We start from the raw sequence: 267,780 nt of genomic DNA, 5'->3' as shown, positions 1-267,780 counted from the left end.
CCGTAACGGTAAACACCAGCGTCTAGCGTTGCTAGCTACGAGTGTCATGCTAGGTACTTGACGGAAGGAACAAGCTAGCAAGCTGTGGGCCCCAACCGTACTCATGCTGTGGGAGCGTGGGGATAATTGGACTCACGCATCTAAGTGTGCGGAGTGTGGCTATGCAAATCGTTGCGGGTGTAATTGACGTGTGATGGGCCGTCAGAGTGCCCCTACCCTGTGGCTAGTATAGGCTAGTGGGTCGATGGGTACTCGCATGAAGGTACGTCTATCTGCATACATGCTTCGAAACTTTCAATACAGACATTCCACGTCTCCCGGGAGTTCCGGGTGGGAGAAGCCAATATTTAAATCCACCGCGTGTACAAATGCACTACTATATTGAATTGTATTTGATTTAAAAACTGAATGAGATTAACCCCACCTTCCTGAGGTAGTTTGGGAAGAACCCTTGGACCAAGTGTTGATTTAGTGTTACTAGTGGTAGTGCTGAAAATAATACGCAAATACCTTGTATAATTCTGGGATTTTTTTTTTGGGAGGTAAAACATATATACTGTACATTTAAATTTACAAACTAAGTCGAACCATCTTTTTAGGTGTCTGAATCCAATAGTACTCAATATATTTAGGCAATTCCGATCCATAGGGCCTACATTCCACGTCTCCCGGGAGTTCCGGGTGGGAGAAGCACCACCCGGAAATGGGTCTCTGCAGGTTGGGATGACTGACACCATCAGTGTTAATGTGACTGCGTTACATTGGTCATTTAGCAGACGCTTTATTCTGAGTGCCAATATTTAGATTCACCGCAAGTACATAGGTTATCAGTTACGAGAAGCCAAACGATTGCAACGGTCCCTCTTGTCGTCTGTTCTGAGGGACTGGATTTAACTCTGGCATTCACATCTCAAGTAGACAGCTTTCTCAGGCTGCCTGCATGTCAACGACCGGTGGTCCGCGCATTTTGCTGCATGCCTCTCAGTGGCACCTAATTGGCGTCGGTGGGCAGCAGCTGTAGCCTACTCTCGGTGGTATCGGCCGCCGCAGCGGCCCGCACACATCGACACACTGTCGGTGGCTCCATGTTGGATCCTGGTAATGAGCACCAGTCGGCATCGTGCACCTGCTGGACGATTTGTCGGGATGTTCCGTGATCTCCACCCGCGCTGGCTCTAGGTGTTTGGACGCGTCTGATTGCATGCACATTTCTCTGTCCTTGAGTTGACCGTAGGCCCGTCACCTTGGTTCTCTGCATTTCCTGATAGTGTTTAATGCGGGCGTCGTTACCCTCGGAGTGTGTCCTCTGCGTCGTGGTGGCCGCTCGGGCACCACTTCTATGCATGCATCGTGCCCCAGAGTTCGTGTCCCGTCTGTTGGACTTCTCAATGCGTGCTAGTTTTCGTAATGGCGTACACGACTGGTGCGGTCGGATATACGTTCTGGGTGGGCTGTGCGGCCTTTGGCGCGGCGTCAGTTCTTCTATCACGGTTCCGTGGAGTCGTCCTCCGCCTCGATTTTCGTACCGACGCGGCTGCCTCTTTAGGTTGGGGGGTTATCGAGCTCTCCGGACAAGGCCCTGTGGCCACGGGGCTGCTTCCTGGCTCTTGAGACGTATCTCACGGCTTTACACGAATTGCATTCCATCGTGATGCTTGTTATTGCGTAGGGAAAAGTTTACTGTTGTAATATCGAAGCAAGGTCCACATCATAAGGAGGTCTGTGCATATTAATCTAGTCAGACTGCTCACTTGGACCAGAGTGTGGGAATCTCATTGCGCACCGCAGTCTTTCAGGCTATAGAGACGGTGTGGCGCACTGTCTTGTTCATTTCAGGTGTTCTGATAGGCAAGCATGCCGCCATTTCTCGGACGGTGCTAGACCATAGGCCCGGGTGCGTGCGCGGTGCACATGTAGGCCTATGTTTGTCTGCCGGCGAATACATGAGGATGGTTTTCAATCCACATTGGTGGATGAAGGATGCAACTTTGTGGTCTAAGCAGAGGCAATGAGAGCACAGCGCAGACGTGTTAAACACGGGTTCGGGGTATTCAATTAAGGTGTTTGGAGCCCTCAGCAAGCTGCTGAACGGGCCAAGAGAGCAGAATTCAGATCAAGATTACGTCTACTATCATCTACCCATCTTGCACATAGGCCACTGAGGGTTAGGTTGGTTGAGGGCCACTTATGTGAGCCCTCTGTGACATTGCTTGTCAAAGGGCTATGCTCTTCAAATTACTGGTGTCCAACTGAACAAGGGTACTCGGGCCTATACAGCGATAATACTCGAGTCAGTGTTTTCACAACCTTTTAATGTTTCACGGTGTGGGGAATTCACCACCATTGTGCAGTGAACGTTTAGTGTCCTGAACATTCCAACCTGATACTTTGCAAGGTGCCTCTATTGTGATTTCTCGATCTAACTGCGTTTTGTCCACTCTCCTATGTCACGCCGTGTCGCCCGGGGTGACGCCTTCCGAGTCCCGCCTTCCGAGTCCCTGTTGTCACCAATGCCGGCAAGGCCATGACGAAATCCTGGTTTGCTCAACGATTCGCTGTGGGCTGTCCCAGGATTGGTATACATCGCAAAGCTTCCGGATTGGGGCTGCCACCTGGGCATCTTCAAGTGCCTAGCCACGCTGGAATGATGGGGACTGGTCGTCCTCGGCTTACGAGCACCATGTACGCCCCAATGCCCTGGACATCGTTAGAGTCCAGAGATCTATGAGCTTGACGTGAACAAGCTTGCGGCCATGTGGTCAAAGGACTAATTGCTGTGTGTCAATACACAAGCCTGCATTACAGATGGTGGCTGGGTCGGCTTGTTAACCCATAACAGTAGAATATCTCTTTAGATCTCGGTTTAGGCGTGGTGATCCGCAGACGTGCTCTGATCTGGTAGCTATCAATCAGAATCCATAGTCTGAATCGAGATATCTCTGGAGATGCCCTGGACTCCAGGGAACGGCGGGTGCTCTGCCGACACATTTGTTTCTCATTCTCACATAGGGACATTGATGGTACACCATGCGCCTCGCGTACATCTTTGGGGTTGCCGACGGGCGCTAGAGGAATGGGTCTCTAGAGACAGCTGTAACTCTGCCCTGTATGGATGAGAGGTTACCGGATCACAAGCATTGTAGAATGTCTCCGTAGATCTTGTCTCAGCACTGGTGATCCGCAGACGTGCTCTGATTCGGTAGCAATCGATCAGAATCCAGCGTCCGAGTCAAGATATCTGCGGAGACACCCTGGATACCGGCCAGGGAACGGCAGGTGCTCTGCTGACACTAGTTATTCTCACTAGATAAGCATATCTTCGTGTTCCGGCGTACATGCTGCCTTTGTGTACATCCTGATGAGTTCGCTGACGGGCGCAAAGAGGGGCAGCTCTCTGGAGGTAGCTATCTGCCCGATGTCGGATTAGAAGGGTACCGGGGAGATGGTCGGTGTATTTGGCTTGTCGCGGGTTCACCTTCCGTCCAGCACTGGGTCTGGACGGGATGTGCGCGTGGGACGGCTCGGTAAACCGCACATCAGATGGTATGTAACACGATGGATATGCACACATAGTCTTAGTCATCGTTAATGCTAGCATGACCCCCGCATCCAGAAAACGCTTGTTTTCGCCACTAGTACGTACGTAGTGGGATGTAAGGGGGTCCTCCTGTGGCTCAGGAGCAGCGGCGCTCCGCTCTACACATAGTCTGCATGGCGGAGTGGTGGCGTGTGTTGGGGGATTATATCTCTATTGCTCCCTGCCTCATATGTCATGTATGTATGTGTTGCATCGAGGAGGCAGGGAGTGCTTCCCTTAGATCATCCACTCCGCCAAAGTTAATCTACATGTCCATGTCATGTAACAATAAATGCTCAAATCTAATACGTGATTGTCTTGACTGAAATAAGCGCAGCTAGTTCTGGCAGGGCAATCGGGCAGCGCGCGTCAGCCAATTATAGGGGACGTAAGGCGTCTTACTCCACCTTCCTTACTCCACCCACTACCACACCCATGTAGCAGCGCATATCCATTGGGCCACATCCGATAAGGCGTCTTTAAAAGACGCGCGGATATGCACACACTCACCCCGGTCATTGTATGATCAGTGCTGCTGCCACCCTCCACCGTCCCCTTCTCCCCCATGCTGTCTGTATCTGTCCACCAGGGGGATTATATCTCTATTGCTCCCTGCCTCATATGTCATGTATGTATGTGTTGCATCGAGGAGGCAGGGAGTGCTTCCCTTAGATCATCCACTCCGCCAAAGTTAATCTACATGTCCATGTCATGTAACAATAAATGCTCAAATCTAATACGTGATTGTCTTGACTGAACTTTGTTAAAGTCGCCGAGTACGATAACCACAGAATCCGGATTTGCTCGCTCCACACTCAAAATCTGGTCGGTGAGCATGCATTGGGCCTCTTTACCTGAGGACTCGGCCGCAAGTATGAGTTGACAGTTTACGGCCCTACACTGACAGTTTTACGCCCCTACTGTTCCTGATGCACCCTAGGGGGAGAGAGTATACATGGCGAAATAATATAAAGGCTTAGTATTTTTTACTTTCATAACATGCACACTATTACCTATAACGCAATAGGTCATTTTATAGGCTACAACGGTGCTAAGTAGCTTTAAAAAAGCCTAAGAATAGGGTTCTGTTTGCATATTTCATCTCCGTGATTGAAGAAATTACGTTTTGAATTGCATATCAGCAATGGCCTTTTACCTAATTTAGACCATCTTTATGCCCTTGTCAGAGAGCTACGTTGTCACACTCTTCTAAACATTTACTAACCTTTATATAGTTAGTAATGGGGGAAAACAAAAATGAACAAAGCAAAAAGTTTAGTAAAGTTCCTCATGAGCGTCGAGAACTAGCCGGTCAACAATGAGTTCCTGCTACGTAACCATCTATTGACATTGAAATTAATTGATATCGACCCATAGCTAATAGTTTCTCTAAATAACCCAGCAAAAAATAATAACTTTTGCAGATTATCCTAAACTCTGCTCAGTCTGCTATGTTGGCTCGTAACTATAACCATACAGCCTCCCCCTATAGGATGCTGCAGGAACAACAAGGGCATAAAACAGGGCTGGGGTGTAAAACTGTCATGGGCCATATAACTGTCAGCTCCAGGGCTGCAGCCTCCCCCTTCTCATCCATAACTGGAGCACACTGGAGTTAATCGAAAGCCCAACACGTCTCATACTGACGCCAAAGGTTACCTTGTGCTTACCTTGTCTGCATCAGACGCCCAGGGTTGTGACAAAGTGTCGGTATTTGACAACCTGGGAATGAAAACAGGTTGCTACTGCTGCCAGCATTTCTCTCCACTGAAGAAGACTGGCCTTGTTTAAGACTGTATTACTAAGACTACCAAACAAGATGCCCTTCAAACACTTTAACACAGGAAATTCTATTTTTTTTTTACATTTTTCTCATTGCTTTAGCAAAATCTAAAAAAATTATAACGTTTAACACTGTTTAACATTTATATATTAATATTACATAATATTGTTGTTTAGAATAGGGTCATCAATACATTCATTTGAAAATCAGACCAATTATGGCCATTTCAACAACCTTGTAAAGTAAACAGGCCACACTCATAAGTGGTTTGCGATCCATAAAGACATACAAAAAGCATAGGACAATGCTTTGATGGTCAATCTTTTTTTGTACATGTAAGAGCAGCAAACATTTCATTGAATGACATTGCAAGGTTAAAAAGAACTTGATTAGGTGAGTTCTCCCCATTATGGCTGTGTGCATCTGAAGTCTCCACAGAAGCATTTACATTTATTGTAAAGAGAGCGTATAGCGTCCTGCTGAAGCGAACACTGAGACCACCGCATTGACTGCGAGTGATCAAGGCTGTAGTATAATATTGAGTTGAGCTAAAACTTAGTCTCTTGGGTAGGGCTGAAGGGTCAGCAGTTAGCTAACCAGCTTAAATTGGTCAAAGAGAAGCTAGCCAGTGAGTCATTTTCGGTTTCAGGGTACTCAGGGTATTCTTTTATTTGACAGTAATTGGGGGCGTTGTAGATTCTAGTTCTAGGTTTAAAAGCTGCAGTTACCTGGAATCAGCTGAGAGCGTATAGCGTCCTGCTGAAGCAAACATCGAGACCACCGCATTGACTGCAAGTGATCAAGGCTGTAGTATAATATTGAGTTGAGCTAAAACTTAGTCTCTTGGGTAGAGCTGAAGGGTCAGCAGTTAGATAACCTTTAACTGCTTCAATCTCTCTTCAGTCCCCTGTCAACCAGGCCTGCACGATCTTCTCCCTCCTGCCCGTGGCTCACGGATGTTATTCGTGAAGAACGGTCCACCCTTTGAACAGCTGAGAGGAGATGGCGCAAGTCCAAAGACGGTCTGGACCTTGATAAGTATCACTCCCTCCTTAAATCCTTCTCTTCTCACATAACTGGTGCTAAAACCCTCTACTTTCTTAACAAAATAATCTCTGCTTCAAACCCCTACAAACGTTTCTCTACCTTCTCCACCCCTCATCCTACCTGTCGGGAAGATCCTACCAGGTCTCTTGGGGAGGCAAACTGTCAGACCCTCGCCAGCTCTCCACTGGTGTCCCACAGGCTCCGTCCTAGGACCCCTCCTCTTCTCTCTGTACACCACCTCACTTGGACTAATCGTCACCTCCAATGGCTTCTCCTACCACTGATACGCTGACGACTCGCAGCTGTACCTGTCGTTCCCCCCGACAGATCCGGGCATCTCAGCTAGGATTGAGGCCTGCCTCGCAGACATCTCCGCCTGGATGACCGAGCACCACCTCCAGCTGAACCTCGCCAAAACAGAACTCCTCATCATCCCGGCCAGACCCTCCATCTCCAACTACCTCTCAATCACCCTGGGATCTGCGACGGTGACCCCCTCATTCTCTGCCGGGAACCTTGGGGTTACCATGGATGACGAGCTCTCCCTCACGGCCCACATTGCTGCAGTCTACCGGTCGTGTAGATTCACCCTCTACAACATCCGGAAGATCAGGAGATACCTGTCTGAGCACTCCACCCAGCTGCTTGTCCAAGCACTTGTCCTCTCCAAGTTGGATTACTGCAACTCACTGCTCGCCAGTCTCCCAGCATGCGCAACCCACCCTCTTCAGAGGATTCCGAACGCAGCGGCACGCCTGGTCTACAACCTACCCAGACACTCCCACGTTACTCCCCTCCTCATTTCCTTCCACTGGCTACCCATCACGGCCCGCATCAGATTCAAGACCCTGGTACTGACCTTCCGAGCAGTGAACGGGACTGCACCCAACTACATCAAGTCTCTCCTGCAGCCTTACACCCCCACCCGCCACCTACGGTCTTCTTCAGACAACCGCCTGGTGGTCCCACTGCTCAAGACCGCCTGGTCCCAACACAAGCTCTTCTGCTGCCTGGCCCCCCAGTGGTGGAATCAACTCCCCACCTCTATCAGAGACACAGACTGTCTCCCCACCTTCAAGTTAAGGCTCAAGACGCACTTGTTCCAGGAGTACAACGGTACTTAGGAATGGTTTGCTGAACCCAAAGCTAGTTTCCTCAAGGATCACAATGACTCTTGCTTAGAGACAAGTTGCTCTTGTTGGTTAGTGGCAACTAATTTAAACTGTTGTATTCGCTGCAAAATATTCTATTTTTAGTTACTCTTATTTTTATTTGTACTGCTGTTGCTTTTTCTACAGGCACACTTGCACTTAGAGATTCATGTTGTTTAAATTGTAACTCGCTTAACTACATGCTCTTATGGTTCTTCCCATTGGCACTCATTTTTGGGTTGTTCACAATGTTTGCTTCTTGTTTTGGCTACCCGCAATGCTTTGGGGCTATCTTGTTGTTATTATCAGTGACCTATGCACTTTGTAAGGCTCTCTCTTGGAAGTCGCTTTGAATAAAAGCGTCTGCTAAATGAATAAATGTAAATTTTCTTGATCCAAGATGAGAAACTTGTTCCAGCAATATATATATTTCTAATTAATTTTATAACATAAGATATACAAAATATCCCTTCTTGGGTGATACTTTTGGCTCTTTGCTTTAGTTAGAATTATAAGGTAATTGTACTTTCATTGCAGCTATGGGAAATCTATGGGGAAGTTGATTGGTTTTCTCAGAAAACATTCATGCGCTTCTCATCTTGCCAAAATGATTATTCACAATTGAAAGAGACTTGTGTAAAGGACAGTATCAAATTTACATTTTAGATTCAGTAAAGACATGTGGCACTCATTATCACTAGCGAGGCATAAATAAATCTAGTATCCTTGTTATGGACCCAGTCCCCTCAGTGCCTTGTTGTCCATGTCTGAAAGGACAATGCTAGAGTTTTCACATAATTTCCCAATTCTTCCACTCCCCTGGTCCCAGTATTTTATGGCTAGGCCTGTTATGTAAAGCATTATGCAATCTATTTTTCAGATGGTTATTTTGTCTGTCCACGGTGCACTAATGGGGTTGGGTTTTGGGGACGGCTGTTGATGTTACATTCTTTCTGAAAGAGGCCATACTCCCCCACTGTTGGGGTCATTTCACTAAAACCTTAAACACGCAAACTAGGGTCAGAATGAAAGGACCACCAGAGAAATGTGCACGTGTTCAAACAGTGTAAAAACAAGCACACAGGTGGCGTTTAGTATGTGAGCTTATACGAACTTAACATCTGTAACTTTGCTGGTAAAAGCTAAGTGGGGGGTGGAGCCACTTGTGATTCTTTGACATACAAGCAGGGACTTTACACGATAGAGCATCACGTGCAGGTGGCATATCAGAAACATCTGGGCGCAGGATCCTTTACGATGACAGTGATTCATTTTTTTACACTATTTAATGTATCTAATTAAACTGGAATCCCCTTGAAGTTTCTGTGACCTGCTCTTTCTGTATTGTGTGTATGTTTTTGTGTGTGTGAAAGACAGTGTGATGGTGGAGAAGGGTTACGTCATTTGATGCCAAGGCGTTTTTGTTTTATGTTTGTACAGCTTCAACTGAATGATTTAGTTGGGTCTGAGGATGTACTACACTTAGATCATGGTCAGAACCGCTACAAACTCAGTTTGATGCTGCCTCTTGACATTGTATATTTGGATAAGACCCCCATGACCTGAAAACTGAAGCAGTCTTAAGAGCTATCTCCCTGGCAACCATATTTTGGTCCTTTAAGTGAACTAACTGTATGCTACTAGCCACTAACTGTATACTCAATAATATGTATTTAAAAGCTTCAATCCACTTCACTTATTGCTCAAGCAATTGTAGTCTCACATTCAAGGATTTACTTTAAGAACGCAAGCTTTGCAACCATGGGCGGATACTTGGGACATTTTCGCCCTTTATTTGACAGTTGAAGACATGAAAGGGGAAAAAGAAGGGGAATGACATCCAGCAGCTGCTGTTGCTGCTGCTGCAGCAAGGACTGAGCCTCTGCACATGGGGGCACAAGCTAAACGAGTTGGGCTAAATAGACGCCCCTGTATCAAATACTTTTGACAGAACCAGCCCCCAACACTCTTATTCACAATGTAGAAAAGCAATACACTCTGAATTGCAACCTCAAAGTTTTATCCCTCCCACAACCAGTTTTGGTATTGAGTCATGCGCGCAGGTGGCACTGGCATGTCGGAGATGTCCCCCCCAGATTTCCAGTGACCCCGATCCGTTCCCACCACCTCTCCCTACGTAAGGCGACAAGCATCAGTTAATAACTGCACAGCTAATTAGGCGATGTTAGCGTGTATTAGCATTTATAACGTTGGCCACACAAAGGTACTACAACACTTTTGAAAAAAAAAGTGTATTATGCTTATTTAAAGTGTTTTTGGAGCTGGCGTTTGTGCTTTTAGGCTTGGCGTCTTCCTGGTTGTCATGGAGATTACATTAGTTGCCCCGTTTGTTTGGCTGCTTAAAATTGAAATGTTTGGCTCGCTCCCTTTCATTTACTTGTTGGTTGCGATCAACCATAACACAAAAAAAGCTCAATGGCATTGCTGTGTGCCATATTCGACAAAAGACAGACTTGACAAACTGGACAGACAGCTCAGCAATATCTTCAGGGAAATGAAAGGAGGAAAGATGTTTTGGGGACCTATTGAGTCTGCTTCTAGAGGGTACATTTGGCTGCAGAGGGAATTCTTTTTTTTTAGATCAATGTTGTTTATTATTGAAAAAAAAATACAAAAAAAAAGTCAGACTTGCAGAGGGAATTCTGAATATTTAATTTAAAGTGCATAGCATTTCATACTTATATATATATATATTTATACTTTCTATACTTATTTTTATTTATATGAATCTATTGTTTAAGTGTTTATTCCATTTACATACACATTGTTATATTTGTAATAATTTACATCCTGCTGAGATCAGCAAATGTTTAAATAAAACATTTGTAGAGGGCATGAAGTTTTGGTGCGTGATTGACATACTAATGTTTATTGCATATATATTAGTGGTTTTAGTTTAATCTAGATTAATCTCACTGTAATCTTGGAATTAATCTAGATTAATCTAGATTAACATGGCTCCTTTGTGTGCTACCCAAATAATGACTAAAAGTAAATCTTTGAGAACGGGTTTCTCAAGCCAGGTGGCGCATTAGACCAGGGGCTCCTTTCCTGTTTCCAAAATGCATCACAAACTGCTTGAGAAAGCTGTTATACTATGATAATTGGTAATGAAAATAAATTACGTTCAATAAGATGTACTTGTGTTTACTACCTGTTTATTCCGTTAAACATGAATTTTGTCTGATAGAGCTGTGCTGACGGGCTTGCCTAGGTTGCACTCACACATTAGTTTGACAACGACTCTTCCCCTGCGCTACATCAGTGCTTGGCCCGTCATCTTCCGCATTAGCTAAGGGATGCTTTGCGTTTAGGTGGTATTTGAGACTGGAAGAACTCATACAGTAAAGTAACTAATTCCGCATTGCACAAGGTGCAAACAACCTTAGTTTTGTCGAGGTTTCCATTGGGAAGCTTCTTAAAAATTAGGGCTGTGAAATGATTACATTTTTTAATCAAATTAATCACAGGTTTCTGTGGATTAATCATGATTAATTACATATTACCAATTTTCCGAATTTTTGTCATTAGTGTGCGTCTTTGATTTTGCGGTAGGCCTACCTTGATGCTCAAGTCACCCGTTGCCACTCGCAAAACTTTGGTGAACCCCTCGTCCTCAACAATATCAACCGGTCTACAGCTTTTTGCAATACATTTGGCAACTGTGCTAGTCACTTTGTCTCCCCTCGCCGACCAACTCATGCTTCGCGTTGAGGTGGTATAGGTTACTTAAGGCTGGTATTGCTTCGGTGAAACAATAACATTCAGTCATTTAGCATTCAGTCATTTAGCGGACGCTCTTATCCAGAGCGATAACGTCTTCCAAGTGTGCATATCACTTTGGTTTTATTGGATGTTGCATCTTAGTTTTATTGGAACACGAACTTCACATCCAGAAGTTGCAGATTGGGTGGAATTGTGGCTATATTACGTTAAATGCGTTGAACAAAAATAACTAATTAATCATGTAATTTAATCATAACGCGTTAACGCGTTATTTTTCACAGCCGTATGAAAAATACATGTTCCCTGTAGCAAACCCGGCGGCTTCATAGCTGCATCCATGTTAGCACGTCTCGTTTGATGTGGTCATTTCATACCCAAGCCCCCACCCCTCTAGCCTGGCTCTGCCCTCCTACGTACTTCCGCTCAATTTGGATTTTGCTTCAGTACTAGGTCTGGGAACTAGGCTCTGAAGTCGGTTTTCAGAAACCAATTTTTTGTAGGTCCAATCAGCAAACAGAGGGAGTGGCTAAGAACGATGACGTTAATGTTGTGCACTAGTTTGAGTAGTTCAGTAATGGCGGCGGAGAAAGATGCGAGCTAAGTTATTCTGCGGTTGTGGCCATGGGCGTAGATTTAGGGGGGGACGCTAGGTACTTGTCCCCACCAACATTTGAAAATGACAAAAGTTTCCCCACCAATATTTTAGCGAATTGTGCTGCTATATGGATCGATTCCGACGGCCAGGACGCGACAGTACAAGAAACGCCATAATTTGATTGGCTGGAAATCCGAAGGGGGAGGGTTATCTGACACGCGACACGCACGGGAAGAAGCACATGCTACTATGCTTGCTTGCACTGGTAGTTGCTGACAAGCTAGCGGGTGTGTCGGCGACAACGGTACAGCTAACTTATTAGGGCTGTCTGCCAACAATACATATATAAAAGGCCAGAGTAACACACTTTAATATTCCCTTTGCCCTTCAGCATGTAAATTTTTGCCCCTTTTTGTGCTTTGTAGAAATGCCTGTTGGTTATAATATGGTAGGAGGGTTAAACTTGCTAGCCATAGGATAGGCTACAAAATGAATGAACCATTTCGTATGCAGGAAAAACAGCAAGAAAACACTCCAGATGTAGAGCAGGCTGAGGAAACAGCATCAGGGCTTCAGGTGAGGTTTATGATAATAAAACATTTTGTTGTTCAGCATGACAGTCTCATTACCACTGGCATTTCGATTTGCGCTCCGGGGGGGGGGGGGGGGGGTTGATAGGTGGATGTCCCCACCAAGACCAAACATACGCCCTTTGTTGTGGCAATGCTGCCGAATATCTCATATATATGAGTTACCTGCCTTGTTGCAGCAAGTTTAGCAAATGGTTGTCACACATACATGAAATGTTGTTAATATCCACCTTGTTCCAAGCTCCTATGATCCATTTCCTGAATTATGGGCGCAACTTCCGGAGCCGGCGACCTGTCATACCTGTCACATGGCATACCTGTCAACACTCCCGTTTCCCCCGGGAGTCTCCCGTATTTCACACCCATCTCCCGCCCCCCTCCCGTTTTGTCAATTCTTCTGTGAAACTCCCGTAATTTGTATGGCCAAACCTCATTATATAAATATTCACATCAATATATTATTTCAATGTTGTCCAGTTGCCAGATCTTGTAAGAAACGCATCCTACTCACATACTACATAGGCTATCATACAATTGTCAACCCATTTGTAACCGCAACCAGAGCCCGTCTATATTAACTACATTCTCTGCCGCAACCTACAACCCAGTTGCGCTGTTGATATCTCCGCAGGTAGGCGGGAGAATTTGAAAAATACATGGTTGATTTTTGATACAGAATCACTTGTAGAAATGGCAACAGTCTCAGGTGGTGCTACGGCAACAACAATATATATATATATAGCTGCAAATTAACAGTAGGCTACACAGTAGCGGACTGGCAACTGCGAGCACCTGGAGAATTCCCGATGGGCCGAAGCACTTGGTGGCCTTATAATTCGCTTGCCTTATATATATTTTTTAATATATAACTAATAAAAATGTCGGCAGAAGATTGAGTGACACGGTTGGCCGGCAACACGGTTGGCCGGCCCCCCTTTCCCCCAGGACAGTTGGTCTATTCCAAATGAACGTCTATGCACACAACAGTGTCACACATCAGAGCCTGTTTAAGGAGAGCCTTGCCACTCCCTATTAAGCCCCATTGTACCGAATTTGGCTGCAGTTCTACCAAAGTTCCACTGGGGGTGATCGCGAGCGAGTGCATGTTGAATGGGAGTCTATGGAGCTAAACGGCTAAATTTGTCTCTTTCGCCTGATTGTCGTTGAGAAATCTCCGATTTGATTGTAGTTTTTGCATGTTCAACATGGATTAAAGGTCGAAAGTTGAATGAACGAGTACTTATGTCCTTTTGATTTCTTACAGGGTGAGTCGTTGTTGCCCATACCACGCTAGCATTCTGCTAATGAATGCTAATTGGTTAGTTAAGGACTGATACGACCAGAGCTCCCGCTTGATGGCATCCGAAGCGGAATCAGACTGTCAGAGCATTAGCAACATTAGCAACAATATTAGCAAGCCAAAACTCTTTCTAGCATGTGTATTGACAGGGAGAGCCTAACCTGTCAGTTGTGTTGTCGATGCCCTGAGAGAAAAAAGTAAGTGAGCAGAGCTTGCTGTAAAGCTGTAGCTCTGGTCGTACGATTTGTATGACGTCAATAATATTTTCAAAAGCTTTTTAGAACAGAAAGGCGACTTTAAAACAATCTAACAGCCAGCAGTGTGTATTATTTTTGCCTCCCCTTTCGAATTCAGAATTCAAATTGCTAGACAAAAAATTATATCCTGAGTAAAGTGGATTTTGAGGGGTACCGCTCCATAGACCTCCATTCATTCTGCACCTGCTCGTTAGCGCCCTCACATGGAACTTCAACCAGTTCAGAACCCGGAAGTTTCCCGAGAGTGGCAGTTCTCTCTAAATTAGACATTCTCTGATCAGAACTACGTTTCGAGACGGGTTTTAAAAACACTTCCGGTCATGTGTCAAAGTGTTTTGAAACGTTTTGTGACGTGATCTTGAACGAAACCTGTCTCGTAATTGCCAAAAGACTCTGACGTGTCGGGGTATAAAATGAGGCGGCAAAGCCACAAAGGTTTTGAATGCGCGAGACTATGGTATGGCGTGAAATTAGTGCCAGGAGATGGAGCTCTGTACAAAAATATTTGTGTACTTGTAGAAAAGATTTGTAACTTGTAAAACAAGTTTTGTGTCTCTGTAGAAGGAGGCGGGATCACCCCTCCCAAAACCATCTCTAAACCAATCAAATATAGATAAGTGAGATTTGTGACTTTAAGATAGTTTTAGATAATTAGGGACAGTTATAGAACATTATATGTAGCCTATACAGTATATATATGAGAATGTAACAACAACTGTACACTGAGTTTATCGTCTCAAACAGTTCGAAAATCATATTTGGACTTATTTGTATTGTTGCATGAAAGCCATCGCTCCCGTATTCGATACTAAGTTATCTGCATTGCTGGACGGCAATAATTCTGTACAACCACAAGGATCCTTTAGATCGTGTTGTGGAATTAGCTATAACACTGTTAGTTATGCCATGTTCGTAGTTGCCAGCAGATGTCGCTGATGAGTAAAGGTTTCGAGCGTTTCAAAGGCCCGACTCCAATGTTTCAATTGTCTCTGTGTTTCGAAAAGCCTCGATTTGCCCATCACTAACTATCCTCTCTGAGGCTCTCCGAGGGTTGACGGAGAGCTCATAGAGGGCGTTCCCATGTGTTCGTTTTCGAAAAACACACTCGTAACCATATAATTCTATGCTCGCGACTGTTTGTCGCAAAGTATGACGAGCGTGCATGAGGTCTCGGAGCTAGGGAAAAAAAAAGCCACTCTTTAAAGCTAGACCGGAAGAGTCGGAAGTGGAAAGATGGCCGCGTCCAGTCTTGCGCTCTCCCTTGCCTCAATGCACCACTGAGAACTTTTCATAGAAATGAATGGGGACGCCATCTTGGAAGACAAAAGTAGCTAGTTATATTAACTCTATGGCTGTTTATCAATCCACGTTTTTTTCTGTTCTTGTGTTCTTGTGAACACACATCTTTCATTGCCCAAGTACGGTTCCAATCCAAAGAACACAAGTCACCAAGAACGCCAAAAATACCCAGAAATGTTCTTGATCCGCCCCTTTTATCGAGGATGCATCGGATGGTGACTTGACCAGCGAGAACGCTTCTGATTGCCCAGAAGTTATTGCAAGATGTCAAGCGAGGCGGACAAACCTCGCAATTGTAATTTTTTACTTTTCATATTTCAGCTAAATGGTACTTGTAAATCAGCATCTGAATTAAAATGTGACGAGAAATAGGCAGTGTACTCGAGGGAAGGCAGATTGCAGCCGATCACCTTCTCAGCAGTGCGGATGATATGCTGCAGTCTGCTCTTGTCCTTGGCAGTGGCAGCAGCATACCAGATGGTGATAGAAGAAGTGAGGATGGACTCAATGTTGGCTGTGTAGAAGAGCACCATCATTTTCTTTGGCAGGTTGAATTTCTTCAGCTGCCGTTGGAAGTACATCCTCTATTGTGCTTTTTTGGTGAGGGAGCTGATGTTCAGTTCCCATTTGAGGTCCTGGGAGAGGATGGTGCCCAAGAAGCGGAAGGACTCCACTGTGCTGACTGGGGAGTCACTTAGGGTGATGGGGGTGAGTGGGGCTGTGTTCTTCCTGAAGTCCACAACCATCTCCGCTGTCTTAAGAGCATTGAGCTCTAAGTTGTTCTGGCTGCACCAGGTCCCCAGGTTGTCAGCTTCCCACCTGTAGTCAGACTCGTCCCCGTCAGAGATGAGCCCAACAAGGGTGGTATCGTCCGCAAACTTCAAGAGTTTGACAGACGGATGACTCGAGGTGCAGCTGTTGGTGTACAGGGAGAAGAGCAGAGGGGAAAGGACGCAGCCCTGAGGAGATCCGGTGCTGATGGACCGGGAGTCAGACACTTGTGTTCCCAGCTTAACACACTGCTTCCTGTCAGACAGGAAGTCTGTGATCCACCTGCAGGTGGAGTCGGGCACGTTCAGCTGGGAGAGCTTGTCCTGTAGCAGAGCAGGGATGATGGTGTTGAAGGCAGAGCTGAAGTCAACAAACAGGATCCTGGCGTAGGATGCTGGGGAGTCCAGGTGCTGTAGGGCAGGGGTGTCAAACTCCGGTCCTCGAGGGCCGCTGTCCTGCATGTTTTAGATGTTTCCCTGCTCCAACATGCCTGATTCAATGAAATGGGTTGTTATAACGACCATTCATTCGAATCAGGTGAGCTGGATCAGGGAAACATCTAAAACATGCAGGACAGTGGCCCTCAAGTTCCGGAGTTTGACACATATGCTGTAGGGTGAAGTGGAGGGCCATGTTAACGGCATCATCCACAGACCTGTTGGCTCTGTAGGCAAACTGCAGTGGGTCTAGGAAGGGGTCTGTGATGGATTTGAGGAGTGCCAGCACAAGGCGCTCAAAAGACTTCATTACCACAGAGGTCAGGGTGACGGGTCTGTAGTCATTAAGTCCTGTTGGCCATGGCTTTTTGGGCACAGGGATGATGGTGGAGGACTTGAGACAGGCTGGCACATGGCATGTCTCCAGGGAGGTGTTAAAGATGTTTGTAAACACAAGAGATAGCTGGTCAGCGCAGTGCTTGAGGGTGGCAGGAGAGACAGAGTCCGGCCCAGCTGCTTTGCGGGGGTTCTGCCTCTTGAAAAGTCTGTTAACTTCACCCTCCTGAATGGAGAGAGTCGTCACTGTAGAGGGGGGGAGGCCTCATGCATGGGAAGGGGTAGTTCAGGACTGTCCAATTGTCTTTCAAATCTGCAGTAGAACTTGTTCAGGTCGTTGGCCTGGTGGGAGTCGTTGGTGGAGTGGGGGGCTCTGGGCTTGTAGTTGGTGATTTGCCTGAGCCCTCTCCAGACAGAAGCAGAGTCGTTAGCAGAGAATTGACGCTTCAGTTTCAGTCGTTTGGCCCCTCTCACCGCCTTGCTAAATTTGTTCTTCGACTCCTTATATATGTCTCTATCGCCACTCCTAAAAGCTTTCTCCTTCTCTGACCTCAACCTCCTCAGCTCTGCTGAGAACCAGGGCTTGTCGTTGTTGAAGCTCACCCTGGTGCATGTTGGTATACAGCAGTCCTCACAGAAGCTGATGTATGATGTCACAGCCTCAGTGAGTTTATCCAGACTATTGGTAGCAGTCGTGAACATATCCCAGTCAATACAGAGAGCCATCTGCTGGTTGTACTACATCACTTACTTAAAAAATAAGCATAATCCTAATTTGGGGGATTTTTTTTTGCAATTTTTTAAAATCATATCAAAGAGTCATGTCTCCAAAACTACTCCACACATAGAAAGCCCCCTGCTGGTTGTACTATAACACTTAACTTTTAAAACATCGACTTCACACTTAGGTGGTTTGTTGTTGGTTGACAAAGCCATTCTGGTTAGTTGAAATTAGTAAAATTTTCATATGGTTAATGTAATAGATCATAGAGCTGCACATCCAGGCAAAAATACACGACTGGTGCAAGACAAATAATACTAAACTTTAAGGCACAAACTATTGCTATTTGGTAACGTAGTTAGTTTGTTTCTCATTACAAGGCAACGTTTTTATCTGCTTGAAGAAGACCTTGCTGATCGAAACATTTATTTATTAAGAAAATAAACTATTTAATTGGTAACCAGTGTGCAAACCTCCTTTCTGCCCGCCTAATAGATCATGTCATCACTGCATGTTTACTGCCCAATGAAATGAAGAGTGCACAGGGTGATTATAATCCTTGTCTCAAAGTAGCCATTTCATTGTAGTGAGTCACTTTTTTGAAACTTGTCCTAAGTGTATATATTGACATATTGTGTGACCTTGAGGATAACAACAGCCTCATTAAACTTTACAAGCACAAACTACAGACATAGCATTCAGAGAGTGTATTGCTTTTTTACATTGAGAATAAGAGTGTTGGGGGCTCAAAAGTATTTGATTCAGGGGTGTCTATGTAGCTCAACTGGTTGAGCTTGTGCCCCCATGTACAGAGGCTCAGTCCTTGCTGCAGCAGCAGAAGCTGCAGGTTCAATTCTGACCTGCATCGCTTTGCTTGATGTCATTCCCCTTCTCTCTCCCCTTTCATGTATTCAACTGTCAAATAAAGGGCTAAAATGCCCCAAATATAATTCTTAAAATACAAGTATTCGATACAAAGTTACATCATGAACTTTCAACCTTTTTAGCAGTTCAGTAGTGGTCGAAAAATGCTTAATTTATAATATAGTAAGAGTATAGTATCAAAGCAGAAATTGCTCCAACATCGACATAATTTAACATGGGAAACGGGATATATATAAACTCCTCAATAAAAGTTCGGAAATATATCGGTCAATTATTCCTCCCCTTCAGTAATACCAATTGGATTTGTATTTTATATAGTTGGAAAGCCTGATTAGTCACCTTTACAACGAGGTACAACTTGTAAGGATTATGCATTCGTGGAATGAGCAACACAGCTAACTGTGTGGGTAGCAGCCCCAAACAAATTTGCCCAAATTCCCTGCAATATTCTTCTGTTGGTATTCACTCTTGTTTAGAACTTCAAGCGCTGGCAGGTGTATGCCAGTCATAGATGTGTTAATTGACTACAGGTGTGTTAATTGACCACAGGTGTGTTAATTAACCTAATTGACAGCACTTGTGTGCATGGGTCCTGCAACTTTGTTGAGTTTGTGTGTGCTCCAAGCATAAACATGCCACGTTTGTTCCTTCAGGATAAGTCCCGTGCAATAGGGCAACTGGAAGCTGGTGTTCCGGTACGCAGACTGGCAGCATTATGTGGTGTCAGCCCTGGTACCATTTCCAAACTTAGGACCAAGTTCCTAAGTGAGACTGGTGAAGTCAAAGACAGACCGCAAAGCGGCCGTCCTAGGAAGATATCACCCCAAGGAGACCGTTTTGTCACCCTTGCTTCACGGAGGAACCGTAGGCTTTCTTCCAGAGATTTACAGGCGAGATTTGCACAACAGTACCACAGATAGACCTCTGATCAGACGGTGAGAAGCACGCGGCCGGTTTTCGTGCTTATACAGCTGCCAGGAAGCCTGCAATGACTGCCCTTCACCGCCAGGCCCGTTTGCGCTGGTGTTGACAGCACCGACAGTGGAACCTAAGAATGTGGGGCAACGTCATGTTCAGTGATGAATCAAGTTTCTGTCTGCGGAAGCTGGATGGCAGGATCAAAGTATGGAGACGGCGTGGAGAACGCAATGCAGATTGCTGCATAAATCGTGTGACACCTTTCAATGGGGGCAGTGTCATGGTGTGGGGCGGTATCTCTCTCACAGGCAAAACAGAACTTGTCATCATTGAAGGCAAGATACTGTATTGAGTACAATACTGGTTTTCTAGACCTAAGTGGGAGTCTGGTGGCTGAGGGGGTACAGCATCGGGAGTCAGACTATTAATCTGAAGGTTACCAGCTCGATTCCTTGGGCCAGGCCAGGCACTTCACCCTACTTGCCTCTGGGAGAATGTCCCTGTATTTACTGTGTCGCTCTGGATAAGAGCGTCTGATAAATTACTAAATGTAAGTGCAGTTTTTGACACTGTGGCTCATGAGATTCTCCAGGAACACATTTATCTCTAATCCCTGCTCTCCCCTCTCTGTCCCCCCCCCCCCCACACACACACACACACATCCATTTGTCCACACGCTGGACCTGGTCGTCAACCGGAAACCAGTCTCCATGCTTTCTGATTGGATATTGTTTTGTTTCACGTGATAAACTCGACGCATGTCGTCGGGGTTCCCCCCACACATCAGGATTTCTGATCGCAAATATTCAACATTTTGAATATTTAGGATTCGCGATCGGGGCGCCTCCGACGTCCTTCCGAGCAGATTCGGTCACTCTTGACACACGTCACACCAAGGGAACCTTTGATAAGATAATCTGTAGAACCATCAAGATAATCGGGACGTTACCTAGGATTGTTGGAAGGGGCGAAATCGGCCCAATTATCCTGTAGTCTGTCCCCTGCATTACTCCACCTTCCTTACTCCCACACCCATGTTAGCAGCGCATACCCATTGGGCCACATCCGATAAGGCGTCTTTAAAAGACGCGCGGATATGCACTCACTCACCCCGGTCGTTGTATGATCAGTGCTGCTGCCACCCTCCACCGTCCCCTTCTCCTCCATGCTGTCTGTATATCTATCCAACAGGGGGATGATTATATCTCTATTGCTCCCTGCCTCATATGTCATGTATGTAAGTGTTGCATCGAGGAGGCAGGGAGTGCTTCCCTTTGATCATCCACTCCGCCAAAGTAAATCTACATGTCCATGTCATGTAACAATAAATGCTCAAATCTAATACGTGATTGTCTTGACTGAAGTATTTGTTGTAGTACAACCACCTTCTCTTGAGTATTTTGTCAGACATTTCTCTCCGTAATTATGACATTTCTTGAGCTAAATATACCCAAAATTATGAATGTCTATTTTTGAAAAGTAATCATTGTAATTCAACCATTAGGTGAGCAGTTATAGTGAGGTAAGTATGAAAACCCTTCTCTTCGTAATTATTAAAATAATACATGTTTTTAGCAATAAATATTCCCCAAATTATGATTTTGCTTATTTTTGAAAGGTAAGTGTTGTAGTACAACCAGCAGGGGGCTCTCTACGTGTGGAGTAGTTTTGGAGACATGACTCTTCGTTTATGTCATGTATTAAATGTTTTTGGCAAAGAATATTTCCCAAAATTATGATTATGCTTATTTTTGTAAGTGCTGTAGTACAACTAGCAGGAGACTAGTTATAACTGAGGTCAGTTTGGAAACACTACCTTATTTAAACATTAAATTAATAAATATTTTTGTTGTATTTCTTTTCAGTGTTTGTAGACGATCCCTAAGTCTTACTGCCGTCTCACCGCCGGCTGCTCATAGAGAATGTTATTTCTTTAGGTTGGAGGACGGCTCTTTTTTGAAGAAAATGAGTTTGTAGCTCGTTGTTTACCTTACTACGATACAAAAGATGAGTTATTTGTGATTTAATCAAATTTCGCCATAGATTGAACATTAGGGGCTTAGCCCGAACCTAGGACCTAGTCATGGTTTTGATGTGAGCTAAAATCAGAACTTCACATTAATGCGGGTGCGCATAGCACCCAAGCGACATGTTTTGCATTAATTTCAATGCAAAATAGTTTTTTTGTGTGCAAAGAAGAAGTCTAAAGTTTGTGAACGTAGATATGGTAGTACCCAATATGTCTCCTACAGGTATGTTTTCTTCTGTTCTTGCTCACCATCTAAATAATATTGTTTCATGCGCTGGCTTTTTGGAGCAGATATTGCCCAGCCAAATGTGCGTGCATTTTGTGACAGGGTGTGAGCATGAAGGATCAGACTCCTATTGAAAATATATGCAATTTTTTATTAATGAAAAACTGCATTTCTTTGTATTACCTAAGAATATGAGTATGCCACCCTTAGACACAATGCAAAGGCCAAGGTTCCTTTTTTCACAGATTTTAATGCATTGTTGTTTCTGAAATACAAACACCAACACCGTAGAACTGGATACGAAAAGAAAATATACAACAAACCATCACACATTCAGACACATGTAAAACGCACCTTAAACTTATAAACATGAAAATACACGTACATACCACTTTTGCCTGCTTGTGCGTTCAGTGTTGGGTTTATATTCTTGATTGGATGGCTTATCATTGCAAAGAAATAAAAACCTTAAAACTTTCAACGCACTTGATTCTTTTCCTTCTGACAAACAAAGAGTGACATACCAAAAAATGTATGATGGGAAATTAACAATTAAACACACCAGCGCCCTCTAGTGGTATTTAACAGAATGTGTGTTACTGTGAAGACAACGATTTTTTGAGCTGTCTGGGAGTTATGACATCAATTTGATCCATTACTAAGAAAGTATATTGCACTTTTTGCTAAGGCTGGCATTTAAATACAATTAAATTACATTTTATTTTGGGATAGTTTTAGATTATTCTATACATACAGTTCATAGATCTCCAGGATTTCCATGGTCAGAGTCAAGAAACAGTCTATACTTATTAGCAACATCACAAACTAACCACATCTCAGCTAACAGGTCCAGTAAAAAAGTGCTCCAATGTCTAAATTAATTAAATCTTTAGGAACCCTAACATAGTATTCTCTTACAAATGTTTTGTTCAAAAGTTCAGCTTACTTGAACAAGTCTTCTCTGATATTGATATTGATACAAAAGTGACAAAATAAATTATATTGATGTGGACTCCACTCCAGGGTCCACATGTATCAAACACAGTCATGGGAAGAATACTGCGAAGTGCTGGGCCATTTTTTCGAGGCGAACGGCATTGTGGAGGATGACAAAAAAATAGCAATTTTGTTGAGTTCAGTTGGAAGTCAAACCTAGAGTCTGATGAGGAATCTGCTTAGTCCTGTTAAGCCGGAAGTGAAGTAGTTCGCTGAGCTAGTGGACTTGCTAAAGGCGCATTTCAACCGGAAGCCGAGCGAAATTGTGCAACGGTTTAAGTTCTATTCAAGGAACAGAAGCGGGGATGAAAGTGTGGGCGACTATGTAGCGGTGCTGCGTAGATTGGCACAGGATTTCAATTATGGGGACAACTTAAAGGAGATGCTGACAGATAGGTTGGTCTGCCGTATAAATAATGACCGTATTCAACTGAAGTTGTTATCTGAGACTGGACTTACATTTGAAAGGGCATTGGTCCTTGCTCAAGCGATGGAGACTGCAACCAAGGATGTGAGAGAAATACAAGGTAAAAGTGAAGACAGTGCTAATATGACAGGGAAGACAGAGACGGGTCGAGGAAGTGTGTTCCAGTTTGGCAAGAGTCAGAGTGTGACACCAGCACAAGAGGGGTCCATAAGGCGGTGTTACAGATGTGCAGGAAATCACATGGCAAATGAGTGCCATTTTCGGGAGGAAAGGTGCCATCAATGTGGTAAACAAGGTCACATAAAAAGGGCGTGTAGGGCAAGATCATCTACCGGAGTGTCAAGAGAGGAAGGAAGGCAAAACCAAGGAAAATTGAAAACCAAGTAAGGGGGCACATCATATCAGCAGGGAAGCTGAACAGAGCAATGTGGAAGAAGTAGAAATGTTTACAATGTATAGCATGTCAGAGGACATCCCAAAAGTATCACACATCAAAATAACCTTGAAGTGGGTAAATGGGTTGGATGTGAAGTTTGAGGTAGATACGGGATGCAGTGTTACTATTATGAACAAATCAGAGTACTCAAAGTTGTGGGGCAATGTCAAAGTTCCTAGCTTAAAGCCTTGCTCTTTCCATTTGAAAACATACAGGTGAGAGAGCAGCCACATTGGGTGCAGTTAAGGTGACAGTTAAGCACAAAGAGACATTGACACAGCTGCCTGTAGTAGTTGAATCAGGCACTGGACCAAATCTGTTGGGTCGGGGATGAATAAAAGAACTACAGTTGGGCTGGGGAACAATAAATAAAGTACAAGTGGGACAGTAGTTGACATTGGAGGAACGTTAATGAAACATGAGAATGTGTTCAAGGAGGAACTTGGAACACTGAAAGCCCCCCCGGCAAAAATATATGTAGACAAGGAGGAATCAACAAGATTCTACAAACCAAGACTTGTGCCTTATGCTCTGAAGCCAAAGGTGGAGACACAGATTGACAGACTTTTGAAAGAAGACATAATAGAATAATAGTTACATTTTTGGAATGGGCCGTGTTACCGGCTTCAGGTCTAGGGGTGCCTGAGCCGATACATAGATGTTTTAAAGGGGCAATTGACTGCAAAACTGATTTTACCTTGTCATAGTTGAATAACGACAGTTCGGTGGGTAAAATTAACATACCGTGAATATCAAAGTCCATTGACACCTCTTTCCTATTCAAATCTCAAAAAGAAAACATTTGTCTGTAAAACACTAGCTTTTCAACAAAGCTACCGGTCTGACGTAGGACCGGGGACCGCCCTTTTTGGCTCTGGTCTGTATCTTTGTCACGCCCCAGAATCTACATCCAGACCAGCCCGAGGTAGCGTCTATCTCCGATACTAGTTTAGCTGCGCGCTGCTCTGTGTAGGCTACTTATAAGGAATAACAAAAAATAACATTTTGAATTATAACAAGGATATTGAAAATGGACCACAGTCATAAATGCTGTGTTCCAGGCTGTACAGGGAAGGCTAACACTCACAGTCTTCCCAAGGAGCCAAACATTCAACAGGCATGGCTGCTGTTGTCTTATGAGAAGATCCCGGCGAAGTACGACACTCAATCATTCATTCGCTCTGAACATTTCACCCAAGACAGTTTTGACAACCTTGGACAAGCAGGATTTGCTAGGAAGCTGAACCTGGAAAGAGGTGCTGTTCCGACCGTATGCTCATTGCAACCGCAAGCTATAAGGACAGTATGATGTTGTGCTAACAGTTATTAGCAATGCTAACGTTTCCTGTATAATATAGCATACCAGGTAGAATGCTAAATACCTTTCTACACACATCAAATGACTCTAGCTAGACTAGCTGTAGTCGGCATTAGAAGGGAGGCTTCCGAAAAATAGCCAGGAAACGAACAGCAGTCTGGCTTATTGCTAGCGCCTGTCTAGATAATCTATTTGAAAGAACTGGAGAAAGGCAGGTGCTTGATACAGGATACGATAGCATTGCTAGTAACTGTTACTAGTAACACCTAGACTGTAGGCATGTAAACAAGTTTAGCTTGCTAACGCAAGAGCATAGGTAGAATGTGTGATAATTTAGCCTAGTTTATTGGCAATGGTTAACGTTGATTCATGTTCCTGACTGTGTTTCATTCAAATAAATAACCTTTGTAATGTAAATCTACAATTCAAGATGCATGTTTGTCCAGATCTTGGTCATGTTATTTTTCAGCAAGTTATTTAGAGCTAGCTAGCTAACTGAAGCCGAGTAGAATCAGGATATGGTTTGGTTGCTAAGCTGTAGCCTAACGTTCTACCCACCCAAGTCAATCCACTTTGCTTCAACAACAGAAGTGGAAACAAGTAATGTTATCATTTCAAATGATAGGTTATATAGTCAATCTGTTGAAAACAGTGTTGTGTAGACACAATAGATTTATTTGCACGTTTTTATTTCAAGTCTCCAACTTCGGTGTTTCAGCGAGTGCTGCTGTTGGCCGTGTTGCGTTTTTGCTCCCCAGCTTCACTCGTTGAAAACCAACCAATCAGCGCGCAGCTCATCTAAATATTAATGAGCATACCATAAAAGGAGAAAGGCTAGTGTTTTTCCCTGGAACATTTCAGAGGATCTGTCAGTGGGCACAGAACAGCACCCGGACCATTTTCAACCCAACCAATGTTACATACCCTATTTGGAGACCTTAAGGAACAGTGTGAAATACCAACAAAAAAAAACAGTCAATTGCCCCTTTAAAACTATGATAGAAGAAAAGAGAATAAACAAGATAGAAGTCGTGTGAAGACAGTTAGCAAACTGTGCATACTTTGGTTTCCATTTTATTGTGGCGCATATTTGCTGGTCACAAATACCATTACATTTAAATGATTTTTTATGCATAGTTCTATTATTCCATTGTACAACAATGTAGCACACTTATGCATATACACACATTTCAAATTACAATTATTATTATTATTCAGAAATTCTCAGCGTTATAACTAATAAACTATTGGAAAAGCCATCAAACATACAAAAGACTCAAGTAGCAAGTAGCCGTTGACTCTCATGAAGTCGAAATCTAGCAAGGACGCCCACTGCTAGGCTAACCCACCAAAACTACCACACTTTCCTTTCAACTTCCATATACAGATTATTACATTTTACAGCTTTTACAATCTTCATATTTTTACATTGATCATACTTCCTCTATATGTACTGTGAATCCTACTAGTAATTAACTAACATTTGTGAATTTCTGAACACTCGCGTTGAAACGGCCACCGCACTGCTTTGAAGTTTGCAGTAAATCACCAATCCTAACTTCACAAAATACTCCTCCGTTAAATCTATTCACTACACACATCGCTAAAACCCCACACTATCATTTCACCAAAACATTCAATGAGTATTTAGCTGGTTGACCAACCTGTGATAGAAGAAAAGAGAATAGACAAGATAGAAGTCGTGTGAAGACAGTTAGCAAACTGTGCATACTTTGGTTTCCATTTTATTCTGGCGCATATTTGCTGGTCACCAAAGTTTCCTTATTCACACTTCACTCTACACTCTAGCGCCATCCAAGAGAAGGGTACGGTGGCCCTGAAGTGCAAAAGACCCCCCCTAATATGAGTACATCCCCCAAATGAAAACACTCCCCCCGAAAACGAGTCAACTCCCCCCAAATGGGATAACTTGTTCACCTCCCCCCAATACAAACCCCCCCCCAAATGGAAAACGACATTACATTAACTCTGAACGGAAAGGGTAGGTACTACACTTCAGCGCTGATTGGATGCAGTAGTAGGCTAACTAACAAGATAATAAATTGATTGACAGAAGTACCAAATGCAATAGCCTGACAGAGTTACGTGCACGGGGAGAGAGAGAGGGGAGGTAACCTTTACAAACAGAGCGTTTGAGCCTTCATTTTGTCAAAGGTGGAGAAGAACACCCAGGGCTTTGTTTAGACCTATCAACAATTCTAGCCACTGGGGGACCAAAGGCAGGCTAGGGGAACTCATATTAATGTTAAATTCATGTCATGTCACCTTTAAACAGGCTCTGCGGATACTGACAGGGCACCAGCACAAAAATTCCGATTTACATGGCGCTGAATGAGCCATAGACTTATATTGAATGAGCACAGGGAGAAAGTTGCCTGCCTTGTTGTAGCAAGTTTAGCAAATCGTTGTCACACATACATGAAATGTTGTTAATAGGCTACAGTTTATCCCGTTATTTTAAAACGGATTTGATTTTTCGTAAAAACGTTCATGACATGATGGCAAATATAGGATGAAATATATTATGTTAAGCACGAGCATAGATTGTTGACATATATCTGGAGCAAAGACGAAGATTAATACTTTAACTGTTAACCACAATAGGAAATTATATATATTTAAATAATATTAGTCTTGCCTTCAGAAGCTTTTGTTAAACACACCCATTATTCTTTTTTTGATCGTGCCAGACTGCTTTTGTGGGACAATGAAGGTCCTCAGTGATATATGTTTCACCCCCACTTACATCTGATGGTAACGTCCAGTGCCGCCGCTCCCATAACGCGCACTACGCGCTGTGCGTAGGGCACCAAGCCCTGAGGGGGCACCAAAAAATTGCCAACTGAAAAATCATCATAGTTATTATAATTATAATGCTGATATTATTTCAGTAGGCCTGTATAAATATTACGCACCTTTTAGGCATGTATATCGCAAAACAAGAAATATATTTAATTGCCCCCCCTCTCCCCCCCTTTTCGAAAATGGCCTCAAAAAGACAACAGGAGTCAGGGTCACACTCAAATATGTTAGGTGCAAACTAAATTGAGATTTTACTGTTAAATCTATGCATTTGAAAATACTGACGCCAGCTAGATGTTACTTTACTGTACATTCTATGATGTTTTTATATTCGATTGATCAAATACAAGTTTTTAAATGAGTAATAAAGGTGGAGAGCTCCTTGGCTGCATGCTTTCAGTTTTAAATGTTTATAATTAATTTGGAAAACCATGCTAAGAAACGTAAGGGTGGGGCTGAAAAATTAAGAGACAAAAATACATCACCTTCACTAGACAAGGTTTTACCAATTGAAAAACGGCTGTTTATTTTAAATATTTTGTTTATGCTCCAAAAACTATTATGCACTCAAATAAAGGCCCCAAAATTTCGATCGCGCGCATTGCGCGCTCGCATTAACTCTGTAACTAGCATCATATCAAACACAGAATGTGGATGCATTGACAGGGCAGCTGTGGTGGTGGTGGGGGGGGGGGGGGGCATCATAAAGGAATTGTGCGTAGGGCACCAAAATGGCTAGCAGCGGCACTGGTAACGTCTTAGCCTATGGTTCTATGAATATGCCCCTTTCAAAGGCAAATGTTCAATAAAGTATATTTTAGACACACTTCTCGAGCTTTTATCTATTACATTATTAACACGTCTTGTTAGATCACGTTATTTCCATTAATAGACGTTCGGTTTTCTAGGTTGAACATAAAACACAGGTCGCATTTCGACACTGATGTGAAATTGAAGGCAGTGTGAATTTCGTGGCATTTCGTTTAAATATAAAGTTGACAGTAAGCTATGGTAAGTCTGCATTATGGAAGATTTCGGTTACCAAAATAACTAATTTGTTTGCCTGGCAAGAACAACGACGGAGCTGTTCATGTTAACAGTTTATTTCATCTGATACAATGCGTTGGAAATCATACTCATAGCACGAAGAAAAAAAGCAACATATGTGATGAGCTCCATCTAGAATAGCCCTATATTTAGCCCTAGAGCCCATTTCTAAAAAACAAGTAGAAGAAATACTATACAGTGACAGAATACATTTCTGTTAAGTTTGCATCATGTGTCTGATTCTTATCGGACTTGTACCCCATTCTGCCACTGCAATGCCTTAGCTCACACGCTCGTAACATAGGCTCGTAACCATATCAATCTATGCTTGCGACTGGTTGTCGCAAAGTATGACGTGCGTGTACAGCTAGTTGCAAGCGTGCACGAGTCTCGGAGCTAGGGAAAAAAAGAGCCACTGTTTAAATCTAGACTGGAAGACACGGAAGTGGAAAGATGGCTGCGTCCAGTCTCGCGCTCTCGCTTGCCTCACTGCGCCACTGAGCACTTTTCATAGAAATGAATGGGGACGCCATCTTGGGAGACAGAAGTAGCTGTCTCTAGTTATATTAACTCTATGGGCAGAACGCGAAAATGAAAATAATGTCCGCTCTGTTTTCTTTTTGATTATGGCATAACATGTGCAGTCTTGAGGAAGAAAATGCAAATGCAAATAGGATGATTGATTACTAATTGTATTTATGAGTCAAATAATGCAGCCACATTCTTAAAATGAAAATGCATTTCTGGAAATGCATTTGAATTTGAATTGTGGTCACGATTTTGCAGCCACGTTCTTGAAAATGAAAAAGCATATCTGGAAATGCATTTGAATTTGAATTGTGGTCACGATTTTGCAGCCACGTTCTTAAAATGAAAATGCATTTCTGGAAATGCATTTTCATTTTCAAATTTTACATTTCAAATTGAATTTTGGTATCTATTTGCTGGGGCATATTTTGAAAATTAAATGTCAAATGTCTTTTTCGTTTTCATTTTAATTAAGGGAAAGAATGAGCAGTCTTAAAGAAGATAATTTAAATGCAAATAGGATGATTGATTACTAATTTCATTTATGAGTCAAATAATGCAGCCACATTCTTAAAATGAAAACGCATTTTTGGAAATGCATTTTCATTTGAATTTTGGTCACGATTTGCTTCCATAGCTCTCGACCAGGTTAGCCATTCAGCATGTGTTACCATGGCAGTCTACCCCGGTAACAAGTGATCCACTGTCGTGATACAGAAAACCCTGGGTTGAACCTGAAGTTACCTGCTAACGCCAAATCTTGATTCGTAGTACAGGCCCCAGGATAGTTGTTTGGCTATCGATATTTACGTTTATCACGCAATTTATGTTTTTGCATAAGGAGCCGTACTATTTGCTACATTCTTCGATAGCCCAACAAATGTCCTGGGGTCTCATTTATAAAGCTTGCGTACGCACAAAACGGGGCTGAAAATGTGCGTACGCCACTTTCCACGCAAAGGTTGGGATTTATAAAAAACAAACTTGACGGGAGAATGTGCGGTCCTCCACGCAAACTCTGACCCTCCCGTAGGCCTACGCACATTTTGAAAACAGTTGGAATTGGCGACGCAGATGACCGTACTGTAGTCAGACTGCAGAAATTGAATGTGGGAAGAACATTACTCGTAATATTTATATATTTTGTTTCCCTCACACACGTTATTTTCATTCAAATTCATGATTATCATGAAGATTACATCCAGCAGTGTTATTTGCGCTTGTACTGAGTGATTCTTGTTCCATAAACACCTTGTACAATCCAACTCAAATTTTTTATAGAAATTCAGCGCTTCCTCATCATCAGATTGTCCACTACGGGAGTTCAGGAGGGGGAGATTCCCCGACTGCATGGAATACAGGATAACATCACATATCCTACCTTTAGATAACTGCAGAACACAGTGTATAACTAAATATATTTATTTAATACTGTGCAAATATCCTCATATGTCAAAAACTGGAAATACAGTCGTCAAGCTCCCGTGCAATCGCTACACTCTACGTCCTTGTTATCAGTCCAGACTTTAATAGATTACTGTTCATAACAAAACACTTTTGTTTTCAAATTGTATCTCGACTCGCAGTAACACTGCCACAGTTGACGCCACTCACACAGTTTTTTTTAATTGGTGATCTACTGGCCACCACATTTTCGGAGTTTTCGGGCTCCACCAATAGGCTAACAGTGTCTGAGAAGTTGTCATGCGCTATGATTCACAAGAACAATCGTATGCCAGGGTCATGATGAGATACTAGATTAGCATTCATGAGGTGCTTTGCATTGACTATTTATGGTTAAAAATGGGCGTGTTCAGGGCGGGGTACAATGCTGATTCACGTACGCACAAGCCATTTTAGGCTTTTGGGCGTACGTACACTTTTAGTAAGAATCCTACGCACAGTTTTATAAATGAGACCCCTGGTGCACGTAACTCTGTCAGGCTATTGCATTTTGTACTTCTGTCGATCAATTTCATGTTTCTTGTTAGTTACTGCATCCATTCAGTGACGAAGTGTAGTACCATAGCAACCATTTCCGTTTTGAGTTAATGTAATGTGTTTTTGAGTTAATGTAATGTTGTTTCCCATTTGGGGGAGCGTGTCTTAGTATTGGGGGGAGGTAAGCATGCAGAGGCGTTGTTAGACATAAAGCCCTACGGGGGCACAGGCCCCTATTCACATCCCTTTTTTTTCTTTAAAACTTGCTGCACACAATGCACTGCTAAGCTATAGAAACTCCCCTTGCTTAACCCACTATACAACAGTTCAGGGATGCAAGTTTGATATCAGCTTTGGCAGGGACATCTTTAGTTAATGCGGCGCACACATTTTTTTCGCATTCATTTGAGCGCAAATAGCCCACTGTTTTTTTTCAGCTTCATGTAATTTTGTTTTTATGTTTTTGTCACATAAGATGATCGGTAGGCCTATCATTTAGAAACTATGTTTAGTTTTTTAATGTTTTCTTAGCCTACCTCAATTCTGACTTATGTGTGGAGTCCGACACCGGGGGCCTCATGTATAAAGGATTGCGCAACTTTCATACCAGAAGATGGCGTACGGCCAAAACTCAAAAAGTAGGCCTACCTACGCACAGAAATATTCACATGTATAAAAACGGTCGTACGCCAGGTCCTGCGCACCTTTCCTTTATAAAACACAATCAACGTGAGATTGACCGCACGTGCACAAGTCACTGACCCCGCCTTGCCTTCTTCCATAAATGAATATGCAGATGGACTATAAATGCGCTCCTGAGGTAATTTCTTTGTCTGAATTACCTTTATTCTTTGAATAAACGCTGCACCAAAAATGAACGTTAAACGCTGCGGCGTTCATTCGAAGAAATATGGTGACTGTGAGATTGAGGTTCTGACAACAGAGGTGGAGGCGAGAAAATGTGTCCTGTTTGGCGGCCTGTCATCTGTATTAGTGAAGAAAGTCTGCAGAGTGGAAAACTGTCATTATTTGCGCCCTTTCTTGTTTTTAACGCATTTTGAGATTTAGCTAAATGTAAAGGCATTTCAAATACAATTATTATTATTATTCTAGCGCCATAAATGCTGTGGGTTCAGATAACCGGACCATGGCAGAAATTAAGAAGAAATGGTCCGATGTATAACTTAAATAAAGAAACAAGTGGTGGCGCATCGTAACAGCATGGCAGCTATAGGGTTAGCGTGACATGCATTTCCTGGGTGATTTTGTCGTTTGTTTGACACCCTCAAGTTTAACAGAAGTTATTGAGTGGTGGCGGATTAAAGGCTATAGCATTTCCTGTTTAGGGTTTCGGCATTTTGATGTGATCATCCACATTAATGATCAAACTTGTATGTTTATGCTTTTTGAATAGTCAACGTCATAAACGTAGTAGTGGAAACTTTATTTTGTAATGTTTGGTGAGTTTTGGCACTTTTCAGTTAGAATTCGCCATGTTACAGAGCCAGACAAGACTTGGCGGACGGTCCGGTCCGCACATTCTCATGTCTGCTCAAAACTTTCTGTGACGGTCCGCATGTTCGCACATCGAGTAAATCTTTATACATCACTAAGTGTGCGTGAAAACCAGCGTACCAAAGCTTTTTGTGCGTACACAACGTTTATACATGAGGCCCCTGTACTTGTGTGTGAGTGCTGCTGTGGCTATTTGGCAAGCTCAGAAGAGCACGCTGACATGGAATTCTGCGTGCATCGGTTTGTGTTTTCGGTTAAACACTTTTACAAGCGTTGATTGGGATACTGTGTTATTTTTTTCCGGGATTATCAATATAAATGAATGCACTGACTATTAAAGTAAATTGTTAAAACTCACACTAGATTTTACTGGGGCACGTGCCCCTGCATAAAGGCTCTAACAACACCCATGTAAGCATGTCATCCTATTTGGAGGGAGTTGACTCGTATTCGGGGGGAGTGTTTTCATGTTAGTGGGTGTCATTTGCATCTCAGGTCCACCGTAACTACAGACCCTCCAATCATAACGCGGCAATAGTATGAACCTGCAGAGCCGGAGAGCTGCAGTTAAAGGACCACCATTCTAGGACCCTGACAGCGCCACCTGGATGTCACTAGATGGCAACAATATATTTGAATGGTTTGCTCGAGGCAAGAAACAAGGAAAACTGCCATATGTGATGATGTTTGATGAGACAATTATAAACAAAGGTATAATATTAGAAAATATGATCAAATAATATAGAAAGGTATAATATTTGAAATGGTCGAATAATAAACATGGGATAAATAAATTATAATCACATAAAATTAGAAACAAATGTTTCATATGTTTCACATATTCCATAAGTGTCAAGATCCAGTGTAATTTGATAAAATGAAGTAAGCAAATCAAGGAAGATAAAATAGCCTAAAGAAAAGGTGGAAAATATATCAATGTGGACAGGTGTGATGCCTAGAGTGACTTTGAAATGTTTTCTGGGACGACAGAGAACCAATGTACACCCTGCAACATGGGCCTTAAGGATTAGGGCACATTTGCAGATACTCTAAACATGTTCTAGAGTTGCTTTGCATTTACATTTAGTCATTTTAGCAGACGCTCTTATCCAGAGCGACTTACAGTAAGTACAGGGACATTCCCCCAAGGTAAGTAGGGTGAAGTGCCTTGCCCAAGGACACAACGTAATTTGGCTCGGCCGGGAATCAAACTGGCGACCTTCAGATTAGTAGCCCGATTCCCTACACACACACACACACACACACACACACACACACGGTCCTGTCTTCTCCCCGGTCAAAATGCTTATGCAAGATGATGTGGAGGTTTAACGAGTACTTCAGAGATGACAGATTTTCAATTGTGATCTGAGAAATATAGGTACCAAAGCTAAGAACCGTCATCACCAGGTGCATCACGGCACTGCATGTCACGGCAATCTATAATTAAAATCTGTGTGTGTCAGCGACATAATCCCGGGCACTGTGCACTAGTCTAGTAAATTACTAATTGATTCCAAGTGAATTTTTGAAAATGTTATAGATTTCCGTAAAGAACTCCTCAGATGTTGCGTTCACAAGAATGGGTCATAGGCAAGTACAACCCGAAAAATGTCTCCGGCTATCGCTGTTGCCAGGGGAGGCATACCAAAAAGTTCAAAAACGTTCCACCTGTACACACACACACACACACAGCATACTAAAATGACACCTAACCAAACCTTTTAAAAAAGGTGTAGAAAAACAAAACAAGCATCTGTTAGACTGCTAATGTATTCTTTTTTTATTAGAGGCACATTGAGGGATTGTTTCACATCTCCTCTATTTGGAGTATTCATCTTTGCCGGTCAGACAAAAACGGTCGGTGCAGTCACCATGGCCGAACGCTTTAGGCCAAAATCTCCATTCCACAGCAAGGCAATAACAAATGGTTTCAGTGCTTAGCATTGTCAAGTTTAGTCAGTTCCCATTCATTACACATTTACTCTGCATGTTGGTCATTCAACAGATTTGATCAGTCATTGATTCATTCAGAGAACAAAAAAAGGCACATATCCCCAATACTGTGACAATACATGTGACAATAACAACAGTAGTCACAGTAAGACCACAATCGGATCTCACATTGATGACATTCATTCATGGCACTTGGGGCTAAAGAAGCAAAGAGTTAAATCTTCAACTCCCAGAAGCAGGTTACTGGTTGATCATAATTATAATAGGTTAAACATGGCTCTAAACTGAATTGGTGCTGGACTCCATGTGAGAAGGGCATTGGGAAGACAGTTATTGGGAATGTCTTCGGTCTTCCTTCAGTGCAAAGCAATACTCTTCTCCTCCTCTCAATGTGGTTACAGCAGAAGGATCTGGTCCCAGCTCAGTCCTGGTAAAGCAGGAAGCCTGAGAAGGTGCTGTACTTCCAGCTGCTGCCATAAATGGCGCCGCGGTGCAGCCTCAGCCACACTTGGTCTCCCTGGTACAGTGGTAGGATGGCGTGGTTGCTCGCAGTCTCGTGGTCCGGCGCCCCATCGTTGGCATACGCCGATACCATCACCTCCTCGTTGCGCATCAGGTTGATATAGAGTGGGACATTGACGGCCAGTTTGAGGATGTGGAAGATGAAGACATATGTGCCGGTGGCTGGGCAGGTGAAGCGCCCCAGCTGGGTGTCAAACATGTCCCCCAGGTTGCTGTGCAGAAGGTCAAACGCGATGGGCTGGTCCAGGGTGCCGGGGGCAAAGTTGACGGTGCGGGCAGAGGTGAAGGCCACACGGAGGGGCTGGGGGAGTGGGTACAACTGCATGGGGAGCAGTGTGTGGCCCTGAGGAGTGACCGGCACCTCCATGGTGGAGACGGAGTCTCCATGGGCGGAGTCCACTAGAGTGTAGTTGGTCTCCCTGTCGGGGCTGCTCACTTGAGAGGAATCACTCCAGCCTGCTGGAGCAAAGCGGCACCAATTAGAGAACAGTTAGGAAACTTAGCAAAAAGACAGCTAGTCAGGTTTTCCCTTACTCTCTCCGTAAGTCAAGGGGAAGTCCATGTGGTACCTACCGCTTGAGTTGTGTCTTGTTCCTCCTGGCCCTCCCCCATGCTTGAAGCAATGCTGATACCCACTGTCCTAATGGCAGAAAAATAAATGACAAAAACAATAAAAAAATACAAAAAACACCGGACAAATGGCCCAAAAAATTTAGAGAACCCGGACTTCACCATAGCTCAACAGCAGCTTCACAGTGATCTGGTAAAGTGTACCTTACCCTGGCTCCATATGGGAAAGGCCCAGCATCCCTGTGGTGAGCATGTGGGATGAAACCTCCTCTTGGGGAACGCACACCACACCGGTACCAATCAAAGCCACCTGGAGATTAAAAGAGGAGGACAGGGTGAGAGTGAGGAAAGGAAACACATCAGAGGCTATATGGGAAACGTGGGAGAGAAAATTTATGGTAAAGATTCAAAGACTTCCCTTCAGAATAAGATGCTGCTAATGCAAACAGCAGGACAGGGGAAGGAGGATCTAGGAAGAGGACTGAAGGGAAGGAAGGAGGAAAGTAGGAAAGAAGTGAACAGGAGAAGAGTAGATAGATACCTCGAGACCCACCCGCAGAGCGGAAGGAGGAGGAGTGTGCCTGCCCTTTGCCACCACGTGCCATACCTCTCGAAGATCCTCTGGTGTAGTATGATTGGCCAGCTAGACCCATATTGCTCCCTGATTGGCTGGGAGGCAGGTAGACCTGTCCGCCATTCCCAATGACATACTCAGACTGGTAAGCTGGTGGGAAACAAGACAGTGGTTAAACAATGGCATATGAAAGATGGCCAGCAAAGGGAGGGTCGGTAGAATGGATGGGTAGACGGTTCTACCTGGTGGCAAGAGTTCGTCCTCAGGGAGAGCAAACTCTGGTGGAGTCTGGGTGCTGGCAGTGATGTATTGGAGGCCGCTGGCCTCAGCAAACACACCGTTTTTACAATTGTAGTCCAAATCCCCATTGGGAGGCAAAGGGGCATTCACCTTGAATACCTGTACAAACATCAAATCAACAGATCATTTAAAAAGGGGGGAGGGGTGGGATTTTTTTACCAGGAAAATAAAGTATTTGAACTAAAGTCTACGGTAGTTGATATATATATTTTATAATTCTGTGAGACAGGGTGGGCTAGTGGATGTGAGGACTCCCCGAGTGCATGTTGTAGAAGGGTGCTGGGGGGGCCATGTCGTTAGTGCGTCTGGTGGGGAGAGTGGAGAAGGGCTGAGTTTGAGAGGTCCCAACATTACAAGGGGACTGCTTCCCCGACTTAAGAACAGGTGTCTGGCGAGAAAAGAGAGGGAACATAGACATACACTCTGGAAATGGAAAGAAACATGTATCAAGTGGACGTGAAATAGGAGGCCTGGCAGTCATACCGGAGGTCGGGTTTTCTCCTCCAGGGTGGAGAGGGAGGAGCCACGCCGATAAAGCAGTGGCGATGGAAACACCTCACAGTCCTGGAGATGCAGGGGTTCCTGGACACAACATCAACATGGAGCAGGAGGAGACACAGATGGGGGGGGGGGGGGGAGTAAAACATTGTCAAAAATGTACTAAACTAAACAATCATGTGGGTATGGTCATTACATCAGCAAGATTTTCAACGTTGAGGTCCAGGTCACAGTCGTCCAGAGACTCCTCTCCATTGGTCAGACTGGTTTTGTGCTCTAGAAGTCTTGCAGGCTGCGTAGACTGGAGAAGAGGGAACAAGAACATTAACATGGCGTACACAAAGGCTTGTTTTTCCAATTTAATGTTACACCAAGAACCTGAAGGTCTTACATGCAGTGTTTTGAGAAGGACCTCTGCTGGGATGCTCTTTGGATCATTTTGTGCTGTTGAGGGACAGAAAAGATAGTGTCCTGATTAATACAGTCTGCTACTTGTAGGGGGCTGAGTGAGAATTAAAAAGGTATTTTCTGGTACCCAGAGGAGAGGGGGACCTAGAGGCCCTTCTGTTCAGTCTACTGTGCCCATTGGTGGGGGAGTTCTCGATCTGTAGGTCAGAGTCCTGGAGGTGATGGAAGATAAAATGTAACAACCCTGCCTTCCATGGCCATGTCCTGTCCTGTTAAAAAGAGATTTGATGTGTAGAAGTATATTCATCCTGTCACACCTGCAGGAAGCTGAAGGATCCTCGAATCTTGGTCATCAGGTCCTCCAGGTGCTGCTCACGCAGAGCGTGGTCCTTGGGGAGAGCAGGTGGGGAGTTGTAAATCTCTATGAAGGTCTGCTGTGCTGACAGGAAGAGAAACCCGTCCATACTGGTTCAGTACAGGAACATGGAAAGAAACCTATATCTCTATAAAAGATCGCACTTACAGCTTTGCTACCCGGTTCCCCTTCAGATTTCTTCTTCTTTCTTTGCTACACAAATAAAAAATATGGAGCTTAAGACAAGAGCAATCTTGGAACGCTGATTTTAAAGGGTTAAACCTTAAGAAAAACAACTTACTGGTTTAGAAGCTTGTTTCTTGATGGTCACCGGCAATTTGGGGATGAATACTGCAGCCCCTCTCCATGGTTTCTGGATGGCACACTGAAGAGAGACCGGCGTTTCCGAAACCTCCATATCCCATGAGTCCGGAGGTTCCTGTTCCTTTATTGCTTGGAACCCCACCTTCCAGTTCTGAGTGGGAGAAGTCTTGTATTCAGGGTCAGACTGGGAATCCTTGATAGAATCTGAGTATGCAAGATATGCGTTAGATATTCTTACCTACCTATTTGAAGAATTACTTTCGTTGAGTATTGAAAGGGCTGCAAATTAATGTTTTTTTTACATCAAAATACAGGAACTTTATTCAAATGTAAAGTTACACAACTGAATACTTACTAGAGATGCTGGCGGATGCCTTCTTGACCATGGGAGCCTCCATTTCTTTCAGACTGGTCGCAGGAGGAGTTGCAACAAGATCAAAGTACCCACAATGCAACAGCCTGTGGAGCTGCTCCTTCAGTATCTTGTCTAGAAATATTGTCAAAACAGATGTCAAGACAGATTACAGAACAGCTACTCCTCTTACTTATTTCCGGAAATCAGAGACTGGAGGTGTAGCATATGTGCTGGTGGGTGAAGATACAGAAGGTGGTCACACTCACAGGTGGAACCAGCCACTGGTTTGTCTCCGCCCTCCATCAGGTCCAAGTAGACGACAGCTGCCCTCTCCATCTGATTCTCCAAACTATGACCCACAGCAGAAAGGTACATCAAGTTACTCACAATGCCAGGAAGTGAGCAAAGCGCTTTGCATTCATGGGGAAAAAAATGTGAGGAGAGATAGTGGGTTCAATAAAAAATTGACCTAAAATCACCTCAAATGTTCATCCCTCTTAACACCCAGCAGTGCGGCGAGATCGAGTAGGCTCTGCAACTCAGGGGCAGGAAGGTGGGGGGCAAGGTTGAGGCCGGAGAGGAGGTCGTTCCTGACGTGCTCGTGCTGCAGGCTCAGGAGGAGGTGCCGCACTTGCAGAACGGTGCAAAGCAGTCTCCGATCAGCCTCCACTTTGGCCACCTGCTCCTTCCTCACCGCTTTCCTCTGGGCCCTCAGCAACTAAAAGAGGATGACAAAGGGCCCAGTTCCAAACCCACATCTTCAGCCTGCATGGTTTAACAAATTTAAGATGGCTCTCAAACAAAATGTTTTGTAAATAAATTCTGACATCTCCATCTATGCTCTACTGTAGTGTCTCGTTACTCACTTGGCAAGGAAAATGTTCCAATGACGTTTATATAACAGTGACAGAAATGCCCATGTGTACAGCCTCACCTCATTGAACCTAACAGTGACGTGCCAACCCTTGGAGGCACGCTAGAACTGCAGGATTCCAATTCTAACAGACTAGAATCCACTGAGCCCTCTCAGCCTTAGCTCACAGGCCTCCCTTGAACCATATAAAATGACTAAGAGTTTAGTAGCACACCAGCATAAACCATCATATACCTACCAATGGAACCTATAGCTTCTGAATTCTACCTAGCCTCCGCCAAACTTAAACATAGAGGGGACAATGGAAAACTTCGAGAAAGGCAGGTTTCTCCTCATGTTAATGACCCCTACAGGCCCAGGCAGGCTTACATCTTGTGTTAGGCCATCCAAGGTCTTATGCAGCTGCTGTGCAAATGACAGGTTGTGGATTATCTCATCATACTTCTCCACTGCGTCCTGTGGAAGACACGCACCAACCATGAGTTACGTCGTCCACACAGTTACTGGCATTTGTATGAAAGATACTTTTCTTACGAGTTGGTCTTTATTGAGAGTTTCGCCTTGTTTTAAGCGGTTTAAATAGTCTTCCAGTTTAATCTGTAAATGAAAGATTAAGTTGAACTATTAGATTGTTATGCAACTACCGTATTGCTCACAAAATAGAAACAATTATTCCTAGACCCATCCACCTCCACTTATACATCCATCCAGCCATCTATCCATCCAACCCCTCCTCTCCACCCTACCTTTTTTTTCTCTATGTTGCGGATCTTGTGTTTGAGGCAGATGAGTCCATCCTCTATGTAGCGATCATAGCCCTGGTAAATGGTGTTGGAGGCCTCCAGGTCCATCTGGAGTGTTTTCAGCCTGCCAGTAGAGCCCATCTTAGGGCTACCAGCCTTACGGCTTGCCAGGCCTGCTCTAGAGCATTCTGAGGGAGCTGAGACATCTAGGACTGGGGATGGAGACAGCTGCACCATGTTCAGCTCTTTCCTGATCGAGTAGATCAAAATGACACAATATTATCTTTAAGGTAAGGATGCAGTGACAAGTTCTGGTACGCAGATTATCAAGAAGCGTCTTGGGCTACGGCCAGACCCATGACAGTGCATTTATCGCCAACAGAACACTAGAGGGTATGTTGTGATACTCTTATGAAACCTGACAAAAACATTTCCATAACCGCACGTTTCACACTGGCAAAACTACAGAGGGATTATTTTCTTATCAACGCAGAAAAATGCCCACAATGTACGCGCGTTTAGCTGCCGACTGTGATTTTTTCACGCACAAATAAATTCTAACTATGTGAGCATTTTAAAACATGTTAAAACAAACTACGCTCTTTTTAATAATAACTTCCACATTGATAAAACAAGAAACCTACCTCGTGCCTTTGGCTTGTTCTGTGCGATAACGATTTTGCTAGAGCAAATCCTGAGTGCAGGTGCGTGACATCCAAAATCGGAAGCAAACTGCCCTTTTCCCAGACAGACCTAACGTAATGTTAGATTACACAGGGCAAACCCTAAACCAACTCATACCTTATATACCCTGCTTTCCACTCTCAAATGTTCTGGCGGTGGGGGCGCAGAAATGAACGTGACGTCATCTTGCTGGGCGTTTGCTGTGGAGAGCGGCGCTGTGCGGCGCGTACGTTGCACCCGTCCACACCTAGAAGCAGCTTGACCCATGTCTTCTGGTCACACCGCACCGCTAATGGTGCAAGAATTACCTTACTTTTTCTAATACAATCGATATTTAGGATATGCTCTTCAGACAACAACAAAAAGTCCACTGGTGTGCTATTAACAGCCGTAGGCCGAAAAAACTAAGCAGCTCATCTCAAATAATGCCAGGAATCTCTGTGTGGTTTAGTTTCCCACGATCATCTCAAGAACCGGCCACTCAGCAAAGTTCATATTTTGCAGGTGTCCTTTTAATGATCCAACGGAGTGCAATGCCGCGATTGACGTTGTTTGGATATGGGTTTGGACATTTTCATAAAATAATTCCCCAACAGTTTGGCTTGCGGTCCTCCCGAGTTGACTGGGCTGCACTAAACTAACTCTCGCGAGCCGAAACGATATGGATTTAGCAATCCGAAAACAGGCATAAATCATAAACAATAGCCTATTATTTATGTCAATGCATTACAGAAAATCCAAGACTATTTTACTGACAAAATACTGGTTGGCTAACTAAGAGAAAGTCGATATATAAAGTTGATTTTGGGTTTGTGTTGCTGGAAAAGGTTTTTCTTCAATTGATGTGTAGACTAGTGGATCTTTTGAGACTCGTAATTGTTAAAATTTTTAAATGAAAACCATCGAGCATTTCAAATGAACAAAAAAAAACAATGACACACTGTAAGCAAACTTAACATCTGACATTTATTGATCAAGTAGAAATTACAATGTGTAGAAAAATACAAAATGTCCCTCTAAAATCTCCCCCTTTCTAGACACATTTCAGTAGGCCTACTTTCCTATCGTACATGCTAATAGCACAACTAAGGAGAAACAAGCACAGTGTATGTCCTTACTCCACAGTCTCTACCCATCATCTCCGGAGAAAATAATAGGCCTCAAGTTTGGTTGCATAACACTTCTGAAAAAAATATGCAACTCCAAACTGTAATAGGCTACAATCAATACAACTGTACAGTTTCTGGCAGCAGTTTACGTCATTAGCTGGTTGAGGGCCGTCAACTAAATAAGTTTATCCTGAATACATTTCAACACATAGTTTCAGTAGAGAAGACAAAGAGATCTAAAAAAGGACAAAGTACACTGACAAAATAAATAACAGTAAATAATTACACGAATTAACAAGACTCGTGAGTATATGATATATATTTAAAGGGAGTCTCATTTCGTACCCATACCTTATTTCAGACATGCTGGAGAGAGTAAAAAAGCTCAACTAAAGCTTAAATTCTCCAAAAGCTGCCATCATATAGTGCCAAACACTGTAGAGTGTGGTATAGAAAACACAACGGAAATGTACTGTATAGAAAATGTAGTTAAGAAGTTTCACTTGTCAGTGTTCATGCCGCTTTGCACACCCTAGCGGTAGGAAATGCAAATAGTTTCTTTTTGTAATAGAATAACAAATACAAAAAGTACAGAATGATTTAGCGTGGCTATTAGTAACCTATTTATAAATAAATGACAATAGAGTGAATAATATAACATGGCAAATGTAGACAATAGATGTTCTATGGCCCCCTGTACAGACAGGGTTAGATAGAGTAAACACTGTTTGGAAGAGGAAATCAGCATAGATAAGCAGAGCCAGCTCCAGCTCCTATATCAATTATTGGCAATGACAGCTGTGGGACACAGTACAACCAGAGGAACATATTTTGTGAATTAATCATTACTGTTTTTTCTTTTCCTTTAATCACCTATATACAAACTTTACAGTATCTTACTTAAATGGATGAATCTAAGTAAAAACGGTGTTATACCAAGAGACAACATGCAGTTTTCATGCAAACAGAATAGAAACAGATCCACACAGAACTGGTGGGTCAGAACCACAAGTTATGATTGCTGTTTGGTGTAGGGGGGCCGTGATAACAAATCAAGATGATCCATGGACAGAGATAGGAAGCTTCTGAAAGAGCAGGTCTAAAGACCGTTGATGATTTTAGCTTATGAAGGTGTGTGAGAACGGAAGATGCTCCGAGACCAGACTTTAAGAGAACACAACCCTCCTTGTGTGCTGTGAATGTGCTTTGTGAATACACATTTAACAAGTTAATACGATAAGATTCCATAGTTTTCCCATTAAAACTATTTATATTCTCACAAAACGTGTACAGGAAACAGTGTGTTCCCTCCACAGACACAAACACAGGGGAGACACAACACTGGGCACATTAAAGCTGCCATGACAGTGAAAAAACTAGAATAAGCGGTTTTGAAATGCATTATGCTTCCCCCCCTTCCTTCTTGAGGCTATGTCATGTGTTTCTAAACAAAAGCTCAGGGTCTTTTTGGTTTCAACCATCCAGTAGCATTCAGGATTAAAAAACAATAAAGAAAAATAAAAGACGTAGCAAGTGTGTGTATGGATCTGGGAAAGGACAAGTCAGGCAGTGGAAGGCTGTTCTCTCGGCTATGGCTCAATCCTACATGTAAAAGGTACAGTTCTAGAGGTCTTAGTTTGTGCATGCAGCTTTAGTGGCATCCAGCATTGGATATATTGGATAGTGGCTATTTAGAGGGGGTGAGGTACATTCAGTTAAACAGGCAGAGATGGAACAAATAGCTTATTTCTGGTAGAGAAAAAAAAAAAAAAAAAATGAATAATACACAGTTCCAGCAGCTCTTGAATAGAAAAAACAAGGCCATGAAGACAACCATATTTGGAGCTCATGCAGGTATCAGAGAAACGCAGACTTTCACGTGAATTTTTTGTCTCTTCGCCAGTGACAATGCTGTCATCACCACTCCCCTGCCCCCAGCTCCCCCTCTCCCTCTTTTTCCACCGGGGGGGATGGGGGGCTGTCAGGCAGCTGGGGAATCGCTGCTTTATCTCCACTACCATCCTCCTCCTCATCCTCCTCTTCCTCGCGCTCTTGCTTTTTCTGACAGCAGGGCTTGTAGAGGTGGGGGTCTATCAGGACCTCCCCATAGCGGCCCTTGTAGATAATGCCGCAGCACACCTTCCGTCTGCAACAAGGGGATGAACATGGTCAACTAAACAAAAACAGGGTTTTTGAGTTGAGCATGGGAAGTTGCAATATCCAAGATGGAACAGGTAGAGATTAGACTACGTAGGAGTTACTCAAGCACAGTTAGACTAGGCTTCACCTTTTCCAGTAGGTCAGGTCCAGGAAGGAGAAGACAGGAGAGCGGGCGGAGTCAGGCGAGAGTTCGTTGTCCGAGCCCTCATCCGATTGGTTGCTGTAGGTGGGAGACTGGGCCGGTGAGGCACTGGAGGTGGTGCTGTGAGCATCCGAGTCTGTGGGGTGGGGCAACAAACCGTGACAATCACCAATGAGAAGCCTACTTAGGTAGATAAAAAAAAGCCTAACTCTTTAGACAAATGACAGAAATGTGCCGATCTGCAGGTAACAACTAGACTGTGCTGCTTCAGGGTGCTTAATTGAAGGCAGAGTGTCTGCCCTGACAGTTGCTCCTTACTGTGTCTCTTCAGCTCGCTCTGCACTCGGCTGATCTGGCTTGGCCTCACCACCTTCAATTGCCTGAATTTCACATTGGTCTTGACGCTAGGGCTGCCCTTGGCGTCGACGACCTGAAACAAAGCACAGCAGGGTTGGGGGGGGGGGTGATTTAAGTGTGATGTTACCCGTTTCCACAGTCACCTGCTCAGGAATGAACCCTTTTTCTTTCCTGTTGTCCTTACAACATGGATGTTTGATGGTGTGTTTAGTGCCCTGTTCTGTAGCAGGTCCTTACATGGTTCCAGTTCTTCTTGGAACCTGCCGGAAGCTTCTTCCATCTCTTCACCAGGAGGACGCATGCATTGCAGATCTCCCCACACCGCACCTCTCCCAGCCTACGACAGACAGCAGAAAAGGGAGGGAGAGAGAGAATAGAGGGACTTTGAAGCATAAAATAAAAAGTGCAGCAGCGAGAGCAGGAGTGGAAGAGTCTAGCATTCGCGTATGTGAGATTGACACGTTGAAAACCCTGAGCGCTTATTAATATCTCTCCTCTGGGGGTGACTATGAACTATTCTCAGCCTCCCCTCTCCTCATGCTGACTCACGTCGTTAGTAACCATGGCGATGGACAACAGAGCAAGCTCGGCAGCTCTGTTGAGAGAGACATGCAATGTGAAAGAAATGCCTGAATTCTTGAGCCGCTAAAAGTTAGCAGGAAGCATGTCCTAGTTTGAGACAAACCCCGGGGTAGACCATGTAATATTCACAATAGGCACAGCTAACTGCCAACAATGCCAACAGGCAACCCTGCAGATCGAACAACGTCATGACTGAAGTGGCTGTTCGACTGCAAGATAATTCAACCTCCACCAGGAGACAGAACCAAGCAGGATGAACGGTGGACTTGGTGGATGAATGCAGTCCTCTTGACAGAGGAGGTTCATGCAAGCTCGCTGCAGATCCAAAGCCTCCACCCACCCCTCTAGGTTGCAGATGGGGGCTGACACCTACGTCGATAGCAGTGGACCACTCACCCAAAGCAGCTCTGGAAGTCCCCCTCGTAGCGCTGGCTGTCGGTGAAGCGAGAGCTGGAGGACTTGGCCCGACATATGCAGCAGCCGTCTGTACTCCTGTACATCTTTGGCTTGTGGAAGCCAAACATCTAGACGTGAGAGAGGAACACACAATGATAAAATCAAAGTCTGCTTTCTGGTGACTGACAATTTCAATCTGATTCACAGTGAAAATAAACTACGGTGTAAAGGGGATAAGTGTAGATAGCTCTGTGGAAAGCTTTGGCCAATGAAATGAATACATAAATGGGAGCCTTGAATAGAAAACTATACAGTGTCTCTCTCATGGTGTCCCTATGAAGGACATAGGCCTAATGGTGCAAATTAAAAGTTTGTCTGAGCTGATTGCTGCCATTTTAAAGTTAATCTGTTAATTCTGTGTTTTTCCATTGGGCAGTGATGGAATTATACTGTTAGCAAAAGCATGTATGTTATGTGCACAACAACGTCACAGGCTTTTGAGACGAGCCCCTTTTGCTTGGCTTGACCCAGACATAAGAGAGAGGGGTAACTGGGTTATACGTCACGGCGTTAGTGGGATGGGAACAGCACGGCCTGGAGATGTTACCGACGATGTTACGTAACCATGGTCCCGATGCAAGAGAAACCATGTGGTCTTTATTGAAGAGATGCGGCATTATCGACGACTTGTTTATTTTTCACAGTAATATGATTGTTGATTAAAATAGAGAATTAACCCATTCAATGATTTTCATAATAAATGGGGCGACTCATCAAAAGATTGTATAATCTTTAAGACTGATGTAACAAAATGTGGCAACATCAGGCTGGAAGGAAAGCATGGGCTTAACTTGTTGGATCCTCTTATAATAACGATAGGCTACAAACACCGATGTTTTTTTCCCAGATGGTTTTCGATGGTTAACGACAAAAACTAAATATCGTCAAGATTCACATTTGTGGAGTGATGGGGGCTCGTCTACGGAGGAAGCCTCCTGCATTATATCCTATCGTCAACAAGAATTCGCCGCAATTTTGGCAGAACCCATGTTAAACCGCACAAAAACATTTTGATTTAGCCTACTCAACTCGTTTGACGTTACAATGTGTTTCCCCCCAAATTATTCAGCGACAATTAGCTATTTTGCCCAAGGCTTTCAGCCGATTCGATTTGGGAAACCAAAATCGAATCAAACTGCAAAACCCAATCATATCTGCCTGCCAAATTACAAAAAAGTCCACCCTAAGGGAACTAGTCGGTCAAACATTTCACTGCTAAATATACTGCAGTTGACATGTCCCTCAATGCTTTGACGCAGATCACACCCACACGTCAAATTCCTACTCTGCAATATTACATTTGTCTTTTACACATCATTTGAGATTTTGGTCATGGGAACTCGGCTCAGTCCAGGTAGCTTTTAACTTTGTCGAGCCAATATGCCAGACTTTACGCACTGCCGACGAAGGCTCACCATCTAGTTAATTTCAGTAAACACTCTCAACAACACGGTTTAAAAAAATACAAGTTTCCACTTTAAAAATAGCTTTAAAAAAAGACTCCCGTCTCAAGAAATGAAAGCACTGTCCCTGTGCAGAGAGACACCCAACACAGAGGTTAACAAGCGCACTTTACAAAAGACATTCCAATGAACAGGTAAGTTATATGCCTTTATATGACGCTATGGACATTAACTAATTATAAAGTTACAGATGCAATGAAGGACGTGCAAGGTGTTGGCTAAACAAACGGTTTTCGTAGGCTTTTAAAGTCATTAAAAATACTAAAATAGTCTTACTTCCAATCATCAGTGTAGAGACTGAAATAGAGACAGTTTAAATTCCGCGTATTGCTGTTTTATTCTTACCTTCTGTTATTCAGCAAATGTGGTGATTGACTTGAAAGGTTGTATTCGTCGTAGGCAGTAAATATCATTTAACAACACCGTCGACACACTATTGAGACGTTACCAGTCGTAGTCTACTTCCAATGTGCCAGTAGTATAGAGGTATGCGCGTGCGCAGAAAGCTAAACCACCATTTTCAGATTTTCTTCAATCAAAGCGATTCACATGGACTGACGTCTATGCTTGCGTCTACACTCCATTGTCCATACATGGCCTGAAAATTACGTGTGCTACGTGTGGGGGGTGGTACCAGTTGCTATGGTGCGGTAGGGATCTAGGGGCGTGGTCCTTTAGACTTATCACACAGGGGGGCACGCAGATGTTATGTAACCAGCAGAGCCACAGTACCAAGGGAGAAATTGGTCACTTTATGAAATGAGACAATGGCTTTATGTGCATATTGGTGACACAGCAAGTCACTTGGACCATTTCCTTTTTTTCAAACAGACTTTTTAATGAAATGCATAATAAATATCAGAACAGAACAAAGCTCATTGTTCCTACACAGACACAGAAATCCATTTGGTATTCCTTCCATAGAGTAGGCTAACATCATTCACACAGGCAGCCATGGAAAAGGTAGGCGTAATAGTTCACTAGTATCGCCTGTTAAGGGAAGAACAACTTCACTCAAGAGGTTTAACCTGTTACACTGCAGGGTGTTACATAACAACAATGGAGAAGAATGTATGGAATGGACCAGACACTGTCCATTTACGACAGAGCCAAAGATGGACAAACTTCTAACCTGATACACTGCAAACCCTGTTTCTCTGTTTTCAGGCCACGAGCGACGGTGTAGATCCAGGATTTTTGTCTTCATTATGAGAAGTATAAAGCAATGAAAGAACCTAACTTTAAAAACAATCCCACATTTCATGCATGTTGTATCAATTTGGGAGACGAAAAGACACCCCATCATTCCTTTTAGTGTCTTCCTCCCTTCCGTTCTCATCCATAGTTTCCTACAGTGCACTCAATTATTCCAGCCAGTCAATCAGAAGCAGTTCCTAGCATAAAAGTCTTTAGAAAATACAAAAGTAGTAAGAGGAGCAAAATCATGGTCAAACTGCATTCAACTGGGATGAAAAGGGAAATCAGTGGTCACATTGGTCTCTAAACAGAATGTTAGTTTTTATATATATATTTATTTACACCAGTGTCTTCACAACAGACAGCAACTGGTGATGACCACCATCTTTCAACAATGCCACAGTTCTCAGACAAATAATTACATTAAATCAAACCCTTCCGAATGGAACCTGCAAGAGCCTTGCAGGCTGTCCCATCCTTGAAGAGTTAACACTGAACAAATACTGAAATACTGTGGGTTAAAACCTAGAATTGTTATTTTTTGGCTTCTTCTTTTTGGATTCAAATCTACCTAGTAACTGGACTTTTTTTGTTTTTGTTTGGATGTGCACACGGAGTGGGGATTACAACAAATTCTGGCTAAATTTGATCATCCCTATAAACATGCACAAAATGCAATGCAGTTTACACTGTTGTTACAGAAATGCAGGGGCATGCTCATGGAGGATAAATACAAATAAATATCCATGTCAACAGCATCAGTGGGATCAAATCTATTTCATACAAAGATGAAGACAATTGTCTCAACAGCTGTCGACAAATTAGTAGATTTCAGTCACTTAAGACATCCAGTAGGGGCTACTTGGGGTCCAGGGAACTGAGGGATTCTTTCGACATATTTTGTATTCCAGTGCCTTTCACATTTAACACGTATGAAGAACTATGGGACATCTGGACAGGACATAGATTAATGCTTGTCAACACTGAGATACTGACTGTGCTAAAGAGTTCTATTGGGATCAACTAGCATAAGGATGTACCAGCACTGTGAGTGTAAAAGATGAGGAGAAAGATGGGTTGGAAAGATAAGTTGGTTTAAACTCCTTGTAGAGGTCACTGTCTAATACAAAAATAAAAATTTAGGGGGAAGCATACACCAACGTACACACACACACACACACACACGTGACAGGCTCATATTCAAAAACAACTCAGGCCGGTGCCTGTCATCTAAAAACGTCCATGCAGCTTGAGACAAAATCCCACCTCTAACCAAAGCAGTGGTTGTGTCCATCAAGGTGCCTGCCAATGACAATGCAGTGCAAACAATCCTGTCCAACAAGGTGGAAAACAAGCAAATAACTAAATCCCACAGCTATGTTGAGTGGCTCAGTTTGATACAGAAACATACAAGTCCAGTTTTAAATGATCAACATCTTCAGATGAGATTTCAAAGTAATATTTTCCAGTTTGGAGGCTGCAGGGGGACAAACGGTCTATTTTGTGTTTGGGTTCTTCATGGTCCACTATGATCCACAGACATGCATGCTGATGCTAACCTCTAGCTAAGTGTGGAATACAGTCTGACAGACAGAGAACTACGGAACACAGGCCTGAAAGGGTCTCAATCCATACACCCCACTAATGTCGCGAGAGAGCTACACCCACTGTTACTCAAAAAGTGTGGTACTAAATGTCAGAACAAGCGCAAATTCGCAATAGCTGCGACCACGTTACGTGCATGCGCCAAAGTGGGGGGACAATTTTGTGGACCAACCAACCGAGCAAGCAATAGAGCTGCTAGTTGAGGCTAAAAACACAGGCGAATTATACTGCATTGACTCATCACTGACGCAAATGTCAGCTGAGAGGCTAACTGTTGCTTTGGTAGCCGACATGTCCCCATTCACTTTCCCTCTTGCTGCTTTTGGGGTCACACCATAAATCCCAAAGCGAATCCTGGTGCAGTTAAGGAGTAGTTGTAGTCTTGTGTGTGTGCGGTCGTGTCAGAGGTTAAAGGTCGATGCCCTTGACCAGGGAGGCCTCCAGGGTGATGGGGAAGTCGTGAAGGGTCTCCAAGACGCTGATAAGGGCGTTGACGGTAGTCCGATCCCTCAGCAAAGCGGAGTCCTCATACATCCGCAGGATCAGGGGACATTCCACCAGCAGGGGGAGCCACTGAGGCAGTAGCCGGTCCCTGCAGGGATGGACGGTGGGAAGGAGCAAAAGAGAGGGGATGGAGGTCAGGGTTGGGTAGGTTACTTTTTAAATGTTATCTGTTACACTTACAAGTTACCCATTCACAATTGTAATCAGTAACGTAACTTTTGGATTACCCAGACTCAGTAACATAATCTGATTACTTTCCATTACTTTTGGATTACTTTCAAAACCTAGTTTATAACCAGTTGAAGTTTGTTTACATGACCTGGAATATGCCTAAATCAAAGAACAAATGATGTTGTACCCCAGAAACCATTGCAGCAGGACATACAGTAGCACTACAAAATAAATAGAATGGTCACCCCAATTTGTGTCAAAAAGGGAGCTAGATATTATCCTTACACAAAACTACGGTCCCTAACAAGCAAATTCTATCAACCACCCTGACCAAATTCAACCTTATTATGAAGATATTAAAAAATTGCATCAGTTTTGATGACTGATGCCATCTTAGCTATCTTAACTGGTAGCTATATGATAGTGATTCATTTACTAATGAAAATGTACAGCATACAAACTTCACAGCAACTCTTTTCACAAACTCCATATTTGATTGTTTGCTACTGGGCATTTATTAAAAACGGTCAACTTATGATGAAAGCAAAAGAGCAGTGATCATACTAGTAGTTAGCTAATGTGTGGTTGTATCTAGGACTGAAACATGCCAAGCAAATAATGAATCTAAATTGGATAGCTGAACAGCTAACGTAGTCTCTGCCAAGATACAGCATACCTTTCATTTAGTCATTCAACTAGTATAGGAGACACTCTGGATAAGAGCGCCTGCTATGGATAAGAGCAGACAGGTCTGCCGTGTGCTTTCACCGCAATTAATATTTTTTGTACTTAACAATGTTTCAAGTTAATTAGTTAGCCAACTAATTGGTTTAATAAGAGGCTAGCAGCTGACTAGCCATCTAGCTAACCCTATTTAACATGTGTTTGCTAATTGTGGAGGACAGCAACTTTTAGGTAACTGGTACACGTGTATAGCTGCTGCTAATTTAGCCATAACCTTGCCTAAATGCTTCTTCAAGTTGGAAGTGCGACAGTAGCTTCACCCTAGGCAAACATAACTTGCATTGTACTGACATGTTTTTGCCTTTTTCTTCTTTGAAAACAAATTGTTTGTTGAAACGCCAGGAGAAAAATGCAGTTTGTTGCGACATTGCGATTGTGTTTTTGTTGATCAAAGTTTTAACAAGAAACGTCACAGTCAAAAGAAAATCGACTATTCCCCAAATATAAAAGTAGCGCAAAGTAATCCTCAATATTTTTCAAAGGTATCTGTAATCTGATTAAATTTTTTCCCCCAGTAACATAACGGATTACAGTTACAATTATTTTGTAATCCGATTACAGTAATCCGATTACTTGTAATCCGAACCCTGATGTAGGTTGATGAAAAGCAAGAAAAGGAGGTAAAGCGTTGAACAAGACAAAAACTATCAGCAATTGATCTGTAAAATGTTTTGATGTGTGTCACTTTATGTCAGTGACATAAGTTCTATCTTTGTATTTCTACTTGCTATGTTTATTGAGATGCACCAACCTACCAAAGCAAATTCCTCATATGTGTAAACCTACATGTCAATAAACCAGATTCTGTTTCTGATTCAATTAATCAATCAATCAAACTTTATTTATAGATAATGTATCGGTTACGTGTGGGGTAAGATGGCTGAGCCGTTAGGGAGTCGGGCTATTAATCAGAAGGTTGTTGGTTCGATTCCCGGGCCGTGCCAAATGACGTTGTATCTTTGGGCAAGGCACTTCACCCTACTTGCCTCGGGGGGAATGTCCCTGCACTTACTGTACGTCGCTCTGGATAAGCGCATCTGCTAAATGACTAAATGTAAATGTCCTGTCCTCACCTGGCTCCCAGACAGACCAGCAGCTGGAACTTGCCATCCTTGCCGATGTTCCGGGGGGTGGAGTTGATGGCGTTGACATAGCGACAGAGGGAATGGCAGGTCATTCCCATTGGCTCCGCCGTCTCCTGCATGTCACCCATCTGATCGGCCGACTCCATAAACGCCACAGCCTTCTCTGTGGATGGTAGTCGGGATGGAGGTAGACAGAGAAGGATGAGAGAGGGGAATGGGAGGAGAGGAGGAAAGGTGTGGTGGTTTAAGGGGGGAGGAAGGAGAGAGAGATGTTAGGTGACACAATGCAGGAGTATCAGTTTTATTGAGAGTTGTCTACTCTACTTAAAGGCAAATGTCCTCTTATCAAGTAATATTTAATCATCAATTGATCAAATATTCATTGCAATGCTTTAGAAAAGGTAGGAGATTAAACTGATTTTGATATAACAGCTGATTTTGATATAACAGCTGAAGAAACAGACCTGCAGGCTCAATGGGCCTCATTCACCAAATGTTCTTATGAACAAATTTGTTCTCACTTACGCAGTTTTCATGAAGATTCTGCAATTCACTAATGTTTTCTTATTTGGGATTTGTTCTTAGGTAAGAACAGAATTTACGCACACCCAAGAGCACTCTTACGCACAATTGAGAGCTGACATGTTTGTGCAAAATAAATATTTATACCTTTTTCGTCCGTTCTAATTTAAAATTGAATATTTCTCTAATTTATAATTTTCAAACTAATAATTTTCATAATTTTACACTTTTTTTGTTTTTTTTGTTTTAATAAATACACACTACACTTACACGTCTGCTCATTTGTAAAGCACTTCGAATTTCCATTGTGTATGGATTGTGCTAGGCCTATATAAATACAGTATTTTACAATCGCTATGAAAGTTTTTTCAATACCTTCAACAAGTTTCCTAAACTCTTAACACAGTGAGCACAACATCCGTCTGTGTAGGCTGTACAATTAACACATTTCTCGTTGCTTTGACACAAAATGCATCGAGTAAACACATTTTAAATGCTTGAACTTCTTTTACACACAAGCTCAACCAAGACCAAAACAATCGATTTTACTGCCCAATTTACCAATGCTTTCACACCGTCAGCAAAACAGATAACATCATGTTCAAAACCTAAATTATTGGCTAAAGTCAAAGTGAACAGCTGTTTATATTCTGAATTGAAACTGAAATATATCCCCTGTATTTTATTCTATTGCTACTGAGAAACAGCTGAAGTTATGCAAATACTGTACATCACAGCTGATTCCCAACTAGGAAACACTCAGGTGTTGAGGTTCTTTCAATTGCATGACCATATGGTATAGACAGTAAAGAGAACCTCTTTGGGCTGATCAGGTGTGGGAAAAGAACAATATAGTGCAACAAAAGAAAGTAAGAATACAGTAATGCATGCACAAGGGAGAGGAAGACAAGTACCAGGACAAGGGAGAGGAGTGGGACAAGGGAGAGGAAGACAAGTACCAGGACAAGGGAGAGGAGTGGGACAAGGGAGAGGTAGAGGAGTTAGAATTTGTGGTGGCGATCAGAGAAGGGCCAGAGCTCGGGTAATACTGTAAATGGAAGCTATATTGTATATTTCTTGTCCTGTTGCAAATGAAGCCTTTACTGCAGCAATTATGTTATGTCTTTTTTTCAATACAGTAACCGTACATTCTATAAAACTACTCTGAGATGGGTCATTCAAAAAACCGTAAACTAGCCTTGCCTTGCCTTCAATTCAAATCAATTATGTTAACAGGGAACTTGGCCATCAAATAATAAGTGACTAATCACTGTATTTATAGACCCAAAGTAGGCTTATTCCGCACACTAGGACTACACCACACACTGGCGTATTTATTGCTGCTGCAAAATGTTGCAGATCGTTCCCTGAGGAGGGATCACATCTTCCTTGACCATACCGATTTATTTGCAGAGAGCGACGATTAGGCTACCAGTTGGAACGCTTTAGGCTACCAAGAGCAGTCCTCATGGATATTTGTAACAACTTAAGAATTCAGATTTAAGTTAAACCATTTATTTTTTTACTTCATCAGTTACAGCGTTCACTGCATGAGTAATTGCATACCATGCATTGGTTTAATTTACTGATTTGTATCCACAGCCGACACTATTACGTAAATATGATGTGTCGTTTGTCGCTAACTTCTTGCAGCTGTTCCTCCACTTCACTGACATTTCTCTGAGTGAGCACACGGCCCTGCCATATCATGCCCTTTTATGGGAATTAACGGGGCGTTTACCTATGTTAAATAGGAGCAACGGGGCACAAGCTTTTAACTTACGAAATATTGGGATTCATCATATTAAGAACACACCTGCGAAGAATTCTGCTGTTTAAGAACGCTTCATGAATCACACGTAGATTTTTCTTAGGAACTTTCTTAAGAACAAATTTAAGAAATAACTTAGGAAGATATTGGTGAATGAGGCCCAATGGGACTGTCATTGAATTAAGTACTTGTGGGGATACTATTCAGTTTCCAACAACACACCACTAGAGAGAGCCAGCTCAGATCGATTTTCAGATCGCTGTCAGGTGACATTTCTAGGTTCTACCAGAAGGAGACGCCCACGCTCCACTTTCCATACACACAAACACACTCACCCACAAAGTCCCAGACAAAAACAGTCTTCTGGAAGAGACGGGCCGACTTGAAGCCATGGTTGAAGAACTGCTCCAGGGCCCCGACCAGACCACACTCCCCACACAGCAGGATAGTCAGACTACCTCTCTGGAGGGAGGGAGGGAGGGAGGGAGGGAGGGAGGGAGGGAGGGAGGGAGGGAGGGAGGGAGGGAGGGAGGGAGGGAGGGAGGGAGGGAGGGAGGGAGGGAGGGAGGGAGGGAGGGAGGGAGGGAGGGAGAGCAAGAGAGATGGACAAATAAAGAAATACAAAGAGAAAAAAAAGGATGGATGGAGAGAGAGAGAAAAAGAGATGGAGAAAGAGAGAGAAAGATGGACAGATGGAGACAGAAAGAGAAAAAAGGATGGATGAAGAGAGATAGAGAGAGAGAGAGAGAGAGAGAGAGAGAGAGAGAGAGAGAGAGAGAGAGAGAGAGAGAGAGAGAGAGAGAGAGAGAGAGAGAGAGAAAGAGAGGGGTAGTTGGAGAGAGAAAGAGAGAGAGAGAGAGGGAGAGAGGGAAAGGGAGAAAAATTGACAAATTTATCAGCACATTTTCAGTGGCACCGTACAAGAATGTAAAGGACAGCCCACATGCCCTATTGTAGAACTAAGTCACAGGCAACTGTTAAAGTCACAGGGACTTTAATTAAGCCAAACTGAGAGTCGTCATAGACGGATGGTCTGTGGCATGTCTGGGTCAACTGTTAAGGCAACGGACATTTAACTGTAAAAGCATGGACATTTAAAGCCCTAATTTTTCTGGACTGTCAATAGAAATGCCATTACACTGGAGCACTCTGTAGCCATAAAACATACAAACCATAATGAGAGAAGGACAGAGAGAGAGAAAGAGAGAGAGAGAGGGGGGGGGGGGGTGAGAGAGATGCAGAGACGGAAAGAAAATAGGTAGTAATACTGGGATGGGTTTGTTAAGGGCCAGAGAGAGTTTGTTCAAAGTAAACCTAATTTAAAACTATGTATGCTCTATCTTCATATCCTTCCAGGAACACAACACACCATTAAACAAGCCCTTCACTACAGGCAAAGAAGAAGAAAGAGCATAGTATAAAAATAGTCTTCATATGTACACACACAACTACCCACGTAACAAACACACAAACACACCTCTTTTTCCGGCTTGTGGAAGTGTTTGATGATGTTGTTGACCGCTTCTCCTATAGCTTCTTGGATTTGAGCTGAGGTAGGCTCTGAAACAAAGCAAACAAAGCAAACAAACAGTGAGTGGGTGAGTGGAGCTGAAGATGATGGGACAGCGGCGGCGGCGGCATCTTTCAGAACTCACTGTATCCTTTCGCCGTCAGCGAGATGATGCTGATGCGTCTGGTCTGGGAGGGTGAGCGCTGCGCCGGCGGCGTGCGGCAGCCCCTCCCAGAATCCTCCTCTGCGCTGGGTGCCAGCAGCTCCCCAATCAGCACGCGCTCCAGGCTGCCATCATCCACGCCTTTCCCTAGCCACCGTCCACAGGGGAACCTGAGGAGGAGAGGAGGGTGGGATGAGGAAAAGGAGAAGAAAGAAAAGAAGGGCAGAGGTCGACAAACAAATTGAGTGAGGGAAGAGGGAAATCGAGATGGAAAACTAAAACAGAAGTCTGAGGAATGAGCAGGGCGCTTGGTGGAAGGGTGAGGGGAAGAAAAGACATGGTACTCACTTGTAAGTGTGTCCAGTAATCTCGTTGCGGACCATGACGCAGTCCACCAGCCACTTGGCCAGCAGTCCAGAGTTATCGTGGCCCAACTGGACCGTGGTCAGTTTTCCTAAGTTCTGACACTGCAAAGGCGGACACACACACACAGCATAAGTATCAAGACCATAACTTGGTCTAGGTTCAGAGGGCTCAAACGGTAAAAAACAACAAACTCTACATCAAACTTTTTCCAATCTATTTCCTTAGTCAACTAAGAATTACAGTACACTACATAAAACAGATCATGTGCAACTAACAAGTGACTAATAAACTACAATATAGCCTCCTTCTTTAAATGCCACGTTTACAAAACACCAGCCCAGTCTAAGTTCACACTGGGAAACATTTCATTTAGACTACAACAGATAAAGCCAAATCCACATAAACATTTTCCTATGACATTGGAATGTAACGGTGCATGCTAATGTGAATGCTTAAAGTGGCATCGAAGGACCGAGGCTAAACTCTGACCAACAGAGCAAAGCTGGGCCTACAGGTTGACTGGAAGACCATCGACCCGGGGAGATAAAGGGGGGAGGACTGGTGCGCCCTAAAGGAAAGTCAATCTACCCCCCTAGGGGGGAGAGGAAAGGGATGGGAAGAGATGGAGAGAAAGGGTGGGTGAAAGGGAGGGGGGACAGGAGTGTCTCGTTTTCTAACCTTGAACATGGCGGAGATGTGTGTGTGAGGCCTGAAAGCAGACTGGGGGTGGGCGGGTGAGATGGAGAGACAGGGTCAATGAATACATTGATGGATGACCGACAAATTGAGGAACAGGAGCGTTCGGGGGGGTGGGGTGGGAGTAGTATGAGTCCCCCCTCCAACATGCACTGTCTACTGCACCCAAGAGTGTATGTGTGTCCCACATGTAGCCACGACCCAAGGTGCACACAAAAAAAACACTTTTCATCTATGCATGCAAATTGGACGAGGAAAACAAATCCTGAAAAGTGAGAGAGCGTGTTTGTGTTTTGATGACACGTGAATCAATTGTCAGGGTAGTGAGTGAAGGAGAAGGGGAATGCTGTTGGAGAGTATTAGTTCATAAGCGAAACATTTAGGAAAATCGTGTGCAAGGTCATGCCACACAGAAACACCCAAATGGCCGCTAGAAATCCCACGGGTCATGCCAGCGTCCGACAACCTGCAACTACAACACAGACCGGAATTCACAGCGACCCGACGTCACTGGGAAGTGGGACAGAGCAGTGACTAGGGTCAGAGCTGAAAAGTCAAACTCACGTCGAAGGTCATCTCCAGGACGTTCTTTGGGATCTGCATGATGCCCGAGTCTCCCAGCTCGCCTGACACACACACCCAGGGGTTGGAGGTTGTCATGGCGTTGCTCAGCTTCTTGATGGGGAGAATGACGGCTCGGTATGGAATCACTGCAGGGACAAAAATGGTGTTGAGCGAGTGTGTGTTTGTGTGTGTACATGTGTGTACAAAAATGCACAATTTCTCTGGCACTGCCTTCAAGGCATTTTCTGCCCTAAATAATGTATGTTTTTTGTACGTGTGGCCAAGCCGGGGACGGGATACTCACTGATGGTGGTGAAGACACTAGTGAAGCAGAAGTAGTCAACAGTATTCAGGGACAACAGGTGAAACAGGAACTGCTCCTTCTCCTCCTCACAGCGCAGGAAGGCATAGCGCTTATACAACTTTCTGGATGACCAGACACACCAGTGTTGTCATACAAACATGCAGACAAGACATTAAGGCCTCGATGCGACTGTATATAGATCCATTTAGTTATGTCTGTCCATAGGCCTGTGTGAGTTTGTCTGTGTGCATTGGTCTGCAGGTCTGCGTCGGTGTGTATGTGTGGGTCTGCGTCGGTGTGTATGTGTGGGTCTGCGTTGGTGTGTATGTGTTGGTGTGTATGTGTGGGTCTGCGTCAGTGTGTATGTGTTGGTGTGTATGTGTGGGTCTGTGCGCGTCCTCACTTGGCTAAGGCTTGTCGGGAGAGCAGCTGTTTGAGGTGCTGCGAGAGCAGTTTCTTCTCCAGGGACAGACGGATCCAGGCTCGCGCCCTGCCCACCTCTGTCTTTATCTCCCCCATACTCTGGATGTGTCTGTGGGAAGTGGCGTGGCAGAGGAGCAGAGAGGGAGGGGATGGGAGGAGAAGAAAGGGGAGAGGAAGTTAGGGGGGGGGGGTGAGGAACGGGGTACACTTTACAAGTCGACACAGACCTCATTGTCTAACCTATGCGGGGTGGGGGGGGTCCATACCTCATATCCTGTAGAAGCGACACGCGGATTGACGGCATTCCTAGCGAAGATTCGGACTTGCGCCTCTCTCCGTTCGACACTGAGGAAGCTGAGACAAGACACTCTCGTGAGTTGTTATTGTCAGGTGCACAGAACAACACAATGTCAAAGTGGGCACTGAAATTCTTGGGACAAGACAACGCAAGCAACCTAGCATAACATAACACAACATATATGTACTAAGAACATAGATTACAAAATAAAAATAATAATAATAAACATCCTAATATACAGAAAAGTATGCAGTTTACAATATACTAGACATAATGACCTATAGTAACATTATAGACCTATACTAACCTAGAACAGACATATACTAACCTAAGACAAGACCTATACTAACGTAAGACAAGTGGGGTACAGTTAGTGCAATATTGAGCTGAAAGTGAGTGTGTAAAGAAATAAAACAATACAAAAAATAGGCATGTGAGCTTCCGGTACAATCCAGAACATGTTTTGTACTGTGGTACACTGGGTTGAACCTGTTGTTACCTGGAGACAGGGCCTGCTGCTCTGCTAGCTTCTCCTCTCTGGCCTGGTAGTGCAGCAGGTGAGACCACAGGGCTGACTTCCCCTGCAGGGTCATAAGTCAGGGGAGTCAAAGGTCACATCATTCATTAAAATGCATCGATTAACGAGTGTATGGATAACGGCCATGTGATCGTCTCTGAACCTTATGGAACCGGTATGATCTGTAACCATGCACTCTATTTGATATTGAGCGGTGTGCGGGGGTATTTACTGACTGGTTTGACCTAAAAACCCCACCCTCAACATCATTTTATATGGGCACTGAATGTGTCTACGTGTGTGTGTGTATGTGCCTGCACGAGTGTGTGTGCGCGTGCGCGCGTGTGTGTACCGACCTGTTTGACCTGCAGCCCATGGCTCCAGATCCTCTCCAGCAGGTCACAGAGGCTGGCAATGAGGGTGTTCTCTTCCAACCCAGTGATGTTGGCCTCGCCGTGGCCCAACTCCACCGCCTCCCGGCCCATCTTCTCCACCAGCATCCGCTTGGTCTGCAGGCACACACACACACGCGCACGCACACACTCTTTGATGGTCATTTGACATCTCACTGCACCTCTCTGACTCTGTTGTTCCATATTCTGAAAATGAAAACTTGCTCAAGTTCGGAAGAAAAATGTCTGTGTGCGTGCGTGCGTGCGCGCGCGTCTGTGTCTGTTTGTGTGAGGTCCTCTCAGACCCACCTTCATCCGACACTCTTTGAGCAGGCCTTCCACAAACTTCCAGTTGGTCTGAGCAATGACGGCTGGCGAAAGGTCCGACAGCTTAGGCTGCCTCAGGCTCTTCCCCAGGCTACGAGCTTCCTGCATGTACTTCTGCTGAAGCGGACATGAACACACACACACACACACACGTTAGCCTCTGTTAATCTGTTGTGTGTGTCAGTGTGTAGAGAAGGCAGAAAGAGAGCAAGAATGTACAAAAGACGGTGAGAGAGAGAACAAATATATACACACAGAGAGATAAGGACGTTAGGGATGTGAACATGGTCCAAAGCACAGGGTTAGGAGTGGAAGGAGGGGAGCGGTTGCTGTTTGTTTTCGAGAGCGGTGACCTTTTGCCGAGCTCCCATATCTCTTCTCCGCATAAGCCATCTTTCACTCTTGCACTCTTTCACCCTGCTATCTGCTTCACCCTGCTGTTCAGAACTAGGCTCCTTTGATTTCTATCTTACTACCTTCCATTCTCTCATCCAACCACAGGCTCCACCCAGCAGTAAGAAGAAACACTACTAGGCTTCCCTGTATCACAGAGCAGGTCTCCTCTGACAGTGAGTGAGGAGTGACAGTGTGTGTGTGGTTGTGGGTGTGACACACCGACGTGACAACTGCCGTCGTGGAGGTGCGAGTGGGTTTTTGGCAAGCTCGGATTTGGGTGTGCGGGGAAGGGGTCGGGATTGGTTGGTGAGGGGTTGGGGGGTGGTCCATCACTGTGACAACACCTCCACGTACCAGGCAGCACGCGGAGGCCGACTTTTTGGGCGGTTTGAGGGGTGGTGGGGAGGCCTTGTCCCACTCCCAGAAGGCCATGGAGTTCTGCAGGACCAGACACCCCTCTACCTGCTGAGGAGTGGTATGACCCAGACCACCACCCCCAGCCGGAAAACCGTGAAGCGCGAGGAGAATGAAAGAAACGAAAGAAGGAAAGAACGGGAAAATAACTGAAAATAGAAGGCAGCATGCGAATGAATGCACAACACACAGAACAAAGAAAATAAAACAGGAAAAGACTACAACCAGTAAAAGACGTGATGACAAAAGAAAATAAAGCCTTTTTAGGCCGAGATAAAGAAAGGGTGAGACAAGAAACAGAGCAGAGCAAACCTTCTGGACGACGGGGAAAAAGGGAAGTAAAGGAGACATGCTGCTACACATAGGAGAGGAAGAGGAGGAGGGTTGGCGTATGTGTACCTCTTTGACGTCGTTATCCAGAGTCAAATGCTCTGTGTGATGTCTGTATCGGTCCTTCCTGCGCTGGGCCGTGGTCGTGCGATTGGACCATCTGTTCCATCACGCATACACACACACATATATCAATTTGAGTGGTTCCGAAAGATAATAAATCTTGGCACTCTACGTCAGTATCGAGGTGTGTCATTGGTTCCCTCCGGAGACCGGGACTTAGCACACTCACTTATTATTGGTGGGCCCTGTGGCGAGCACTTCGGCTTGCAGCTTGGGGAAGAAGCCATGCTCGTACTTGCCCTGGCCAATCTTCATATCCAGCAGATGGGGGTGTATGGCTGTGTGGTCTATCTTCATCAGACGCTGTTCAATTGCCTGGGCTGGGAGCACGGAAAGAATGGAATGGGTCGTACATTAAAGTAACACAAGGAAGCGTCAGATGGCTGAGCGGTTAAGGAATCAGGCTATTAATCAGAAGGTTACCGGTTCGATTCCCGGCCGTGCAAAATGACGTTGTGTGTTGTCTTGGGCAAGGTACTTCACCCTACTTGCCTCGGGGGGAATGTCCCTGTACTTACTGTAAGTCTCTCTGGATAAGAGCGTCTGCTAAATCCCTATATGTAAATGTGGGAGGGGCACCCTGTTCTAAGGGTCGTGCCTCTGCTCTTTCACTAAAAGATTAGCAGTGCATAAAAAATCGGTGTTTGTATAGTTAATTACAGGACACGCTGGACAGGCTGTACATGTCACTTCTCTCCACTCTGTAAATCTCTTTATCCTTCTCTCTCCCCTTCACCCACTTTATCTTTGTCCTTTACTAATCCTCCCTCCCTCCCCCTCTCTCTCTCCCCCTTTCTTCATATACCCCCCCCCCCGCCACCTTATTACCTATTTTTCTCCCATTATCATTTAAAATGAAGCTGAATAAAAAAAGCTCCTTTTGTCTGAGTCATTGTGCACCTGCACACACCATTGCCTATGAACGAGAAATTACGTTTTTTACATCCCTCATCGCGTTCAAATCAGCCCACGCACGCACGTACGCACTCACACACACACACACACACACTAAAGCTAGCTGATAGAGACTCCCATTTACATTTACACTTTGTCATTTAGCAGTTGCTCTTTTCCAGAGTGCCTTACAGTAAGTACAGGGACATTTCCCCTGAGGCAAGTAGGGTGCCCAAGGACACAACGTAATTTTGCACAGCCGGGAATCAAACTGGCAACCTTCTGATTACTAGCCCGATTCCCTAACCGCTCACCCACCTGACTTTGAGTCGGTCTCTATGCCTGGCTTCCTGCGTTGCTTCTGTACGTTCAGCAGCAATCACAGATTAACAAGGGGAGGGGTGGGGGGGGTGGGGGTGATCAGGCTGACCAGACACTATCACACAGAAAACGGGATGAACCTAAATTTGTGTGTGTGTGCATGCACGTGTGTGAGAGTGTGTCTGTGTGTAGTTCAACACTAGCGGAACCAAGAGTGAGTAGGTCCTAACAGAGCAGTGTCTGAAATTTAAGAGAAGTCAGCTGTTGTGTGGCCAGACAAAAATTGAGAGAGGAGAGGAAGAAGGGACGAGAACCGTGGCTGAGTTGTACCAGAGGGAGGTAGGAGAGAAAACCTAGAAAGAAGAATATGATGTGTGTGTGTGCGTGTGACAGCACCAGAGACTGTAGGCCGGGACTACCCTTGTGGGACAGACAGGAAGTCTGCTTACTTCCTAGCTACTTTAGCTATTCAGGTCTTCCTACTTAAGTTTTAAAGCCTACTGTTCCTCTCACCCTGCAGGCGGTCTCTCTCTCTCACACACGCACACACGCACACACACACACATCCCTGACATACCCGACTCCTTGAGGACGGTGCACCTCTGATAGTTGGACGAGCGAAGGCTTGGGGCCCGGACGTTGTAGAGGCGGGCCTTGTCGATGCGCCCGTCAAACACTCGCAGCAGCGGCTCCTTGTCCTCCCACTGGGACATGATCTTGTTGTCGATGAAGGTGGCGAACATCTGGGTCTCGATGAAGTGGGACAGGAAGGGCAGATATGGCTCGGGCTGGTCAGACAGGAAGGAGGCCTGGGAACAAGGGAGGAGGAGAGGCGGGTTAACACATGAAGACCCATGAATACTCAGGTCGCTACGCGTACAGACCCCTATTGTATGCATGGTCACAAACAAATGCGCTTGGAGATATTTTACAGGAACGAGCGCAAACGGTGTGTTAAAAGAGGCTCTCGCTCTCTGATATGAGACTATTCGCTGCTGAATTTCCCCTGTGACTGCGAACCTCCATGGCTCCCTGTTCTGTGTCTGGGACTGAAAAACTCTTCATGTTGAAACAGCAACTGACAAACTTATCTCACGCCGTCTTAGTGAGCTGTTTGGTAAAAACAAATCCAAAATGTCGTGTCGTACTCGGTGGCGTCCCCATGAATGGAACCACAGTCGCTTGCCATTACGTCTTTTGGTACAGGCACAAGGGTGCCAGTGTGTGTGTGTGTGTGTGTGTGTCGCACCTTGTCAAAGTTGTGCATCTGCTCCCGGTTGGTGAGCCAAGACTCCAGGTCTGGGGCGCTCTGGATGACGAACGCCTCGTAGTCGGCGAACATGGTGGTGAAGCGGCTGGCAAACACCTCCCTGAGCTGCACATTCAGCTTGGCGTTCCCCAGCTCCTCCTCCGCCGCCGTCCGCCCCCCTGCCTGCCGCTGGGCGCCCCCCCCGGAGGCGTCCGCTCGTCCCACCTCCACCCCCGTGCGCCTGGCCAGAGCCCGCAGCCTCTCCAGCGTGGCGTTGCCCTGGAGCAACTCCAGCACTGCCCGCTCCTCGCCGCCCAGGTTCCCGTTGCGCCCGTCGTCCTCCAGCTCGCTCAGCGCCAGGCTCCTCAGGCCCTTGGACACCGAGCCCGGGGAGGGGGAGGGGGTGGTGGGGACAGGAGGAGCGCCTCCCTGTGGGGACAGACCATAGCTCAGCAGCACCTCACTCAGCTCCTTGATGAAGTCAGGCTTGTTGGGGAACTGGGGGAAGTCCTCTGGCAGGTCGATGCAGTGGTTGTCGATGTCCACGAAACATAGATTAGCCTGGGGAAGGGACGGGGCAGGGACAGAGAGGAGGAGGGAGGGGAGAGACAGACAGAGAGACAGAGAATGGAGAGAGACAGAGAGAGACACACACACACACAGAGACAGTCAGATAACACCCTTACTTCCTCACATAATCATCCACCCAAGTAGCTCTTGGGAGGTGATCTTCACCATTAGAGAAAAGCCCCACACATTAAGACAGGACCGAAAACATCTGGATCTTTAGAGAGTTATTTGAGAACTCAAACAATAGTGTAGTTATCAAGAGTAAGAAGGTAAACAAAGGGTGGGTGTGATGGATCTTGGTATTGAGGACAGATTGGGGTAAGAATGTGGTGCATGCGCATGTGTGTGTGTTTTGGGGGCTAGAGAATGGGAAATGTAGGCCAGTAAGTGATTTATGATAGCAGATTAATGCATGAGCTCAGTCCAAATCGGATATAATGGAATTAACATGACACCTCCGGGATAAAAAAAATTGAAATCTCTCATCCAGACACACACGAGCACACACACAAACGCACGTGTGTAAACGCACAAACACACACACGTGGACCTGTGTGTGTGCATGCACACAAACACGCGCCCCACACTTACATGTCGATGCACATGCAAACGTGTATTTTCTTCCTCATGAGGACCACAGAGAACCACACACACACACACACACACACACACACATTGTCAGAGCACCCATAATGGCAGCTCACAGTTGTAAAATGGTCTTACAGCCTGGCTTCCTAGAGCTCCAGAGTCATCTATCACTCTGCCACTCTCCATTCAGACACCACCACTGGAGAGAGGAGACAGACTCCACGCACACACACCTGAGTATATCGCACGAGCATAGCCACCACGCTTTGTCAATTGTAGTGGTTTATTAAGCAACAAAGCTGTTATTTCTTTAATCTGGGATCTGTGGTCTGGTCTGTTAGCTAACTGGGTCTGGGATTGACCCATGTGCCGTTAGATGTTTTGCGATGGACACACTCAGTTGTAGAAAGCACAGTTCTAACCTCATGTGGATTGGACCAAGATAGCTGGTTTTGGGAAAAGGTGACCCATCCCCTGCTTTAGGAGATCCAGGAAAAGGGAGGAAAGCTCCACTGCTGGGTGTGCTTAAGCATTTTGCTTGAAGGAAAAGTAATAGACCAGAGCTCTCATTTCCGGAAGGTTTGGCCTCGATTGTTTCATGACAAAATAACAAGAGAGTGTGTGTGCATCTATGCGCAAGGCTGTACTTTGTTGCCATTCTAAATGAAAACACGTACAGCCCCGCACGAAAAGATGACTCGCTTCCGAAGAGCACATCTTCCAAAAACGGGGGAAACCCCCCCCCAATGATTTCATCCGCGCACTCATTCGCTGCTCCCACTCCTCCTCCTCTGTGAGCCTTTCCTTCGCCTTTCCTCCTTTCTCTCATCCCATTTCTAGGTCAGAAGCACTTCAAAGAGCCATTCCACAAAGAGAGACCCCGCTCGTGTGTGGAACTGGGTGGGGGGGGGGGGGGGGGGCTGTGAGGGCGGAAAATTGGACTGGGGGAAGGTGGAGGGGCTCCAGGGTTACCAACCATGCTGGGGGGAGGGCTGATTAACGAGCAGGAGAAGGGGAATCTGGGATTGTGGGATTTGGGATTGTGCCGGAATTTTACAGTTTTATCTTGCCTCTCCACACACACACACACAGACAGACGGAGGGTTCTTCTGCTTGTGATGTTTGCGGACAAGTCTGCTTGAGAGAGGGGACGCGACACACACACACACACAGATGTCTGTAAATTGATACAATAGATGGCAAAAAACATGTTCAAGGGCAGGATCCGGCCCCGTTATAGGTCCCAGGATTTGGAATAGGAGCCACACTGTCTCCCAGATGTATTCTTAGACTCAACCAGGTCTCATTGGACAGATTGCAGAGTCAGGATCTGATAGCCTTGGACACCGTCTACTCAGCAACAATGAGCTTTTACTGCAACGGCCGTATGACAAACAAACACGCACACACAAGCACACACACAGTAGCACAAACATGCACACGCGACACAGCGCAATGTCACATGCCGTGACGGCACACAAACCGCTGCCATCACAGACACGCACACACACACACACAAAGTCACATGGGTGGCAGCACACAAACGGCTGCAGTCAAAACACATTGCATGGGCACACAAAAAGATGCACACACACACACGCAAAAGCACAAAACATGCACACGCAGACACAGCGCAAAGTCCCATGCGTGACAGCACACACACAGCTGCAGTTTCAGACACATGCATGGATGCACACACACACACACACACACACACACACACACACACACCACCTCAGTAAGTACCTCTTGAGGCAGCTCCAGCTTGGAGCGGTCGGTGCCTTCCTTGGACTGCAGACCCATCAGGTAGGGCACGGGGGCATCCAGGAAGTGGCGCAGCGAGGCGGGCAGAATAGGCACGTACACATGCTGCCACTGGAACGGGAAGAGCAGGGTGGTGATGCCCTCTGCCACCGTCATCAGACGCTGGTAGTCTGCGAGGAGAGGGTGGGTGGGTGGAGGGGTGGAGGAACGCAGTTTGGGTGAAAAACAAGCAGAGGCCGACTTGAATCAATGGATCTAAATTGAATTTGCGAGCAATCTGTGGGGGCGAGATTCTGTCGTGATGGATTCCCTTCCATCACCTTTTGGTGTGTGTGTGTGTGAGTATGTGCTGTCTCAATACCAGGGGCCACTGGCCTTAATCTGTACTGAGTCAAGCCGTTTCATCAGATATGATTAAAATGATCAGAAAAGCCTGAGCGACCTCCATAGAAAAGGAGGGGGAGAACATTTCTATTTTTTTGATCCGATCAGTCTCTCCATCCATCCCTCCCTCCCTCCTCGCCTCCCTCCATCTTTCGCTCTGACTTCAACTCTCTTCCCTTCCATCTATCCACTGGGCTCATTCAAAATGCATAAGGCTTTCCAAGGCCAAGATTGCATTGCATTAAACAGACCCAAGCAATTTATATCCAGGAAAAAAAAAACGGGGAGTTGCCATGTTCATTGTGAAAGAGTTGTGCGTGTGTGTGTGTGTGTGTGTTTGAGGTCATCACACAGGGTGTGAGTGAAGCATCTAGTGCAGCAGTGTAGAAGTAGTGCTTGTTGTTAGTGCATGCTCTATGTTGCCTTCTGCTTGCAACTCTCTGCTTTCTAGCTCCCTCATAGGGGGTGAAAAGAGGAGCCGAGGGCGAAAGTCTCCTCTGCCGGTACATAGCCTCTCCACCACCAAGACTCCTGCAGTGCCTCCTCGTGGCCGCACATGGTAACTGGGTACCCTGCGGTCCCAGGCTGAACTGCAGGGGATCTCGGAGCAGCAGTGGGTCCCAGAGTTGTGGTGTGCAGGCCCACCACAAGGTGGACACGCCCCGGCACCCGTCACCCACCCGCCCAGCTATGGGTAAATAGCCCCACTGCCTTGTGGGTTAGCCTCTCGAGGCAAGGCTAAGGGAGCAGACCCAGACAGAAAAGCAATGCGCTGGCGGTGCGCAATAGGCGGGCCTAAACAGAGCCAGGAGCCGGCAGCCTCCTGCAGGCTGGATGGGGAAACTGATCGTCCTGACCCATGCCACCCGATTTACCTCACCATGGTAAAGATGGTGCTACTGGGGATGGCACGCCTCCAACGGCACTCTAAATAATCTCTTGAGTGCAGGTTGGATCTACATCTGGTAGAAGACTGGTGGCGATGGGGCAACTGGCGACGAGAGCAGGTTTGAATATTCTGGGAGCTTCTAGTCAGAGCCCTGCACGTCAGCGGCACAGGGTATTGGTCGCTATCAGCTGGGAGTCTGGGTCATTCCACTTCTGCGGTCAAAACAGAAGAAATAAATTCCCCAAACCAAAAACTGGCAACATGGAACGGAAGAACTCTCCTGGACTCCTATGGCAAGACCGAAAGACCTCACAGAAGAACAGCACTGAGCTGAGGCGTTACAACATCGATATTGCCGCACTTAGCGAGACCAGGCACCTTGACGAAGGGTCGCTGATAGAGGAAGGGTCCGGTTACACCTTCCTCTGGAAAGGCTCCCCCCTAGGTGGACAACATCTGCACGGTGTGGGACCTGCCATCAGGAACACACTGCTACCAAGACTCACTGAAACACCTGTGGGCATCAGTGAAAGACTGATGACCCTCCGTATCCCCCTGGCGAAGAGACGCTTTGCTACACTTCTTAGTGTGTATGCCCCAACCCTGCCATCCGACACTGAGGTTAAAGACTCATTCTATCAGTCACTGGATGAGGCTCTCCACCGGATCCCCAAGACCGACAAGATCCTCCTCCTTGGGGACTTCAATGCTCGTGTGGGGCAGAGTGACAGGATATGGAAAGGAGTGCTTGGCAGGCATGGTATTGGACAGCAAGGAGACAGGACAGGGAGGAGACAGGACAGCCAGGAGACAGGACAGCCAAGAGACAGGACAGCCAGGAGACAGGACACCCAGGAGACAGGACACCCAGGAGACAGGACAGCCAGGAGACAGGACAGCCAGGAGACAGGACAGCCAGGAGACAGGACAGCCAGGAGACAGGACAGGGAGGAGACAGGACACCCAGGAGACAGGACAGGGAGGAGACAGGACAGCCAGGAGACAGGACACCCAGGAGACAGGACACCCAGGAGACAGGACAGCCAGGAGACAGGACAGCCAGGAGACAGGACAGGCAGGAGACAGGACAGCCAGGAGACAGGACACCCAGGAGACAGGACACCCAGGAGACAGGACACCCAGGAGACAGGACAGGGAGGAGACAGGACAGGGAGGAGACAGGACACCCAGGAGACAGGACACCCAGGAGACAGGACACCCAGGAGACAGGACAGCCAGGAGACAGGACAGGGAGGAGACAGGACAGGGAGGAGACAGGACACCCAGGAGACAGGACAGGCAGGAAAGAAGGCATAAAAGAAACACAACCAAGGTTGCCGGTACCACCACTATTACATACACATGTCCCACCTGTGACAAGGCCTGTGGATCCAGGATAGGACTATACAGCCACAAGAAAACTCACCGTTGAAAGTCAGAAGTGGACGTCATCATCGGCCTCGATGGACAACTACAAGCAAGCAAGCATATTGAATGCCCACAAACAACCTGACCGGAAAACAGTTTCCTTCAACAAGGATCGGAGCACGATATGCACACACCAACACTTACTCAAACACTCGAACCCACCATCCTCTCCGACTGTTGGCCTTGTTTGGCTTTGCATGTGTATGAGGGGAGACATTAGCTAGCGTGGACATGTCGTGGACATACATCCATTGCAAGTATATGGGAGACTGATGGGTTGTGTGTGTGTCTATGAGAGTGTGCCACTGCAGGTGTCACTGCTTCTTTTTTGAGACTCGAGATGCAAATAAGTGAGTTGAAGAGAATTAATGGATGAAGTTTCTCTCTGACTGAGGACAGGAGTCTAATTTAATAACTGTGTCTGTGTGTGTGCGCATGCATGTGTGTAGTGGTTGTGCTACAATAACAGCATGAGTCCTTTCACATAATGTCACATATAAAAAAAGGCTAGACTAGACAAAGCGTGAGAGATGAAAGTCACACTACAGATAAGGGGAAGATAGTGAGAAGGAGGAGAGAGAAAGAGGGAGAGGAGAGAAGAAAGAGATAAACAGAGAGAGTGGGAGATTAAAGTCACACAGCAGAACAACAGGATTGAGAAAGAGGAGAGAGAAAGAGAGAGAGACCGAAAGTGGTTGAAACCGAAAGGTGGAGCTGAGAAAGTGCTGAGTAAACTCTCTACCTCAGCTGTAATGCACAGCAAACCCACACACACCCGTACAGGCCTGGAGGGAACACACACACACACACAATAAACAGGCTCTAATGTCTCACACTGCAATACTGAATAATAAATGAGGGGAAAACCTAGAAGGGGTGCAGACAAACGCTGCAGTCTGAGGGTGAACCGATAACTGACCTGGGTGACTACACAACACTGCCTGCTTTACAGTGAAGAGGTTGACATACCCCCCCCATCTAAACAACCACCTGGCTTCACTGGTCGAGAGAGAGAGATGGGTAAAGAGAGACAGTGTGAGATGGGGAGAAAGGCAACGGGAGAGGGGAGACGGCACAAAGAAAGAAGAGGAGAGAGCGCGAGGGGGGAGACAGAGCAAGAGGGGGAGAGAGAGGTAGCAAGGGGGAAGAGCAAAAGGAGGAGAGGGCGGTGGGAGAGAGAGGGGGAGAGAGAGAGACAGAAGAAAAAGACAGAGAGAGACAACATCTCTGATCAGATCTCAGCCCAGATCCTGATCACGATCCTGAGGGAGCCAAGTTCAGTCTCACACACAGACCTTCTAGGAGCCCTTTGTGAATAGTGCTGAAGGGTCACCAGGAATGCACTGCATCTCCGGCACACATCCCACACTGGTTTAGCAGGCCGCAGTGCAACACTGCAGATGGGGTCACAGCTGACAGTGGGGAACAGGAATACACTCAGAGCGAAACTGGGTCTGGGACTGATGGATATCTCACACCCGCATACATGTGCATACTCACATACACAAAAGTAACTCCTACACATGTAGAGACACACGTGAAAGCGCAACCAACACACATGTACACATGCATACACATGTGCACGAGCAAAGACGCGCAGGATTGCACACGCACATGCACACACCCACATTCATGCAGACACTGTCAGAAGGGGAAGAGAGAATGGCGTTCAACTGAAAGCACTAACACAGAGATGTGGCAGATTACACACTGTGGAGACGACAGATAGGGCCAGTGGCATGTCAAAGCTCACATCCTTCAGACTGCAGGGCTGACCTCAGCCAACCTTCGATAAGACTGCTCTGTCACCCTAGTCTGACTCTCTCTGCACCGCAAAGGGCATCAGTTCATCCAGATCTATGGCAACGGAAAGATGTTTATCTGACTTCGCGTCTCTGAGCGAGTGAACAACAAATGAACAACACTCAGTTATAATAAAAGTCCCCCTCGGCCAAGATCCGCGGGGGGCTGAACCGGGCAATTGGAGGAGACGCCTGCCTGTCATTATCCCCCCCCCCATGCTCTGTGTCACATCCAACTGAGTGAGAGCAGAGGAAACACAAAAAGGGGGGTGGGGGGGACTTGCCTGTCAGATTTTAATTGCTTGTTGACGGATGTACGCTATCGATGAGAACAAGAATGGCAAGCGTCACAGACACCGCTTTTCTAAATGGACTCTTTCCGTCAAACGCCCTTCCGGGCAAACAAAGTGTTGCATGTTCATTAAGGAGACATTAGGACCAGTCTGGCGCTCATGTCTCACAGCGGGAGCTGAACAGGGCTGCCCGCTGTGCTGCCCCATGAAAAATAAAGAGCGCTCGGATGGAACGGGAGCGTGATTTGCTGCGTTTGAGGGGTTTTTAATTATTTCCCTGTTGTAAGCAACTCTTGACGGTTGGTGTGATGAATAATACATGGGAGGAGTACGTCTTTCTCCCAAACGATGAGGGAGGGATGACGGGGGGAGAGGTAAAAGGAGAGGGGCCTGTCTGTCATTTCTTGGGGGGGGGTCTCATGGAGGAATCTCTTTGTTTGAACACTGAGGGCCTCATGTAGTAACGCTTTTGCGCCCACTTTAGGCGTATTTGTTTCGCAACGTGCACGTACAAACATGCCGCACTGAGGTAAAAGTGAAGACTGCCTGTCGCGGGAACTGAAAATGGAAAATTGCACTTTTCCGTGTCATGCATATGTATTCACGGGAGGGTCAAGGGGAAAGTGGGAGTTTCCCACAAAGAGATGGGAGGGGATGCGTTAAGTGCGCCTAATTATGTATTCCGCGGTATGTACAAGAAACGCTGTGCCTCTTTTTTGCTGTGACAATTCTGCGCCTCTTAAAAGCAGGTGTAAACCAGCATGCGGGTTTCCTCGCATATGCCTCCTGAAGAAATGGCAGCTCGAGTCCGAGACATAGGCCGGAGCTGAAAGGATGAGCTGAAAGGATTTTTGCCACGAGGATCACTCTTTTTCAGTTGAGTGAACACAAAATCATTACGCGTTACAGATTAAGCAGCCATGCAATATTACAGTTACTGGAATTTGTCATTTCGGTCCAGATGGTATTTTTTTTGTTTCGGTGTGGAATTCCGGCCTTGTATAAAATAGAAATGTGCTGTTACCTCATGAACAAGCACATCTATTCCGTTATCACTAAATCTTTGTTTTCGCTGTTTTGACTTTGGTGGCTGATCCATGATCTGAGGCCCATTCAATTGTGCGTTTAAATGCTCGCAATTTACGGTATTGTGGGCGGAGAAAGGTGCTGATTACCCGATAAAATGCAGATTTGGTAAATACGAAGCATACAGAAGTATCACAGCGTGCGCTTCCTGCGGGTTGGCTTTGGCGCTGAAAACGCTACGTTTGCAGATGTACGTATATGAGGGACAGAGAGTGAGTCGTCAGACAGTGGTCCCATCTTAATATTCCAATGGAATTCAAGTGAATTAGATCACATTCAGAACTCACCCTGAGAGATTAAATAGAGATTTGAAACCTCCTACAGGCAATCCTCTTTGCCCACTAGAATGGCAATCAACAGGACAGTGTAGGACAATCCGATCTTCTCCCTCTCCTTTTCTCTTTCCCACCCTCATTCCGCATCTTTTTCTCCCTCACTCCCTCCCCTCACCAGCAGATTACATTCTAACCCTAACCCTGTTTAGTATTCTTACCACCACCACCACCACCAGCAGCAGCAGCAGCAGCAGCAGTCCAGAGCAGGAGAAGGCACGATTGCCAGGTTTGTTTAAAGCAGTCCAGCTGGAGAGGCTGATTGGAGGGATAAGTCTCCCCCCTCCACCCCCATCTCTCCTTGCCACCTGTCATCCCTCTAATGAACCCTTCCTCTGTGCGTGTCTGTGTGTGTGTACATGTGTGTTATCTATGAGGCATGGCAGAGGGGGTTCCGGTACGTAAGGGAATGTCTTTGTATGCGTGTGGTTGTGTGTGTGTCAAAACTGTATGAGCCAGGGCAGCAAGAACACTGGTAAGTAAGGGAATCCTGTGTGTGTGTGTATGGGTGTGCACTCACCCTGGGAGTACAGCAGGATCTGCATCTCCAGCATGGTGCAGGTGAACAGCTGAACCAGGTTCTCCACCCCCAATAGGGAGAAGGCCACGCCCAGAGGGAAGTCAGCCAACGGGAGCTCTCCAGGCCCGGGCCGCTGACACACAATTGGTTCGTACACGCCGTGGAATTTGAGGGATCGCCCCGGCGGGGGTAGGGGCACCTCGTAGAGCACGTTGTGGATGTAGCTCTCCAGGGGGAGGGGCGGGGGCGAGGCAGAGGTCACCGCCCGGTGGAGCTGGGCTAGGAAGTGGCGGCAGGCGTGCATGAAGGGCATGGGCGTGATCAGGCACAGCGCCTTGGACACGTACAGCGTGTCTCGCGACGCGTCGTAGCCGCCCATGCCCGCCCCTCCCCCCCGCTGCGACGAGGACGAGTCAGCCTCGTCCATGCTGCTGGCCAGGGAGTCCATGCTGGAGGAGGAAGAGGAGGAGGAGGAGGAGGGGTTGGAGGAGGGGTTCTCGGCGTTGTGCATCTGGTAGAGGGTCTGCATGGCGCTGCAGATCTGCGGGCTGGTCACTTCCTCGTAGAAGGTGTGGACAAAGCCGTAGGTGCGGGAGCCATCCTCCCGGGTGATGATGAAGGAGTGGAACTGGGGCTCGCGCATGTCCGCCTGCGTCCGGAACGACAGGCCTTTGGGCATGCACAGCTGAGGGGAGGAGGAAGAGAAGGAGGGAGGAGAGGAGGAAGGGGGCATAGAGGAGTGGGGAGGAAAATGAGGAAGAAACAAGAAGAGGAGGAAAGAGCAGAGGCAGCGAGGGTAGCAGGTTGTTTACAAACAATTTCTGGGCAGAAAAACTGTTGAACGGATGTAAATTGCTGACCAAACATCCTATGAATACAGACAGAAACTCCATCACACCATGCGTGTGTTATTGTTTGTGTGTGGGTGTGTGAGACAGTTGTAAACTATATCAAATAAGCACAATCTGTATCCATAAGTACACAGTCAGCAGTGGAATAAATAAGGCTTATTATCCCCATTATGTTTATTTTTCGAATGAAAAATGAAAACAAACTCCACGACAAACTAATGTACACACACAAATATGCACACACACACTCAACAAAGGGACCCTGTGATCAGTGCACTGATTGGATTAGGGGAGCAGGAAGTAAATCACAGCCTCAGCTGTGCCTCCGGTGGGGATATGGTAATACTACCCCCCCCCCCCGACCCCCTTTTAGGGAATCCCAAGGGACCAATCCCATTTGTGCTGGTTAGGTGCTGGATGGGTGCTGACATTGCACTGACCCTTACAGTCAGATACAGGCCAATGGGGAGAGATGGAGGAAGGGAGAGACCCAGGAAGGGGAAGATACAGGCAAAGACAGACAGACAGACAGGCCAGCCAGGTCTAGGGATTTATGAGATGGGAATTGGGACATGAAAAGCAATCACCGGATGAGCTTTGCTGTGGTTCTACTGGGGTGGGAAGCATGATTATACCAGGGCCTCCCCCTACACCTCCCACTACCTCCTACATCCCCACCTCCCATCCACAGTGAGTACTGGAGAACTGCCTGAGGTGATGGTCAAAGACGAGAGGAGTGGAGGGAGGGAAGATAAGGAGGTGTAAATGGAGATGGGGGAGAGGGGCCAGGCTGAGTATCCCTCCCAGTCTCCCTGCATGACGCTCATCCCAAACGCACGGCGGTGTTCCCTTACAGACCCACAATGGCCAGTTTCCATGCCGATGTAAGCGGAGAAGCGCCGCTGAATTATTGAGCGTTGCTGACGTTGGGGGGGGGGGGGGGGGGGTAGGCTCAGTAGGGAGACGGCTATCAATGACAGATCACCTGAGTTGGAAATCAGTGGGCCGGACGCAATCGCTTGCACACACACACGTGACACACATTTCACACATAAATAATTTCCATTATTTACTTAACGCTTTCTCTTGGATGACAATGCTTTTTTGGGCGCCGTAACTTTTGGTTCTCCTGAGTCCCAACATATCCCAGTGTCATCCCGTGCCTATTCCCACCTCCAAAGTCCTCGACAACAGACGTCTAAATCTAAGTCACCCATCGACGGGGCCACCCCTGTCCTCCAAAGCCCCGTGGGTAAATCCGGAGATACTGAGGGGGGGTGAGATTTGCCTTTGCTCCGACCCTGAATCTCTTTTAGAAATGAGGTATGACCCTTCCAGTGGCTGGCTGTTCTTACCATGTTGACGGCATCCTGGTCAAAAGGGTTCCACTCCACATTTTCGGGGTAGTGGGCCAAGACTTTGGACTTGAAGGTTCTCTTGAGGGGGCTCTGCTCCAAGTTCTCACCTAGTGAGAGTGGGAGACAGAGAGAGAAAGACAGAAAGAAAATGATCAGATACATGTGCATTCAAAGGGTAAGAACGGCTTCTGTCAAAAACACATACAGTGCATTGGGTTTGTGTGTTTTAGGGGTATTATTGTAAGCAGTACATTGGGTAGTGCAAACGGGTCATTGGGGGACTAAAAGCATTCATCTGGAGAGCTGCCCTGTCACGGTCTGGGATGTTTAGGCAAGTATACATGGAATTCCTCTCCGTCAGCAGCTGTGCTGCTAAACTCGATGTTTCCCCTTCTGACCACACACTTTTAAGAGCCCCACTGTGCACAATGTTCTTCCCTGACATTGGCCTCTGCCCGTTTTTTTTCTCCCTTCACTTTGTCACCTGGACTTTCGTATGAGAAACGGCAAGTGCTACCAAAGGCCTACCTCGCCATTAGCCTAAGTGCTAGCATGTAGCAGGAACGCAGCCCCTGCCACACAGCGTTTAAGGGCCACGAAGGCTCTGGTGTCTGACAGCTGTGTTCAGTGCAGCAACAGGTCCATAGAGCTCGGTATGACTGGGGCCCTGGTGCATTAGCACATTAGCCTAGCTTAGCTGAATTGCTAGCACTTCAATGCTGGAGAACACCAAGTTCTTAGCTTAGGCACTAAAAACAAAGCTAGCTGAGTTGAAGTGGGGTAAAATGTTAGACAAATGTGAAAGGGAAAAGCTTCTAGGTAGTCATGTAATCGTGATGACAATTACATGACTACCTTGATATTGTGGGGACCCCCCCCCCCCCCCCAACCCTCCATCAGTTGGCTTCACATGGCAAAGAACCAATGAAAGAAGCCTCTCTCTGTCTCTCTGTCTCTCTGTCTCTCTCTCTCAACTCTAAGCTCTCATCTTAGCATGACGACGAGACAAACGAATATGGATTTTGGATAAGTGAATAGGAGCGGTATAGGAACATCGATCGCAGTGTACGGTGACGGTGTGGGCTACCCTAGGGGGGTTGTGTGGGGGTCACAGAGGCTGAAGAAGGAGGGACAAAGTGATTGGTTGGGAGGTCAACGCATTGAATAGCGTGCGGTGGTTTTAATGACTGGATCAATCAAAGCTAGATGTTATGTGATTAGTACTGAAGGGAGAGGGGTGGTCTATGGTGGATCTATGTCTGTCTATCCATACATCGCTTTATAGTCATTGTTAAGCGGGAGGGTTGATTGATGGATTGGTTGATATTTCTTTATTTACTGTAATTGAATGGACGTTCATGGATGTTGGTAAAAGGTGATTTCCCAGTGGATGCATTTAGGAATGTAAACTTGTTAAGACACAAAGACATCAAGTGGAAGTAAGGGGGTAGTAATCATTCCTTTCTGAACACTGAAACTGAAAGACTTTGGAGGAGATGCATGTCATAAACATGCATGCACAGACCCCCCCCCCCCACACACACACACACACACACGACTGTGTCAGAGGGTGAGGTGCTGTGAGGATAATTGCTGAACACAAACCAGCAGCAGGCATCAGGGAGGTCACAAGGAAAAGCAGAGAGAGAGAGCAGGGGAATGAGGGAGTGAAAGACAGGCACAAAGCCATAAAGTAGCAGGTAGCAGGGAAGGGGGGAGGAAGTGAAGAGGGGGGGAGTGTGTGTGTGTGTGTGTGTGTTATAACAGATGAATAATGCAAAGGGAAATTGACATTTTAGCAGCAGGTTTGGTGAGCCATTGTATTAAATATAAGGTCACAGCTGGATGGCTATAGCTCTGTAGAGACCTGTGTGTGTGCAGGCTGGTGTGTGTGCGTCTGTCAATGAAAGTCTTGGATATCCAACACTAGAGGTTTTCTAAATAGTTGGCGTGTCCACAGTGTGTGTAAACACAATGCCAAGCTGCTAAGCTGTTGTTAACACTAATGCAGGAGGGCTGTCTGTCTGTCTGTCTCTCTCTCTGCCTCTCTCTGTCTAACACACACTAACAGACACATTGCCTTACTATCCCAAGGTAACCCTCTCTCCGTCTTTTGTTCTCACTATATGTACCTCTGTCTCATACACTCACACACACAATCCAAAACACACTGACAAACTCTGACACAGTTTCTCACACACAATCTCTGGCAGATACAGTCACACACAATCTTTGGGACCATGTCTGTGTATGTAACTGTGTCTGCAACTATAACTGTGTCTCTGTCTGTTATTGGGTCGGTGACTGTGACTGTAACTGTGTCTGTAACTGACTGTAAGGGCATCAGCACAACATCTTGTCTCATATAGGGCCATGAGCTGTGACCTGACAGACAGGAGTGGACAGGCTGTGTCAGAGGAGCCTAAGCTTCTTTATTCTGTAATGACCCTCTCCCTCCCTCCCTTTCCCTGTCTTCTAAAGCTAATCCAGGACACACACGTGAGGTGGGACAGAGAAATGGGGGAAACAAAGCTATCAAAACAAAGGAGGGATGTAGATTGATAGGTCTGTGTGGGTATGCACATCTGGGGAACAGCAGGTTGAAGAAGAGAAGGAGGAGAGAGAAGGAGGAGGAGGGTAAAAAAATACCCAGCTTCAGGGAGGAGAGGAGCTTATTTGGATAACAAGCTCTCAGAAACCTGACACACTTACAAGCAGTGGGGAGGGGTTGAATGGATGGAGAGAGAAAGAGACAAAGGGTTATAAGAGGTCAGAGGACGCAAGGACGGATGATAGGCTCAAACTTAAAGGAGGGACGGAAGCGAGGGGAGTACAGACTGCAATTGAGAAATACGTCGAAATGGGTTCAGGGACAGTTGTGTTAGCGGTGGATGTTTGTCTTTTTACCTGTGGCGGCAGCCTCTGGGTCCGTGCCATGGCGGTCAGCCTCAAGCCATTGGTACAAAGCTACGGACCAGGCACATGCAGCAGAGAGGCGCAGGAACACCAACACAAAAAAAACAAAGACAGCGTGTCGTCAAACCAAACAACAAAAAACAACAACACAGAGAAGCCCAAATGAATGAATGACATGAGATTGACACGAAGCATGGACAGTGAGACGTGATGAATTCAAGAGCATGGCATGGCAGAACACATGGCAAGCATGGGCCGGGACCCGACACATCTCTCCCACACCGCCTCTTCCTTCCATTTCCAACCACTGATCTGTAGAATACCATGATGGGAGTCAGGTGGCTGAGCGGTTAGGGAATCGGGCTAGTAATCTGAAGGTCGCCAGTTTGATTCCCGGCCGGGTCAAAATGACATTGTGTCCACTTCACCCTACTTGCCTCGGGGGGAATGTCCCTGTACTTACTGTAAGTCGTTCTGGATAAGAGCGTCTGTTAAATGACTAAATGTAAATGATGGGTCTAATCCCTACTCCTGAAACCTATCCACGGAGCAACAGTCAGGAAGAACTGGGGTGGGATGGAGGTTGCTGTTTGGGAGCTGGCTATTATATGTTATTAGGTGTGTACAGTGTGACATACGATGGAGCAAAGTGCACAGCAGATGGGGTTTGTGGTTTGAATGTTAGTGCGGCAGACTAGCCTATCCCAGCCTGGCCTGGCCCTGCCTGGAACGGGTCAGTAGTCCCCAGGCCTAAAAGCAGCGGAGGAAAGGCATGTCTGCAAGCTCTCGCTTTCTCTTTCTGTTTCCACAACAATTGTCGTGTTGGAAGATAACAATTCAGCCAAGACAAAAAGCCTTTGGTTTTCCATGCACGTTTGCTTCCCAGATCCAGATCCCAAACCTGTTTCCTTGGAAATTAATCAATCTAACGGATCTGCAAATGCCTGCAAATCCTCTGTCTCACGCAGTGTGGTCAGTAAATCCAGTAGGAAGTAGCGTGACTGTGTGTGTGTTGCTTTGCACTGCATCAGGCTGAGTCATTGGTTGGTAGATTAAAGCCGAGTAATTAAAGCGTTCCCAAACAGATGACAAGGCTGCATGTGTGTGTGTGTGTGTGTGTGAGTGTGGGCTGACTAGGTCAAACAAAATTAACACATTACCCAACATTTCTCTCTCTCTCTCTGAACTTTTATAAACACACAAATACATTACCACTGATTGGCAATCCTTGACAACAACAACAATGCCCAGGTCAGTTTATTGTGTCATGGGGGGTATTCCAGAAAGCGGGTTCAGTGAAAACCTTGAGTTGGGTAACCCTGAAATGAGGCAAACTCTGGGTTTTCCGTTCCAGAAAGAGAGGTAACAGACTTTTGGTCAGTATCCATGGTAACTGACTGAACCTAACCTGCTCGCTAGCAGGTTTTCCATAACCAACTCTGGATTTCTACCTATCCTCTCCCACTTTCTGAGCCTGATACAGTTGACAGATATGGGGTGTCCTTGCCTGGTTCAGCCAAACAATCTTGAAGAAAATGTAATTTGCTTAATTATATGTCGGGAGAGGATTATAAGAACGTGATTCAATGTGCTTTAATTCCCGGATACCCAAGTTAACGTTACCGTTTCCCGTCACACTCCTTATTTATTTTTTGGCAAAATTCTCAGCCCTTTCATCGATAATGTTACAGACCGTGAACGTGGACTCAGAACCGACCAAATTCTTTTCGGCACTGAAATAAAAACAAACAATTTACATTTAATTTGGTCTTCTTCATTTCCAATAAATATAAATTGAACAATTAGTATTTATATAGGGTATTGTTCCTCCAGTAACTGGTGTTCCAGCAAATCAATTTCAAGATCAGCCTTTATTCTTCTGCCCTAAGTACACCATCTCTTGGTCAGTTTTTGGCACTTGCTTCATGAGATGCAGTTTGTACAACTCCAACAAAGTCAGAGTTTCCCATTTTAGGGTAAATCAATCATCAATCATCAATCGAGTTCAGGGTTAGGTTCACAGTTTGTTGAACCCGCTTTCTGGAAGAGGTGTGTTCAGTAAAGTCCTTGGATCACCACTTACTGTGCCTGGGCCTTCCCTCCCTTCCTTGCTCCCCCCCTCTCCCCCTCTCCCCCTCTCCCCCTCTCCCCCTCTCCCCCTCTCCCCCTCTCCCTCCCTCCCTCCCTCCCTCCCTCCCTCCCTCCCTCCCTCCCTCCCTCCCTCCCTCCCTCCCTCCCTCCCTCCCTCCCTCCCTCCCTCCCTCCCTCCCTCCCTCTCTCTCTATCTCTCTCTCTCACACACACACACACTCTGAATGAGCGTTTCATAACATTAGAACATAGATTTGAGGTCTGCTTATACCGTCTCTCCCTCAATGCTGACCAATACCAGTCAGGTCCCCATGTCTCTTTGCTGGTAGATAGAGAAGATGTTATAGTCTGCCAGCTTTCCCAGGGTGTGTTTTGGTTTGGGGGTAGACACCAAAATCACACACAAACAAACAAACACACCCTGTCTGTAAAATTGAAATGACACAAGATCAATGTACAGTGGAGCTGGGCTTATTAGACATGAGAGGGAATGTAATACTGTTTCTACTGGGACTATAGTATCCATGAACACAGAATGCAGATCAATACATACTGGCCTGGATGATGGATTCATTATTGATGGTCTTTTAACACTAATCAGATACACTCCCCAGCTTAATCCATCCATATGATTCAATGATTTGACTCCCTACAATGACCTAGAACAAACTGTAAACAAATACCATTAGCTAGCATGTATGAAGTAAAGGTAACAGAACATATAGGTATGTATAGATGCAATATTAAAGCCTCTACTTGAGCCATAATGATTGTATTGCAATCAGTGACAGTGTTTATAAAGCACAAGTGGTGTTCATTGTCGACCCATTCCCTGGGGAGGTGGGTTAGCGTAGATACAATGTACTTATTGGTTGGTGCCTCTGTCGCCTTCTACATATTCATTTGACTGTAAATAAGAACTTGTAGATAGCAATTAGTATTAATAGTCATTATGTGTGTGCGTGTGTTTTCAGATGTGTGTATGGGCCAACAGTTTCAAGTGAGACCTGGACCCGTGACTGTTTTGTTCCTGACCCCTCTAACAGGATTAGATACACCACCAAGTTTAATACAGGCTCCCAGACCTACAACATCTGTGCACACACACACACACACACACGCAGTAATCAAAAAAGGAAAAAGCCTCAACATGCAGTCCGTCTGTCGCTAAAACAATCCATCCCGTCGTCGCAGTCTCACAATGCCTTACACCCATACAATCATCCCGTCACACACAAGCCCACGCGCAGTCACACAAAAATCTGTACCACAAAAGAATCAGACTTATTTCTAAACGATCAAACTCTGAAATAGTTTGTTTTCTTCTTCAAATTTGCATGCAAAATGGTTGCCATGAACATTTAGTGAGTAGGAACACTGCTCAGAGTAGGTCTATTAAAAGTGAATGAGATGCAGTCTGGAATATGGATGGAAATCACAGAGAAATCCCCCTTCAGGATGAGCCAGTGTTTCCGCTAGGATTTTTTTCAGAGGGGGTGGTAGACCAACATTTTGCCACCCATTCATTTTCAATAGAAGTCACGGGACAGGCCCCTCAAGGCAGTGTGAGATACCTGGCAGGGCGAACAGGTAGCCTAGCAAGAGAAGCTAACCCTATTCTAACCCTATTGCGTTTATTAGGGCTTGGGGACAAGCAACGGTATGTTACCAGTCAAAACGAAACCAGCTAGCATAACACAGCTAGCACAGTATATGTAAGGAAGTAGAGGAAGTAAAGGCCGTTTCCAGCACCACACGGAGCCGCAGAGCGAATAGGCAAATTCACGCGAATGTAGTCGCTGACAATGGATCTTGTGTAGGTACTCATCGACAGGCGATAAGGTAACTAAAACGGTGGGCAAACTTTAGTCACAAATGAAACTTTTGAGGTCATGACAAAAAAAAGGCAAATTGCCTGTATGTGTTAATACAGCTTTCTCGCGGGTCTGTTTTTTTGTTTTTGGAATATATAGCCTAATATATGTTTTCTTATACCTTAAGTGGGGCGGGAGGTCATGCAGGGGCGTCGCTAGAATATTTTTACTGGGACACGTGACCCAGTATAAATCTGGTGTGCCCCAGTAATTGTTTTTGTTTGACCTATTTACTTTATTAGTCAGTGCATTCATTTAGATTGATAATCCCAGAAAAAGAAACCCAGTATCCTAATCAACGCTTGTAAAACCAACGCAGTTTACCCCGAAAACACAAATTGATGCGTACCCGCAGAATTCGATGTCTGTGCGCTCTTCTGTGCTTGCTATAATAGCCACTGCAGCGCGCACACATAAGTCCAGGTGTCGGACTCGGCACGTAAGTCAGAATTGAAGTAGGCTGAGAAAACATTACAAAACTAAAGACACATTTTCTCAATAATAACATTATTAACAAAACGAGACCAACGTTATTGCGTTATTACGACCAAAGTTATTACGAAAAATATTGGTGCGCGCTCGCATTACCTATTAAATCTCCTTACCAAATCTGATATCAAACTTGCGTCCCTGAACTGTATGTATAATGAGTAGGGGCCCCAGAGTAGAGTTTTATGTCTAGCAACGCGCCTGCTTCAATGGTAGCGGTTCAACACTGCCATTCAGATCTCTCCTAACTTGAATTGCAAAACGTCGTGCAACAGTTTTGCAATAACAAATCAATGTCTGAGTGTGTGTGCCTGTGCATTTCCGGGCACTCTCTCACAATCTCTTACCCACACAAGCCCGACACAGACTTAATCACACATTTGCTCACTTGTGTTTTTCCTGTTTTTCTGCTGCATCTCTCAAACCACAGTTCTTTTCTGACACCTCACATCCTTGCATCACCTTCTTGCATGTCTCCACTGGTCGCAATCTCCCTCTCCATCCTTCTCCCCTACTATTATAAACTCTAGCCATGCACAGTGACAATGTAACCTTTTCTGAACATGACCGGGAAACCATTTTATAGCCGGTTACACCACATTCATGACCCCCCACCTCCCATATGTAACGTTGAACGGTCTGCCTATAACAATATAATAATATTCTCTACTCTCTTTAAATGTCAAAAACCTCATCGGTCCCCTTGCACTTGTACGGAATTGGGGTGTTCATCTCATCTCACTATGGCCCATAAAGCAGCTCAGACCAGGGACCTTCGCAACACATGGCCTGGAAAATAATAACCGTAAAAGACTGTCTGTTATGGTCCTGCCAGGCCTAGAGAGCAGGGGGGGCTGGAAGGGGTGTTCAATCAAAGCACCCCAAGGTAGCTGAGATGGCTTAGCTGACCTTTAAGTGGAGGTTGAGACCGGGAAAAGAGCAGTTTTTAATCCTTGCACACACCTCACGTAAGTGCACCCACACATACAGCAACACATTAAAACCACACAGTCGCTCGCATGAAACACACAGATACAGAACACACACAGCAGAGCAGGGAGTGGGTGAATACATTGGAAGGATTCACCAAGGATTGGAGGGTGAGCTTTGAACCTAGGATAAGTAGAAGAGGACATCAGATTCATCACAAGCCTCCCTGAGGTCACACACATGCCACGGGCTGGGGGTAAAAGGCAAGTGGTAGACCCTGCTGACCCTACATATTTGTAACCCAGAGGACAGCTTATGCGTAGTCGCTGAGGAGAGAACAGCTGTGTGTGTGTACACAAATTAGAATGGGTTTAGTTTCCCACGATCAGCTCAAGAACAGGGCAATCTGCAACGTTCATATTTTGCAGTTGTCCTTTTTATAATCCAACGGAGTGCAGTAACGTGATCGACGTTGTTTGGATAAGCATTTCAACGTAAAATAATGCCAAAAAATGATCTGCCAGTTTGGCTTGCTCTCTTCGCTCTGGACCAGACCCTCGCTCCTCGGCTTGAGGCAGTGGATGTTGGTTGTATTGCATTTCCGATTAGGTACCCGACTCGTCCGGTAGATTTTTTTCTATTATCAAGTCTCAAGTCAACATATCCAAAACAATCTCCACCAATAATTTTTGCTCTATTCTCGAACCTGGCTCATACTACTAGCTTTTTCATAGAATAATTTTTGCTAAATTTGAAACCAATCTGAAATGGGTAAACTAGTAGTAGTAGTAGTAACCAGTTTTACAAATGGTTGCACATACACATGACGGTTGTTTATAGAGTTTATTTCCGTTATTTTAAAGCAGATTTAACAATTTTATAATAAACGTAATTTTGTAATATAGGCCTCTTTAACTTAACTTGCTTTACCAAGCTAGAACAATACAACGGCGTATTAGAACCAGGTAGTAAAAAATAAATATAAATCGGAGCCGGAGGAGGGGGGGTAATATTCAGAGATTTAAGTCTGAGATTCTTCAAGTTAATAAAGTCACAAATTTGCGAGGAAAAAAATAGTACATTTGCGAGGTGAACCTCATCGCTTCACTTTGCATGGTCAACCTCATCACAGCACCGACGCCGCCATATGCCATGCATGAAGCCTGCAGTAATGGATGACCTGATCAAATTATACTTTAAATAGGTTTCTGGTTCAACAGGACGCGGTTGGCACCCTTTGCTGGTAGTCATCCATGGTTGGGGGAGCGGCACCCCCAGGGGCCAAATGTGCTAGGACCGGTACTGTGACAAAATATTAACTAAGAAAAAAAACTATGGATGGTTTATTTCAGTAGGTGTAGCTGGAATTATGATCTACTTTGTTGCCGTGTAGAGTAATGGCTCTGGACTACACAAAGTCACAACGGTTTAGCTTATCAACAGGGACAACAGGGATTTGATTTTCATTGCTGCAGGTATTATCTCTTGCTGGACAACCTTTCAATTGGCAATGGTTCGAATTCGCAAATTTGAGCCGAAAATTTAGAACTTAAAAAATTCTGATTGTAACATCAGGGATACCTAGGATAGGTAGAGCAATTGAGCCAATGGTTAGAATTTGATAGACATTTTTTGGGGGGCTCAAATCTTTTTGGCTCAAATTTTTTATGATCAATTTTTTTACGCTAGAATTTTAATGAGGCCTGAATTTTACATTGAAATATATTCATATGAGAATTCTGTCTTGTTTGTTTCCATATTCGTGCAACGTTGGCCTTGTTATTTACACCTGATCGCTTGTCGACGAGTCGGCCAACACTATATCTACTGGCATCAACTATATTTGTGTGAATTTGCCTATTCGCTTCTCGCGAGCCGCTGGGAATAGCATTAACTTCCTTGCATATACTGTGATAGTTGTGTTATGCCAGCTAGTTTCATTTTGACTGGCAACATACTGACGTTGCTTGTCATAAATGTCACAAATAGGGTTTGCTTCTTTTGTTAGGCTACCTGTTCGCGCTGCCAGCTGTTCTCACACTGCCTTGCAGGAAATGGGAGGCTGGATTGGAAGGCTAAATTCTGGTATACCACCCCCAGCCCTGAAAAGAATCCTTGGGGAAACACTGTAAGGGATATAATAATAAGCCTACATTGTAATTCTTTTAGATCTCAAACCAAAGCCAAGATCCTGGCAAATGGTTGTGTGAAATAAGCCTTTGACAATGTGTGTGTGTGTGAGAGATGTTTGTGGTAATCCCTGGCTGTGACATGCTCCTTGTACTGCTCTAGTGACCGTTCGACTGTGACTGACCAACCTGAACGCCTGCCAGAGAACGTGAGCTGACCACAGATCAAGGTCAGGACTTAAAGCCAAGAGCCTTTTTTTCCAAGGTGGTCAAAGTGTCAATCTCTTTCTGTGCCTGTGGCCATTTCTCTGCTCCTACACCTCCTAATTTCCAGCTTTGATCCATCCAGCTCTGACTCTGGGAGACAAGACATATCTCCCCTAATGATGATTTCTACCTACTGCAGAGGCTAGATGTCTACCCAGAATACTAGACTTAGCCCTGCAGGGTCTCCTAGGCTGATCACCAGGGGCTAATTTGTCTCACACGTCATTAATGCCACAGACAACTTAATTGCACCTCATTTACCCCTAAAAGCCCCCAAGAGAACCAATCCCCCTAACAAACAGACACACATACCACACAAACACACACACACACAATAAGATGGAAAGGAAATATAAAGGAGCATCTCTTTAAGGAAACAACCTGCCTTGCACCCCCATTTGAAAACTCCAAGCACGGTACAATTATTGCGGCAATCAAATGTAACCATAATCTGACAAAACACCAACATGCATGTACACCACACGCACACCATTAGTATGCAGACGTGTGTAAGACATACGCAGAAGATAATCATACGTTGGCCCCAGACAGTGATGTTTAATGCATGTAGTCCCTGCTGCCCTCGCTAGCCAGTTCATCAAACACACACACGCACACGCAGAGAAGAAAATTGACAGGCTTTGTCGCCTGCTCGGGTGAACAGACACCCATCACGCTTGTGCAATCAGGCCAGACAGAGAGTTGCTTTGTGGTGGATGACAACACACCCTGTCACTGACAGTCACCCAGCCCCTGCAGAACAGACGGGAGAGCCCAGACTCAAAGCTCTCTAGATAAAGGGCTATTCCACTGTACTCTGCTTAATAACAGGGACAATACAGACAGCCCCCTGGGCTTTCGTTGGTGTGTCTGAGCGACATAAAACGCACCTTCAGTGTCTGAGTAAGGGTTTGATGCTCAAAAGTATCAAAAAAGACTAGACAGAGTATAATTGTACTTTATTAATCCTGGGTAAAAACGGCACAACATTTCAGCAAAATATATATGACATTATTGCCTATGCAGCAGCATGGCAAGAGGCAACATTGAGTTTGTACATAGATGGTTTACCAGTTCTCATTCAGGCCTCAGGCCTTGGTCTGTGTATATGTAGGGATGGCATGATTTATTTCATAAGTGTAGATATTTCCTATTCTATTAGTTATAGCATCGATCCATTATGCTTTGGGCCCAGTGTGCAAGTGTTGCTGTGTTAATGAAGGTTCTGCTGTCTCCTGCAGTCTGTCAGTCCCTGTGGCGGTTTGGCTGTTCCAATACATTCCTCGACGCATCGGACCAGCACAGACACCTGTCCATGCTGGGCCCCATCCAACACAATTCATTTTTACTCTCACACTATGTCTCTCTTTGTCTCGTTTTCTGTCTCTGTGTATCTCTCTCTCTTCCTCACACACACACACACACACATCGGCATACACACTAAAGTCATACCACCCACAGTGCTGAACCCCGCGTCAAGTCTGGCAGTGCCAACATCAGAGAACAATACTCCATCTGTCTCCTGGCAACAAGACACACGGGCTGGGGAGGGGGGTTATCACCTGGTAATCTCTTAATCATTATGAATTATCTTTACACAGGAGGTCAGAAGCCTGTGGGTGCATGTGGTTGTACGCATCACTAAGTGAATGCACAAAAGGGTGTGCATGAGTGTGTCACAAGGGTCCAGTATCGCCTGGCTCTGACGGTCCTATTCAGCGTTCTATTGGCCGAGAGCAGGGACCAAACACTGGTGCGGTGATGTCATCACTGTCATTCTGTCAAGCCCTGCTTTGTCTCCTCTCTCCATAATGGGTAGAGAATGGGGGGAAAAACACAAGGGTGAGAGAAGAGAGAGGGAGGTAGAGAGGGGAGGAGGAAGAGGCGTGTCAGGCTGACTCATTTCATTCAGACGCATGCTCTGGACTCCCAGGGGTCCTTATGGAGGGAGGAGGTGTTGTGTGAGCCCCTGACAGGTTGACGAGCAGCTGGTGCTCGTCAACACCTCCCTCTCAACCAGGTCACTGTCTGGATGACTGACTGGGTGGCTGTCTGGCTGACTGGTTGGCTGACTGACTGGCTGATTGGGTGGCTAGCTGACTGACTGGCTGGCTGACTGGCTGGCTGAGACTGGCTGGCTATATTCACACTGCACGCCTTAATGCTCAATTCCAATTTATTTAGCAGGTCAGATTTTTGGGAGGGCTGTTCACATTGTCATTTTAAATGTGGCCAATATCAGATTCCAATGTGAACTGGTCTCGGTCCTGAATGTGCAAAATAACAAAAACAAACACCACACATGCAGGACGCTCTCACACCTGTTAAACATGGAAGTCAGCAAAGTACGTTTTCAAGCATTTTGTATTCAAGTGTTTTATAAAGTGTTTGTAAAATGTTCTGTGGAAGCCAGCAAATGTGTGAGCATGTAATACGGAGGACGAGGAGACGGAGAAAAAAAACCTGCTTTTTGTGCTGCTTAAGTCAGAGGTGTGTGTGGATGCGGAGTCTGAGCCAGGAGTGGTGGCATCGTGACATGAGTGTCTTTCCATTTTCTTATACTTGTCTCCTGCATAGACCTGATAGACTCTGATGACTGCCAGTGCAACATTGAGACATATGTCGATCAAGGGTGAGGTAAAAGTCGCACAAATTCAGATTTGACTGTTCACACTGAGGTCGCATTGCCAAATATCAGACCAGATTTAAAACCACATATGAAAGTGGCCCAAATCTGATTTGAAAAAGTCAAATTCAATGCACTTTGGGCTGTTCACACTGTCATCCAAGTAACAGACCTGTGTCACATATGAGTGAAAGTGTCGCTGACACTTGTCGCTGACACTTTCAATGTCAAACACCACACAGAACCGACAAATCTAATTTGAGGGCTGGATTTCTCTGTTTCGACTTATCTGAGATTTATAAGAGATTAAAAAAAAGAAACTGGCACAAGTTGACATCTTTTTGATTTCAGTATTTGGAAAGTATGAAAAAAAGAAAGAATAAAACAGCTTCTCCAACAGTTCTTTTATCCTCGTTAAGCTGCTTCGCAACAGTGGAACCGGTCCAACATTCTTTAGTCCTGACTACACAATCATTTGGTCCTGTTTGTGCGGCTACAGAGAGGGATAGGAGCTGTGTTTGTGTGTGGCCACATGTCGAGTACATTACTGATCTAAAGAGAAGGCAGATATACGTACCCAGTGTTATTTGCATATACATATGCAAATGATAGCCACTCCCCAGAAACCACAGTTATAAGCTGCTGTGATTTCCCAGTGTGCGTGTGGCCCAGATAAAGTGCAGGTGTTAGTGGTGGATAGGAAGCTTAAGTGGGTGAGACAATGTGTGTGTGTGTAATTGTGGACCTGATAAGGCGATATAAATAGAGTGAGAATTTCCAAGAAGGATAAGAAACAGCACAGGGGCCTCAATCACTCGCTTTCAATATTGGCATTCGGCACACAGTTTCGTATTTAGGGCTGTAAAAACCAAATGGGGGTAATTGTGAAGGAGAAGGGGGTGGTTGGGGGAGGGGGTCGCTGTATGAACAAAAACACAAAAAAGTTGAAATTTGGACAATAAACACAAAATGATCAAAACCCATCTGGCATTGCTGGGCTGATATTGTCAACCTGACTGTGTGTGTGTGTGTGTGCATGCGCGCACAAGCATGTGTGTTTTCAAGGCAGCTGCGTCCTAATAACAAGGTGACGATGGCATCAGTAGTAGCCATGTGTGGGTGACTGTGGTGTATTCAGCTGCCCAGGTGTCCACGTGGCTGGGCTGACTGGGTTCATGAGGTTCAAACAGGTACATGTGGCTCAAGTAGGGCTGTCCCAAGGGAGAGGAGAGAGGGACTGAAGGAGGGAGTGAAGGAGGGAGGAGGAAGGGAGAAGAGAGAGAGTTTTGGAGAGGAGGGAGCGGAGAAAGGAGAGAGCAGTTGAAGTGTCCAACAAGCAGGGGAAACAGGGTGAGTTTGTTGAACTGAGAAGGACAGGGAGGTGTGAGAGACAGAGGGATGGATACAGAAAGAGAGAGGAAGGGCGCTGGTAGATGGACCGTGAAACAAATAAAGACAGTGTCTTATTGAGAGGGAGCAAGGACAGGAAAGAATAGAGACAAAAGTGACATGGGTGAAAGAGTGCGTGTGTGAGAGGGCGAAACGAGATAGAATGCGAGAACAGTCAAAAGAAAGACAGACAGAGAACAGACAGCTGTAAAGTCAGTCTAGCGTACACAGGACAGAAACACCAGCCTTCCTCCGGGGCTGCACTCTACCATAGCGCTAACGCTTCTACAATCTTCAGATAACCAACCTGCATCTTACCCCCACCCCCATTGCTTTCACTCAACAAGCTGAAACAAAGAAACCGTCGTTTTACAGGAAGACGATAATGATAATAAGCAACAGCTTCAAGGGGGGGTTCCAATAATGTCAACATCTGTTCTGTTTCCAGGCAGATTATCTGCTAATTATATGTCGCAGTTGCTATATTAGCATACGCTTTTTTGAGACCTTGGTAGAAAAAGAAATGCCACTGGAAGCACATTACTTTTCCTGGGAGGCAGATCAAAGGACAGGGGGTGGGATTGGCCTTCGGGACTCAAAAGGAGTATGCTGTGACAGAAAGAAGGAGAGCGGGAAAAAGAGAGACAAAGAGGATTGAGAGGCCATCTTAGTCTCCTGCATCTTCTTAGATATCCACAGATAAAACTTGGTTTGCAGCCCCTCACCCCAATTAGTACTGGATGCACATTCTGAGAGGACAGCGGTTGCCATCATTAATGCTTAAGGACCAGTTGTGGACTGGCTGACGAGAACTTAAAGAGGCTACAGCTTAGCAAATGAAAGCTTTACAAAGTATGCTTTTGTGTTTAAGCATGAGTGTGTGTGTGTGTGTGTGTGCACGTGTGTGTTTGCATGTATTTATGTGAACGGGTTTGCGAAGGGCTTCGCGTACAAAGGCTAAAAAGCCTTCAAGTGGCCAGTTGACAGGGAACATAAATTATGTGTATAATCAGTGAGGGGAAGAATGGGACTCTGGAGGGGGTGCTTCTACACACATCTTTCCCTGCAGCGAAATTATCTGTCTCGCTAAAATGCCCCCCATTTCCATGGCAACTCTTTACACTTCTCCACGCATGGCAAGTGACTAATGAGCCCGGGTTGAGATGGGTTCTATCATACTATTTGAAACCTATAACACATGAACACACACATTTCATTGCCTAGATACAGGCAACACCACATCCTCAACAGAGATGAGAACCTCCGTGCTGGCTGTGAATACCAGGAACAGTCGTTGCTGTTAAACAGTAAGAAATCTTGAAAAACTCACACACAAACATGTGCACACACCAATTCTCACAATGAATAAATAACACAAGAGAAGGTATAACAGAACACGGTAAAAATGCCAAGTGTGGAGGTGAAAGGATGCAGCGAGGGAGGAAGAGAGAAGAGAAAAAGGACTTATTAAAAGGGCCTGGACAGAGGGGGGACAATGGGAACAGTTGCATAAGGCCCTCCAGCCTCAGGCCTCTCTGTTAGCCTTCAAACAGGCCTACACAGATGGGATGGAGCGGCACCGAAAGAGAGGATGTCATCTCAAACTGGGGATGACATGAAAGAGGGTGAGGGAGTGTTTTCTCTGCGATTAACCAGTATGTAGTAGGAGATTCTAATAATTTCTTTAGACCTTGTTGTACCAACTTTATATTTTTACTTAGTCACACAGAACAGTCTAAACCAGGGGTTCCCAATCCTGGTCCTCGGGCCTCCCTGCCCTACATGTTTGAGATGTTTCCCTGCTCCAACACACCTGGTCTTTATCAGGCTTGGATAACGACCATTCATTTTAATCAGGTGTGTTGGAGCAGGGAAACATCTAAAACATGCAGGGCAGGGAGGCCCGAGGACCAGGATTGGGAACCCCTGGTCTAAACCATCTGATCCTGCTTCAATAAAAAGGTCTGTTCTGCCTGTTTGTTAGAGACAAAGAGAGAGAAAAAGAGATGGATACAGTGTGTGTGTGCTAGAGAGAGAGAAAAAAAGAGAAACAGTGCGGGTGTGTTTGCGCACTGAAACCATAAACATAGGGTTTCACAGAGAGCAGAGGAGATGTGCAACATGGCAACATGTAAAATGGATCTGTGTGTTCATCCGCTGGCCCGGACCACAACATCCTATGCAGACTCCTGTTCCAGTACAGATGCTCTCACAGACGTTGAACTTTGGAGACAGAGGGTGAAAAACAGCACAGCTGTGATTACTGTATCCCGTAGCTAGCTTAGCATTACAAGACCCTGGAAAGTTATTGATAAATGTGTGAAATATTTATATGAAAGCCCAGTTCAGTCATCATCATATTCTATAAAGATATATTTTTTTAATCATTAATATAGTAAAATGCAGTCTTATTTTTGAGTTTCTAATTCTGATGGTTCTACTGGCATGGACTTCAGGAGTCAATATGCAAGGAGACAGGCTCTTCTAGGTTTTCTTAGAAAGTGAATACAGCCGTACTTAATGCCGGATGGATCTAATAATAAAGTATGTGGCAAAAGAGAGTACAACCCAGGTTCCGCACTTGGTTTTGCAGGAGTAATTGAGCCGTCTTCCACGAAGAGTTTCAGGTTATTACATTTACCCACAGTGCTAATAATTACAGTTTTGGAACCATTCAATTTCAATAATTTATTTCTCATCCAGGTCTTGATTTCCAACAAACAAGCAAAGAGTGTTGAACAGTCCGTCAGAGTGCTATAAATCTGGTTATCATCAGCATAACACTGATAATCCAGAAGTTTGGGCTGGCTTATTTGTCCAAGAGGCAACATTTCAAATTTCTGAACAGGGTGGGACCCAGAACTGACCCCTGCGGAACCCCCTGTCTCATTGGAACAGTCTGGGATCTGTCTGTTAGTTCTGTAAGACAATACCTCCTCCAATAATCTCTTGTCCGCATGTCAAATCAGTTACCGTGTTATGGAGCTTTGCATTTCCAAACCTTGGTTTCATCATTATTTTACTTTCTTCTATCAATCTCAGGGACTAGATTCTCACCTCAGCCCCGGAACCTACTGATATGAGATGTTTCTTGTCTCCACCTCAACATAACCTAACGCTCGCTAACCCCTTATTCACACCAGACGCGTCTGCGGCGAGTTTCGGCTGTGACACGGGTACGACGCAACCTCAATGCATTACGCCTGGGACACATTGGCTACAAAGCACCCTGAAACACCCTGAACACTACGAACGGCGCAAGGCTGTTCACACCAGACACCAGACTTTTTTTGCCTTTGACGCTCGGGATTTGTCATTGGCGCTCAGGAAAACGGCTTTGGCGCGCGCCAAAATGTTCTCTATGCAGGAAAAACCCTGGACACACATTTCTCCACGCGGGTCACCAAGCCTTTCACCTCCTCTGAGCTTTCTTTTTTCACATGTATCGCCATGACATGGTACATAAACATGGCATAGGCTATATTTAGGAAACGTGTTATTCCAACATCATTTAGCCTTTTTTTTTTGCCGACAATCTTATCCACAGTGACTTAAAGTAAGTACAGGGACATTCCCCCGAGGCAAGTAGAAGGTGAAGTGCCTTGCCAAGGACACAACGTCATTCGGCACGGCCGGAAATCGAACCTTCAGATTACTATCCCGATTCCCTAACCGCTCAACCACCTGAGCATCCTAGCATTGATCCTTCTTTACGTTGTCCTTGTAAAATTGGTGCTGGGGGTCATACAACTCCTTGTGCTTTTCAACTTTGACAGTTAATTTGATGTCGTCCATGTCCTTGAATTTGTCAGCTGATTTTCAAAATCGACTTCTCTCTCAGTATGTCTGCATGCGTGTGTGTTGTGTGCAACACGTGACGACTCGTTTCTCTCTGCCAATAGACAGACCATTCAGACAGGGCCGGATTAACTATTTTCTGTGCCCAGGGCAACAAGGCTCAAGGGCCAAACAATCGCAAAGTCGATATCATCAAGATCATATAGCCCAAGGCTGGACTGGGACAAAAAAAACGGCCCTGGCATTTTTGGCCCACACCCGCCGTGATTGGTCAGACACATTCCCTGCAGACAGTCCTCTTAAAATATGCGTGCATTCTATGATATGAGCTGCCTAGTGTTCTGCATTCATGTGATAGTTTTTGATCCTCCAAGAGGGGTCTCAAGACTTATCTGTTGATTTTACACTTCAATAATTAATCTCTATTTTGTCGCATTGGACAAAAGTGTCTGCTAAATACAATAACCACAACCCTTCCCAAAAGCTATAATAAAGCTGTGAGTAGTATATGCCCTGGAAAAGAGCATCAATACAACAGAAGCAGTGTACTCACTCACTTTTTATTGACGATTTGGAGGCCATATAGTACACAATGTCCATACTCAAGTCCAAGTAACAGCGGAAAGCTGCATGGCCCTCTGAACAACACTGGATTATTACCATACAGATACCTTTTGATACCAATTTAACCATGCTTGGTGGCCACAGTGGTTAAAATAGGGTAACATAGTAATACTGTGTCCTCCAATTTGTCTAGGGAGATTTATTTTATTTCTTATATAACTACTAGCCTATAACAAATCAGTTGTGTGAGCGTGGTATATGCCCATAATCCTCCCCTTCAGTACTTCATTCGGTATTATTCATGTTATTGGATTTTTGCAGTTACGAGGTAAGGCGCACATAACACACACACCCTCCCTTCCTGAGAGTCCCTGTTAATTTGCCTACTCCTTACCACGTCGTCAACTACTTTCCCTTCTTTTCCTCACTCGCTCCCATGGCCCTGTCATGGTCACTCTCCTCCTCCTCGGCTTCTTCCCTGACCCTGTCAGTATGTTTCTGCCTCTCTGAGCCAGCCACCTCTCCCCCTTCCTCTACAGGTAATGCTGATGTTGAAGCAGCTAAAGACCCCCCCAAAACATGTCTGAAAGTTTAGCACATTTTGTGGCATTCGCCTGTAGATTTAAAAAAAATATTTTCCTCCCTATAACTTTCTGCGCCTCCCTTGCGCTTTGGTGTTTTTTCTCCGTTTTTGCGATGCTAAACTTTAACAATGCTAAACCAGCATACGCATTAGCCAACAGCTTGTGTCTCAGGGCCTGCGGAAGTAGTATTATGAATACTTACACTAATAATTATGAATATGGGGAAGGGGGTTTCTGGATTTGATTGGGTCAGGCCAGTGGCTATAAAGAAAATTAACCAATGGGCCACTGTCAGCGAAGCGCGTGGAAGCAGAGCCTTTTTCCTCTTGGCGCCCACGTTATCAAATAGGACCAGCCACACAGGCCACGTAGCGCCACGATCGGCTCGCACTCTGCAGCGATCGTTTCGGCAGCTGGCCACATTTTTTCGAGAGCAGCTTGCAAATTCGGCTGCAGGATGATAAAATACACCATATTATATAATACATTTGGATAAACAATCATGTTATTAAGATTTTACTATGTTAGTTTTAGGTTATAGTGTTTCATTTAACACCCAACTTCACTGCACTGGTAACAAACGGCCAACCATGTGTTTACCCTGTAAAAATATATACGATCAATTCTCAAAATGTAAAGATTTTTAAATAAAAAACCCTGATTGATGATTCATTGACTTAAGCCAACATATTAGTGAGTTGTTTCTAAACAGTGTGTTTAATAGTGAGATAGACGACCTGGCATACACTCAAGCAGAGGAGACACTGAAACCCATAGGCTACATCACAAACCAGCAGAGAAATTTGGGAACATTGACAAAACAAAGTTAATCATCGAAGTTGAGAAGTAGCCTAGGCCTACATGGAGTTGTATGACCCACAGCATGTATTTTACATAGACTACGGCAACAAGAAGTCAAATGTTGCCACGTCATGTTGGGATGCTGTTGCGACGGCTGTTAGAATAACAAGTTGCCTAAATATAGCCCATACCATGTTTATGTACCATGTCAGCTTCACATGTGAAAAGGAAAGCTCAGAGGAGGTGAAAGGCTTGGTGACCGGCGAGGAGAAATGCACGTCTAGTGTGAACAGCCTTGCGCCATTCGTAGCCGATCGTGGTGCTTTGTAGCGCTTCAGGGCGCTTGGCATCCAGTATGTACCAGGCGTAATACAGCAAAGGTTTCTAGGGGAGTGACTCGGTACTGGAGTTAAGAGTTCAAAAAGGAACCCCTTCCCCCATCATCACCCGTGTCTTTCTTCTCACTCTTTCTTTAATGTGTAAGGCTTTCTGTTTAAATCCTGTGACATTGCCATATTCCAACACAATGAAAAGACTACCCATCCAAGGAGCAACATTCCTACAGCCTAACTGATAGAAACACCGAATATAAACTCCTTTTCAGTTTTGATTGCAGATTTGGACACAGAATATATATTATTCACACAGGCATTTGGACCCCCTCAACTAATAAATAAGATGATTCATATCAAGTAGGGGTGCACGATGTTGACAAAATGTGATATTGCTGCTCCACCCAGCTGCTAGTCCAAGCACTGGTCCTCTCCAAGTTGGACTACTGCAACTCGCTGCTCGCTGGTCTCCCAGCATGTGCAACCCGCCCTCTTCAGAGGATTCAGAACGCGGCGGCCCGCCTGGTCTACAATCTACCCAGACGCTCCCATGTTACCCCGCTCCTCATCTCTCTCCACTGGCTACCCATCAACGCCCGTATCAGATTCAAGACCCTGGTACTGACCTTCCGAGCAGTGAACGGGACTGCACCCGTCTACATCAAGTCTCTCCTGCAACCTTACACCCCCACCCGTCACCTACAGTCTTCTTCAGACAACCGCCTGGTGGTCCCACCGCTCAAGACTGCCCGGTCCCAACACAAGCTCTTCTCCTGCCTGGCCCCCCAATGGTGGAACCAGCTCCCCACCTCCATCAGGGACACTGACTGTCTCCCCACCTTCAAGAAAAGGCTCAAGACGCACTTGTTCCGGGAGTACAACGGCCCCTAAGAATTCTTGGCTGGACTTGTCAGTTAGTTTCCTCCAGGATCACAATGACTCTTATTAAGTGACTCATTGCTCTTTTAGATTATATATAACAAAGCTAAGTCTTGTACTCGCTGTGAAATATGTTACTGTTGATTGTCTTCTACAGGTACAGTCCTGCACTTTTGTGGTTCATGTTGTTTTAATTTGTAACTTGTATAACTGCATGCTCTTATGGGTCTTCCCTTTTGGCACTTGTTTAGCTTTTTCACAAAGTATGCTTCATGTTTTTGGCTACTTGCAATGTTTGGGACAGTCTCGTTGTTATGATCAGTGACCTAAAGCTCTCTCTTGGAAGTCGCTTTGGATAAAAGCGTCTGCTAAATGAATAAATGTAAATGTAAATGTAAATATTGCGATAGGCTTATCCAAATACATGCATTTCTGTTTTAACATGGACAGCTAAGCACTCCACGCTTTGTGCACATAAACAATCAAACCCTGCCACAGAAACGATGTAGCAGTCTCACCTACAGAGAAGGAATAAACCTGAGAGGTGTCGAGCTCACTGGCACTCATGTCACTATGATTCATTTGCTTGGGACTAGAGGAGACTAGCCACAGTCCTGCAGGGTCTTTACAGCTGAGGCATCGCGACAATGAGGCCATCGGGGAGCCCCTTCGGCCTGTCACCAACAGGCATGGGGAGAGAGAGCCAGCCGAGGACTGTGTGTCTGGGGATGGCCACGAGGTAAGCGGAGGATTCTGTTTAATTCACGATTTTACTGAAAATGAAGGGTGTGCCTGACACGGAAAATGTACGAGACGACTGGGGTGGAATTACAGAGCGAGAGAAACAACAGAGAGATACACGGAGAGAGATCAATGACCTTATCTGATTGCGGTCACGTATTGTTTACCTAGTCTTATCTCTCAGGGTACAGGTCACTGGATGAGTTGGAGCTCAGTCAGAGAACAAAGTCGACATGACCAGCCAGCCAGCCAGCCAGTCACACACCCATTCAGCCACCCAGCCAGGCATGTCATTGTATACAGACACACATCATCTCACTCGCATCACATACATACATACTCCCAAACACACTAGCTTCTAAGGAGAGAGACTCCCCCCCCCCCCCCCACACTCTCCCATCTCTCCCAGCCGGCATTATCACCCACAATGGAATCTGCCTTCCCACAATACCCTGCACACTGGCCATACTGCAAACCAACTCGATTTGTGTACAACGGTTGTCATGGCGACTCACTGTTCTGGAATGTTTGTCAGGACATGGCTGTGATAGTTGCGGTGCGTTCATGCCTGTAATGTATGTAAACCTTCCTTATACACCCATGTAGATTTGATACTAAGACAGACCAGTACATGTTCACGCTACATAAAGTGTCATGGGACACATTTGTACATGAGATAAACACGTGACAGCACATCTTAATGCATCAGTGTTCAGTGACAGCACACCAGCCATGGCTGCCTGTCACTCATTAACTGCATCTGGACGGCACACCAAAATTATGCAATGAATATTTTTCAGCTGTAAAATGTACTCTCTGATTGAGACATAATCCCTCGGAGGGGGGGGGGGGGGTCATATCTCCACAGCAGTGTACATGGTGGTCTCTCTCTCTCAATCACCAGTCTCGGATGTAATCTGTCTTTAGAGAAGCCAAGGCTTCCATGCTGATGGCTATCACTGTTGCATAAGAAGATTTAGTGTGCGTCTGACAAAACCGTGTAGCGCGGCGAGCATTATGACGGAGTGGTTCTCTGCCGACGGTGTGGGTGTTGCCAGGGACGCTCAACAGGCCCTGTATTATTGGCCCCTGATCGATGGAAACAGACGCACGTGCATTAATCACAGTCTGCAGCTTCTCCTCCAACAGGGAAATTCCTCCTCTCCTCTTTGCTCAATTCTTCTTCAGGTTCGGCTTGACAAGATAAGCTGGTTTTCCTTTTACTTCTCCAGCCCTCTATGTCCCTTTCACTCCTCCATCCTCTCTCTTACTTTCTGTGACATACCAGTGGCAGGCAGGCAGAGCCCGGTCTGGACCAGCCCAGCCCTGGGCAGAGAACAGAGGCCTGTCAGAGCACTCAGCAACTGTCCCCCAACAGTAAACACCACGTCACCACTATCGATTCTCCCAAGGCTAAACACTCAGCAGCAAACATCACTGGCTGGTCTTTGTACAGACAAGGGGACTAACAGGGAGGTCGAATAATAGGCTATTCTACAGCGGTGGTCAAGCAGGTGTTTAGGGTGAAGACAAGATGGAGAACATTCTGCAAAGGCTGGTTATTTTGGTCTGTAGATGTCAAGTTTGACAGTGTTCGTCTGAGAGTGTTTTTTTTCCCCACTCACGGACGGTTGATCCTACTGACTGTGCGCAATGCATCCTGGGGCATTGAGATCCATTAAGTCCAAGGCTGGACTTACCATTGGGCATGACTGGCCCCAGCCCATGTGCTCCACCCACTAGGGGGCCCCGCCTATTTACATTTACGCGCAGCGGAGGACCCTCTACAAGCAACGCAATCGGGACCAAGACGAACATTTTGACACAACATTTTACTCAACGTTGTCTATGTAGTCCAAATATTGAGGGATCCTTAGGGGTGGGAAAATAATAATAATAAATATAGAGCTATATGAGAGAGAACTATGGTTGTGCTCGCCAAAGGCTTGAGACCAATTTTTATCCGATTAATCGATTAATTGAAAAAAGAATCGACAGATTAATGGATTATTAAAATAATCTTTAGTTGCAGCCCTACATGTTAGCTTGTTAAAGTATTTCCAAATTGTAAACAGAGGCTTTGACTGCGTCCCTGTTGTTATGGTTATTTATTTCAGACACTTTGTACAGGCTCATATAACGTAGCCAGTGCAATAATTTAGAACGGTGAACAGACAGTTTTGCTGGAACTACTTCGTAGGTGGACATTATCACCTGATAACGATTCATCTGAAAGATAGGCACAGGAAGTGTGCAAGGACACAGGAAGTAGGCACTTTCAGCCTGGAGATAAGACATAACCAAGTTTTTTCACAGTGATCATTCTGGTACTCGTCTGAAAGCCCTAAGACGTTATCTTAAAATAAAATGGATTTACTGGTCACAGCGTGTAGGGAATCTCAAAATACAAGGACAAGGACATTTAAGATGACATGCATACTAGGAAAGTGAAATGCCAGAGAATGGCATTTTCCCTTCATGCTACGGGCGCCTAACCAACAAGCATGTGACCTTCAAAAAGATCTGACAATGGTGCATTCACCACAGGACTGAGACATGCGCCTACACAGACAAAAGGACAAACTCTGAAGCACTTGAGGGAAAACCTGCCACAGTCCGCAAGCAGACAAAAGATGTAGGGTAAAGCAAAAAGACAATTTCCATCGCTTTCATTCCAGACAAAAACCTATTCTGCTCTGTCTATCACGCAAATGAAGGGAACGCGATGCAAGGTGGGCCCCAGTGTATGTCCTGTATCTGACTTCTTGTAAGAAGAAGTAGCCTGCTGAAAGACATGATGTCTTGACACTGTCCAGAAAGAGCTTTTTCCCACTGGTATCAGCCTCCAGCCTAACCAAAACAACCTTCCCCTCCCCCCGCCACATGTCTGCCACTGCAGGGAGAGTCAGGAGTAGAACATATGGGGTAGGGGGTCATGGAAGTCAAACAGGAGGGGGGGGGGGGGGGTGGGACATGGGCCCCCTAATGATCAACTGCTCATTTTGACTGTGGAGGAGCAGAGTGGGCTGCGGTAGGAGGGGGGAGGGACTGCAACAGCAACAGTCTGCCGGGGCAACAACAACAATGTCTGCCTCCCAAGCCAACTTCCCCCGAGGCTGGGGATCCATCATGGCCAGTGTGAACCAGGCCTCTGCCTCATAACTGACTTTTGATCCCTGAATCTCCCCCTGAACCTGAGGAGAGCAGAGATCACGATTCAGCGGTGATTTTCTCTGCGCATCATCGGTTCCTCACGCATTGCGCCTTGGAACAGACGTGTTACCGATACCCCAGCCCGCATGGATTACAGAGTCCAGTCAACATCACCTTATCTTCCAGGGAATGTGGTTTCCCTGCAAACAACTGCTAAGCTGCTTCCTGGTAGATAGAGGATCTGAGCAGAGCTAAAGTGAGAGAGCCTCTCTGGAACTGCAGAGTAGAAGGGCTGAATGCCCCAAGGTCAGGAGGGAAGCAGGGAACAGAGTGGAGGAAGCGGTGCTTGTGAGGGAGAGACGAGGGGAGAGGAGATGGAAGGGTGAGCCTGAGTTAGGCTGAGATGTCTTCCGTCACTGTAGCCGGGAGGGGCTGTCTGAACCGATTACACTAACAAGCTTAACATGGACCATGGCACGGCCCAGCCAACAGCCTCGGTTACTGAACACGGGAGACACACACACACGGGACAAAACAGGAATTTAAGAGATGTGGGAAATAAATCACGAAAGGGAAAGTGAGAGAAACAGGAAGAGAGAAAGAGAGATTGAGAGATATTTGGCCTAGAGACTTAAAGGAGACAAAAAGAGAAAGAAGAAAGGCCGAAAAACGAAAGGCAGAATTAATTAAAACTTCAAATCTCTCCTTTGTCCAAAGTATACAGCTGTCCAAATTAACTGTATTTCTTTAAGTGTCAGGCTTTGTGTCCAGGACAAATTTCCCGGGGCACAAGTAAAGCAATCTTGAAAACGGTGGCCTTCTAACTAGAACTTTACCAGTATTAACCGATCTGTCTGCCATCCACCATTCTACAAAGTCAAATCAACTGTTGTTCTCCTATGTCATCATTAGCATACGTCACTTCTGTATTAACATAGGCATTGTGCTGTCTTTGAAGCCAGAACCCAGTGTGGACAGATGGCTAAGGCCACTTTAGCCCTTCAAATCCCTTTGTGTGCTCCTCCACTCTGCACACCAGCCCCTCACCAGCCCTGCATGTTACCAGTCTACTTGTCAAGACCTGGGGGGGGTTGGGGGGTTCTTCTGGTGTCAATGAATCTAGGGAAACATGGATGGCAGGAGACTAAAGTGGTTTTGCAGTTGGAGATACATCAACATTCACTTTTTCATTCGAGGCAAGTTGAGTCCCATCCTGTGGGCGCTAACTAAGGCATTTGCAATTGGGGAGGGGGAGATGCTGGGAGTCCAGCCGCAGACGATGGAAAACTGGAGGGGAGGTGGGGGGTGCAGTGTGGGACAGTGTTGTTCTGACAGGCAGGTGTGAGGACTCGGAGGTGTGAACGAGGGATGAAGGGGATGACGAGACAGGAGGAGGAGGAGGTCTGGGATATCTGGAGCCAAAGGAAAACTACTCTTTCTTTCTTATTCATTTAACCCCCCCCAACCCCCCATATTCCCCAGGGGCATACACTGTAAACTCCTAGCACACTTATAAGGTGCCTTACTAAGAATAATTATGTAACATACATTAATCTGCTGTTTTACCCATGTAGCATATTGAGTGTGACATTGTGTCTACTTACTACAAGTCCAAATGTAATATTAATGCCCCCCCCCCCCCGAATATTCATATGTCAAGAGGGGGTGAGGAGGGGCATGAGGGGTAACAGGGCTGTGCAGATCACGAGGGAGGAACACTGACACTATCTCACTCTCGCTGTGTGCCAACCTTGTCTCCTGAAATAGATCCCCCCCAAACCCATCTTGCCTTTCAGCTCAGTGCAGCTGCGAACCCACAATGCACTTGGTGTCAGAATGCGTTTCCGATGCGATATTCCCCAGCGAGAGAGAAACCTCTGATACACTCATAGTGAGCTGTGTGGCTGCAAACCCGGCCGTCTCTATATTTAGGAGAGACCCAATTAACATCCATGCCATGAACGACTGGCATGTTTACTAGGACCAATTGGTAGACTTGAGTGTGACTACTACAAACTTGAAGTTCACGCACGCGCAAACACCACATCCTACAGGAGCTGCAGCTACTAGGATACTGGGAAAGTGATCTTTCAACCAGTCAACCAGCCAGCTAGGCCCACAGGAAGTTTGTCCCCCTCCACAGAACAATAGGCCTGTGGAAACAGCGCTCCTGCCACACAAAGGGAGAGCAGAGGGGAACCACGGCTAAAATAAGCAAGAGCCCTGGCGTAGCCTTGATGTGGGTCGCACTCTAGCCACAAGCTAGGCAAATAAAGAAGCTCCATAGACGCCGCCGGTGACAACATGTTGAATCAATCACAAGCACGTTGGCGCGGTGACAGTTGCATCTGAGTTCTAAATTAGTATGAGAAGATGGATGGCGGCTCAGTGGGACAGAGGACTGTATCGTCATGGGGACAGGCTAGGAAGATGCACAAAGAAAGGGAAACGGTGATGTTGGTCTCATAACAAAAGCTCTAGAATCAATTTCCCTCAATAGCTGGCAATGAACAGCAGTGAAATGATAGTTCAGCACCCCGACTACTTAAATCACCCATAGCAAGGTCACAAAAGGGGCTGGTCATGATATCCACACGCAAAGGCCAAGAGCTTGAAGGCCTATGCTATTCTGACAGGTGGTGGAGACCCCAGATCCTGTAATCAGCTAATCATGTCTGTAGACAGACTTAATAAATCCACAGCTGAGTCACTATATCTGAATGATTTCATCAACTGCAACAATGACATCCCTACTGAAGGAGCCCATTACCTTGGTTTTATTGCCTTCACACTGGATCTTAAGAACCTATCTAACAGATATACAAGTACCAATGAAAGCTGGGGACACTCTGGCCTTGTACTCTTTAATCCTTACCCAATGGGTGATGGCCCAACTCATTTTGCCTCGCTGTTAACTTGTGGCCCAGTTCTAATTAATACACAGACAGATGCTAGGGGAATTGGGGTGATCTGTGAGGGCAGCAGACAGAAAGACATATGGATGGGGTGGGGAGGATGCTTGTCACTGTCATCATAGGCCCAACGGTGCGCAACAGCCCTGAGGGCAACACACACACAGTGTACAGTAAGGCCGCATTGATATAAACACACACACAGACATTCAAATGCATAAAACAGGGATAGTCTCCATAACACCCCAGACCAAGCGAATCCACAAGAGATCAGTGCTGCCTAAATGCCTGAAATCCTACCTCCCAAAGAGAAACTTGAAGCTTGTCTGATCACACATTCCACATTCACAGTGTTCTCAAATCAGCTGACTCGTCTCATCGGTCAAAGGAGCAATCACAGCTCACTCACTTCAGATAGTTTGTTTTAAGCTGTTGTCCACACATATGCACACACTGAACTTTGATCCAGGGACTCTGCGATCCATGTGTTACTCTACTTCATAACAGTGTGATGCAACAATTCAGCCTTGACTGCTTAGGGAAGGTAGCACAAGCAGAATACATACATCTTAGCCCCATTTTACATAGTTCTAATGTTCTACAGGAAAAGTCCCAATTCAGCCACGCATGAACATGTCTGCTTAAAGGAATGTGTATAGGGCTGCAAACAAATTGAAAACACACTGCAAAAGAAAACCCCGCAATGTTCATTATATCTAGTCCCTGAGTGTAACCCTATGAGTCTGGGGTTTGGGAGCTAGCAGTCTGAGATGTGTGTGTGTGTGGGGGGGGGGATTGATGATATTGTTTTGTGCTGTGGAGACTGTGCACTTTGCTCTGTTGGTGAAGCAGAACTGCAGGGGGACGCGACCCTCAAATCAATTCTGCACTATTGAGGAGAAGTGGAACGCCTCTAGACTGCCAAGACTCAAATTAGTCAAGGAAGCATACAAACCGATGACCTGAATGAACCATCAGTATGACAACTTTAGCTAGGGCAATGATAAAAACTCATCCTGTTTCAAACCTTATGCTTTCTGAACTCAGTCATCCATCAATATTTTTAATTGGAGTTCCATATAAACGCTCTTATTTTTTATAAATCCCTGTTATGTATATATCATGAGTATTTGACTATTATGTTAAACTCGTAAGCTATCTGTTTTATGACAATGAATGTAATCAATCCTGTCAACGCAAGGGTGTTTTGGAACGCAAGTACTGCAACGTAAACAAGCCATATAGTCATCTCGCTTTTTTGAAGGGTCACTAAATAGTTTGTTCTGGTTTCAAACTAGGTTTGGGTTACATAGGCTGATACTCAGTAGAGGATATGAAGGCATTGATAGTAAAGGTTTTGTTCAGTCCTCTACATGTTTTTTTAAACCAACCATAGCATATTCATAATTATCTGTAAAGTGCTGTTTCTATGTGAAATTCGTTATCGATTAATCAAAACATAACCTTACCGGCTAATTCGTCGGGTTCCAGTCCAGTTTCGGTGTCTATTCCGCATATAACAAAGTAGTGAGCGAAGCGGCAAGGCGCCGCTCCGGACCCAGTGGTGCTCCCACTCATCCTGGCTTTCTACTCGTTCTCTGTTCCTACTTCTCCCAACGAAACATCTCCTTCACTGTAAAATACATTCGTGGTTGTAAATACGTGTCTGTCAAGAGAATGTGTTGTAATGCGCGTCTCTTTTTTACGGTGTTTAGTTTAATGTAGAAGGTTTGCTAATGACCAGTTTCCGACCGCACTCACCACTGACAATACTATTCGATTAAAGGAGCGCGCGAGTGCCTGTTTGCCTCACTGCCTCGCTTCGGATCTTTGAGGGCGGTCGCTCGCGTGGCAGGGCGGTACTTTTAAATAATCTGTAACACCTCAAACAAACCTGGTATTCGATGCCCCTACAAATAGCATAGATGACCACTTGGCCACAGTGTAGGCTGGTTTAGTAGGCTATTTGAAGATTATTTGTTCACGTTTCTATGGTAATCCTAGCCTATAGCCTTAAGGAAAATAATAACGCCTATTTCGTAAAATGGCTTTTAAGGGCATAAATTATCTAACAGTGGCGGTTCTAGATAAATTTTACTGGGGGGGCCAGGGGAAGGGGGTAGTGTTTAATCAGAGTGGCACATAAAAAACAGAAACAAATGATAGCTATATAAACATTAAATACTTAAATTTGCTTTACATTAAAATCATACAAAATGCTGTGGCTCTCCCTCTTCCAGCTCCAGAAGCTCTTCCAACTTCTTAATTTACTGGGGCAAAAAAGGCCGCAATGTCCTTTCGTCGGTTCATGATGACTACTGGAAGAAGAAAACATGTAATTTTTTTTTTTTTTTTTTTAGTTTTCTTTTTATTTATTATTCAGTCAGCTCACGGGGGCCAAAGGGGGGCCAGGGACATTTTTACAGGGGCACTGCCCCTGTAGGCCCCCGTGTAGAAAACTCCCTGCTATCCAATCAGAAAGAGTGATATCACCTTACTAGAACTTGTTTACACTTTCCCACGTGCTGATGATAGCCTATGATTTAATGAAATGTTGTTAGCTGGGGCCTGTTTCATAAAAACTGCAAAAAAAAAGAATCTGGGATTTAAGTAGGCTACCAAATCTGACTTTATTTCTAACAACTCAGTTGGGGCTAAAGCGGTTCCATAAGGACCAATTGTAGTTCACGCAATCCGACTAATTCGAGTCAGATTCAAGTGGTCAAAAGGGTGCACTATAACGAGAGGGAGGCTTAGAATCATAGACTTATATATTAATAGACACAGCTACTTCTGTCTTCCAAGATGCCGTCCCCATTCATTTCTATGAAAAGTGACGCAGTGAGGCAAGCGAGAGCGCAAAACTGGACCGCGCCATCTTTACAGTTCTGGCTCTGCCGATCTAGCATTAAACAGTGGCTCGCTTTTTTCCTAGCTCCAAGACTCGTGCACGCTTGCAACTAGTTGTACACATCATACTTTGCGACAACCAGTCGCGAGCATAGACTTATATGGTCGCTAGCGTGTGAGTTAAGGCATCGCAGTGGCAGAATGGGGTACAAGTCCGACAAGAATCAGAGACATGATGCAAAATTTACGGAAATGTATGCCGTCCTGTAGAGTATTATTTTCACTAGGTTTTTAGAAATAGGGCTAAATAACACTATTCCAGATGGAACTCATGACATATGTTTTTTTTCTTTTTGAGTATGATTTCCAAAGCATTGTATCGGATTAAATAAACTGTTAAACTACACCTAACACCTAACACCTAGCTCTGTTGTTGTTGTCACCAGGCAAAGAATAGTTATTTTGTTAACAGAAATCTTCCATAATGCAGCCTTACCATAAGTTACTGTCAACTTTATATTCAAACAAAATGCCATGAAATTCACACTGCCTTCAATTAAAGATCAGTGTTAAAATGTGGCCTGTGTTTTATATGTTCAACCTACAAAACCAAACGCCTATGGATATAACGTGATCTAATAAGACTTAATAATAATGTAATAATGTAATAAAAGCTTGAGAAGTGTGATGTATATTATTGAACATTTGCCTTTGGAAGGGGCATATTAACAGAACTATATACAAGGCAGTTCCATCAGAAATTACTGGGGGTGAAACATAGAGTCACTTAGAACCTTCATTGTCCCACAAAAGCAGTCTGGCTTGATGACACAATAAAAAAAAGAATAATGGGTCTTTAACAAAAGCTTCTGAAGGCAATAGTAATATTATATAAATATACATAATTTCCTATTGTGGTTATCAGTTAAGTATTAATCTTTGTCTTTGCTCCAACGAAAAAACGTCCGTCTTTGCCTTCAACTTTGCTCCAACATGAAAACGTTCATGACAGAAAAATCAAATCTGTTTTAAAATAACGGGAATAAACTATATTAACAACATTTCATGTATGTGTGACAACCATTTGCTAAACTTGCTACAACAGGGAAGGCAGGGGCATTTCTACACGGGGGCCTACAGTGGGTAGTGCCCTTGTAAAAATGTCCCTGGCCCCCTGAGCTGACTGAATCTTTTTTTTTTCTTTCTTTTTTACACATTTTCTTCTTCTAGTAGTCATCATGAAACGAGGAATGGACATTGCAGTCATTTTTGCCACAGTTAATACAGAAAGTTAGAGAAACATATCAAGGTATTGAGAGAGCTGAGGAGCTGGAAGAGTGAGAGCCAGAGACATTTGTATGATTTTAATGTAAAGCAAAATTAAAGTATTTAATGTTTAAATATAATTTGTTTCCGTTCTTTTATGTGCCCCTCTGATCAAACACTGGCCCCCCCTTGGCCACCCCAGTAAAATGTATCTAGAACCGCCACTGGGCAGACAACTCAAGCCGTTTCTCCCTGTGCTCCTTCAATATAAGTCTATGGCTCATTCAGCTCCAGGTAAATCGGCAATCAAATGTGAACTTTTGTGCTCGTGCCCTGTTCGTATCCGCGAGCACATTTGCAGGCAACTTTTATTGATGTAAGCAAATACATGGGGTGCTAGTTTACCCATTTCGGACTGGTTTCAACTTAGCAAAAATCTGGAAAAATTATTCTATGAAAAAGCTAGTAGTATGAGCCAGGATCGAGAATCGATTTTTTTTGGGGGGGACAGATAGTTTTGTAGCCTGGCTGCCAGCCCAACTACTCCCCGCCCACAAAGAAATTTGGTCGGGAAGTTGGGTCTGGAGGGTCTGGTATTGGGAACAACTCAGCCTACATAAAACCAGGATCTGGGCGGACCAATGAAATTGCCAGGGCGGGCTTTATACAATGATGGACAGATGATCAACAGTAACGTAATCATCAACGTCATGAAAGAGCCCTTGGGTTGAATTCGTTTTCAACAAACAACATATTACATTGCTCTGATTGGTTGTAGGTCTATCCAATTGAGCGAAGAGGTATTTCTTTTACGAGTTTACGGTTGTTTACGGTTGAAACACGCCCCATAGTCACAGCCCAACGGAGAGTTTTCAGATTCATATTCTGACGAGTATGACAACGTCAGGCTAATAGTTTTGTAAATGTTGACTGGAGCAGAGAATGTCTAATTTAGAGAGAACTGCCACTCTCGGGAAACTTTCGGGTTCTGAACTGGTTGAAGTTCCATGTGAGGGCGCTAACGAGCGAGTGCAGAATGAATAGAGGTCTATGGAGCGATACCCCTCAAAATACACTTTTCTCAGGATGAAATATTTTGTCTAGTGATTTGAATTCTGAATTCGAAAGGGGAGGCAAAAAAAATACACACTGATGGCTGTTGGATTGTTTTAAAGTCGCCTTTCTGTTCTAAAAAGCTTTTGAAAATGTCATTGACGTCATACACATCGTACGACCAGAGCTACTGCTTGACGGCAAGCTCTGGTCACTTACTTTTTTCTCTCAGTGCATCGACAACACAGCTGACAGGTTAGGCTCTCCCTGTCAATACACGTGCTAGAAAGAGTTTTGGCTTGCTATGTTGTTGCTAATGTTGCTAATGCTCCGACATTCTGATTCCGCTTTGGATGCCATCAAGCGGAAGCTCTGGTCGTATCAGTCCTTCACTAACCAATCAGCATTCATTAGCAGAATGCTAGCGTGTTATGGGCAACAACGACTCACCATGTAAGAAATCAAAAGGACATAAGTACTCGTTCGTTCAACTTTCGACCTATAATCCATGTTGAACATGCACAAACTACAATCAAATCAATCAGGCGAAAGAGACAAATTTAGCCGTTTAGCTCCATAGACTCCCATTCAACATGCACTCGCTCGCGATCACCCCAAGTGGAACTCTGGTGGAACTGCAGCCAAATTCGGTACAATGGGGTTTAATAGGGAGTGGCAAGGCTCTCCTTAAACAGGCTCTGACTGGAGTTAATAGATTAAAAACGACCGGAAGAGCCGGATGTCTAACAAGAAATGCAATACCACCTACATCCACTAGGGCCGTTGCTTCACACCGAGGGGCGAGGGTCTGCTTAGAACATGGATCATATCGATCGTCCATGGCAAAACCGGGCATAATAATAATTTGATTGATTATAGTTGATTGAATTGCCTGTCATTGGGGAATGTCCTTCCTAAATATGATAAATAAGATTCACTGAAACATTATAGTTATTTGAATTGAATTCGAGACAAGTTTCCGTTTTAATGTATTTTGCTTCCCTCTGGTGGTAGAATTGTAACCATTTAGGCTACTCATGTTGCTGAGCTGTGGTAATCCGATGTATGAACAAGTGACGCAAATCTATTTATTTTTCACCACGTTGAAAAAGACAAAAGACAAACCTGACTTGGGTTTAGTATGTCTTTACAGTAAACCTGCACGCTATAAATGTAGTAAAAATGTCAAGTGGAAAATAAAATATAAAAAACATGCATTCTTCAATTATTAGTAAAACTGTGACTCCAGGTCACTTACAATGTTCACGCCACGTGCCTTAATTGTCCCCGAAAGAACGTTCTCTTTAAACTCATCCACCACCTCATCAAAATGACACCATGATTGACATAAACGATGGTTGAGGTCCTTTTTAATCGATCTGTACTTAATTGATTTGGTCCACTAAACAGATTTAAGGTTAACCAATAATATTTAAGTTGATTTTCTATAAATGTACATATTTTACTAATAGTGGTAAAAAAGTAGTGGGTTTTTGGCCAAGTAAGCCTTTATTTAAAATACATCTGATCATATGCATAATAATCTATAAACAATGTGAATCAACACAAGTGAAGCAGCAAACTTTGCAAACACAAAATGTATGTTGCTGCTACTTTTGGCTTCGAGTTAACACAGGTTCGTATATACTCTTTGACATTTCTAACATTCGATCGTTACATCAGACAAACAAAAAGATACTTGGTAGGCCTTCCCATTCAGAGGAATGTCATGTCTCGTCTCTGTATATGTTATGTCTATGCTTTCTTTGTTTCATGCGTGACCTGTGTCTGTCTATATTGGTCAACGACAGTTGTTATTAGCGCTCTATAAATATACATTAGATTATAATGGATTGAATTGTCTGTCATCAGGTGTCCTTCCTAAATGTGATGAATAAGATTCAATAAAACCTTATAGTTATTTGAATTGAATCAGTGAGTTTTCCATTTTAATGTAGTTTGCTTCCCTCTGGTGGTAGAATTGTAACAATTCACTCATTTTGCTGAGCTGTGGTAATCCGAGGTATAAACAAGTGACGCAAATGCATTCATTTTTCACCAGTTTGAAAAAGACAAAAGGCAAATCTGACTTGGGTTTATTATGTATTTACAGTAAACGTGCACAATAAATGTAGTAAAAATGTCAAGTGAAAAATAAAATATAAAAAATATGCATTCGTCATCTATTGGTAAAACCGTGACTCCAGGTCACTTACATTTTTACAAAATCAAAACATACAAAACATTTACGCAATATCAACAGCTGCACTCCTGTGAAATGTAAAGGACAGCAGCATAGTTTGTTTTCCAGTATTGTAGGCTACCATGTAATGTGGGCCTTAAGTAAAATCTAAACATGTTACATTCCGAGTCATATATCACAGTCGTGTCCAACTTTAAGACATCTTTAAGACAAGGGACTGCAAGTGGGGAACAGTAATATGCTGCACCCAAAGGTCCAAGTGTAATTGACAGCCAAGAAGAAATACTTGTCATAGAAACATCAACAACAACCCTTGTTAAAGTTTCTCAAAAGATTATAGACATGCCATGTCATAAGTAATGACATCAACATGGCACCATAAACAAAGAAGATTATCTCAATTGTAAAATAAACAAAAAAATCAATACAGAATCAGACAATCAAATATACAAAATAAAGAAATTATTTAGTAAGATAATGCAAGTGTCAACATAAAAAAGAAAGAAGTCTGCTTTCAGAAAAATGTTGAAAACATTGTTAAAATTAGGTTAGACTAGAGGTAATTTCTCCATCATAATCCTACCTGCTGTAGTTACTGTCATTTCAAGTTTCAGAAGGTCTTAAGGAAAAGCTAACGCTCTTTTGAACAAAATATAACAGTTTTTATTTAAACGGGAGTTACAATTGAGGCAAATCAAAGCAATCAAAAGCAAGTATAAGTGTGCATAAACCCCTATCATTTCATATGGGATTATTTATACTGATTTATACAGCTGATCTTAACTGCCATATCATTTTCTCCATTCTGAAAAACAAATCTATTCCAGGACTAGATCTCCTCATGTGATCTTTCCTTGCTTAGCTTCTGTGGGTCTCAAGTTCCTTAATTGGAGGTATTATTCTGACTTCCTTCCCCCTCCCTTATAGAGAGAACGAAAATGAGAACCTGCCAATTGTCTATTCTTGGGAGAATATATCCTAATAATACTTTCTAGTCTAGACTTTGTTTGAAGGAGACCGTTTTACACATTTTGAATTACTACCTATGGGATTCATTTGAATTTATCAATCAATTTAGCCACAACACTACTCATTGGTATAGTTTGAGTTCCGCACTTTAGTCGTCTTGCCTTCGGTGCTTTATGGTTTTTGACAATTCAACAGATGAGGTTGTGTGAGCCAATCGACCACCTTGTATTTTTGAAGGGGCCTAGATGGAGACAGAGGCCCAGAGGTCAATGGGATATGTTCAAATCAAGCAGTATGTTATGCCCACAAAAGACAGTGAAGGAAAATACATTACATAAAGAAGACTTGCCTCATATTACTTTTTTTTCATCCCTTGACCTTCTTTTCTGCTTCTCAGCCCACTTGTAACACCCTTCCATGGTGCTGCGCGCTGTGGAAAAAAGAGACTGTTCTCAATGATTGGGAAGTCACTTTGGTTATTTTGCTACGTGCACATTTAGGAACGCAACACGCCAAACTTCAACCCAAGTTTTGGTAACCCTTTATTTTGGATAGTCTTTCAATAGATTGAATAGATGCACCATGAACCATTAGAACAGTGGTTCCCAACCCTGGTCCTCGGGGCTCACTGTCCTGCATGTTTGAGATGTTTCCTGTTTATGACCGTTCATTTGAATCAGGTGTGTTGGAGCAGGGAAACATCTCAAACATGCAGGACAGTGGGCCATGAGGACAAGGGTTGGAAACCACTGCATTAGAAGACACTTGTAGCTGAGCAATTAACACCCTCCTTAATATATATTCTTAAATAATTTAAGCATAGAAAGACATCTACAGAGGACTATAAAAAAAAAGGGTAGCCCCCCCTTTTGTAAGAAATACATACGCAGTTTGTCTGCCTTGTGAGTGCCATGTCTTCTGCGTCGGGTGTCTTCCGGCATTTTGTGGTGGATGGCATTCGTCCATGACTTAGCCTGCAGCATACTCTTCTTCATCAGTGGGGTGACGTGCTCCTGGGAATTGCGCCTTGGTTTCTGTCCTTTGTCACATGGGATGGGTCCTTGTCTCCTCACCATTTCTAATTTTCTCTGCTGTTCTTTCTTGACATTTGCCTCCTCCCCCGCTTGCTGACTGAGGCTTAAGCTCTTCTTCTCTGGACTGGGCAGAGGGAAGGGGTCTTCTTCACTGAATCCTGATCGCCTTCGCCTCCTGAATGGAGTTATATAGAAGCTGCTCTCCCAATTGGAATGCAACTGCTTCTTCACTGAGCCCATCTGCTCTTCGGGGCTCTCGGGTGTGGGGGCAGCTACCATGGCTGTTCTGGGACTCCTCGGTCTTCTGGAGCCCTGGAATTTTGGTACATAATACCTACTTTGGGTTTGTACGGTCTTACGTTGGTCTTTGTAAGGCTCACATGTTTTCTTATCTTCCTTTGTATCCTGATACTCTTCACTCTGCTCTACCCTCTCTTTCTTCTTCTTAATAGGAAATGGATGGCCAGAGGACTTCTGCTTCGTGCTCATATCCTCCCTCCTCCTCTCTTCTTTCGTCCGTTTCTTCTCCTCTGCAGGAGAACAGGGGATGTCTAGACTTTGCTTTGTGAGCGACACAAATTTCCTTCGTTTGTCCCTGTGGAGCTGCATCTTTTGCTTTAAGTAATTGGATTGAGCTGTTGGGAAATGTTTGACTTTCTCTAGTGAGTTTTTGTTTTTCTTGCCATTCTTCCCCTTTGTCATACACTCTTTTTTCTGCTTAGATGAATTGGGGTAAGAGGACATCTGCTCATACATCCCCTCATCTCTTTGTTTACAGTTCTTCTGAACAGGAGATACATAATCGGATTTAAAGCTGGAGAACTTTGTCTTATCACTCTTATTTGTCTTTGTTTGCTCACTTTGTTTGTTTCTTTGCTTGTGTTTAAGGATGGGAAGACTGTATGGTCCAAGCTTTGTGGATTTTGTCTTCAAATTTGTCTTTGGCGTTTTGGGGAATTCCTCAGTCTTTTGAATGAGAGACCTGTTTGTTTTCTTCTCTGTTGAGGTCTGGCCCTTATGGAGTTTTGGTTCATGTGGTTTTCTTTTGTATTCCAGAGGAGCAGTGGAGGTTGACCCATCCCCTGCAAGGAGGCACTGGACCCCAGGAAAAAAGTGTGGGCCTTCACAGCCATGTTGCAAATCTTTGTACACAGGGTGGTGCTGCAACACTGTTGAATCCTTTTTACTGTCCTCAGTTGGGGATAGTTTCCGACATTCAAATGTTAGTCTTGCTGTCTTTGCTTTTTTACTGTGACTCACTGACACTGTGGAACCATCTGAGCTTTCTTCTGTCACATCGGAATATATACTTGTTTTACAGTACTCATACTGATGGTTAGAATTTGATTGAGAAGAGTATCTCCCTAGCTGTGGTATATTTATCCTTGTATCTTCACATTCAGAGGATTCTGTCTCAGACTGAGAATGGGTTGTATTGTGTGATGTTATGGAATCATTTGATGCATCTTCTATGCCAGTTGAAATTAAATGCAACCTTTTCTGAGAAACATGTTTCACATTGCATGGATTGTCCTCAGAATCAGAAGAACTTAGCCACTTCTTCCTGTTGATATTGGCCCTATTCCATTTAGTTAGATGTCTCCTCTTGGGAATGACAGAGCTGTCATCAGTCACTGTCAAACTGGACAGTACCTTCTTCTGGGGAACACAAATAACGTTGTCCATGAGCTCACTGCCTTCCATCTCAGACTCAGATTCTGACAGCAGTCTCCTTCTCCATGAGACCTTTGGTCTCTTTAGCCTTCGTTCCTTGCGAGACGCTGCTTTACCATGGCATGGAGCAGATACTACATGTTCAGAATCAGAACTCAATATGTCTTTTTTTGAATTTATCAATGCATTGATGGACTCAAACTTTTCTAAAGGAGAACTTGACATACAGCCCTCGCCAAGCTTCTGCTGTTGACCCTTCATCTCTGTAAAAGGCTTAGGTTCTCCCACTTCACGTTCATTGGTGACACCCAAGACAAGATGACATGGCCTGATGGGATGTGTGGGTTCTTCATGTGAATTCAGAGGTACCTTATGAGATTCAGACTGGTCATTAGGCTTCACGTTGATTTCCTCTCTCTCCACATGGTCAATGCACACACTGATGTCTGACAGGGACAACCCATCATTCGAGTCAGTGATTTCACTGGGTGAAAGGGTCTCTATCCATTCTCTGTTTGAATCCTGTGTCTTTGACTCCTGGATAACATCCTCATTGTCCTCTATGTCAGAAATTACACTATTATCTAACAAGAAGTATTCAGCCGGTATGATGCGAAGTCCTTTATCTTGAAACTCTGAGGAACTCTTTGTCAGGCCCTCAGTATGTAATAACAACTCAAAACCATCAGGAGTCTCAATGAGATATGAGGAGCAGGAGGACTGCAGGACTGCAGGTTCTTTACCTGTCCCCGATGATTCTGGTTCTTCTTGAGATGACAGAAGACTCAGTGTATCCTTGTGGTTCATAATTTGCTCTTCATTGAGCGAAGATTTTGTATTTCTTCCATTGATTCCAGAGAGGAGCACACTTGAGTCAATATGGCCGGTTGAGTTATCTTGGAGCTGGTCAAACACCTTCTTGGCAACCTCAGTGTTAAGGCAAGTTATTTTTATAGGACAGAGAGAGTGTGAAATACAGTCTTTTTCTGATGCTATGAGTGGCTCTATTTTGGTTACTGCCTCAGTTTGTGAGTCTTTTTCTTCATGCATTTCTACACCCATCTCTATGTTGATATCAGTCAGTGCCTCTTTCAGTATTTCTGTATTTCTTCCTGTCTGTGCTTTTGGATCTGTCTCTACCCCTGTTGGTGTGTAGGTCTGCATCTCTCTCTCGGCCTCCTCTCTTTCTGTTTCCGCCACTGTGTTAGTCTGTACCTCATGCTTTATAAATATAGTTTCTGCCTCTACTCCCTTTGGTATAAAATGCTGCAACCAAGCTACACCAGGATCATGGTCTATGTCATCTACACTCTCATTGACATTCAACCATGAAGACTTGTGCTCTGGAGTGTAGTTCTCATTGTGTCTGAAGGTGGTATACCTATCCAAAAACTCCTCTAGTTTTTCACCCTTAACGGCCTGGAGAATAACTGTATTCTCATCTTCTGAAAGAACGGGTAGCGCATCCACCATGTCTTTTGCAAGCTCACGCTTGTTAAAAGTCAGTAGGTTTTGAATATCCCCACCCCAAAAAATATTCAATAGAGCATCTTTTACATTTTCTTTGGTTTCCTTTGGAGTGATTAAACTCTCAAACTCATCGATCATCTTCCTTAGTTTGGATAGTGTGTATTGAATGAAAGAAACACTTGAAATATCCATAACACTCTCCTTGGCTTCATCTAAATTCCCCTGCCTAACACAAGTACTATCTTTACTCACAGTGGTCTCTTCAACAGGCACTAGTCCAATTGCAGTAAAAGGTCTTCCATTGAATAAACTATCACTGTTCTCCAACACGCTTTTAAGTGCAAACTCATTTTTTACACCACTTTCTGGTTGCCTACTCTCCTTGTCAACGACTGACAGCTGTTCACTTTCATGAACTTTAACCCCTGACACTGTAGGCTCATAGGATACCTGTCGTTCAAGTGGAGTAACCACAGCAACTGGTGGAGGGACAATAGGGCCTGTCTTCACTACCATACACGGAGAGTTGGACTGGATCTCTACACACTGAGGGGAGACCTCATCTCTACAATCCTTTGTGCTTTTTCCTGGTTGTAAAACGTCCATTGTCTCCACAACAAAATCTTGACCGGGGTTGTGTTTGTTTAAGTTATATTCCCCTTGGAGTATTGTCTCAATCCTTCGTCTAAACCACTTTTTAAATTCCATCAAGGTGATGGAGATCATTTGTTTTTCAGATACATCCTTGGACCCCTCCACGGGGGAGGGGTCCAATGTGTCGGAGGGGGCCGAATCAGTGACAGCACAGACAGGAATTGAACATCTGGGTTGTGCAGTGGCTGAAACCGACACGCTATGTCCAGGTGTGTCACTGTCTGTGGGAAAGTGCTGGCTGGAAAAGCCACTCTGTTTGGACATAGTGCATACTGACGATGTCCTGGGAGAAAGCTCTTGACAAACGGGGTCTTTTTCAGTGTTTGGTATCTTCACGTCAGGCTTGTTATTCCTTAGACAACCCATGTCAGCCAGCTGCAGCAAATCACTCGGATCCTCCTGCGAAGGCGGTGCCAACTTTCCAGATGTCTTATCACTCTGAACCCTGTTGACAGAGTGAGTCTTCAGAGAACTTCTGCTCAAAGTTGAAACATTACTCTTCTCTGTTACACAGGAGCTAGTGTTTAAATCAACAACACACCGACTTCTTGAACGTGTCCTTGACGGTCCTCTGACAGGTCCTCTGAAATGTCCCGTAGGAGGCTCGTTTGAAAAATGATGCCATCTCCATTTAGATGACTGTGATTTCACATGCGCATTCCATTTTTCTTGAGTGGTCCAGTTCCTCTGGCTGGAACAATGGGGATGGTTGCTCCATCCTGAAACTGAATGGAGCATCTGTCCAGTGTGATGCACAGTAAAGTTTGGCAATCTCTGATCATATGGTCCAGAGATATTGTGCCATCGTAATGAGGAGTTTTGGAAAGTTCTAGTGTCCTGTTGATATGCATGAAAAAATGGCGTCTCAGGGTTTGGTTGATACCTCACTGGGACATCTCTGTAGAATTCATGGTCTGCTGTTCTGCATGGTCCCCGGTTCCACTGGTTTGCATTCTCATTACGGGACCATTGATCATAGTTTGCATTCTCGTTACGGGACCATTGATCATAGTCTTGGAAAGATATTTCCCTGTTGTCTAATAGGCGTCTGTCCCTGTTGTTCCACTCCCCTGATATGGGATGTCTATGGCCTGTCGCCATGGAATACTCATTTAACGCAGGAAGCATTTTGGACAGTGAACACACTGTTCAAAAGGTTGATAAGCCAGTTTGCTCTTCCATCTGAACAATAAAGAAAGGAAAATATTATATAACCATTGATATGATGTGTTTTTAGCTTGGCACCTTTGTAGTGTAGGTCAACCTTGGTCCTCAGGGCCCGTTGTCCTGCATGTTTTAGATCTGTGGTTCTCAACCCTGGTCCTGCATGCAGGTCCTAAGGGACCCCCTGCCCTAACCCTATGTTTCCCTGTTCAACAAACCTAATTCAAATGAATGGTCTTTACAAGGCTTCAGCATTGTTAGATAACGATCCATTCATTTGCATCAGATATGCTGGAGCAGGGAAACATCTAAAACATGCATGACAGTGGGCCCTGAGGATCAGGGTTGAAGACCACTGGTCTAGGTCATAAGTCCCCCTGATGATGCCACTCAGTTTCTTTATGCCACACAGTTATAGATAATATACACATTAGTGTGCGTCATCTAAGAAGATGGAACATACTATGTAAGCTGAACAGAACACTACTGTGCCCAAACTGTATGAATGTAAGCTATGGCCATTTTTGTACTTATGTCCACTATTGTACCTTACTAGTAGAGGAGGGGTCTTTAAAACAGTGTTAAGAAGAGGAGCAGAGCAAAGGTACAACTAGTGGCTCCAAGGACCAGCTCAGTTTTGGTAGGCTACAGCAGAGGGTGTTTTGGTAAAAGTGTGAATGTTTGGGTAGGCCTACAGTGTGTGTTTGGGAATACTTGTTCCATCTTCTTAGATGCACATTAATGTCTATATTATCTGTAACTGCAAGGCATTTAAGCCATTTCAGCCATGATTGAATATCAATATTTCCTGCTCCTCTTGACAATGCTACAGGAAATAACGTTTCCTGCAATGATTTAAACTAGGCCCATTGTTTCATTATCTTGATAAAGTGATCCTGTTACCTTGGGAAAACAACCAAGTAATTTGGAGAATTACATATATAAGCGAGATCTCAGGAAAATCTAAATAAAAAGACTAATAACTTAACGATAAAACTGAGTAAATGGGCTACAATGTGGACTATGTATGGGCTCTTAGGACATCCGTACGATGTGCTAAAATCGCCTTCAATATATTTTTCCAGATAGATGGACTGTCAGGCAAGCTTGGCAAGGGTAGCCTACTTAAACATTGTACGGTGAAAATTAACTATTAAGTTGGTTTCGGTTTCCTCATAGCAGAGCCGTAATCATAATATATATTAGGGGGGACACCCCCCTCCCCCAATATTCAAATCTCGTCAAAACGTCCCCCCCAATTAAAATGAAAATAGAAATACAATAAAAATGTGCCACGCTGCGACAGGCAAGCACACACCCTATCCGAAATCATCCTAAAAAATGTAATAACTAAACGTAAAAAAAGAAGGAAAGGAAATCTCCCCAGCAGATTTCGTCCGTCCCGTCCCCCCCCCCGCATGTTGACTCCATGGCTACGGCCTTGCCTCAGGCACTTCCTCAACTTTTTACTTAGCAATGCAAATCTAGACACTGGAACCTACACAATTAAACGCATTGAATGGCAACGATTTATGTAGGAACTATACTTTGTAGTGGCTGAAGAATGACTGTTTATTAGGCCTATTAAACTATTTTGTTTCTTATTGTTTTTATTTATGAAACCATATCAAATATTTTTAGTAACAGTTTTAGAAAAGCAATATGCCCCGCGAGCCTCTTGGGGCTTATTGCTTAACTCTGTTTACCAATTCCTAAACAGTATTTGAACAGCAACACGTCTAAATACTTTCTTACCTTATTTATCTAAATGAAAATACTTACACGTGGTCGTCGCTGTCATTCGTAAAATAAATTATCTGTTGATAATTTGCTACCCAAGGTCTAAAATCATTTAAAAAACGTTTTAAAATCCAGCGCGTTTGACGAGCGTTACTGTTGTTCTCGGCAATGAAGTAATGCAGGCTATTGTTTTGTATTTCACCTCACTCAACTCCGCACGAGAAGATTTCATCCAATGGACCAAAACCCTACGGGTAGATTGGGGTTGATCCAGCCCCTAGCCACACCCAAAATTGACTCCACTATTCAGTTGACAGTGAATATTTCGATGTCATTATAATATACGAACAATTTAATTCAGTCCTTCCCAATGAACATGCAGCTTGAACCGCTTGGAATGGGGTACCGCCGTACCATAAAATCTATGTCTTGATTAATTATCAAAGTTCAAAAAGGAACTCAGCAGAGTCTGATGAAGAAAGTTTATTGAACTTCAAAGAGTAAAAACAGCAACAGACAGTGAGTCGTTCCTGGGTCTCAATTGTCTGCACAACCTCCTGTTATATACCCTTGAAGCCTGTATACCAGCTAAGCCCCAGACCCATTTCTTTTTTTAGCAATATGTAATTGGCCAAAACCCAGGTCACATGTCTGGATTTTGACATGAAACACAAGTGTTGTTTACCCCAATTTTTTCAACCACTATGCCAAAGCTATCTTACCTCTTAGCAGCTGGGCCTATGCGTTTGCACATTTACACAGTGACAAGATCAGAATTAGAAAGAGCTTTATTTGCCATGTAAGTTCACACAAACAAGGAATTTACTGTGGCAGGAAGGCGCATACGATAAACATATAAGAATCATTTTAAAGTAGAGAAAGTATAACAGTCTAAATAATTCTAAAACAATTCAATACAATGTAAAATATAAAATAAGAGCAATAAGTGAAATATTACTGTTGATGGACTTAATGACATGGGAGTCCTCAGACTGTTATGATGAGGTTTTGGTCCTGATGGACCGCAGCTTCCTACCTGAGGGGAATGGCTGGAACAGAGTGTGTCCAGGGTGGGAGGAGTCGGCCACAGTCTTTCTTGCTCGCTTCAGGGTTCTCGAGGGAAGGCAGATTGCAGCCGATCACCTTTTCAGCAGTGTGGATGATATGCTGCAGTCTGGTTTTGTCCTTGGTAGTGGCAGCAGTGTTCCTGATGGAGATGGAGAATGGACTCAATGATGGCTGTGTAGAAGTGCACCATCATTGTTTTAGGCAGGTTTAATTTTTTTCAGCTGCCGCAGGAAGTACATCCTCTGTTGTGCTTTCTTGGTGAGGGAGCTGATGTTCAGATACAACTTGAGGTCCTGGGAGAAGATGGAGCCCAGGAAGCGGAAGGACTCCACCGTGTTGACTGGGGAGTCGCACAGGGTGATGAGGCTGAGTGGGGGTGGATTTCACAACCAGTCCACAACCATCCAGTTTGTCTGTTTGTGTGTCTGTGGCTCAATGATTTTGAGAACAAGGCAATGTATGAAGTTGAAATGTGTCTGGTGTATCGCTCATAACCCAAGACGTGCAGTGTAGAGATTTGTTTGGATGAGCAGTTCACAACAAATGTATATGCATTTTCACAATTCATTGCCATTAAAACAATGAGAGAAACAGATGGTGTTGTTTCTCTCATTGAATGATTTGATTGCGTTAAATTTAGGATGACTGCTTGATTAAGTCCAACCAGTGAGGGTTGGAGCCATGGGCCATGGGTTGTTGGCAATGACAATTCCTCCCAATTAAATCTTGTTGAGTGAAACGGTTTGATTGTTTTCTAGCAAGTGTCAACAGTGCAATGTTAGGTGGAAAATATGGGTGGGTCCGACGTACATTCTCAACATTACCTACATTACTTAGCTATATCCGAAGATGCCAAAATGAAATGACACAGGTAGACTTAGTGTAACATGAAAGGAAGAATTAATGCATAGCCGTAACTGGGAAACAATAGTGCAGATGGCATTGGGTGCTGACTGGGTTGTATTAGCTTTTCAGAAGGAGACAGGTCAGAGTAGTAGCCTGGCCTATAAAGAGAGAAGCAGACGCACTCCTAGTCAGCTGCTCCACAGACAACCTTGGTGTATTCCTGCTCTATAATAAACCTTGTAGCCTACTCGAGCAGTTCAAGACTGTTATTTGAATTTGTGTGGACATACACATCTTCTATTAAAGGGTGAGTAGCCTATTAGTTGCCCTGGGTTCTAGATTAATCTTCTAGTATCAATGCCTCGCAGCTATTTTCAGCTGTTCCAACCTCGCCCAGGACCAGCGCCAGGACAGAGCCAGATTGGCTCTATGATAGATTGTTCATAATGACATAGCCTAAGCTATATTTAAGCTTTTTTAAAAAAAAATAGTCTTTCTATATTAGGCTACGTGCTGGGGGCCATAAAAAAAATCCATGTAGGCCCAGGCTACTCCACTTTGATGATAAACTTTGCGTCGATCTTCAATATTCCAACATTTCACTGCTGGTTTGTGATGTAGGGTTTATGAGGGTTCAAATATGAGGGAGAAATTGTCATTGTCAAAAACAATTCCTGGCAATGCGCTGTGAATTGTGTCAAAGTATAAAAGTCGAAGTGCTGGCTTTTAAGAATTAATCGTCGTCTTTAACATGGATATTTTTGTTTTTTTCGTCATGTTATCTTTTCTCTGCTTGTGTTCTATGTGATGTATTTTTAATTTATTTTTAGGTTTTTGTGTTCATGTATTAATATGATGTGAGGTCCAGTTACCAGTGTGGCAAAGTATAAATGGCTACAGTTGTCTAAAAGCTTCACAGTAAACGGTAGTTGTTTTATACATGTTCTGAACAAGCTGACAGGATGGAGACAAGACTTTTTGGTTCCCCATGGGGAAGCGGAAGTCTGTCACTTTTGAATGTCAACTAGTCGGTCTAAAGCTTGTGGAAAGTTCCATGCTTTGTTTACAACAGTGTTTGACACCTGCTCCTCATACATGCAATGCAAAGATCAAACAAACAGCTTATTTGAGGCATGTTAAGGCAATTAAGGCATGAAATTAAGACAAACAGGAATATTCCTTGGGTGTTCCGCTTCTGCTTAACCACATTTGGGTGCAGTGGTTTCTCTTCCTCAGAGCGAAGATGTCATACACAACAGTATTCTTTTCAGCCAGTATAACAACTTGTTCAAATATTGCCAACAATGGCAAGTAGGACCTTCCAATGATATAAACAAACTGTGCCCAGTAAATAAATATTCTGTGGAATCTATATTTGATCTTGTCTATTCCATTGTAGATAAGGTTGTCTGTAACCCATTGCTGTATTCATCTGACCACTCTGCCTTGACTGGTTAGATGATCCGAACTCATTCCAATCAACCAAGTCAACCCTTTTTGATTGTCGTTCATCTTTCCAGCCACCGATTTACATCATCCTAACAAGTGTATAAAGGCCCAATATGGGGGATGGGAATGAGGGGTAAGTGGATGTTATGTTGTAATTCCTGGAATCTTTTGAAATGCTGTTAGGTGTGAGGGAATTCCTTCACTAATACCTGCTATGAAATTTCTGTGGAATCACGTTTTCAGACAGGTTCAGGAAATGTTAGTTCTTTATTCAATGGTTTCATTCAGCAGTTCGTAGAGCATAGAACAGAGCATAGCAAAACGTTGTGAAGTCTTCTCCATGTTACAACAGTAAATATATAAATGTATGACATACTGTTTACACCCTCTCTTGGCAAGGCACATAGTAGAATCTCCAATTCCTTTGTCAGCTAACTTTCTTGTTTCTCTCACAAAATACAATTTTTATTTCCTCAGTAGGAAGTGGTCTAAATAATTCTTTTTGGCAGAAGAACTCACAACAGGACAGGAGCCTTGTGCTGTTCAGATCTCTGACGCTGTCGGCAAAAAACATTGTGGTGGTATCTCTGAAGAAATAAAAATGGGTAAGATATCTTTCAAATACATGTATTATCGAACAAACAATTGAACACAGAAACAACCATCTTCAACACAAACATAAGACAATAACACAAAACCATCTGGCCATGAATCAGATGGGATCAGAAATAGCGCACTCCCAAACAGGTGTATCACAAGTTCTGATGCCTAACCTATCTTCAGCTTCGATTTTTAAAGGAGTGCCCCAACAATGGATTGACCACTATCTCAAGTGACCAACTTCAAACATTTCCCTTTTTGGTTTATTCATGCCTCCACAATGGTCACTGTCTCCACTAAGGTCAGAGGTGACATCTGCTGGCTAACTCTCCCCTGCATAGCTCAACCAACTTGTCCTCCCGACCCAGGAAACACATTCCACAAGTGATGGCAGAGTAAATCCCAAACTTAAACAAACCTTTATACCACATAGGCAGAACTATTTCTCAACCCTTGCATGCAGCTGGACACAGCCGAGAACAGCTGGGAAAAGTAAAATCAGCAAAACACCTCCCTGACAACCAACCCTAAAACTGATTCACTCCATTGTCGCAGGAGCCTAAATCTGATGACCTGGATAAGCAAACATTAAATCTGCAAATTTATCAACTTTAACATGCATATCTCGCCAGCCTGTCTAAATAAATTGGGCAAATAGAGCTTTGAACACATACAAAATAGCTTTATTAAATGTCAGGTCTCTGTCAGGAATTTTTCTTTTTATCAATGATTTTATTGTTAGGCACAAACCTGATTTTTTGTTTTTAACTGAAACTTGATTAGACCAAGATAATAGTGCAGCTGCTCTTATTAAATCAACATCTCCCAACTTCAGTTTCATGAGTGAAACAAGAGTGCATAAGAAAGGAGGTGGAGTTGCTATTTTATTTTCTGATTCTCTTCAATGCAAGCAGATGTATTTTGGTCATTTTACTTCCTTTGAATATGTGGCTCTGAATTCAGACCTAAATACTGTGCAACTTTTGAGTTTAGTGAACTGCTGTGTATACTCTGTGCATTGATTTAATTGTGTTGTCATTGTTGGCGATTTTAATATCCATGTTGATAATCCCCAGGACAGAGGGTCTACAGAACTATAACTATGATCTGACTCAGCATGTAACAGGTCCCACCCACAACAAGGGGCACACTGTAGACCTAATCATCACCAAAGGTCTGAACATTTCCAAGGTTGCTGTGACTGATGTTGCACTCTCTGATCATTTCTGTGTTTTCTTTGACAGTGCAATGTCCCTGCACATAAATGTCCAAACCGAGGTTGTGACAAAGCAATACATCACTGTCAATTCTAAAGTACAATTAACACAGCAAGCGTATTTTTAATAGTGCTCATTAATATATATTTTTTTACAGTACTTTTAATGTTATTAGCAGGAGAAATAAAGGTGTTGGCATAGTAACAATGTCACAATGCATGATGTACATTTTCATTGGAATTTCATAATAAACCACATCATGTTGTTTCTTTCCTCATGGTTTAATGAAATTGTACACTTTGTTTTGTGATAGAGTATGTGTCTGTTTCTGTTTGTGTTTATTTGACAACTCAAAGACAGCACTGCAAGGACAACCAACAGACAATTTCTCCTCATGTCAAGTTTCACAACTGCTGACAGGAAGTGGTCAGAGGTCTCAGGTCACATGATCTGGGTGACGGGGCACTTGTTGGGCTCGTCCAGGAAGAGGGTCTGGTATATGTGGTTGTAGAAGTCTGGGTGGTACAGGCAGGCCCGGCCGCAGTCTGGACTGAAGTTGACCTCTAGGATCTGAGGCTTCATCACACGTTCACCTGGGGGGGGGGATTCTGGGATTAGTCATGGTCTCTCGACAAGTGATGTATGGGTCTTCATGCCCTTCTACATGAAAGGGCTTCTGGATTGTGGAAGTTTATGGAAAGTACATTGCTGTGGCATTCAGGAGTTATTACAAATTACTGAAACAAGTGACCACCGGCCCGCTGGCATGCCAACAATGGTCTCACACATTAATGTGGTCCTACATGTACATTAACACTTATCGGCACCTGTCACAAACCGGCAAGAGATGTTCTTACCAAAAAGTAGGTCACATTAGGTTCTGTATGCTACTAGGTCATGGAATGGGAATATCTCTGTCAAGTTCTTTCTCTCTTTGCACTGAGCAGGTGATGAAATGTATTGTTAACTATCATTTCTGATATCCTCATTTGTTTTATACTTGTCCTATGATAAATGTTTTTCTTTTGGCAAGTGGAGATTCTGGCCATGTCGCCCACCCCTATCACGGTATGAGTAATGTTATCACGGTTACGGTATATATCACGGTATAGTAATTTTTCTGTAAATTCAATTAAGAAATGGTACAAAATAACCATATCCTACTTCATCATCACACTCCATTATTTATTACAAACAAAAACAACTGCCTCACATGAGACAACACTTCAGTTAAAAACAAAAGACTCAAAGTTATGAGTACGAGCGTTCCGATTGGCTGATGCGCAGTCATGCCATCTGCGTGGTGTAATGCCCTCCGACGTAAATTTCAAAATGAGGGAAAGCTTTCAGTCTGAGTTTTACTATCCATATAACTTATCAACCTCGTTAAAGCTTGGTCGATATGTTAAAGCCTCAGTTTGATATTTCCCGGCATGACCTCACTTTCAGTTTCACTAGTCTTAAAGAATATATTGTGCTTATTAAAGTTATGCATTGTGCTTATTAAAGTTATGTCTTATGAACTTAGAAGTTTGCTTAGGCTTAAACATTGTGTCTCACACAAGGTGTGGGGAACAGGCTGTATTTTGTGTCTTAATCTCTTCATTCCAGAAGCAACCTTGAAACCGGGCTCAGACGGCACCCGAGAAGGTGGGAAGCGCCAGCAAGAACAACTCCCTGATGCATGAGAAAGCTCAACCCTTTTTTCATCTTTTTATCTTACTGCACTATATAATATATGCTGGGGCAGGGACAGATAGTTCGTTGGACTTCGTGAACCAGCCCAAACTCTGTTGCTGGTAGGGAAATGTAGACAACCCCAGAGCTCTTGTTGATTTCCAACTGCTGCATTAAAGCTGATATTATTGGACCTCTGTGACTCCAAACCACTCTTTCTAGAACACAGATTTGTGTCATTGAATACTATCATTACATATTGGAATATACACAACAATTAAAGTCCTTCAGTCTCGATGAAGAATGCTAGCAACGCCACCAGTGCAATTTTACAACAATCATTTTACAGCACAAGACATGAAACTTGGACAACAAATCGAATTGGTTACCTGCAGAATGGGTCGTCAAGTATATAATTAATTAGCATCGGCATGAATGTGGTCCGCCTATGACAAAATACACTCCACATCAAAAATTCCGTCAGACCAACGCAAATGTGCTTCAGGTCAAACAAACATAGCAAATCAAATCAAAGTTAAACTATAATTCTAAATATTGCAAGAATGCAATTTATATGATGGCTGATATACAATACAACCACCAGACATTTAATTGACACATGTAAAACAAAAATATAGTATAAAAGTATACCGCGGTTGAAACGGTATAGCCAAATCTCTCCCGGTAGACACATTTCTACCGTCGCACGGTATATACCGTCTTACCGCCCAGCCCAAAATGGAGACATGTAAAAGGTCAACCAACAGATATGATGACATGACAAGGGTTAATCAGCAGCTGTAGAGACAGGGGCCCCCAAATCCAACCATAGAATATAAGATGTTGTTTAAGGAGTATGAAATAAATGTTTTTTTCTTATTTTTTTATGATGATGGCATTGATTTAAAAACAGCATCCAATTGTTGCTGGGGAACAACGTTCTGGAATGTTTTTTGGCTTAACCAGTTATAGCTTAAGTTTCCATTTACTGTCAGGCCACTTGCCCGTCTGACCGTAGACTTGTACCACAACTTCCTCCTTTTGAAAATGTTAATTCAAGCCTTCTGTTCCTGTCTAGAAACTGGGGATGAAAAGTAGTGCATTGGGCACTGTCAGAGAAATTAAGAGTGTAACCTTTTATTCTGTATACAATTATCCTGTGTCTAGCATCCCTTGTGTGCAGAGAGAGGCCACCCCCAAATGAACTATAGGCTTACGTAAACAGGAAGATCCTTATCTTGCTACCTTGGGGGAAGGGTGAGCATTTGAATTTGTGTTGCTGAAGCCTAGAAGATTGTTGGGGGTTTGTTTGTTTAAAGGAGATATACTGTGTGACAGGGCTTGATGGAGGCTTGAGGTCTGGTGACCATTGGCTTGTCACCTAGTGGGGTTGGGAACTTTGTAACGTTCCATTGCAAGGCATGCACACACACACACACACACACACACACACACACACACACACACACACACACACACACACACACACACACACACACACACACACACACACACACACACACACACACACACACACACACACACACACACAAGATCTATGCAAGTGAGTTACATGCCGTTTAGGGGTTATGAATAAACTATCAAACTTTTAAATTGCGTATCTACCTACTTCCCTGGTAAAATCTTCAATACGAATATCATCATTAGATCCTATCAGGATGGTCTTTCTGACCTTGATGGTTAGTTTGTTTTTGTCTGGTGTTTGCTGAGGTTAGAAAAAGGTTGTGACTTTAGGGCCTATAGCCAGAGGGATTAAAAGGATCTTTGATAGAAATTTCTGAATTGTATTTACTGTAAGTGTCTTTACATATGTTATAGTAGGCGTTCTCTGATCTGTTCATGTTTAAGGCTGAGAAAAGAAACATGGACCTGGGATAGGGAACCTTTTAAAAAACTTGGCTTCATTTATAGAGACAGATAGAGAGAGAGGAAAAGACTTGCAAGAAAAGGAAATTCCTTTGGGGGTATTGAATGCAGTCTTGCCTAAATATGTGGAAGCAGATGGTAACAAGAATTCATTTATTTGTAACACTTAATTACATTTGACGTAATTCCATTGTCAGTCCTTTAATATAATGTTATGGCTGTTTGATATCTTGCTCTGTAAATTGACTACTGTGACTAACAGAATGGCAGGAAGAAAAACAGGAAACATCAGGAAACAAAATGAAAGTGACTTTCAACAGTTAAACAAGATGCTTCAATAAAAGTATAATTACCTGCTGTTAAAGTAAGACAGTTACTTCTTACCTCCAATTAGGAGTGTAGATCTTAAAGTCAGGTAAAATACCTTCTTGGAGACTGTAAAAAGTTTGGTGCATGTACGGGGGGATATTTAACTCTTGAGTCAAAGTGATATGTAGGTCCATGTTTAGAACTTAATTTGATCTGTTTAGGGTTAGTGAGATGCAATGGTAAATTATGTTTGTTATATTTTTGATTATTCTGTTTAGTTTTTGTTTATATTCTGTTATCACGTTTTGTGGCATGTTGTAAACTGAGGAGCTTACTCTTTAATGGCATGAGAGAGGGAGATACTGTTTTTTCAAGTTTTTAAACAGCTGTTGGGACAGTTTGTAGAATGAGCAAATGTCCTGGGCTTCCGGGTTAGTTCTTGCCATGAGCTAGACTTTTGTGCTTCTTTGCTCTTTGCTGAAATACCATTTGGTGTGAAAGGAGAGTATGCCACATAATGTCCAAACAAAGAGATAAGGAGCATTTCAACGTAGATCCGCAGACTTCAAATGTGATTCTCTGTGATTTATTGTGGAGTGTCAGTTGTGGAACGAAGAAGCCACCCTCGTATCTGCTGTTATTAAAGGAGAACCACTGACGTGTATTTGTTTATTTGTTGAGACGGGGGTAGGGAGGATGACGTCAGTCGGTTTATTAGAATGATATCGGATCAAGTATTGATATGCAGAATTTGTGTATACAAGAGGCTTGTGTCTTGGTGAGGTCAAGAGGGCATATCATCCGAGCTTGTCTAATAAACAAAGTGAACCCTTTTCATTGTCATGCATACTTCTGGCCTGCCTTCTGACAGAAATCCATCCTATCACGTAACCAGTCAAGAGAGAGTGGTTAGATGAGTGAAGCACAGAGATCACAAATGTCTTTAAATACAATGAATAGGTCAGTACAATTATAGTTTCTGCAAAACGTGTCCTTACAAGGCACAGCAAATGGTCAGCAAGTATGTGACAACATCGTAACTCATACAAGTCTGTTCATGCATATTTCCTTCTTAATATCTCCCTCGAGTCTAGACAGCCGTCACATTTCTATACATGGACTGAACTGGGCCTCACTGTGTGAACTCTTGATCGGAGAAAGAGACAAGTCTCTCATACAAAAACTCTGCATATCAGAGGATAGCATTGAACATTGTCAGCATAGTCAGATAGCAGCCGTTTGGACACAAATACCCTTCTTTTGTGTTGTAAGAATCGCAGTGGCATGCTCACCTGACTCAGCGATGCCCCACTTGAGCATCAGGTCCACAGCGTAGATGGCCCTGGAGGACGGGTAGGGGCAGATGCCATACGGAGCTGGCCGCGATGATGCCACCTGGAACAGCTCGCTGAAGGCCTTGAACACCTCCTCCTGGGAGTAAGGAAGGGAGGGAACGGGGGAGGGAATGAGGGATGTGACAGATAAGAGTGCAAGAAAGAGACAGAAACCATAGCACCAAAGGAACGGGATATGGTCAAAGGCCTAAAAGAAAACAAATCTGCTTCCAGTCGACCCAAGCATACTAAATGTGGACCTGTGAAAAGCAGCAGAATTTTTTTTATTTTGAAACCACGCTGTCACTAATGTGTCCAACTGTCAAAAGTTGGAGGGCTTGAGCCGTGGTCAGAAGGGTGAGACTGCACCCAGACTTCCACAGATTAACTAATACCGAGAAGTGCAGTGTGTTCTGTAATTAATTAACTTCACATTGCACTTATTATTACTTTAAACATACTTTCTATTATCCGAAACAACTTGCAAATTTACAATTTTCAAATTCTGCCCTCTGACTTTCATGTCTGAGAGATGTTGTGGCTGACTTTATGTACAATAGGTTAATATGGAGGGATGCCTATAAATATAGAAGAGGGCCGAGGGCCGAGGGCCAGGGATTTATTGTCTGACAATTTGTTTTTGTTGTCTGTAAACAAAATTAGAGAATGGTGCCATAAGTAAGGAAACACCATGTCTCCATGTCTTAGTTTAGGAGGAAAAGAGGGGTATTGCCGGAAGTTAGAAGGAGAAAAGTAATAACAAGAGCCAGGGAAAAGAGCTCGTTCTCCTTTTTTATCACTTTGGGAACAACCATATCCTCAAACAAAGGAGAAAAGGGAACAGCGAGAGCAGGTCGGGCTGACATTGGAGAGATGGGGGGCTTGTGCATGTGACAATTCATGGAAATGGGAATAAACTGTGGAAAGATTGTGGGGTAGTATTGGGAAATAGTTGTATGGGGAATTTCCTCATGTTGACTATAAATATGTGCTGGGTCTTAAAAGTCCATGGCTTTTTTTAAATTCCTGTATCAATGGCTGCTTTGCTGAATAAACCGTCAAGCTGCCTTGATTTTGAAAGATATTCCACTCAGAGTTTTCTCTTGACCAAATGTTAGACGATTTTCTGTCAGAAGATCGGCCAAGGAAAGCCCCACAATGAAAAGAGTTTACTTTGTTTTTTAGCTTGAGCTGCTCGGATAACGTCACCACGCCAGGCACAGTGATTGGCATGAGTGAAAAACATGGCTCTCAGATGGCCAGTATATACATGAGCTGGACAGTAAAAAAATATAGTAACCACCAAAACATGCCCTTAAACAGTACACATTCCACAACTTAACGCCCAGGGGAAACGGCACCCAAATAATTAACTGAGTTTGGAGACCATCAGCTGCTTCTCCTCTTCTCCAAGAGTGGCACAAAGCACATTCCCAAATCTATATGTGTAATTCTAGGGGCTGCTTTTAACCTAGAAACTAAACCTAAAGTCACACTTCCCGTGGGGGAATAGAAACCATTCTTCCAGAAGATAAGCAGACTATTGCTTGATATTTGCATGATTACCAAAAATGTGTTTCTACATAATAAAATAACATATCAATGTTTTTATTTGCTTAGCTTAGCAGACAGCTAAACCAAATTTACTCTGAAATATCCAATCACAAACTGTTGATAAATGTTATTAGAGACAGCCTTTACCCAGTGTTGCATAGTGACCTGCCAAGTTACTAGTTACCTTGACATTTAACTAGAGGGCATGTTTATCTAAAAGATAAGTCCTCTCCACACACAACATTCCAGAATGCTGTCCTAAGTGTCACCCTACATGCTATTATTGTGGCTAACCCTGCATGTGTTTATCTGTTCTCCATTTCCATGTGACCTCAAATGCTCTGGCACACTTACTGCTGCAAGCTGATATTAAACACAACCGAGTCTCAGTCGCTTGGTCACCCGTGCTACTTGGTAGTCTTCAGAACTACAGACTCAACAAACCAGGGAGTCAAATTTACCTCAATAGGGTTGAGAATGTAATATGCATATTTACCTCCACATCCTTCCATGGGTACTGTGGATACTGTTTCTCAAACATGGGGATGAATTCATCGTAGTGTACCTTGGCAAAAAGGAATAATGAAAAGAGGGGCATCATCTATGGCAATTTCACATGAATTTAAACTGGATTTATTCCCTCCTGTCTGTGTGTATAAATGTTTGCTTTGCTTGTATGTTGTACCTGCTTGAGTTGCACCCCTTGTGTGTAGTTCATCACAGTGAAATGCTTCTGATAGTCATCAAAATGGTCCAGAGAAAAAGGCCTGTGTAAAGTGGAAAGAGAGAGATAGAGGGAGGAAGGGGAGAGTAAAAAAAGGTTAGTGGGAAAGAGCGGGGGTAGAGGAAGAGATAAAAGGCATAAATAGAGCAATAGACTGGGTGTCACCCTGCCCCCCACCTCTCATATGCTAGTTTCTGTATACATGAGGCTTCCTGAGGTCAAGAGGTCCATACAGTGAGCCCCTAACTCTTAAAGTGACTGTAAAGCCGAACTAAAAAATAATTGTTAACTACCCATCCAAATTCGAATGAAAAAAAACACTGACAAGTAGGCTTTGAAATTGTGAGAAAATCAGTAGTCTGCTCTGCTTGATACTGGGGGGGGGGGCATCTGAAGGAGCAGAAGCTCTGCTCCCTCGAATGTATTGAATTTAGCAACAACAGCAACAACTAGCTAAATTAATTGCTGATATCAGAACAGACCTACCTGCAGTCTCTAAGTGTTTTATGTGTTAATTACTTTGTCTTTGCATCATACCACCTGAGTAACAGAATTCAGGTTTTGTAAACTGTCTGTGATCTAACGTAGATATGTGGCTGTGACGTAGATAGGTTGGGTTTTGCCCCGCCTATACAAAACCGGATCTGAAAAGGGTGGGAAACGATCAACGATAATGTTTAGTGCGATAACATTTTCATGCTTTGCACATGATTTCAGCAACTCATTTCACACGTATATAATGTACTAAGAAGCAAATCATGGAATTTTATTTACAGCACCTTTAATCAGAATCAGAATAGTGTTTAATCGCCAAGTAAGTGGTCAGTGGTCACAAACAAGGAATTGACTTTGGTGAGGAAGGTGCATACAGTAAACATAATAAGTCTCCCAGACGTCATGTCTCCAGATGTACCTCTCTGGTCAAACTAATCCCCATTAGGTCAAACGTCTTAGATAAAAGGCATTAGAAAACTCCCACCCCCAAGGGACAACTGCCCCACAGGGTGGTGATGAAGAAAGTGTTTTGTCCGTCTCTTCATAAACGGAGTGACTAAGTTCAGTTGAGTTCTGGATTTTAATAAGTATTTATCAATCTGCAGATTGGGAGAGAAAACCAGACCTCTGACAATAAATGACAACACAACACCAGGCTTAGGTCTCAATCAAGTCTCTCTCCGCTCTGAAGGACAGAGGACCATCTTTTATAGGGCACAAGAATGTAAACATAGATAGTGACAGTCAGGCAGAAATGACGTTACAACAGTCTCAGAGAAAGAGATTCACAGCTCCCAACACATGGTTGGAGCTCTCCTTGTAGTCATGACAAGGACCATTTAGCCAGTACTTTCTCCTGATCTCAAACATCTATTAACCCTGACACATAGACACAATCTACTCTTATTAATAGCAAGCTTACATGTGAACATACTAACTAGTATCCAATGACTAGTTCTCTTGATTAGTGAATAATGTAAGCACACAGGAAATCTAAATTTCTTCCACAGTGGTCAGTACCTCAGGACAAACAAACATTCCCTCTCAATCCTTCACCACCTCTAGACCCTTGTCCTTTTCTGCAAGCTGTAAGGTAGTCACAAGATGTTCCCTATCAATGAACAAAGGAGCTTATAATTCAAACACAATTGAAACATTCATTTGACATACAATCTAAAATTCTATTACAGTCTCACACCTCATTGTGTTACATATTGTTGCACTGCAAGTCATATGTTGATAGGTAAGGGTCAAGGTGTGGTCTGATTGTATCACAGAAGAAAGTTAGAGCTAGGTTGCGTACTGTAGCTAGCTAAAGTGACAATACTGAATTTAACACACCAGAGACACCGACAACCTCGGCGACCCTGCGCCAGGTATACATTTTTTGTTAACGTCTCTTCCATCGTACAGAGGATTATAAAACAAGACTGAGTGTAGACACATACAATGGGTTGCTCTTCCATCTTCAAATTGTCAAACCTCGAAATGTTTACCATGACAAACAGTTGCTATGTTACAAGAAACAAGAAACCAACCCGATTGGCCAACGCTAGCGTTTTCACGCTCCTCATTTACATAAAGTTGAGAAAATCCAACTTTCGACGCCCCGCTCGCCTTCCCACAATACTTTACGCGAGCGTCGACGCCCCGCTCGCCTTCCCACAATGCCCTACACCAGCGTCAACGCCTGGTGACGCCGCTCCGCGCCTGCTGTAGTGGACACTTACCATAACAGTAGCTTGTTTCAAAGGGGGTTCTTTGTTTCAAAGGGTGTTCTTAGTGAATTATACAATATGAGTAGGCTAAATTCTTGTAATATCACTAGAAGGGAAAACTGACCCACCTGCAACGCTGATGTACGCATGATAAGCACAGACACAGTGGAAGAAAAAATAGTTCCCATTTACTTTATTATTTAAGTACATTTCTATACTATACGGCATACTACTATTATAAAAATATTCTAAAATCACTTGTTTAAAAAAAGAAATCCCAGGTCGATATTTCAAATTGAGAATCGATCCTTTTGATACAATGCCAGTATCGAAAATATTGATACTTTAGGATTGATCAGCCCATCCCTACTCATTAGAAGCAAAATTAGCTGAGGGAAAACGTGGGGGAATGATGAAGTGAAGACTCTTTGGCAAATATGGGTTAATGGATCATATTGCAGAGATACTTGTGGAGACACAAGAGTAGCGAGGTATTTTAATTATTTAGTGATATACTAAAAGAAAGCGTCATTATTGCACAGTAGACCGATGTTGGTTGAAAGTTAAACATTTTGACAGCTAAAAGTGCGTGATTTTCCATGAAAAAGTGGTAGCATGTCGGACAAAAACAATTCCTATGGTTTGATAACCTGGATATAATGCTGAGTAAAAGACCAACGAGCAACCCAAAAAAAGTGGTCGGTCAACACCAAATCATAAAAAATAAAGATAGTATTGCAACCGCAATACCCTGCAGATTCTCCATTGTTTTTCGTGACAAGGAAGTGATTTCCCCTCACACATTTTCTGTCCAATAGATTAACAACCTGTATGACCGCGTGTCAGTTTTTTTAAATACGTCATTGTTTTTTTTATTTTACAAACGTTGGTTCACTTAAAACAGGACCGTGAACACTAACCGGACCTAATGAAAAATGCAACAAAGTAGCAACTCATCCACTGATTCAGACCAAGCAAACGGAATAATAGGTGTGAAAGCACCCTTAATCTCTTCATTCCAGAAGCAACCTTAAAACCGGGCTGAGACAGCACCCGAGCAGGTGTGACGCGCTGGCAAGAACAACTCCTTGATGCATGAGAAAGCTCAACCCTCTTTTCATCTTTTCATTTTACTGCACTGTATAATATATTCTAAAGCAGGAACAGATAACCAGTTTGGACTTCGTGAACCAGCCCAAAACTCTGTTGCGGGTAGGGAAACGTAGACCGTAGAACGAAATCCCAGAGCTCTGTACTACTGCTGCATTAAAGCTGATATTATCGGACCTCTGCAACTCCAGACCACTCTTTCTAGAACACAAACTTGTGTCATTGAATACCATCACTACATATTGGAATAGACACAAAGATTTTAAGTCCTTCAGATTACAAATACATTAAAGGTTGGTGTTAGGAGTCAAAGAAAGTTTTAGGGTTAGGGGTTAGGCAATAATGGATTTTGAATGGAACTGAATTTTAAGTTCCCACAAGAATAGCCACGCAGACTTTGTGTGTGTGTGTTGACCTGTTGGCAAAGCGCAGCCAGAAGACGTTGTAGGCGTAGAGTCTGAGGGGCTGCACCGAGTGCAGCAGCAGCATGTAGCGCACATCAAATTTCACCATCCCCACCTCCTCCCTGTGAAACAGCACGGGGTCCTCCAAGTACTTACACACCACCTGTGAAACAGACGGGTAGAGGGGGAGCCAGTTAGTCAGTCAGCCAACAAGCCAGACAGCCATCTAACCAGAGAGCCAGTTTCATAGCTCACTGTTACATGATTTTCTGCCAGAGGATGGGCCAAGGAAAGCACCACAATGAAAGAGTTGACTTCGTTTATTAAATCGAGCTGCTCGGATCAGGTCACCATGACAGGCAGAGTGGTTGGCATGAGTGAGAAACATGTCTCTCAGATGCATGAGCATAATATGCATGAACTGGACCATACAAATATAGTAACCACCAAAACATGTCCTTAAACGGTACACATTCCACAACTTAAGGCACAGAATAACAACACACAAGTGATGTGGTCATAGCTCATCGTGTATACTATTTTCTGCATGTTGCCCTTTCCGCAGGTTAAAGTGCACATTCTCCAATCTGTATTGTCACCAGCCCACTGCGTGACCTCTTGACCACAGCAAGAGACAACCTCACATGTATAGAAAACACTTTCTAACTACCGTATTTCTTCCATTAAACACTGCATCATTTATTACACAATGTTCATTTTTGGTGCTTAATTTATTCAAGGGAGGCGTTTATTCGAGGGCGGCGTTTAATTAGTAAGAGAGATTTTGTAGCAGCAGTGTAGCCATCGACAAACAAAGAATAGACAAGGACGATAAACACAAAGCCTTGTGTAAAATTGAAGCCACACGTTCTGATCTGAAGCAGCACGCCGAAACGTCGTTCTTACACTTTAGCTTTCAAACAGAAAGCTGTGAAGTGCACTCACCAGCAGCAACAGATCTGTAGCCCGCAAACTTGGGGTTGATGAAAGGCGAATTCGCGAGTGGCAAAAGTCAGCTACCTCACTTCGATGAACTACCTGGTACAAGGTAGGTTTTCAGATTTTTTTGGTGCAGCGTTTAATCAAGGGTGGCGTTTATTACACAATGTTCATTTTTGGTTCTCTTACCAGGGTCGGATGGACGTTCTTGAAGTGGTACATCATTTGAGTCGTGGAGGAGTTGTATTTATACTCAGCTTTGCAGTGTTGGCAGTGAACAAAGTAATTTTTAAGTCAAAATGGTCTCACGCTACAGTCCGCCGTGACCTCTTCATGTTTACTTTTGAAATACATGGAACCTCGCCGGTAACCGAGTAGGCCTGTGGCGTTTTTTTCTCTCCAAACATTGGCTTTGTTTGATAAAATGTTTAATTGCTGCCACATAGCGAAATCCATTGCATTCCTTCAAGACTCACACTACGCAACAGAACACGCATTCGTTTTATCGATGAACAAATAATGTCAGACGAAATTCTTAATGATCGATAATCGATCGTCGATTAATTATGCCCATCCCTAGTCTGTTGCATTTAAACAATGCTCAATTGGTACTAAAGTGTGCCAGGAAAATATCCCCCACACACTTACACCACCCCCAGCAGCCTGAACCACTGATACAAGACAGGATGGATCCATGCGTTCATGTTGTTTACGTCAAATTCTGACCATAGTATCTGAATGTTGCAGCTGAAATTGAGACTCATCAGACCAGGCAACATTTTTTCAATCTTTGGTCCAATTTTGGTGAGCCTGTGCGAACTGTAGCCTCAGTTTCCTGTTCTAAGCTGACAGGAGTGGCACCCGGTGTGGTCTGCTGCTGTAGCCCATCTGCTTCAAGATTTAACGTGTGCATTCAGAGATGGTATTCTGCATACCTTGGTTGTAGTGAGTGGTTATTTGAGTTCTGGTTGCCTTTCTATAATCTCAAACCAGTCTGGCCATTCTCCTCTTTATTATTTTGTAAGTTAAAAACTCTTGCCCCGTTGCTCCTATTTAGCATAGGTAAACGCCCTGTTAATTTCCATAAAAGAGCATGATAGGGCAGGGCCGTGTGCACACTCAGAGAAATTTCAAAATGACGTGCTAATAATTCTGAAGTGGAGGTACAGCTGCAAGAAGTTAGCGACAAACGACACATCATATTTACGTAATAGTGTCGGCTGTGGATACAAATCAGTAAATAAAACTGATGCATGGTATGCAATTACTCATGCAGTGAACGCTGTATCTGGAGAAGTGCTCAGAACTGATGAAGTCTTGATCTGAATTCTTAAGCATAAAAACTTAAGCCTAGAAATCAGTCAACTGTTACAGGACTGCTCTTGGTAGCCTAGTGTTCCAACAGGTAGCCTAATCGTCGCTCTCTGCAAATAAATCGGTATGGTCAAGGAAGATGTGATCCCTCCTCAGGGAACGATCTGCAACATTTTGCAGCAGCAATAAATACGCCATTGTGTGGTGTAGTCCTAGTGTGCGGAATAAGCCTACTTTGGGTCTATAAATACAGTGATTAGTCACTTATTATTTGATGTCACCGTTAACATAATTGATTTTAAATGAAGGCAAAGCAAGGCTAGTTTACAGTTTTTTGAATTACCAATCTCAGAGTAACTTTATAGATGTACGGTTACTGTATTGAAAAAAAGAAGACATAACATAATTGCAGCAGTAAAGGCTTCATTTGCAACAGGACAAGAAATATGCAATATAGCTTCCATTTACAGTATTACCCTAGCGCTGGCCCTTCTCTGATTGCCACCACACATTCTAACTCCTCTCCCTTGTCCTGGTACTTGTCTTCCTCTCCCTTGTGCAGGCATTACTGTATTCTTACTTTCTTATGTTGCTCTATATTGTTCTTTTTCCACACCAGATCAGCCCAAAGAGGTCCTCTTTACTGTCTATACCATATGGTCAGAGTGTTTTCTAGTTGGGAATCAGCTGTGATGTACAGTATTTCAGCTGTTTCTCATGTTAAATATGATGATGTTATCTGTTTTGCTGACAGTATGAAAGCATTGGTAAATTGGGCAGTAAAAATCAATTGTTTTGGTCTTGGTTGAGCTTGTTTGTGAAAGAAGTTCAAGCATTTAAAATGTGTATTTACTCTATGCATTTTGTGTCAAAGCAACAAGAAATGTGTTAATTGTATAGCATACACAGATGGATGTTGTGCTCACTGTGTTGAGCGTTTAGGAAACGTGTTAAAGGTATTGAAAAAACTGTCATAGCGATTGTAAAATACTGTATTTATATAGGCCTAGCACAATTCATACACAATGGAAATTTGAAGTGCTTTACAAATGAGCAGAAGTGTAAGTGTAGTGTTTATTTATTAAAATGAACAAAAAAATGTGTAAAATTATGAAAATTATAAAGGAGAGAAATATTCAATTTTAAATTAGAACGGAAGAAAAAGGTATAACTACTTATTTTGCGCAAACATGTCAGCTCTCAATTGTGCGTAAGAGTGCTCTTGGGTGTGCGTAAATTCAGTTCTTTACCAAGAACAAATCCCAAATAAGAAAACATTGGTGAATGCCAGAATCTTTGTGAAAACTGATTAAGTGGGGTTTGTGCACAATTAGTGATTGTCTAATTAGCTATTTGTGTTAACAAGCAATTGAAGAGGTGTGCTTAATAAAGTGGCCGGTGAGTGTTTGTTTAGATATGAAAAATATGATCAAATAACTATTTGGTATGAAATCTGTCAAATAAAGGTACGTAATTAGTCATAAGGTCAGTATGGCTATTCATGTAACTTTGTTTACAGTATATATGTGTAATGGAAAATGTCAATTGAAAATCTTATAGAACCTCACTACGAGCTGTCGAAGGATTCTTAAGAAGCCTTCTTTTGGATGAACCTTGGAGAAATAATGAGAAGGAAAAACTTACTAAATAATATGTGTATTTGCATAGGATGTGTTAGAAACTGCTTGCTTATGTGTATTTAGATAAGATGTATTAGAAACTGCCTGCTAGAGGTTTAGACAGAATGCCTCTGTACCACAGTAAGAAACTATTTGCATGGGATGTGGTAAAAACATCTTGCATTGAGAAACAATAGGGAGCTCTAGGTTTCTTTGAAAACAGGAAATGTTAAACTGCTTAAACTTCTTGCATAGAAGTACACTTGACAGCCGTTAGAAACTCATGATATATCTCTAACCTAAATAAGGATGTCTAAGTTTTCTGTGCACAGGAACAGGTCCCCGGCATGATCCAAATTAGGAGAGACGTGTCATATCCGTTAGGGGAAAAGCAGTATGAAGCATATAAATAAGATGTCTGTGTCAATGTTAAGCAGCACTGATGTGGAAAAAACATCACACTGTTGTAATTATGAAGATGGTTAATGATTATGGACTTAAAGATATTTGTAATCACTCTTTGGTATATGCTATATTATTGGAAACCATATTATTACAAGTTATATTGTTGGAAACCAGATGCAAAGCTGTTTGCTGATTATTGTTATCCATAAACAATGGTAGGAGACATGGAGCCCAAAATATACGGTTTAAATAATTAAAGGATGAGTGGGGGAGAGGAGCATGTGTATGCTTTCATAAAGGACCAGGATGCATAGCTGTAACTTATGAGACATATTTGTGGCCTTACGCCCAGAAGCCTAATGCAGCTGGCTGTTCAAGGTCAGAAAGAGCCTAATTGGAAGTAGTGTCTATGTGGAAAGTATCTGTTTTGAGACAAGGGATCCGCTTTGTAGGATTACCTAATGTCTACGAAACCAACAAATATCGTACCATATTAACATAAAATGGGGAGAAGACTATATAAGTTAAATTGTCCAAAGAAAACTTCAGTCTGATCCCGGGATCACGCTCACGTTCTATTGGCAATCTTTGTTACCTGAGAACCAATAAAACACTTTGCATCAACCCTGCTGAGTTCCAGTGCTGTTTTTAAATCTTGAGAATTGACTGAAGACGTACAGAACTTTTGTTTCATCAGCACCCTCACTCACTCTCTACCTCTCTCTTAACCTGCTATATTACAACTAAGCGCGTTTAGAATCTCTATTCACTCAGATACAGAGACTTAAGGAGAGGTTACTCCATAACGGAGAGGTTGCTCCTTAACGGAGGGGGTATTCCTTAAAACTGAGAAACATTGACTTAGAAAGAAAAGTGTAGCACTCCTTAACGGAAAAACATTATGCTATGCATAACAAAGATATAACTTATATGTTTTTAGATAGATTATAACTACTCCTTAACGGAGATAAAACTTGTCGTTGTTTTTTAATGAAGTATAACGACTCCTTAACGGGGAAATAAGGTACTCCGAAACGGAGATATAAACTGTATTATTTTGTACTAATTAAATAAAAAGTTAAGACAGCCATTGTCCGTCCTAAGTTATAGAGACTATTTAGAGTTCATATATCTAGACACAAGTCAACATAAGTAAATAGCCCTATTCCAGATCCAAGGGATACACGAGCAGCTATTTTGACATATAGAAATTACGTGTTTAACTGTATTTATCTGTATTTAAGTGTGAAGGGTTAAGATTCACTGTCTAAAACTGTTCAGACTACTCTCGTATAGGTGTAGTTTTGTTCAAAAACAAAGGAATAAGGGAACAAATCTTGATGATATAAGGAAATACTAGTATTGTTCTGAAACAAAGGAATAAGGGAAAACAAACCTTAATGTTATAAGGAAATACTGGTAAATACTTCCTGCAATACTGTAGTTGGTTTGGTGTCGTATGATTCAAAGGTAAAAAGGATATTTTCAAGGAATCGCTGGCAAACTAAGACGGGTGATCTCCGTACCCGAACCTGTAAAAAAGGAGACCCCCGAGCTTGACTGGGTTATAAATGAGACAGGTTCAAGGTTGATAGAACATAAATCATCACGAAAACTTGTTGAGAGGCCACGAACGTTCAACAGAACATATGCTCTTGGAAAGTCCCCTTCCATAATGGTTACATCAAGGACAGGTGGCTAACAGTATGAATAGTATTACTCTTAGGGATGCTCCTACAAGGGAGGTTCAACATTTAAGATATGGACATTTCTAGAAGTTTATGATGTGACGATCTGCTAAGGGGTGATTTTAGGGTTTATGACGGTTTAACTCTGATTGTATCCAGATGTTAAGAGTTTAGGCTTATATAAGACTGGATATGTTTTGTGACCAGCAACACTATTTTAGGTAAATATTTCTCAAGAAGTGAACACAGTTGTCGGGCTCTCTACTCAAAAAACTCTCCCTTAACCCGGCCGTCCTCCAGAACCACAGACCAGTATCACTGCTACCATTCTTTTCACAAACAATTGAACGCGCTGTGTCTAACCAACTGTCAAACTTTCTCTTTCAGAACAACCTGCTTGACCCCAACCAATTGCGCTTCAAGACTGGCCACTACACACAAACTGCCCTCCTGTCAGTCACCACTGCCCTCCAGTCTGCCAAAGTGGCTTTGAGGTCATCCTTCATCATTCTGCTGGACCTTTCTGCAGAATTTGATACGGTTAACCACCAGATCCTGCTCGCCAGACTTTCTGAAATGGGCATCACTGGCACTGCACTTCAGTGGCTCTCATCCTACCTGTCAGGAAGATCCTACCAGGTCTCCTGGGGAGGCAAAGTGTCAGGCCCCCGCCAGCTCTCCACTGGTGTCCCACAAGGCTCCGTCCTTGGACCCCTTCTCTTCTCCCTGTACACCACCTCACTTGGACCAATCATCACCTCCCAAGACATCTCCTACCACTGCTAAGCTGAAGACTCGCAGCTGCATCTGTCGTTTCCCCCTAATGATCTGGGGATCTCAGCTAGGATCGAGGCCTGCCTCACAGACATCTCCGCCTGGATAACCAAGCACCACCTCCAGCTGAACCTCGCCAAAACAGAACTTCCCATCATCCCGGCCAAACCCTCCCTCTCCCATGATCTCTCAATCACCCTGGGATCTGCGACGGTGACCCCTTCATCCTCTGCCAGGAACCTCGGGGTTACCATGGATGACAAGCTCTCCCTCAAAGCCCAACACAAGAGCTCCCGGTCCCAAGACAAGCTCTTCTCCTGTCTGGCCCCCCAATGGTGGAATCAACTCTCCACCTCCATTAGAGACACTGGAGACACGTGTCTCCCCACGTTCAAGAAAAGGCTCAAGATGCACTTGTTTTCCGGGAGTACAACGGTATTTAGGAAGATTGGCTGACCCATATGTTAGTTTCCTCCAGGATCACAATGACTCTTATGGTGCGTTCACACTGCAGCGGAGCGGGCGGCGCAGGGCATCAGTTTTCAATTCATTTTCAATGAAACCAGGCATTGACGCTCGCGTAGGGCATTGTGGGAAGGCGAGCGGAGCGTTGAAAGTTGGATTTTCTCATGTAAATGAGGAGCGTGAAAATGCTAGCATTGGCCAATCGGATTGGTTTCTTGTTTCTTGTAACGAAGCAACCGTTGGTCATGGTAAACATTTTCTAGAGTCTAGTAGGGCTGCAAAATCTTCAGAATGTGCACAAACAGGCACACAATTTTGAAAAAGTTATTAATATTAGCGTGGATTTAATGCTATTTTCAGACTATATATTGACTAAACCTTTTAGTCTTATTATATCTAACAACAGTGATGGGGTTCATCATAGCGTAGATCAGGGGTCCCCAAACTACGGCCCGCGGGACGAATACGGCCTGCCCACGCATTTGGACCGGCCCTCTGAACAATGCCAGAGAGATTTTTTTTATTCATACTATATATATAAAAAAGTTTACACTGATTAATATGCATATGAAAGTAATGTTTTGATTTTGTTGTGGTCTCGAAAACCCTGTATTTTGGACATACACACTAGATTGGGGTTAGCTCAGGACACGAGTTGCTGTAAACAGCCCCTGGTATGCCACCAGGCTGTGCCAGACGGCCACTTGCACAAGGAGCTTAGCAACGACTTAGCACAACTTGGCAACGAGCCAAACAAACAGTCTTCCTATCTGTTTATCATTAGCCTGACATCATGACTGACTGTCAACATGCAGCCTAAAATTATCCGTATAAAGTGTTATGTTCTGTATAAATATCGGCTGAAATTGTGGTCCAGCCAGACTGTGTCTGCTGAGACTGCCTAGCGCATGAGATTCCAATCCTTCTGCAAAATAAAGCGAGCCTTGTATCCGATCTCTGACTAACACGGATCCTCCTCTTTCACCCCTCAGACGGTCTAGTTCCCCAGAATACTGCGGACAGCGGAGGAACCCGGGCCGACTCACACCTCATTGTTGCACACACCTGCACAGTATTTAAACCCTATTCAGACCAAGCACAGTTGTGGTTAATTGTCTCTGTGCCACGTTATCGCTCTCCTAGGTATCCTAAACAACAGATTTTAAGTAAAGTCTGCACTTCACCTACCTTTGTCTCTTTGTTCATACCTTCCAAGGATCAAAGTGTCTCAAGACAGGCGCATAACAAAACCAAGCACAGTTGTGGGTAATTGTCTCCACAATAATACTGGTAATCACTCCGGCCCATGTCATTTTCTGTTACAGACTGACCCGGCCCCACGTTAAAGAAAGGAAAAATAATCTGACCCTCGCAGTAAAAGGTTTGGGGACCCCTGGCGTAGATAAACAATACTGTCATTTTTTATGACTTTGTAATGCTCTTTGTAATGAAATTGTAATGCTCATTTTCACAATTAGGATTAATAATATTTGCCCCCCCCCAATAAATCACTGAAAACATAAGTACATTTAAATAATATTTATAATATACATTTAAAATATTACAATGTAGGCTATGTGTTACAGCAGTAATTTTGGTGTCCCCCTCAGGAAGTGCTCTTGAGAAAATGTCATATAATTGTCTCCCCCAAAATTTATAGCAGATTTTTGCCACTCGCTGATGGCAAAAGCCTGTATACACCGGTATAGGTTAGGTCTTGATAAATTGGGGCTAGAAACTGTCTGTGTCAGTAGAGAACTGATGAAAGGTCAAGATTTGTCCCAGAGTGTATCATACCATGCAACTCCAAGGAAGTGGAAAGAATGAATGAACGCAGTTATGACCCCACCTAAAAGCTCCATCTTGGGATGATCAAAGCCTTCTGTTGTACAAGGTTTTCCACCATGCTTGCTGAAGTCAGTTTGGGTGTCACCTCATCTGACCTGGGTTATAGTGGAAAGAGTAATCTCTTCCCATAAAACGATACTATACAACTGCTAATCATTCTGTATTTGTTGTCCAAATCCTCTGAGACACTCAATTTTGGTATACCAGACATTTGAACCTTGCAGATCTGCAAAAATACTGTGATTATTTTCTTTAACTTCTGCGTCAGACTTACAGAAAATACCATTTATATTTGTTATTTTTGTGTATAGAATAAAATAGAGACTAAGAAAGAGCCAGCCATCTTTCAACTGGGCTGATCCCCTATATTACTGAACAATGACACAGCTGTCATCGCTCTTGATATGGTTTATCCTTCCTAAAACACTCCAGTCTTGTCTATGAAGAGCCGAAGTATTTAGATTCTCTCTCCAATTAGAGGGTAGATAATACTAATAAACCCAGGACCTAAATTGATAAGAGCGTTCCTGAAGAGACAGAGACCTTTCTTCTCTACAGTCTCCTGAATTGTGAGATCAACTGGAATGCATATGTACCCACACTGGCACAAACACCACATGGTAATCTTTCATAGCACATCTTTTACAGAGAACACCACTACAGGAACACGTCTGCTGAGTAGCTGTGAACCCAGTCTCATGGAGTCCTCAGCCCTTCAAACTGCTCTAAAGTGCAGATTACAAGGTTTAAAGAGATTAGAGTAGTTGTCTTGTATGAGGTGTGAGCAGTCTGCCTTGCTCAGAAAGGGTCGTGTAGGAGTTGGGGGGAAGGAAGGTGTTGACGGGCCGCCGACACAAAGAAAGGATCAATATCAGGGGAACAATCTATTCTTCACAACACTGTAATTCAAATGTAAATTGTACTGATGTAACATCAATGATGAGAGAGAAACCATTGTCTATTTATGCAGTACCTCTGCACTGGGAGATAGTCAAGCTCTTAATGTGTCATGAACAAGTTGACCGCTGTCCTGGAGTCACTTCTGATAGTAAGTGACAGATAAAACTCCACCAGAGGCCATAATACGAACCAGATAACTGAAAACATAGTGGCTTCTCACTACATTTTAACACTTGGTATAAGTATACATGACCAAAAACTAATGTCATAAAACTAAGTAAAAAATGACCTATTACCCATTTATCTGTGCTCAATTGTGATGTTCATTTTCACAATGAATAATTTTTTTTAACAGATGCTTTTATCCTAAATAAAATCAAAAGTAAGTGAAGCAGACAATAAAGGACTAGATGTGCAGCAATAAGTGTGAGTGCTTAGTTAAATGATGCTTAGTTGTATTTTACAACAGTGTTACATGGTTTAAAAACATTCATGCATTGTTTTGAAGAAAGAAAGAATTGAGAATAACTAGTGATTTCCTTTGATGTTACAGGCTTTAGTAGATCTCTATCACAGATCTCTATCACAGAGCATTGTTACAGTTACAGCCCAGCCTTTTATAGCCCCAAGTCTCGCATAACCGTGACATTTTGCAACTTTCAATGCTTGCTATTCTGGCCATGGCTCTTAACTTTGTGGGGGTTAAACCCCCACTCGAAGGGCTCAGAAAACATTGTAGAGTCTTGTCTTCAATTAAGTAAAGTAGGCATTGTTCATAGCAGGGTACAGCAGAGCTCAAAGCGTGCAAAAGTATCACTTTACAACAGATTATATTATTGCAGAAGGTTGTCTCCCCCTCCCATCAACAATTACAAGACAGTAATCAATGTCACAAGACCAAACAGTTTTTCTGACCGAGAACAAATTCTTGGTTTCCTATGTTGTTTTTCTCAGTTCCCCATTAAAGGCACACGTTAAGGCTGATTTATACTTCTGCGTTTTTACGCACACGCACTCGGGGAACGCCCTCTCCGTCAAGAAACACCCTCTGCGTGTCCTCGCAGAGCTCTGCGTGTACCTCCTGATTTTCCTGACTATCCGTCTATCTGTGCGTCATTTTACTGATACCCCTTGGCTGTGATTGGTCCGTATTAAGAACCGCTTGCGTCAGGGGCGGGGTTGCCGTGACCAACAAGAAAACAGAATCCTTTGAAATTCCATTCCATTTCAAATATAGATATTGGACACAACGATGTTGTCAGATGTCGTCTTTCAAGTGTACAATTACATGCTGTCCACACGTTCTGTGGAAACTAAATTTGCACTGGTCTATTCATTGTATAAAAGGACATTTGGATCCATGTGCCACTCATCTAGCCACTCTGTCGAGGATGTTTACATGATCCAACCTCGTTCTAATAAACACAGTCAACACTTAATTGTCGTGCAACTTTCCGGCCACCGACTGACATCCTATCAATAATCACACAGGTATAGATATTAGAATTTCCCCAACACTTTTCATCAAATCTCTGTATTTGATCCGGCGGCCCGTCAACATCTTCCTTCCCCCCCAACTCCTAGACGACCTTTTCTGAGCGAGGCAGACTGCTCACACCTCATACAAGACACCTATCAAGTACTCTAATCTCTTTAAGCCTCGTAACCTGCACTTCTACTGCAATTATCTGGTGGAATCAGCTCCCCACCTCCATCAGGGACACTGACTGTCTCCCCACCTTCAAGAAAAGGCTCAAGACGCACTTGTTCCGGGAGTACAACGGCACATTGGAATGCTTGGCTGGACCTGATGTTAGTTTCCTTCAGGTTCACAATGACTCTTATTGAGAGACTTGTTGCTCTTGTTGGTTAGTTATAACGGATTTAAACTTCTATACTCGCTGTGAAATATTTTACTGTTGATTGTTCTTCTACAGGTACACCCTTGCACTTTTGGGGTTTCATGTTGTTTTATTGCACTCGCACTTGTTAAGTTTCATGTTGTTTAATTGTAACTTGTTTAACTGCACGCTCTTATGGTTCTTCCCTTTGGCACTTATATGGTTTTTCGCAATGTATGCTTCATGTTTTTGCTGCTTGCAATGTTTGGGACTACCTCGTTGTTAACCTCGTTGTTCTGATCAGTGACCTATGCTCTTTTGTAAAGCTCTCTCTTGGAAGTCGCTTTGGATAAAAGCGTCTGCTAAAAGCATAAATGTAATGTAAATGATCCAGTCACTTGACATGACATTTTCTCTATTTTCAATAGAGAACTCATTTCTAGCAGGCTACTTACTAGTGTGTTATTGTCATGACTTTTCAGTTTTTCAGTTCTACTCATGTCCTAACTCATAACCTTGCACAACCCTCACTTCAAGGAAATAATATATAAAATAGAAGCAGATAGTTTAGCAGATAATGTTTATAATAATAACAATAATTAGCATAATGTATTTATAATATTAATTATAAACAATAATATTTAATAAAATACATCCTATTACTTCTTACCTTCTACAATGCAGCAATTTCTACTACTCCTACAACTAATGCAATTACTTAACACATCTAGTCATTGTGACTAACATAAACATGTACGAAATCAACCAACCAGCCTGTCCCACCTTAGGTGTGCTCTCCCTCTGTCTGATGATGTAGTCCAGGTTGTTGGTGATGTGCGTGTCCAATCCACGAGCCAGATTCCAGGGCTTACAAATCCAATGGTTATCCTCTCCCCTATAGCAAATGCACATACACACATTAGAAAGGCCTTTATGAAGAGAGCAATTGTAAAAAAAAGTATTATTTTAGTCAACACTTTGACGTACAAACAGTGCACATAGAAGATTAGACTTTATTTGTCATTGTGCAGTAAAACTGCAGTAAAAAATACTGCAGAAGATCAAGGAGTGTTAAATTAGACAGTTTTTTGGTGGGTAGAGTCAAGGAACAAATTGCTCCCAACATCAAAACATTCCAGACCTCTCTTGTCTCTGCTGGTAATGTCTGATGAACTGGGGCAGCTCTGTCTGGAGGTTGAATGTCTCTGGCAGCCACTCAGCCCCCTGGCCCCCCCGGGCCCTCCTTGACACTGCTGCAAGGCAGTCCTTCACCGTGACGATCGTCTCACATGGAAACTGGTTGATCATGACGTGCGGTTTCTCCTCACTCAGCTTCCTGTTGGGGACAAGGACCACCAAGCTCAGGGCTTGCCTGTGTTTGTCAAAATTTCCACGAAGCTCTGGAATAAACTTACGAAACACATTAACTGTGATCTTAAGTGAATCCATTAGAATGTCCAAATAATTTTTCCCGTCCCAATGTTTGCAGTATATCTCACATATATGCAAATGGTTTAAGTATTTTTTTAACAAAACAAAGTTTGTTCAGTTGTGCAAAACCTAACAATATTCTTATTGTGATGTATTTTGCCTATTAAGTGTCCGTGTAGATCTTTAAAGTTAAGGGACTACATTTATATAACGCTTTTCTACCATAACGGTACTCAAAGTGCTTTCCCTGTTTTGCCTCATTCACGCACGCACGCACACACCTTTCTACATTAATATATCTGGTGGGGGTTTTCCAACTGTGTGGCTAATATTGAATTACAGGCTAACATGTAAGTAAGGCCATAGGCCGAGGTCTGTGTGTCATTATTAGAAAGTCAGTTGTTTGGACTTTAATTGACCCAGAGAATGGCGCCACAAGTTGAGAAATCGTACATTCCTCTGGTATAAAGTAGAGAGAGAAGAGGGGTACTGCCAAAGTTTAGACTAATGCATCATTGCATAGCACAAAGGTGGAGGATGTAGGAACGGGTTAAGAATGTTGGGGTGAACTGGAGTTCAGATGAAGCATGTAAAGGGAAGTGGAGGGGGCTTTTCCAGGGAGAGAAAAGTTGCCAGGGGATGCGCACGCAGTTTTGGGGTGGATAGGAACTGGTTAAAGAACCTTCTAGAATGTTCTAGAAGGTTATGTCATTGTATCAGACAGGGCGGGGGTCTGATCCCTTTTTGTCTATATAATGAAATGTCCAAGGAAATGTGAGTGCCTTTTGAAGCTGCCGTGTATATATGCTGCATCTGCGTTGCTGAATAAACCACCAAAGCCACCTTGAATTTTGAAAGATATTGTTTAATGGCTCCTCTTGCTGGTGATCAGTGATACACTGTGATTCAAAGTGAAAATATTAATTCCTGAGGTGTGTGTGGTGTGTTTTTTGTGAGGACGGACTAGGGTTTAGGGTTAGAGCCTGTGTGAATTCCAATAGTGGATTTAAAAACACCCCCTCCTCTGTGTTTTCATGTTGACTGTGAAAGGTCTTCAATAACTCAATCTATTTTTGAGAATCCTTCTGAAGAGAGCCGTCTCTTTTCCACAACAGTAGGAAACAGCAGACAAATGAAGGCTACATTATAATTTGCATAAATATCTTAGAGCAGTGGTTCTCAACAGGGGGGCTGGTTTTCCATATTGAATTCCTTGAAAACAGAGTACAGAAATCGGCTCCAGGTGGAGGATGAAATAAGACGCTGTCCGACATTTAACTGCAAATCGCGCACCTTTGTAAAAAGAAGCTAGCGCAGGTGTCCCACTGACTGATAATCTCATGGGCTGTCTGTCTGTGTGTCTGTCTCTATGTGCCTCTATGCGTCTCTGTCTGTCTCTATGTGCCTCCATGCGTGTCTGTGGGTCTGTCTGTGTGTCTGTGTCTGTCTGTGTCCGTCTCTATGTTCCTCTATGCGTCTCTGTCTGTCTCTATGTGCCTCGATGCGTGTCTGTGGGTCTGTCTGTGTCTGTCTGTGTCCGTCTCTATGTTCCTCTATGCGTCTCTGTCTTTGTCTGTGTACATGTCTGTGTCTCTCTGTCAGTCTTTGTCAGTCTTTGTCAGTCTGTCTCAGTCTGTGTCAGTCTGTCTGTCAGTGTCCGTCTCTCAGTCTCTGTCTGTCAGTGTCTGTCTGTCTGTCTGTCAGTGTCTGTCTCTCAGTCTATGTATCTCGGTCTGTGTGTGTCTCTGTCTGTCTGTGTGTGTGTGTCTGTCTGTGTCTGTCTGCGTGTGTCTGTCTGTCTGCGTGTGCCTGTCTGTCTGCGTGTGCCTGTCTGTCTGCGTGTGCCTGTCTGTCTGCGTGTGCCTGTCTGTGTGTGCCTATCTGTCTGCGTGTGCCTGTCTGTGTGTGCCTGTCTGTGTGTGTCTGTCTGTCTGTGTGAGTCTGTCTGTCTGCGTGTGTCTGTTTGTGTGTCTGTCTGTCTGTCTGTCTGTGTCTGTCTGTCTGTCTGTGTGTGTGTGTGTCTGTCTGTCTGTCTGTCTGTGTGTCTGTGTCTATCTGTCTGTCTGAAGAGGCCTAGAGGTGGTAGGTATCAGCTGGAAGACAAAATTGGACCACAGCTTGAAGCCTTAGCCAATTCAGGTCAAATGTCAGACATAATACCACAATATATTCATATTTGACACATGTTCTTATAAGGGTACATCCAGGCGTTTTCTAAAAGGGCCTTTTGGAGACTCCAAAATGACCCTTTGTAACCAAGGTCAGATACTTAGGATATAAAGGTATTATTTTTCATAATTGGTATCTCTAATGGAAGGTGGTACTTAGAACTATCATATATAATATCTAAATCTCCCATTAGTATTGCTGAAACACAAACTGAAGCATGAACACATTGGAGTGCTTTATCTGATTCCCAGGTTTGACACACAAGAAACACAGCTTGTGTCTATCTATATTGTGCCCGGGACTTTTATTTTGAAGGCTCCACATATACCTAGCATGTTGGGTATTAGCATTTACAGCATTTCCTTAGCTACAAGGCTAACAAGCTCATTTCAGAGCCAGTCAAAGCCAGTTTGAGAAATGTGTTTAGAACGAGTGTGTGTGTGTGTGTGTGTGTGTGTGGGGGGGGGGGGGGGCAGGGAGGGGGCAGGGAGGGGGCAGGACACAGACCTAGTTGACTTTAGAGGGCTGACAACAGTGCATGGAAGCTCCTATTGGGTCAAACGAGGTGTCAATCGAAAGGGCAGAGTGTAGCGGCCTTCTTAAAACTCTCCAATCTTAAATAGCCGAATCACATCTCTTTGAATGAGCGATAGTGCGTGAGAGAGTGCAACAATTGAATTGGCGAAGGCAGAATGAAGAAACAACTTCTTGGCTATGTTTGGATATGAAGTTGGATATAATATCAAACTACTTGACATGGTTAGATAGTTTGGACCTTTGAGGATGTATGGAATGTGTAGCAGTCTAAAAATATATGTAACTCGGGCAGGAGGGGAGCTCGGTTCTGTCCCGCGGGCGGGATAGAACCGGAAACAGGATATTGAACATGTAGCTCGACTTGAATCGCCTTCTTTTGACTGCCAGTACTGCCAAACAACACTTTTTCAGCTCACAAGTTCCATTTTCACTTTCTCTCAGCCTACTGCATTGAACGGTCCACCTACGTAAACACCTTCCAGTAATCAACAGCAGCGTCTTCATGTCGACCAGCGTAGTGCAAGAGTAGGGCTCTGTGGATTATTTATTTTTTCGACTGAAACCGAACCTCATCAAAAAGCCCAATATTCGGCCAAAATCCGGAACCGAATCCTGGATTTGGTTCAATTCCTTCTCATTTTAGTAACTTGGCGACATAAATCACTCAAATTTGGCTGGGTGGTTAGGTAACACATTTTTCTGTGGTTTGACAAACTCTTTTTTTCTTTACAGGGACTTTACAGGAAATTGTTGTTCATCTTTCCAGCCACTGATTGACATCTCAACAAGGGGGAAGAAACTCATTCGCTATACTTAATTAACACCGTGTGGTACTGTGTGTGTGACCCAAATCTGACCTGTAGTCTCTGATGTGGGAGAACCCCCAGATAATGTCTGCCTCCTCTTTCGTGTCTGTGAGTTGGAACCTTGGATGCTTGAGGTTCTCTCGAACCTGATTCATGTCTGAGTACACCCTGAGACAGAAAGACAGGTAGGTGAGTGTGGGTCTTGGTTGTGAAATACATAAGCAGGGATGGTATGAGGCAGAACATTGACGATTAATTATCTTACTTAAACACTTTGTCTTCAGGAACACTGTAGGGGAGGATTTCCACTGGAAACTTCTCTTTGTTCTCTTGTGAGATGGTCTGTAACGTTGAGGAATGACAGAAGAGCAGGGTTTTTGTAGGGGATAGACCAAAATAATGACACGTAAGGAATTCCAAAATGGGGATGTATTAATGTAAACATGTGAGTGCTTTCACTGCCTCTCCATGCAGCTCTCCTATTCTATCGTCTGGATATGAGTGAAACTGTTTGATAAATCTGTCTAGGTTTGTCCTTTACCTCATAGTAAAGGTCGGAGGGCTCAGGGGTCACTGTACTGACTCCTTCAAGGTTAGCTGGTACCCACGGTAACAAACGGCATCTTCTCAGCAGAGGGTTGCTCTCACCGTATGCGTAGTCACGTGTCACTTCGTCTGAAAGAGAACCAATGAAGATCAGAGTTTTTGTGTTTGACTCATCTCATGACCTTATTAAAAGAATATACAATACATTGTTTTATAATTTGATGGCCAAGCAGCGAAGATGCGAAGCCACCTATTGTTTCTACCTTTTCTTCTTCTTCTTCTTCTTCTTATTATTGGTGGCTAAGCAGCAAAGCTTGAAGCAGCCAATTGTGAGCAAAAAATACTGTCTAAACTGAAGAGTAAAGAGTTGTTGCTTTTCTTTGTTAACCATCCACAATTTTTCTTACTTGGTTGTGTTTGTTTTTGTGTTATTATGAAAATAATAACATGCTATGAAGAAGGAAAAAGAAAACATTTAATTGTTTGTGTATTTGGAGTTATTTATATAATTTCCCTTTAAAGGACAACATTTTAAATGTTGTTTGTATAATTATTTATGTATTCATGATTAATTTTAAGGCCAGAATGTTTTGATACATGTGTATGTTTAAGTGTGTATGTTTAAGTGTTTATCTACACATTAAAGTACAATGTTGTGACAACGTTTTTATTTGTATTAGCTCTACATCCACATTTGTAAAATTCCTGACGTGTCACTTTCATGAGCAAGCCAGTCGATATGGGTCCCCCTTTAGTTAGATAGTGTCGGGGCTAAATTCAGAAGGTTTAAAAGGGTCATTGACTGCAAAACCAAGTTTACCTTGTCATAGTTGAATAATGACAATTCGGTGTGCAAACTGGACATACAGTGAACAGTGAGATGTATGTGTGTTACTTGTAAAAATATTAGAATCTTGGTTTAGTAAATTTGGGTAATTAATTGACTTACTATTTTTACTTTGTCTAAGTCAGAGTTGGCGAACTCTGATAGCGTACAAGAACTCTGGACGCATTGAGTATTGAAAAAATGTAAAACAATCTGTGTTCTTGATCTGAAGCAAAGGATATGTTAACAGAGAATACGGCTCATACTTTTGATCTGGGGAAAAGGGATCTGTTAACAGAGTGTATGGTTTTACAGATACAGACCCGGGGTGAACCAAACATGCATGTTTACAGCTGAATACTTGAGTTGAACAGATCTTATGCTGGTTTGAATTGTAACTGTATTATGTTTTGTCCTGGGCTTTTCTCTTTTGAACAGAGATCTTATTGGGACTTTTATTTTGGTTTGAATTATACTGTATTAAGTTTTGTTTTGGGCTTTTCTAAAGACCAAGCAAGTTTTTATTATTATTGTGTATTTTTTTTAAATTGATTTTATGTAAAGCACATTGAGCTGCAATTCTTGTATGACATGTGCTATGTAAATAAAGTCTTATTATTCTATTATTATTATTAATTTAGGTAGGACTAAGTATGACGTCACTGAAGGCCTTGGTGTGAGATGCACGGCCCGCCACTGCATTACCTACATGTATGAATTGACATGATGGTCTACAGGTCTTATGTCGGCAGTGGCTGTGGTCTTGGGCGTATGCAGGGTTGGAATTACGTTCGCTTGCGGGTTGGAATTAATGTTAGCTGGCTAGTTTACTCATGATGGACGACCACTGTTGTTTGACAAAGCGCAACAGGAAACTGGAGCAGCATGTAACACAGCAGTGCTTGTAATGTGAAGCAATTGTTCATAGTTTATGTAATTTTAAGCCAGAGCTAAATGTGATATGTTTCACCCGCCTTGTGTTTAAATGTGTTGAACCACTGGTGTATGCATTTTATATTGTTACGGGCTATCGTCCTGCAGCCGTCCCAAAGTCTGTGTTAAACTGTCGCAGACATCTTTTTCATCGTCCCCGGGACGACGGTAACTTTGAGCCCTGACTATGCTCCATCTGTAATTCCAGGAATTTCTGTGTGTATGCACCACACATTTTTATCACAGGCACTGTGCACTATCTATAGAGTAATCTGTATTGTTTTTGTATTGTGGTTTTCACTGGCATCTTAATCACCAACTGCATCATGGGCAATGGGCACTAGTTTTGAAAATGTAATAAAGTATTTAGACTGCTCTGTGTGTGTTCATGTGTAATAGAGGAGTGGCTTTGGAGACACCTGAAGTGAGGGTGAGCTCTAGGCTTTTAAAGCTATCTTGCTAACTGCTAGGTTCTCTGGATTACACGTACAAGCTTTAAGTGTAATCTATGAAGACAAACGTGTAATATCAGTCAAAACACTTTGCGTACAGAGGGCCTCAAAGCTTTTGTGCCCACTTCAGATGTATTTGTTTTGCAACGTGCAAGTAAAAGCATGGTGAGGTATGTACAAACATGCTGCACTGAGGTAAAAGTGCAGACTGCCTGTCACGGGAACAGAAAATGGCTAATTGCGCCTTTCCGCTTCACAGGAGGGGAAAGTGGGAGTTTCCCATAAAGTGATGGAATGCGTAAAGTGCGCCTAATTATGTATTCCGCGGTATGTACAAAAAACACCCGTGAAAAATTCTTCACCTCTTAAAAGCAGGTGTAAACCAGGATGCGGGTTTCCTCGCATATGCCTCCTGGTGAAATGGCAGCAGTAATCCGGGCAGGACGAAGACATAGGCCAAGGAGAAGAGCTGAAAGGATTTTTGCCACAAGGATCACACTTTTTCAGTTGAGTAAACACGAAATCATTATAATTTCAGTCCAGATGGCATTTTTTTTGTGTCGGTGTGGAATTCAGGCCTTGTATAATATTTAAATGAGCTGTTATCTCATGAACAGGCACATCAATTTCCTTATGTCTAAATCTTTGTTTTCGCTGTTTTGACTTTGGTGGCTGATCCAACATAGAAAGAGAGGAGGCCCATTCAATTGCACGTTTAAATGCTTGCAATTTGCGGTCAAAGGCGTTGATTACCCGATGAACTGCAGGTTTGGTAAATATTACGTAAACGGAAGTATCACCACGTGCGCTTTCTGCGGGTTGGCCACGGTGCTGATAACGCTACATCTGCAAATGTACGTACATGAGGGCCAGAGTTTCAGTTTTTTCCGTAGGCATACTTTTACAGATGAGTTTGATACATTTGACCCCAGGAGTGTGCAGTATGATATCATGCAGTAATAAAACCATGCACTAATGAGATAATGCAGTAATGAGTCCATGCGGTATGAGATCATGCCATAAGATCCTCATTCATTTTGGATGTGACATGTTTCTTACAGAAACCCACTGTATTTTATATTCTACATAACGACTGTATTCTGCATGCTGAAGATGTCCATCATTGAGAATGTTGTTGAGAAGCATGTTGTCATATTTGCTGAAATAAACATCAAAACCTGATAGCAACCAATAAATCTACAGGTTTGACAGTAAAATGAAATCAATCTGACAGTTGTGGGAATCGCAGGACTGCAATAAACACAAACAATCATTAAGGTTGGGCTGGCACTAATGATTGTCTTGTCTGTCAACCTCCTACTTCTCGGGAGTAGTCAGGCATGTGTTTTGGAAGAGTGGCTTTGAAGGGAGGGGTAGGATATTTTGGTTTGAATCCTTTCAACAACAAAACATGCAATTTCTCAAAACGTACCTACCCTGCCTTTAAGAGAGCAGAAGTCAGTTAGTTCCGGAACCGACTCACCAGTTTGTTGATGTTGACTTTGTGAGACATAATAAACTCTTTACATTCTGGCCCTGCTACATTCCAGTTCTGTCTATTTTACCTCTGAAGATTTGAAAAATACACTACAGGTAAACCTACAATACTTCTACAGAGTAAGTAATGCTATTATATAGTTTGATTAGATGACATTGCTATACTCTTTGGTTTGGTCCAAATAAGAAATGACTGCACCTCCAGATATAGAAAAGAAGAACACATCAAACTGCAACACTGTCTACCACACACAAATATTTTAAGGTTTTCCATCAAAAGTACTTTACCACTAGTGATAACATGAGTAAACTGAAAACTACTCATAATCCAAAGCAGTTAAGGTCTGAGTACCAGATAGTGTGAACAGAAGGAGGACTGAGGCCCCTTCAAGTGGACCAGAAGTAGAACTGAAACCTCCTTCAAATTAACTGACAATATGAATGCCAAAAAACCGAGTGCCTTTTCTGTTGGCTCACATTAAGAGGACTAAGCTTAGTTCATTTGAAAATGACTATATGTAAAAACACCTTAAAACTAGTATAACGGGGAGTGGAAAGAGGATAAAGAATGTATGTTTAAATGTCAAGTTTAAACTTCTGTATAGTTGCATCTGCAGATTCTTCTGAGGAAGCGCACCTGTGAAAGAGTAGCGGAAAGGCTTCTCCGAGCTTAACTGTACGTGACCCTTGCAAAAGGAAGTTGAGGTGAGCCTGACAAGGACAAACGTCTCACAAGGGATGTAAACAAAAAGTCTGACTAACTTGCTACACTGCCGGTTCAAAATGATAGAGCTCTGACCTCGATCATTCAAAAGGTACACACACTTGCCCCGTCCCTGCGAGTAAGGCGACCAGAGTCGATTTGATCTCTGATGTGATAGTCCAGACGTTGACAAAAGGAAAGACACAATGGCGCAATTCCTAAAGGCAAATGGCCAGGCTTGGTGCATTAACTTAAGTACCCACCTTTTAGCCAGCTAAACCAAGGGAGTGGGGGGTGTTACCTTACATACAGTATGTATAAGTTCCAAAAAAGAGTTGCTAGGTGAAAGAGAAGATGCACACTGCACACAATCGTCAGACAATGTCAAATACGGTAAGGTAGGGTGTGTAACAGGTACCTCCCTCCTGCAGATCATGAAGGGGCCAGAGCAGGGTGAAAGCCAGCTGGCTTTGGGTGTAGAAGAAGGGAGCCATGCAGCAGCTGGGCTGGTCCGAGTGTTGCACCTGGGAGCCAAACTCGTCCATGATGTACCATACTGGCACCTTCTCCTCCGCAGACTGGCCGATGACGAGGCATGGGGAACAGAAGGGTGGGGTGGGGGGGGTTAAGAGAAATTACAGCAGGGTGGGGAAGGATGAGAGGGAAAGGAACAAGGTGAGAGCCAGGTGAGAGTCAGGGATGTAGGAAAGATGGCAGCAGGGTGAGATAGGAAAGTGTGTGGACCAACAAGCCAGGAGGACAATAGAGGAATTGCAAGAGAAATGGAAGAAGCAGGGTAATTATTGATAATGGAGGCCAAATAAAATAACATATTCCAATCATAAAGATAGCAGTGGAATTGTTTTTGTTGTTACATTTTTTAATCATGCTACATTAAATATTGCTCCCGATGGGCAAACCGGCGCCTTGCACGGCAGCTCATACGCCGTATGTGTGAGTATAATTGGGTGAATGAGAGGCAAAAATTTAGAAGCGCTTTGAGTGCCGCTAAGGTAGAAAACGCGCTATAGAAATGCAGTCCATTTACCATTTATATGTATACTGTATGCATATGTATGTGTAGGGTTGAGTGTTCCCCTTGGGCATACCCCTTGGGCCAGCTGATAGGTCTGGCTGTACTTCCACATGGAGTCCATGACCAGATCCACAGTGTCGGGGTCTGGAGCTTCTCCGTGGAAAGGAACCCCCATGAGGGATGCCATCCTGTGCAGCAGACCGGGAATCTGCTCTAGCTGCTGCCTGCCATGCTCCACACGGTACGTCCATGCATGGTCCACCAAGAACACACTGGAGGTAGGGAGGGTAATAGATCAGAATACAATGTTAGTGAGTTAAGAAGGGACATTTTGAAAAAGTTATTAATATTAGCGTGGATTTAATGCCATTTTCCAAGATGAGCAATTTAGTTTTGTTTAAAACTTTATTGAAAATTGAAAGGTTGTGGAAGAAGGCCAGACTTTATTAGAATAATCTTGGTGTATATTTAAGATTTTTTGACACAATTTAGAAAAAAGTTAAGATTTGCAAGGATTAAAGGGGTGATTGACTGGGTTTTTGGGGTATTTCACACTGTTCCTTAAGGTCTCCAAATAGGGGATGTAACATTGGTTTGGCTGAAAATGGCCCGGGTGCTGTTCTATGTCTCTGAAAAATCTTCAAATATTCTCCCGCGAAAAAACACTTGGTTTTCTCTTTTTATGGTATGCTCATGAATAATAGATCAGAGCTGCGTGCAGATTGGTTGGTTTACAACGAGTGAAATTGTGATAGGAAAGAGGTTTCAATGGACTTTGAGGTTCACTGTATGTCTATTTTACACACCAAACTGTCATTTTTCAATTATGACGAGGTAAAATCGGTTTTGCAATCAATCGCCCCTTAAGCTATTTTCAAAGATTAGTGATTTTCTATCATTTTATTTGAAACTTCATTGAAAAAGTAAAGGCTGTGGAAGTATACCCGACATTGTTAAGATACTCAGGTGTCTGTTTGAGGTTTTATATTCCCAAAAATATTATAAAAGTTAATTGATTAATTGTTTATGTAACGTTCAGACATCCTCAGAACAGGGTTCCGAGTGCATGCAGCAAGTTTGGTGTGAATGACGGCCAACAGGGAGTTTCCAGGTCCCATCCAACATCTATAAAGCCGAACAATGGATTTTGGTGTTTCAAAACCCATTGACATTGTGTGACTATGTTTAGCTTGTGTTCTGCTACTCTCTCTTACCAACCGTCTCTGGAGGAAGGGATCCCTCTCTGAATTGCTCCTCCCAAGGTTTCTTCCATTTTTTCTCCCGTTGGGAGTTTTTCCTTGTCTTCCTTGAGGGTTTACGTTGGTTGAGGGGCAGTTCTATGGGCGTATGTGAAGCCCTCTGTGACATGCTTGCGTGTAAAAAGGGCTATACAAATAAATTTGATTTGAATCCATCCAGAAGATGTGTAATAATAATAAGAAAAGGTAGAAACATTAAAATGGCTCCGCAGCTTTGCTACTTGGCCACCAATAAGAAAAGGTAGAAACACTTACGTGGCTCCGCAGCTTTGCTGCTTGGTCACCAAAAAACTAAAGGGTACAATTTCTGCGGAAATTGTAACATGTGCTTGCTTATTTTAAATAAGTATGCATACTTATTATTTATGAAGATTGCATAGATTAAAAAGCATACATGCTGCTCATGAGGGAATGGCTATAGAATTTGTGGCAGCCTCACATAGTTGAAACAGTTGCATCAAAACCAAGAAATTGAGCATTCCTGTGTAAAAATCATCCTAACCTATGACTTAAACTTTCCCTTATGGTTTTCTCTTTCTAGTGATATTTTTAAGAATTCACTCATATTGCATTTCATGAATAAAGAACCCCCTTTGAAACAAAATGATTCTAACAACGTTGTCACTGGCAGTGTCACAATTCATGGAATCGCGATTCAAACAGTTCCATCTGCAATCTGAAAATATGCCCCAAAAACGTAAATAAACTTGAAATGTATTTTTTGGAAAGCCGGCTATTATAACAAGTTTACTGGAAGCCATCATTGTCAGTAACAACGTCCAGGTCTGAAGACTCAGGGTCATGTGACCGGCTATAGCTTTGTAAGAAGGGAATACAGCATTCAACTTTGTCAGCTTCTCATATTCCCTCTACATTAGCCTCTCTCAATCCTGGTTGTTAAACCAACTGCATTGCATGTATTTAGATAATTATCTGCTCCAAATGACTGGGTTGTCAAAACAGAAGTTGGAAGAAAGATACCACGAATAAGTTTGCCCTTTGTGCACCTCTCTCTCACCTTTCTAGCCAACCTTCACTGAGGGGATTGTTTGAATGCGACGGAATATAAAAATGTTTATCTTTATTTCTATGCAAGACCACACATTCGTAGATATATTGTGATACATTGTGATCTGACAAAACCAAGTCGTAATCCTTGGGGGAAGGGGCATTTTGTTTTGACCAATAGGATATCAGCTGAAGTACAGTCCAATTACATGTTCTATTTACCGGGCTAGGTAGTACTGCAAACAGCTCCGCCAATGACTGATGCTCACAGAATACAGACCAGGATACACTGTTCTCCTTGCAGTAGAAAAGAACATGTGCGTTACCTTGGCCCCCATCTTTTACAAAAGACATATAATTGATGCAAAGCACCAACCTTTATTTCAACCTCAATTGTATTTACACCTCGAGGAAGCACGAACTACTGATGCTGGCATCTGTTCAGGTGCTGTGAGGTGAAATGTATTGAGGTGTATTGTAGTCAGGTGGTGAAATGTGGTCACGAGGTGAAATGTATTCAGATGGCTGAGTGGTTAAGGAATCGGGCTAGTAATCAGAAGGTTGCCGTTTGATTCCCGGCCGTGCAAAATGACGTTGCGCCCTTGGGCAAGGCACTTCACCCTACTTGCCTCGGGGGAATTCGGTCCCTGTACTTACTGTAAGTCGCTCTGGATAAGAGTGCCTGCTAAAATGACAACATGTATTGGTGAATAGATTGGTGAATTTGCTATTTCTTGTCAGTAAAATACCCAAAATAACCAGCAGCATAATAAAAATGTAACCAAAATAACCCGCGGAATAATTCAGATGTCGCTGAACTGAACAAAGAACTGTGCTCTTGTGCAGCTTCAGAAGGCAATTTCAGCTGTGTTTTAAACATGTTGTCATTCCAAATAATTACATGTGCTTCAGAACTAGTCCAGAATGTCCCAGTTTGCCAGCCTGAGCTGATGGCAAAATAAATAAATGGAATAAAAATGTATTTCATGGATCTAAATTAAAAAGTTTCAGAGTTACGAACTGTGTTTTTCAGACTTTCAGATCTGAGAACGCTATGACTATAAAACCTTTCAGATTCATTACATTTTTTGGAGCTTTCTAAACTTTTTTGGGATATGAATTGTTTTGAATCCTGGCATTATATTAATCCCATTCTGTTCCTCCTTTCCACGCAAGTGCGCAAAACGTTATCTCCTGTTGCTAGGTTGAGCTGTATGTGATGTGTACCATCGTGTGTGTTAGCTTAGCTACTTTCTTTCTGAATTTGGTAAATTGATTGTTGCTTGTTAGTTGTAGACTGTTACATTAGCTACTCCACTCGACGTGCTCAGTATATTTTAGTGAGCGTAGGCTACCATTTCTCCGCAACTTCCTGCTGCATCACAGAAATTAAATGGACTGCTGTTCCTAATTATTCTCTATCGACATTATCGATATTATTGAAAATGAATTAATGTTACGATATCTTTATCGACGGAAGTCATTACTTCGATATTTTTTTTAATCTATTTATCGCCCAGCCCTACTGAGCACCTCGAGTGGAGTAGCTAATGTTAACCGCGGGAAATTAGTCTTATTGCCGAAAACAGCAGCAGCGATAACCATGGCGAGGGAGCAACTTCCAATGAAGAAATTATTGATAAAAAGGGTTCGTCTTCTTCAGTTATTTCGAAGTTGTTTGGCTTTTTGAAATCCGACAAAGAGCAGAGAAATTTTCGGTGCAAATTGGTGTAGTAGCCTAAACAACAGGTGGCTACCAAGTCTGGTAATACGACAACCTGCAAATGTGGACTTCTTGTTGACCTCGACCTACGGTCTCGGTTAACAAATGTTTTAACAAATCTCTGCTTACAAAGGTGTTTGTAGATCCGTCGAAAAGTCCATATTTGTCTTTTTAGAATAATACAACATGACGTAGGAAAGTTCCAAATCAAACACGACGAATCTGGAGCAGACGCCATGTTGTCAACATCTCCAAGGCAACCGCTTGCTAGGACCATAAATCGTTATGGTTTTGCGGACTTCTTAGAACGTCTCTGGACCAATAATAACAGCGTATTGGTCAATTCTAAAACTAGTATAGAAACCTTTTTTACCACTTGAAGCAAAATCACTCCCCGCCCACAAAAAAAATGGTCGGGAAGTTGGGTCTGGGGTGGCTCGTTTGGGGAAAAACTATGTCTAAACAGGAGCTGTTCGGACCAATGAAATTGTCAGGGCCGGCTTTATAAGATGATGGACAGATGATGAACAGTAAAGTAATCAACCACGTCACCAAAGAGCGCTTGGGTTGAATTTGTTTTCAACACACAACATATTACGTTGCTCTGATTGGTTGTAGGTCTATCCATTTGAGCGAAGAGGCATTTGTTTTACGAGTTCGGTTGAAACACGCCCCATACTCACAGCCCAACGGAGAGTTCTCAGACTCATATTCTGACTAGAATTATGAGTATGACAACGTCAGGCTAAAAATCACTTGTTGGAACATGCAGAAAGTGAGAGTTTGCGCCAAGGTATTGATAGGTAGGCTATTGATAAGGTTTTAAAAAGTTTAAGTTACTTGACCCCAGGTAGGTGCTCCCTTGCCGCAAACATTTCTCTTACACCGCTCTGCCTAAACTTTATGCCGAGTGTAGGGAAAAGGTTGAGGAAGAGACTTATTTTGCTACTACTACAGATCTGTGGTCCATTGTTTTAATTATCGTTATCGAATGTAAATATAAATATCTATATTGATAATTTTTTACCAATATCGCCCAGCCCAGTTCTTCGGGAGCATCCCCTTGTACAGATGGCCTTTTATATTTTAGTTTATGTTTTTAATATAATTGTGTGTGTTGTTTTAAACAACCTTATGTTCTGTTGCAGGCACCAATAAACTATTGTACTATAGCCTATAAGCTGGCAAGTCGTTATTATTTTAGGCTACTCATCTCAGTTACGCACTAGGATTTACTCCTGAGAAGCGCACCTCGAAAAGTAGTTTCATTCATTATTTCATGGTTATCATAATGTATAACAAGTTTAATCTTTACAACAGTCTCTAAAATAGAGCACAGGAGGAACAGGGGTTCTACCACTTGGGGAATCATTTTATTTATGCCTACATTTTTACACACATTGTAGAAAGTTCCAGTTGAAAAGATGAAACCAGTGACAAATTATTAAATTTCAATTAAATCATTAGTATTGTTTCAGTATCGGGTACCGCTATACTACATTTGGTATCAGGATCAAAGTCCAAATTTTGGTATTGTGACAATACTGAAAACATAGCTAGCTATATGTTATCACCCTGGCCTTTGCCTGTGGCTTTTCTGCAGATGTCTGGTCATTTTAGGTAGCTAGCTATCTCCCAGAAGTTAACAAGCTACTAAACTAATGTTCTACTATAGGTTATCAAGCGGTAATCTTTTCTAAAATCATGACAATACTTCTAAATTAATTGCCTCAGGAACAAATAGGCCACAGTTGTGTCAAGACCACACCAATACGATGGACAGGCCACGTGTTCAAAGCTCTTGCTTTACAATTAGACTGTGAGTCCAGTGTCCATGATAGGGGTATCCCATTAGATTAGCACTCATACATTTACATAACGACTCTGCCGGCACTAACACTTTTTAACCAAGGGAGAACATTTCTCAACTTTTGTTTCCAATAGAGAAGAATAGTCACAAGATTTAATAAGAGTTACAACTGGTGTATACTGAATACCAAATTTAATTTGGTATTACCGTTCATGTTTGTCTAACTTTCTACTCAAATTCTCTCCCAGTGTAGGCTACCTAAACTTTTTTTGCTAGTATGTTTAAGTAGTATACCTTTCTCAAATATAAGTATTCGCTGAACTCACGTTGCAACCCTTTCAACAAACAATCTTAAGGGGTTCCTTTAGCTTGACATTAGTTAACTTCAAGGTACGTCTACAAACGTGTTGGAGTGCAGTTAAAGAATCAAAGCTTCCATCACTGTTTTTGTTTTTTTTAACAAAAGATTTAGCTGATCTTAAGGACAGTAGCAACCCCACCTGGTAGGATCAGAGACTTGCAGGCCACTCTCACTGGTCACGACAACTTTACAGGTGACCACGGGTCCAGGGTTTGAATTCTTCCTCTCCTGATCTTCAGCTCGATCCATCTCCTCCTCTTCCTGTTTTACTTGCATGATTCCAAATACTTCCCCTGCGTCATACACCTGTACCCAGAGAGTAGTGAACTGCAGATCAGTAGGAGTGACAGTCTGCCGTAGGCTACTGTCCCATCTGCTCGTTTTGTTTTGATGCTGTCTGGGGCACTGCAGTTACACCAGACCCATAAGTGAGCTAATAGCTGGTTAATATGTAATTGCTAGACCTGGTATGTCTAACTTGTATCTCAGAAATAAAACTCCCATTACACCAGATATTTTGTACACTGTAAACAATCTTCAGGCAAAGAGCTAACTGTTTGCTGAACGAATATATGACATTGAATACTAGACATTAGCTAGCCTAACCTTATGTTGGCATAACATTTTAAATTCAGACCTCGTTTGCTAGTTTGTAGAACAAACTCTTCCAATATATCGGGGGGATTCGTGAGGACTGTAGAGCAGCAGAATGCAAAGCCAAAAAGGTATTAAACTCGTCATCCTCCGTCTCATTTCCATTGATGAGGAGTGTGTTTGTTGCAGTTAGTCCCTGCTCCATCTTTCACGTGTTCTCAAACTGTCGCCGGATAGAATATCCGGATGTGACGTACCCGGATATATGTGTAGACACAGAGAATGGCTGTTTATCAATCCACGTTTTTTTCCGTTCTTGTCTTCTTGCGAACTCGTTTGACGTCATTTCATTGCCCAAGTACGGTTTCTATCCAAAGAATACGGCTGTTTATGAATCCACGTTTTTTTTCCGTTCTTGTGTTTTTGCGAACTCGTTCGACGTCATCTTTCATTGCCCAAGTACAGTTCCAATCCGAAGAACACAAGTCACCAAGAACGCCAAAAATACCCGGAAATGTTCTTGATCTGCCCCTTTCATCGAGGATACATCGGATGGTGACTTGACCAGCGAGAACGCTTCTGATTGCCCAGAAGTTATTGCAAGATGTCAAGCGAGGCGGACAAACCTCACAACTGTAAATTTTTACTTTCATATTTCAGCTAAACAGTACGTGTAAATCGGCATCCGAATTAAAATGTGACGAGAAATAGGCAGTGTAGTCCCTGAAAATGTTCTTATTTTATTGATGAAACGGCTAATTAGTAAATTTGCTACGACTTTTCGATAACCTAGCTAGCGATCTACGTGCGCACTACATTAGACTACCATTCGCGGCAAAATAAATGGAGAAAAAATTAAACATTTGAAGGCTCGCATGAAGTGGGATTCCATCGCACTGGAGCAAAAAGACCTGCACACAAATGTCCGTTGATTTACACCGCGAGCTAAACCAGCTCTGTAAGGTTAGCCAAATGGTTACGTATTTGTTAACTACGTTGGCCTTCAGGTAACATTTTGATTTGGCTTCTTCTGAATCAACTGGTTCCAATAGACACTACCCGAATGTAGGCTACTAATCACGTATTTGGGGTTGTTTGGGGGCTATAGCCGTATTTACCACGACATCAAAGCTCCTTCTGACACCACATATTAAAAATTCTGGCTGAGTATGTTTTAGAGCCCGACCAATATATAAACGGGCCAGTATTATCGACAGATATTAAGCATTTTCCAAACTTCCCAATCGGTATTGGCATTTATAATGGCGGATACATTAATATTTTAAAAAACAAAAATAACAGACAAAACACCCTTTAACCATTGTTGTGGGTGTTGCATAGTTTGTTCACCAGAGGTTACTACAACCTCCATTGTGTTTAGAATGCCACAATCCCTACAACCAGCTGATCCAGCCAATGTCGGGCAGAGTGTTAGGGAAATCTGTTTGTTACGTGTTTCTGGATAGTTTTCTTTTTAAATATCGGCCGATATATCGGAATATTGGATTTTTAAACCACCAAATATGTGTATCGGTATCGGCCTTAAAAATCCTTTATCGGTCCAGCTCTAGTACGTTTGCTTCATGATGGCTGGAGGTCTGTAACCTAGCTACTGCTCCTAGCAGTTGACAAACGGGAAACGGCAGAGTGCTGCGCGCCGCATCGTCTCAGCAACCACACAATTGAAAACTAATGATCCAAATTATCGATACCAGCTGGTTCATATTATCCATTTATTTTATTATTTACTTTTTCTACCTTTTCAATTTCTCATCTACATCTATAAATAAAATATACTTTCACATCAAGACTCAACCTTGCACATTTTATTACATACTTACAAATAGTTTTCGACATTATGAATTTTCAAATGGTGTCCTTTGAGCTTAAGAGTTGTTTCGCTATGGTTACCTCATAAGTCAAATTCTTCTCTTTTTTTTTATCATGTCCACAGTGTAACAAGATCATCCTGAGCAATGACATTCTTAAGACATGTCAAGCAACAACTACATAGCAGGCATAGAAATGGGCACTAGAAGCTACAAAAAAAAAATAGCAAAGATATCAAAGAACAGCAATACAAAATAGCATTATCAAGGAAAACAAACTGCATTGAAAATAACACTTGCAGCAAAGATGGGGAATATACACCTTTCATATACCCCTAACAGAATAGAGGGTTCATATGCATTTTGCTAGTTTATCATCCAACTCTATGGGTCCTAGATAATTTAGGAGCAGACAGCTGTTTACCCAGATCTGATTGATGCTGCCAGCTAAGTAAAGTGGAATGGAACCGTCAAATATATGGAACTCTTTAACTTTACAAATAATTCTTTTGAAAAGAGGGTGGGTCATTTCAAGGGTTTTCTCTTTGTCTTTTAATGGGAACTGAGGGGGAACTTGCTTGGCTTCAACCGTGGACAATAAATGCTCAATCAGGAAGTCCTTGCCAGCCATTACTTCATCCCCCTGCTCCAGTAGATTGAGTATTCCAGACAACCTTGTCATCTCCTTGTTACAGATGGATCCTTTGTAGAGTGTGGAAACAAACGTCACCTCACCACTTGGTGAAACACCAATCAGCCCCTTGAATGTGGAATGAGACTTGTCTGTGGAATCGGTCTCAGAGCGTGAAATGTTGGATGTTGGTGATTCACATTGCAGAGCAAAGCAATCCAATATGACTCTGACTTTGGGACATTTTCTCTGAAACTTCCGAGACATTGCTCTCCTCACCTGATCCCGAGTCATCCAGATTGGAATGGATCCAAGTACAAGATACAAATAGTTGGCCCAAGTAATGAGTATCCTGCTCACAGTGGAAACATTCAAACCAAACATACCAGCCAACACCTTCTCGTTCAATCCAGCAGCAGTGCGCAAACAATACAAAAAAAACTCATCGATGAGTGGTAGCTTGCAGTGAGGGCTTGGTGTTTCCTGGAACACATTCTCCATTCCCATTTTTTGTGCTTTATTCCAATATAGAACTTTTGATGCTGAGGGCTCAATTGATTTCCAAAAAAACTTAAAAATGTGTTCAGAAGAAAATCTAGTGTAGTACTTGAAATCTTCATCTGAAACACAAAACCTGCTAAACTGTGTCTGGACCCTTGTGTTTTTCTTGAGGCGTTCCTCCAACTCCTTAATCTTTTCCAGTACCTTCTCCATAGTATCTGTAGACAAATAATACAAAACTGGAGAGTCAGTTATTCTCATGCTAAACTACTGTTCGTTATACACGAGTATTATTGACTGTCATTATTACAATCCTTTTGAGGTTATTACTCCAATTACTAGGGCATTAGTGGATTCGCAAAATCACTATGGGCTAGTGAAAGTAAACTGAAGATATTTCAAAAAGGAAAACCAGCCCACCTCCATGCTGATTTGCACAAAGCCACCAGCAGAGAGCCCTCCAAAGTTGAGCAAGCAATAGTGGATCCTGCCTTTAAACATACTTGGATACAATGCTATTGCTAAGTATGGAGTTAGATAGCTACTTACCAGGTGGTGGGCGACATGCATAGTCATGGTCTTGGGGATGGGTAACCACAGTATGCTTCATTTTAGTTTGTTCCAACTCTTCCTCCTGTTCCTTTTCTAGTAAGGTGGAAATTAGAAAAAAAAAATGGTCAAAAGGTGCAAAAGTGCAAAATTCCTTTAGAATTTCTTGAATGGTAGAGTAAGGTAACTGCCAACATAATGAATCGAATGTTCATACAGTCTTTTTTTGTACAGAGTAGCATAGAAAGCTACCTCGTTCGATGATGCATTTGTAGGTTCTCATCTTTGTTCAATAACTAGAGACTACTAGCAAAAAAATAAAATAAATAATAATATATTACACAAAAATTGTATATCACATCACATATCGGCCGTTCATAGGAAAAGCAAATAAGAGTTCAGCTAAATACAATGAAAACAGCTATTAAGTAATATAATTGTCCGGTACTTTGCAGAATTATTATAATAGTCTATAAACTCCGGGCTGTCCCCAACTAAGATTTTCTTTGGTCGACCAAGACTCGATTAATCGAAATTTGAAAGCCTTTTTTTTTTTCACAAAAAAAAAAAGTACAAACATTTTCACGATCTGACTCAATGACTGCTGGACATTGCAGATTCAGCCGCTAATAGCCTACTAATAATAAGACTCGTATCACCAGTCCTGTTGTAACCGAATGCTGATGGTATTTAGCATCTCTTACAATGTACTACTAATAAAAAATATTGTTTGTTTAAAGGGGCAATTGACCAGCCTGACATTGTCATTCTCATAATTCTAGTCAGAATATGAGTCTGAAAACTCTCCGTTGGGCTGTGACTACGGGGCGTGTTTCAACAGAACTCGTAAAACAAATGCCTCTTCGCTCAATTGGATAGACCTACAACCAATCAGAGCAACGTAATATGTTGTTTGTTGAAAACGAATTCAACCCAAGGGCTCTTTCGTGACATTGTTGATTACGTTCCTGTTGATCATCTGTCCATCATCGTATAAAGCCCGCCCTGGCAATTTCAATGGTCCGTCCCGATTCTGGTTTTCTGTAGTTGTCCCCAATACGAGACCCTTCAGACCCAACTTCCCGAACATTTTTTTTTGTGGGTGGGGAGAAGTTGGGCTGGCAGCCAGGCTAGCCATTGATTGGGTTTTTAGGCTATTTCACACTGTTCCTTAAGGTCTCCGAATAGGGTATGTAACATTGGTTGGGTTGAAAATGGCCCGGTTGCTGTTCTATGCCCACTGACAAATCCTCTGAAATGTTCCCGGGAAAAAACACTAGCTTTTCTCCTTTTATGGTATGCTCATTAATATTTAGATAAGCTGCACGCTGATTGGTTGGTTTTCAACGAGTGAAGCTGAGGAGCAAAAACGCAACACGGCCAACAGCAGCACTCGCTGAAACACCGAAGTTGGAAACTTGAAATAAAAACGCGCAAATAAATCTATTGTGTCTACGCAACACTGTTTTCAACAGATTGACTATATATCATTTGAAATGATAACATTACTTGTTTCCATTTCTGTTGTTGAAACAAACTGGATTGACTTGGGTGGGTAGAACGTTAGGCTACAGCTTAGCAACCAAACCATATCCTGATTCTACTCGGCTTCAGTTAGCTAGCTAGCTCTAAATAACATGCTGAAAAATAACATGACCAAGATCTGGACAAACATGCATTGTGAATTGTAGATTTACATTACACAGGTTATTTATTTGAATGAAACACAGTCAGGAACATGAATCAAAGTTAGCCCCATTTCCAATAAACGAGGCTAAATTAGCTCTCACTGGAGCGGTTCGCAACCGAATGTGAAGCGGCTGGGATGCGAATCAGCACCTCCAAATCTGAGGCCATGGTTATCGACTGGAAAAGGGTGGAGTGCCATCTCCGGGTCGGGGAGGAGATCCTGAACCAAGTGGAGGAGTTCAAGTATCTCGGGGTCTTGTTCACGAGTGAGGGAAGAATGGAGCGCGAGGTCGAAAGGCGGATCGGTGCGGCGTCCGCAGTGATGCGGGCTCTGCATCGGTCCGTCGTGGTGAAGAAGGAGCTGAGTCGAAAGGCGAAGCTCTCTATTTACCAGTCGATCTACGTTCCTACCCTCACCTATGGTCACGAACTATGGGTAGTGACCGAAAGAACGAGATCGCGAATACAAGCGGCCAAAATGAGCTTTCTCCGCAGGGTGTCCGGGTTCTCCCTTAGAGATAGGGTGAGAAGCTCGGTCATCCGGGAGAGGCTCAGAGTAGAACCGCTGCTCCTCCGCGTCGAGAGGAGCCAGCTGAGGTGGCTCGGGCATCTGATTAGGATGCCTCCTGGACGCCTCCCTGGTGAGGTGTTCGAGGGACACGTCCCACTGGGAAGAGGCCCCGGGGAAGACCCAGGACACGCTGGAGGGACTATGTCACTCGGCTGGCCTGGGAACGCCTCGGGGTCCCCCAGGAAGAGGTGGTGGAAGTGGCCGGGGAGAGGGAAGCCTGGGCCTCCCTGCTTAGGTCATTGCCCCCGCAACCCGATCCCCGGAGAGCGGCAGATGACGATGACGACGAGGCTAAATTATCACACATTCTACCTATGCTCTTGCATTAGCAAGAGACTTGTTTAACGCTACATGCTTACAGTCTAGGTGTTACTAGTGACAGTTACTAGTAATGTTAACGTATCCTGTATCAAGCACCTGCCTTTCTCCAGTTCTTTCAAATAGATTATCTAAACAGGCGTTAGCAATAAGCCAGACTGCTGTTCTTTTTCTGGCTATTTTTTGGAAACTTCCCTTCTAATGCCGACTACAGCTAGTCTAGCTAGAGTCATTTGATGTGTGTTGAAAATTATTTAGCATTCTACCTGGTATGCTATATACAGGAAACGTTAGCATTGCTAATAACTGTTAGCACAACATCATACTGTCCTTATAGCTTGCGGTTGCAATGAACATACGGTTGGAACAGCACCTCTTTCCAGGTTCAGCTTCCTAGCAAATCCTGCTTGCAATTGTCCAAGGTTGTCAAAACTGTCTTGGGTGAAATGTTCAGAGCAAATGAATGATTGAGTGTCGAACTTCGCCGGGATCTTCTCATAAGACAACAGCAGCCATGCCTGTTGAATGTTTGGCTCCTTGGGAAGACTGTGAGTGTTAGCCTTCCCTGTACAGCCTGGAACACAGCATGTACGACCTTGGTCCATTTTCAATATCCTTGTTATAATTCAAAATGTTATTTTTTGTTATTCCTTATAAGTAGCCTACACAGAGCAGCGCGCAGCTAAACTAGTATTGGAGATAGACGCTACCTCGGGCTGGTCTGGATGTAAATTCTGGGGCGTGACAAAGATACAGACCAGAGCCAAAAAAGGCGGTCCCCGGTCCTACGTCAGACCGGTAGCTTTGTTGAAAAGCTAGTGTTTTACAGACAAATGTTTTCTTTTTGAGATTTGAATAGGAAAGAGGTGTCAATGGACTTTGATATTCACGGTATGTTCATTTTACCCACCGAACTGTTAATCAACTATGACAAGGTAAAATCGGTTTTGCAGTCAATTGCCCCTTTAACATGCAAATAATCAGAGCGCGCTTATCACTGCCTGAACTTGCAGCATGCGAACTTACGTAGAAGCTGAGTGGGGAACGGTGCAACAGAAAAAGATTTTGTCGTCTTGGCCGGGAAAAGATAATGTCATTCGATTTGGATCTTGTAATAGGGATATTCATTTTTCAACCCAGTGCGTTAGCATGAGCAAAGTAGGGCTCGGCCAACTTACATTTTCAAGGTGGTAGCCTACATCATATTCAACTATGAAAAATAAACCGTTGTTGGCAGAGTTTGCATTCAACATTTTTCTAGTCTCCTGGTACTTTGTAAATGTACTTTAGTGAAATGCTGCCATACCACAGATTTCTTTGCCATTTTGACTAATAACACTGACAAAGTAAGTTATGGCAGAGTTTGTAGTTCTGCAGCCAATTGTGCTCGTGCCGTGTGCAAAATACCAAAACAAAGCGCAGATTAAGGAAAGGGGAAATAGTAACACCTTTACTTTAAATTACATATATTTTAGAGTTGCTTTATTTGTCTTAAATAATATAATCTACAATTTCTGTAGAACATTTCGTTAATTCAGCAATGATGACAAGCGGGAATCAGATCTCACACTGTCATACGACAGCTTGACTAAAAAAATCTTAGTCGACCAACAGCATATCGACCAGAAAATCGACTAGTCGACTGAGTGGGGACAGCACTACACAATATATTCATATTGACACGTTTGACAAGAGTACATCCAGGCGTTTTCTAAAAGGGCCTTTTGGAGACTCCAAAATTACCTGTTGTAACCAAGGTCAAATACTTAAAAAGGTATTTTTCATAGTTGTTATCTTTCATGAAAGGTGGTACTTAGAACTATCATATATTACAGCTAAATCCCTCATTCGTATTGCTGAAACACAAAAACTGAAGCATGAACACATTGGAGTGCTTTATCTGATTCAGAAGGATTGACGCACAAAGAACACGGCTTGTGTCATGTTGGGTATTAGCACTTGCAGCATTTCTTTAGTTACAAGGCTAACAAGCTCATTGTTAGCCGGGGGAGGGGGGGGGGGCAGGACGCGCAGACCTAGTTGGCTTTAGAAGGCTGTCACCAGGACATGGAAGCTCCTACTGGGTCAAACAAGGTGTCAATCGAAAGGTTGGAGTGTAGCAGCCATCTTGACACTCTCCAATTGTAAATATTCAAATCCCATCTCTTTCAATGAGTGATAGTGCGTGAGAGAGTGCAAAAATTGAATTGGCGCGTGCAGAATGTACACATCCTGGCTATGTGTGGATAAAATTAAATTGTTTTGGACGAACTACTCGACATGGTTAGACAGTTTGGACTTTAGGGAATGTAACCAGTCTTTGTTTGTTGGGATCTTTTGCACACCTGGACCATGCTGAACCTTTTAGGGTGAGTAGAGTCGTTTGCTTTTGCTTTGTTTAGATATTAGTCACCGGACAAAGACGCTGACTGAACTTTCTGTTATAATTTGATCTTGAAATGGATTAAAGCAATGCAAGCACGAAAATCGTGTAGCTGTCTAAAAATATATTTTTTTGTATCGAGTGTGCAGTAACTTGCCTCTTGCCTGCCTATCAGATACACCCATATGATTGGTGTAGCTCGGCTCCAAGGGCATGGGTAATGAGCATCATTACTCATTGCCAGAGTGACTTGCTGAGCAAACTCAAATTGTGCTCTTGTGAGAACTCTGGATTTCCAGAGTAGTTCTTTCCAACAACCCTTGTTGTTCTTTGAATCTTTCATGAAATGTTTACAAAATGCCATGAATGGTTTATTCTCTTAAGCAATTTGTGATTCATTTAATTTTTTTACGAAAATGGTATGTTGCGGAAATGAAAATGAAATGTTTGCCTTCACTGAAAAAAGTTAGATTTGATTACAAATCGGTTTTAGATTTTAGCATGCAACTTATTTCTTCCTAATCTATTGTTTTTTTACAATACATGGTTGCCCCATCATTTGGTGCCACCACACATCATGTGGTGCGACCAGAAATGGCAATAACTGTATTAAAAATAAAATGCAATATGTAATTTCTGAGGCTAAAATATTAATCTCTGATTGAGTAGGCTTGAGGGAATTACATTGTTTAGACATACTTTTCAGTTTTGTGCAATTCACATGAAAAATATGTATGTTAACCACATGTAGGTAGGTGACTGAAGAATTCCAGATAATTTGTTTCTACAGACTTCATATTCCTGAGAACTAGTAAAATAAATGTAAATAGGTTAAGGAAATATGTTCATTTTTTAAAATATTTCACGGACATTTGTGGCCATGATGTTGTGGCCCTCCTCCCGACGGGGTTCGGGAACAGTTTGATTTTCCAGCTACGGCAGCTAGCTGTGTTGCAGTAGTGGTGAAGGAATTGGCTAATGCGAATGCTAGCGATTGGTTATGGCAGATCAGAGTGGCTCTAGGCAGATACTAGTTTTAAACTTCAACAGAGTACTCGCCTACAAGGAAGTCAATGCTTGTCAATGGAGCGAGCCCAGACTCTCTGTAAATGAAATGTAAGAGAGTCTGGTCAGCACCAGGCTAGTTTGATTTGTCATTTGCCTGAGAAAGCAACTTCTGTTGGCCAGCTTCATTGAAAACCATTCAAACAAGTTGACAGCAGTGGGGTTTTTGTAACCACAGCGAGCTACTTGAACGTGATCACAAGTCGGCAAGACCAAATCGTTTGGTACTCTTTTTCTACGGCTCTGTATGAGCTTCCATAAATATGTCAGTGGCGGCTGGTCAATAGAGGGCGCTAGTGCGCCGCCCTCCCAGGTGAAAAGTGTTTTCGATTTTAGTTTTTCATGTAATATATTTTCTAAACAATAACTACTCATTTTAAGCATGACTGTGTTAAAAATACACAATAAAGTGTTGTGTATATATATATATATACTAAAATTCTGTTTCGGGATAAATTTACTTCATGCTCGACATCTGGGGCGCTAGAAAAAGCGCCCATTGAAATGCCTACCAACCTGTTGGCGATAAGTGAATTGCTGACCGCTAACAAGAAACACATATTTAGCCAATCAGCGTCCTCAAAAATGATGCGTAAAGGGCGCTGGAATTGGCGCCCCAAGCAGAGTTAGAGTATATAAGTGATTTTGCGACTGTAGGGCCTACTTAACGTTATTGAAAACGAATGACTCCGGACCGGACTTCAGACGTTCTCATTTCTCAAATTCTATCAGATATCCTCTCCAAAATCCTTTTGAGCGAAAAGGGTAGAGGTAAATCATACACAGAGGTTTCTCCCACGATTGGTAAGCGACAACAGAAAGGCCTGGCTAGCTGGATGCAGTAATGTCGATGCCTTTTTTTGCTTCCCGTGCTTGCTTTTTATAACATTCGGAACAGATACAGCACAGATTATTACAGGAGCTAAGGACATTAAACATTTATCTGAGAAGTGCAGAAAGGCACACATGGAGAATACAATCAAGTTAGCCATGCTAGGCAGAGACAATCGCTATGCAACTGGACGAAGGTCACCGGAAACGAAGGTCACCGGATTGAGGTGAGGAGAAACAACGAAGTGGATAAGAACAGACACGTTCTATCAAAGATAATTGATTGTGTTAAATTCATTTATAAATCCTTAATATTTTGTTTTACAGTAATAGTTGTGTTGTGTTTCCTAATAATACCAGGGAGAGTGGCGCAAGTGCCCAGATGTCTGTGGTTTTCAATATTCTAATGATATTTATAGTCCACAAATGTGGACATTTGCCTAGCACATAGGCCTAATTACTATTTCACAGAGAACTCGTATCATGCAATTTGTGTTCAATTATATTAGGATGGTTACCGAATTGACTGAATATTTCACAGCCCCACCTAGAATAATTTGCACCAGCCGCCACTGCTGTCTGTTTCTCCATCCCTCAACTCACCCACCAATCAACACAAAACACAATTAAAAGTATATCTTACGCATACCTTCAGAGTATTCTAGAAGAGATCCCTCAGTTGTGCCTGTGGGGCTGCAAACAGGGGCCAGAGCTTCATCCCACTTTCTCTTTCTTTCATATCTAGGATAAACAGTAGATTATGGTCAAATTAACACGCAAATTATCCAATCAACACATTAAGATAAAGGAATCACTCAAATAAGGACAAACAAATGAAAACAACTTGCTTAGATGCAAAACAAGCTACCCAGACATATTACAAATGCCAAAAGGGTTACATGACAACACAGACCGTGCCTCCTTTCCAGCGGTGTCTTGGGTGCTACTATGAGAAAAAACGGATGGGACAAAATCTGGATTATCACAGTCCATGGACGGTTCTCCTGAATAGAGAAAAAGAAAAGATTCTTCGCTAATTATATAACCAAAATTGGTTTGCTATTTTACAAACCGGGAGTTCAGCCTTAATAACCACCAACAGCACAAAAACAAGCATCAACGCTCAATACATATAGTCTAACATTAGCTGTTTGAAGACAGATTTCCGTATGATTTTCATCTTGAATCAGAAAAGGTTGCCAAACAAACTATATTTAAGGACATTTGTTAGTGTCCAGGACAGCCTGTGCTTATGATGCTTTCACATGCTATCGGAATTTCCAACTGGGAAGTTACACATGAACGCCCACTTCAAAATTGTGAGAATTTTGATTTTGGGGTCAATTTTGCTGTTGTATGACCTTTGAACATGGCGGACAAGGGGACAGGTGGGGTAGTGGAAGGGATGTCATTATTTTTAACAGTGCACCTACTGTTAGCAGTTGTTTGTATACTTAATTTAATCTGTAACCTATGTACACCATTTGTTGCATCCATTTCCTCCTCTAGAAGGTGCATAATGGACTCAAAAGGATTTTCACAATATAATGATGCAGCCAAATTTCGCGTCCGCCCTTTTTAACATCTCCTACAACAAAAGCACTTGAACATACTAAATCTTAATTTTACAAGTGGGTAATAGGATCTTCCGAGTAGTACGTGAAGGCAGCATCATGTTTTTCTTTCTTCCTTCCTCTACTTCTCTCCTTCTGCAGCTCCTCTCTACAATACTCATCTCTGTCGGCGCCATTCTGTTATCCTGCCTGTGTAATTTTCTAACATAGGCTCCTCATTATCTTTCTACTTAATGTTTACGAACAGAAACGAACCAGACACAAAGTGAGCGCTGCACAGACTCTCGCTGCCTTTAGGACCACCAGGACCCCAATCCGCCCTTTTAATGGCCTGAATCCATAATCTTCTTCTGTTCTTAGCAAATGCATTTGATTTCCTCGGAATATTGAACATTTTCCATCCATCTTTTTGGCGGTTGGTGCAGTTTACTGCACAACAACTCCTTGTCATATCTACTTTTGGCTCAGCTATATGCCTTGCAGAATGCTGCTTTCTGCCCCCTGGTTGCGCGCGTCTTCCTGATAACGTGGCAGAGAAACCTGTCAGAACTCGGGAAACACATTTCAGAAGCCGATGCCATGATAACTATTTTTGTTTACCAATTTCCGGCTGCCTAGTGTGACGTCGGTCTCGAATATCCGGTTAATTTCTTCACACATTTCAAAATAAAAGTCAAGACTCGCGACAAACGGTAGCTACTTATGAGTTAAGCTTTTTGAAAAGAGTTGATGGAAACTGGATTTACGGTTTAAAAGAGCCAGTTCAGCGTTTCTCCCAGTCATTTAGCTACTCCCGCAAAATATGCTACTCCGTGAAGCTAACCTGCTTGCAAGAAGGTTTTATTTAACTAACCGAGTTTGTCCTATTCTAAAAGCGAAACCTTCCATCTGAATGTTTCAGACATGGCGTGTCCTTTTGACGAAGAACTTGCTAAACTCATTCTCCGTAGAAATCTCCGCGGGCAAGGATGTTCAGACCCAATTAGATTCATTATTACCCAATTAATATAATTTTGAGTGTTACTGTTTTTTCTTGCAGATTCATTTGTGAAAAATATTCTCAGTTGTGATGTGTCGTTGGTGAACAATTAGGTATGACTAGGGAGTAAGTGGGCTTGTAATTTCTCGTGGCAGCTCATGTTGCAAAGTAGAGGAAACTACTGTGGATCTAAAGGGCAAAACACACGGTAATTTACTTGCGAAGTGTATCAATGCATTTGGTCTCAACAGTTCCTTTTGTTGTGAACTCAAATCCAGAACCATAGAAAGAGTTGCGACACCTCGATCTCACAGACATGACTTCACGTCGCTCTCCAAAAGACCCACCGGTCTCAACCAGTTTGCATGTTTTTTTGAGCCGGACATACAGCAGCACCAACGAAATTTAAAGCAATTTTCGGTATATTGACACATATCAAATGGTTACTGGTGTGTATCATGTCTGCTACCTTATTTACATTTACATATTACATTACCATAACACTATAGTGCTGCAGTGAGACTCTTGTAGTCTATTCCCTTCCCCCCTACCACAGACACCTGTGGATTAAGGTCTCTGTCTGGGTCATGACCAAGGATGTCTCCATGGCAATACAATCCCCCCCCACCCCCATCCAACGCCTTCGGTAACCTACTGAGGACTAGTGTGCTACTTTACATTTAACTTTCCACTGTTAAAGTAAATGGGATTTGTTAAACGTTCTTTTATTAAGAAGCCCACTATAGGCTACAATTGACTAAGTTGACAAGTTTTATTTATAGTAGCTTGGCCTACTTGATACAATGGCAAGTTAAATCTAGATATCCAGCAACTGCTCAATTTAAGACAAATTACCAGAACAGATACAAGGCAACCAATTGCATTCAATAAAACATTTTACTATATAATATGTCCAGTGAGAGGTTAGTTTGTTTCCCAGCCCATGGTCTTCCACTCCTGTTATTTGTAGTGCCATATCCAGTATTCTAGATGTCTGTTGTTCACAAATCACAGACTAGTCTGTCCGTGTCTCTATTATGATTTATAAGCCTTCAAGAATAATCGGTTACACTTTTGTGAATCCAATTATCATAACAGGCCCCGCCCATGCCACAGCAAGTACCATAGTTTGAAGTTAGTTACAATTAACCAACAAGAGCAACAATTCTCTCAATAAGAGTCATTGTGATCCTGGAGAAAGTATGGTCTTGTGTTAAATGAGTGCCCCCACAATGGATTGGTCAGTCTTCACTAAAGTCCGAGGTAACATCTGTTGATCCAATCAGTATGCATGTCTGTCAAGTCCTTCCTACGATCAACCTACTGAAGTATGGCTCCATCCTGATTTACAGGATTAAGGTCACACTTATGGTTTCTAAAACATATTAGTCTCTCTTGTTTCTCATATTAAACAAAATTGCCCCTTTGCAGCAAAAATCGCCTGATCATAATTCACCCAGTCTGTCAGTTGTTTCTTAAGCAACTACTCAAACATTCTCTGTTCATCCTACAGCTCTTATAACCCTTGACTCAGCTGTATCACTAAAACCCTGACCTCCTGTAAACTGCAACTCTTGGTCACAGGACATCTCATAAACATCAATAAACACAGAAGCCTCAGCATAAACCACTCTTAAACCACATTAATTTGACATACAACATATCCAAGAGAAAAGGTCAATATAATTTCCCCACTCAGCCAGTGATCTTTTGCCTTGCTTTCTCACAGACAATTCAAGACATTCCAACACAAAAATCAGTAGTACAAACCTTTTTTTCCCTTCACTCTTTTACATGTACCCATTGTTTGGCTATTTTCTTTATCTCAACACCAATTGAAGATTTGACTTTTCAAACGGAGGAATGTTTAGTTTAAGGCCAAGCTCTTTCACATCTTTCTCAATGAGAAACCCCTTATCCACCATGAGCCATCACCACTCTTAAGGTAGCCACACTGAAGCAGACCTTTCAGTAAATCTTTGATTTTGCATTGTCTAAATTAGTGCACAGTGCCAGTGACCCAGTCAGTGATTAAGATGTCAGTGATTAAGATGTGAAACACGCATACCAGTGTTTTCCCTATGTTGATTTTGTCGTGGCGTCCCGCCACGGCTAAATTTCTGCCGCCACGGTATCATAAATACGGTTGTACAAGATTTTAGGCCGTCCATCAGCAGTGATTGTTAGAGTGCATGTCGGAGAATAGCAAGGACACACGCTTCACAGCGCAGTTGATATTGCGTGTGTGCGTCCTTGAGAACTGTAAGTCGTATAACTTATGTTTTCAGTTCATTGAAGCCTGTTATTGTATTAGTCTACAGTTATTGCAAATTTAAGTTAACTGGTGATTTTCGTTGTTAGTATTCTTCCTCTGCTAGCATAATTGCATGCCTGTTGATTTCGATAGCGATTGCTGCCCTTGCTCACGTTTGTATTTTAGGTGCATTATTATGCTGAAGTAGTTTTAATTAATAGTGGACAGACCTGCCCCCACTGCTAAAAAAAATCCTAGGGGAAACACTGCATACTGATTACTTTAAGTATAGATAATGCATTGTGCCTGTGATACAATTAGTGGAATTATAAATAGGGCACAGTGCCTGTGATGCCGATTTCTGGGGTTATAGATGGTGCCTGTGATGCAGCTGGTGATGACAGTTCTCGGTGGTTTTGGTACATTTATATCTCAAATCACAATTGAAATTCGGTCATCTCTGAAGTTGTTAAATTGTCTTACCACCACAAACATCTGGACCAGTGGTTCTCAAACTATGGTACGTGTACCACCAGTGCCCCCTTCTAGTGGTACGCGGAGGAATCTCAGAAATATTTAAATACCTTAACCATGATATAATCGAAATTTACATTTATTCATTTAGCAGACGCTTTTAACCAAAGCGACTTCCAAGACAGAGCTTTACAACGTGCATAGGTCACTGATAAGCAGCACGGTGGCTCAGTGGTTAGCACTGTCACCTCACAGCAAGAAGGTCCCTGGTTCAAACCCCAGTCTCTTCCAGGTCCTTTCTGTGTGGAGTTTACATGTTCTCCCCGTGCCTGCGTGGGTTTCCTCCGGGTACTCCGGTTTCCCCCCACCATCTTAAAAGACATGCATCATATGAATGTGAATGGTATCGAATGTTGCTGGTGGTCAGAGGGGCAGTAGGCGCGGATTGGCAGCCACGCTTCCGAAACACCACTGGTTTGACTGTGTCTGAATGATTGCTGGACTCTGTAAAGCGACTGAGTACCTTGAAAAGCGCTCTATAAATAAAATGTATTATTGATAACAAGATAGCCCCAAAAACATTGCGTAGTCAAAACATGAAGCACATATTGTGAACAACCAAAATAAGTGCCAAAGGAAAAACCATAAGAGCATGTAGTTAAGCAAGTTACAATTAAACAACATGAACCACTATAATTGTACCTGTAGAAAAGCAGGCAACAATAAAAACAATATTTCACAGCGAGTACAACAGTTTAAATCAGTTACCACTAACCACATTAGCAACAAGTCTCAAGCAAGAGTCATTGTGATCCTTGAGGAAACTAACATTGGGTCAAGCAAACCTAAGTACCCTTGTACTCCCGGAACAAGTGCGTCTTGAGCCTTTTCTTGAAGGTGGAGGGACAGTCAGTGTCTCTGATGGAGGTGGGGAGTTGATTCCACCACTGGGGGGCCAGAGAGGAGAAAAGCTTGTGATGGGACCAGGCAGTCTTGAGCGGTGGGACCACCAGGTGGTTGTCTGAAGAAGACCGTAGGTGGCGGGTGGGGGTGTAAGGCTGCAGGAGAGACTTGATGTAGTCGGGTGCAGTCCCGTTTACTGCTCGGAAGGTCAGTACCAGGGTCTTGATTCTGATACGGGCCGTGATGGGTAGCCAGTGGCGGGAGAGGAGGAGCGGGGTAACATGGGAGCGTCTGGGTAGATTGTAGACCAGGCAGGCCGCTGCGTTCTGAATCCTCTGAAGAGAGAGGTTGCGCATGCTGGGAGACTGGCGAGCAGCGAGTCTGGTCTGTTTTTTATACTTTTAAATTCAGTCTCGTCACATTGTGACTTTGTTCTGTGCCACTGCTAGCTAGCCCAGCCGACACAACTGGTTGAGTGACCAAACAGTGGCATAACATGTACTGTAATCTTTCACTCGTAAAATATTGCAAAAAGAGCCAGAACCACTATTTAGTATTAAAGTAATGCCACATCTTGACAGCGTCTCGGATTTCTTGCATCATGTTTTTGAAAGTGTTATTTTGATCAATATTGTGAGACTGCATTGCACACTTTGTGGCATTCTAGTCCGGTCGTGTAACATCAAATATTTAACTCTGATTAATGTGCTGCTGCTGCTGTAAAAAAGCTGAACTATTGTGGGTAGTATAAGATCACGCTACATCTTGGTTGTAACTTGGTTGGCTGTTCATTTTAGTACCATGGGTTACCAAAATTAATTGTGTCGGGAAAATGGAGGATATAGATGTAGCCTATGGATTTAGGTTTGTTTTGTAATTGTATACTACTGTTAACAACTATACAGCTATGCTAATTATACTCAGATAATTTAGATTGAGATAGGCCTATGCCTGATGCCTAAACATTTGAAATCACAAACTAGGCAAGCCATAGGCTGTGGTAAATCATCGTTTTCCCATTGGGTCAGTGTTAAAAAGGAAGGTCTGATTAAGCACCAAGTCACGCTAAGCCTGACAGTTAGCCTGCCTCAGACCAGACTAGTTTTGCTGCCTAAGTTACCATAGTAACCGAGTTCAAACTACGTTGAGCTAGCTTTATGGAACCGAATGAACTACAAAAGAGTCAGACTAACTGACATAAGTCTGGCTTATTCTTAAACTCGCTTTATGGAACAATATTTTCATTAGGTCCTCTGATTTCCACACTGCAGAAGTCTAGTAGTTAGCTAGCCCTACAATTTACTGGGGCTAGGTCTGAATGTAGGAGCAAAACGGGGCACAGCTGCCATCTGTCGGTATATGCAGGTAGCAACGCTAGTGCTAAATAACTACTTAGCTGGTCGGCTCCATGACGTAAGTAGGGATTGTGAGACTGTTCACCAAAAGAACGAAGGGGAACCCACTAGTCTAGCAGATTAAGACATGTCTGTAGGTACTTAGCAAAAAGTAGCCTCAACTTTCGTTTTTTAGACTTTGAGCTACGGTACTAATGCTGAGGGTTCGCTGATATTTTCTTACAAAAACTTTTCTGGTCGTATCTATGCTTCGTTGCTAACGTGTGCTGACGTTGTGACGTTAGGCTAGCACTGAATTCCCTTTGGCCAAACAAAGGCACTTTTTGCCACAAAAACGTAATTCAAGCCTGAACAGTGCAACGGAACCTAAATCCCAATACGAGCAACGCAATCGCTACCAAGACAAACCTTTTGACACCTACATTGTCTATGTCGTCCAAATATTGAGGGATCCTCAGTGGTGGGAAAATAAATAATAAATGTGTATGAGAGCGAACACTGGTTGTGCCCTTGCCAAAGGCAAAGCACACCCAATTACACGTGTACAGAGTAATCGTATTATTGGCATAAACCGAAAAAACCTAGTAATCGGGTTTCTCATGGTCATATAAATGCACTCATGGTCTATGTAGTGCAAATATTCAAACACCAAGACAAACCTTTTGACACCAACGTTGGCTATGTAGTCCCAATATTGAGGGATCCTTAGGGGTGGGAAAATAATATATATGTGAGAGAATAAAGGTTGTGCTCTTGCCAAAGGCAAGCACATCAAATGAGTAAATAGTTACATTTACATGTAGTCCTTTAAGCAGACGCTCTCTAGAGCAACTTACAGTAAGTATAGGGACATTCCCCCCTAGGCAAGTAGGGTGAAGTGCCTTGCCCAAGGAAACAACGTCATTTGACATGGCCAGGAATCGAACCGGTAACCTTCTGATTAATGGACTGATTCTCTAAGCTCTCAGCCATCTGACCCTAGTCATCACCCTGGCCTCTGCCTGTGGCGTTTCTGCAGCTGTCTTGCCGGTTTAGGTAGCTAGCCACTTACTAGCTAGCTATCTCCCAGTACACAGAAGTTAATGAGCTTGTTAACTAATGTTCTACTATTTGAGACGCAGGTTTGTGATGTGGGTTTGTGACTGTGGCTAGCTAATTAGCCACCGTTAGCTTCACCTTTCTCCACTAACTACCTAAACCGTCAAACGTCAAGCGAATACAAGCAACGCAATCGGTACTAAGACGAACATTTTGACACCAACATTGTCTATGTAGTGCAAATATTCACGTTTTTTTAAGGGGTGGGAAAGTAACAATAACAACCAATAATACATATATATGTGAGATAAGTGTGTGCTTTTCTGATGCAGGCACACCCAATAAGAAAAGGTAGAAACACTTAAGGTGGCTTTGCAGCATTGCTGCTCAGACCCCAAATGTGAATGTGTGTAGCTCCGATTATTGGACAACACTTGGCCTAGATCCTCCCTATCAAACCCTACTGATGAATTTCCAGTACCCCCTTTGCCACCACGGCCAAGCACTTTCTTTACAGTCCTGAAAAAATACCAGATAAAATGCTACAATGCCATGATGGTCTCAAAGTTTGAATCAGAGACATCTGGCATTGTGTCCGCTCTCTTTGTCTTACTTCATCTTCTTTCAAAAGGCTATACCCCAGAAAAGCAGACCAAAGCAATGAAGAGGCCTTAAGATTGTGCTAGTTGAGGCAGCCCAATACACAAGTCTCAAGAAGCCAAGTCAATATGTGTGGCTTTGTCTAATCCCAACGCCCACCATTCTTGCATATCTCCTGACAGGAGCAGCTACAACAAAAGCTATGGACTTTAAGAAATAAGTGCCCAGACCAATACAGCTACACAGGTTGTCAATACCTCCAGAAGCACAGTGGTGACACTTACAGTCTCAAACGTAATCCCGAGTAGGTCTACTATTACTGAGTTATAGGACAGATGGGGATAACTTGGATGCTATGGTGTGACATTTTTTGTGAAGTGTGACTACCATCTGGAGTGCATTCACTTTGATGCAAAAATGTGTGTGTGTGGCGGGAGGAGGCAAACTACTTTTTTGAGTATTTCCTGCCAGCTTTGTGCAGTTTGAGAGATTCCTGTCTCAAAAAACACGACACTTACCCTCTGTAGTGGTATCCTCCATTAATGATTCTGTTGCCATCTCTCCAGTAATATCCATGGAAACACCTTGTAGATCACATCTGACTCTGTAAATATGATGCACATTTGATATTTCCAAAATGCAATGCTTACCAGGTTATATGACATATAATTCATGTGATTGTAATTTGTAAAATAAAAATAATGCATTGTGGTTATTAGCTTTTTTATACAAGAAAAACAACAGATGGGAAAAGGCATCTGTAACAGAACTTTATGGAAGACCCCTTTCCAGCTCCAGCTTCAGTTGTTGTTCACAGGTTGAAAAACTGGGTGGGATAGTTATGTATTGCTAGTTGAGATGTTAGGTTAGTTGCCTCTTTTCGTTTCCACTGTTTTAAAACAAAGTCGACATACCGGCTTTGAAACCAAGTCAATTTTTACTTGATCTTCCTAACTAGCTGTAGGTGTCACAAAACGGAACACTTTATAACACAGTGTGTTCACGCCTTCTCTTCACCTGTTGGTGTCCACTCTGTGTGTGGAGACGCTAGTTCCGCCTACACTTTCGACACAGAAAGCAGACAAGATGACTAAGGCAGCGGGATCGACAAAAATGTTGGTAACATTTGTTCTTATGTAGAAATTAACATAATCATAAAATTTTATTTTAAACATGATCAGTTGCAATATATCGCAGCACCAAAAATTATTGCACCCATTTCCATATACCGTGTGATAAGTCAATATATTGACTATTGCGACAGGCCTACCACTTACAATAAAAAATACAAATGTACAAGATACAATTGTGTAAATGTTGTGTTTTAAGTAGTCATTAGTACGGTGGCCGACATGTGCAAACGCGCTGCAAATTTAGAAAACGCATGCAAATAGACAAAACACAAGCAAATTAAGAAAACATCTTCATGAATTTGACAACACATACGCAGCATTCAGCAAACGCGCTGCAAATACACACTACACAACCAAATACATAAACACGTTGCAAAAACGAAAGCACGCAAACCAAAAACGCTGCATCCAGTTTTCACAACGGAAGTTGACCAGGCCTCTAGGGGGAGCGCTACGTGGAACAGCTTGATTTTCGGCCCCACGGAGCGAGAGAGAGAACATATGAGAAGTTTGTTTTGGAAATGGGACCAAAATCGAAGTTGCTCTTCTGAAAAACTGTAAAAGAGGAGGGCCACATGTAAAAATGAATACTAAGCTTTTTATGTCACCTCTTTACTTCAATGTTGGTCCAAACTTCTCACATGCTCTCTCTCTTTCGCTCCGTGGGGTCGAAAATCTAAATCTTCCACTTAGCGCTCCCCCTAGAGACTTGGTCAACTTCCGTTGTGAAAACTGGATGCAGCGTTTTGGTTTGCATGCTTTCGTTTTTGCAACGTGTTCATGTATTTGCAGCGCGTTTATGTATTTGGTTGTGTTGTGTGTATTTGCAGCGCTTTTGCTGAATGCTGCGTATGTGTTGTCAAATTCATGAAAAGGTTTTCTTAATTTGCTTGTGTTTTGTCTATTTGCATGTGTTTTCTTAATTTGCAGCGCGTTTGCACATGTCGGCCACCGTACATTAGAGTCAATGTGGACCATTATTATTTATGAATACATCTAACCTCATTCTTCTTTTTCTCTTCTCCGGGGATGGAACATGATTGAAGATTGAAGGAACGTAGTCAGGTGACCGAGGGTTGTCATTCTTTTTCCCTAAAACATAAGTACAAAAAAACAAATCGTAAATGTCCAGCGACATTTTAATGAATATGTGGCTTCTTTTAGGTTTGCTAACCTTTGTAATCCACACAAAATCCATGCCATACTGCATAGGCAGAACTAACGGTTGTGCCTAGAAAGAAATACAGCTACGTCCGGAAAGTGTGCAAGATTACCCCAAATCTCGCAAAAGCGAGGCTAATACTTTAATATTTTTCTACCAGGAAATTCATGATAGTTTCTCTGATGTATTTCAAATCAAACCAATTTTTTTTTCCTAAACTTAACTTTTGTCAACGTAGCTGTATCCCGACCCTACCCTCAGCCGTTAGAAATCGTTTTAGCCTGTTTGCTAGCTAAAATTACATAAATAAGATACTTCTGTTACCTTACTTATAAAGAATTGCGCAGCTTTCATACCAGAAGATGGCGTACGGACAAAACTCGAAAAGTACCTACGCACAGAAATATATATGTATAAAACCGGTTGTACGTCAAGTCCTGCTCACCTTTCCTTTATAAATCACAATTAACGTGAGATTGAACGCACGTGAACGAGCCACTGACCCCGCCTTGCCTCCTCCCATAAATGAATATGCAGATGGATATAAATACCCTCCAGAGGTCATTTCTTTGTCTGAATTACAGTATTTCGTTGAATAAACGCTGCACCAAAAATGAACGTTAAACGCCGCAGTGTTTATTCGAAGAAATACGGTGACTGAGATCGAGGTTCTGTCAACAGAGGTGGAGGCAAAAAAATGTGTCAGTTTGGCGGCCTGTCATCAGGTATTAGTGACAAAAGAAAGTTTGCGGAGTGGAAAACTGTCACTATTTGCGCCCTTTCTTGTTTTTAACCTGTTGCACCTGTAGCAAGTGCATTACAAATAAAATCATCATCATTATTATTATTATAGGGCCATAAATGCTGTGGGTTCAGAGAACCGGACCATGCAGGGTTTGACATAAGCGATGGCCCGATGGCCTGGGGCCAGTAAAAAGTAACGTCGGGACAGTTAAATAGCAACTCACTGGCCCGATCGGGCCACTGCAAATTATTGATTGAAAAAAAAAAAAGTTAACATCCTTCATATGTTTTTCTATCTGCTAAATGCATAAATAACTTTGCAGCTCGTGGGGCGCACATTTGTCAAATCAAGAGTTGAGTGAGTGACGAGTGGTTGTCAAATTGTAATTCTCTAATCTCTATACATTTTTTAAGAACTGGCGCGAGACAAAAGTGAAGATGAAAGCAAAGTAGAGCTATGAGTTCAAACGGAAGCAACTTTTTTTTATGGAGCTTAAGGCTGATTTATACTTCTGCGTTTTTACGCACACGCACACAGGGAACGCCCTCTCCATCAAGAAACGCCCTCTCCGTGTCCTCTCCGAGCCTCTCGCAGAGCTCTGTGTGTACCTCCTGATTTTCCTGACTCTCCGTCTGTCCGTCCGTCATTTTACGGATACCCCTTGGCTGTGATTGGTCCGTATTAAGAACCGCTAGCGTCAGGGGCGGGGTTGCCGTGACCAACAAGAGAACAGAATCCTTTGACCGGCATTGTTGTAAGTTTTTACAATTCATATTTCAGCTAAACAGTACATGTAAATCATCATCTGAATTAAAATGTGACGAGAAATGGGCAGTGTAGTTGCTAGGAATGTGCTTATTTTATTGATGAAGCGGCTAATTTGTAAATTTGCTTCAACTTTTCGATAACCAAGCGAGCATTGCAGTGCAGCGCCATCTACTGTTCTAGCGGTGAATTGCTTTCAGCACGCAGAGCCGTCGGAGTAGTATAAATTCAAACAATCCGTCCGACTCCGTGCGTGCGTCTGTCTGTTAACAGAGACGCAGAAGTATAAATCGGCCTTTAGATGCACTGTGTCGTCTGTCGTATGTTCCCGTCTAAAGCAGACAAAAGTGGATCTTTTTTACACAGGTACCGACAATTTTCGAAAACAATCCCTGACCAGCCATGCTAGCAGGCAGCACCTGGTTTGCGTGACAGTTAAGCGGATGGTTGACAATCTATCTTCCAGGCCGTTGACCATGCTGGTTAGGAATTTAAATGCAGATGCCCATCATGTTATTGCACGATTTATAACAACGGCATATCACGTAATTAAGACAGATAGACGTTTGCCTTGTTCCCCCGGGCTATTGAACTGCAGCAGAAGAATGGTGTTGACTTGGGTACTTAGTATCATACTGATGAAATGTAATGGAAGCTTTTATAAATTAGCATTGAGGGACCAGAGGTTTCAGTTTCAGCCAGACAGTCGTGCAGAGATGGTTGTCAGCATGGAACAGAGCACGTCATTTGAGGTTAGAAGTCAATTGTTTTGCTGACTATTACCTTATTATTTTTTATCACTAGAAATGTGATTTCATTTTTGTTCTTTTTATATCCAGGATGTGTTTAATAAATGGTTAAACATGTTAACAGAATAACAACTTATAAGTCTTTGGTTTTGTTGTAACAATGATAAATTACAACTTTTGGAGGGGGGGCCAGTAAAAATGGCCTTGGGGCCAGTAAGTTTCAAACCCACTGGCCCGTGGGTTTGAAACCCTGCCATGGAAGAAATTCAGGGGCGGTTCTACACGGGGGCCTCCAGGGGCCAGTGCCCCTGTCAAAATGTCCCTGCCCCCCCCTGTGGCCCCCCTAAGCTGACTAAAAAAAGAAAGAAAAACTTTATTTTTACCCATGTCTTCTTCCAGTAGTCATCATAAACCGAGGAAGGGACATTGCAGCTTATTTTGCCCCAGTAAATAAAAAAGTCAGAGACATATCAAGATATTGAGAGAGCTGAGGAGATGGAAGGAGTGCTGGAGCGTATGATTTCAATGTAAAGAAAAATTTAAGTATTTAACCTGTTAAGGAGTAGCATCGCACATATTTGATCGTTCGAAAGCGGGCCCCACAGAGTAACGTCGCACGAGTGATTCTGAACATTCCAACCGACTATTTTCATATAGACAAAAACTATATGACAAACGCTATTGTATGGCTTCAAAATTAATAATTAGGAGGCTAACAAGTAACACTAGCAGGTTGTAGCATTGCTACGAGTATTATGCTAGGTTGCTAGGTAACGGAAGCTAACTAAAGCTAGCTAGCTTCCGTTTTGGAAAGATAACTCACTCTGGTGGAAGCGTCGGTAATATTTAGAACTCACGCATCTAAAGGTTAATGTCTAAATATCATTTGTTTCCGTTTTTTAATGTGCTCCTCTGATTAAACACTGCCCCCCCCCTGGCCCCCCAATAAAATGTGTCTAGAACCGCCACCGCAGAAATTAAGAAGAAATGATCCGATGTAAAACGTTAAATGAAGAAACGAATGGTGGTGCATCGTAACAGGATGGCACCTATAGGGTTAGCGTGACATGCATTTCCTGAGTGATTTTGTCGTTTGTTTGACACCCTCAAGTTTAAACAGAAATTATTAAGTGGTGGCGGATTAAACAGAAGGCTATATAGCATTTCCCGTTTTGGGTTTCGGCATTTTGATGTTATCATCCACATTAATGATCAAACTTTTATTTTTATGTTTTTGAATAGTCAACGTCAAATGTAGTAGTGGAAACTTTTATTTTGTAATGTTTGGTGGGTTTTGGCACTTTTCCGTTGCCATGTTACAGAGCCAGATAAGACTTAACGGACGGTCTGCACATTCTCACGTCAAGTAAATCTTCAAAACACAAGCTTTTTGTGCATACGCAACATTTATAGACCCATTATTTGTTTGTAAACATTCGGGATGTGCGCGCAATGTGGTTGCAGAAAACCGAGAAAGGATAGCATTTATAACGGCAAAAGGACCATGCGGATCATACAAATAGTTAGATTTAAAAAGGCCAAAAAGGTTGAAAGCGATTCCTCAGTGATCTGTCGCATCAGAATTTTGATTTGGATCACGAAAGCCTTGAAATTTGAGTGAGAATGTCGCCCGGTAGACCGCATAGTCAGGCGGCAGCAATGTCTTCACGTTATGTCACAAAGTTCATAATTTTACAGTGAATTCTACATCTAAAATGTTGAGCAGGGCAGCTTTCAAGAGATATGGGACTTCTGCTTTTAGCCAGCTGGTCCGATTATTTTAGTGATTTGTTTAAAACTGGCAATCTGAGAGAGACTGCGTCCCCGTTTTGACGTTAGCATCAGTCAGACAAAGGTCGCTCACTGGCAGTGTGCACAATGTGTCAGGACCGCAGTTCTAGGACCCTCGTTTTATCTGACAGCGCCATGTAGCGAATGGGATAAACATCGACCGGAACAAGATAATATTTTCCTGCGGTAGTGAATATTGTAGGATTACAGCTCAGAACAAGATGGACTAGAATCAGAGTGAAAGTAGCTAATGTGAATCGCGTAGGGTTATGTATAAAACAATTCTGGTGTCTTGAATTGAACAACTAGCTAACTTCAACTTTGCTGGCGAAATCATTTCAAGACACTAGAATTGTTTTCAACGTCAAACAAACTACTAGAGCTAACACTTAGTAGTTATAGCACTCGCTAGCTAGCTAGCTCTACACACATAGCTTCCTTAAAAACGAACTGTAAATTGTTACTCTATTTGTTTAATGAAACAGTAGCGCGACGTAGCTTATGTTAATCAAGTATTGTTCAACATATTAACATAAGTTAGCTAAATGTTCAAAACAATTCTGATACAATTATCTGTTCACTTATTATAGTTTTATGAAATACGAACTTTTAGACTATTTGTTTTGTTTTATTGAAACCATTTTGGCAAGCCCAACTACTGAAGGTGTCTTATGATAAAGCCAGCACATTAATAAAACTTCAAAAAAATGATAGGTTAAAAGCAAGTGGATTCGATCTGTCAGCTAAAAGAAATCTGCAGCCTACTGTCTTAAAAATTAACCATATAATTTTTGTAGGCCATCATATAGGCTACGGCCTGAGTATGCTGAGGAAGCTGTCCCTGCAGGATGCAGAAAAGGTCTTCATCTCTGGACCAGTTTATCATCGGAGGTAAGTAGAGAACGTACATTTTCTGCACAATGCCATACAACTTTATAATCTACTATTAATACCTTTATTATCAACCACTTAAGTAATGCTAATTAATGTACACTACTTTGTTAGGGTAACTGATATTTATGCTTACATAGAAGTAATGTTGTCTGTGCTATTTCAGTGAAGTGGAGGAGTTTGATAGGGGGATATCTGAACAATTGCGCACTGAAGGGAGACCATTCAACTAGTAGCGTTAATGTTATGTTACCGACTTCACAATATGGGGTTTGAATATTGAAAGGTCACAAAGTCAAATATCCATAATGTTTTTTATATTTGTTTTTCTTGCCTCTCTAACATTACACATTTGTGGTTGAGATTGAGTGACTGCAAAAACCATAGCAAATAGAATAGGACTTCACTTTTCCAGAACTTTGTGGTGTCAGACACATCCAAAATGCAGCATGCACACACGCATGTGCAGTATTTACAGGAATATACAGGAAAATACAGGAAGCATTTTCATGCAGCCCATCCACCATAGAGGTTCACCACCAGTAGCAGAGAATGAAGCGGTGGATCTTCCGCAGCACCACCATCCCACATTACTCAAAGAAAATGTTTTTTTTTGTGATGATGACATTAAATTAATTAAATTATAACAGATTAGAGTTAAACTTGTATATCCTCAGATAACTTTGATCAAATAAATAAAATAATGAAACAAATCACAGAATATGTTCATTGCATAAGTATTTTGACAGAATCCTGTGTGTGTGGAATTTAATTATCTGCAGTATGAATCAAGGATTTACTCATGTTTAGTAGTTGTATTCCCAACAGATGTGGTTACATTCTATTAAAGGCACAAGAGGTATTCCACAAACACAAGCTTAGCATGTGCTTTTAGTTTTTCCAGATGGGAGTGCATGATGCAGGAAAGTAAGGGCAGCATCATCGAGACTTCTATACTTCATGTAGGCAAACTGGAGTTGATCTACCAGGTTCTGGGGTGTCTCTTGTACTTACAAAAGTATCAGACATTCAAAACTTTTCATCACCACTGATGTAAGAGCTACATGTTGGAAGTAATTGGGAAGCCTGGGTCTGCTCTTCTTTGGAACAAGGCAGATGGCAGAGGTGGAGGAGCTGGAACTGTGCGTTCCTGCTCCTCCAATGACCAGTTGAACAGTTCACAGAAGACAGGGCCAGTTGTTTGTAGCAGGTCTCCAGGAGCTTGTTATGACTGATATTATCAGGACATAATGCTTTGTTGACTTTGGCTATTTGGTGAATGTAAGCCCTTTAGAACGAGTTCAGAGTATCTGCAAAGGTGCCACAATCCTTAAGGCTTATGTTGCAGAGTGTAAATTGGTTCTCTGTAGTCCCAGAAAACTTTTAAGGCCACTCCAGACATCACACATCTGTCCATACTGATATTTTCCACCTTTTCTTTAGGCTATTTTAGCTTCCTTAATTTGCTTAAGCCTACTTCATTTTATCACATTGATATATTTTCCAACTTTTCTTTAGACTATTTTATCTTCCTTAATTTGCTTACTTAATTTTATCAAATTACACTGGATCTTGACATCTATGAAATATGCAATTGTATGCGATTTGAATGTTTTAAATATTTATTATTCGAACATGTTTTCAAATATTATACCTTTCTATATTATTAAAACATATTTTCAAATATTATACCACTTTTCCAGAGTCCATCCTTTAAGCAGGCTGTGGGGATTGGCAAATGCCACACGTTTGTTTAATTGCCTTTTGTTTAGTGCTGGTTTCTGGGCACTGGTCGAACCATGGAGGCCATTTCGAGACAGAATTCTACAAACTGTCCTGGTTGACACGGGGACTTGAGGTGACCAGGCCTGGTGGAGCTCCGCTGCACTGAAAAAAGGGCTGGCCTTGGATTTTCAAGCCAACAAACGGTCCTCCCAAGCAGTTGTCTTGCGGGGTCTGCCGGACCAAGGCTTGTCAAAAACATCTCCAGTCTCTTCGATTATTTTTCTTATTCTTTGTACTTGGTGCTGAAACACATTGAAGGTGTCAGCCACCTCAGCAGTGGATCTGGGTCTCATTTATAAAACTGTGCGTAGGATTCTTACTAAAAGTGTACGTACGCCCAAAAGCCTAAAATGGCGTACGCACACAAATTCAGATTTATAAAACCGTGCGTACGCACACCTGTACACAATGTTCCCTTTATAAATCACAGATTAACCACAAGTGTGCGTACGTGAATCAGCATTGTACCCCGCCCTGAACACGCCCATTTTTAACCATAAATAGTCAATGCAAAGCACCTCATGAATGAACCAGTTTTTGATTTAGGAGGATATTTGCACAGTATTAAATAAATATATTTAGTTATACATTGTGTTCTGCAGTTATCTAAAAGTAGGATATGTGATGTTATACTGTATTCCATGCAGTCGGGTTATCTCCCCCTCCTGAACTCCCGTAGTGGACAATCTAATGGTGAGGAAGCGCTGAATTTTTATTTAAAATTTGAGTTGGATTGTACAATGTGTTTATGGAACAAGAATCACTCAGTACAAGCGCAAATAACACTGCTGGATGTAATCTTCATGATAATCATGAAATTGAATGGAAAAAAAACGTGTGTGAGGAAAACAAATATAAATATAAATATGTGATTTTTTTATTTATATAATATATAAATATTACGAGTAACGTTCTTCCCACATTTAATTTCTGCAGTCTGACTACAGTAGGGTCATCTGCGTCGCCAATTCCAACTGTTTTCAAAATGTGCGTAGGCCTACGGGAGGGTCAGAGTTTGCGGAGGACCGCACACTCCCGTCAAGTTTGTTTTTTATAAATCACAACCTCTGCGTGGAAAGTGGCGTACGCACATTTTCAGCCCCGTTTTGTGCGTACGCAAGCTTTATAAATGAGACCCCTGGTCTTCAGACCGTTGATAATCAACGCTTTGGTCTCAGGGTGAATCTTAGGCATGTTGTCAGAGGTCAAGTTGCAGTTGATGTGAAGGTCTGTTGTGCTGGGGTTCTTTTTATACACACCCACTAATTGATTGATCAATTATTGATCACAGGTGAGGCTGTAATCTAGGATTGGGTGCATCATATGACAAGGCGACAAGACTTTTGTCTTGCCAAAATCTGACCTTTCTGTGTTCATTGAATGATCAATCTTTCTTCAGTGAAGCAAATGTATTTTAGTATATTAAACATAATTTGGGAGGGTTTTAGCTTTCATATGAGCCATTTGTAAAACCAATTGATTAACTAAAAGTCAGGTTATAAATAGTTGTTTCTACAAAATTGATAAGTGACAAGACTTTTGTCAGGGACTGTAGATGAAGAGTTGCAGAAAACGGGCAGTAGGGGATATTACATGCAAATACAGCTAACAGTGTTCTGCACAGGTCTAAAATCTACTACCCTTTTGATCTGGACACCCAAAGAGCATGTTTCCCTTACAGTGCAGTATGATGAGGCATTTGTGAGGGAACAAGTCAAGCGTTTGAGTTTACAACAAATGTAAACATGCACTACACGTTTTGTAGTATTTTATAGTGCTGTCAAACGATTAAAATATTTAATCGCGATTAATCGCATTAATATCATAGTTAACTCGCAATTAATCACAATTAATCACACATTTTTATCTATTCTAAATGTCCCTGATTTCTTTTTGTCCCATTCTTTTTTCAAATTTTAATGGTCTTATCAACATAGAAAAGTGGTTCGGATTGCTTTGTGCAAATATTTTTTTATTGAAAACAACATTGCAATCGCCTGGCTTTGACGAGGGGGCGGAGAAGGGCGGAGAATTCGCATCAGCTGTGTGCTTGGCCATCAAGTGGTATTTCAGACTGGACGTGCTGCGATGATAGCTCAGTTTACAACGACAAAACACACAGATCACTTGTCTTGTCAATAGAACCATTTGGCAACTTTTTTAAAGTAAACTTTCCATTCAGAATCTTATTGGCATCCATTTCGGCATCTCGCGCTCGCCATCCACTCAAAGCGTAACGTTAGCCTACTACCAGAGAATGTCTAATATCCGTAAACGGGCTCTGCTACTACTCTTTAGCCGGCTCGCAAGCCAAACAAGTGTGTGGCGTGCCTGTTGTTTTGTTTCCGGTCTAGCTAGATCCGGTGCTGTGTTGTAGTTTTTATAACGTCGGTAGTTGTTGCAACAGCATGTGAAAAAAAACTACAAAGTTTGCTAGGCCAAAAGAGCGTTAATCGCGCGATAAAATAATTGACGCCGTTAATTTGCGTTTGCGTTAACGCCGTTAATAACGCGTTAAACTGACAGCACTAGTATTTTAGTCATTGTGGCATCATTTCATTTTCATCAGTTCATTATATACTGTATATAATGTTGTATATACACGGATCACATTAAATGATTAAGCTTCGTTGGGCCTATATTAAGATCAGTCTCAGGTTGACACTTGTAGTTCTGACAGTTGAGTTGAACAACATAAGGTAATGTTTATGTATGTTTAATGTACGCCTTAGTTTGAGGTTATTGCATTTCAGAAAATGTTTTTAAAACAATGTAATATGGCACTTAAATGCACTTAAAGGGGCGATTGACTGGGTTTTTGGGGTATTTCACACTGTTCCTTAGGGTATGTAACATTGGTAGGGTTGTATATGGCCCGGGTACTCTTCTATGCCCCCTGATAGATCCTCTGAAATGTTCCCAGGAAAAAACACTAGCTTTTCTCCTTTTTATGGTATTCTCATTAATATTTTGATAAGCTGCGCGCTGATTGGTTGGTTTTCAACGAGTGAAGCTGGTGAGCAAAAACGCGACACGGCCAACAGCAGCACTCACTGAAACACCGAAAGTGGAGACTTGAAATAAAAACGCGCAAATAAATCTATTATGTCTACACAACACTGTTTTCAACAGATTGACTATATATATCATTTGAATAACATTACTTGTTTCCACTTCTGTTGTTGAAGCAAACTGGATTGACTTGGGTGGGTAGAACGTTAGGCTTAGCAACCAAACCATATCGTGATTCAACACGGCTTCAGTTAGCTAGCTCTAGATATCTTGCTGAAAAATACCCTGACAAAGATCTGGACAAACATGCATCGTTAATTGTAGATTTACATGACACGGGTTATTTATTTGAATGAAACACAGTCAGGAACATGAAACAACGTTAGCCCCATTGCCAATAAACTAGGCTAAATTATCACACATTCTACCTATGCTCTTGCGTTAGCAAGCTAAACTAGTTTACATGCCTACTACAGTCTAGGTGTTACTAGTAACAGTTACTAGCAATACTAACGTATCCTGAATCTAGCACCTGCCTTTCTCCAGTTCTTTCAAATAGATTATCTAGACAGGCATTAGCAATAAGCCAGACTGCTGTTCATTTTCTGGCTGTTTTTTCGGAAGCTTCCCTTCTAATGCCGACTACAGCTAGTCTAGCTAGAGTCATTTGATGTGTGTAGAAAAACGTATTTAGCATTCTACCTGGTATGCTATATACAGGACATGTTAGCATTGCTAATAACTGTTAGCACAACATCATACTGTCCTTACAGGTTGCGGTTGCAATGAGCATACGGTCGGAACAGTACCTCTTTCCAGGTTCAGCTTCCTAGCAAATCCTGCTTGAAATTGTACAAGGTTGTCAAAACTGTCTTGGGTGAAATGTTTAGAGCAAATGAATAATTGAGTGTCGAACTTCGCCGGGATCTTCTCAGGGACAACAGCAGACATGCCTGTCGAATGTTTGGCTTCTTGGAAAGACTGAGTGTTAGCCTTCCCTGTACAGCCTGGAACACAGCATTTACGACCGTGGTCCATTTTCAATATTCTTGTTATAATTCAAAACGTTCTTCTTTGTAATTCCTTATAAGTAGCCTACACAGACCAGCCCGCAGTTAAACTAGTATCGGAGATAGACGCTACCTCGGGCTGGTCTGGATGTAAATTTTGGGGCGTGACAAAGATACAGACCAGAGCCAAAATGGGGCGGTCCCCCGTCCTAGGTCACACCGGTGGCTTTGTTGAAAAGCTAGCGTTTTACAGACAAATTTTTCTTTTTGAGATTTCCATAGGAAAGAGGTGTCAATGGACTTTGATATTCACTGTATGTTCATTTTACCCACCGAACTGTCGTTATTCAACTATGACAAGGTAAAATCGGTTTTGCAATAAATTGCCCCTTTAATGTTTTGTTTTTGAGTGATATTGTAACAATGTAGGCAATAAAAATGTTGCTATTTCCGCAAATTAAACTAGCTCTTCAATTTAGCACAAGATCCTCCCTCAGATTAACAAGAGCAGGGCACACTCTTAGAATCTTGTCAATTTTAGGAGCCAGTAATCGGAACAACCAGGGACAGTATTTTGTAAACTTTTAAATGCCGAATTGCTCTTTCTAGTACTTGTCACCTGTTCCTCTGTTAGCTGTCCACGTTTTTTTGTGAAAGAAGGCATTACCAACTTCACCTTTCTCTCAAACAGCAAGTATTTTATGGTAAAGCCTCTATCTGCCAAGACCTCATCTCCAGGCATTAAGTAGTCCAATATGCCTGAGTCTATAGTGATTAAATTTGTCACTGCATCGCCCTCCATATGCTGCAGAAATGAACATAATCAGTCCACATGGGGCAACAGCTACCAGGAATTTCAGAGTGTTATGTGAATAATAATGACTGTATGTTTCTCCTCTGGAATCAAGGTTTTTGGGTTTCTGTAAAAAGCTCTCACTGCAGTCTATAATACATGTTGTACTAGGGAAATACCTCTTGAAGGCTGCAGGCACGGTTGCCTGAATAGTTTCTCTTGGAAGCCATGGAATTAGAGGTCGTAAAACCTCCTCCAGTTTGTCAATCCAATATGAGATTCTTGCTAGCCATGCTCAGTGATACATGAAACTATTACACGGTTAGTTTTTAATTTCATAAGTGTCATGAGAACTTGATCTCGAACAGGCATTGTAAATGAATTACTGGCATGTCTTCCAGTGTTGATACAAAAATATCAAATGTTTCAAGATCTGGACCAGTGTAGAGCATAGCATCCGCGTTACGTTGAAGCAAAAAAGTAGGCAATGTCATATCACTGAGTCATCTTATCCTGCACATCTTTTCTGCTGGCTGCCTTGCAGTAACCATGATCTTGTCGGGCAGGGTCCTCCCACTGTCTATGGACTGAGTGTAAATGTTGGTGAATGGGAGTTGCAGAACTTGAGTTGCTGATCTGGTCTGAAGCAATTGACCGTTCCCGAAACTCCTCCCTAGAACGGCCCTCGTCCAATTGTACCTTAGCAACCGCTACTAAGAGAAGAAGGTCCGTCAAGCTTTGTGCCTATGGGACGTGTCGATCTGACACTAGATATCCCAAAAGTTTAGAGGGAGGTGTGGTATTTTTTCAATTTACAAAGCCGAAGACTCAAGAGGGAAGGTGCCGGCGGTGGATAAAACAGTGTGGGAGACCCCACTCCCAACTTAATTTAGAGAACATCACCAAACATATAGCATGTCTGCTCCAAGGTAGCTAGCTAGCGTTAAGCTGCTAGCGAACGATATCTAAGATGTTAGTTGAGAGAACATCCCAATTCCCAAACAGTTATGGTTGATGTAAACTAGTATTATTACCACTACTAGTGCATAACTAGTGACTCCAACAAATTTGTTAATGTTAAAATCAAAATGTTGATGTTAATGTCTGTAAAATTGCAAGCTGAGCTAGCCAACGAACGCCAGCAAGTTGCTAAGAGCTTAAAATACTGTATCAATGTTGAACAAAACGTCAATCCATTAAAACAAGCCATTATAAACTTATTTTATTTTGATCTTCGTAGAATTTTGTGAGTGGGCGACCTATTCCTGAGTATCCCAACCCTGTTCAAGTGCTGTTCAAGTGCCTGGCCAGACAAGGCTACTTGAGACCTGTATGCTTTGCTTTGGCTTCGATTTGTTGTTTCCCCTTCGTTGCTCATTTTAATATTTTGAATATATCCTTCCACTGCATATTGCAGTCCCTTCTGCCTGGATCTGGAAGATATCGCAAAGGTATCACTCAAAAAATCCTCACTCACACTGACAGCTGTAGCGCTTATCCCCGTACTCGCCATGGCTTTGGGTTGACAGTTCCGGGAATTGTGTCGGACGTAGCAACAATAACCAAGGGGGCGTGGCCTGGGGAACGGTCAATTGAGGACAGGCCCGCTAAGCAGTCTGACCAAAACAAAAGTATTGCCAAAGTTACACAGTAGGAAAGTAAACACTAGAAGTACATGTCATAACTGACCAGTAGATGTACATTTTGAATTAATTATCTAAAACTGAAAAGGTAACTAGCAACTAAAGCTCTCAAATCATTGTAGTGGTGTACAAGTAGACTATAATATTCGCATTTTGAAATGTATTGGAGTAGAAGAAAGTATAGGGATGAACTGATGAGTGAAACGTGACGAATGAATGAATTTCTCTGAGCTCATACAACACATATGTCAAACTGATATTACATCAGCATGTACAGTATGAAGTACTTAAGCAGAACCCTCACGTCTGTAACGTTTATAGCTGCATAAAACATGGAATAACCGTAAAGTTACAATTTAACTTACGAGGTCTGCCTTCGATGTCTTCATTGCTGCTGCTAGCCGTTGCCGACACACACACAGTTAGTCGGACTTGCTTTCTCCTCGTCTGCGGAGGTGGTCGGTCGTGGCCCAAATAAAGCTCCGGATCAGGATGCAGTTCGGTTGGCTTTTTATTTAAGAAATGGAAAGAGCAAACATACACTTTCTTTGGAGGGTGTTTTAGTTTCAAAGCTGCAAGCCACGCTGTTTTGCGTTCCTCGGTCCTTGGCATGGTGTGCAAGGCATACGGCGATGGACACGGACAATTTCTTCGAAGTTGTTGATGTTTGAAGCAAGACGTTTCCGACAAAATATTCAATTTTCTTGAATTGTTATGGCAACCAACAACGGCACAAGTTGAACCTGAGCTCATATTAACTAGATGTAATTAAACACAACTTGTATTACAACTTCGATAACATGGTACGCTAGTAGAGGTTAGCCGCTGAACAGGAAACACAAAACCGGAAAGCGGAAGTAGGTCAGCATCTATCGGTTGCTGGAGAAACGGGCTTGGTCCAAATCATAGAGTTAAAGGGGCAATTGACTGCAAAACCAATTTTACCTTGTCATAGTTGAATAACGACAGTTCGGTGGGTAAACTGAACATACCATGAATATCAAAGTCCATTGACACCTCTTTCCTATTCAATTCTCAAAAAGAAAAAAATAGTCTGTAAAAACGCTAGGTTTTCAACAAAGCTACCGGTCCTACGTAGAACCGGTTATCGCCCTCTTATTGGCTCTGGTCTGTATCTTTGTCACGCCCCAGAATTTACATCCAGACCAGCCCTAGGTAGCATCTATCTCCGATACTAGTTTAGCTGTGCGCTGCTCTGTGTAGGCTACTTATAAGGAATTACAAAGAAGAATGTTTTGAATTATAACAAGGATATTGAAAATGGACCACGGTCGTAAATGCTGTGTTCCAGGCTGTACAGGGAAGGCTAACACCCACAGTCTTCCAAAGGAGCCAAACATTCAACAGGCATGGCTGCTGTTGTCTATGAGAATATCCCAGCGAAGTTCGACACTCAATTATTCATTTGCTCTAAACATTTCACCCAAGACAGTTTTGACAACCTTGTACAATTTCAAGCAGGATTTGCTAGGAAGCTGAACCTGGAAAGAGGTGCTGTTCCGACCGTATGCTCATTGCAACCGCAAGCTATAAGGACAGTATGATGTTGTGCTAACAGTTATTAGCAATGCTAACGTTTCCTGTATATAGCATACCAGGTAGAATGCTAAATACGTTTTTCTACACACATCAAATGACTCTAGCTAGACTAGCTGTAGTCGGCATTAGAAGGGAAGCTTCCGAAAAAACAGCCAGAAAACGAACAGCAGTCTGGCTTATTGCTAACGCCTGTCTAGATAATCTATTTGAAAGAACTGGAGAAAGGCAGGTGCTAGATTCAGGATACGTTAGCATTGCTAGTAACTGTTACTAGTAACACCTAGACTGTAGTAGGCATGTAAACAAATTTAGCTTGCTAACACAAGAGCATAGGTTGAATGTGTGATCATTTAGCCTAGTTTATTGGGGCTAACGTTGATTAATGTTCCTGACTGTGTTTCATTCAAATAAATAACCTGTGTCATGTAAATCTACAATTAACGATGCATGTATGTCCAGATCTTTGTCATGTTATTTTTCAGCAAGATATCTAGAGCTAGCTAGCTAACTGAAGCCAAGTAGAATCACGATATGGTTTGGTTGCTAAGCTGTAGCCTAACTTTCTACCCACCTAAGTCAATCCAGTTTGCTTCAACAACAGAAGTGGAAACAAGTAATGTTATCATTTCAAATGATATAGTCAATCTGTTGAAAACAGTGTTGTGTAGACACAATAGATTTATTTGCACGTTTTTATTTCAAGTCTCCAACTTCAGTGTTTCAGCGAGTGCTGCTGTTGGCCGTGTTGCGTTTTTTGCTCCCCAGCTTCACTCGTTGAAAACCAACCAATCAGCGCGCAGCTCATCTAAATATTAATGAGCATACCATAAAAGGAGAAAAGCTAGTGTTTTTTCCCGGGAACATTTCAGAGGATCTGTGAGTGGGCACAGAAAAGCACCTGGGCCATTTTCAACCCAACCAATGTTACATACCCTATTTGGAGACCTTAAGCAACAGTGTCAAATACCCCAAATATACAGTAAATTGCCCCTTTAATATAACTAAAGACAGCTACTTCTGTCTTCCTTATTCATTTCTATGAAAAGTGCTCAGTGGCGCAGTGAAGCAAGCGGGAGCGCGAGACTGGACGCAGCCATCTTTCCACTTCCGTGTCTTCCGGTCTAGCTTTAAACAGTGGCTCTTTTTTTCCCTAGCTCCGAGACCTCGTGCACGCTAGCAACTAGCTGTACACGTCATACTTTGCGACAACCAGTCGCGCGCATAGATTGATATGGTTACGAGCCTATGTTACGAGCGTGTGAGCTAAGGCATTGCAGTGGCAGAATGGGGTACAAGTCCGATAAGAATCAGACACATGATGCAAACTTAACAGAAATGTATTCTGTCACTGTATAGTATTTCTTCTACTTGTTTTTTAGAAATGGGCTCTAGGGCTAAATATAGGGCTATTCTAGATGGAACTCATCACATATGTTGCTTTTTTTCTTCGTGATATGAGTATGATTTCCAACGCATTGTATCGGATGAAATAAACTGTTAACATGAACAGCTCCATCGTTGTTCTTGCCAGGCAAACAAATTAGTTATTTTGGTAACCGAAATCTTCTATAATGCAGACTTACCATAGCTTACTTTCTTCACACTGCCTTCAATTTAACATCAGTTTAGAAATATGGCCATGTGTTTTATATGTTCATCCTACAAAACCAAACGCCTATTAATGGATATAACGTGATCTAACAAGACTTGGTAATAATGTAATAAATAAAAGCTTGAGAACTGTGTCTAAAATATACTTTATTGGACATTTGCCTTTGAAAGGGAAATATTCGAAGAACCTATAGGCTACAAGACTTTTCCATCAGATGTAAGTGGGGGTGAAACATATAGAGTCACTGAGGACCTTCATTGTCCCACAAAAGCAGTCAGGCTTGATGACACGATCAACAAAAGAATAATGGGTGTGTTTAACAAAAGCTTCTGAAGGCAAGACTAATATTATTTAAATATGGGCCTATATATTTTCCTATTGTGGTTACCGGTTAAAGTATTAATCTTCGTCTTTGCACCAGATAGACGTCAACAATCTATGCTCGCGCTTCACATATTATATTTGCCATCATGTCATGAACGTTTTTACGAAAAATCAAATCTGTTTTAAAATAACGGGAATAAACTATATTAACAACATTTCATGTATGTGTGACATTTGCTTAACTTGCTGCAACAGGGCAGGCAACTCAAGCCAGTTATCCCTGTGCTCATTCAATAAGTCTATGGCTCATTCAGCTCCATGTAAATTGGCTATTGGCCAATGTGAACTATTGTGTTTGTGCCCTGTTAGTATCCGCAAGCACATTTGCAGGCAACTTTTATTGACGTAAGCAAATAAATTGGGTGCTAGTTTACCCATTTCGGATTGGTCTCAAACTTAGCAAAACTCTGGATAAATTATTCTATGAAAAAGCTAGTAGTATGAGCCAGGTTCGAGAATCGACCAATTTTTTTGGGGGGGGAGATAGTTTTGTAAATGTTGACTGGAGTTAATCAAGCCCCCACCCCTCGACTCTCTGCTTGAGGCAACAGCCCCGGTGGATGTAGTTGGTATTGCATTTCCGATTTTCTACCCGACTCAACCGGTCGTTTTTATTCTATTAACTCCAGTCAGCATATCGAAAACTATCTCCCCCAATAATTTTGTTAGATTCTCGAACCTGGCTCATACTACTAGCTTTTTCATAGGATAATTTTTCCTGATTTTTGCAAAGATTGAAACCAATCCGAAATGGGTAAACTAGCAGCCCATTTATATGCTTACGTCAAGAAAAGTTGCCTGGAAACGTGCTCGCGGATACGAACAATGAACGAGCACAAAAGGGAGCATCAGCAAATCGCTGATTTACCTGCTCAATGAGAAGAAGGAGAAAGGATTTGATCATCTACAGCTGCCTGCCTTTATTGTAGTTTTACAAATGGTTGCACATACATGACGGTTGTTTGTAGAGTTAGTTTAAGTTATTTTAAAGCAGATTTAACCATTTTGTAATGAACGCTATTATGCACATGGCATGATAAACGTAATTATAGCCTAATCTAATTAGTTATAATATCGTGGCATGTTACGGCTTCATTATATATTGTTGACATGTTATTCTGAGGCAAAGACAAAGATTAATAAATCATGTCTGATAACGTCAATATTGATATGGTCGTTATATTGTTAGAACTTTAAGTCAGTTAACACCACAACGATGGCATTAACAATAAGCTAGTAATTGTAAACAACACTCATCATCATTATAATAGTAAAGGTATAGGCTTAATTTGCTTTGCAAAGCTAGAACAACAACGGAGCCAGATATTCAGGTCTGAAGTTTATTTATCAGACACAATACATAAGCAGTTAAACTATAAACACAGAGCAAAAAGAATAACGTATAGGCCCTGCACGTATAATACTACAGTACTAATAGTATTGATTTTTGTAAAGTTCACATGTAGACTATCTGCTTCTTGATCGGACTTCTACCACATTCTGACAGTTTTCTGCAATTCCTTAGCTCCAGCTCACAAGCTCGCGACTGGATGTCTCAAAGTATGACGTATACAGCTAGTTGCAAGCATGCATGAGTTTCGGAGCTAGGAACAAGCTTCTGCACAAGACCGGACGAGTCGGTCTGGAAAGATGGCGCGGTCCGTTAGGACAGAGCCTGTTTAAGGAGAGCCTTGCCACTCCCTATTAAACCCCATTGTACCGAATTTGGCTGCAGTTCCACCAGAGTTCCACTGGGGGTGATCGCGAGCAAGTGGATGTTGAATGGGAGTCTATGGAGCTAAACGGCTAAATTTGTCTCTTTCGCCTGATTGTCGTTGAAAAATCTCAGATTTGATTGTAGTTTGTGCATGTTCAACATGGATTATAGGTCGAAAATTGAATGAACGAGTACTTATGTCCTTTTGATTTCTTACATGGTGAGTCGTTGTTGCTCATAACACACTAGCATTCTGCTACTGAATGCTGATTGGTTAGTAAAGGACTGATACGACCAGAGCTCCCGCTTGATGGCATCCGAAGCGGAATCAGAATGTCGGAGCATTAGCAACATTAGCAACAACATTAGCAAGCCAAAACTCTTTCAAGCATGTGTATTGACAGGGAGAGCCTAACCTGTCAGCTGTGTTGTCGATGCCCTGAGAGAAAAAAGTAAGTGACCAGAGCTTGCCGTCAAGCAGTAGCTCTGGTCGTACGATGTGTATGACGTCAATGACATTTTCTAAAGCTTTTTAGAACAGAAAGGCGACTTTCAAAAAATCTAAAACCCGGCAGTGTGTATTTTTTTGGCCTCCCCTTTCGAATTCAGAATTCAAATTACTGGACAAAAAATTATATCCTGAGAAAAGTGGATTTTGAGGGGTACCGCTCCATAGACCTCCATTCATTCTGCACTCGCTCGTTAGCGGCCTCACATGGAATGCCCTCTCCCTGTCAATACACATGCTTGAAAGAGTTTTGGCTTGCTAATGTTGTTGCTAATGTTGCTAATGCTCCGACATTCTGATTCCGCTTCGGATGCCATCAAGCGGGAGCTCTGGTCGTATCAGTCCTTTACTAACCAATCAGCATTCAGTAGCAGAATGCTAGCGTGTTATGGGCAACAACGACTCACCATGTAAGAAATCAAAAGTACTCGTTCATTCAATTTTCGACCTATAATCCATGTTGAACATGCACAAACTACAATCAAATCTGAGATTTTTCAACGACAATCAGGCGAAAGAGACAAATTTAGCCGTTTAGCTCCATAGACTCCCATTCAACATGCACTCGCTCGCAATCACCCCCAGTGGAACTGTGGTGGAACTGCAGCCAAATTCGGTACAATGGGGTTTAATAGGGAGTGGCAAGGCTCTCAAACAGGCTCTGGTATCACCGGCCAAACTGGCTAGCAAGTTTTTATTATGAAAATGAAATTTAGCCTGCATTTTGCAGGTTGGCGGGTGTTAATTTAGAACCCTGTACGTAACGCTAGCCGCAATGCTAATTTCCACTTTGTTAAACACTATTGACTTATGCTAAAACCGAAGTTCAATGCCTATTAATATAAATAGCCTACAGTATCCTCCGACCAGCGGTGGCGCTAGTACCTCGGATACACATAAAAAAGGGGCCTAAGGAGAGAGTTCCGGCTTCAGGGGCCTGAGGAGAGAGTTCCGGTTTAGAGGGGCCTAAGAAGGGAGCACTGCATTTGGACCCTTCTCGGAGAAACAGGCGGATAGACCCATGGAAAATAAAGAGTAGACGCCGCATTGGCTGCTGGGCGCGAGAAATGCGGCCGCCATCTTGGAAAGGTCCAATTCCCAGTTGCGTAGCAGCAAAATTAAGAAGTTGCTGCAACACTGTGCAGCATATTCATGCTCTACTCGGCTAACTCTTAAACCTAATTTATACTTATATTGCCGACACTTTTGAAATGGTCGCAGACGAAAAAAAAGTGTCGCTCAGGCTGCAGCATTTATACTTCGGCAAACAGTCGCCTGTGCTCAAGGTTCGCGTGACGTAAACAGAATCATTTTACCGTTACATTCATAGCCATGGTTACATTGTTAACGCTTTGTAGCTAGGTGATCAATTGGAGAAACTGCCAATTTTAAATGTTCACTATGTGACGAAATCAGCGCCAGTAGAAATTTCTCCTGATAGGCGACACCATAGATATATATAAAAACTAGATGTCTTACGGCGGCGTCCGCACATGGCGGCCATCTTGCTACAGGCAACTTGCTCACCCATAACATTGTGTTGCTGCTACATGTACTTTTTAAATGACCATAACTTGCTAAATTTTCAACCGATTTTTAAACGGTTTGGTTTGTTATCAACGTCAGAGATGTCGCTATTCCACTGCATACTTATGAATAATTCTGTAATTAAAAAAAAAATTATATAAGTATGCAGTGGAATAGTGTCGACCGTGACGTTGTTTCTGTCGGCGACCTTTTCAAAAGTGTCTTTTTTTTTTAATTATCTTTGGCAGGAGAGAAATTTACGGAGCGGATGTTTTATTTAGCCGGCTACACTGGACGTGTCAAAGATTTACATTTAAGATGAACAGACTGTACGTAAAAAGGGCCACGCAAACCTTGCAGAAAATAATAAAAATAGAAGCCAGTCTATTTATACATTGCAGATAGGGGCAATGAATACTTTTTTAAAGAGAATGCATCCACCTCCACAGGAACAGACATCGGAATCGAAATCAGCAAAGAGAAAAAAGAGACATAACGATTCTCCAGTAGGTAACGTGCCCCACACCAGTATGCCTGGTCTGCAGGGAGACGTTGGCTAATGCAGCCATGGTGCCTAGTAAATTGGCAAGGTACCTGGAGACCAAGCACCCAGCACACTAGAACAAATACATTGAATATTTTAAAAGACTTAAAACCCAGAATACCACACAGAGCAAACGTATGCTTTTATTGTGTTTTATTGTGATATAGTTGTGACAGGGACAGACGTTGTCTGTTAATATTCTGTTCACTATTCATTCAAAGGTTCTATTAAATTAGTTGAATTGAAGAGAGTGGTTCATTTGAATATAACAAAAATTAGATAAACCTCACTTCCTCAATGTAATGCCTATAATAAAAGCAGTTATAGCCTATTTGACATATCACAAGGTCAAATCAAATGGCATAAAGTACAAATATGACACAAAAAAAATAAAAAAATAGTGGTGCCGTGGATGGAGAGAGATATGTTTAGGGGTGACGTGAGCCAGAAAAGTTTAGGAACCACTGGTGTAGAGAGCTTTGTTTGCACTATCCTTTGTTGATATTGCTGTGTAATCGCTCACCTCTGCACACTTCTAATTGGCCCTCTAGGTGGCACTGTTATCCCTTCTGGATATAGTTTGTTGTGTTGAAACATTTGCTAAATGTTATAGCCCTTGGCTAGTAGTGTGCAATATGTAGGCTACTTTGTACGCATTTAAGAATGTGTATGGTTATTAGTAAATTTTGTAAAGCCGAGGGAAGCTGTGGTGCAAAAGAAAAAGGCAATTTGTTGTTCTATTATCTTTGGCAGGAGGGAAATAAATGACAAAACCCACTGAGTTGTGCCTGTTCATGCCCTTAACACATCTGTTACATGTGTGACAGACAAAAAAATATATAAAAAGCTTCAAGTAGACTCTAATATAATAATAATATTGTTTCTTCAACTTAAAATATCTGACTTAACTGCCACTGCCATCTGTTTCTGCTTCTCTATCATACTGTGTGATTTGCAAATACCCATATGATTTGGACAATCCCAGTTTTTGGTTGCCTATCCCTGGCTTAATACAGAAAAAAAACTACCTCTGTCCCCGTTTTGTTTTTGAAGACACAACATTAGGTTTTTCAATCAGATTGATAGTCAAACTGGAAATCTTGCTACCCCACCCCCCCCCCTTTTCGGGGATTATGTTCCCAGTTTTGATCTCGGACGCCACTTTATATCATAGCCTATATCAGAATTGAACATTCCATATGCTGTTGAAATATGATATTCATATACTTTATATTGGGTCGCGAAGGCTTGTGACTTTTAAAATATGGGTCCCCAGAAAAAAAGTTTGGGAAACACTGGCCTAGTTGACAAGATCATGCAACATCTCGTCAGTTTATCTGATTCCTTGCATCATTCCGTGTAAAAGCTGTATTTTGATCGAGACAGGAGCACCTATATATCAATAATGATCGCTATTGTAAATACATGAACCCAAGTCTGCACACTTGTCCATGACACTGTTTTACACAAACTACAACAGTGACCTTAGAGAACTACAACTCGTTATTAACTTTTTCAAATATACAAAATAATTTAGATGACATTTACAAATCAAAAGCTAAGGGAGCATATATAAGGTCAAGAAAACGATGGATATAAGAGGATGAACAAAACTCAGCCTACTTATTTAGACTTCAAGAGTAAAAATGCACTGGCTACTCTTTAAGTGGAGGGAAAACTAATTGAAGATCCAAGAGAGTTAGCCGTCCAATGCAATAATTTCTATAACAATCTCTACACATCTAATTACTGCAAGGTAACAACTAAATCGTTTCAGGTCTCTATCAGTCATTGTAGAGCTATATGCCCAGAAGATAGAGACTATTGTGATGATAGCATTACCCAAGAAGAGGTGTTGAAGGCAATTAAAAATCTCAAAAACAACAAGAGCCCAGGGTGTGATGGTATAACTGCCGAATTGTACAAAATGTTTGATGAATTACTTACTCCCTTTCTGGTAAAGCTTTTCTCAGAGAGCTTAGAGAAAGAAGCTCTTCCAACAACTATGACGCAGGGTGTCATCACATTGATTCCAAAACCAGACAAGGACAAAAACTGTCTACGAGAATTGGTGCCCTATTTCTCTCTTAATAACGATTACAAAATATTTGCACTAGTTTTCGCTAATAGACTTAAAGAAGTGTTAGACTCTATTATAGATGAATCACAGTCTGGGTTCATGAGGAAACAACATATTGCAAATAATATTAGATTAGTGCTAGATTTATTGGATTATAATGACCTTATCACTGACAACAGCTTCATTCTGTTCCTTGATTTTTATAAGGCGTTTGACTCGCTTGAACATGGCTTTATCCTGCAAGCGCTTAAAGTTTGGATTCTGAGATGGTTTTTGCAGAACGGTCAGGACCCTGTATGAAAATGGTAGTAATCCAGTAAAATTGAAACTTGGTACTTCCGAGATTCAGAGTGTCACGTGGAATCAAACAAGGGTACCCAATCTCCCCGTACTTGTTTTTGATCGCCTCCCAAATCTTAGCTCTACATATCTCTGACAGTGCCTTGGAAGGAATAACATTGGCTGAAAGAAGTATCATCCTTAGTCAACTGGCTGATGACACAACCATCTTCCTGAGAAATGCCCCCAGATTCCCCCTGTGATCGAGTTGATCAGAGGATTTTCACAAGCTTCAGGTCTCAAATTAAACTTAAGAAAATGTGAACTAATGGCAGTTAAAGAATTTGATGTGCCAAATATATGTGATATACCTGTGAGGGATCAATAATAACAATAATAACTAAAGACCACATTACAAGAAGTCCATTAAATTTTTCCCAAATCATTGAAAAAACAAAAAAGAAATTAAACTCTTGGCTACAAGGAGACTTATCCTTGAGAGGAAGAGTGTTACTAACAAAAGCAGAGGGAATTTCCAGACTTGCTTATTTGGCGGCCTCTTTTGATGTTGATTGTGGGGTATCAAAAACAATTGACAATATGTGGTTTAATTTTGTGTGGAAAAACAAAACTCATTTAGTCAAAAAGTCTGTAATAATGATCACAAATCAGTGTGGAGGCTTATATTTTTCGGACTTTACAACTTTAAGCAACACATTCAAAATCAACTGGCTCAGACAATTCGTTAATAATCCAACATCACTATGGAATTTTATTCCAAACTATATTTTCTCTAAAATCGGTGGCCTGAATTTTCTGTTATTCTGCAATTATAATATTGGCAAAATCTCAATCAAACTGTCAAATTTTCATAAACACATGCTTTTGGCTTGGTCTCTCTTATTTAAACATAACTTCTCACCCCATCAATATTACATTTGGCTTAATAAGGAAATTTTCTTCAAAAACAAATCTTAATTTTTTGACAACTGGTACAGGAATAATATTTTACTTGTTGGCCAACTCTATGACACAAATGGCAGACTGTACAGTTATTCAGATTTTTTGTGGAAATTTCAAATTCCTGTTTTGATTAAGGAGTATGCAATTGTCTTTGATGCAATTCCGTCTGGAATCAGAATGCTGCTGGGTAGGGCTGCACGATTAATCGAATTTTAATCACAATCACGATTTCGGCTTCCCACGATCAAATTCATGTGATCGAGCGATATTTTAAATGCGTCATTCCGTTAATAGAACGCTCTGTATCAAAGTTATTTTTTGCAAAGCCAATCTAGCGCAATCTAACGCAATCAATCTACCAATAGGTACGTTCGACATCGGCTGCGGCTGCATGCAACGACCAGCGAGAGTTGCCGCTTGCAGTCGGGGAGGAGTTATAAACGGCTCTGTAAAGTCGGAACATTTGTCATTTTATGTATTGGGCTATGATAAACTCTTTTTCCAATCTGTAGGCTGCAGCCAGCTACGGCGCTGCATGGAGTCGAGTAAATTTAAAAACGCGTACATGTCTGCGTTTGTACCTCCCGTTCACACTAATACGGGGTAATCGGACACTGAAAACTGAGCTTTTCGAATACGCTCTCCTAGCCGGAGACATTTGAAAACGCCGGGTTTGCGTAGTAGGCTAGTGTGGACGGGGTCCACGGAGCTTTTCAGATACTATGACGTTCAGTTGCTATGGCATTGGGGTTAGCTTTAGCTAATGTCAAGATGAACATGGAAGGTGAAAGAAATATGCGGCTCCATCTCTATAATTTATTTACCATTTTAGTTAGTGTAGGCTACTTCAGGTACAAGTATTAGCCTATCATTAGATAGATAGCCTATGCGTTACTCCTACGCAGAAGGTGATTTTTGTAGCCTGCTCGGTGTGCCTGAACAATAGGGGGACAAGGCAGAGGAGACGGTTTAAACCAAACATAGAGCGGCGATTCTGGGTGAGACCTGGCTGAACAGCTAGCTGGTGGGACAATTTTAAAACACCAAATAGTATTCCCAGAGAAGTATATAAACAGGGCACCGTGGCGGGAGGGAGGGAAGGTCAGGAGTGGCGTAACCATGACAACGATTGTCATGTACCGCGTTAGTGTGGACGGTAAACATTTGGAAAAATATATGAAAACGCTAGTGTGGACGGAGATCGTTTGTTTTTTATTGATTGTATATTTTGAGTTTTATTTACATCCATTTTGCAGGTACAATACACTGTGACAATCAAATTTGATTAGGTTAAAATCAACAAATAATCGTGATAATTAATCGTGATCTCAATATTGATCAAAATTATTGTGATTATCATTTTGGCCATAATCGTGCAGCCCTACTGCTGGGAGGCATTCATTTCCCATGGCCACTGACTCACAATATGGATTTATCTGATACTGCTGTGGGGAGTTTATGCTTTTCTGCCGTGTGCCGGACTAAAAATAAAACAATTATGAATTTATAACAAAAAGATAGTTACTATTCCTTATATAATTCCATATTGGAACAGTTTAATAGAGAATGTCCCTTGGAAAACGATTGGTCTTTCCCTTTCAAATATATGCTTACTAATAAAGTGAGAGAAATTGCGTTTAAATTAATTCACAGATTCTACCAAGCAAAGTGTGTGCTTAAGCGGTATAAACCAGATATTGAATCTGAATGCTCCTTCTGTAAAAAGGTCAGATGAAGATATTTCCCATTCAGGGCTCGACAATAACGATGGCCTAGGGCCAGTAAAAAGTAACGTCGGGACAGTTAAACTAGCAACTCACTGGCCCGATCGGGCCACTGCAAATTATTGATTGAAAAAAAAAATTGCATTGTAAAAGTTAACATCCTTCATATGTTTTGCTATCTGCTAAATGCATAAATAACTTTGCAGCTCGTGGGGCGCAGTTGGCAAATCAAGAGTTGAGGAGTGACGAGTGGTTTTCAAATTGTAATTCTCTAATCTCTATACATTTTTTTAACAAGGCGCAAGACAATAACGTGAAGATGGCAGCAAAGTAGAGCTACGAGCTCAAACGGAAGCAACTTTTTTTATGGAACGAAGATGCACTGTCGTTGGTCGTAGGGATGGGCGTGGTTAATCGGATATCCGAATATCCTAAAGTAAGTTAGTATTCGAATACTGTTTTTCTAATAATTGAGCCTTCTGTCATTTCGCGCTCAAAAAAAGAATACGGAAAATGGCTAGTAAGCAGAGCGATGTGTGGAGGTATTTCGATGAAGTTGATGACCAAAAGAACGTTAAATGTAAAATATGTAATGTCAAACTAGTGTACCACAAGTCCACCAGCTCAATGCAGAACCACATGAGGTTGAAACATAGAGAAACTACTTTGTCGTACTCGAAGGACAGACAAAAGCAGCCCCTCATCACCTCATTTTCTACCTCGAAGCGCAGCTGTGACCCCACAAGAAGCGAGCACATCACGCAGTTGATCGCGACGATGATAACTCAAGACATGCTACCATTGAGCTTTGTGGAAGGACTGGGCTTTCGAGAATTGATGAAATTCCTGGAACCAGAATACAATGTGCCCTTACGAAACACAATCACGGTGAGGGTCGAAAATAAATATAACGAGAGGGCCCAAAAGCTAAAAGCGGAGCTTGAAGTCACAGAAAATGTAGCTATCACAACAGACGCGTGGACTGCTCTGACAACAGAGTCATAAACAGCCATCACCTGTCACTACATCTCCCCGGACTGGGAAGTTAGGAGCGCAGTGCTACAGACGCGCAGCTCCGACGAAAGGCACACAGCACTAAACATAGCTTCCCAACTTAAAGCAGCGACAGAAGAGTGGGACATAGCGCACAAAGTGACAGCCTGCGTCCATGACAACGCCAGTAACAGTGTTGGCCAACCAGGGCATGTTGGAGTGGGAGTCAGTCCCCTGCTTTGCTCATACGCTCCAGCTGACCATCAATGAAGACTTTAATGTGGCCAGTGTGAGTCGGGTGGTGGGAGCAAGTGGGAGGCTGGTGAGCCATTTCCATCGCAGCACTGTAGCGACAGCAGGGTTAAAAAAACAAACAGCAGCAGCTAAATCTGCCTTTACACAAGCTCATTGAGCACTGTCCAACACGTTGGAACTCGATCTGTGACATGTTTGAGCGTCTCCATGAGTAGAGATGGGCAGTGGCAGCGACCCTCTCAGACAGAACCATCACTAAACTGAGTGATGCCAGGACCCTGGGGCTCACGGATGAACACTGGCAAACGATTGAAGACATCATGCCTGCACTCCAGTCTCTAAAGTGTGCTACTACAGCATTGTGCAGCGAGACCCATGTGTGCATTTATGGAGCACCCCGTGACACACAGCTTCCTGACAAGGCACCTAATCCCAAACTCTAGAGTCCCGAAATGTTGGGGACTTCAAGAAAGCAGTGGCAACCTCGCTGAGAAAGCGCATAGTCCTAGACGCTTCAACTGACCCCGGTAATTGTTTAATTAATTTAATGTTTGTTATTACCAAATTAATGTGTATGTATAGCCTATGTGCGCATTATATTACAAAAAAAAAAAAAATAGCCTGTATGATCCATCCCGGTAATAGTTCATTCCGGTGACAGGCATAACATTGGATTATTATTGATCTCATACAGGCAAGGCAGCGCTCATTGCCACAGCGCTCGATCCAAGACACAAGCACCTGAACTGTGTTTAACAGCCTCTCCACTAGGAGATCAGGGAAAGGCTGACCAAAATGTGTCAAAATTCACACCGATAATGCTCAGCCAGATGCCTCTGAGGAGCAGCCGACGCACTTCCGCACCCACATCGCCACTGCAACACTCAACACACGTTTTGGAGAGGACTACTACAATGATAACGATATCCAAAAAAAGTGAAGTTGCGCTGTATTTCAGCGAGCCATGCATCCCACCACAGGCCAAGCCACTGGAGTGATGGAATACCAACCAGGGCCGGTACAAAAAGCTTAGTGTCCTGGCAAAGCAGTAGGCCTACCTCGCAATACCTGCAACCTCAGTTCCTGCCGAGCGAGTCTTCTCCACTGCCGGCTTGCTTGTAAATAGACTCTGTAATCGCCTCTCTCCTGAACATGTTTATATGCTCATTTTCCTGCATCAAAATGCGTAGGTCTAATGCAGTTGTGTTTTATTTTATTTGTTACCAGTAGCTATGTTGCCTATCGGCTATTTTTGCGTTATTGGCCAAGTTAAAGGGGCAATTGACTGTTTTTTGGGGGGTATTTCACACTGTTCCTTAAGGTCTCCAAATAGGGTATGTAACATTGGTTGGGTTGAAAATGGCCCGGGTGCTGTTCTATGCCCACTGACATATCCTCTGAAATGTTCCCGGGAAAAAACACTAGCTTTTCTCCTTTTATGGTATACTCATTAATATTTAGATAAGCTGCGCGCTGATTGGTTGGTTTTCAACGAGTGAATATGGGGAGCAAAAACGCAACACGGCCAACAGCAGCACCCGCTGAAATACCGAAGTTGGAGACTTTAAATAAAAACGTTCAAATAAATCTATTATGTCTACACAACACTGTTTTCAACAGATTGACTATATATCATTTGAAATGATAGCATTACTTGTTTCCACTTCTGTTGTTGAAGCAAACTGGATTGACTTGGGTGGGTAGAACGTTCGGCTACAGCTTAGCAACCAAACCATATCCTGATTCTACTCAACTTCAGTTAGCTAACCTGGTATGCTATATTATACAGGAAACGTTAGCATTGCTAATAACTGTTAGCACAACATCATACTGTCCTTATAGGTGGTTGCAATGAGCATACGGTCGGAACAGCACCTCTTTCCAGGTTCAGCTTCCTAGCAAATCCTGCTTGCAATTGTCCAAGGTTGTCAAAACTGTCTTGGGTGAAATGTTCAGAGCAAATGAATGATTGAGTGTCGAACTTCGCCGGGATCTTCTCATAAGACAACAGCAGCCATGCCTGTTGAATGTTTGGCTCCTTGGGAAGATTGTGAGTGTTAGCCTTCCCTGTAGGCTACAGCCTGGAACACAGCATTTACGACCGTGGTCCATTTTCAATATCCTTGTTATAATTCAAAAAGTTCTTTGTAATTCCTTATAATAGCTTACACAGAGCAGCGCGCAGCTAAACTTGTATCGGAGAGAGACGCTACCTCAGGCTAGTCTGGATGTAAATTCTGGGGCGTGACAAAGATACAGACCAGAGCCAATAAGAGGGCGATCACTGGTCCTACGTAGGGCCGGTAGCTTTGTTGAAAAGCTAGCGTTTTACAGCCAAATTTTTTCTTTTTGAGATTTGAATAGGAAAGAGGTGTCAATGGACTTTGATATTCACGGTATGTTCATTTTACCCACCGAACTGTCGTTATTCAACTATGACAAGGTATAATCGGTTTTGCAGTCAATTGCCCCTTTAAGAGCTACGTCTGAAGACGCATGCGTTTTTTCAAGTTCATTGTCTTTGCGTCATGTTCAATAAATAGGCCTACGTGTAACATTCATTTGTTTTCTTTATTCAATCCTTATTTAATCTAATATTTTAACAGTCGCAATTATTGCCAGAATGTGTGGTGGTTCATATGTTTAATTTAGGCCTGTGTTTTGCGTCATGTCAGGCTAATTAGGCTACATAGCGGAACTACAGCAGCATTAATACAAATAGATTATCCGGATATTCGAAAATAATTTCGGATACTATTCGAATAGTGAAATCATGTCAAATCTCCATCCCTAGTTTGTCTATGTTCCCGTCTAAAGCAGACAAAAGTGGATATTTTTACATTTTAAAAGCACCTATTGACGCACCTATTGTCGAACGCACCTATTGACAACTTGATAAAGGTTGTGTGACAAATGTTTCGATTTGCAAGTGTCAAAAATATGTTATCATAAACCTTGTTGTCTTATAAACACCGTAACGTCTTTGCTACTTTACGTTTATAACATTTATTTTTAGGTTCTTATAAAATTAATTACACAAGGTGCTCAACCGAGTATGGCTTCGTGGTAAGAGCGCAGCCTCTCACTCAGACAAAGTGAAATCGCATCCGCTCACCGCGATTTAGTGGAAGTATATGCAAAATTAATACATTATTATATGATAATATAAGCTAGCGGTTGAGGTTTTGGAACATGCTTTTGCAACCGGGAAAGGGATGGACACATTTGAAGGCTGGTAAAACTGGAGAAATATGTAGGCTATGTGCTTGTGTACGATCTCATATCTGTATCTATCTCTGTCTATCTAGCCTTTGGCAATCTATCAGTATCTCTGGCTCTGTCAATGAATGTATTCTATAGCGTCCGTAAATAGGCCTATGTCTCCTCTCTATAACCTACGAATATTATTGATTTCAGATGTCTTAAGCGTTTGAATAAAACGCCGTTTGTCTCAGCTGCTCGTGTGACGTTCGATGCGTCGGACGTCACTTCGACACTGATCACATGGTTTTTGCCCATTTGAAGCTACGCTCGACACGTTTGTATCGGTACCAATTGTTTCGAAATGTCGATACCGCTTCGTGAGCACGGTATCGAGCGTAACATCACTATTGACAACACTGCTGATAGGTTAAGCTCTCCCTGTCAATACACATGCTAGAAAGAGGCTTGCTAATGTTGTTGCTAATGACAGTGCTAATGCTCTGACATTCTGATTCCGCTTCGGATGCCATCATGCGGGAGCTCCGGTCGTACTATCAGTCCTTCACTAACCAATCAGCATTCATTAGCAAAGTGCTAGCGTGTTATGTGCAACAACCACTCACCCTGTAAGAAATCAAAAGGACATAAGTACTCCAAGTAGTAATAAGTAATCCATGTTGAACATGCAAAAACTACAGGGGGTTGAAGGAGTAGCCTACATCATGCGTCCGGATTGCACCTCCCGGAAATAAGTCTCTGCGGGTTGACATGTCTGCGTATGTGTACTCAAAAAGCCGACGGAGAAAATCCGCATCCTACTTTGTGTTTGGGCTACGAAAGACCTCCACAGATTTAGTTGCAGTACTGCCAGTAAAAGTGGGATGCAATTGTTAATTTAGAAATTGTTGTGGGTTAGTAATGTCCTGGTCTTGCAACACAACATGAGCACCGAGCCGTTTGTATTTCACCTGACGATGAAACTAAAACCCAGGACCGGTGATGTGGGACTTTAAGGCTCTAACAAGACTATGTCTGCTTTAGGGTAGACAAGGTTGTGTCCCACCTCATTAAAACGCAACCAACGGTATTGCTGTGGAGGTACTGATAAGACTCTTTTCAGGTTATTCATTGCTTCACCGTCCGTAGCAACACAGTTAATAAAGTAGCTTAATATGCTAGTGTGCGTTATTTGGAGCCACCTTTTCAGGTCGTCCTCCCATCCCTCGACAGTAGAAGGCAGAGGCATGATCAAATTGTCCCGTTTGAGGTGTAACAGGCTGTGTTCCCACATGTTTTATTTCGCCTCAGAAATTAGCTTGCCGGAATGACTTTATGAGCGTTACCATGACAATCGCCGGCTCCGGAAGTCGGCCCATAATTCAGGAAATGGATCATGGGAGCTAGGAATAAGGTGGATAGTCCTGGTTTTCTAGCCGAGGACATACACAGCGGAATACCTTAAATCCTACAAAGGTTTGAAGGCCTATAACCAGATGGTGTGTGGATGGGTGAGGGAGACGCAGTACCAAGTTATCGGCCGTTGTGTTGTGAAAGCCAAAGTAAGTAATGCAATAACGTCTTTAATCAACCTAACCTTAACTGAATGATATAATTGAGATATAAACGTATATAAACATTTCGCAATACCTGACAAGAAATGTGCCGAACAAATCCGGATGTTGTCCAGATTTTTCCCTCGTAGATCTTGGTTGAGCTTTTCCAACCACAAGTGCCTCCTTTCCTCTGATAATCTCTGGCATTCCTCTCCCTGGTTTTTAATAACTTTTGGAAGTCGATAATATTCCAAATGTTTTTCTCGGTCTGTCCGGTTGGTACAACCTGCAACACGGCAATAGTTAACCATTTTTCTTGACGACGTTCGGGAAATACTTGCGTGCCTGTGCTTTGTGCCTCCAATATGGCGACTTCCGGTCTGATGACGCATCCTGAAAACCCTCTTCTTTAAATGGCTCTGAATGACTAAATGTATTGCCAGTGCCACATGTTTACTTTTATGCATTTAGCAGACATATCTTAATTCTGCATTTATTGCAGCTATTTATTGATTCATTAATTATAATTATATAAGTATATTTATTCATTTAGTATGGACTGAAATGTCATTCATACGAGAAGCGTCGGTTATCACTAGGCAGAATGTGCCTATCACGGCCAAGCCTGTATGATTGCAACCCGTCACGTGGGCGCGGAGACGCCACCAGATTGGTCGTGTCTCAGACCGGGAGAGTTGTTTTTGTTGCCAGGAAGCCCCTTATTTCAGCAAGATAAAGGGAGTTTTGTAGCTTGAAGGACAACAATTCCTATTCGTTTCTAAAACAATTGTCACTCTACTAACCGGCTTTACTACCTAAACAAGGTTTTGGACTGGAAAAAAATACACTCGTGAGTTTTAATGTTTGGATCGTTCCAGCCGTAGACATGGACAACTACAGTACCTGCTAGACTAGTCTAGATTTCATGGCCGATTGTAGGCTACTTAAGTCTGGCGAGTGTGTGTACACAATCTGATGAAATAGTGAACTAGCTCACTAGACATGCTAGTCATGCTTCTGTGTTCGGTTAGTTGTGTAGTTTTCAGTTTTTGCTTAAAAGCAACGTCTATACTACTTAGTGCTAGTTAACCAGCTGGCTACGCCCCGGCAGCAGTATGTAGATTTCAACAGCTGTAAACGCAAACTTTGGCCTGTCAAAACAACAAACTTCGAAAGTATTTTTTTTAACTACGTTTGACTTTCAACATAGTTGAGAATTGCAAGACGGCTCGTTTAATACCATTACAGTTGGTAAATCTAGTACAACCCAGCTATATCTGTTTTATTATTAAGCTATCCATTCAGACTACTCAGCTTGACGTCATTATCCGCTAGTAAATTATTTGCTACACGTCTTCAAAATAAAACCTCTGTGATACCATTTGATGAGATTATTATTCTACTACTACTGTATTCCAAGATGCAATATTTATTATCGACTTCCGCTGTTACTAAAGCTCACAGTCTTTTCTGAAGTTGCATAATTGTAGTGAAGATGGTTATTGTCTGAGTGAGGAAATGTTGGTGCCTTTGACGTTCTGTTCACACAAATGCACCAACAATAGGTTCAAGCCACTATTATTAGTTATGTTGCTAGTTAGATTCATGTTAAATTCACCCTAAACTTACGTTGAACATCTTCCCATCTTACTGTTTGTTTTATTTATTACCATAATTCATTTAAAGAAAACAACCTCTGTTTGCCACTAAAAGTATCATGCAAAATATAATATTCTAGACTGAGTAGACTGAACAATCATAGACTAACCATAATCTAAATTCTTATTTCTAGCATGACACAACCAGATAACAACCCATAATTCACCAACCCATCATTCACCACCCCAGACCCACCTTTCTGTGACGGGTTGTATGATTGATCCGACCTCTTGCCGTCATGGCGATGGATGAAGGCGCGCGGAGCTGTCTGCTACGTTCACGCTCCACCCTGGAGCAGGACATCAAGGCCACCTACTTGATGGATCACATGATCAGTGATGGCGTGTTGACTGGAGATGAAGAGGATATCATCAGAAGCAAGGTATGTTCCAAGACAGGAATCTAACTGCATTTGACTGATCTCACGTGAATACATTAGTGAAGGCTCAAGAGTGAATCCTCACCAATCCAGCCATTTTAGAGAAGAAAGTAGGGGTGGGACAGATTTTTTATCGAAGGTAATTTATATTCCCAAAGGGAAATTGCAGTGTTACAGCAGTACTGATCTTTTTTTTTTTTTTTACCAATACAAAATACACAGGGCTGTAAAACACCTTTGTACAAAACCAAACAATTTAATGCAGGTGACACACATATGTACCCTCCCTCCCTTTCTCCAGCCCACCAGAAAGGAGCAGGCTGTATATTTGTTGGAGCTGCTTTTGAGGAAGGATAACCGGACCTACATCTCTTTCTACAATGCCCTGGTCAGGGAGAGCTATGGAGATCTGGCCGGCCTGCTACACAACAGTCTACCCCTCATCTCCCCTGAGGCCGAAAAGAGCTTCTCTGATGGGGGGACACCTCATGGTGAGTGGTTAGGGATTTAGATCAATAAGGGGGCAATAACCTTTTCACTCCTGGAGTGCGTGTTTGATTACCTTGCAACCAAAGGAAAATGAGACCAAATCCTGGAGCAATTTATTTCTCTATACTGAATTACTGTAATGCTCAGATGAATTGGAGCAGATTGTATGTTTAAATAGTGAAGAAAATCAAATAAGGCAACTGTACGGGGGGTGTTGAATCTGTAACTTCTTCATATGCAGTCAAATACACTATTTCTGAGCTACACCCATCCAACTGTGTATATTTTGTCATATTCATTTATATTTTTTGTTCCACATTTGTAAAATGTAGTATGTCCTTGTTATTGACTATTTTATTAAAACTGTATGATGAAAGTCGGAAATATACATGTGCAAAATACATGTGCATGCGTGCAAGCATTTTGTACCAAATCAAGCTGTCTTTCCATCTGTATGCACAGACAGTGTGTCTCTATGTTTCTCCATAAACCCTTTTCTGTCTCCTATCCCCCCACTTCTTCTCCCCTCGCCACTCCAGTCCAGGCAGTTCTGAGCGAGGGCGGGGTGCCCCAGAGGCCTGTAGTGTTTGTAGTCCGGCAGGAGCTGGTGAACCAGGTGAAGGAGAAGCTCTGGCGCCTCAACCAACAGTCTGGATGGGTCACCGTCTATGGCATGGCCGGATCTGGCAAGTCTGTCCTTGCTGCTGAGGCCGTCCGTGACCACGCTCTCATCACCGGTAAGGGGAGGGGGCAGGTGGGCAGGTATGGATGTTGTGACATGAACACGAGCCTGAGGTAGGTAGATATTTCTTTTCAACCTTTCTTTAAATCTCCCTCCCTCTACTCTCTACTCATTCCAGAGTGTTTTCCCGGAGGGGTCCACTGGTTGTCCATCGGCCAGCTGGACCGAGCTGACCTCCTGGTGCGCATGCAATCTCTGTGTTTCCGTTTGGAGCAGGACCTCCAGTCTGTTTCGCGTGCCCCCAGCTCTCTGGACGAGGCCAAGGAGCGCCTTCGCTTCCTCATGCTCCGCCGGCACCCTCGGTGAGTGGGGCACACACATCCATAGAGGCAGCCCCCCCTGGAGGGTACACATGCCTGAGGACTGGAGGAAGAAGTGATGACAACCGTAGTTTTGTTTTGTCTCAAGGACTCTGCTGATACTTGATGACATCTGGGACCCTTCGGTCCTCAAGGCTTTTGACATACAATGTCGGGTGCTTCTGACAACTCGAGACAGAGGTCTAGCCGACTCCGTCAGTGGTAGGTATTTAGACGTCTCAACGGGGTATGGCTATATGGACACCAACACACCATGCATGTATGTGTGTCTGTTGTCATACTCAGGTGCCAGGCATGAGGTGCAAGTAGAGAGTGGTCTTGATGAAGACAAAGCCTTGGAGATCCTGTCCCTCTATGTCAACAACAAAGTCCAGCGACTGCCAGAACAGGCCCGCAGCATCGTCCGAGAGTGCAAAGGTACAGAGATACAGACACTCGCCTCACCGGAACCATGTCACACATTCTCCACCGAACAAGCTGTCTTTTTAGTCAATTCCATTCATGACTGTCATTTTCCCTGGGAAAAAACAATCCCAAACCCTTTGTTCAAGCCAATGGACTCCATGCCGACTAATTCAAACCCCCCCCCCCCCCCCAAACACACACACTCCCAAGGTTCTCCCCTGGTGGTGTCCCTGATCGGCGCGCTGCTGAGGGAGTTCCCCGACCGCTGGGTCTACTACCTGCGGCAGCTGCAGCAGAAGCAGTTCAAGCGCATCAGGAAGTCCTCCTCCTACGACTATGATGCCCTGGATCAGGCCATGGCCGCCAGCATCCAGGTGCTGCCAGAAGAACACAGCACGCTCTACAAGGACCTCACCGTCCTTGAGAAGGACGTCAAAGTGCCTGCCAAGGTTAGCTTGGGGCCGGGAAAAGAACAGGTTGTTAGCGGCTTGACTATTGAGCGAATAGGCTTGGGGACTGTGTCTATCGAAGTGAGAAAGGTAGGCTAATGCTAATTCGAGGCCGGACCGACAAGGCTCAGTGTCGATTACGGATGGGGGTTCCTACGAACCTGTGTGGTCCATACTGATCTTAAAAACACAGTGGTTGTGGGGGGAAAAAACCTTGTAATGCTGCTTTGCAGGTTCTGTCGATTATGTGGGGCCTGGAAACAGAGGAGGCAGAGGATGTGCTCCAGGAGTTTGTGAACAAATCCCTCCTGTTCCGAGATTGTCACCACCGGCCCTACCGCTACTACCTCCATGACCTCCAACTGGACTTCCTGGCTGAACAAAACCGTTCTCAGATAGAAGTGAGACCCGCTGTCCCTTTACTCTGCTTCCCAACCCCCCTGTAGCAGTCATACACCTACCCACCCCTTGTAGGTGGTTTGTTTTTATTTGACGTTGTGTGTGTGTGTGTTTTTGATCTGACATTGTGTGCTCTAGAACCTTCACTCCAAGGTGGTGCGTCAGTACCAGCAGTACTACAAGCAGTCTCCTCCCACCTCAGACGATGAGTGTTCCTATTGGTTCCGATTCCTGCCGTACCACATGGCCAAAGCTAACCTCACGCAGGTACCACACACACTGTACTGTGCCTGAATATGTCGACTTTGATCAAACAAACTGCCTATGACAAATGAAAGTGGTATTTTAACTTTTCTGTCGCCCTCTTCTCTCGATAGGAGCTGTACTCTCTCATGTTCTCCTTGGACTGGGTCCGAACTAAGGCTTGCCTCATGGGCCCTGCCCACCTCATCAATGACTATGTGGAGTACGGAGACATACTGGACAAGGAGGTCTGTAGTCACTAACGGGGCGTTCACACTGCAGCGTTTTATAACGCTCTGCACCGCTGGCCTTCCCACAGTGCACCGTGCTCGTGGGGCGTGTTAGAAAAGTTAATACAGAGTTGTAGTTCTCTAATGTCACTGTTGTAGTTTTTGTAAAACGGTGTAATGGATAAGTGTTCAGACTTGGGTTCATGTACTTACAATATCGATCATTATTGATATAAATATCATGACTCCTGTCTCGATCAAAATACAGCTTTTACACGGCATGATGCAAGGAATCAGATACGCTGACTAGATGTTGCATGATGTTGTCAACTAAGCTATAGTACAGCACTTCATACATGTTTCCAGTAACATTTGCTAGGTTATGGCCACTACACATTTACTGTATGGCTAGCGAGTGACTGCCAACCAGCATTTCAACGTTGAATGTCAATCGTGTGCCGGGTGAACTAGACTAGATAGACTACTGTAGTATGCAGCTAGCACAGACGAAAGTTAGAGCTACGTAGGTAGCTAATAGGACAAGACTGAATTTAACACACTAGGGACACCGACAACCCTGCGCCAGGTATATATTTTTTGTTAATGTCTCTTTAATCGTAAAGAGGCGTATAAAACAAGACTGGATGTGTAGACACATAAACGATAAGTTTCTCCTACATCTTGAAACCTAGAAAATGTTTACCATTACCAACGGTTCCTACGTTACAAGAAACAAGAAACCTATCCGATCGGCCAACGCTAGCGTTTTCACGCTCCTCATTTACATAAAGTTGAGAAAATCCAACTTGCAACGCTCCGCTCGCCTTCCCACAATGCCCTACTTGAGCGTCAACGCCTGGTTTCATTGAAAATGAAACTAGCTGGCCCTCCCTCCCCCAGAACAGCGAGGTGCGCAGCCAGTTCCAGGAGTTCCTGTCCCTGAACGGCCACCAGCTGGAACAACGACCATTCCCTGACGTGGTGCAGCTGGCGCTGTCCCAGCCAGACTCTTCCGAGGTGTACAGGCAGGCCCTGCTGCAGGCACAAGAGGGGGCCAGCAGGGGGAGACTCTACTTCGACTGGCAGTATGTCCACTCTTCTCTCACTGTTCCGCTCTCTTCTTTTGTTTTACAGGCTGACGGATATTCTTTTTCTGTCTCCCTCTCTTCCTCTCTATCTCTCTCTCCGTCTCTCTCACTCCCTTCCTCTCTCTCTCCTTCCCTCTCCTCTCTCACTCTCTTTCTCTATCCGTCTCACTCCCTCTCTCTCTCCTTCCCTCTCTCTCCTTCCCTCTCTCTCTTTCCCTCTCTCTACCCTGCTAACTCGCTCACTTTCTAATTTTCTCACTCATTCAGCCACTCACTCGTCTTCTGTCTTTTTTTTTTTTACCCAGCATTAATTGACAAGACAAAACACAGATAAACCTGAGCAAGTCAACAACCATTTCATTCTGCATTCCCCCCTAGGAACAAGAGCAGCCGGGAGAGTCTGTCTCGTCTCATAGTCCAGCCTCACCAGGGCTCCATCTACCATGCCTGCTTCTCTCACGATGGTGCCAAGATTGCCTCCTGTGGTGCTAGCCCCAAACTGCGGGTATGATGGGTCTGAAGGTTGGGGCGCAGGCGCACCGATGTTTACAAACAAATGGATACGACCAAACACTCATCCAACTAGCTGTGCCATAGCTGACATTTAAATGTTTTTTTTTTAACAATTGATTTCATAACTTGACAGCTTTTTGCACGATGGAGTGTACAACCCCAATATCCATTTTTAAATGGCTGATAATGCGTTCAAATACTTAAGATCTGATTTGGTTGGGCAAAGGTATTCATTTGTGTAGGCGTTTTTTGTGTTTTGTCAAACGTGTGAATGGTTTTTGTAAGTGTTTTTTACATTGTGTGTGGGTGTGTGTGGTCCGACCATTGTTCCCAGGTGTTCAAGAGCAACACCGGGGAGAAGCTACTGGAGTTCCAGGCCCATGATGACGACATCATCTGCTGTACCTTCTCCCCTGATGACCGCCTTCTAGCAACCTGCTCCAGTGACAGGAAAGTCAAGGTACCGTGGATAACTTGGGTGTCTCTGTCTGTCTATCTGTGTCTGTCTATCTCCGTCTGTCTGTCTGTCTTCTGTCTGTCAGTCTGTCTATCTGTATCTGTCTATCTCCATCTGTCTGTCTGTCTGTCTATCTCCATCTGTCTGTCTCTGTCTGTTTCTGTTTGTCTGTTAAGTTGGTAAGTTGTGTTGACCTGTTTAGGATCTACTCATATCTACTCTTATCTAAACTTATTAAATTAGAAAGAAACATCTCTTTTGATGTAGAATCTCCCCTGAAGACCGATGTGAATATAGGCTTGATTCTCCATCCTCTCACAGATCCAAACTGGACAATGCTCTGAATGTAGTATTGCTGCCCACTTTAGATTTGGAAGTGGGGCATCTCTCAGGATTCACAGTTATTTCACTTCATTGTCCCTGCAGAGTACAGAGTCGGGCATCTCCATTTGTTTAGCATGTATGCACTGTGCCAGGATAAGACCAAGAGTCTGAGTTTGTTCAGTATCTGTGTACTGTACCGAGAAGGAGCCGGGTTGGGCTTCTGTGTTGGTCTAGCATCTCTACTGTGCCTCTGTCCCAGGTGTGGAACGTGGAGCGTGGGACTCTGATGAGGGTGTTCGAGGACGAGCACGAGGAGCAGGTCAACCACTGTCAGTTCACCAACACACAACGCCGCCTCCTGCTGGCCACCTGCTCCAACGACAAGTTCATGAACACCAAGGTGTGCGCGCGTGGGGCTGGTCGACACGTGTACAAGTCGCTCCTCAAAGTCGACTCCTGCGATGGCTTCATTGTGTCCTTCCCGTTTTCTGTCTACAGTTGTGGAACCTCAATAAGCCCTCCTCCCAGAACACTATGTTTGGTCACCTGGAGCCTGTCAATCACTGCTGCTTCTCCCCCAACGACACCTACCTGTCCACATCGTCCAGCGACGGCACGCTCAAGGTAGGAGAGCCCACCTGGATCCCTAACCAATCTCAAACACTGTACAATACTTGGGTGCACTTTATTTGACTGACCCACTGCTGTGAATCCAGTGTTCCAGTACTCAGAAGTGCTTGTGTGTGTCGAACCTAACGTACCTTAATTACTTATATATTTTCAGTGTTTGAATTGATATGTCGTGAGCTCCTGTTCATGGCTACCCGCCAGCGTTTACATTCTGAAGTGTCTTCTACGGTGGCCCTGAAGTGCATAACACACGTCCCTAATATGAGTACATCCCCCAAATGAAAACACTCCCCCCGAATACGAGTCAACACCCCCCAAATCGGTTTTCATTTGGGGAATGTGCTCATATTACGGGGGTGTGTTTTGCACTTCAGGGCCACCGTAGTCTTCAATTGTTTTGGTACGCATGTCACTGGTATTGGAAATGGAAGTGTGCCGCCGTCAGTCTGTGTGCGTCTGTTGCGTTTCAGCTGTGGGAGGTGTCCTCAGCCAACGAGTGGAAAAGCATCGACGTCCAGGGTTTGTTCCCCGAGCAGAGCGACGGAGAGCAGGCTGAGGTCATCGTCAAGTGCAGCTCCTGGTCGGCCGACGGCGAACGCATCATATGCGCTGCCAAGAACACCGTCTTTGTGAGTCCATCTCTATTGTGTGGATGCGTCGTGGTATGTGTTCACGTGTGTGTATTTACGTGTTAATGAAGTGTTCGTCATCAACTTTATGCATTCACAATCAATACACGCAATTTAGCTCCAGTGGCCAGAAAGTCTCTATCTCTCTCTATGTCATCCATCAAGACCTTTCGCAAGTCAGCCTGTCTGTCACACTGAGCCAAAGGCCCAAGACAGCTTGTCTTTCAAGCTTGGTATTTTGGCCTGGCCAATCCAGTCCAGTGGATGGAGTGAGACTGACAATGAGCCCCTCTCCGGAGGCATGGAGAGGTCAGTAAGGGTTGTCAGTATGTCTCTCCATCACCAGCCAAATGTCAGGTGATGAGTCAACTTGTGTGTTGACTTGCTTGGGCTCTCGTCAGAGGAATATAGCCGTTGGATGTTTGCAGTTGTTTTGGCCATACTAATGAGTCTGGAACATTTAGCCATATCTGGATTGTTTATTCTTCTGGTTTCTTTTCTACCAACATCCAGCCCATATCTTGACAGAAGAAACCTTGATATTTATTATGAGATCATTCAAAAGCTGGCACTGTCCACCGAGCACAATAAGACATTTTTGACAAGCAGTAAAAAATTAGTAAAAGCAATCCTGAATTATTTCAGAAATCACCTGACTAAAATCCCCACTTTTATACCCTTTAATGCCTCTATATAGAAATAGTAAGGAATCACGATGACTCACCCACGTTATACTAGTATCCAAATACGGGTACAGAAGATTTTTGGGGTAAACACACAGATACCTAATGACATCTCTGCAAACCTCTATGAATGTACCGTTGGGTTTTTAACAGTGGAGGTTTACTGTGCTGCTAGCAGACTAGGGTGCTGTTCCTGAGACAGGGGGAGCTTTAAATCACACAAATACTGTCTCAGTCCTGTAAGGCTCGAGTAGCTTATGCTTGTCCCCCAATATGATTTGATGGCAGGGAGATTGACTCGTTAATATCTGACTCCAATTAAGAATTGTGCGTATCCCGTTACCTGTAACCTTGAGTGCTAAATGGCCAGTTACATGAATCTCTGACGTAGGTTAGAATTGTATGCTTGATCAGGGCAACAACCTTAAAGTAATCTTTTTCACTAATCAGAAGTTTATTTTGACTATGGATATGGACTTAACCACCGTAACAGTATGCAAACTGACCCCCAGCGACAGTGTTAACTTCGGAGCATAGAAAACTCTACTGAAAGTGACTCAGAGGCTTTAAATGCAAAATGATTTTTTTATGATCTAAATCACATAAAAACAAATGTATTTGTAGATCCATTACAAGCAATGTCACAGAGAGATTCACATACGCCCAAAGAACTGCCCCGCAACCAACCTAAACCCTCAAGGAAGACAAGGAAAAAAATTGAAGAAACCTTACAATGAGCAATTCAGTGAGATATCCCCTCCAGAGACGGTTAGTGAAAGACAGGTGCAGGACACATGCTAAACATAGTCATACATCAAGAAAAGTGCCAATGTAAACACTGAAACACTGAAATTCGATGTTCAACTTGAGTGAGACTTGGCGAATGTCAGTTAAACCAGTGATAGCGACAGGGCTGGGGTGGTGTGATTGGCGCAGCATCACAGGACAGCCAGGTAGATGGACCGGAAGGGAAGGGACCAGAAACTCTCTTTGTTTTCCATCGATGTAGACCGATGTCCACTTGGCGACTCGGTCCAATGTTGGCAGACTGTCATGGACCAATGTCCACTTGGCGACTCGGTCCAATGTTGGCAGACTGTCATGGACCAATGTCCACTTGGCGACTCGGTCCAGTGTTGGCAGACTGTCATGGACCAATGTCCACTGGCGAACAGGTTCAATGTTGGCAGACAGGCGACCAGGCAGATGTTGACAGCTCAACTCCCCACGCCACAGGGGAGGTGTGGATGGGTGTGCGAAGGGGGACAGAGAGAAGAGAGCAGGAATGAGAGAATGCAAAGGAGCAACTAACAGTTCCAACAACAGTAAGGGTGAGATCCCCACCCGTCAACTGAACCCTAGTGAATCTGAATCGCAAGATAATCCATACACAATAATAATGAAACAAATCAATACAAAACATACCTTCAGAGAAATAAGGTTAACCAAGGTAATCACAATGAAACGAGGCGCTTAACACACTGGAGTTCGTAGAGTGAACAATACTCAGTGGTTGGTATAGCTTTGCCATATTTACACCCAACCGGCATACCCAAATAGGGACACTGGCTGTATGAAAGAAAGATTGCCTAACGCATACAAATTATATTTGGACCATCATGGTTTACTCAAAGGCTGCAGTAGACCAAATGGGATGCTTTTACAAGACCAGGGAATATGTACACACATTTGGGACTTCTGCATGCATAAACTCTGCAAACCCTGTAAAGGCACACAAATATTACTAGAATGTGATACGTAAAATAAGAAACAAAAACATATCAAGCATGAGATTAAATGCTATTTATAAATATATGACATTGAAACACAACTTTTAAGGATACTGACATTTCCACCACAGTTCACCTTCCACTTCAACTGTTGAGACCACCTCTCCAGTAGTGTGTGCTAAAAGATGTGATTGTCATTTAACATGGCAGTCCCTTTGGTGCAAATGAACGACCAATGACAAAGGGGTTTCTTATATACTATTATTATAATTAGTCCAATACGCTGTTCTTATTGGTCCATAGAAGTTCTCAGAAGTCTGCAAAAACGTTTCTGAAAGTTCACAGAGGTCTGCAAACGTTTTTTACGGACCGAGCAACAAGCGGTTGCCTTGGAGATAGCGATTGACCTTGACCACATGGCGTCTGCTCCAGATTCATCGTGTTGATTTGGGATTTTCCCACGTATTGTTGTAGTATACAAGAAACCAAATATGGACGGTCTCGGTCAACAAACGTTTGAACAAATCTCTGCTTACAAAGGCGTTTGCAGACCTGTCAAAGTGCACATTTGCAGTTTGATCATTCAGGTCTCTGCCAATACGGCCCAACATTCCCCAAGTACTTTCCCTTCTGTCTGCTCTACGGCTGCATCCGGTGCATGCTAATCTGTCTCACTGAATGATTCAAATACACACCAATTGCAGAAATAAGTCCGATTTATTGCCCTAGTTTTCTAAATGGCCAATGGTTGTCCAGGAGCAAGACCAGACAGAAGGCTTGTGGTTGGCCAGTGAAATTGCCAGACGGTCGCCAATAGGGATGGCCTGCTAATCGCAGGAGGCACGGCAACACCCGCAGCACATGGCACGGAAGATGCGAGCAAAGACGCGCCTCGCCCTCTTAGCCCTGCTGATGGGGACTTCTGGAAGAGCAAAGCGGAATCTTAATTTGAGGCATTATTTCACGATGTAAAATGACCTCACGGTCTTTGTGTATGTTTCCTACTTGGCTGGAGGACCTTGCTGGGGACGAAGGTGAGAGCCTCATCGATGTGAAAGCGGGTCTCAACAATTGGGGCCTTGTTTATGGCAGTGCAGACCTCATCAATAGCAGCCTCCTCAACAGAGGTGGGGACCTCAATGATGGGGTTCTTGACAAAGGGGGCCTCAATGATCCAATCCTTGACAATGAGGGCCTCGAAAATGGGGGCCTCAACAATTAGAGCTTTAATGATAGCAGTGCAGACCTCATTAATAGCAGCCTTCTCAACAGAGTTGGGAGCCTCAATGATGGGGGCAACCACTTTGTCAGGATTTCCAAACAAGTCACCATCTATAAATATGATTGGTCTTTAGTATGTAAATAAGTATTTACGGGGGTGACAGCTTGTTGTAGGGTATAGTGCACAGATATGTTGGCAAGTTTAGCAAGCTCTTCATGAAACCAAAGAGTGAGCCAAACAACCGGACGCCAGCCTTCTTCATCATCTTTTTCGGTTTCTTTCCCTCACACACAGTGGCATTTGCTTTCTGGTGTTGAAAGCAGGCGTGCCTGTCGGGTTGAGATGAATCCTCCAACCAGGTGTTTGTGAGGTGAATGTGTGGTATCCACCTACTGACCTACCGTTCCTCCCATTCTGTTCCACCGCCTTGATGTTCCCCTCCCAGGTGTTTGAGGTGCAGACGGCGGCCATGTTGTTGGAGATCCGGGCCAGCCGTCTGAGCACGGTCCAGTACTGCCACGCCTGTCCCAGCAGCAATCTAGTGGCCATAGCGCTGTCACACTATGCCGTGGAGGTGAGGGACACGCACACTCATACACTGGCACCTTCTGTGCACTGTGACAGCGGCTGTCATACTCCATGGAGGTAGCCTGTGACCTAAAGACCCAGTTGGAACTTTGTTTTGGGCTTCAAAGATCGATACAGATTGATACAGAGAGAGAACTGTCTAAGATGCAACCCACCATAAACACTGTGTGTGTGTGTGTGTGTGTGTTCATCCAGCTGTGGGACATTGAAAGTAACAGGAAGGTGGCTGACTGTAGTGGTCATCTGAGTTGGGTCCACTGTGTCCAGTTCTCTCCTGAAGGATCTCGACTACTCTCCTGTTCGGATGACCAAACATTCAGGGTAAGAGAGAGAGAGAGAGAGAGAGTGTGTCCATGCCTCGTGGATTGGTGTGTTTGGAGGGAAAAAAATTGGATATAGGAGTGTGTGAGAGCGTGAGAAGGGACGAGAGGAAATGTAGAGGAAGAGAGAGGATACGTCCGTGTGTTTGTGTGTCTCACAATCCATATGTGGGATCTGCCTGCGTATCTAATGAGCTCTCCTGTCATCGTTTCAAAGCAAACCTGACCAAATGTGTTCCGATCTCGTACTTTGATGACTACGAATCCCACAGTTGACTGAGACTGTGAGGACTACAAGTCCCACTATTGACTGACACTGTGATGACTACAACGCTCTCTCTCTCTGTGATCCTCAACTCATTGGTGTTCACCAGTTCACCCTTTCTCATACCATTACATTGTACCACCTATCAACTCTTCTCATACCATTACATTGTACCACCTATCAACTCTTCTCATACCATTACATTGTACCACCTATCAACTCTTCTCATACCATTACATTGTACCACCTATCAACTCTTCTCATACCATTACATTGTACCACCTATCAACTCTTTTCATGCCATTCCATTGTACAGCCTATGCCCTTCCCATGCCATTACAGTCTCCCGGGGTAACGCGTCACCTGGTCTCTCCCCCCTCCCCTCCAGCTCTGGGAGACGGCCAAGGTGCACACCACCTCGGCCGTGCGCCTGAAGAGGGACTCGGACGTCCTGTTCGGGGACGGTGACATCTCCGTGGCGGCCGCCGACAACCGCAACAGACTGCAGGTGCGGCGGACATCTGTGTATGACAGACGGATGCCGCGGCGGCAGGCAGATGGTTGTGTGTGTGTGTGCGTGTGCGTCTGCGTGTGTGTCAGAGAAAAAGACACTGCAGACAGATGTGCGAGTTCAATATGAAGCCGTTACTGTTTTTAAGTTGTAAAGCAGCTTCCGTTTGATGTTTGTGAGACTAGGAGATGTCATGTATTGTTAACTTGTGTAGAAAAAGTGTGGTGACAGGGTTGTGTGTGTGTGTGTGTGTGTCAGGTGCGGAATGGCCAAACAGGAGTGGTGCTGTTTCAGTCGGAGGAGCACGAGTCTCGTATTCGCTGCACCTGCTTATGCAGTCAGTCCTCTGCTGTGGCACTGGGACGAGAGGACGGCAATGTCCAGGTAGGACCGCTCACACACACACACACACACACACACACACACACACACACACTGACCTCTACAGACCATCACATTCTGACATGGGGCGATGATGAGGTTAGTTCTTAAAAAAGGTGTGTCTGTGTGGCCGCCCATGTAAAAAGTACTAATAAATCCCTCTCTGCTGGAGGAGGAGTGCACCGGGTCCAGTAATGAGCGCTGACATTTGTGCCGACGCCTCCTTTATCTGACCTGTCTGCCGCCTGCCTGCCTGCCTGCCGGCCTGCTCCTCTCTCTGAAGGGTGCCTTCGTCTCGTTCTCTTCCATTGCTCTATTTCCGCTCAGTCTTTCGTTAGTTTTTTTTTCTGTTCAGTCTATTTCCATTCCTTTCACTTCCATTTCGTACCACAGTTTTCCCTTCTCCTCAGTTCCCTCTCTTGTCTCACTTACTTTACTTATTCCCCCCCCCCCGCACGGTCTCCTTTTTCCACTGTTCTAGTCCCCCTAGTGTTGTGTGTTTGTGTTTTGCTTTGACTGTGATTGATGCGATTGATCTTTGCTGATGTGGTTTGGTAGAGCTTGTCTGGTATGTGTGGTGTATGTAGGCATACAGTATATATCTGCTGGAGGATGTACATTTCCTTAATCGATTGTCTTTAAAGTTTTAAAACATTCTTAATTTACCATTCAAACCGAACAAAAAACATATTTCCCCCGAGGCCATAAAGGCTTCAAAATTCGTTTTTGTTGATGCTGAACACTTTTTGTCGATGATGAGCTAATGATTAGTTTAAACGGACAGACAGAGAACTGAATGAATCTTCACAAGCCTGAGCAAAACCCAGACAGACCGTGTCAGCCCTAATTTAATTAACGGTACCCCACCGGCCTGGACACGACAGAGAGCTCGTAGATTACTTCAGTTGACCCCCTCCCCCCTCTGACTTGACCTCCTGTATGAGAGACGAAGAGACGGATGTGGATGACAGGATGATGGAAGGAGCAAAACGAGGAGAGCTGACAAGATCATCGAGTCCAGGAGCGAGGCCGTAACGTTCACTGCTCCATAATAGAGGCCACTGCTGTGTAAATGCATGTGTGTGTGTGTGCGGACAGGCAGATCTTAAATCAGCCGGTGCCCACTGAACCATTCCTTGGGTTATCACACCTTTTAAGCTCTGCACTGTAAATGTAACTCTGGAATTGTGGCTAGCTAAGAACATGTTTTCTTTTGTATCATACTAACACACGTAATTGCCAGTTCAGAATAGGCCTGAATGCACCTTACAACAGAGCGAACCTGCGTAGTTTTGGACTGTAGGACTATGTTTTTTGTCATCAACAAGCCCAATCTATGCTATTAATGCAGTTGCTATCTACATTGATAAGGGTTTGTTTTGCCAACACTGCTGCACTGTCGTTCTGCTTGCCACCAGTAGGAGGAGCCCCTGACTTTGTTCTCTGGTTGCACTGCAGCATCAGTCTCTTTCACCAATCAGGCGCACTCTGCAATTAGGAGGAAGGGGAGGAAACAGTTTGAGAAAATACAGTGCAGTCACACACAATGTCCTCTTTGTCATTGACTCAAACTGATGTATGCTTTGCATGCTAACCCTTTACTCCACAGTAATTGCTCATTTGAAAGGCTTTGTTCTCTGGAAGTGAGAAACGACTTGCTGTTTTTAAGGGGGGTGGTTAGGGGAAAGTACCGCAGACAGAGCTGAGAGTGTGTGTGTGTGTGTGTGTGCGCGTGCGTGCGTGCGTGCAGGCAGGGATGACGGCAAGGCAGGTACTGAGGACCATTGGCTGGAGGACTCTACAGCTGTTTACCCCTCACAGGGGATTGGTGCTGGCGCTAGGGTTAGAGACAGGCAGGATTCAGGTATGGAAGGGCGTGTGTGTGTGTGTATCCATGTTTTATGACCCCTGAGTAAATGGGGGGATGTGAACTTCAGCATGTGCGTAAGAAAGTGTGTGTATGTTCATTCCCTCCGTAAGGAAGATCATGGTTTGGGTCAGTGTGATAAACTGATCAGACACAACATAAAAATTAAAAATAAACATAACAAAAGGAACGCTGATCTACGACCAGCTCCAAAGGCTTTGCCCTCTCATCCAATCCCCTTTCAGATCCAATTAGCGTAAATTGGATGAAATGTTTACTGCTGTGCATCACAACCCCAGAATTTACACAGGTATTTATTCTAATTATATAAAAAAAAAAAGAACAAAATACTTGTCTTTTCCGGCAAATTGTCATAAGCATTTTACCCATCAACTCAATAAGCATTTTACCCATCAACGTCATTCCAAAGACCTCAGACGCGCTAATATATTATCGCCCAACCCTTTTGAAAGCCGCATTTGAACCACATACAAACGTCGCTGTTTTGTGCGAGTGCCCCGAGGCTAGCCTTCTCAGACATTTGAAGCTCCTCTCTGGGTTTAAAAAATGTGAATAGGAGGTGAATCCAAGATGTGAGGAGAGGCACTGAAACCATAGACAACTGTAGATATTTTTGGGCTTGAGATGCAAAAGCAACCTTTATTTACTTGTCATATTGATATTATTATGTCAGGTTTTGCCCCTACTTTCTTACTTTCTTCCTCTAATTACAGGTTTCCTTGTTTCGGAGGTATTCATCTATTATAGAGGTATTAATAAGATCAGTAGCATATTCATTTATCAGTAATAGTCGCATGGCATTTCTAAACTACCAACTGCATCTGTTCTGCTATACAATCAACCCGCACAATATACCAGTAACCCAATTTACTATGGATATATGATCGATATTTCCATTTAATTGAGTTGAGTTGGAGATATTTACCCAACGTTGTCTCAAGGACCTTTTCAGGACCCCAATAAGTGTTCTGCTCGCTAATGGAAAGTCAGTTTAAAACCACCGCTGAAGTTTGGCTACAATTCCGAGGACTTCATAGGTTCTTGAAGAAGCCCTCCTTCTCCCTCATGAGAATAAAGTGGCGTTTCATGAAACATCAGAGAAGTCTGTCTCTCTGGCTCTGACAGTAATGTCTGGCAAACGCTCAGACAAAGCCGTCGGACCCCATCAACCGGCGGACTGGCTGACAGGACTGAGCTCTAAGCCCTCACTCTTCAATTTTTTTTTTGTGCTGCAATTTTTCTTATCGCTGTCCACACAGCTGCACCACTTCTCTCTGTAATCTCTATCAACATCTCAGGTCTCAAATATTTTTCGACATCACATTCGTTCCCCCAAAGCAGGCCAGTCACCTACTTATACTTTGTGGTTGACACATATAAAACATCCTCTTACAACACACACACACACAGCTGTCTTCAAGTTTATTTTTTGGCTGAAATAGCAAGCTCTCCTCGTCTTGGAACCGAGAGAGCGGAAATGTGACCAGCCCTAGTCGGGGGCACTGGGACCATGCGTTTCAGATTCAAAGTTCTATCTACTCTGCACGGCACTGCTGTCTCTCTCTTTCTCCATCTTTCTTTTAGGACTCTCTCCCTCGTTCTTGCCCCCGTTCTTTTGAGCACTACACAAAACGTGTCATTTCCAGAATTTGACCCCCTCCTTTTCCCTCTCTCCTCCCCCAGGTGCTGGAGCTTCCGTCGGGCGCCCTCTTGGCCAGTCTGCCGGGCCACACCAAGACCGTGCTGCACTGCCAGTTCTCCCGAGACGGAAACACGCTCATCTCCTCCTCCGAGGACGGCACCATACGGGTACAGGCCTCGTTCTCGCTCTGTCTCTTCCCTCCTTTCTGCCGTCGCTCGCTCAATCGACATGCCCGTGTGTTGGCTTTTGGGCCACATCCATTACAGCGCGGTCCCTCCGTTTTCACGCTGGCACCCACATGTAGGCTAAGCCAGGGTTAATCGTTCCTCTTGTTATGCCTCCTACATGTCGACATTCTTGCCGATTAGGAACCTAAATTCACTTGGCTGACATTCTTTTTTTTTTTTTTTTTTTTATATATCCCGCCAATGGCCATTACTGTTCCAATTGGACCCTGTCATGGGGTTTGGGGGAAGGTGTGTTCTCTTGTGTGTTCTGTGTTGTCTAATGTTGTTGTCATTTGCTGTTGTTCTGTGTTTGTGTATGTGTTTCTGACCCCAGCTGCACGCTAATTTCCTTTGACGGTTAAATCAAGTGGAATGTTGAAGTTGATTTCAATGTTGTACCTCTCCTCTCCTAACATTGAGTAAAACTCATATGCCGAGTCATTTGTCGACATGCTGGCGCCGACTCCAGCCCGTCTGCCCTGCCTGCTACATTCTCTCCTGCATTGTTATTGCTATACTGCCTGGTTTCAGAATCCCTTCCTCCTTCCCCCCACCTTTTTATTTTCTGTCCCTTCCTCCCTCTCCCTCTTCTCTCAGCCTCTTTATGTCTCCTCACCGCTGGTTGTCTTCTCATCTCGACTTCCTCCTTTCCAAGCAGTGGCTTTTACAGTGTGTGCTTGTGTGTGCGTGTGTGTGTGTGTGCGTGTGTGCGTGTGCGCGTGCGCACAATGTTTTCAGACCGTTCCGCTCTGTCACCTCCCCCAGTCCTCCATCGTTCCACCCAGCTGCACGTCTCCCTCTCCTCTCATCTTTTCCTCCTCTCCTCCTCCTCCTCCTCCTCCTCCTCGTGTCCTCTCTTCATCTGTCCTTCCCCGACAGCCTCTCCCCTGCTACACCTCACTGCATATCAGAACGCACAGCCTCATCCAGCATGCGCACTAGTACTGCCTACTTCATTACTATTCATGGCCAGTGTACTGTTTATTCATGAGGTATTCACTGTTTGACACATGCTGGCCAGTGACAGGGAAGACCGTATTTGGAGGAGAAAAGCGCTGAGCAAAGTTGAACGCGAAGCGCTGTATTGGCATAACTGCTAGGTTGTGATATATGCTAGCCTTTAAAACCCGGGGAAGGAGCAGGGATTGCTGTTGTTATTGAGGGAAGAAATGTATATTCACTAACCTCATTATACAGTGAAAAAATGGTTGTGTTATGTTGTTTAACAGTTCCTTCAAGTCCCTGTTTAGACATAAACGTCACATCACACACATATTAACAATTTTGCCAAACAAACATAAGAGCCATGTATGCAACATCACTTTTTTTAAACTTTTGTTTATGTGATTCTACTTCACCCGCAAGTGTGGTATAGAGTCTGAACTGCTTTTGCCCCTGCAGGTGTGGCTGTGGAAGACGGGCGAGTGTAAGGTACTGCAGGGCCACAAGGAGCAGGTGAGGCACTTTGCCCTCCTCCCCACACCGCTCTCTGCAACACACGTCCTGTCCTGGTCCTACGACGGTACTGTGAAGGTAATACACACACACACACACACACACACAGTCACTGCACACACACACACGAGAGAGAAGTCAGGATGGTATGGTGTGTGTGTGTGTGTGAGAGAGAAAGATGAGATGCATTCGGTGGTGATTTTTTGAGTGTAAAACAATGTGACAGGATTCCAAGCAGCACCACGCAAACACACTCCCTTTCTGTCTCACCCTCTCTGTCTTTCTCCCTCTCTCTCTCCCCCTCTCTCTCCCTCCCCCTCTCTCTCTCCCTCCCTCTCTCTCTCTCTCTCTCTCTGTCTCTGTCTGTGTCTGTCTTTCTCTCCCCCTCTCTCCTTCCCCTCCCTCCCTCTTCTCTCTCTCTCCTTTTCTCTCCCCTCTCTCGCTCAGGTGTGGGACATTGAAACAGGCGAGAAGGTGCGTGACATTGTGTGCCACGGGGGCGCCGTCCTGGCCTCCGACGTGTCCCAAGACGGACGCCTTTTTGTCACGACCTCCGCCGACAAGACCGCCAAGGTAACGCAGACAACGGCCACGGGGGTCCCATCACCTTCCCCTTTGGCCCTATCTCCGTTACCTCTCTAGTGGGCGGGGGGGGAGGTCGTAGCTCAACCGAGTAGGAACACCAACGCATGTGGTCAGGCTGGTGGAAGCGCCCACACGCCCACCTCTCCGCAGCGGTCGTTGAGCCTGACCACAGCCTGCGGAGGGTTTCCACCTACCTGTCTGAGGACGGCGGGGTTGCTGGGCTGGTGCCGCTGCTGCCTCCTTCCCACTGTGGTCTCGACTTTGGTCGACTTTTCCCGACTCTGTGGGTACGGGCTGCGTGCCTCTCCCCGCGGCTGCTGCTTCGAGTTGGAGCCAGGTCGGACATTCGCGCCGACCGTAGGAACTGTAGACCCAACCAGGGTGCCATTTCTTTGAGTATTATCTGCGCATGGCAGGGTGGGCTGCCAGTCATTTTGGAGCCTGCTGTATAGCAACACTTCAATAAATGATTCCTTAGAAATGTTTAAATCTGCCATACAGGATGTGTGTGTGTGCCAGTGATGTGAATGTAGAACAGGAGAAATCTCCCCAAATACCAAGAATGAAAAGGGATTTAACCACTGACTGCTGATCTACAGCCACGGTCACCCCTGGTTTCACACAGGAATATTCAGTTGGTCACTAAAGCTAAATTGGATTTGAATTGTGTTAGCAAAGACTGTGTCCATTAGACGTGTGTGTGTGTGTGTGTGTGTGTGTGTGTGTGTGTGCGTGTGCATTTAAACACGTGTAGTAAATGAGCAGCTAGCATCCTCATTAGACCCAGATTTTCTTTGTTTACCAGACCGGTATGCTTTGATTTGAGCTTGGGGCTTGGACACCCTGGTAATGATGTCCTTTGGCCATGGTTTACAGTCTACATACTCTCTCTTTCTTTCCTCTCTCTCTCTCTCTCTCTCTCTCTGTCTCTCTCTGTCTCTCTCTGTCTCTCTCTGTCTCTCTCTGTCTCTCTGTCTTCCTCTATCTTGATCAAAAACACACAATTTCTGGCCAGCAGTGAAACAAAGACCGAACCGCAATCTGAGCATCTTTGTCCAGTATAATGGACCACATTTATTTGGTCTGTTTGTCCTCTCTTTCTCCTTCGCTTCCCCCCCCGTCTCTCGTCCGCCCTCCCTCGCAAACTTCAGATGAATGTGAGACATTGTGTCCGCTCCAGACTTAGTCAATCGTCTGCCAAATGACATTTCCTATTATTCTCAATGTTATTTTCTTCCAATCAGGCGGAAGAGAGGAGGAAGAAAGGAGAAGTGCAGGGAGATACAGAATGAGAGAGAGAAATAAACTGAATGCTATTTAGTCATGATGTTCAACTGAATCCAAGTGGATATAATCCCCCACCGAGGGAGAAAGAAAACGAACATGGCATGTCTTGTCCAACAAATAATTATCTGAAGGATAAACGACGTGTTCTTCCAACCCTTCTAATGTTGTGTCTTTAATGACAGCGTTGATCTTCTAACACCTCACACCCCCTCCTCCCCCCCCAGGTGTGGAGCTGTGCATCGTGGGATTGCATGCACCTGCTGACTGGCCACCAGGACTGCGTCCGCAGCTGCCGGTTCTCCTGGGACTGCCGGCGCCTCGCCACGGGAGACGATGACGGAGAGATACGGGTGGGTACGGAGAGGGGGGACTGGGACGGGGAGGAGGAAGAGACTGGAGGAAGGAGGGGTGCAAGTGTCAAGGGAGGCAAATGGCAAAAGAGGGGGGGGCAGTGCCGAGAGAGAGAACGAGGGAGGGGGAAGGGGAACTCAAATAAAAGGGTGAGAAAAATAAAAGTTTGCGAGAAGTTTGGATGAAAGGAAGAAGTAATGACAGCAGAGGGAGGGGTGGAGCACTTGGAACAGGTGTGCAGGATCATGGGGTGGGGGGGGGGGAGGGGTGAGGGAAAGGAGGAGGAGGAGTGTGATAGTGGGAGGTGGGAGAAGAGGAAGTTTGAGTCAGTGCAGCAGATTGCATCCCCTAGGCTCTGGCATCTACACAGTTCCATTACATCAAGAGAATGTGGGAAGGAGAGAGAAAGAAATTAGGGGATTTTTTTTTTAAAGCGGTAAATGCTGTAAAATAACCTGACAAGCAAAGACAAGACTGATAAAAAAAAATGACGGAAAGAAAACCGGATAATAGGTGAGAGAAAGAGATCCTAGTGGGTCCCCTGTTCACTCTGTACGTCAGTGAACCTTGCTTGTGGGTGGTAAAATATACTCATGGTTGTATAGGGAGTCACAGAGCCTCTCATTAAATTGCCTGATCCAGGAGACCCATTGGTCCCATGGTCTAACTACAGAATAACATTCCCATTATAAGCCATACATGGTATTGACGCGCTTTTTCTGAATTTTAGAGTATAAAGTATACTTTTAAGTGTTCCTTTCATTACAATGTCAGCTGAATGGTTGCCATGTACTGAAATGTTAGCCTTACAACACAGGCTTTGAGCTAGAACAATGACGCATCAATCTAACATAAAAAAAATAAACAAAAACCCCCCCAGCTAAATGCAAAGACGTTCGTGTTGACCTATGCTTCATAATTAGACAGAAGGCTCTTGTCAAGTTAGTCATTCAATGTAATAGTGGCCTCCAGTAGTGAGTGGATGGGCCTATGACTGTCAAGGATGGCCTGATGTTAGCCCCCTGGTGGTCCCCTGGCTGAACTACTGCATTATTCAGAAAGGGTTGTCATTACCAGATCAAATAACATGAACCTGAATTTAAAAAAGAATCCCTCTTGTTTCTATAGCAACACACATGAGTCACTGGCAATGAATTACGCAAGCCGTACGGTAAATATAGCATGTTTTAAATGGATCTGTAAAGCCTACAGTAGCATAAAGGTTGTAAGCTTAAAGTGGCACTAAACATATGAAATCTCACAGTTTATGGTGGGTTGCTGATTTATCATTTATAATCAATTTTTAAAAATCCCCTCTTCAAATGTTTCCAAATCACTAAGTAGTCAAAGACTGACATGGTCACAAATGACTCAAAGCTCATAAACAAACCTGCTCTAGGTAAATATTTCGATCTGTGGATCGAACTTACAAACACCTGTGGTAAAATATGGTCATCTGCCATATTACCAGAATGAAGGAATCAATGAAGAAAAGTGTATACAGGCTGCTGTACATGTGTTGAAGTCACTTAAACCAGAACAATACATCAATAATATCAAGCCGTATCCTCACACTGGTTTTAACCAATACACCAAATTGAGGCACCGAATATGACTGGATTTCCGGTTTAGATGAATTCTCCTCAGCGGAAAGCGCTTTGGCCTCACCTATGTGTTGGTCGCGTGTTTCCTTTGTGTGGTTTGACCGTTGCTCGTGTCACCCCACAGCTCTGGAACGTGACCAACGGCTCCTTGCTGAAGATCTGCTCCGCCGTCCACAAGGACGCCATGGACTCTCTCCACGGAGGCTGGGTGACCGACCTGCACTTCTCCCCCGACGACGCCGTGCTGGTGTCCACAGGGGGCTACGTCAAGGTAAAGACGACGGCCAAGTCGACACGCATGCTTGTTGACATGCACCTACCGCCCGCCACCAACATGACGGGAGAAACTCACGCATAAACTCACAAATATGAACTCTGGTTTGCTTAATTATATCCATAAACCAGTTCAGTGTGTGTGCGTGTGTGTGTGTGTGTGTGTGTGAGCATGTTTATGATATGCAATAATAAGACCATTGTGGGACGTGATTGGATTGCAGAGTGTGCGTGTGTGTGCATGCTAGCTGCTCTCCTCTCTGATTACCTCTGGTTTTACCAGAGGCAGGGTCACCGAGGGGTCGGGCTGAGCCTGCGTCTGATTGGCTGCTTAACCACGGATGATGATGTAATCCACAAGGGAACAGGGTTTTCTGATCGATGATGCTTTATATCTCGGATTGTTCCCATTAGTGTGTGTGTGTGTATGTGTGCGCGCGTGCCCGTGCGTGTGCCCGTGCGTGTGCGCGTGTGCGTGCTCTGGAGAGTGTGGAGATTGTACTGTACTGTGCGAGGCAACAATAAAATTGACTTCCCAAAATGACTACATTTTGGTTGACGTCAGACACCCGGCAACATTATATAATATCTCATTAACAGAGAACCTTAACACATCATGGCTATAGTGAGGTCCTTTAATGCGCTGTGCTGCCCCAATTAGCAAACTCAATGGACACTAATATAGCACTTATCAACAATTTCTAGTATTACCTCGTAATGACCTGTCCTTATTCAGTGACAGATTACATTCCATACATCATTCCATCACCCCATTCTTCCGCCCTTCCCCTCCTCCCCCATTCCTCCTTTTCCCCGAGGCGTCCGGATCTGATAGACGTGTAGTTCTGAGAGGAGCGGTGATTGATTATTATGCCTAATGCGTCGAAAGGGCGAATCCCCTTTAATGAGCCTTGATTGATGAATTGTCCTGTCCCAAGAAATGAGGGGCTAGTCTGTCAATCACTGTAATTGTCCTGACAGTGTTTATTCTAAGTAAATGACAGGTAATTTGGTCAGGAAGACGGAGGGAGGGAGAAGATTACATTCTGCCTGCTCGCAGGTGGGTCATATTTAGTGAAAGTGGGTGACTGCCTTCCTGCGACGAGTTAAAAGAATGCTGTCCGGAAACATTGCTACTAATGTGATGGTAGCAAACGTACTCAGATGACCGTCTCTGAAGCTGGCCTCTTTTACCTGGAAGCTCCACCATGAGCTCTCAGAGACTCGTCAGCGGTTCAACGAGGAGCGGGAATCACGTTGAGAAGCGAGCTGGGGTCCCGCTGCCCTAACCACATAAGCGGTTCTGCAGAATCCACCATCTAAGGGGGTCTGTGTGTTTTTTTTCCCCCCAAAAAGCCTAACTTGGGGCTCTCTAGTAGCTCACTGGGTAGGGCCCGTACCTAAGGCCGACATGCAGCGGCCCGAGTTTGATTTGAGCTCAGGCCATTTCTGCATGTCTTCCCCGCTCTCTCTCTCCCATTCATTTCTTGTCCATCTCTAACTGTCTCTGTCCAACAAAGCAATAAAAGACTCAAAAGATATCAGAACAAGTAACTCCTCACTCATTGGGCTTCAGCAAACAAGACAGGGATGGTTTTTCACGGCCAAAAGTGGAACATTCTTGGCTGGCTGAGTCGATGAAGAGGACCAAGTGAAATAACGCGTGCATTTGACATGCTGGAAATGAAATCGAAGCCTGAAACCCCCTCAAACAAACAAGCCTGAAAGACAGCTGCAGTCAAGAAAGAACATCACTGTTGAAGATGCAAAGGGGAAAGAATACATAAAATTACGAAGCATTGCGTTACTAAGTAATCCATAATGACTTGGTATAAAATACAACGCCACTCGATTACTTTTTTGCGCCCTGAACTTAGGAAACCATCTGGGAGATTTAAGATGAAATCCTGAAATAAAGGTGACAGAACTTATTGTCACTGTATCTTTTCCAACGGGCATTGTATTCATCATATCCTCTCTGGTGTTGGAGGACAAAATCCTAATCATATATTTAAGGATTTGGGGAGCTGCAGCTGTGAGTGTGAGAGATAGTAGACATGGGGGACGTGTGTGGAGCGAGCCACAGCAAGACAGACACAGACATCCTCACGTTTGCTGAGTGAACAAGATGTGATGTAATAAACAGACTGGTGCAGTGTGCGAGGATCACCACACTCTGATATCTGTCGGTACTTATTTGTGTCAGCATTCCCAAAGTCGGCTTTTTATCTCAACACTCGAAGTGCGATATCTCCCTTGCTGCCATCTCTTTCTTTCTCTTTGCTTGTCTCTCTGTACTATTCACCGCCTCTTTTCATCGTTTTTTTAGATTTTTTTGCTTGGTCCTGTCAATCTCTCTAATCCTCGTCTCCTCAACATCCCCAGGCAGACCTTCTCCTCTCTTTCTATTGGCTACCTTCAACCTGGTGTCACACCACCTCCATAATGCGCCAAACGCTCCCTCTCTTTTTGTCTCCCTCTCCCTGCTCTCCCTTATCTGAGTAGCCCACCACAGTCCACCTGGGTATGCTCATATGGCCAGTGTCAGTCTTTAATTGTAACAGCCTGCCCTGCTGTGTAGGGCGAGTGACCCTACAGCCTGCTGGGGGGAGAGGGAGATACTGTGTGTCTATCTGGTGTGTGCATGTGTGGTTGGGTTTGACGATTTGTAGATTTGTTATTTCCCATCTACAATGGTGAGGATGTGGAAAACGAGTAATTAGTCGGCAAGATACTGTCAAATCCAGTTGTAAAATGAGATCAAAACATAGCCCTGGTGTCTCCAATTGGGATATTTGAATGCTTCATGTACAAATGATAGAGCAGAGATAGTAGACAATTGTATCTTACCCCCCTAATGTTGTCATCTTGACAATATCATGTCAACACCCTAAATACTGGGATTCAGCATCCACTCAGTATTGATTTTGGGACAATTAGTGATTTTGTTTTACAGTTCAAATATATATATTTTTTATACACAGAATATATATATTTATTTTTTTACAGTTAATTTCGGTATACTGAGCTGATAATGTGTTATTGAGTACAGACATGTCGTGTTGCATTGTATCACCCTTTTCAACAGAGGGGCTTTAACCAAGGGAGTTGACGAGAGAGGAAACATGTTTGCGGCACACAGCACCTCTTTTGTTTGGTTATTCTTTTGCCACTTTGTGTGCGTGTACGTGCGTCTTGTCGGCTAATGATAAAGTGGTGTGGGTCACCTCTCTGAGTGAGGTTGTAATATCCCACCCTGACCCCCATCAGTCCTGCTCCCCGCCAGGTGATTCCTCACACACTTCTCGGTCTCACACCTGTGACAGAGCTCCGAGGTGGAGCAATACATGACACACACACACACCATCGCCTCGTTCTCCTACACACAGACTTTACAGTTTACACTCACAGTATCGCATGACACACAATGCATCCAGTACATACTGTTCAAACCCAGTGAGCACCACACCCGCAATGCATACACACACGCGTGCACACACACGTGCAAATAAGTGTCGGATGCCGGAGAGACAGTCCTGTCGTGAAGCCATGAACCAAATAGAGTTGGGAGGTGTGAAAAAGCTCATCCTTTCACACACATTACAGACACACACACACAAACACACACCAGGTGGCCCAGAATAATTTACACCTAGTCCTCATACCTAGCTTTAATATCCTCCCTCTGGTCCCTTACCCACCTCCACAGTCTCCCAGTCTTTCCCTCTCCATTCACGGGGAGACAGTTGTAGAATCAGGGGTGGGTCCAACCGTTTTTACTTTTTTTGGCTCCCATTTAATGCCGGTAAAGTGGGAAGCAAAAACGCGATTGGTACATCATTATGCATCATTTTTGCATACTGGATTGTAATCGCTAGATTTCCCAGTCCATGGGGGCCCATTTTCTTTCGAGTTCCCAATGAGTGAATGGGGTGAAGCACTATCATTATTTTACCTTAATGAATGTCCCTCTCACAGTCTCTCATTATTCTTGCTGTCAATCAAAGCTAGCACTGATGTCATTTCTTCCAGGGGGTTATATATATATATATTATATTCCTATTGTTTTGGTGAAGCCCTGATTGGCTGTTATTGAAGCTGGGTGATGTAAGACACGACACACATACACACACTCAAGACAGACAGACACGGACCGTAGGCTACTCTCAAACACACACTCCACTCTTTCACTGCAGCTCATAGTATGTAGGCGAGATGCATGGACACACAAACACAGGCAGAAGGCTGTCGTGGATGGATTGGAGGTTTAGATGAAGGCTTTTCTCCGTCCCTGCTGTTGGCAGACTTCACACATATCAACCCGCCGCTGTGTTTCTGCACCATGGTTGACGGAGTTCAGGGTGACACACACCCTTATCTCACCTCCGCACACTCACGCCACCGTTGTTCTCCTCCTCCTCTCCCATGAGACACACACACACAGTCTTTGACATTTTGTATGAGATGCTGAACCGCAATCGATCCTCGTAATTTGCATTTTTTTTTTTATAGCCCAGCCGAACTCTGCTATCTCTTGTCCCATCCCATACACCCACATACGCACCTTTTACCTTTTTCCACTCAACATAAAGTCAGCCAAATGTGTTTGCGTTGGGGGTAACTTGGGTAACGAAGGCCTGGCTGTCTGAGGGGATTTGTGTGACTTTTAGATTTCAGTCAAGTGAAGATCATAGTAGCCTGCTGGCTTTCCCTCACTTCGCTCTGTCTATCATCTGCCCTTCCCCCGCTGTCGCAGTATCTCTCCTTCATCCCCCCCTCCTAGGCTGTGGCCATTAACTGTGCTAACGAGACCCAGGTGGCGAGTGAGGTATGACATCTCTTCATCATTTCCTCAAAAAGAGTAGAAAGCAAAAGGTGGAGTCATGGAGGAGTCAAGGTTACTGCAACCTTTCCCTCGACAGAAAAACAGGCAGAAGGAGAGATAATGGGTGGAAAACTAGGGATTACTTGATAAAAGGCGCAAACGCTAATGAATGAGGGGAACGTTAGTGTTTGATTGGTTCCACCACAAAGCTAAATAAGAGATAAGTGCTTGTTTTCTCAGTGACTCATTACCTAGGGCACCTAAGGCACTCAGTCATGGCCTCGTTACTAGCAAACTAGTTTGTTAGACATACTGTGTATCTTGATACAAAAATCATCCACTAAGTGCAAAAACCCTTTTACTTTCACTATTGCCAAATCGACTGGTGCTTGTAATTCATTTCTGTGGGTGTATACAGTCATTATTCTAATATTCTTAGTGGCTGCTAGAAAATAAGATGTACCTGAAACAGATCGGTCTTCTTATCGCATGAAAGCAAGCAGACTGAACTGGCAACTTTGTCAGTTTTGCTCACTGTTTAGGTTTGATTTGATCAGGTCTTCCTCAGCGGATGTGAAACCCTGCCGAGATGTTCCGGAGCAGAACCACACCCCGCAGAGAGCAAAGAGAACTACCCTGCTAAAAATACCTGCACCCCCTACCTGTCAAGTCAGGGTCTGTGACGTGTGTCTGTGAGGAGTTTGGATGTGTGGGCATGTGTTTGTGTTTGATCTGTGAGCGGTGTTTAGGTTTCTGTGTAGAAAAAATAGGAAAAGGAAAGGCTGTTCGAGAATGACGTTCTATCCGCTTGCTCATGCTAGTTTGTAAATGTCTACTGTATTTCTGGATCCCTGTGTGCTCTCTGCAACTTGAAGGTCGACTTGTAATCTCCAGATGCATTTTTATTCCTCCCTTTTGCCAGCATTCAGAATTTCTTGATAGGAACCAATCGGAGCACTCAGCCTTGAGTTTGGCTTTGTGCGTCTGTCTATTTCCATGCTTACACCGGAAACACAACTATGTTGTGAAATATTCATCCCCATCCCTCATTGCCAAGGCTTGTTGCTCCTTTCATTTCAACTGGGGTTAATTGTCTCGTCTGTGAGAGAAGGGAAAGTTCTAGAACTCTTTTGGGAGTGGGGGGTTGTATGAGAATATGAGCACAGAAGAGAGAGATTTACATGAGATGCACACAATGTAGAATATGCATCCACACCAAACACAAACAATGGCAAGTATCAGTCTTTCCATAAGGGAAAAGAGAGGGACATGGGGATGGGGAGTGTGAAAGAGAGGGTGGAACATAAATAGTGGTATTTGCAGCATGGAAGAGAAGACAAAATAAGTATAACAGAGATAAAGGAGCAGGATGAGGGGGAAAAAGAGGGAAAGAGGAGAAAGAAAATGGTGGGAAAGAGGAGGGACACTCGTAAATTGTCTCTGCATCAATATTTCAGTCAGCAGAGCCTTGGATGAATTATTTAGGCATTGTGTCAGACAGAGTGTTTCCCCTCAGCTCGGCTGTGGGTTAAGATATACATAAACACACACGCACACACACACTCTCTCACACACGCTGTGAAACATGCATTAACACATCTATAACCATGACTTGTGCATGTGTCATAATGGAGACGCACACAGACGCGCATGCACAAGGCCACGCGCAAATACTAGCTACTCAATACTATGCTGGCCTATCTACTTTCTTTTCTATCTTCCCTCTCTCTTTCGGTCCGTGGTGTGCATACACGTTGGTGAGAGGTTTGATAAAAGAAAGGCAGCTGTTTGCGTCTTTCCTGGATTCTGGTTGAGCTTTTTATCTATAGGGAGGGTGAATTGTAGCCTGGTCCTAACCAGACCCTCGTACATTTCATTTGCACAGAGGGTCTGGGATCGCTCCATTGACAAGCGTTCACTTCCTTGAAGGTGGGTCCTGTGTTGAAGTTTAAAACTATTGGATCTGTCCAGAGCCACTCTGATCCGCCATAACCAATCGCAAGCGTTTGCCTTAGCCAACTCCTTCACCACTACTGTAACGGAGCTAGCTGTCGTAGCTGGAAAATCAAACTTTTCCCAAACCCCGTGAGGAGGAGGGCCACAACATCATGGCCACCAACAAAACTCAGCAAGGAATGTTCTTGCTCCGGCTTTAACTTACGGATATTCGGCAGCGTTGCCACAACCGCAGAATAGCTTCGCTCGCATCTTTCTCCGCCGCCATAACTGAAACTACTCAAACTAGTCGACGACATTAACGTCATCGTTCTCAGCCACTCCCTCTGTTCGCTGATTGGACATACACAAAATGTGTTTCTGAAAACCGACTTCAAAGTCAAACTCCCAGACCTAGTACAGAAGCAAAATCCAAATTGAGCGGAAGTACGTAGGAGGGCAGAGCCAGGCTAGGTGAATTGCCCTACTCATGCACTTTCTCCCTCTCTCTTAAAAACACAAACTTTTGGATTAAACTGTTTAGGGATGTCTTTTAGATCAACAATGTTGAATTTCTCCAATACTTGAAGAGGCAGACCTTTAGTACAGTACTGGCAGTACTATAATATGGACCAAATTAAGGTTATACTGATGCATGCGTACACACAAACAATGCGCTTGAACAAGCTCTTTGGCTTTCACAGTAACACGACATGTAGACTCATGACACCATTTCAGGTTCTACTGCAAAACCTTAGAGCCTTAGAAACAAGCTGGGGCCGATGTTAGCCATTAGATAGCCCCATAAATTGGTTTATGAAAAGAATGTTCAGGCTGAATCCCAATACTCTGTCTTACCCCTACCCCTAGCCTTTAGTTTACCTCTAGCCCTTATGTCTTGAAACTTGACTAGCTACAGGAGCTAATGAACACAGTAGGCCTGTGTAGTCTCTTGCTATATTACAATTCTTTTCAAATTTGCTAGGACCTATTTTTCAATACTTAGGTCATATTCTCAAAACTCTTGAGTTGAGATGTGTCATTCTTGTTTTGTAAAGACATTTTCCAAAAGATAACATTGTGTAATGCTACTTGTTGCAAAAGAGGGAAAGGAGGGTGGAGGGCTACCATAGCTCACACATATTGGTCGGCAAACCAAACAAAGAGACAGACTCAGACAGAAGGACACAGACAAAGAGGCAGACAGACAGACAGACAGACAGACAGACAGACAGACAGACAGACAGACAGACAGATCACACTCAGCAGCCTTGAAGGAGAGCTAGATAGCCAGCCAGGAACACTGCTAGACAGACAGGTGGCAAGCCAGGTGAACAGTCAGACGGTTTCAATCCCTTTTTCTATAGATGCTGACCCAGTTTACTTACTTTTAGTGATGTTGTTCGTGAACGATTCGTTCATTTTGAACGAATCCTTACAAGGACTCGGGAGTAACGAGTGCTTTAAAACAAAGAGTGATTCGTTCTTTTTCTCATGGCCGCGCATCGGGACTGTTGCATAGGCTCGTCCAAGTAAACAGAAACAATTCGTTCATTTCCCGACTTGGTCTTTCTACGAGTCTTTGTATCATTTTTCACGTGACCTGCATTGAATTTTTTAGTAGAGGAAAGAGTTTCGTGGCGAAAAGTCATCAAGTCATCATACTGACTGGTTTTCTTATTTTCACTTTACATTTACACTTACAGTTTAGTGCAGTGTAATTGTTTGCCCTGATAATTAAATGGTAGTGTGATAATAAATGACCAAATCATACAAACTGTCATGATACATTATTGTAATGCAGGAATTTATTTTAAAATTGTATCTGCTGGTGCACATGTCATGTTCTAACCTACATGAGAATATTATACGTCTTTGCAGTGGACGGATAGCCCCCCCCCCCCCCCCCCCCCCCCCCCGTTGGAATAAACGAATGACTCTAAAAAAGATTTGTTCATTTTACTTAAAGAGTGATATCCTTTATACTTTTTCACTTTGCTACTCTTTCACCAAATTATTATTTTCCCATTATACATTTCCTCACTTTTCACAAAGGATGGAGATCCATCCTGGTATCTTTTCTACTTGCTCTTTTTCCTGGGCCTTCTCTGTCTTTTCTGGGAAGATTCCGGTGTTTGGGGTATGTGAGCATCCACGCTTGTGGATTGTTCTCATCATTAGAGTTAATTTTAGATAAGTTGGCAGGAGGGGGAGCAAGCTGTGCTGGTTCTGCTAAATGCTTTCAAACTTGGAAAAACAAACTCAACACTTTCCTATGCAATATACACACACACACACACACACACACACACACACACACACACACACTAATGTTTCTCTGTCTGCATCTCTTGCAAGCTAATAAATCAAGCACTCCTACAGTAACAGTGTTCATACCAGCACATCAGCCATCTGCTTTACAGTGGATACGGACACACACACACACACAGGACAATTTCTCCTGCTGCAGTGTTCCTCTGGGAGTCATCAACCCTAGGCAGGACCATGCATCTTTTCTGCATGTGTCGGTACATGTAGACAAGGGCACCCCACTGTACACTGCAGAGCCATGAGCTTTGTCTGAAATGCTATTTCTTCCTTACATATACACACAGACATTCACTTTCCACAAACACACTGTGCGTATACATATGGGCTTTTAATTAAACAACTTTGGACTTTGGTCATAGCTGCTTTACAACAGCAGGGGTCAGCCGTATTTTGGTACCTTTTGAGGCAATCATTTACAGTATGGGTGTCAAAAACTGTGAGGTCTTCAAAACAGCAAACAAAACTAGATAAGCTAAGTAATGTACAGTATACCAAAACAGGCTATACCTTTAATATGCTAAATGGAAAATGACAAAAGTATGTCAAGTATCTTGAACAAACTAAATACAGAGCGTTGCTGACGTGTGTGTGTCCAGACCAGAAACAACTTTAAACTCCTCTCTCCATTTAACATTCATCCATACCTCAAACCACCACACATTGGTTTCTTCCCTTTTGATCTCATTCCCTCGTTCCACAGCTCCCCTGGACTTCATGGCACACTAATCCTCTTTACAGGGGGTTGGAGTTGTGGCATGTGTGTCTGTTATTTGTCTCCCTCCATCACTTTTCAATCCATGTTTTTTAGTGTCTTCGATACCCAAGGTGTCCTTTTCTCCTCTCTGACAACTGCTTTTTCTTTTTCCCCTCTTTCAGTCTCCTCTCTTCTCGTCGTCCACTGTGTGTTGCTCATGTTGTCGGCATGTTTTGACTTTGCCAGTGTCCAGTGTACAAAAGGATTTAGCCTATTCGAGAGTGGGAGACACAAACGTGCATTTGAATGATAAGGAGTGTATGTGTGTGTTTAGTGAGCAGGAGGGATCCCCAAGTGTAACTGAGATTCCACCCTGAAGCTGCCAGGCCTAATTACACTTTACTGATTTTACACTCCCTCTCTTAATTCTGCTTAATTCTGCTCTGTAGTATGTTTGTGTCTGTGTGTGTGTGTGTGTGTGTGGGGGGGGGGGGGGTATTTGTATTGACAATAGATCTTAGATCTATTGACAGGTTTACAAACAATGCCCAAACCCCTATGGATGTCTTGTGTATCCAGAACCCATTGCATAGCAGAAGAAAGACAGAGATCACCTGCTATGGAGACTTGGCTGCAATGGTAGACCCATTGATTTGATATTTTGACTGGAAGTTACTGTAATACGTTTTATCCTTACAGATAACCCTCTCGTCCTCGGTAGTTGACTGCTGGTATACCTCAGTCTGTGCCACCTCCTGCACACACAGGAAGATACACCTTTGCTAACACTCACACATACACATGGCCAGGCTATAAATGATTGACTTAATGCGCCTTTGATGATCCACCCGTGGTGAAGGAGCTTCAGTGGAAATGGCAGCATTAAACCCAGATTAAACCGAATCAGTTAGCGAAGCAGCCTACGGTGTGTGTGTGTGCTTGTGTGTGTGTGTGTGTGTGTACGCGTGTGGATTGACGATGTAAGTGATGTGGTGCTGTTGTCAGTTTGACTGTAGAACTGTCAAATATATTTGATGGTCATTCTCATCCCATTGAGTTTACTGCCAAACAGTAGCTGTGTCAAAGTGTCTGTAACCTGCATGTAGAGAAATCAAAGTATAGTCACTATTGGTCACTAGGTCTGAAATATGGGCCTGCTTCTTAAAGATTAGCGGTGGGGGTAAAGGTTTGACACAAGGGCCTTGTGAGAGGGGCACTTTGTGAAATTTGTTTGCGTGTGTAAGTGTGTGTGTGGACTGAACTGCACAACTGGTTCACTTTCCAAACACCTATTTGTTTACAGCACAAGAGAGGTTCTTTATCAGTCATTATCTCTCTCTCTCTTTCTCTCTCTCTCTCTCAGTGGTGGGATGTGGAGAAGGGGGAGGCCCTACAGACCTTCTACCCCACAGGAGCCAATCTGAAGAGGATCCATGTGTCACCTGACTTCTCTACCTTTGTAACCATTGACAACATCGGAATCCTCTACATTCTGAAAAAGGTGGAGTGAGGAAGCAAAATGGCTTCCTTTGAACTTTCCTCTTTCTGTAGCAATATAAATCATTTTAATCAACAGTGATTGGCCACAACCACCATTTTGCCTTTACGGGGCCTCTATTGGTTGAATGAAAAGGGGAGAAGACATGGGCTGGTGCTGTTGCCCTTATTGGAACTTGCTATTCAAAATCCTTTCATATACTCAGGAGGAAACATCCAGGTGGGTGTTTTTTTCAATATGGAGGGAAACAGCTTTAGTTAGCATCAATCCAGACAATAACAATCCAGGACAGATAAGTAACTGTATTTCCCAGTAAATGTCAGGTCTGTGTTGGATGCCTGAATTGAACAGATAAGAATGGGTGTTTCCTCAATCAGAAGCACTTCCTGTGAAAAAGCCCTTGATCCAAATGCTACACGCCTTACAAAGAGTTACAATAGTCATGTTATTAGGATCCTAATGAGACACTGCTCATAGTATATATGCTGGCACTACTGAAATGCATTTGATTCTTACTGCACTGGGGTTAATGTTATTGCATGTGATTTTCAACAATATTTCAATCAAAACTTGTCTGTTATTTTGTCAGTGAGCTCATAAGGATTTCTTATGTTATCATTTATTTACTGTGAGTAAATGTGAATTTGAATCATTTCTGTACTTCTGAGTACCCAATGCTTCACTTTGCTGTGTAAATCGAGTCTCGATTCATATATTGTGGATTTTGTACAATTTCTGTCATTTTTGTAATCTTAAAGAGAACAATCTTTAGCCTGTGGTGGTCTGTACATAACATTTAGACTTTGGTGGCCTTAATGTGAATGTGGCAGGGAAATTGGGTGCATATCTACAACGCTAGGGGTACAAAGGGCAGGGAGGACTACAAAGGGTGCAAATATTTAGACCAGTTGGTGCAAGGTACTTCTGACTCACATCAGGGAAACCTCCAATATTTTATTAATATGGTGGCAGTAACTCGTAAAAATATAAAAATGACACTATTAATTTGTGCAATATTTTACAAAACCTTTGAATAAGGCCTCTTTTGAGATAATTACTGAAACAATACAAATATTCTGTTATTTCTGAGGGCCAAATTAGTTTAATATACCAATCCTCACAATTGAGCCAACTACCTTTTGGGGTTATTCCACTCTTTTAATATATGTTTACATGTTTTATGGGGGGGGGGGGAGTAACACCTGCTGAACTAGCACTTTTTCTAATTCTAATACATTAAAAACACACACATCCTCTCATCCGTCATCTGCCCTCCTTTAGGTAATGACTAATTACCTAATTACTAATAACTATTCATTATGAATGACTGAAAGTTTTTTTGTTCCGTTACATATAGCTTCATCACCTGCTTTGGATAATGCAATGTCCTTTTGGGATGAATCTGTGATGTCAGAAGGAGTTCTTTCCTAGTGATGATTTTCGTTCATGTCAATAGAGTATCAAACCATCAATCAAATAAGGGAGTTCTCTGTCAATCAAAATGTTAAATTGCAGGAGTTTGTCCAGGGTGTGAATATTGTGTAATGGTTTGGTGCTTTGTGCATGGTGTGTGTAATTTCTAAAAATTTAATAAAATCATTTAATGATGGAATGTCTGTTTTCTTCCAAATACTTACTGTGTATCATACAGAAATGGTAATGGACAATCAGTACCAGCTTCCACAATGTATTGAAGATGACTAAACCTTGATTTTAGGTTTGTGTTTTTGTGGGTGTGTGGTTTTAAAACCTCTGTGGTGGCGGTTTTAGCTGGCGGCTCCTCTGAGAACGCTGGCCGCTGAACGGATGTCAGTCACGCTCCATCTGCTCCTGACACATCTGGCCGGCATCCCGCTGATGGGAGAGGACAGCCCGGTGTCACACTGCCAGTCCTAATCTCTCCAGCTCCCTCCTTCCCTCAGCTCCAAAAGTCACAGACTTCGAGTTAGTTCACAGCCCTAATCGATATAGAATTGAATTCAACAGTCAACTGAAACTCACTGGGTGGGAATGTGGTTGGTTGGGATGGTGTGGTCACTTTGTCATTATGTTAAAAGGGGACTGGGTTTTGGGGGTATTTCACACTGTTCCTTAAGGTCTCTGAATAGGGTATGTAACATTTGTTGGGCTGAAAATGGCCCGGGTGCTGTTCTATGCCCGCTGATGCTTCCTGTGAATTTGTCCCAGGAAAAAAACGCTAGGTTTTCTCCTTTTATGGTATGCTCATGAATAAACAGATGAGCTGCTCGCTGATTGGTTGGTTTACAACGAGTGAAACTGCGGAGCAAAGACGCCACGAGACCAACAGCACTCACTGAAACAAGGTGGAGACTTGAAATAAAAACGTACAAATAAATCTATTGTGTGTACACAACACTGTTTTCAACAGATTGACTAGATAACATTTGAAATGATTACGTTAGTTGTTTCCACTTCTGTTGTCGAAGCAAACAGGATCAACTTAAGTGTGTAAAGTTAGTAATGGCTACAGCTTAGCAAACAAACTATCGTGATTTAACTGAGCTTCATTTAGCTCTCGTGATCTTGCTGAGGATGCATCCTAAATTGTAGATTTACATGACAACACAGGTTATTTATGTTAATAAATCACAGGAACATGAAATAACGTTAGCCCCATTGCCAATAAACTAAATAATCACACATTCTATCGATGCTAGATACAGGCAGGATACTTTAGCATTGCTAATAACTGTTAGCGACATCATACAGCTTGCGGTCGTGATCAGGGTGGTATAAACAAGTTAAATTTAAGACTTTTTAAGACCTTTTAATACCACTTCTAAATTACATTTAAGACCAAACTTAGAATGGAAATACAAATCACAACGACATAAGTCTGTGTAACACAGTCCTAGCGAAAAACAGGAACATATGCCTGTCTCACAGGCACATTTGCAGCCGTAGTGTATCACATGCAAAACATTGTCAGGGGCTGAATTTTTCTGGTCATCCAGGTGACATGAAAGGTCCCATCCTCTATTTGCCAACCATATCCATCCATGTTGACAAAAAGCAGCTACCTTATTGGTGTAGAACGATCACAAGTCGAACCGTGCCACCACAATCCTATTACACTCTGAAGCAACTAGTTCTGCATAAAACATAGACGCATCGACAATCGACTGGAATTTTAGGGACAAACTTTTTTTTGGTAGCTTAGCACGACTCATTCTTTTTAGGACCTAAAGATGACAGACTGTGGAGCGGGATGAAACAATAACAGGGTTCACCTTACGGCCTATTTACATTGTCCAAGATTTGCAAAACTGTACTTGGTGAAATGGTTCGAACAAATGTGTATTTGAGGGTAGAACTGCACAGGGATCTTCTAGACTGCACCATGCCAGACTCGCCCATAATGAGACCTAATGAGACCATCGGCTGAAGTCAGACCTACATGGACTTCAGCCGATGGTGCCAACAGGCTCAATTGCAACGTAACACATGACTTAAACCATAATCGGGCCAGGTACAGTGCAATGTAATCAGTACGACACCATGCCAGAGTCAGCCCAACTTAATGACAACGTATAGGCTACTTCAGCCAACCCGGACTTCAGCCGATAGTGCCAACACTCAGGCTGAAGCTAGTCATGCTCTTTGCATCAACAACGTAACGCATCAGTTCAACCATAATCGGGCCAGGTACAGTGTGATGCCTAGTCAGTACGACACCATGCCAGAGTCGGCCCAACTTAATGAGACCGTAGGCTTCTTCTGCCAACCCAGACTTCTGCCGACACTCAGGCTGAAGCTTTGCATCAACAACGTAATGCATCATTTGAACCATAATCGGGCCAGGTACAGTGTGATGTAATCAGTACGACACCATGCCAGAGTGGGCCCGACCAAGTGAGACAATACTTCAGCCGACCCAGACTTCAGACGATTGTGCCAACATTCAGCCGGAAGCGGGCCGACAGTGCTTGCTATGTGGGAAAGAGGTGTCAATGGACTTTGAGATTCACTGTATGTCCATTTTACCCACTGAACTGTCGTTATTCAACTGTGACAAGGTCAATTCGGTTCTTCAATCAATGACCCCTTTAAAAGACCAAATATTAATCACATGTCAATTGAGTGGCTAACTGAGTATCTGAATTTGTTTTACATGCATGAAATGTGGCAGCAATGATGTGGGTCCAAACCTGCCCGACAGTTTAAACAGCACTCCAATGGTGGTGTTTAATGGCGTCTCCTTGATTCACTTGCTGGTGTGTGCTTGGCTCCGCCCCTCTAGGTACCATTTTGCATGAGGACATATATTATTGATCCCATTCCAATACCCATACTGCCATACAGTTTAGTATGTGAAAAAAAGAGAAGTATTGTAACACTCGAGAGTCATACAAGAGTGAGATATGAAGCCAAGTTGAACTGCTTAACAAACAAAGCTGGATACCGTGAATGCCAGCTAGCAACAGCTTCTGTGACTGAGCGAAGATGCAGTGCTCCGGAGTTTCCCGCAGCTGCAGTGGGGTAACTTCACTCATTCATCACTTGTGTATCATTAAGCAAGCTTTTAGTGTTACTAGTTGGATGCCACAGCGTGGTTATATCAACAGAGATCACAGGGGAGGATCCAGACCGTTTCAACTTGGGGGCCGGGCTGGGGCCAGTGGCACGGTTAGAGGGGCCTGTTGCATTAAACATTGTTGTTGTCATATAGTTTCACCGCATTGCCGGCATTAACAGGCAAAAGACCATGTCTATCATTTTTCAGACTCTACATTTAGGGGGGCCACAACGGAATCCAAGCTCACCCCTGGAGAGATTGACATGTCCTGTTGACTACGAAGCCTGTGCTAGCGATCTCTTTGTTCAGTGTGCCATGAAAATAGTATGTGGGCTATGCCAAAAACACCAGGATTCTACAAACGGTAGCATTTTGCAGGATTCCAACCAGCCTGCTTTTCAGGCTATCCGACGCACAACCCTTTATGCTGCATTGATATTTACAAATTGTGCAGAAACGGTTATGGCTAATACACAATCCTGCACACAAGCACACAGAACCTGTTCTGAGCAGGCTGCTCATGTGGCTGTTAACGGCAGCCCAGGTGGATGCTTGATGTAAGTGATGTTGTCAGTTTGACTGTAGAACTGTCAAATATATTTGATGGTCATTCTCATCCCATTGAGTTTACTGCCAAACAGTAGCTGTGTCAAAGTGTCTGTGTGTATCTGCATGTAGAGAAATCAAAGTATAGTCACTATTGGTCACGAGGTCTGAAATATGGGCCTGCTTCTTCAAGATTCTTAGTGGGGGTAAAGGTTTGACAGGGGTCTTGTGAGTGCAGCACTCTGTGGAATTTGTGTGTGTGTGTGTGTGTGGAAAAGAGAGGGGAAAGAGTGTGTGCAACCCTTTTACATGTCTAGGTATAGAGTCTCCCTGACTTACCAACTATCCAAGTTATTTTCCACTTTTTAATTAATCATTGTCTCTCGTCAAGGTAATTAAGATTACCCAAGAGCCTAGTAACGTCCTTACTGAACAACAGGCACTGCTTACCCAGTATTGTTGACAGCAAGGGGACTTTCTAAGAGCAGAGGGCTGGCAAACCACAGGTAATTTATTTTGTTGGCATTAAACTTGTGAATCCAGTTTTCCACTAGTCCAGTTAACCCAGTTAGCCCTCACAATGATGGATTTAGGTCAAGGCTAATATGTCAGATGCATTTCTAGGCTTCTGCAGCTCCTGTGTGCTAGTGCAAAGCCCCAATTGTGGCATAAAGGGACTCGTTTCCCCAGAGGCCTTTGAGAAGACTGGGCTGGAGAAGCAGAGACATGCAGGCCCTTCAGGCTTCTCCGTCTCTAGTCTGAGTGAGACCAATTCTATTTTATTTCTCCCCCCCCCCCATTTCTGTCTTGCTCATTAATTTTTCAACGTTTTATATTTTTCAGCTGGAGGGTTATGCTTTGCATGATTGTGGATGCAGACATGGGTGAATTCTGACACACACACATACACACACATAACACAGGTTGTACACACTAACACGTCAACACACACACTTACTGTAAGCAGGCCACACACACACAGTTACTAATGCATGATGACTGTGAGACAGCTGCCCTGTTTTCTCTGAGGTCTCGACAGTAGACAGGCTATTCCTTCAGATGTTATATAACCCAGTTCACCGTCCCTTTGGCAACATAGCGTGTGTGTGCTAAGAAACAGACCTGGTGTGTGCTTTGACATATATTAAAAAATATTAACTCACAGCTTTCACACACTACATCTTATTTTGAAATACTCAGTATGGTGTGCTTGTTCAACATGCTCAGTTATTGTGTGGGGAGCTGTAAGACTTCTCTGGCTGTAAGTCTGTTCTTGTCTTCCCATCACGGCCCGTATCGGCTTCAAGACTCTGGTACTGACCTTCCGAGCGGTGAACGGGATTGCACCTGACTACATCAGGTCTATGCTCCAGCCTTACACCCCCACCCGCCACCTACGGTCTTCTTCTGACAACCGCCTGGTGTTCCCACCGCTCAAGAGCGCCCGGTCCCAACAAAAGCGCTTCTCCTGTCTGGCCCCCCAAGGGTGGAATCAACTTCCCACCTCCATCAGAGACACTGACTGTCTCCCCACCTTCAAGAAAAGTTTAAAGACGCACTTGTTCCGGGAGGACAACGGCACTTAGGAATGTTTGTCTGGACCTCATGTTTCCCCCAGGATCACAATGACTCTTCTTGAGAGACTTGTTGCTCTTGTTGGTTAGTTATAACTGACTTAAAGCTATTGTACTTGCTGTGTAATAAATTTTTGTTGCTCGCTTTTTTCCGCAGGCACACCCTTGCACCTTTTCGAGGTTCACGTTGTTTAATTGTATCTTGTTTAACTACATGCTCTTATGGTTCTTCCCTTTGGGCCTTATTTAGTTTTCACAATGTATGCTTCATGTTTTGGTTACCCGCAATGTTTGGGGCTATCTCGTTGTTATGATCAGTGACGTATGCACTTTTGTAAAGCTCTCTTTTGGAAGTCGCTTTGGATAAAAAGCGTCTGCTAAATGCATAAATGTAAATGTCTTTGTCTGGCATTGAGTTCTCAGATACCTCCCAGTCCTGGCACCTGGACACTGGACACACACAGACACATACACACCCACAGTAGGTCTGACAACCCAGGTGCTGTTCCCCTGCTCCCCTGCCACAAGGTCCCTGCCAACTCTGAGCACCGTGTCATCACATTGACACTCCCCCACCCGCAGGACCTGGTATCCTGTCTGATCTCAGTACCACTGCACACGCTCCATTTCTCCCACCCCCTGACCTTGGCCAAACATTGGTTCCTGTTCTTGTCAGCTGGTCTCAGCTGTGTGCCATCTTTATTGCTCCCCCCTTCGGCGAGTGAATGGGCCTTCGTCCAGACTGGGTTCCTAGTTCCATTCCAAACCCCACCCTCCTTCCCTTGCTCCAAGTTCATTCATCATTTGCAGGAACTTGATGGGTGTAAGCAATGTAACGATTACTAAACTTTTTTCACCATGAATCACTGTTTTAAAACGTCATTTTGAGCCACCAAGTCGTTTGAGGTTTTTGGGTTGGATCAGCGTAGAATGAGGGAAGGTAGGAGGGAACCGAATGGTTCTGGTCCAGGAAGAACAGATGCTGCAGTCAGCCGTTCCTCACCCAGCCATACCTCACCCAGCATGACCTCGGAGCAAATAACACACACGCTGTGAGATACACAGGCCAAGGCTGGGAGAGATGTCCCAGGTGCCAACACACACACACATATCAAGGCAGACCTGTGCGGACACTGTGAGACACACTGTACAGGTTGGGGCTAGGAGTGGCAACACACACACACACCCATATACATTGTGGCAACCCTGGAACTCGGGGTCAGGTGATTCAGGTACCACAGGTTTCCGCTCCCTGGCCGGCTAATGAGGACCACAGCTGCACCTCGTGAGCTAATCAGGGGAGCCAAAACATATAAGCTGGCCAGTATAGGGAGTAAGGGGGAAAAGAGCAGCCACAGTTGGAGCCACAGCTGGCAGGTGATTCATATTGTTTCCCTCTTTAAACAGGACTAGAGCCCCCGCGAGACGAGGCTTGGCAGCGGACCTTTCTCTCCAACGGGTAGTATTTTAGTTTTTTTGCGTTTTTGTTTTTCTGTTCTGTTAAATAAAAACCCTACCTGGGTTAAACTGTCCCTGGTTATGCAATCTTTCTTTGGTCATACAAGGTCAAAGCCTGAGTGAGCTCCCTGGTTACCACAACATATATACATACATACTTATGTGAACACATAAAGACAAAAACACCAGGGGATTGAGGGAAAGTAAGGAGCAGGACATTGACTTAAACCCTTTAATTATATCCAACTGAATGTTTTGAGAAAAACATTGAGAATTCCAACCTGTACCCTGAAGCTGAGGTTCATGTTGTTTAATTGTAACTTTTTTGACTGCATGCTCTTATGGGTCTTCCCTTTGGCACTTATTAGTTTATTTCACAGTGTATGCTTCATGTTTTGGCTACCTGCAATGTTTTGGGGCTATCTCATTGTTATGATCAGTGACCTATGCACTTTTGTAAAGCTCTCTCTTGGAAGTCGCTTTGGATAAAAGCATCTGCTTAATGAATAAATGTAAGCTCAGTGGGCACAGTTTATAGCTAGACCATTTGAATGTGGATCAAGATGTCGCAGGATTAAATCCTCTCCTGTACATTGTTTTGGTGATAAGGGCAAATACTAAATGTGTCAACATTAAATTATCCCTGGAAACAAGATTTTTGTTTGAAGATGGACACTGTTCACCTGTTTTGACCACGTTCCATTTCATTATCCATGTGCGATTTCCACAGAGATGGAAGAATTTCAGAAGTACTGGAATTAACCCCTGATTTATCAGTGACCAGTTAAGCACCAGTCCTCTTCTGGTGGATTTGAGATTTTTTGATTCTCCACAGTGGCACTTTTTTGGCCGAGGGAAGATGTGGCTGCTTCTAACTTAAAACACACACACACAAACACACACACAATTCCCACTCCACGCATCCGAAACATCTCTTGCACGCCTGTACAGTACAGGAAGCACACCATACTACAGAGCACACAAATCCTGTCTGTTTAAATCTGTTTTTTGTAACCATGCAACAGATTTAAGTCATTGTGACAGGTAAAGTGAAAGCCACCTAAAGTTCAACACCAGCTTTAACGCTATTCTGTCTTTTCAGATTGACTGTCGTTTTTTTTTCCGGGGGCATTGTGACCTAGATATTGCGCTTTGTGTTGCTATGGTGATATCATTGAAAAGGGCTGAGGCTACACTTTTAATGTTTAGTTGTGCCAATCTCTTTTGGAGGGTTGAACACGTGACGTAACCCATTCTAACAGCACTTTATTGTGTCTTCTTCATTTCTTGCCCCCAAAACCATGTTCCACATATTGCAGAGTATGAAACAATACACATTCCCCTCAAGCTAGTAAGATGGTTTTCAAACACAGCTACACTTCCTGTGCTTCAATAAGAGACATTACCGCATTCAACATATTTGAAAGAAAGCGGGTTGAAACAAGTATTGGCAACCCTTTAGATTGAGGTTATTTAAGGGGGTTATGTGTTGGCCAAACAACCAAAACAATTCCCTATGTTTAAAGCAATAGGGAAAACTGTACGGTGTATCAATATTAACCAAACATGCTAGAATTGCAGTTATTTGACTATGGGTTAAATCAGAGCAAGAATGGTCAAAGTAAGTGAAATGAAATAGATATTTAATAACATTGCAAATTAATAAAATCAATTACGTCCAGCAACTTCAGATTTTTGCATATGAGAGGTGGGGCAGGTTGACACCTGACATTAACAAGCATGTAACTCTGGGAAGGTTGAGGCTTACAGGGGTGATCGTATGTGAACATTGATCTTGTTCTGGTAATGCAACCTTCACCTGCCCCTTTACACCATCCACATATGCCTCACACCCCACATATTGTGCTTTCTTACATATTTGTAATAGCCGATAGCGCCGACACATTCACCCGCAAGGTTCTTATCTGTATTGCTGTGTTGTATTGCTGTGCTTGGTAGTTAATATAACCTTAACGTAAAGTGTTGTCCAGAGATTTAGTATGATTAATACATTCCCACACTAAAGCTTTGAAGAAAACTATTTGGGGAGGTAGGAGGAAGGGTTGGGGGATGTCTGACAGGAAAAAAGAAAAGAGAACAAGAGGAGATTGATTGTTGGGGATTATTTAATGGATGACAATTGTTTGAGATGCCGTTCTGGCTTAAAGGGTTCAATTTACTTGTGTGTTTGTTTGTGGACAGAGAAGAAATCTATTCAAACCATGTTAGCAGTGAGGGTAAAAATGCTAACTTGCATTAGCGCGCTTTGCACCGTTTAACTAAGCATAGCCTGTCCCTAACGATTAGTGCTAGTTCTTCTGAACTCAAATGAGGTGTGACAGATTTGGAGCAGAATGATCTGTGCAGTGGGGGCCTTGTGTAGTTTTCCAACATGTGTGATGCAGTGTGAATAACAACATTTTACAAAAATGTGTTTTTTATCCAAGGCGATTACATTTTTCCATGTAATCGTATCTTTCCTTTGAGTAAGTAAACGTGTGTTCAATGTATGGATATCAATATGAGTAACATTTGTTATTCATATTTTTATTTTTATTCTGGCTTCGTGTATTTAATCATTACCAACAACTCCTCTAAAATTAGTGTTTTGTCTTTCATTTAGCTGTATAGCATGGTTAGGGTTAGCATAATATGCTATAAAAGTGCATTTAACTATTCACAGCAATTGTCAGATTTATGCAAACTTGTTTTACTTTATATTTCTTTTCACCTTACAGCGCAAACCTTGATTTGGTGTGCTACATGTTTCCAGGGGTGACATAAGCAGCTTTGTCTTTCAGTGGGATTTTGCTCAAGCATTCCAGATTAGCCTCCTGCCAGCATAAGCATTATATCCCTAGCTGCCACAAGAAGTCATCAGTTCTCAAACATATTTGACTAAGCCTAGAGTGAGGCTGGTGAAGTATGTTAGATGCCTGTGCTGCTAGCTTGTACTGTACAGTTTGAGTCACAGCGGTTGTCACACTGAAACAGAATCTTAGGCGACATCTTTCAGATGTTTTAAGATAAGCATTTCTGGCTAACAAAGCTTTTTTTAAGGTATCTTTTTGTAGGCTGATAGTGACAGACAACATTATCAACCATGGAATTCAACCCATTCTACAGTAGTGTCCTTCTCGGGTCTCCTTGTTGTAGTTACAATACCCCAAAACCACTGGCTACAGTTGCATAATTCCTGGCAAAAGCCTTTGACTGAACTTTCTTGGTTAGGGAGGTGGAAGGATGAAATTAGATTTTCCGGCAAGTTCTAACCCTTTTCTCAACTGAGCTTCCCTTTGCTGCCCAGAGAAAGGCTGTCAAACTGTGTGTGTGTGTGTGTGTGTGGCAGCTTGCAAGTCCTGGCCGACTGTACTTGCATGCATGTGAGAATACCTATACCTACCTGAGAGGAATGTGCATGAATTTACTTTTTAAACGTGCTTCTTAAAAAAAATGTATGAATTGAGGGATCCTTGCCAGACCCGAGGGAAGTTCTTGTGTGCTAGGCTGGAAAAGATACAGGTTTGGAAGGGTCTGCAAATTACTGAGCGTCTCCATCCAAGTTTTAATTAATGAATGTGGGATATTTATTACATAAACGCTTATCCTCTGCTGGCTCATGTAGACGGTGGCCGCAGGCGACACACCATCTGGGACATTCGTCCTGTCACCATATCAGGGGGAGAGAAAGGAATTCTCTCGTCTTACATCTCGTCTGTGACTTATCGTATTCCTTCTTTTTCAAGAAATCCTGCCATTCCCACCAGTCTCTCGCTACTCCCTCGCTGCCTTCTATGAAACCTGGAAACAAGTCTTGATTTCTGTATAGTAAAACAAGCAGAGGACCTTCACTAAAGTACCTTCACTAAACTGAAACACACGCACACCCTTAAGTTTCCTTCCTGCATCCCAATCAGATGAAGATGAAAACAGCCTAACTGTACTCTCTCTGCTATAATCCTACATTTTTTGAGGACCAAAATAAAGGCTTATACTAAACTCCCACCCACATTGCCCCCGTCCTGTGTTGTTACACAATCTATTCATGCCGTATTCGGCAAAAGGCTTCCAATCAGCAACAAACACTAAAGCCCACAAACCAGAAGACTTCAGCCTCAAATCCCCTTCTCTCCAGTGCTCAGGCTGGCCCAGTGCTGTAGCTATGTCTATCGGCTTG

At 43.4% G+C, this 267,780-nt stretch overlaps 7 protein-coding genes, 2 long non-coding RNA genes and 1 pseudogene across 22 annotated transcripts; 4 read left to right on the top strand and 6 right to left on the bottom strand.

The window, feature by feature from the left end:
- Nucleotides 1-34,459: 34,459 nt before the first annotated feature.
- On the bottom strand, nucleotides 34,460-41,117 carry caprin2 (caprin family member 2). 5 transcript variants are annotated; one of them, XM_084702086.1, is made up of 21 exons: nucleotides 40,824-41,117; nucleotides 40,183-40,429; nucleotides 39,971-40,033; nucleotides 39,806-39,892; nucleotides 39,042-39,280; nucleotides 38,829-38,911; nucleotides 38,563-38,694; nucleotides 38,185-38,411; nucleotides 38,052-38,096; nucleotides 37,846-37,962; nucleotides 37,656-37,740; nucleotides 37,512-37,564; nucleotides 37,317-37,421; nucleotides 37,106-37,204; nucleotides 36,880-37,010; nucleotides 36,565-36,722; nucleotides 36,356-36,472; nucleotides 36,169-36,229; nucleotides 35,958-36,060; nucleotides 35,752-35,818; nucleotides 34,460-35,634 (listed from the first exon to the last, which is right to left on the bottom strand). In XM_084702086.1, the coding sequence occupies exons 2-21, from the start codon at nucleotides 40,414-40,416 to the stop codon at nucleotides 35,078-35,080; spliced, it is 2,763 nt and encodes a 920-aa protein (XP_084558212.1). In that variant the 5' UTR covers nucleotides 40,417-40,429; nucleotides 40,824-41,117; the 3' UTR covers nucleotides 34,460-35,077. The 5 variants fall into 5 exon arrangements, with proteins under 5 accessions (XP_084558212.1, XP_084558213.1, XP_084558210.1 ...); XM_084702087.1 differs by lacking the exon at nucleotides 36,169-36,229 and having other exon boundaries at nucleotides 35,958-36,058; nucleotides 36,290-36,472; nucleotides 37,846-37,959; XM_084702084.1 differs by lacking the exon at nucleotides 36,169-36,229 and having other exon boundaries at nucleotides 35,958-36,058; nucleotides 36,290-36,472; nucleotides 40,824-41,116.
- Nucleotides 41,118-41,810: 693 nt separating this feature from the next.
- On the bottom strand, nucleotides 41,811-52,494 carry sinhcaf (SIN3-HDAC complex associated factor). Of its 2 annotated transcripts, none has more exons than XM_084701116.1 (6): nucleotides 52,427-52,494; nucleotides 45,610-45,737; nucleotides 44,869-44,968; nucleotides 44,593-44,704; nucleotides 44,260-44,410; nucleotides 41,811-44,118 (listed from the first exon to the last, which is right to left on the bottom strand). In XM_084701116.1, the coding sequence occupies exons 2-6, from the start codon at nucleotides 45,735-45,737 to the stop codon at nucleotides 43,890-43,892; spliced, it is 720 nt and encodes a 239-aa protein (XP_084557242.1). In that variant the 5' UTR covers nucleotides 52,427-52,494; the 3' UTR covers nucleotides 41,811-43,889. The 2 variants fall into 2 exon arrangements, with proteins under 2 accessions (XP_084557242.1, XP_084557241.1); XM_084701115.1 differs by lacking the exon at nucleotides 52,427-52,494 and adding an exon at nucleotides 47,478-47,712.
- Nucleotides 48,645-106,179, bottom strand: dennd5b (DENN/MADD domain containing 5B). Of its 6 annotated transcripts, none has more exons than XM_084701104.1 (23): nucleotides 106,120-106,179; nucleotides 105,828-105,991; nucleotides 78,791-78,850; nucleotides 75,881-75,990; nucleotides 73,675-74,359; nucleotides 66,923-67,110; nucleotides 64,019-64,579; nucleotides 63,347-63,578; nucleotides 61,724-61,874; nucleotides 61,501-61,591; nucleotides 60,274-60,408; nucleotides 59,929-60,081; nucleotides 59,555-59,636; nucleotides 59,024-59,111; nucleotides 58,738-58,866; nucleotides 58,335-58,456; nucleotides 58,031-58,176; nucleotides 56,753-56,871; nucleotides 56,387-56,574; nucleotides 56,209-56,291; nucleotides 55,067-55,193; nucleotides 52,427-52,601; nucleotides 48,645-50,526 (listed from the first exon to the last, which is right to left on the bottom strand). In XM_084701104.1, the coding sequence occupies exons 2-23, from the start codon at nucleotides 105,934-105,936 to the stop codon at nucleotides 50,343-50,345; spliced, it is 3,918 nt and encodes a 1,305-aa protein (XP_084557230.1). In that variant the 5' UTR covers nucleotides 105,937-105,991; nucleotides 106,120-106,179; the 3' UTR covers nucleotides 48,645-50,342. The 6 variants fall into 6 exon arrangements, with proteins under 6 accessions (XP_084557230.1, XP_084557234.1, XP_084557229.1 ...); XM_084701108.1 differs by lacking the exon at nucleotides 106,120-106,179 and adding an exon at nucleotides 61,042-61,152 and having other exon boundaries at nucleotides 60,274-60,405; nucleotides 105,828-106,113; XM_084701103.1 differs by lacking the exon at nucleotides 106,120-106,179 and having other exon boundaries at nucleotides 105,828-106,113.
- A 5,429-nt stretch (nucleotides 106,180-111,608) lies between these two features.
- LOC146276859 (uncharacterized) lies at nucleotides 111,609-121,025 on the bottom strand. The gene is made up of 4 exons (XM_084701102.1): nucleotides 120,478-121,025; nucleotides 113,586-118,713; nucleotides 113,049-113,129; nucleotides 111,609-112,940 (listed from the first exon to the last, which is right to left on the bottom strand). The coding sequence occupies exons 2-3, from the start codon at nucleotides 118,657-118,659 to the stop codon at nucleotides 113,050-113,052; spliced, it is 5,154 nt and encodes a 1,717-aa protein (XP_084557228.1). The 5' UTR covers nucleotides 118,660-118,713; nucleotides 120,478-121,025; the 3' UTR covers nucleotides 111,609-112,940; nucleotide 113,049.
- A 140-nt stretch (nucleotides 121,026-121,165) lies between these two features.
- LOC146276858 (uncharacterized) lies at nucleotides 121,166-125,892 on the top strand. Its single transcript, XR_014762419.1, has 2 exons — nucleotides 121,166-121,234; nucleotides 121,725-125,892. It is a non-coding gene; the product is annotated as an uncharacterized LOC146276858 (long non-coding RNA).
- Nucleotides 125,878-166,552, bottom strand: ttll12 (tubulin tyrosine ligase-like family, member 12). Of its 2 annotated transcripts, XM_084701112.1 has the most exons (14): nucleotides 166,355-166,552; nucleotides 165,857-166,023; nucleotides 159,630-159,828; nucleotides 158,939-159,098; nucleotides 154,105-154,238; nucleotides 153,829-153,905; nucleotides 153,615-153,731; nucleotides 149,762-149,956; nucleotides 149,404-149,515; nucleotides 136,839-136,990; nucleotides 133,062-133,143; nucleotides 132,873-132,941; nucleotides 130,781-130,919; nucleotides 125,878-126,208 (listed from the first exon to the last, which is right to left on the bottom strand). In XM_084701112.1, the coding sequence occupies exons 1-14, from the start codon at nucleotides 166,514-166,516 to the stop codon at nucleotides 126,057-126,059; spliced, it is 1,917 nt and encodes a 638-aa protein (XP_084557238.1). In that variant the 5' UTR covers nucleotides 166,517-166,552; the 3' UTR covers nucleotides 125,878-126,056. The 2 variants fall into 2 exon arrangements, with proteins under 2 accessions (XP_084557238.1, XP_084557239.1); XM_084701113.1 differs by lacking the exons at nucleotides 165,857-166,023; nucleotides 166,355-166,552 and adding an exon at nucleotides 163,676-163,722.
- On the top strand, nucleotides 157,855-159,090 carry LOC146276857 (uncharacterized). The gene is made up of 3 exons (XR_014762418.1): nucleotides 157,855-157,937; nucleotides 158,423-158,522; nucleotides 158,952-159,090. It is a non-coding gene; the product is annotated as an uncharacterized LOC146276857 (long non-coding RNA).
- Nucleotides 166,553-168,122: 1,570 nt separating the features above from the next.
- Nucleotides 168,123-220,463, bottom strand: LOC146276854 (uncharacterized). Its single transcript, XM_084701114.1, has 8 exons — nucleotides 220,332-220,463; nucleotides 201,700-201,841; nucleotides 187,990-188,080; nucleotides 186,374-186,459; nucleotides 177,592-177,682; nucleotides 177,328-177,419; nucleotides 169,822-169,917; nucleotides 168,123-169,490 (listed from the first exon to the last, which is right to left on the bottom strand). The coding sequence occupies exons 3-8, from the start codon at nucleotides 187,992-187,994 to the stop codon at nucleotides 168,493-168,495; spliced, it is 1,368 nt and encodes a 455-aa protein (XP_084557240.1). The 5' UTR covers nucleotides 187,995-188,080; nucleotides 201,700-201,841; nucleotides 220,332-220,463; the 3' UTR covers nucleotides 168,123-168,492.
- Nucleotides 214,707-216,995, top strand: LOC146276855 (E3 SUMO-protein ligase ZBED1-like; annotated as a pseudogene).
- On the top strand, nucleotides 220,121-257,100 carry apaf1 (apoptotic peptidase activating factor 1). Of its 3 annotated transcripts, none has more exons than XM_084701110.1 (28): nucleotides 220,121-220,243; nucleotides 222,030-222,278; nucleotides 222,577-222,766; nucleotides 223,304-223,501; nucleotides 223,625-223,808; nucleotides 223,915-224,027; nucleotides 224,112-224,243; nucleotides 224,442-224,680; nucleotides 224,914-225,081; nucleotides 225,218-225,346; nucleotides 225,457-225,570; nucleotides 226,453-226,637; nucleotides 227,019-227,145; nucleotides 227,488-227,613; nucleotides 228,194-228,334; nucleotides 228,433-228,558; nucleotides 229,035-229,193; nucleotides 233,274-233,402; nucleotides 233,612-233,737; nucleotides 234,390-234,509; nucleotides 234,771-234,896; nucleotides 236,644-236,757; nucleotides 238,465-238,590; nucleotides 240,052-240,183; nucleotides 240,553-240,678; nucleotides 242,202-242,327; nucleotides 244,057-244,203; nucleotides 255,354-257,100. In XM_084701110.1, exons 2-28 carry the CDS (start codon nucleotides 222,135-222,137, stop codon nucleotides 255,498-255,500), a joined length of 3,894 nt encoding a protein of 1,297 aa, XP_084557236.1. In that variant the 5' UTR covers nucleotides 220,121-220,243; nucleotides 222,030-222,134; the 3' UTR covers nucleotides 255,501-257,100. The 3 variants fall into 3 exon arrangements, with proteins under 3 accessions (XP_084557236.1, XP_084557235.1, XP_084557237.1); XM_084701109.1 differs by lacking the exon at nucleotides 220,121-220,243 and adding an exon at nucleotides 220,918-221,087; XM_084701111.1 differs by lacking the exons at nucleotides 220,121-220,243; nucleotides 236,644-236,757 and adding an exon at nucleotides 220,918-221,087.
- Nucleotides 257,101-267,780: the final 10,680 nt, after the last annotated feature.

The sequence above is a fragment of the Hypomesus nipponensis genome, chromosome 7 (assembly GCF_054491055.1).
Source record: "Hypomesus nipponensis isolate SF chromosome 7, ASM5449105v1, whole genome shotgun sequence".
In the NCBI taxonomy this organism is placed as follows: domain Eukaryota; kingdom Metazoa; phylum Chordata; class Actinopteri; order Osmeriformes; family Osmeridae; genus Hypomesus; species Hypomesus nipponensis.
This window is presented reverse-complemented; position numbering and strand designations above follow the sequence as displayed.

Excerpts from the sequence above, each read along its gene's own strand:
- ttll12 (XM_084701112.1), bottom strand. The coding sequence starts at position 166,516 with ATGGAGCAGGGACTAACTGCAACAAACACACTCCTCATCAATGGAAAT. Across the intron at positions 149,516-149,761 it reads TACCAGCAGAGACAAGAGAG|GGGAGAGGATAACCATTGGA; the intron begins GTCTGGAATGTT and ends CATTTGCTATAG. Across the intron at positions 126,209-130,780 it reads GTGGGGCATCGCTGAGTCAG|GTGAACGTGTGATGAAGCCT; the intron begins GTGAGCATGCCA and ends CCCCCCCCCCAG.
- sinhcaf (XM_084701116.1), bottom strand. The coding sequence starts at position 45,737 with ATGTTTGGCTTCCACAAGCCAAAGATGTACAGGAGTACAGACGGCTGC. Across the intron at positions 44,705-44,868 it reads CCAAGAAGAACTGGAACCAT|GTCGTCGACGCCAAGGGCAG; the intron begins GTAAGGACCTGC and ends GCTTTGTTTCAG. Across the intron at positions 44,411-44,592 it reads GAGCGAGCTGAAGAGACACA|ACTCGGATGCTCACAGCACC; the intron begins GTAAGGAGCAAC and ends CCCACCCCACAG.
- LOC146276859 (XM_084701102.1), bottom strand. The coding sequence starts at position 118,659 with ATGCTTCCTGCGTTAAATGAGTATTCCATGGCGACAGGCCATAGACAT. Across the intron at positions 113,130-113,585 it reads TCACAAGGCAGACAAACTGC|CGCGCAGCACCATGGAAGGG; the intron begins GTATGTATTTCT and ends TTTTTTCCACAG.
- LOC146276854 (XM_084701114.1), bottom strand. Across the intron at positions 177,420-177,591 it reads ACCGCTGGAAAGGAGGCACG|ATATGAAAGAAAGAGAAAGT; the intron begins GTCTGTGTTGTC and ends TGTTTATCCTAG. Across the intron at positions 169,918-177,327 it reads TCTTCTAGAATACTCTGAAG|AAAAGGAACAGGAGGAAGAG; the intron begins GTATGCGTAAGA and ends CCACCTTACTAG.
- dennd5b (XM_084701108.1), bottom strand. The coding sequence starts at position 105,936 with ATGAGTGGGAGCACCACTGGGTCCGGAGCGGCGCCTTGCCGCTTCGCT. Across the intron at positions 58,867-59,023 it reads TCGCTTCTACAGGATATGAG|ACACATCCAGAGTATGGGGG; the intron begins GTATGGACCCCC and ends CACTTCCCACAG. Across the intron at positions 58,457-58,737 it reads TCCCGACAAGCCTTAGCCAA|AAAGTTGTATAAGCGCTATG; the intron begins GTGAGGACGCGC and ends CTGGTCATCCAG.
- apaf1 (XM_084701110.1), top strand. The coding sequence starts at position 222,135 with ATGGCGATGGATGAAGGCGCGCGGAGCTGTCTGCTACGTTCACGCTCC. Across the intron at positions 229,194-233,273 it reads CTGCCAAGAACACCGTCTTT|GTGTTTGAGGTGCAGACGGC; the intron begins GTGAGTCCATCT and ends TTCCCCTCCCAG. Across the intron at positions 234,510-234,770 it reads ACAACCGCAACAGACTGCAG|GTGCGGAATGGCCAAACAGG; the intron begins GTGCGGCGGACA and ends TGTGTGTGTCAG.
- caprin2 (XM_084702084.1), bottom strand. The coding sequence starts at position 40,416 with ATGGTGCAGCTGTCTCCATCCCCAGTCCTAGATGTCTCAGCTCCCTCA. Across the intron at positions 38,412-38,562 it reads GGCATCCGCCAGCATCTCTA|ATTCTATCAAGGATTCCCAG; the intron begins GTAAGTATTCAG and ends TTGCATACTCAG. Across the intron at positions 37,011-37,105 it reads AGGAGAAAACCCGACCTCCG|ACACCTGTTCTTAAGTCGGG; the intron begins GTATGACTGCCA and ends TTTTCTCGCCAG.